This window comes from Ranitomeya variabilis, chromosome 3, assembly GCF_051348905.1.
Source record: "Ranitomeya variabilis isolate aRanVar5 chromosome 3, aRanVar5.hap1, whole genome shotgun sequence".
Lineage (NCBI taxonomy): Eukaryota > Metazoa > Chordata > Amphibia > Anura > Dendrobatidae > Ranitomeya > Ranitomeya variabilis.
The window spans coordinates 341,151,695-341,440,052 of NC_135234.1; the positions used below are offsets into that span (position 1 = coordinate 341,151,695).

The following is a 288,358-nucleotide window of genomic DNA, read 5'->3' on the forward strand; positions in this document are numbered from 1 at the left end:
AGGATGAAATAATAAATGCAGATCTAACTGTGGTACAGTTCTGCACACAATGACTTATTTGTGGTTATTGTACAGTTTTTCCCATTGACTTCAAAGGGAGTAACCATAGCATTAAAAACTGCATTTAAAACAATGTTTTCCGTTTTTTTAACCCGGTATATGAATTCTACAAAACTTTTTTTTAGAACTCTTTAGTCTTACCATTATGGCAAAATTTCAGCAATAACAGTAAGTAAATACTAATGTTGTAAACACATCACAGAAACTCATGTGGGAAACATATATATGGTTACGTATACACTGTTCAAATTAATAAAGGGAACACTAAAATCACACATCCTAGATATCACTGAATGTAATATTCCTGTTGTAAATATTTATTCATTACTAGTGATGAGCGAATATACTCGTTACTCGAGATTTCCCCGAGCACGCTCAGGTGTCCGTCCTCCGAGTATTTGTAAGTGCTCGGAGATCTGGTTTTCCTTGCAGCAGCTGAATGATTTACATATGTTAGCCAGCTTGATTACAGGTGGGGATTCCCTAGCAACCAGACAACCCCCACATGTACTTGTGCTGGCTAGTAGCTGTAAATCATTCAGCTGCGGCGATGAAAACTAAATCTCCGAGCACTTGCAAATACTCGGAGGACACCCGAGCATTCTCGGGAAATCTCGATTAACGAGTATATTCGCTCACTTATCACTATTCATTGCATAGTGGAATGTGTTGAGAACAATAAAAACCTAAAAATGATCAACGTAAATCACAACTAATATCCCACGGAGGTCTGGAGTTAGAATGATGCTCAAAAGTGGAAAATGAAGTTACATGCTGATTCAACTTCAGTGGAAATGCCTCAAGACAAGGAAATGATGCTCCGTAGTGTGTGTGTGGCCTCCACATGCCTGTATGATCTCCCTACAATGCCTGGGCATGCTCCTGATGAGGCGGCGGATGGTCTCCTGCGGGATCTCATCCCAGACCTGAACAAAAGCATCCGCCAACTCCTGGACAGTCTGTGGTGCAACGTGAGGGTGGATGGTGCGAGACATGATGTCCCAGATGTGTTCAGTAGGATTCAGGTCTGGGGAACGGGCGGGCCAATCCATAGCTTCAATGCCTTCATCTTGCAGAAACTGCTGACACACTTCAGCCACATGAGGTCTGGCATTGTCATGCATTAGGAGGAAGCCAGAGCCAACCGCACCAGCATATGGTCTCACAAGGGGTCTGAAGTTCTCATCTCAATACCTAATGGCAGTCAGCCTACCTCTGGCGAGCACGTGGAGGGCTGTGCGGCCCTCCAAAGAAATTCCACGCCACACCATTACTGACCCACTGCCAAATCGGTCATGCTGAAGGATGTTGCAGGCAGCAGATTGCTCTCCACGGCATCTCCAGACTCTGTCACGTCTGTCACATGTGCTCAATGTGAACCTGCTTTCATCTGTGAAGAGCTCGGCACCAGTGGCGAATTAGCCAATCTTGGTGTTCTGTGGCAAATGCCAAGCGTCCTGCACGGTGTTTGGCTGTGAGCACAACCCTCATCTGTGGACGTTTGGCACTCAGACCATCCTCATGGAGTCAGTTTCTAACCATTTGTGCAGACACATGCACATTTGTGGCCTGCTGGAGGTCATTTTGCAGGGTGCTGGCAGTGCTCCTTTTCCTCCTTGCACAAAGGCTGAGGTAGCGGTCCTGCTGGATTGTTGCCCTCCTACGGCCCCCTCCACGTCTCCTGGTGTACTGGCCTGTCTCCTGGTGTACTGGCCTGTCTCCTGGTAGTGCCTTTAGCCTGTGGACACTATGCTGACAGACACAGCAGACCTTCTTGCCACAGCTCGCATTGATGTGCCATCCTGGATGAGCTGCACTACCTGAGCCACTTGTGTGGGTTGTAGAGTCCGTCTCATTCTACCACGAGTGTGAAAGCACAACCAACATTCAAAAGAGACCAAAACATCAGCCAGAAAGCATTGGTACTGAGATGTGGTCTGTGGTCCCCACGTGCAGAACCACTCCTTTATTGAGTGTATCTTGATAATTGCCAATAATTTCCATCTGTTGTCTGTTCCATTTGCACAACAGCATGTCAAATTGATTGATAAACAGTGTTGCTTCCTAAGTGGACAGTTTGATTTCACAGAAGTTTGATTTACTTGGAGTTATATTCTGTTGTTTAAGTGTTCCCTTTATTTTTTTGAGCAGTGTAGTTGCATCCAGATCTTCTGATTACACATGGTGTTACAGGGGTTGTTCAGGCTTTGGATAAAATTTGCAGACCGTCGAATCGTGAGAATGTGAGGTTCGCATGCTGTCACAATTCCTTGCTATTCCCAGTGAAAGAGTGGTCAAGTAAATCCAGCTCTGGCTTTATAGGAGAAGGGTGTTAATAGAAGGATAAAAAGTAGGTAGGGAGCTGCACTTAAAGGGAATCTGTCACGTCATTTTTCGCATATTAGCTAAGACAACCGCGATTAGGGGCTTATCTACAGCATTCTTTAATGCTGTAGATAAGCCCCCAATGTAACCTGAAAGATAAGAAAAACAAATTAGGTTATATTATACTCACCCAGGGGCGATCCGGTGCTGTTTGGGGCCGATGGGCGTCGCAGGTCCGGGTGCGGCGCCTCCCATCTTCATATGATAACATCCGCTTCCTTGCTTCTGTCGCGGCTCCTGCACAGGCATAATTCTCTGTCCTGTTGGCCATTCTATGAGCTAAGTACCTTCTTTTTTTACTGTGTTTTTCATAGCAATTTTGCAGATGAAAATTTCATGTATACAATATATAGCACTTTTATTTTCCCTTTTTTCCCATTTTCTATGACAGCAATACAGTTTCAATGTTCTCGAGTAATCATTCTTGGTAAATCATGGTGCAACCTTTATTGTTTTTTTAATTCAGACTCCCCTTAAGCACATGGCGTAGGGTCTCCTGATCTGAACTGGACAGCCATATATGCCTAGGAGGTTGTCACGTTGAGGTGAAGAGACCTGTGGCCATTTCGTACATCAAAGTTCATACTCAGACCGCGATATATGGAGGTTTTGTGTAATCTTTGTCTCTGTTCTCCAAAAACTGGAGTTTAATCAAATATGCTAGGTAGGGAGCACGATGCACCCTTGATGTGGATAAAATCCTCAGGACTCCATTCCTCCCACGGAGCTTGCATCTTCTCGCCTCCCTCACTGGTGATTGACAGGTAATGAGATGCAAACGCAGTGGGAGGAATGGTGTACTGATGATTTTGGCCACATGAAAGGTGCACAAAGCACCTTTGCCCCCAAAGGTGGTTTCACGTTAATGACCAGGCCAATTGTTTACAATTCTGACCACTCACTTTGAGGTAATAACTCTGGAACGCTTGAACGGATCCCGGTGATTCTGAGATTTTGTTTGTGACATATTGTACTTCATCATAGTGGTAACATTTCTTCGATATGACTTACGTTTATTTGTGGAAAAAAAAATGGAAGCTTAGTGAAAATTTTGCAATTTTCGAAATTTGAATTTTCATGCCCTTGAATCATAGTTATGTCACACAAAAGTAAATAAGTAACATTTCCCACATGTCTACTTTACATCAGCACAATTTTGGAACCAACTTGTTTTGTTAGTAAGTTATAAGGGTTAAAAGTTGACCAGCGATTTTTCATTTTTCCAACAAAATTTACAAAACTGTTTTTTTTTAGGGACCACGTCACATTTGAGGTCACTTTGAGGGGTCTATGTGATAGAAAATACCCAAAAGTGACACCATTCTAAAAACTGCACCCGTCAAGGTGCCCAAAACACATTCAAGTTTATTAACAGTTCAAGTGTTTCACAGGAAGTTTTGGAATGTGGGACAAAAAATGAACATTTAACATTTTTTCACAAAAAATTTAGATTCATATTTTTTTAATTTAATAAGGGTAACAGGAAAAAATGGACCCGAAAATTTGTTGTATAATTTCTCCTGAGCATACCGATACCCCTTATGAGGGACAAAACCAGTGTGTGGGCGCACGGCAGGGCTCGGAAGGGTAGGAGTGCCATTTGACCTTTTTAAATACAAAATTTGCTGGAACAATTGGTGGACGCCATGTCTCGTTTGCACAGCCTCTGATGTGCCTAAACAGTGAAAATCCTCCACATGTGACACCATTTTGGAAACTGGACCCATCAGAGAACTGATCTAGATGTGTGGTGAGCACATTGAACCCTCAGGTGCCTCATGGAAGTATATAACATTGAGCCGTTAAAATCAAATTTTCCCCACAAAAATGTTTTGTTAGTCCCAAATTTAGCATTTTCATAAGCGCAACAAGAGAAATTGCACTATACAATTTGTAGTGCAATTTCTCATGAGTATGCCGATACCCCATATGTGGGGGAATACTACTTTTGAGGCACAGTTATAATAACAAAACCCCACAAATGAAGTAAATATGGGAGAGCAAGAAGAGATCCAAAGATTATAATAAAATTATTATTTTCATTCAATTATATTATTTAAAACACAATATAAAAAAGCAGAAAAAGAACTGCCGTTTGGGGACGCTGAGCAAAAGGTGAGGGAAATGCTGGTTGACAGCATTGCATTATTCTGGCTATTGTAAGCATTTACCTTTTGATTCATCCGTTTCTTGTCTATAATATTAGGAGGGATATAGCAGATCCTGTTATGCTCCTGTCTCACTGCTAGTAATTTTGCCTGTATGACTGCCACTACAGTGAGGGTCTTTTGGGTGGATTCATATCTATACACTGTGGTTTGTTATGTGCTTAGGGGGAGTCATTGTACTATTATTTACCCCCTTCTGTTATCCATTGCACCCCTTTTTCCCTCACCTTTTGCTCAGCATCTCCAAACGGCATTTCTGCTTCTGCTTTTTATTTTGTGTTTTTAATAATATAATCGAATAAAAAACAATTATTTTGTTATAATCTTTGGATCTCTTCTTGCTCTCCCATATTTACTTCATATGTGGAGCTTTGTTATATCTTGAACAAAGTTTCTTGCATACAACATTTTTTTTTATTCAATTTTGAGGCACGGAGCAAAGCTCAGAAAGGAAGAGGCGTAATATTGGAGTTCAGTTTTTGCTGGAATGGTTTGAGGCAGAGCCCCTGAGTAGAACTGAGCGAATATGTTCGGGTTCCCTCTTATTGGGCAAGCTATAGCACTTGCCGAATTAGCTGCAGAGGGAACCTGGCTTCCTGGATCGCGCCGGCTGATCTGCAGATCGGCTCTGCAGCTGCTGCTTGTGTCGCGGCTGTGTCATAGTCACAAAAGAGGCCAGACTGAGTCCAAACTAACTCTGCTGCCTCGTTATAGTGAATGGGTCCCTCAGAGATTTAGAGGGAAATCCTAAAGTAAGTGCTCAGCGTAGAGTGCCGAATAAATGTGCTCTCAAAGGTTATGTAAAATGTTCCCAATAAAAGCTTCAACTTAATCCACAAAAAAAGCAAGTCCCCACTCATGTCAGTCATCTATTAATGAAAATATAAGGGGCTTCCACGTTACTGATATACAAAGGCTCTGGAAAAGCAAAATGGCTCCTCACCTTCCAAAAGAAAGTCAGGAAATGCTCCCTCCCTTCTGAGCCCCACAGTATTCCTAAATCACATATAGCGCCCACATGTTTGGCATTTCTGAAGCGATGAGAGCCCGCCTAACTTACTGGTGACTGCAACGTACTAGTCACTACAGCGTATTGGTCACTAAAACGGCAGTTTGCAATTTTTGACTTGTCGACATTCATTGCTGCTACACCTGTAGATAAATTCCCAAATGGGTATAACTTCCAAAATGGGGTCACTTGAGGGGGGATTCTGCTCTTCTACCAATTAGGGGCTCTGTATATGGAGTCTGCAAACTGTTATATAAATAGCGCTCCGTTCCGCCCGTCTCTCCGTATGGCTAAGTAGTACTGTGCAGCCACGTATGGAGTACTGCCACGTTCAGTAGAAATTGTGGGACAAATTTTGGTGCCATTTTTACCCACTTCTTGTGTGAAAATTTAAAATCTGGGGCTAGAACAAAATTTTGGTGGTAAAAATGTAGTTATTTTTTCTTCTCTGCCCAATGGTATAATATTCTGTGACACACCCGTGGTGTCAATATGATCACTGCACCCCTAGATGAATTCATTGAGAGGTGTAGTTTGTAAAATGTTGTCACTAATGGGGGTTCTGCTGTTCTGGCACCTCATGGGCTCTCCCAGTGGGTCATGGTATCTGCAAACCATAACAGTAAAATCTTGCCTTCTGAGTTTCTGTGCCTGAAAAAAATATTTTCCGATTATATGTAGGGTATTGGCGCACTCAAGAAAAAATGGACCTCAATTTGTTGTAAAAAAAATTCCTATTAGCCCTTAGAAAAATTAAAAACTTGGGTCTAAAACAACATTTTAGTGGTAAAAATGTAATTTATTCTTTCTTCACCGCTCAATGGTATAAAATTCTGGGAGGCACATGTGGTGTCAATATGATCACTGCACCCCTAGATGAATTCATTGGGGAATGTAGTTTGTAAAATGAATTTACATATCGGAGTTTCTGTTGTCCTGGAACCTCAGAGGCTCTGCCTCAAACCATTCCAGCAAAATCTGCACTCCAACATGGCACCTCTTCCCTTCTGAGCTTTGCATTGTGTCTCAAATCCCACATATGGGGTATTGGCGTACTCAGGAGAAATTGCAATACAAATGGTATGGTGCAATTTATCCTCTTACCTTTATGAAAATGCAAAATTTGGGGCTAACATAACATTTTTGTGAAGAAAATGTGATTTTATTATTTTAACGGCTCAACATTATAAACTTCTGTGAAGAATCTGGGGGTTCAAGGTGCTCACCACACATATAAATACATTCCTTGAAGGGTCTAGTTTCCAAAATGGTGTCACTTGTGGGGGGTTTCCACTGTTTAGGCACATCAGAGGTACTTTAAACCCGACATGGCATCCGCTAATCGTTCCAGCAACTTTTCTATTCAAAAAGTTGAAGGGCTCCTTCCCTTCCGAGCCTTGCCGTGCGCCCAAACAGTGGTTTCTCCTTCATATGGGGTATCAGCATGCTCAGGAGAAATTACACGACAAATTTTGTGGTCCATTTTTTTCTGTTACTCTTGTCAAAATAGAAAAGTTTGAATATGAAGTTAATTTTTTTGAAAAAAGTTCGTTTATTTTTTCAAAATTCCTGTGAAGCACCTGAAGGGTTTTTTAGTGTTTCCTAAAAAAAATGGCTTTGTAAATTTTGTTGGACAAATGAAAAATCATTGTTGAACTTTTAACTCTTATAACTTCCTAACAAAAACAAGTTGGCTCCAAAATTGTGCTGATGTAAAATAGACATGTGGGAAATGTTATTTACTAACTATTTTGTGTGACATGTCTCCATGATTTAAGGGCATGAAAATTAAAAATTTTGAAAATTGCAAAATTAAAACTTTTTTTTGCCAAATTTCCATTTTGTTCACAATTAAACGCATGTCATTTTGAAGAAATTTTACCACTATCATGAAGTACAATATGTCTCGAAAAAACATTCTCAGAATCAGACTATTCTCATACCTAGGGACCACAAACACGTCTACTTTTCACATTAATTCAGCAATAGCAGGCGACCTCAACCCATTAAGAAAATGACCATTTGAAGCTTGGTAATGAGACACCTTTTTATATGACATCAGTTGTACTAGCTGGTATTATTTTTCACTAAGTGGCAGGATTGCTTTCTAATCACTGATAGATTTCAGCTGGTGTCATGACTTTCCATTACTTTTTCTATCTCTCTTCATTTGTTCAATACTTTTGTTCCTGTGTCACTTCTGATTGTTATTTGTTACACATAACTGAATTTATGGACATCTATGGTTTAATGTCTGTCTGTGGATTGGATGGGTTGTTACCCATATATGGTGAGAATTTCATGTCAATAGCACCTTTAGAAATTTATTTATCGTATATACTTGTGTATAGGCTGAGATTTTCTGCACATTATTTTTGTGCTGAAAACGCCCCCTCCATGACTTATACATGAGTCATGGTCCAAAAATCTGGTGGGAGAGGGGGAGCGGGGAGCCAGCGGCTGTAGCACAGTGACAGCTGCCAGCTTCCAGAAGACATCAATACTCACCCTCTGTTGCTGCATCTTCGTCCCTGCACCTCTGACCTGGCAGCTCTTTCCTGTTCCTGTGCTCAGCGGTCAGGTGGTACCGCTCAATAAGGTCATGAATATGGACAAGACTCCACTCCCATAGGCGTGGAGCGCATATTCATGACTTTAATTAGCGGTACCACGTGACCGCTCAGCACAGGAAGAACTGCCGCGCCAGGACAATGGAGATGCATGGACATTCAGCAATGGAGCAAGGAGGGTGTGTATGACGGGGGAGCCATGCATACAAGGATGGGACCGGGGGAGCCGAGCCATGCATTTCAAGGATGGGATTGGGGGAGCCGAGCATACAAGGATGCGACTGGGGGAGCTGAGCGTACAAGGATTGGACCGGGGGAGCCGAGCATACAACAGGGAGCCACACAGAGCAGGACAGGACGGGGGGAACCACGCATACTGGGATAGGGATGAGGGGACAATACATACCAGGTTATACTCTAGTCAATAAACTTACCCAGTTTGCCATGGCAAAATTAGCTGCCTCGGCTTATACTCGGGTCGGCTTATACTTGAGTATATACGGTACTTAGAAAATTGGTGATGTGTTCAATACTTATTTCACCTGCTGTAAATGACGCTGCAGCGATATAGACAACGATGCCGATCGCTGCAGCGTCGCTGTTTCGTCGTTGTGTGGTCGCTGGAGAGCTGTCACACAGACAGCTCTCCAGTGACCAACGATGCCGAAGTCCCCGGGTAACCAGGGTAAACATCGGGTTACTAAGCACAGGGCCGCACTTAGTAACCCGATGTTTACCCTGGCTACCAGTGAAGACATCGCTGAGTCCGCGTCACACACCGATTCAGCGACGAAATAAGGTGCTGGCCTTCTAGCTCCGACCAACGATATCACAGCGGGATCCAGATCGCTGCTGCGTGTCAAACACAACGATATCGCTATCCAGGACGCTGCAACGTCACGGATCGTTATCGTTGTTAAGTTGTTCAGTGTGAAGGTACCTTAAGTCACAGAAAGACATACTGTATATCCCAACTTTTTAAGATATGGAGAAACATGTATTGCAGCACTTACACAGTTATTTTGTTCATACTGAAGCCTCTGAGTGTTCTCAACTCCTTACAAAACCTCCATAGAGTATGGTACACCTAATATGCCCCCACATAGTGTGATGGCCCCTTCCTACTGTCACAGGGTCCTTCTCTGATACCACACAATCAACAGAGCAAGAGAATAGTGAACAATTCCAGAACCTTTATTTAGGCAAAAACACGAAAGGTCCATATAATCCACCACACAAAGGATAAAATAGTCCAGAACACGAATGCAGTTCAGTAACAGGATTAAAGTTCAACAATCCAGCAGACAGAGGATAAAAAATGGTCCATATGCTTCCCCTTCTCTCTGATGTGCTGAGTTCACATCATTCCACACCAGACTGACTGTGTCTCACCTCCCTGATATTTACAAGCCCCTCTTGTTGTGAACTCTGTTTTCGGGCTCCCTCTTGTGGTCACAGGTGGTATTGTGTGAGTTTTGTTTTTGGGCTCCCCCTGGTGGCTTTGTTTGTTATCCTGCGGATCTGTGGCTGGATCAGCTGCCTCGTTATGCACTAGGGAGTTTCCTATTTAGCTCTGCTTCACCTCCACTTGTTGCCGGCTGTCGATGTATTCAGTGCTATTCTGATCTCCCCTGATTATCTTCGTTTTCAGTCTCTTCTGGAGAAGCTAAGTTTCTGTTTGATTATTTTTTGCTCATCAGTCTGCAATATGATTTCAGTATATGATGAGTTTAGTCCAGCTTGCTAATATGTGAGTTCTTCTGCTGGTAAGCTCTGGGGTACGGAGTTGCTTCCCCCGCACCGTTAGTTGGTGCGGGGGCTCGAGCAATCTCTGCGTGGATATTTTGCTTAGGGTTTTCTATTGACCGCACAGCTCCCTTCCTATTTTCTGCTATCTAGTGTTAGCGGGCCTCATTTGCTAAATCTATTTCATCTCTGCGTTTGTGCTTTCCCCTTAGCTCACCGTTAATATTTGTGGGGGGCTTTTCTATATCTTTGGGGTCATTTCTCTGAGGCAAGTAAGGACTTTACTTTCCCTCTAGGAATAGGTAGTTTCTCAGGCCGTGAAGAGACGTCTAGGATTTTCAGGTAACGTTCCACGGCTGCCTATAGTTGTTTGCGGATAGGATCAGGTTGCGGTCAATCCAGATACCACTTCCCCAGAGCTGGTCGTCGGTTTAGTTACTTAGCTAGTCAAACTTGCGATCCTTGCCACTAGGATCATAACACCCTCTCCTCATTCACGGGTCAGGAGGGGGAAGGTCTCAGGGGCTCATAGTTTCAACAAGCTAGGTCAACATGTCATTAGCATATTAGCAAACAACATTATGCACTGACCCTGCAGAGAGATAACAATACAGAACTGTGGGGAAAATATCAGATGGCAAATAACATCCTACAGGAGAACACAATGAAAATAAGTAAAATATAAATATACACAAAAATGATACCCATATAGCATATCACAACCTCTCCCCCTCATAATAAGTGAGCACGCCATTAGGTCTACACAGACCTCTGGCCTGCTCACTTTAGTCCACTTTGCTCCACTGTTTATAGTTCCTTGTACAGTGGCAGGGGTTGCAATAATCATGAGCACTTGTCCATAAATTCCCGGGTCCTGGCTTTATGGTCATACCAGGCTTTTTGACTGGACTGAGCAGTTCGCTGATGTTCATTAGCCAAGGTAGCTAGCTGGGCGAGACAGCCTCTGACCTCTAGAACGTAGGGAATGATGGGCGTTACGGTATCTGCGATATCTCCCTCCAGTTGTTCTTTCAGAAGAAGGAGAGGCCTGTTGTGAACTCTGTTTTCGGGCTCCCTCTTGTGGTCACTGGTGGTATGGTGTGACTTTTGCTTTGGGCTCCCCCTGGTGGCTTTGTTTGTTATCCTGCTGGTCTCTGGCTATCAGCTGGTTCGTTAACCTCTGGGAGGTTCCTATATAGCTCTGTTTTACTTCCTCTTGTTGTCGGCTGTCGATGTAATCAGTGCTACTCAGATTCCTTCTGACTACCTTGCTCCCAGTCCATCCAGGACAAAGCTAAGTTTTGTTTTCTCATTTTTTGATCAGCAGTGTTTATCATGTTTTCTTTTCCAGCTTGCTAAAATGTGATTTCCTCGCTTGCTGGATGCTCTAGTGGACTGAGTTTCTCCCCACACACCATTAGTTGGTGCGTGGGTTCTTGTAATCTCAGGATGGATATTTTGTAAGGGTTTTTTATTGATCGCATAGACCCCTGCTCTATTTTCTGCTTTCTAGTAGTAGTGGGCCTCTTTTGCTGAATCTGATTTCATCCCTACGTATGTGCCTTCTTCTTACTTCACCGTTAATATTTGTTGGGGGCTTCTATATCTTTGGGGATTATTTCTCTGGAGGCAAGCGAGGTCTTTCTTTCTCTTTAGGGGTAGCTAGTTCCTCAGGCTGGCTTGAGACGTCTAGGAATTTTTTAGGCACGTTCACCGGCTACCTCTAGTTGTTTTTGATAGGTTCAGATTTGCGATCAGTCCAGTTACCATCTCCCTAGAGCTTGTCCTTAGTTTATTCACTTGCTGGTCTATTTGTGATCCTCAGCCACTAAGGATCATAACAGAGGCCCACGGACCTTCTGCTCCCACAAAATGACTTTGCAACTCCCCAATGTCATTTCCAAGGAGAATATCTGCAGGAAGTTCTCCCATAACTCCAATCCAACACAATTTTTCTCCAAAACCAAAATCCAAATGTACCAAAGCTCTGTATATATTTGTGGACACCCCCTGCCAGGACAATGGGAATTCCCGGGCCCTGGTGAATTGCCTCAGGTCGAACCACACGGGGGTCAGCGATAGTCAAGAATGCCCCCATGTCTCTAAATCCTGACACTTTGTATCATCAATTAAGACATCCTGCAGGTGGCAATGCCATTGCTGTGTATTTCTGATGGACAAAGGCCAGAGTCCGTACACTCCAGGAGGGGTATCTATGGTGACGTGGTCAGTGGTCCACTCTGGTGGGGGTGGTGGTAGCTCTTCCTCAGGCGGGATGGAGTGCACAAGATGCACTGGATGAGGTGGGACTCCCTCCCAATACTTGAGGGACAGCGAGACTGCAAATGTCCAGGTTGCCCACACCCGTAACATCTCTCTGTGATACCCCCAGGTCGTGGTCGGAATTGTTGGGGCCCAGGAATGTGAGCTGTGATTGTCATCGGCCTGCGGCTGGGTGGAGGGGCAGATATAATCGGAGGGGGACGGGGCGCGGGAGAAGGCCGTGGTTCATTGTCCAGGAGCCTCCTCCATTGCGGTTGGATAGTAAGGGCTTCATCGGCAAGGGCTGCAGCTCTGTGCACGGTGTGCGCTCCCGGACCCATTCCCGTACCTCTGCGGGGCACTTGGCAAGAAATTGTTCAATAAGGAACGCCTGTATAACATCTTCCACAGTAAAGGCATTGTCTGCTTCCAGCCATCTCTGACATGCCTGGGACATCTTATGTGCATACATCCTAAACGATCCCCCCGTAGTGCATGGGAGGTCTCGGAACTTGGCCCTATATGAGTCTGGGGTGATAGCATGGTAATCCAGGATAGTCCGCTTTACAATGTTATAATCCCGGTTCCGCTGGGAGTCAATGGTTCGGTAAGCCTCTGCCATGCTACCGTTCAGGAGTCCCACTAACAAACGCATCCAGCCAGAGTGGGGCACCTCCTTCACAGCACACTGCTGCTCAAAGTCCTTGAAGAACCCCTCCACATCTCCGTAAGCCTCATCAAATGGCTTAAACTCTGCGGGTGATCCATACAGGTTCCCGGATCATTGGGTTTACATTCCACATTGCGTTACTCCCTCTTTCAAGCTCCATTGCTTCTTGTCTCCGCTGTGCCCAGCGGGCAGCCTCCTCCTTGTACTCCTGAGAGACGCCTGGGCCCAGAACCGCCATCTCTTCGTACCACACAACCCACTGGCTTTTTGGGGTGGGGGTCCTCGTCTCCAGTGCTCATCCTTCAGACATATGGGGGGAGGTGGCCGGGCTTCTTTAGTCAGTCCCTGGTAGTTCAGGCCCAGGTCTCTGGCTCTCTCCTGTAAACTGGATACAGTCCAATTTCTGTACTCACTCTGTGTGTGGTTCTCCATTAGGTTACACTCTGTTGATCCCGCCGCTTGCCACCAGTTGTCACAGAGTCCTTCTCCGATACCACACAATCAACAGCGCAAGAGAATAGTGAACAATTCCAGAACCATTATTTAGGCAAAAACACGAAAGGTCCATATAATCCACCACCCAAAGGATAAAATAGTCTAGAACACGAATGCAGTTCAGTAACAGGATAAAAGTCCAACAATCCAGCAGACATAGCATAAAAAATGGTCCATATGCTTCCTCTTCTCTCTGACGTGCTGTGTTCACATCATTCCACACCAGACTGACTGTGTCTCACCTCCCTGATATTTACAAGTCCCTCTCATACACAGGTCAGGAGGGTGAAGGTCTCAGGGGCTCATAGTTTCAACAAGCTAGGTCAACATGGCATTAGCATATTAGCAAACAACATTATTCACTGACCCTGTGGAGAGATAGCAATACAGAACTGTGGGGAGAATATCAGATGGCAAATAACTCATCCTACAAGAGAACACAATGAAAATAAGTAAAATATAAATATACACAAAAATGATACCCATATAGCATTTCACACCTACACCTTATTATTGAAACACAAACTCCAATGCCCGACATCCCACACAGTAAGATGGTCACCACAGCTCCAAATATAGTATGAAGCCCCTCACAGAACCCAATATGCTTATTCCCACAAAGCACCTCATATGGTATGCTGGTGTCAACACAGTCCCCCATAACAAATGATGGTCCCCCACACAGACTGCCATACAGTATGATTGTCCCCATACAGTATGATGGTCCCCACACAACCCCCTAAAAAATATTACTTTGTACTCACCTAGTAGTCCAATAAAGAATCTTTATTCAGCCATATAAAAACAGCTGTTGTTATATGGCTGAATAAAGATTCTTTATTGGACTACTACACCCGGTTGGTGCGCTGTTCATCTGTGTTGAAGTTTATGTATTACCCAGGAGGGTTCCCTGGATATGGAACGTGCGCCCTGATAAGTGAGTGCTGTCAGCCACTTGTACACTTTATATGCTGGATTGGACCCAGACTGACGTGCACCTGAACCACAAGGATGGAAGGTACTATGAATACAGAGATGGGTGACGGGTGACTCTGATATGGCCATGACTTTTTCTTATACTGATGACGATGCAACACGAATATTGTCTGGCTCTAGTGTTGATACTACGTTTTTGAGTAAACCAACGACTGACATGTTGAGGAGGAAGTGGGAGAATGAAAAAAGGAGGCTGATTTCGTTTGAACTTCATGCCATAACCTTGACAGAATACTATAAAGTAAAAAGGATCCCACGTGGGTTGCGGCCGCATCTTAGGCCAACCCTTTTTCCTGAGAATACACAATTCTGTACAAAATTTGAGGCTATCTCCAACAAATTTGCATTTGACATTATGCTGCTTAATATTGAGTTTTTGAACAAAGAAATGGACACTATTAGAAAGAATATTACTGAATGGGAAGAACAGTTGAAAACACAGCTGACAGCACAGGACTGGAGTCCTCTTAAAACCAAAACAGATGAGAACCTGGTTAAATTCAGGACTGATATAGAGACTACAAAAAGGACAAAATGGTTTAGAGACATAGAGGATTATAAAAGTGGCCGAGTATTTTCCTGGCACATGAGATCCAATCAATTCTCTAATAAAAAGGGAATCAATATGACATCAAAAAAATGGAGGAAACCACAGGTACGAAAACCCTCTAATTTTGGTTTTACTACAGCCGAATCTGACTCCACAGATGACTCTATTGCGGGAGGAAGCAGAGGAGCACATTTTTTAGAACCAGCAAGGATGCACAAGACTACCCCAGGAAACACAGGCGGACAGGTGGTCGGAAACATAGAAAACAAAGGGCATCCCAGAGAACAGAAACAAGGGAGGACAACGACAATGAGAACGAGGAACACGAAGAACCACTAATAGGTAATCAGGAACTGGTGGTAAATATTTCCTCTACTACTTTATCTGAGATTGAACTTAAGATAATATCGAAGGGATTGTCTTTTTGTCCATCTAGTAATCCAGACTGGTTTGGAATAGAAATCGATTTACAGGCTTTCTTTAGAAGATTGAGATTGTCATCTTATTTTTCAGATAAAATCAATAATGTAAATACAGATAATTCTACACAAGGTTTTTCTTTAAAAGAACTAGGTCTGTATAATAGAAGTACGTTTCAGCCAACCGTTAAAAATCATTTTATAGAGTCGTATATTGAACTGATACAGAAGGATATTGAAAAATACATATAAACCTGCTATGCATCAAAATATGACTGTAGCTGAAAGGAGAGTTGTCAGTGATTTGGCTAATAACACTGCAATAACTATCAAAAGAGCCGATAAAGGCGGAGCAGTAGTTATCATGGATAGCCATAAGTACAAAGCAGAGATATATAGACAGTTGAGTGATTACCTTGTTTATGAGAAATTATCTTGTAATCCTACTTCACGGTTCCAGAAGGAGCTACAGCTTGTGATCAGTGACTCCCTAGCTATGGGACTCATTGATCACAAGCTGTCTGAATTTTTGAATGTGGAAGCACCAGTTACACCAGTACTGTATGTGTTACCTAAGATCCATAAGGATTTGTTTAACCCTCCCGGTAGACCGATAGTCTCGGGGAGGGGTTCATTGTTTAGTAAGACCGCTATTTTTCTAGATAGAGTGTTACGTCCTTTTGCTGTGGCAGCACGGTCTTTTATTAAAGATACAAGTGATTTTCTTGATAAGATTGAAGATATGACTGTTTCTGATGCTTCCATTTTGGTATCGTTCGATGTGACATCATTGTATACATCAATCGAACATGATAAAGGTCTTGAAGCCGTCGGTTGTGTGCTATCTGGCTCTGACGCGGCCCCAGAGTGTGCACAGCTTGTCCTCACACTGTTGGAGCTCATCCTCAGGAGGAATTACTTCCTCTTTGGCAATGAGTATTTCCTTCAGTTGAGAGGTACCGCCATGGGGTCCAATGTGGCCCCCACTTATGCGAACATCTATATGGCGGTATTTGAGGACAGGTTTGTGTACCAATCCAACCTTTGGCGCCACGTCAGAGCCTGGTGGCGTTACATTGACGATATTTTTGTAATATGGGAGGGTAGCCTTTTGGAGCTGGAGAACTTCCATAATAGCCTTAATGAAGTATATTTGGAATTACAGTTTACGTTAGTATACTCAGCTGTTCAGATCCAATTTTTAGATACTTTAGTTTACAAAGATGGAGGCAGACTGAAAACGGACTTTTTCATTAAATAGACGGACAGAAATAGCTTGCTGTCTTTTGACAGTAATCATCCGAGGAGGATGGTTGATTCCCTCCCTTGGAGTCAACTATTAAGGGTACGCAGGATAGTGTCCGATGAGAATTTAGTGGACCAACGGCTAGATAATATGTGCTCTAGATTTGTGGCAAGAGGGTACCCTAAAAAAGGAGTGGAGGTCTTTAAAACTAAAGCCCGAAACTCTTCAAGGGAAAGTGTCCGTAAAAAAACCTCAAAACGTGTATGTGATCGTATTCCTTTCGTGCTGTTGTTATATGGCTGAATAAAGATTCTTTATTGGACTACTACACCCGGTTGGTGCGCTGTTCATCTGTGTTGAAGTTTACGTATTACCCAGGAGGGTTCCCTGGATATGGAACGTGTGCCCTGATAAGTAAGTGCTGTCAGCCATTTGTACACTTTATATGGCTGGAGAAACTGACGGTACATGGAGTACTTGATAGCAGTGTCACAGTCGGTACGGACCATGGCCGGATCAGCCCACCTTGCATTTTCCAGATTTGCCCGATGGCCAGTCCTGCCCTGACTGCATATACAATATTTCCGTAATATTGGAAGTACTCCAATTACTCTGTGCTCAAAAAGTAAAGTTCATGGCGGTAGGGAATTCAGCTTACTCACCATAGTCTGTAAATCCAGAAAAATGTGAGCTGTGCTTTACGCCATCGAATTCCCCGCAGCTCCCGTGGCCTATTATCTGTTGTCTCGTGAGTCTGGTGTAAAGGTATGGGAAGTACTACCTTATGACTGTTAATTGTGGACCTTGCTCACGTTCACCTTCAATACATTCCTAACTTGTTACAAACACATACCTCTGCCCTATGTCGCCGTCTGAAGTCAACTCTTGTAAAACCTGTTCACTCCCCTTCTGCTGTACTAAACGTGTATCAAAATAAGTATCTGTCTGTCCTCGCATTCATTCCTTTAACTCGCCTTTCCTGTTTTCTACCAACCAATCCTTGTGCTCAAGTTATGGCAAGCTTTTTTTTTTTTTCGTGAGCTTCAGGATTAAGGAACTGTTTCTTTAGAAAGTTGTGCTTGATTGTGAAAAGCAGGAAGCTGGGGCCAACACAAGGCCTTATCGCATATATCTGGATGTGATTCTCTACACTGCCCATTCTTGAGACAGATACACACCATGAGCACACTGGGTAAGTGTTACCGAGGTTGTTTATTACACGTCAAGCATGGCTATGGCTTGTGGAGGACTTGTATGGAATCATCATAACGTATAGGGGACGGGTAAATGGAAATTCAGCTTAGAAAACAGTCCAGAGCCACAAAAAGGCATGATAATGCTGTCTTGCATTCTGCGACCACTGATAAATTAGATTTATCATTCAAAGTCCACATGGAAAGCTACCAAACTGAATGAATGAAGGTATTACATTCTGAATCCATACAACTTCATTCTCACTTTACCCACATTTTAAGGTATTTCTTCTAAAGTGTCTCACTTAGCATTTTTTTTTCTTAAAAAGAACAAAAAACACATATATTTACTGAACATATATTCTTTTTTGCTGCCTTTTTAGTGCTTAAAATTGCTGTCAGCAGATATTTGGTGGGGATCGATAAAGAAATATTAAGCGGAATACACACATTTTCTTTTAATTTGGGGAGTTTCTCGTTTTTTATTTTCAAAACTACGGCATGCTTTCTGCCAATGTGTTTTTGAGGCAGTTTTTTGCATTTTCTCTCATAGACCTGCACCATTGTTCTTTTTCCTTTGTTAAAACACAAATTTGTCTTTATGTTTTTGATATTACAACTCGTGACTCTGAGGAATATTAGAATCACATGAGTTGTAATGGTAAAAATGCAGCTAAAAAAAAACAACCAAACAAAAAAGGTAATATGTTTTAAAAAGCCCACAAAAAAAATCATGTAATAATGACATTTTATATGCATTTTTTGGACCAATACACTGCTAAGGAAGTGTGTATTAAGGTAGCCTTCCTTTGTTAGCTCTGGAAATAGCAACATTTGTATTATTTTATTATGTATATTCTGTGGGCTGAAGTACACAACACGTTCACTGCTTGTTTGATGAGGAATTGCTTAGGGCAGGGTCCTATTTGTTCCTTTCATATCACTGTGTCAACACTTGATAACTTTTTTCCCCTGTTTTAGCAGAGGCAATAATGCTTATTGCTACCAGTCACCTGTAATACAAGCAGGATTTTTTGGTAATTTTCTGGCGTTTTTGTTCTGTGTCCTTTGTGTAATAGCGGGCTAAAGGACAACGATTAGGACTTAGGGTACTGTCACACAGTGCCATTTTGATCGCTACGACGGCACGATCCGTGACGTTGCAGCGATCGTATGATTATCGCTCCAGCGTCGTAGACTGCGGTCACACGTTGCAATCACGGCGCTGGAGCGATGCCGAAGTCCCCGGGTAACCAGGGTAAACATCGGGTTACTAAGCACAGGGCCGCGCTTAGTAACCCGATGTTTACCCTGGTTACCAGCGTAAACGTAAAAAAAACAAACAGTACATACTCACATTCCGGTGTCTGTCCCCGGCGTCTCAGCTTCTCTGCACTGTGTAAGCACAGCGGCCGGAAAGCACAGCGGTGACGTCAGACGTCACCGCTGTGCTCGCTTTCTGGCTGGCCGGCGCTCACAGTGCAGAGAAGCTGAGACGCCGGAGGACAGACACCGGAATGTAAGTATGTACTGTTTGTTTTTTTTACGTTTACGCTGGTAACCAGGGTAAACATCGGGTTACTAAGCGCGGCCCTGCGCTTAGTTACCCGATGTTTACCCTGGTTACAAGCGAACACATCGCTGGATCGCTGTCACACACAACGATCCAGCGATGTCAGCGGGTGATCAAGCGACGAAAGAAAGTTCCATACGATCTGCTACGACGTACGATTCTCAGCAGGATCCCTGATCGCTGCTGCGTGTCAGACACTGCGATATCGTATGGATATTGCTGGAACGTCACGAATCGTACCGTCGTAGCGATCAAAGTGTGACTGTGTGACAGTACCCTTACTGATGGTGCCTATATATAGGTTCAGTTAATTACTACAATTCAGCCAAGGGCCGATTCCTGACAGATGCCTGCGATATATTGCCTCTGTGTAGCTGTACAGTTACAGTGCCATACATTGCCTATAGGCATCAATTAGAAGAAAATAATAAACATCATGGTATATATTATTGTGCATGATAGCTTGGTAGATTGTGCTATTCCACAGTCTCAGAAGGTTAAACTGACACTGAAATATTTGAAATAATTGAGAAGATAAGAGATACCTAAAATCAACTATAAACAACATTAATAATCAACACTCAGTAATACTAGACATGTGATTGCCTATGTTTAAGTACAGCCATAAACATACATTATTTCAGGGGTGTACAATATTTTTTGAATCGGGCTATGTTGCTATACTGAACCAGTCCCAAGGGCAGCAAAAAATGTAAAGGGGTAATTACATTAATACATCACCATAACCAAAACAAAAAAATCAGTGTGAACAAATTCTATCTTAAACTGGGGAGCAGAATCTCGCCAACTTCTCATAATCTCAAATCTCTAAGTTTTGAGGATTTTTAACATAGCCATGAAGTATGTTATGGATTACTACATGTGTACAAGATCAGAACCACCGTCATCACATGAATGTAGCACCAGAACAATCATTAGTACATGAATGAAGTGCCAGGACCACCATCAGTACATGAATGCCACTCCAGAACCACCATCAGCACATGAAGGCAGAGCCAGAACCACCATCAGTTCATGAAGGCAATGCTAGAGCCACTGTCAGTACATGAAGGTAGAAACAGAACTACTGTCAGTATATGAATGCAGCACCAGAGCCACAGTCAGTACATCTATACAGGACCAAGCTTAGTGCAGCGATCAATTGCAATGTCAGGTCAGCCCCATATGCAGTTGTACTGCATGAATCTACAACTCAAAGAGATGCTGGGAGCTGTTGTTACCAGTCATTATCAGCCTGCGAGCCATGCAGGAACCATAGTACTGATGAGATGTAGTCATATCACAAATATTTACATCCAAATACCTTATAGGTGACATCTATTCTGATTTGAAGTAATTCTCCATTTTTTTTTTGTCCAGACTCCATGATGAGATTTCATGCCCAAAGCTAGTCTTTGGAGACTTCCCTCTTCTTTCTCTTCAACAGCACATCCCAACATGGTGCCCTTAAAAATAAAAAGATCATTATACTGCCCCATACATATAAATAAGTTTTATGCTGCACCCCAGTAAAAGTAATTGCCCCTCATTGTACCCTTTTCTGTAATATCCACCAAACTGCCCCTCTCTAAATATACCCCTAGTGCCCCTCTCCATAATGTACCTCCACACTGCCCCTCACCATAATATACCTCCTCATAGCCCCTGTTCATAATATACCCCCTCACAGCCACTCTCCATAAAATCATCTAAACTGCCCCTTTGCATATCTCCCCCAAAATTCCTTTCACCATATTGTTTCCACTGCCCCCACTATTCTTTGCCACCTTTCACAATCTGCTAATTGCCCAATAATGCCACCTCATCTAAAATGAAAGCTCTTTTCATCTTCAGCTCCTCTGTTGAGCACTTACCAGTATCCACCATATACTCTGCTCGTGCTTTCCCAACAGCAGGGTGATAATGTCAGCAGTGTGCTGATCTCATCATGCTGCTGAACATAGGGGCCAGGGCTGACTCGCGCTGCTCTGCGTCAGTCCTGGTGCCACTGTGTTCAAATATATTCGCATCTGAAAGATGCAAATACATTTGAATATAGGAAGGGAGCAGCGTCTGGTGGACCGCATGTGGCCCCTGGGGCATTTTGTTGAGTAGACCTACATTATTTGATAGGCTGTTCTTTAAGTGTGAAATAATTAGTGTTTAAATTGAGGGCACGAAAAGCAGTATTACCATGATGTGATTTTCAGCATAATTGTATAAAATGTAAAGAAAATTAAAAATGTGCTGATTTGGAAATCTATATCAATATTTTCTTTACAACAAAACATGGAACACAGATCAGAAGATGAAAGTTATACATTTTCCAATTTCATGTGAAAAAAATTAACTCGTAGAAATTTTTGGTAGCAACACATGTCAAAAAAGTTGGGACAGTTCCATGTCTACCAATATATAGAATCCAAGCTTCATTTTACATCAGTCTGTACACATCTGGGGAGTAAGAAGACCAATTCCTGGAGTTTTGAGAGAGAAATATTGTCACATTCTTGTCTGACGTCGATTTCTTTGCTGTCGAACAGTACTGGGGTCTCTTTGTGGATTTTTCATTGCATAATTATTATTATAATTTATTATTATAGCGCCATTTATTCCATGGCGCTTTACATGTGAAAAGGGGCGTACATAATAAAAAACAAGTCACCGACTGGTACAAGAGGAGAGAGGACCCTGCCTGCGAGGGCGAGGTGGGAGATGATGAAGGCATGCACTAGTGTTTTTGAAGATTCTTGGTTAAGGAATATGCAGAGCCGAGAAATATGTTTGAGTTGGCAGAAAGTAGAAAGGGCTTGGATATGTGGTTTGAAGGAGAGACCAAAGTCAAGGGTTTCCCCAAGGCAGCAAGCTTGGGAAACTGGGGATAGTGAGCAGCCATTGACTTTAATGGATAGGTCTGTTAGGGAAGTTGAGTGACATGGGGAAAGATGATGAATTCTGTTTTATCCATGTTAAGCTTTAGAAATCAAGCAGAGAAGAAAGATGAAATAGTGGACAGACATTGTTCTGGTTAGTAAGGAGGTGATATATTCAGAGAGGTATATCTGTGTGTCATCAGCATAGAGGTGATACTGAAAGCTGTGGGACTCTGAGTTGTCCCAACTGAAGGTGTAGATGGAAAAGAGCAGGGGTCTCAGAATTGAACCATGGGAAACCCCAACCGATAGGAGGTGAAATGAGCAGAGGGTGTGTGAATGGGAGACGCTGAATGTACGGTCTGTGCGTTTGAAGAGATCCAGGATAGGGTCAGGTCTGTGATGCCAAGAGATGAGAGAATCTGTAGTAAGAAGAAATTTCCACTGTGTTGAAGGCAGTAGACAGGTCCAGGAGGAGGAGGACAGAGTAGTGTCACTTGGATTTGGCAGTTGGTAGATCATTGGTGACTTTATTCATGTCAGTTTCAGTGGAATGATGTGATCGGAAGCCAAATTGTAAGTGATTGAAGAGAGAGAGGGAGGAGAGATGGGACGACTGCTCAAGATGGATGTGTTCCAGTAGTTTTGAGGCATGGGGGAGAAGTGATATGGGGCAATTACTAGACAAGGAGGATAGGTGTGATCGAAGCATGTTTGAAACATGAGGCAAAGACACCAGCAGTGACAAGTTGAAGAGATTAGTTAGGGTTGGGATGAGGTGGGACTAGTGCACAGGTGTTGAGATGTGATCTGGAGAGTAGAGAGGAAAGTTGATCTTCCTTAATGGCGGAGAAGCTGGTTTTGGAGGAGGAGAGCTGTGTAATTATGGGGAGGGGCTATTGGGGCTTTAGACCAAAGCTTTGTCTGAAGTTATTAATCTTCTGCTACAATATTGAGGCAAAGTCTTCAGCTGAGATGAGAGGAGAGGGAGGAGTCACAGGGGGACGGGGGAGTGATTTGAAAGTGTTGAATAGCTGTTTAGGGTTGTGAGACAGTGAGGATATGAGATGAAAAGTAGGTTTGTTTTGCTGCAATGAGTGTGGACTTGAAAGTAGTGCGGGACTCTTTGATTGTGATGAAGTGCTCTTTGGAATATGATCTTTTCCATCTCCGCTCAGCAATCCTGGAAGCCCACCCCAGTTCTTTAGTCAGGCTGGTGTGCAAGGGTTGCCGATTGATTGTGAGAGCTTTGGTATGTGTGAGGGACGATTTTAGAGCTGCAACCGCTGTGGTGTTATAGAAAACAGTGGCAGCATCTGCATTGTATAAGGAACTTATATCTGCAAAAGGGAGAAGGGATTCAGAGAGTGAGTGTAGATCAAGGTGTTTGAGATTTCTGTGAGGGTTTGCAAGTTTGTGGAGTGGGGACTGTGCACCTAGAAAGAAGAGGGAAGAGAATGTAATTAAGTTCTGGTCAAAGAGAGGGAGAGGTGAGTTATGTTAGGGAACAGAGGCGGGTGAACATGAGGTCCAGTATGAGGCCCTCTTTGTGAGTAGCTGCGGAATATCATTGACCGAGGCTGAAGGAGGAAATGAGAGATAGAAGCTTAGAGACAGCTGAGTGTGAATTGTCAATGGGGATGTTGAAGTCACACATGATGATAGTGGGGATGTCACTGGAAGAAATGAAGTAGCCAGGTGGTGAAGTGGTCGAATAAGATGGTTGCTGGCCCTACGGGGGGCGGTAAATGACAGCCAGTTGGAGGGGGAGTTGTTTGCTCTGGCCAGATATGTTCATGGACTAGGGGCTAAGTGGAAGGTACCGAACACCGACCACTGCCGCCAGAAGACGGGGCATTGTTGCCCGCAGGACCCCATTGGAAAAGAAACCACACCAGCCATTGTCGGCGCTATTCACTTCATGGACATAGGAACCACTGACTTTCATCAGAACTGCCGTTATCTGAACCATCGTTCTTCAACTCACAATATCCTTTGCCATTCTAACTGTTTAATCACCTGTTTAACCCTTTACCTCCCTGTGTGGAGTATTCCCCTGTTATTAAACTTGTTAACCCTTGCTCTGCCTCCTGTTCGTCACTGCATCCGGCAACCTGCTTACACTATCTTAAATATCGGTACCACGTGAGCCATCCTCCAATCCTGTGGCACCACTCCTGTTACAAGAAAGTCTAAGAATGAGATACACCGGGCTGTCAATTACTGAGCTGAATTCCCTCAATATCTGTAGATGATTGCCATTTGGGCCAGGGGATTTGTCAATATTTAATTAGCTAAGACAAAGGCGTACTTCTTTTTGTGTTAAACATGTTATATCAGGTGGTAAACTTTGATTTTTGTCTTGCTGAATGATCCCTGGAACAGACAGTTCTTTGGTGAAAACAAATGAAAAGTACATGTTTAATATCTTAGCCTTTTCTTTGTTCCCCATAATTATCTTATCAGTTTTTAAGGTGCCGATACCATCTGTTGTGAACAAAATATAGCTGTAATTGATTTCCAAATCATTGCATTGTTATTTTCTTTACTTTTTATGACGTTTCCAAAAGTTTTGCAATTGGGATTGTATTCAGTTGCTCTTTATATCCTGTTCTGGTCAAATAGACGTGACCACTGCAGCCAATTTTTTGCCTTAAAGGTGATCACTGTGTGGCCATTGATTGCCTGCAGAGAAAAACAGCATGTTCATCTAGACCACTGATTCTTAAACTCCAGTCATCACGCCCCCCAACATATCTTGTTTTCAGTATTTTCTTGGTATTGCACAGATGATGGAATTATCAGCAAAAATTGCCCCAGGTTTCTCTCACTTGTGCAACACTAAGAAAATATATACCTGCATTGGTAATACATTAGTCAAAACTACTACCCACCAGTTATAGACTACAGGGGTCATATGCCCATCCAGACTAAACAGAAAGCACAGAGATCAGCTGGAGATCTGGGTAGATTTAAAAGAACGGCCAGGGAATTGCTAAGAAGAGTAGATCTTTTTCTTTTTGGGCATGGACCATAAATCTATACTCTATACCACAATCATCTCTTCCACTTGGATGTAGATAAGAGTGTTCTTTGTTATGTTCATCAATATCAATTTGTTAGGGCATGTTAGGTTAGGCTATGGGTTGAACTAGATGGACTTAAAGTCTTCCTTCAACCTTAATAACTATGTTGATGTTGTATGTTGTATATACACCATCAGCCCCAACCAAGTGTTGCTGTTGGTCTCACAGAAGCTTGTGGCCCAGGCAGTGTCATTTGCTTACTGTGTTGGTAAGCAGACCAGTAAACTATGCAATGACGTATGCACGGGAGAGAATCCATGTGGATTTTGAATTTCAGCCAACATTAATAGAAAATTGCTTTCATGGCTAGCGTGAATGTAGCCTATGTGCAAAGTATAATATATAGAATAGTAAAGTCTCAACTAGTCTACTATTAGAGGGATTTTTCACATTAAGTGGTTAAAATAGATAGCGACAGAGAGATGATTCGTAAAAATGCTAAGTCAGAATACTTCCTTATACCAGGCTAAATGACCCCACTTTCTATCAAAATTCTGCTCCAAAGTTCCAAGATGTAGGCACACATAGTGGGATCCTAGAACCCCCTATGGCTCTACTGACAGAGTGTGAAATCTCGTATGTTATCATGAGATCTTGTGCACTGAGCTTAATCAGCACTGCCACGTCATATACTAAGGGTACCGTCACACAGTGGCATTTTCATCGCTACGACGGCACGATTCGTGATTTTCTAGCGATATAGTTACGATCTCGCAGTGTCTGACACGCAGCAGCGATCAGGGACCCTGCTGAGAATCGTACGTCGTAGCAGATCGTTTAAAACTTTCTTTCGTCGCTGGATCTCCCGCTGTCATCGCTGGATCGTTGTGTGTGACAGCGATCCAGCGATGCGTTCGCTTGTAACCAGGGTAAACATCGGGTTACTAAGCGCAGGGCCGTGCTTAGTAACCCGATGTTTACCGTGGTTACCAGCGTAAAAGTAAAAAAAAAAAAAACGTACATACTCACCATCTGATGTCCGTCAGGTCCCTCGCCGTCTGCTTCCCGCTCTGACTGTCTGCCGGCCGGAAAGTGAGAGCAGATCACAGCGGTGACGTCACCGCTGTGCTGTGCTCTCACTGTACGGCCGGATCTCAGTCAGAGCAGGAAGCAGATGGCAAGGGACCTGACGGACATCAGATGGTGAGTATGTACGGTTTTTTTTTTTTTACTTTTACGCTGGTAACCACGGTAAACATCGGGTTACTAAGCGCGGCCCTACGCTTAGTAACCCGATGTTTACCCTGGTTACCAGCGAACCTCGGCATCGTTGGTCGCTGGAGAGCGGTCTGTGTGACAGCTCCCCAGCGACCACACAACCACTTACCAATGATCACGGCCAGGTCGTATCGCTGGTCGTGATCGTTGGTAAATCGTTATGTGAGACGGTACCCTAAGTGTTTTCTGATCGGCAGCCGCTCTACTGATACTACTGAGTGATAGCAGTGGCAGCGCTGGTTCAGTTCAAATCTTGAGATCTCACAATAACAGTCAAGCCTTCTCAGGCTTACTCTGCATACTGGGATCCCACAACCTGGATGTTCCACCTAAAGTTTTGCTTTAAAGTTGGGTTCTTTAACGTTTCGCTAGGAAGTGTTATGAGTGTTTTTGTTTAATAATGTTTTATTAACAAAATCAGCAGTCAGATCCTTCCCACAGTTTTCTTTAAAAAAGGACAGCCACAGACTGGTGATGGGTACTCTTTAAATAAGGGTTGTCTCATATGTCGTAATGAGGATACATTGATTGTGTCTTATGTGGTTAAACCTATTACATATGCTCAATAGCTTAATTACCTTATGAAATGAATTAAATGGGTTATTTACAAAATCACAAGTTAATCCTTATCCAAGGATAAGGGATAACTTGCTGATTGCTGGACGATAGACCTCAGGGAGCCCTAGCACACTCTCATGCTCAGCAGCCCCATCTTGTTTGGAGCAAAGGTGTGCAAGCTCAATCTTCTCTATAGGACTTTTGGAGAAAGCAAAGAGCTGATCTCAACTATATCCAACAGTCCTATTAATGATGAATAAAGCAGAGGCCAAGCATGCACAGCTCGGTTCTATTGAAGACGTCTTGCAGAGCCTAGTTCTTATTTATTATTATGCTTTGCTTATGTAGCGCCCCCACCGCCGCAGGGCCGAGGGGTACCCGGTACCGGGCCTCTGAGTCTCTGTTCTGGGGTTGTCACGGTGGCTAGACCTGGTCTGTGACCCTGCTGAGGGGCGTACAATGAAGGTGGAGGTATGGTGACGATGTTATGGTACGGTGCAGTGCCGGTCGCAGTAAATAACGAGGACACCAGGTTGCAGTCTCTTTACCTCTTTACTGAAGGCTTCAGGGTCCTCAGTCCGGAATACGGTTAACCGGGCTGCGCAAGTCCGGCCGGTCCGATGGCACCTCCAGAGTTCCCTTAGAAGGTGGAAATCTGTGCCTACCGTCTAGCGCTTGTGTGTTGTGGTCCTCCCCTGCTGTGCTCTCGGGATAGTCCCCACAACTGTTGTGTCTGTTTCTCGTGTTCCCTCACAACTCGATTCTGATGTTCTTCCACGTCCCCCAGATCTTATGGTTAGGACGCACCCGTATGACGGGGAGGCTCGGAGCTCTTCCGGGACTCTAGCGTCGCCCCACCCCTGTGTCTTCCTGGGTCAATTGGATGAGACAGCCCGCCTATAACTGACTGTCCTGCCGTAGGTTTGAAGTTTGGCCTGGAGCTCTATACTTCCTCGGCGTTCCGGCCACCGGTTATGCGCCTCAATAGGATGTTGCCTCGTCTTACAGCACGACTCCTACTGGTATTCTCCTTGTTGCGTTGATCTCGTTTCTCACTCAGCACAATAAACCTCGCTTCTTGTCCTTTCTTGGGGTACCGCCGCTATATCGTGCAGGCGTGTTCCCGTAACGTTCTCTCTGTGTGCTAGGCCTCTGTCAGGATCCCACCCCTGACAGGGACCCCTCTGAATCTTCCCCCTACAACACCCTCTGCCACAAGGTGTTGCCTGGTTCCAACCCAGCCAGCTTTCTCCACTAACTTCCTGCCTAACCCCCAGTTTTACCACATTGTGAGGAGTGGCCTAATACATAGAACCCTTAGCTCCCCCTGGAGGCCAGACTGTGAAGTGTATTGGTGTCTGTGATACCTGGTCAGTTGAACTCCTTCAGTGCCATCAGACGTACCATAGCCCCCCTTAGCGGCGGAGCCACAGTACTGCAACGACCAGGACTCTGGGGCGCTGCACTTACATAGCACTATCATATTCCGCAGCGATTTACATACATTATTATTGCTGTCCCCAATGGGGCTCAGCCCCATTCAGGAACCTAACAACCGATAACTTGTGATTTTGTGAATAACCCTGAATGTCGTCAGAATGTTTAGAACTTTGTTAAAATTGTTTGCCCTCATCTGTAAATATATCAAATAAACTCCTAATTCTAATAGATGAAAAACACCTTTTTTACATTTATTCTGGTGGGTGCTTTAGGCTTGTAAAAATAAACATGTATAAAGCAACCTTGTAAAGCAATGAGACTTCATAGTTTTTTATGAATATGCCTAATAAATGTATAAGCATCCATTTTATAATTTTGTTATATGTTTGAGTTTACATTCCTCACCACGTTTTGCATAATTATGTGCTGTCAGTGGATGAGAACATTGTTATTAATATTTAGATGCCTCATACCCAGATATAAAAGGTTCTGCTCTTGTTGAAAAGAAAAGAGGATACATTGTTCAGGCAATTCTCTGCTGGAAAGTAAAACACTGTAGCAAACTACTAGAGATTTCTATTAGGCTACATTCCCATCATGAGCTTTTGGTGAGTTTTTGATGTTGCAGATTTTGTGAACCATTTCTGAACCCCTGAAATAAAATAGGTTACTTACATTTTTTTTTTTAAATATGTGGTGTAAAAAAACTCACCAAAAACTCGCTGTGGGAACGTAGCCTAATACACTGAATGGTCAGTATTGATGTGGCATTGATTTCCCTAGATTTGAAAAACATTTTTCAGAAATATTGGCCCATGAGGACAGCATAGTTTCTCCCAGATTGATTGACATGCTCTGAATAGTTAATTCTTCCTTGTTCTGAGAAGATCCATAGAATTAAGATCTGTGACTGTAAGCCGGGGAAGCAAGGAAAACTCATTGTCATGATTTTGTAACTCATCCATGACCATGCTGCATTGCCCCGCTTAAAGAGTCTTTCTGCCATTAGCTGCCATAAAGAGAAGAATATGCTTGGCCACAATGCTTATCAAACCCCTACTATCCAAGCATCCATCCACAGGTATCAGGAGCCAAAGAATGTAACAAAAAAAACAAAGAGTCCAGACACCCTTACACCATGTCTGCCAGCCTGACCTGTTGACACCTGAGAGGAAGGGTCCATGGAATTACGTTGCTCAGTCAAAATTCTGATCCTTTATCAACATGGTGCACCAAAAATCTGGATTCATCCGATCAGGCAATGTTTTCCACTACTTAGGAATCCATTTTTTTAGCTGTTTGCCCCCCACCCTAGAGTATTACCTTTCTGTTTCCCTTAGACAGCAATGGCACTCAAACTTGCCATTTGCTGTTATAGCATATCCTTGCTAAAGAACAACTAAGTTGGACACAAGCGTTGCTTAACCCCTTAACGTCCAATGATGGATCTATCCATCATTGGACGCCTCCCCCTGTTTGGCGCAGGCTCCCGCAATGAGCTCGCACCTTTTCCGACACATGACAGCTGATCTGATTAGCTGTCATGTGCCCCTAACAGCCGCTGGTGAAATCGTGAACCACCCCGTGGCTGTTAGGCCGGGATCACACATACGCGAGATACAGCCGAGTCTCGCAGGTGAAAACCCAGCTCTGGCGCCGGCACTCCAGAGAGGAGCGTGCGGCTCCATGTATTGCTGTGCGGCTGCACGCTCCACTCTGGAGTGTTGGCGCCAGAGCTGGGTTTTCACCTGCGAAACTCGGCCGTATCTCGCTTTTGTGTGATCCCGGCCTTAGCGTGTTAAATGCCACTGTCAAACTCTGACAGCGGCATTTAACATTCGCTTCTGGCAATCGCACCGGAAATCGTCCCATCAGTGACTCACATGATCGCGGGTCACCGATGGGTTGGCATGACAATCAGAACTCTACTGCAGACCTCTATGGCTGTCACTGTCGGATTGCTATGAGCGCCGCCCGGTGGTCGGCGCTCATAGCAAGTGAGTAATTCTGCTACATACAGGCGATCTGATCATCGCTAGTATGTAGCAGAGCCGATTGGGTTATGGCAGCTTCTAGTCTCCCATGGTGACTATTGAAGCATGCCAAAAGTAAAAAAAAAGTTTTAAAAAATATTAAAAAATATTTAAAAAAATAAAAAAGTTCAAATCACCATCATTCGCCCCATTAAAAATAAAACAATAAAAAAAAATCAAATTTACACATATTTTGTATTGTCGCGTTTAGATTTGCCTGATCTATCAATATATAAAAACAATTAATCCAATCAGTAAATGTCTTAGCTAGAAAACAAAATCAAAACGCCAGAATTATGTCAATATTGCAATAAAATGCAATAACGGCAAACAAAATCGTATACACACCAAAATGGTATCAATAAAAACATCACATCGGTGAGCAAAAATTAAGCCCTCACCTAGCCCCAGATCCTGAAAAAATGGAGACGCTACGGGTCTTGGAAAATGGCAACTTTTTTTTTTTACAAATTTTGGAATTTTTTTTCACCACTTAAATAAAAAAGAACCTTGACATGTTTGGTGTCTGTGAACTCGTAATGACCTGGAGAATCATATTGGCAGGTCAGTTTCAGCATTTTTTAGGTAAAAAAATCCAAAAAAACAATTGGGGAATTGCACTTTTTTTTGCAATTTCACCGCATTTGGAATTTATTTCCCGTTTTTGAGTACATGATATGGTTAAAACCAATGATGTTGTTCAAAAGTACAACTCGTCCCGCAAAAAAACAAGCCCTCACATGACCATATTGATGGAAAAATAAAAAAGTTTTGGCCATGGGAAGAAGGAGAGCAAAAAATGGAAATGCAAAAACGGAAATACCCCTGATCCTTAAGGGGTTAAGCTGCAAATTTCTTGACTGTGCATTAGAAATGGTAAAGAGAGGGGCACATTTAGCAAAATAACAATTCGTTCACTGTAAGGTAAAATTCTCACCTTTACACGTTGTGAGTATGATAAGAGGGCTGCAGATGCCAGCGGACCCGCAAAGGATCTTCAAGAAATTCTGGATAGGATATTCAAGATGCCGACAACTGTTGACTGTGCATTGACTTTTTACCAGAATGATTCTTGATTTCTGCCCCTGACATCCTCCATCAACAAGTTGTTTACGTCAACAGGATCCACTTCAATAGATGTCTTTCCTTGACTATTCAGTCAAATGGTGTTATTATATTTGTATTATATAAATTATTGTGTACTATACAGCGGGTACGGAAAGTATTCAGACCCCTTTAAATATTTTACTCTTTGTTTCATTGCAGCCAATTGGTAAATTAAAAAAAGTAATTTTTTTCTCATTAATAGTGATGAGCGAGTGTACTCGTTGCTCGGGTTTTCCCGAGCACGCTCGGGTGATTTCCAAGTATTTGTTTTAAGTTTGATTAAGTTTTCATCGCCGCAGCTGAATGATTTACAGCTAATAGACAGCTTGATTACATGTGAGGATTCCCTAGCAACCAGGCAACCCCCACATGTACTCAGGCGACTAAAACTTAATCTCCGAACACTAACAAATAATCAGAGATCACATTTGCTCATAACTACTCATTAATGTACACTCTGCACCCCATCTTGACTCAAAAAAACCCAGAAATGTAGTAATTTTTGCAAATTTAATAAAAAAGAAAAACCGAAGTATACACATGGTCATAAGTATTCAGATCCTTTGCTCAGTATTGAGGAGAACCTTTTGAGCCAGTACAGCCATGAGTCTTCTTGGGAGTGATGCAAAAAGTTTTTCACGCCTGGATTTGGGGATCCTCTGCCATTCTTCCTTGCAGATCCTCTCCAGTTCCATTAGGTTGGATGGTGAAAGTTGATGGACAGCCATTTTCAGGTCTCTCCAGAGATGCTCAATTGGGTTTAGGTCAGGACTCTGGCTGGGCCAGTCAAGAACGGTCACAGAGTTGTTCTGAAGCCACTCCTTTGTTATTTTAGCTGTGTACTTAGGGTCATTGTCTTGTTGGAAGATGAGCCTTCTGCCAAGTCTAAGGTCCAGAGCACACTGGAAGAGGTTTTCATCCAGGATATCTCTGTACTTGGCCGCCTTCATGTTTACTTCAATGATAACCAGTCATCCTGTTACTGCAGCTGAAAAACACCTCCATAGAATGATGCTGCCACCACCATGTTTCACTGTTGGGATTGTATTTGGGCAGGTGATGAGCAGTGCCTGGTTTTCTCCACATATACCGCTTAGAATTATCACCAAAAAGGTAAATCTTTGTCTCATCAGACCAGAGAATCTTATTTCTCATAGTCAGGGAGTCCATGTGTTTTTTAGCAAACTCTATGCGGGCTTTCATATGTCTTGCACTGAGGAGAGGCTTCCATCGGGCCACTCTGCCATAAAGGCCTGACTGGTGGAGGGCTGCAGTGATAGTTGACTTTGTGGAACTTTCTCCTATCTCCCTACTGCATCTCTGGAGCTCAGCCACAGTGACCTTGGGGTTCTTCTTTACCTCTCTCACCAAGGCTCTTCTGCCAGCATTGCTTAGTTTGGCTAGACAGCCAGGTCTAGGAAGTCTTCTGGTGGTCCCAAACTTCTTCCATTTAAGGATAATGGAGGCCACTGTGCTCTTAGGAACCTTGAGTACTGCAGAAATTCTGTTGTAACTTTGGCCAGATCTGTGCCTTGCCACAATTCTGTGTCTCTGAGCTCCTTGGCCAGTTCCTTTAACCTCATGATTCTCATTTGGTCTGACAGCACTGTGAGCTGTGAGGTCTTATATAGACAGGTGTGTGCCTTTCCAAATCAAGTCCTATTAGTTTAAACACAGCTGGCCTCCAATGAAGGAGCAGAACCATCTAAAGAAGGATCACAAGGAAATGGACAGCACATGACTTAAATATAAGTGTCTGAGCAAAGGGTCTGAAGACTTATGACCATGTGATATTTAAGTTTTTCTTTTTTATTAAATTTTCAAAAATTTCTACATTTCTGTTTTTTTCAGTCAAGATGGGGTGCAGAGTGCACATTAATGTGAAAAAAATGAACTTTTTTAAATTTACCAAATGGCTGCTGTCACGGGGTCCTTCTCCGGTATCTCACAATCAACAGAGCAAGAGAAGAGTGAACAATCCCAAGACCTTTGTTTAGGCAAAAGTACGAAAGGTCCATATACAATCCACCACACAAAGGATAAAATAGTCCAGAACCTGAATGCAGTTCAGTAACAGGATAAAAGCCCTGGAAGATGAGAGTCCAATAATCCAGCAGACAGAGGATAACAGTCTGTATACGCTTCTTTCTCTCTGAGGTGCTGTGTTCACATCATAATTCACACACTATCTGACTTCCCAGCTTCTGTCCTCCCCAGCCCCCTCCTTATGTCCAGGGGTAGTCAGACAGGTTGGGGTCAGACCTGACAAAGGTGCCTCGGGTATTAAGGCACTACAGGGGGTCATTGTTTCAACAAGCTAGTTCAGTTTGTCATTAGCATATTAGCAAACAGGTTTATTCACTGACCCTGTGAGAAGACAACAATACAGTACTGTGGGGGCTGATATCAGATGGCAACCACAGCCATTCATCAATTAGCAAATAACTCATCCTACAAGAGAACACCATGATAATCAGTAAAATATGAATACAAATAAAATGATATCCATATACCATATCCCACCATCACAACTTCTCCCCCCTCATAATAAGTGAGCACGCCATGAGGTCTACACATATGTGAAAACACCGTGTGCACAGTCACTCTGTGGTGCATAGACTAGGTTCCTAAACCGTTTATATAGTCAAAAGAAAGTCTAGCACTCAACTTCAGTGAACGTTAAATGACGTTTTATTTTGTAGCACTCGAAACGTTTCAGTCCTATCATGGACTTTCATCAGTCACTACAATATTATAAAGAAAAAAATAAGATAGTACAAACAGTACAAAAATACAAATAAAGTATGTACAATAAAACAAATACCAAAAACATAACATATACACATACAAGGTTCACTTGGAGCGAAGGTCAAAAAATACACAGCAATACAGGGAGCAATGAGCATGCAGTGGAAGATAACAAATAGCCAGGCTCAGTGCTAATTTAGAGATGGTGCTGAGGAATGTTGAACTATGATAGGTAGGAGCAATATAGACATACCGTGCCAGTGTAGGCCTGTGGGGCCAGGCAACAACAAGGTGATGGAAGCAATCCGCCAAGATCTACGGTGGGACGCAAAATCAGAGGGAGACGAGGATGATGCTAGGTAAGAAATGGTAGTGGTGGGTGAGTAGAGGTCTATGTATATTACTTACGTGGAGGATGAACCCTATGTAGCACTAGTAGAGAACGTGATATACGCTGTAGGATAAACCAATAGGAGGGGTTTTTTTATGTACACTGTGCCCACACAGCAAATCCAGTGGTATATAAATGTCTGTTGGTAATAGTACCTTAGTAATGGTGTCAAAAAGCCAAAGATGATAGTATCTCAGGTGGGCTGTAGTACCTAATAAGCTAGGAGGGCAAATGAGAATAAAGGTGAGTACCAGTGCAATGGGTGGCGGTGTAGCGGTGATTCCGCCCTACATCAGAGTGAGCACCTTACCAGAAGTAATGCCGATGGAAGGGAGAAGAGTGCTTCCTTCAGACGCGGTATCCGCCGCTTGTCTGAGGAGGGAGAGGTCCCTGCAGCGATTTATAGCAGGCGGAATTGGAGCCGGGAGTGAGAAGGGCGGGACCGCTGTAACCGGAAGTGACATAGCGGCTTGGAGCGCAAACCGGAAGAAGATGGCGGTTAGCATGGTAAAGCGGTGTGCGTTCCACCGTATGTTAATAGCAACTAGAGGGGTGGAGGGGGAGGAGTGTATGACTAAGCTGCACAGTGCAGGCCGGGCTATAGTGCCATAAGAGGACAACTTGTAAATGAATAGGGTCCAGTGGGAGGGACCGCACTGGAAAATGTGGCATTTGTATGGAAGAGTTACCGGCGTAACATATCAAGTATTCCTATTGATAAAAAGAAGAAAAGAAGAAAGCACCTGTTAGGGAACTGTCTGTGGATATATAGAGAACAGCGGGATGGGCCACATTACGAAGTGTGACATCAGTGTGAAAAGTCACAATAAGGGTGTCTTACTCGTAGGGAGAGAGCCCCTGTAAAGGAATGCATGGTGCAACAGTGATAATAGGCATATACACAATACAGATGCTGGTGCCCTAAAGAGAATAGTGGCAGGGTATCAATAAATTGTGACAGATCCGTAGTGGAGTGGCAGGATAGCAGGTGGTGGTAATAGCATGCTCCTTCATACAGTCTAGTAGAGGCGATTCTAAAAAAACAAGAACATCAGTTAGAGTACAGCACGACAACCGGTGTAATAAAGGTTCAACCAGTATAGACAGTTATGTACATTCATGTAAAAGCAGATAATTCATAATCTCTGTTTAGACCCTTTGGGGACAGGGTGTCCAGGGTGTGAATCCAAAAGGCTTCACGTCTTTTAAGGGTGAGGATCCTATTGCCCCCACGGCGTAAGGGTGGTACTTGTTCCAGGACCCTGAACTTGAGTTGAGATATATTATGACCCTTAGTGATGAAATGGTGGGGTATTGGCAGTAAGAGGTTTTGGCAGCGTATCGTGGACTTGTGTTTGGACACCCTGTCACGAATTGGTTGGGATGTCTCACCCACGTACAGGAGACCACAGGGGCACTTGATGACATATATGACGAATGTTGAATCACATGTGAAATACCCGTGAATATGAAAGTCCTTACCAGAGTGGGGGTGCGTGATTTTGTCACCTTTCAGGACATTATTACATTGCGCGCAATGTAAACACGGGAAGGTCCCTTCCCTCGGATTGTTAAGAAAACGTTGTCGTATTGTAGTTGTGGGACCTATGTCTGCTTTGACAAAAGTGTCTCTCAGACTTGGGGCGCGTTTGAAACAGGGCATGAATGGTTCTTTAAATTCAGGGACCTCGGGATATGCAGTAGAGAGAAGTGGCCAATGCTTACGTATCGCCTTGTGAATTATATATACGGAGGGGTGGAAAGTATGGATAAATGGGATCCGTTTACTGGTGTTTTTAGTGGACCTATTTGACATTGTCCTGGAATTCTCCAAAAGAGAATGAGGGTAGCCCCTAGCCTCGAATTTATCCGTCATGTCTTGAATACGAGATTCTTTAACACTATTGTCCGACACTATGCGATTAACTCTCTGAAATTGTGCCCTCGGTATGGATTTCTTTGTGGCCGGGGGATGAAAGCTCGTAAAGTGCAGTAGGCTGTTTCGGTCCGTGTCTTTGGTGTATAGGTCTGTACTTAAATGTCCGTTTAGATCTTTAATGACCAAAGTGTCAAGAAAATTCATTTTGTCTGGGCTGTAGCTTATTGTGAAGCTAATACCGGGCCAGGAGGTGTTCAAGGTGTTGAAAAAAACCTGTAGAGAGTCTGTGGGACCCCGCCATATGCAAAATACGTCATCTATATAACGCTTCCACACTAAGACATGTTCCTGAAACAGCGGATTCTTGTAAATAACACTCTCCTCAAAGTCCATCATATAGGCATTAGCGTAAGGAGGTGCTGCGTGTGAGCCCATTGCGGTCCCCCTTATCTGCATATAAAATGTCTCTTGAAAGAGAAAAAAGTTACATGTTAGGATGATTCTCAGGAGATCAATACACAATGATACCTGGTCTGTGTGGAAGTCAGTGTCCTCTAAAAGGCGGCGTATCGAGAGGAGACCCTCCGTGTGGGGAATGGAGGTATAGAGATCTCTGACATCCATAGTGACCAGAAGGGCATCCATGGGTATGGTCTGGGTGTCCCGGATGAGATTGAGGAAGGATCCTGTGTCTAAAAGGAAGGACTTAGACTTTTGTATCAGTGGAGTGAGAATTTTCTCCAGGAATCTAGCAATAGGGGATAGAAGAGAGTCGGTGGAAGCTACAATCGGCCTACCTGGTGGATTTTCCAGATTTTTGTGGACTTTAGGTAATGTGTAGAATACGGGGGTGATGGGGTCTGGATTAGTAAGAAAGTTGCATGTTTTTTGATCCAAAACACCGAGATGTAAGTACTGGTGAAGAACAGTTTCAATCTCACGGCGAATGGTGGAAGAGGGGTCTCTGTCCAACTTCTGGTAAATGGAAGTATCACTAAGTTGTCTAAAGACCTCTGTCAGGTACATGGTCTTGTCCATAATGACAAGGGCACCACCCTTGTCTGCCGGTTTGATTATAATGGACTTATCATTCTGTAGGTTGGAGAGAGAGTGTCTCTCCTCAATTGAAAGGTTGGGTGGGTAGAATAAAATACCTCTCTCCACATTGTTTTTAAAGGACGCAAATGAGTCCTGTACAAAGTTGATGAAAGTCTCGACGGCATGATAGGAATGTGGGGGTCTGAAATGACTCTTTTGACGTAGGCCTAAGTTGGTGGAAGAAAGTAATTTTGGGTTACATACTGTGACAACATTATCCCCTACAAAGGGAGTAACAGCAAAATGTGCTTTAAGTCTAATCTGGCGAAAGAAACGCTATAAGTCCATGTCGAGGTCGAAAGTTCGGCAACGGTATGAGGGACAAAAAGAGAGTCCCTTTTGTAACAAGGAATGCTCGGCGATGCTCAAAGTTCTAGACGAGATATTAATTACCAGGTTCTCCATACCTTCGACCTGGTGGACCGTCCTGGGTCCTGGTTCCTTCTTTGATTTCTGTCCACGTCTCGTCTTCTTCTTGGATAGCGATGGCCTAAAAAAGAAGAGGAAGAGGAGGGAAGAGATAACGTGGAGGGTCCCTGTTCGTGCTCCGAGCCCGAAGTGGACACATCCGATGCCGTCGGAGGATTCCCTCGTGGATTCGTACGCCAGGAATTCTCTTGCCATTGGTAGACTTTGTTATTCCTGTAGTCCTCTGCGTCTCTCGCGAATTTATTTCGTTTTCTTGTTTCAATGTCTCTTTTGTGACGGTTGATGCGTTCTTGTATTTCGGTTTTGAGAGTACTCAATTCCTCTGTTGTTCCCGTTGTAGAAAGTTGTGCTTCAATACTCTTAATTCTTTCTGAACTGTCAGAGATCGCCCGCTGTAAATGCTCAACAGTAAGAGTGATTAAATCCAATGAACATTTATTAAGGATATGTTCGAATCTAGAACAAAATTCAGGTGATTCCTTGAATAGTGTGGGGCGCAGAGGAACCCGTAAACCTCTGGGTATACGTTGTACCCTCAGATATTCTGTAAGGGTAGCACAGTGGAGTTCTAGATTAACAGAAGACCTGAGTTCACGTTCTAGGTCCCTCCCACGGATTTCACGTGGCGGGATGGAAAGGAACTCGCTGGATAATTTAGACTGGGCAAGGATATTTGCAGTTTCCTCTGCGTTGTATGAGAAAGTCGGAAGGGTGGACATGACCTTGTGACGTGCCACACGTATAGGGAAGTTAACGTATGTGAAAACACCGTGTGCACAGTCACTCTGTGGTGCATAGACTAGGTTCCTAAACCGTTTATATAGTCAAAAGAAAGTCTAGCACTCAACTTCAGTGAACGTTAAATGACGTTTTATTTTGTAGCACTCGAAACGTTTCAGTCCTATCATGGACTTTCATCAGTCACTACAATATTATAAAGAAAAAAATAAGATAGTACAACCAGTACAAAAATACAAATAAAGTATGTACAATAAAACAAATACCAAAAACATAACATATACACATACAAGGTTCACTTGGAGCGAAGGTCAAAAAATACACAGCAATACAGGGAGCAATGAGCATGCAGTGGAAGATAACAAATAGCCAGGCTCAGTGCTAATTTAGAGATGGTGCTGAGGAATGTTGAACTATGATAGGTAGGAGCAATATAGACATACCGTGCCAGTGTAGGCCTGTGGGGCCAGGCAACAACAAGGTGATGGAAGCAATCCGCCAAGATCTACGGTGGGACGCAAAATCAGAGGGAGACGAGGATGATGCTAGGTAAGAAATGGTAGTGGTGGGTGAGTAGAGGTCTATGTATGATGTAGGGCGGAATCACCGCTACACCGCCACCCATTGCACTGGTACTCACCTTTATTCTCATTTGCCCTCCTAGCTTATTAGGTACTACAGCCCACCTGAGATACTATCATCTTTGGCTTTTTGACACCATTACTAAGGTACTATTACCAACAGACATTTATATACCACTGGATTTGCTGTGTGGGCACAGTGTACATAAAAAAACCCCTCCTATTGGTTTATCCTACAGCGTATATCACGTTCTCTACTAGTGCTACATAGGGTTCATCCTCCACGTAAGTAATATACATAGACCTCTACTCACCCACCACTACCATTTCTTACCTAGCATCATCCTCGTCTCCCTCTGATTTTGCGTCCCACCGTAGATCTTGGCGGATTGCTTCCATCACCTTGTTGTTGCCTGGCCCCACAGGCCTACACTGGCACGGTATGTCTATATTGCTCCTACCTATCATAGTTCAACATTCCTCAGCACCATCTCTAAATTAGCACTGAGCCTGGCTATTTGTTATCTTCCACTGCATGCTCATTGCTCCCTGTATTGCTGTGTATTTTTTGACCTTCGCTCCAAGTGAACCTTGTATGTGTATATGTTATGTTTTTGGTATTTGTTTTATTGTACATACTTTATTTGTATTTTTGTACTGGTTGTACTATCTTATTTTTTTCTTTATAATATTGTAGTGACTGATGAAAGTCCATGATAGGACTGAAACGTTTCGAGTGCTACAAAATAAAACGTAATTTAACGTTCACTGAAGTTGAGTGCTAGACTTTCTTTTGACTATGAGGTCTACACAGACCTCTGGCCTGCTCACTTTAGCCCATATTGCTCCACTGTTTATAGTTCCTTGTACAGTGGCAGGGGTTGCAATAATCATAAGCACTTGTCCATAAATTCCCGGGTCCTGGCTTTATGGTCATACCAGGATTTTTGACTGGACTGGGCCGTTCGCTGATGTTCATTAGCAAAGGTAGCTAGCTGGGCGAGACAGTCTCTGAACTCTAGAACGTAGGGAATGATGGGCGTTCCGGTATCTGCGATATCTCCCTCCAATTGTTCTTTCAGAAGAGTGAGAGGCCCCGGACCTTCTGGACAAAAAAACTGCTCCCTGGTGAGGTCTGGATGTCGTGGTGCTTGAAGGGCCTGTAGTCGGCTGACTGCTCCCACAAAATGACACTGTAACTCCCCAATGTCATTTCCAAGGAGGATATCTGCAGGAAGTCCTCCCATAACTCCAATCCAACACAGTTTTTCTCCACAACCATAATCCAAACGTACCAAAGAGCTCCATAAGGATATCAGGGACAAGATCATAGACCTGCACAAAGCTGGAATGGGGTACAAAACCATAAGTAAGATGCTGGGTGAGAACCAGACAACTGTTGGTGCAATATTAAGAAGATGGAAGAAATTTAAAATGACTGTCAATCGACATCGATCTGGGGCACTATGCAAAATCTCACCGTGTGGGGTATCCTTCATCCTGAGGAAGGTGCGAGATCAGCCTAAAACTACACAGGGGGGAATTGATTATGATCTCAAGCCAACTGGGACCACAGTCACCCCAAAAAAATTGGTAACACATTACGCCGTAAAGGTTTAAAATCCTGCAGTGCCCGCATTGTCCCCCTGCTCAAGAAGGCACATGTGCAGGCCCATCTGAAGCTTGCCAATGAACACCTGGATGATTCTGATGAAACAAACATTGAGGCCTTTGGTATTAACTCGCCATGTTTGGAGGAAGAGAAATGCTGCCTATGATAAAAAGAACACTCCCCACTGTCAAGCATGGAGGTGGAAACATTATGTTATGGGGTGTTTCTCTGCTAAGGGCACAGGACTACTTCACCACATCAATGGGAGAATGGATAGAGCCGTGTACCGTAAAATCCTGAGTGACAACCTCCTTCCCTCCGCCAGGACATTAAAAATGGGTCATGGCTGGGTCTTTCAGCAAGACAATGACCCAAAACATACAGCCAAGTCAACAAAGGAGTGGCTCGAAAAGAATAATTTTAAGGTCATGGAGTGGCCTAGCCAGTCTCTAGACCTTAATTCCATAGAAAACTTATGGACGGAGTTGAAGCTCCGAGTTGCCAAGGGACAGCCTAAAAACCTTCATGATTTAGAGATGATCTGCAAAGAGGACCAAAATTCCTCCTGACATGTGCACAAACCTCATCATCAACTACAAAAAACATTTGACTGCTGTGCTTGCCAACAATGGTCTTGCCACCAAGTATTAAGACTTGTTTGCCAGAGGAATCAAATACTTATTTCTCACTGCACAATTTAAATAAATGTATATAATTTATACAATGTGATCTTCTGGATTTTATTTTTGATATTCTAAATCTCTATGTTAAAATTAACCTACCCTTAAAATTATAGACTGTTCATGTCTTTGTCAGTGGGCAAACTTACAAAATTAGCAAGGGATCAAATGCTAATTTCCCCCACTGTATATATATATATATATATAATATATTTGCATTATATATTATGTGTATGTGATTTTGGTACTTTTCCATTGTCTGTATACGAACAGTAGTGCAACCGTAGAGGTTAGATCTCCTTGGCCAACACCTCCGCCCCAGCCTTCTACCACCAGCATAAATAGTAATCATTTGGGAAGGATAGATTAACAATCTTTGTCAATATTTATTACTTCGGAAGGGTTTGTTTTACAAAGGAAGACCTTCCAAGGTTGGGGTCAGGGGACAGACGCTCCAATTGGGTGAAAAGCCAACCTTTTATAAGCCTATATTTGGTAATTGAAGTGTCATACAGTTTACCACCCTACCTGTGCCCTCCGTTCTGCTAATGACCTGAGGTTAACATCCTCAATAATCAGGACCTCCCACTCCCGTCTCCAAGACTTTTCACATACAGCGCCAATTTTTTGGAATGCACTACCCAGGTTAATTCAATTAATCCCCAATACCCACAGTTTTAAGCGTGCCTACCACCTCAACACATTAATCTAACTATCCCTGTGTTGCCCATTCAAAATTTTTACCATAACCCAGTTCCTCGTGTCTGTACTGCTACATACTTCGGCTGATAACCGGTTCATGCAGCTTTACATGAACACCCGATTTCTTACACTGTGGCTCGTCCGAACAATGAAAGCAATTGTTACCATCCACCTTTAGTGTCTCCCCTCTTTCCTCATAGATTGTAAGCTTGCGAGCAGGGCCCTCATTCCTCTTGGTATCTGTTTTTATTACTTAACCCCTTAATCCCATTGGACGTACTATCCCATCGAGGTGACCTGGGACTTAATTCCCATGGACGGGATAGTACGTCATAGGTGATCGGCCAAGCTCACAGGGGGGAGCGCTGCCGATCACCGCCGGGAATCAGCTGATCACGGACCACTCCCGACACATTAACACCCGGAACACTGCGATCAAACATGATCGCAGCGTTCTGGCAGCATAGAGAAGCATTGCGCAGGGAGGGGGCTCCCTGCGTGCTTCCCTGAGAACCTCAGTACAACGCGAAGTGACCGCGTTGTACTGAGCGTCTCCTCCCTGCAGGCCCCGGATCCAAAATGGCCGTGGGGCTCCTTCTGGGTCATGCAGGGAGGTGGCTTGCAAGCGCCTGCTCAGAGCAGGCGCCAGCAAGCCTCCCTGCAGTGCCTGTCAGATCGCTGATCTGACGCAGTGCATTGCAAAGTGTCAGATCAGCGATCTGACACTATACTGTGATGTCCACCCCGGGGCAATGTTATAAAGTAAAAAAATATATATATATTTACATGTGTAAAGAAAAAAAAATCCTAAATAAAGAAAAATAAATATTGTTCCAATAAATACATTTCTTCATCTAAATAAAAAAAACAATAAAAGTACACATATTTAGTATCACCACGTCTGTAACGACCCGACCTATAAAACTGTCCCACTAGTTAACACTTCAGTGAACACCGTAAAAAAAAGAAAAAAAACGAGGCAAAAAACGCTTTATTATCATACCACCAAACAAAAAGTGGAATATCACGCAATCAAAAAGACAGATATAAATACGAGCTGCCATACAGCATCATCAGCGATAAAATAAAACAGATAGGGTATGTGTCCACGTTCAGGATTGCATCAGGATTTGGTCAGGATTTTTCATCAGTATTTGTAAGCCAAAACCAGGAGTGGGTGATAAATGCAGAAGTGGTGCATATGTTTCTGTTATACTTTTCCTCTAATTGTTCCACTCCTGGTTTTGGCTTACAACAAATACTGATGAAAAATCCTGACCAAATCCTGATGCAATCCTGAACGTGGACACATACCCTTATAGTCCTCAGAATAAAGCGATGCAAAAATAATTATTTTTTATATAAAATAATTTTTATCGTATAAAAGCGCTAAAACATAAAAAAATATAAATGAGGTATCGCTGTAATCGTAGTGACCCGAAGAATAAAACTGCTTGATCAATTTTTCCAAATGTGGAATGGTATAAACGCCCCCCAAAAGAAATTCATGAATAGCTGGTTTTTGGTCATTCTGCCTCATAAAAATCAGAATAAAAAGCGATAAAAAAATGTCACGTGCCCGAAAATGGCACCAATAAAAACGTCAACTCGTCCCGCAAAAAACAAGACCTCATATGACTATGTGGACCAAAATATGGAAAAATTATAGCTCTCAAAATGTGGAGACACAAAAACTATTTTTTGCAATAAAAAGCGTTTTTAAAAGTGTGTGACAGCTGCCAATCACAAAAATCCGCTAAAATAATGGCTATAAAAGTAAATGAAATCCCCCTTCACCACCCCCTTAGTTAGGGAAAAATAATAAAATTAAAAAAATGTATTGATTTCCATTTTCCCATTAGGGTTAGGGCTGGGGCTAAAGTTATGGTTAGGGCTACAGTTAGGGTTGGGGCTAAAGTTAGGGTTAGGGTTGGGGCTAAAGTTAGGGTTTGGGCTACAGTTAGGGTTGGGGCTAAAGTTAGGGTTGGGGCTAAAGTTAGGGTTAGGGCTACAGTTAGGGTTGGGGCTACAGTTAGGGTTGGGGCTAAAGTTAGGGTTGGGGCTAGGGTTAGGGTTGGGGCTAGGGTTAGGGTTGGGGCTAAAGTTAGGGTTAGGCTAAAGTTAGGGTTTGGGCTACAGTTAGGGTTGGGGCTAAAGTTACGGTTGGGGCTAAAGTTAGGGTTAGGGCTACAGTTAGGGTTGGGGCTACAGTTAGGGTTGGGGCTAAAGTTAGGGTTGGGGCTAGGGTTAGGGTTGGGGCTAAAGTTAGGGTTAGGGTTGGGGCTAAAGTTAGGGTTTGGATTAAATTTAGGGTTGGGATTAGGGTTAGGGGTGTGGTTAGGGTTATAGTTGGGATTAAGGTTAGGGGTGTGTTGGAGTTAGGGGTGTGGTTAGGGTTGGGCTTAGGGTTAGGGGTGTTTTGGGGTTAGGGGTGTGTTGGGGTTAGGGGCATTGTTGGGATTAGGGTTAGGGGCATGTTCGGGTTAGGGGTGTGGTTAGGGTTCGGATTAGGGTTAGGGATGTGTTTTGGTTAGGGTTTCAGTTAGAATTGGGGGTTTTCCACTGTTTAGGCACATCAGGGGCTCTCCAAAGTGACAGGGCATCCAATCTCAATTCCAGCCAATTCTGCATTGAAAAAGTAAAACAGTGCTCCTTCCCTTCCGAGCTCTCCCGTGTGCCCAAACGGTGGTGTCCCCGCACATATGGTGTATCAGCGTACTCAGGACAATTTGGAAAACAACTTTTGGGGTCCAATTTCTCCTGTTACCCTTGAGAAAATACAAAAATGGGGGCTAAAAAAGAATTTTTGTGGAAAAAAAAGAATTTTTATTTTCACGGCTCTGCGTTATAAACTGTAGTGAAACACTTGGGGGTTCAAAGTTCTCACAACACATCTAGATAAGTTCCTTAAGGGGTCTTCTTTCCAAAATGGTGTCACTTGTGGGGGGTTTCAATGTTTAGGCACATCAGGGGCTCTCCAAATGCGACATGGTGTCCTATCTCAATTCCAGTCAATTTTGCATTGAAAAGTCAAACGGTGCTCTTTCCGAGCTCTGCCATGCGCCCAAACAGTGGTTTACCCCCACATATGGCATATCAGCATACTCAGTAACAATTGGTATAACAACTTTCGGGGTCCAATTTCTTCTGTTGCCCTTAGGAAAATAAGAAATTGGGGGCAAAAAGATCATTTTTGTGAAAAAATATGATTTTTATTTTTACGGCTCTACATTATAAACTTCTGTGAAGCACTTTGGTGGGTCAAAGTGCTCACCACACATCTAGGTAAGTTCCTTAGGGGGTCTACTTTCCAAAATGGTGTCACTTATGGGGGATTTCAATGTTTAGGCACATTCGGTGGTCTCCAAACGCCACATGGCGTCCTATCTCAATTGCAGTCAATTTTGCATTGAAAAGTCAAACGGCGCTCCTTCCTTTCCGAGCTCTGCCATGCGCCCAAACAGTGGTTTACCCCCATATATGGGGTATCAGCGTACTCAGGACAAATTGTACAACAACTTTGGGGGTTCAATTTCTCCTGTTACCCTTGGTAAAATAAAACAAATTGGTGCAGAAGTAAATTTTTTGTGAAAAAAAAGTTAAATGTTCATTTTTTTTTAAACATTCCAAAAATTCCTGTGAAACACCTGAAGGGTTAATAAGCTCCTTGAATGTGGTTTTGAGCACCTTGAGGGGTGCAGTTTTTAGAATGATGTCACACTTGGGTATTTTCTATCACATAGACCCCTCAAAGTGACTTCAAATGTGATGTGGTCCCTAAAAAAAATGGTTTTGTAAAAATGAGAAATTGCTGATCAACTTTTAACCCTTATAACTCCCTAACCAAAAAAATGTTGGTTCCAAAATTGTGCTGATGTAAAGTAGACATGTGGGAAATGTTACTTATTAAGTATTTTGTGTGACATATCTCTATGATTTAAATGCATAAAAATTCAAAGTTGGAAAATTGCAACATTTTTGCCAAATTTCAGTTTTTTTCACAAATAAACGCAGGTAATATCAAAGAAATTTTACCACTGTCATGAAGTACAATATGTCACGAGAAAACAATGTCAGAATCATCAGGATCCGTTGAAGCGTTCCAGAGTTATAACCTCATAAAGGGACAGTGGTCAGAATTGTAAAAATTGGCCCGATCATTAACGTACAAACCACTCTTGTGCGTTAAAGGGTTAAAGACAATTTGGGCAGTGGGGTGGTCTATGGGGTTTGATATCATGTGACTGGCGTTTGCTTTTTGATTAATTTTATGTCTCCCCTTTTATTTACATTTACGCATATCCCATTTTTTAATTTGTTTGCCCTCTCATGTGCCCAGTGTTCCCTACGGTACTTTTTTACTTTCTATATCAAGTGCTTTTTTACTTTTTGTCTTTTAGAATTAATTGCGATAAAAATTATATTTTAACTTTATCGGTGGATCTCTTTCTTCTTTTCCCATTTCTACATCTTAATGGGTCTGATGTTTTTACATATCTTCATCTACCTACATGTACTTTGTCATATAGTGTCCCCCCCATTATTTGGCACTCTGCTCTATTATGTTTATTGATATCTCATGTATATATGTATTTTAATATTTTCAATAAACTTTGTAGTTTATGAGACCTAGTTAGCAGTGAATTATATGTTGGTATTCGTGCACCCAAACAGTAGTTTTCCACCACATATGGGGTATTGCTGCACTCAGGAGAAATTGCACAACACATTTTGGGGTCCATTTTCTCCTGCTATCATTGTGACAATGAAAAAAAATTGTGGCTAATGTAACATTTTTCCGGGAAAAATCTAATTTTTAAATTTTCACAGATCAACATTGTAAAATTCTGTGATGCGCACGACACATCTAGATATAATCCTTGAGGGGTCTCGTTTCCAAAATAAGGTCATTTGTGGGGGATTTCCACTGTCTAGACAAATCAGGGTCTCTCCAAACTTGACATGGCCGCTCTCAATTCCTGCCAATATTGCATTAAAAAAGTCAAATGGTGCTCCTTCCCTTCCAAGCCCTGCCGTGCTCCCAAACAGTAGTCTTCCCCCACATATGGGGGTATTGACGTACTCAGGAGAAATTGCACAACAAATTTTGGAGTCCATTTTCTCCTGTTGTCCTTGTGACAAAAGAGGCTAAATAACATTTTTGTGAAAAAAGTAAAATATTCATTTTTTCCTTCCTCATTGCTTTAATTCCTGTGAAGCACCTGAAGGGTTGATATACTTATTGAATGTGGTTTTGAGCAGTATGATGGGTGCAGTTTTTTAGAATGGTGTCCCTTTTTGGTATTTTCTGTCACATAGACCCCTCAAAATCACTTCAAATATGGTCGCTAAAAAAATGGTTTTGTAAACTTTGTTGGAAAAATTAGAAATTGCTGATCAATTTTAACCCTTCTAACAAAAAATGACGTTTCTAAAATTCTACAGATGTAAAGTAGACATGTAATAAATGCTATTTATTAACTATTTGTGTGACATAACTGTGTTTTAACGGCACACAAATTAAAAGTTTGAAAATTTTCAAATTTTCGACAAATTTCCAATATTTTCACAAATAAACATATTGAACAAATTTTACCACTGTCATGAAATAAAATGATAATGGTCAGAATTGAAACAATTGGCCTGGTCAGGAAGGTGAAAAGGGGCTGGGGTGAATAGGTTTACACAAATTTGATCATTGACTTTGAATGAACTGGGACCCATAAAGGAGGTGCAATATCTGCATTACCAGTGTATTAACCCATAGCTTTCAAAAGGAAATCAATTTTTGGGGTATGGAAAGCTCCAAATTAAGCATAGTTGCCTCTTTGATCTTACATATGTATGCAAACTGGTCCCATTCCTACCAGTGATGCTACTTTTTGATGTCTCAGTAACCTGTTGGGCAGCACGGTGGCTCAGTGGATAGCACTGCAGCGCTGGAGTCCTGTGTTCGAATCCCACCAAGGACAACATCTGCAAAGAGTTTGTATGTTCTCCCCGTGTTTGCATGGGTTTCCTCTGGGCACTCCGGTTTCCTCCCACATTCCAAAGACATACTGATAGGGAATTTAGATTGTGAGCCCCATCGGGAACAGCGATGATAATGTGTGCAACCTGTAAAAGCTCAGAGGAAGATTATTATTTAGATTATTACCCGTTAGATGACAGTTGTGTCTCTTAAGGTGATTCCTAGGTTTCATGGTAAGTAATCCTTTTCTGGAAAACAATGATGTCTGGATTTATGAATATGCCTTCTTCTGAACAAAGCTAGGAAGTGGAATAATCTCTCCTTCGGAAACCTTTCATTTTTTTAATTCCCATAGTCATATACAAAAAATAAGCCACATTATCACTCACATGGCATGTGACAAGTGACACGTCTCAAAGCTATTAATGAACTATGAAGTGGTATTTTGACGAGACAAAGAGGCATTCATGACTCATTGCCATCCAAAACATATAACAAACTGTATATATTCCAAGACTCATAATTTTATGATTTACTCAAGAGGTAAATATAAAATCAGAACATTGATGTAACCATATTTATAATTGCAATGATGACAACATAATAGTGGCAGTAGCTTCTGTATAAGTGATAAATAGTCAGTACTATCAACAGATAAACAAATGTTAACATTTCTTTCTTGTGAAAACATTTGCATCCAATATGAATTCTGATAAATTCCATGAAATACATGTTATACTCCCAGTTAGGAAGAAGTATTGGTTGATGTCAGGGATTTTTTGAGCTAAAAATATTATGGATATTAACTTTATTTTGATTGACTTTTTGACTAAGATCAAGGCCCCAATTCATCAAAGCTTTAATACAAGGAAATTGGTCTAAATCACGTTGAAGAGTTGTAAAATATTTGTGCAACACGAGATTGCGAAAAAATATTGCAACTTTTGGTATTTTCACTCCAGTTTCAGCCAGATCCACGTCACTTTTAAGATACTCCTGATTCATTAAGGCTATGTGCACACGTTGCGGATTTTCTGCGGATCCGCAGCGTTTTTTGCATTGCAGAAACGCTGCAGATCCGCAATTGATTTACAGTACAATGTAAATCAATGAGGAAAAAAAAAAGCTGTGCACACGTTGCGGAAAATCCACTGCGGAAACGCTGCGGTTTAAAAGAAGTAGCATGTCACTTCTTTTTTGCGAATCTGCAGCGTTTTTGTACCCATTCCATTATAGAAATCCGCAGGGGTAAAAAACGCAGCAAATCCGCAAAAAAACCACAGCAAAAACGCACAAAAAAGGCGACAAATCCGCAGCTGTGTTTTCTGCCAGGAGAAGCAGAATTCACACCAGAAATTCCTAAGGCTAATCCGCAACGTGTGCACATAGCCTAAGAGGTGTAAGAGAGTCCAACATGCCCCCTCATGAAGACCAGTGTGTAGCAAGCTGATCTTGATGAATCGGGGGCCTAAGTTTTAGTACTGAATCTGAAATACGTATTGTCACGGATCCCTTCTCCGTGGTGTAACTAATTCGTCACGTGCTCGCTCGCAGCATGTGACTTGGGGTTGTGCCTGCAAGGGCTAATCTATCTCCCCTTTCTCAGTCCAGCATTCAACCTCTGTCCTATGCTGTAATGGGAGCATAAATCACACACCGACCCAGGCCACACACCCGCTCATACACGCTGCCACCACTCACAGAATACACGGGTGATGAGTCTCGGAAATATTAGTACTAATAATGTCTACCACTCATAAGGCTCACACACCTTAGGCTATGGATTCTTTTAGAACATTCAAGGTTCAACTTGTTAAAGTTTTATACTTTAATACAAAAATGTTCAGTGCTTAAAGTAAGAAAAGGTATAAAAATATGATAATAAAATGACTTACAACTATGCAAAACAGTATAAAATAACAGTAGAAAACTTACAGAAATCATCCAACTTGGTAGTCTGCTTTCTGCTCCCTGAGGGTAGGATGAATGTAGATTGGATCACACCAGCTCGGCCGCCCCCATTATGTGAACACGTTTCTCTGTATACAGGTCTAATTTATAGCTTTGGTCTAGAGGTCAGGTTTCTAGACCAGCCCCTTAGGTTAATATCATAATTGCTTTTTTTTTATTGGACCAGGGCCGCGCCCCCCAATGAATATATTATTTTCTCTTGAGATCCTTTGTTTAACAGCTCTCACAGAGATACTATCAGGCTGTAATTAACATCTCTCTTCCAAGAGCTAGGATGTCTCATATGTGACCTTCTTGGCTTCCAGCAGGACCCCGTGGTGAGATTGGAGACAGAATTCTACTTGTCCCAGGAACATACATATTAACACCTGGGTGCGAACCTGCAGCCTTCAGGACAGATGTTCCTAGTCACACAATACCTATACATAAGGTCACTGCACATATATTATATATATATACATACAGTATATATATATATATATATATATATACACATATTTCACCACAAGTATATAAATGTGTTTATTAGGCGTTTTCTAAATAATACAAAACTCATACATTATTCAACAACCACAAATGATAAAGTGTTACGACTTGTGACATAAGAATAGATAATGGTTAGTTGCCAGATGTGCAACCACAGTGGCCTAGCATATAATAGAGACAGATGAAATATGCCCTTTTAAGAAATAGAATGGTGTGACAGCAGGATTGTAGACCAAGACTAGAAAGTGGATTTAAAATAAGGTTTAAAATAACCTTGTTGGTGGAGAATTCACCCTAAGAAACATTTGTTAAAACTATGTAGAAAGATTAGGGAGGAAGGAGGAAATGGGGTTTATATAAGTCATTGCGTGTTCTTTTACACAGTGCCAAACTTCAAATAGGGAAGTTACCTAGTATTTTCTTCTGTTTGAGATAGCAACTTGTATATTGAAAATGTGCTTAGACTTTTTCCTGGGTATAGAGGACAAAACTGCTATAAAGCTTTCCTAAATTTTGAAAAACAACTCTAGAATTTGTGATCAATCAATGCCTCCATCAAATCCATGTGGAACAAATAAAAGTATGGAAATAAATTGTGTGTGTGTGGTGGTAGTTTTTGGTGTTTTTTTTTTTGGGGTGCACGAGGGGAAATCCAGGTCTGGAGTATGCCCTTTTCCACTGCTGCAGACATCTAGGATAAGTATTAATCCCTTACCGACATATGACGTACTGGCAGGGTCGGACTGGAGTGTCTGGGGCCCACCAGGGGAATAGACTCTAGGGGCCCACCCTACAGCTATATGCAAATATCTGTCAGTCATTATCCCCATTATAGTGGAGCTTTGGCTGTAAAACATAGGGGGCTCCTGCACATCTACTGTGCACCACTATAACTGGTATGTATAATTACGGTAGTTTACATTAATGGAGTTCTTTGGTTAAAACAAGTTATCACCGATCCACGGGCTCCACAGGATAAGTGATCACTTTGGTCCGACAATTAGAAACTGCACCAATCGGAAGAATGAGGAAGTTTTATCCCTGACAGGACACTTATCCTCATTTTAAAATGGAGCTACAGGTGAGATGTCTGACAGCAGCTCCATTCATTCTCTTTGAGGCTTCCAACAAAAAACAAGTGCAGCCACTAATGGGATGAATGGATCAGTGATTGAGTTGTATATGCCACTCCAGTCTAATGGGGATAAAAAGTTCCACATTCTGCCGATTGGGTCCAAGTAGTCAGACACCACCAATCAGTATGTTATCACTTATCCTGTGGAGAGGTGATTACTTTTTATAACAGGAAACCCACTGTAAGTGCATCTCCGCCGCTGTGTACAAACGACTTAATCTCTAATGCAAATAAAGAATCTTCTCCAAATTAATATCAGAGAGAACAAATGACCCCCTTACACAACACAATCCACTATACCAAGACCAATACTACTACATACAGGGAAGAAATACCACCACAACATGACTAGACCACATAGTGACCGAATAATACCACATACAAGGGACAACAAATGCTGCCAAACCATGACCGGACCACATAGTGACCAAATAGTATCACATACAAGGAACAAATACGCCACACCATGATCAGACCATATAGTGACCGAATAATATGACATATTAACAACATATAGGGACAAAATAATACCACATACAAGGAGAAATACTGCCACACCATGACCATACCACAAATTACCACCACATAGTGAATACTACAATACTGATCATGAATACAAACCACAATACTAACACTGTTATTACCACCAGTGACATTATACACAGCAGCTCTGTATATAGTGTCAGTGTACAGGTAATACAGTGATCACCAGTGATATTATACACAGGAGCTCTGTATATAGTGTACAGGTAATACAGTGATCACTGGTGACATTATACACAGGAGCTTTGTATATAGTGTATAGTGAACAGGTAATACAGTGATCAGCGGTGACATTATACACAGGAGCTCTGTACACAGTATATAGTGTGCGTGTACATGTAATACACTGACTCACCAGTGATAACTGTAGTTGAAGTCTTTCATCTTCGCTTTTCTTCTTCAACCAGCACAGACTGCCATCACTTCTTCCAGCCAGGACTTGTCTCTGCAAAAAATAACAGTCATCAATAGCTGATCGCTTCCAGAGCACATTCCCCACTTTTTTTCTGACTTCTACACTACGTCAGATGAAGAAAAAAAGCGACGTAGTGCTGCCCTGCACAGTAACAGGACACCCATTTTTCTCCCTCCCTGGAAAACGGTTTCCTAAAAAGTAAATTATATTACAGTTGTAATAATGTCCCTAATTGGACCCTAAAGAAATTATGTTCCCCACTTGTCACCATAAACTAATATAGCATGTTTCTCATTCTGGCCCTCGAACAGTAATTTAGTCCCCCCATCCTGGCCCCCTTTATTTAATAATCTCGCCCAGCCTGCCCCCTTTATTTTATAATATGCCCCAGCCTGGTCCCCTATGTCCCTTGTCCAGCCTGGCCCCCAGATATCCATTCTGACCTCCTACTATACATATTGGCCCTCATTTGTCCCTTTTGCTGCCCCCATATATCTTTCCTGGACCCCCATATATCCTTCCTAGTCCCTTGTACTGGCTCCCCCATATATGCAACCTGCCCCCCCCAATATATATCCATCCTAGCCCCTCCCCATATAAATCCTTCTTGCTCCCCCCTATATATCCATCCTGCCCCCCATATGCAGCGCCCCAGAGTCCTGGTCGTTGCAGTACTGTGGCTCCGCCACTATGGGGAGCTATGGTGAGTCTGATGGCACTGAAGGAGTTCATCTGATCAGGTATCACAGACACCAATACATTTCACAGTCGGGCCTCCGGGGGGAGCTAAGGGTTCTATTCACTAGGCCACTCCCCACCATAGTGGGTAAACTGGGGGTCAGGCAGGAAGTTAGATGAGAAAGCTGACTGGGTTGGAACCAGGCAACACCTTGTGGCAGAGGGTGTTGTGGGGGAAGATACAGTAGGGTCTCTGTCAGGGGTGGGATCCTGACAGAGGCTTGGCAACTGGAACGAACGTAACGGGACCGTGCCTGCTCAGGATAGCGGCGGTGCCCAAGGAAGGATTAGAAGCGAGATAGATTGTGCTGAGTGAGAAACGAGATCAAGCAAAAGGAGAAATACCAGTAGGAGTCGTGCCGTAAGACCGAGGCAACATCCTACTGAGGCGCACTACCGGTGGCCGGAACGCCGAGGGAGTATCATAACATTCAGCTTCAAGCAATACTCCAAACAGCGGCAGGACAGTCAGTCTAAGGCGGGCTGTCTAACTTAAATCACCTATGCAGTCTTGGGGGGCAACTTGTGGAGAGGGGTGACTCTAGGGTCCCGGAAGAGCTCCGAGCCTACCCGTCAAACGGGTGCCGTCCCAACCAGAACACCAGGGAGGGACGGAGGATTAGCAGAACATCATCTAATCGAGTTGTGAGGGAACTTAAGAAACAGACACAACAGTTGTGGGGACTTTCTGTAAGCACAGCAGGGAAGGACCGCAACACATAGCGCTAGAAGGAAGGCACAGATTTCCACCTGCTAAGAGAACTCTGGAGGTGCCATTGGGCCGGCCGGACTTGCGCAGCCTGGTTATCCGGATTCCGGACTGAGGACCCAGAGATCTTCAGTAAAGAGGTAAAGAGACTGCAACCTGGTGTCCTCGTTATTTATTGCACCGCACCACTACAGCTCCACCATCATCCGTCATACTTATCTATCCACTTCATTTACTGTGCGCCCCTCGGCAGGGTCACGGACCGGGGCCTAGCCACCGTGACAACCCCAGAGCAGAGACTCAGAGGCCCGGTACCGGGTACCCCTCGGCCCTGCGGCAGTGGGGGGCGCTGCACATATATCTATCCTGGTCCCTATATATATATATATATATATATATATATATATATATATATATATATATATATATATATATATACTAGCACAAGTGGACTTACGAAACCAGTAGTCCAAAGAAGCAAACCATAATATAAACAAAACAAGTTTTTATTAGAAATCATAAAATCTACACAACAAAAAATAAGAAACAGGAATGTCCAATAGGGGGGGCTCTAAAATGGCATCAATGGCTATACATATCCAAGATAGTACATATACAGCTCCAATGTATCAGATAAATAACTCCAAATTTCCAGTGGATGTTAATCCATTATAAAACAGGCAGTACACTGAAAAATACATACCAAATAACTTCTGCAAAATAACCTGGAACTGATAAAACACTAGTACCAACCGCTGCACACAAATGCAGCCCCAGTGATACATTGGAGCTGTATATTTACTATCTGCGATATGTATAACCATTGATGCCGTTTTAGAGCCCCCTCTATTGGACATTCCTGTTTCTTTATTTTTTGTTGTGTGAAATTCATGATTTCTAATAAAAACTTGTTTTTTTATATTATGGTTCGCTTCTTTGGACCACTGGTTTAGTAAGTCCACATGTGTTAGTGCATTGTGTAAAGTGCCCTATTTGTTGGTACATGTAGGGACTTTTGTTGGTATTACTATATATATATATATATATATATATATATATATATATATATATATATATATATATATATATCCATCCTGGCACCCCCATATATCCATCCTAGCACCCCAATTATATGCTCCCAGGTCCCTTGTCCTGCCCCACCAAACCATAAATCCATCCTGGTCCCCCATATATATATATGTATCCTGGTTCTACCATATGTATCCATCCTGGCCACATGTCCTGCCCCCCATATATCCATCCTGGCCCCCTATGTGTCTCCGTCCTGGTCCCACCTCCCCATGTGTTTCCATCCTAGTCCCCCTCTATGTGTCTCCATCCTGGTCCTCCCTCCCCAAGTGTCTGGATCCTGGTCCCCCCATGTGTCTCCATCCTGGTCCCCCATGTGTCTCCAACCTGGTCCCCCCTGCCCATGTGTCTCTATCCTAGTCCACCTCCCCATGTGTCTCCATCCTGGTCCCCCCTCTCCATGTGTCTCCATCCTGGTCCCCCCTATGTGTCTCCATCCTGGTGCCCCCTTATGTGTCTCCATCCTAGTCCCCCCATTATGTGTCTCCATCCTGGTCCCCCCTCCCCATGTGTCTCCATCCTGGTTTCCCCTTCATGTGTCTCCATCCTGGTCCCCCCTCATGTGTCTCCATCCTCCTCCCCCTCATGTGTCTCCATCCTGGTCCCCCCCTCATGTGTCTCCATCCTGGTCCCCCCATTTGTCTCCATCCTGGTCCCCCCTCCTTATGTGTCTCCATCCTGGCCCCCCTCCCATGTGTCTCCATCCTCGTCTACCCCCTCATGTGTCTCGATCCTGGTCCCCCCTCCCCATGTGCCTCTGTAGCGCCCCCACTGCCGCAGGGCCGAGGGGTACCCGGTACCGGGCCTCAGTCTCTGCTCTGGGGTTGTCACGGTGGCTAGGCCCGGTCCGTGACCCTGCTGAGGGGCGTACAATAATAGATGTGATGGATAGTGGTGGTGGTGCGGTGCAGTAAATAACGAGGACACCAGGTTGCAGTCTCTTTACCTCTTTACTGAAGATCTCTGGGTCCTCAATCCGGAATACGGTTAACCAGGCTGCGCAAGTCCAGCCGGTCCAATGGCACTTCCAGAGTTCTCTTTGCAGGGGAAATCTGTGCCTTCCTGCTAGCGCTATGTGTTGTGGTCCTTCCCTGCTGTGCTTACGGAGAGTCCCCACAACTGTTGTGTCTGTTTCTTAAGTTCCCTCACAACTCGATTAGATGATGTCCTGCTAATCTTCCGTCCCTCCCTGATGTTACGGTTAGGACGGCACCCGTATGACGGGTAGGCTCGGAGCTCTTCCGGGACCCTAGAGTCGCCCCTCTCCACAAGTTGCCCCCTATGTCTTCGTAGGTGATTTAGGTGAGACAGCCCGCCTGTGACTGACTGTCCTGCCGTTGGTTTGAAGTATTGCTTGAAGCTAGATGTATGAATACTTCCTCGGCGTTCCGGCCGCCGGTTGTGCGCCACAGTAGGATGTTGCCTCGGTCTCACAGCACGACTCCTACTGGTATTATCCTTGTTGCTTTGATCTCGTTTCTCACTCAGCACAATCTATCTCGCTTCTAATCCTTCCTTGGGCACCGCCGCTATGCTGAGCAGGCACGGTCCCGTGACGTTCTCTCAAGTTGCCAGACCTCTGTCAGGATCCCATCCCCGACAGGGGCCCTACCGAATCTTCCCCCACAACACCCTCTGCCACAAGGTGTTGCCTGGTTCCAACCCAGTCAGCTTTTTCTGTCCTAACTTCCTGCCTGACCCCCAGTTTTACCAGTATGTGAGGAGTGGCCTAATGAATAGAACCCTTAGCTCCCCCTGGAGGCCCGGCTGTGAAATGTATTGGTGTCTGTGATACCTGGTCAGGTGAACTCCTTCAGTGCCATCAGACGTACCATAGCTCCCCTTAGTGGCGGAGCCACAGTACTGCAACGACCAGGACTCTAGGGCACTGCACCTCCATCCTGGTCCCTTGGAGATAGAGAGAAATAGAGAGAGAACAAGAAAAAAAAAAAGATTCCTCTTACCTTCGTGCACTCCCAGCACCGAGCGGCGTCCTCATCCTCCTGCTCCTTTGCAGGTCCGGCGTGCACATAGAAAAATGGCCGCTGACATAGCAGAGGCCGGTGGTGAATGTGTGCGCACATCCCATGTGGCGCATGACACTGACATCATACACCGGTGACGATGGGCGCACACTCTGCTATATTGATCGGGACGCACGCCACAGTGGTTCAGGTAATGAACACTGCGTGCGCACGTCCCTGCACACACTCTACATGCGCTTTTAAAGGGCCAGCACCCCTAAAAACCGCAGACACTTTTTTTTCTTTCCTTCTTCTCTTCCTTTCCTGCCCCCAGAGACAAGGGCCCACCTGGGATTTCCCCGATACTCCACCAGGCCAGTCCGACCCTGCGTACTGGTACGTCATTTGCCGGCTCCCTGACTTTGATGCAGGTTCTTAAAAAGGAATAAGAGACGATCAAAAATTGTTTCTACCCCAAAATGGTATTAGTAAAAACATATAACCACAATTACTTGGATGAAGGCTATAACATGCTTATGGTTATGCCTTATCGATTTATGGATTTATGCAAATTATCCCAAAACCAATATTAGGCATTGCCAGGATCAAGCTAGAAAATTGTTTATGATTGGTAAAATAAAATGTGCTTTGAGCTGTATGCAGAACTTAACCTAATAACTAATTGCATTCTTTATTAATGTCATTTTCCTTGTAGGAGACATGTTGGCCCTTGTGGACTTCCAGGGGCAGCTTGAAGACGAGTTAACCATTAGAGTTGGTGAAGTAGTAAGAAATGTTAAAAAAACAGGAGAAGAAGGATGGCTAGAAGGAGAAATCAATGGAAAGAGAGGGTTCTTTCCACAGAGTTTTGTCAAGGTATAGAAATCAATTTATCACTGGCTCTATGTCTCTGTCATCTGGGCAATAGCACAAGGAATGTCCATGAAATACATTGATTTAGAGCAGTGTTCCCCAACTCCAGTCCTCCAGAGCCACCAACAGGTCATGTTTTCAGGATTTCCTTAGTATTGCACAGGTGATAATTGCATCACCTTCACAGGCAATAATTCCATCACCTGTGCAATACTAAGGAAATCCTGAAAACATGACCTGTTGGTGGCTCTGGAGGACCGGAGTTGGGGAACACTGATTTAGAGGGAACCTTTCATATCACCTATCACTAATCGCTATTATAGTGGTTTGTATGCTGATTCCTTTATTCTGCTATTGTAATTTATGTGCCTTACTAATGTAGCTGTCTTTCTATAATGTAGCTTATTCTGCAACTCTTCATATGCTAATGAGGAAAAAGTAGCTTGAGGGGCAACTCTTTTCCTGGACTAGTCCTGTCTCAGATTATCTATTCCTGTCTTGTTAAGCATGATTGACAGCCTTCATGTACTCTCTGTTATGGTAGGACCACTGTCGTGTCTCACGCTTGTGCGAGAATTCCAGATGTCCTATCATGACAGGGATTGTATGGATGCTGTCAGTCATGGCCAAGGAGGTGGGATTAGAGAATCTGAGACAGGACTAATCAGGGAAAAGAGTAATCGAACAAGTACGTGGCACACCCAGCGAATTAGAGATAGCCTGAAATGGGTGCTAGTTCTTCTGGAGTCAACCACTGAGCTCCTGTAGACTAATAATAGACAAAGAGAAAGAACTGCACACCTAAAGGCCTATTCGTCTGATGAAGGGTCTTCATCTTAAACGTTACGCAATACTCTACTTACCATGGTGTAACCAATGGATATGAAATACTGCCAATAAATCCTAATTGAAGCATCTCCAAGTACCTTTAGGTGTGCAGTTCCTTCACTCTGTCTACTATTTGTCTGGGAAAAGCGCCGTAATACTTTATGAATAGAATAATTTAAGGACGTGGTCACATACATTAGAATGTAGTATAAGTAACTTTCCATTCCATGAGATAAGCCTTACTACACAATATCATAATGCATACGTGAAACTTTATTTTCTTCAGGTTTAAAAAAATAATCAAAATTTATATAGAGATTTTTTAATCATATTTTATTTTTTTTAATACATACTTTAAATCAGGGTTTCGTAAATGTCTGTACCAAATATCTGTTGAAAAGATAGCTCTTTGAAAACAGGAAGAACATATTGTTTCAATACTTATTGTGTCTGCATGAGTCCTAGTGGAATACCGCTAAAACAACTTAAGACTTATTGTTATACTGCTTTCACATAATACATGAAATGCTTGCAAACATTCCAATATTTCTTGTATTTCTGCCACAGGAAATTCCTTCACTTTTTCTTAATGATAGCGGTCAGAGGTTTCCAAGATCCATCAGGAAAGCTAATGGTAATAAGTTGTTATATGTTACTATTTATCAACTATGATATAATCTCTTGAAATCTCTTAAAGGGAACCTGCCATATTAAAAACACTATTAACCTGCAGATGTGGGGTTAATCTGCATGTTAATAGCTTTCTGAAGCTTCCCGACACCCACAATGAGAGACCTGCTTCTTGGAGGAAATGAACATTGTCCCTCCCGGTAGCCTCAGGCTTTCAGTCATAAGGGTGGGCCAGTGCAGCTTCAGTCACCGCTCAGTGCATAGTGAATGGTGGTTGTAACCATGTCCCGGCACTGACTGACAGCCGGCTCTGTATGAGAGGCTCTACATTAGAGACAGCTGTTAGTCAGTGCTAGGGCATGGTTACATATGACACTCACTGTGCAGTGAATGGTGACTGTTCCTCCATGACTGAAAACCTGAGGCTGCCAGAAAGAATAAAGTAAAATTCCTCCAGGCAGTGGGGCTCTCAGTGCCGAAGCTGAGAAGCTTCAGAAAATTTCTGCAAGTTAATAGTATTTTCTTTACATGACATGTTCTCTTTAAAGTCTAATGTTTGAAGTCAATACTTATCTACCCTCTATTTCCCTGCAGCACTTTATGTTGTTGGGGTAGATAGGCAGTCATTTGCGAATTTTTAAAGCTGCTAGTGGGATCATATGGAAGAAAGGATGTCACAATGCTATTCAACCCTGGCAAGAAGTCTAAATTGATTGTCCAAACAGACAATTGCTTTAATTATGCTCTTTCTAATCCATAAATTGGTCAGCCTCCTTATGACACTATGGTCAAATTACTGGTTTTCCAACACAATTCAGAAACAAGGTTACTAACTATATAATTGTTTTGATCTGTCAGAATGATTATGATCTAATGTATATTGCTAGCTTCACTAATCATAACTGTGTGGAAAAGAACATTCTAGAACAGATTAATTTGCTGTCTATGGAAGAAGACATTTTTTATAATGTAGATGAAAACCGCCAGATGTCTTCTTACAGGTTTTGTTAATTCTTATTAAATAGAGGAATGAGCATCTGGCCATTCATTTAAGCTCCATGAGCTATAGGTGACTGGTATTATTACATAAGCCAAGGTTACCAGTAAGGTAGGCATCCTAAGAGAGGTACCTAACAGAGCTTATGGGGATGGGTTGACTTCATGCAACAGCGGTGGTGAAAATGAAAATATCTCAACAGTTTGCACCAAAAATATATCACATGTAATTTCTATCTATAAAAGTGGCTAGCCTTAAAAATATATCAAGATAAAATAAAAAACTAATTTGTAGTGAAATTACTGTTGTGGTCTAATTTGAAAATGGTACACACAGCCTTTGTCTTATATTCATGTGTACACTATTAGGCCACATGCACATGTTCAGTATTTGGTGAGATTTTTACCTTAGTATTTGTTGGCTAAAACCAGGAGTGGGTGATAAATACAGAGGTGGTGATGAGTTTCTATTATACTTTTTCTCTGATTGTTCCTTTCCTGGTTTTGGCCTACAAATACTGAGGTAAAATACTGACCAAATACTTAACATGTGAACATGGCCTTATTACAAACCTATTTTTGCCATATTTTTAACACATATGCAAACTAGGCGATTTCCTTTTTCATAAGAACTGGAAAATAAGGGTATTCTCATCAGGAAAGTGGCTGCAATGCATGCATACTCAGTGTTTAAAGAGGCTAACTGGGAGACTTTAGAAAAAAAGGCCTGTCTGTTGTACCCGGAACCTGTCATTGACTGCTCCTGTCAGAGATTCAGCTACTTCCCGTCAACAGAGCAGCACTTTATCTTCCTGTTGACAGGGCAGGATTACTGGTGTCATGCTGATTGACAGCCAGCTTCCGCTGCCTAATTGGGGAAATCCGCTGTCAATCAGCATGATGTCAGTAGTCCCGCCCTGTCAACAGGAAGAGAAACTGCTGCTCTGTTGACAGGGTGCAGAGGAATTCCTGGCAGGAGCAGTCAATTACTGGCACTGGGTACAACAAACAGGTAGTTTTCTCGACTACATACCTTGCTTTTTAAAGTCCTGAATATCTCCTTTAAATAAGTCCACGGGGCAAATTCTTTAGGTGAGCAGCCTTTGATGTTTCTGTATATCCTATCGACTTTACAATTATAAATAAATCTACATGGTAAGTCATTGTAAGTAACATTTAACCACCCTCATATTTTTTATCTAGTTTGTCCTCAGAAAAAGAAACAACGCTGGTGTCGGGCTGAGTACTCATACAGCCCCGGTAAACAAGATGAATTGGTCCTCGTCGCTGGAGAAGTTTTGGAGATTCTAGAGGAGGTGATATTAAGAAAATGTTATTTATGTAATTCTATGCTACTGAAAATACATTTTAGATATAAAGTACTCAGATTAAGATGCATGCACTAAATGCAGAGGAAATGTGTAAGAAATCACTAGAGCAATCTAAGAGTGTACTGTATGGAACATATGAAAGATTTCTATTGTCTGTAAGAAACTTCCTGACTATGCCACAAATGATGTATCAGTGGAATCCATGCCAATCACCGGCAGATCACAGAGATAATTATAGACACATAATTAAATAAAAACAACATCCAAATCGTACTGTACAAAACACAGGAAATTATAGACTTAGACATAGTTGAAATGTCAAAAACAAACTCTTATTTTCCGTTGAACATCTGACAAATGTCCACCTGAAGGCATAAGAGGTAACCTTTGCTATTTCCCACCAATTTCCATGTAAGTGGCTACCGTCCCTTTTATCATCTCTCAGGAGAAGTGGTAACATTAGATTTATTTCTAACATATTAATATTAGCCTAATTTGCACCTGTATGGACATTACCTCTTTAGTTGATGGTCAAATTGTAATAGGCTGGCACAAGTACATTATGGAGCCATCATCTAACATCAGCTGTACTAATGGCAAACTGTTTCATATAGGTGTTTAACATTGTATAAAATGAGTATATCTTTTGGATATATGGCCAGCTTAATTCCAGCTACTTTGCTGCATTTTTACTTGAACTGTAAATCATCTTTGGTATAAACATTATGCTGAACTTCTTCAGATTGAAGATGGTTGGTGGCTGGGCAAGAAGGGAGATTTGGTCGGAGCCTTCCCGTCCAACTTTGTGCAAGAAATTTCTGAGCCTCCTCCAGGTATGACTGGCATTGGAAACAAAAATCGGGTATAATCTGTGCAAAATGTTTTGCTGTCTTGCAGAACCCCCACAATGCAAATGAAGCGTTGCACATGTAATGTACCAACACAGCAGCATAACTCCGATAGGCTCCGATGCAAGATTTACCCCCCACCCCATCCTGGTATATATATCTCCCATCCTGGTAAATACAGCTCTGGCAAAAATTAAGAGACCACTGCAAAATGTTCAGTTTGTCTGATTTTGCTCTTTATAGGTATGTTTTTCAGTAAAATGTAAATTGTTTCTTTTATTCTATAAACTTCTGACAACATGTCTTCAAATTTCCAAGCAATAACTTTTGTATTTTTTTTCTGACAAAGAAAAACAGTCAAAATAAAAAAAACCCAGTGCTTTCATACCTCAAATAATGCAAAGAAAACAAGTTCATAATCATTTAAAAACAACAATAGTGATGAGCGAGTGTACTCGTTGCTTGGGTTTTCCCAAGCACGCTCAGGTGACCTCCGAGCATTTATGACTGCTCGGAGATTTAGTTTTCATCGCGGCAGCTGAATGATTTACAGCTACTAGCCTGCTTGATTACATGTGGGGATTCCCTAGCAACCAGGCAACCCCCACATGTACTCAGCCTGGATAATAGCTGTAAATCATTCAGCTACCGGATGAAAACTAAATCTCCGAGCAGTCATAAATACTTGGATGTCACCCGAGCGTGCTCGGGCAAACCTGAGCAACGAGTACACTCGCTCATCACTAAACAACAATACTAATGTTTTAACTCAGGAAGAGTTTGGAAATCAATATTTTGTGGAATAACCATGATTGTTAATCACAACTTTCATGCGTCTTGGAATGCTTTCCACCAGTCTTTCACACTGCTTTTGGCTAAAATGTAAGCAGTTCTTCTTTGTTGGATGGCTTGTGACTATCCATCATCCTCTTGATTACATTCCAGAGGCTTTCAATGGGGTTCAGGTCTGGAGATTGGGCTGCCCATGACAGGGTTTTGATGTGATGGTCTCTTAATTTTTGCCAGAGCTGTATATCCCCCCATCCTGGTATATATATCCCCCATCCTGGTATATATATCCCCCATCTTGGTATATGTCTCTTATCCTCTGTCCCATCCTGATATATATATATATATATATATATATATATATATATATATATATATATATATATATATATATATACTCCATCCTGATAATATGTCCCTAATGCTGGTAAGTGTCCCTTTTCTTAGGCCCCATCCAGGTAGTGTGTTTCTTATCCTGGTATATGTCCCTTATCCTGGGCCCCATGCTGGTATATGTCCTTTATCCTGGGCCACATGCTGGTATACGTCCCTGTTCTACCGCTGCTCTTTAATGCATAGAAAAAAACAAACAATTATACTCACCTTCCCTCCAGTCCCCTACTGTGTGGTTTCCTTTTCTGAAGCCAGCAGCTTATTTCAGAGTGCAAGTGACGTGAGCTGCTGGTCTGTTATTGGCCAGCAGCGTGTATTGCCTCGCATGGACACGCTGTTAGGGATGGTGGAACGCACTAAATATGAAAATAAAGTGCGTTTGCCACTCGAGGTCCACCGTGCAGATATGGCAAACTGCAGCTAGGAGACAGTGGCGAATACAAGCAGAGAGGGAAAGTGACTCGCACTGAGTTAACGTCACTCAGTGGAGATGCACCTGGCTGTGCCAATTGCATACAGCGACGGAAAAGCAACTCTGCTTTAGCACTGTGTTTATCGGCACACAGCCGCAGAGAAATATGGTGCTAAACGCGCACCCTGTTAACTCCACTGGAGTACGCAAGCCCCACTGGTGCAATGGAACCGGTAGTGAACTCCAATCACTTACAGAACTCCTCTCCAGAGGGGCTGGAATTCTAAAGGCACTAGCACCTGCCCTGAATTCAACCATACAATCTCCTCTCTGGAGAAGCCGGAATTCTAAAGGTACTGAGCCTGCCCTGAGCACATACAGCAGAGTCCGCACTACTGCCAGGTTCCTCACACACACCAAATATAAATGACCTTAGTGCACCAACGGGTGCGCCATAAATCCTTTTATAGTTTCTGTCAATCTGACAGGACCTTACTCACTGGCTACTCTGAAACCGGACCAGGACCTGAGCATGTGACGGGCGAGCACCAACAAGAAGTCATCCCACGAGCATGCTAAGTAGAGCAAAACCAGGACTTAGACTCAGGCAGGGGCTGGCTGGCAATTTTTAGCCTGGGGGGCAATCACAAGACAGTGGCCCTCAAGTTGCGGTGGCCCTCCTTTTCCCTGCTTATATCTGGCCATTGCATTAAAGTAGCAGAGATAACAGGCTTTAAAAACAGGCTGGTACACAGATATGGGAACTGAACGGAGCTTGCTGCATAGATATGGGAGCAGAATCGAGCTTAGGCTACTTTTACACTTGCGTTTGGAGTCGCTGCGGAGGGCTGTGGACTTCCTCTGTGAAGCCCCGCCCCCCGCCGCCAGCTCCGCCTATTTCTGCATGCGGCTGGCATGCGGCCTGTGTACTTATATTTAACATTAGGTACGCAGGTCGTGCGGCTGTATGCAGATGCTGCCGCATGCGTCATTTTGACGATGCGGAGACCAGCGTAGGACGCAGCTCGTAGCAATTTTTTTTTTTCCGCATCGTCAAAACGACGCATGCGGCAGCATCTGCATACAGCCGCACGACCTGCGTACCTAATGTTAAATATAGGTACACAGGCCGCATGCCGGCCGCATGCAGAAATAGGCGGAGCTAGCGGCGGGGGGCGGGGCTTCATGGAGGAAGTCCACAGCCCTCCGCAGCGGCTCCAAACGCAAGTGTGAAAGTAGCCTTACTCCAGAGATATGGGAACAGAACGGAGCTTACTACAGAGATATGTGAGCAGAACAGAGCTTACTACAGAGATAAGGGAGCAGAACCAAGCATACTACAGAGATAGGGGAACAGAACCGAGCTTACTACAGAGATATGGGAGCAGAAACGAGCTTACTACAGAGATAAGGAAGCAGAAACGAGCTTACTACAGAGATATGGGAACAGAACCGAGCTTACTACAGAGATATGGGAGCAGAACCAAGCTTAGTGCTGAGAAATGGGAGCAGAACCGAGCTTACTGCAGAGATGTGGGAACAGAATCGACCTTACTACAGAGATATGGGAGCAGAACCAAACTTACTACAGAGATATGGGAGCAGAACTGAGCTTACTAGAGAGATAAGGGAGCAGAACCGAGCTTACTACAGAGATATGGGAGCAGAACCGAGCTTACTGCAGAGATATGGGAGCAGAACCGAGCTTACTACAGAGATAAGGGAGCAGAACCGAGCTTACTACAGAGATAAGGGAGCAGAACCGAGCTTAATAAGTCTACTACATGGAACCAAGTCTGCTACATAGAAACTGGAGCAGAACTGAGATTACGACATACATACAGGGCCATAATCTAGATTACTACATTGATAGAGTGCCAGAACCAAGCTTACTGCTTAGATATGGTGCCATAACGGAGCTTACTTAAAAACATACACACAACAATACAGCTATACAGTGCCTAGTACTATCTCCACTACACAGAGAATACATAATATTATAATATCACCATTACCTCTACATGAAACTACATTCTATACAAAGACCAATGATGCCACCATACACTCCCTGACAGAAGTTATGTCGCTTATCCATGTTATGTAAATAAAAGCTTATAACCTGATGTTAAATTCATCCATTGGTTGTATAAGTTATTCTTTTGAAAGCTGGAACCCTCCAAAATGTGATTTAGGTTAAGAAAATAAATGATCAAAGCAGAAATATTGATCAGTTAAGGGACACAGAATGGTCAGATTTTGGCAAGACAAAATTTTTGTTGCCCACAGACAAATAATTAACTTAAAATACAAATATATGTTGCATAACATTGGTGAATGAAGTTGTGGTGCTCATCTAGATTCTCTGGTTTTGACTTCCAAGCTTCCTCTTTCATCCTTCCCCAAACATGCTCAATGATGTTCATGTCTGGTGACTGATATAAGAAAAGAAACACTGGCACACTACTAATAGTATACTGTCGGTTGGAGGGGTGCAACAAGAGTGGTAGCGTAGATAGCACAAAAATGGATAGAGAGGACCACTCCAAAAGAGAGCACACCGCTATATAATTATATATAAAGAGGCAAAACTTTTATTGATACAAAAATATAAAAACACTTAAAAAATACATGTATACAACAACATCCTCAGTGCTGCTGCCAAAATACAAAAGGTCATGATATATATAGTAAAGATACAAAGATAATATGCATAGTCATAATGAAAAAACGACCTAGAATATAGAAAATACCATAAACACACACCCCGGGAAGGTATAGAACTGATGGGCAATAACCACCGATAAGACCAACCATGAAGCAACACTCCCTAAGGCAAATATACCAGAAATACCTGTATGCAGACGCAAGATTACACTGTCAGTGGTCACAAGACAGCAGCATAGAGGACCACAAAGAGAGGTAAGTATTGCAACAGAGGCTACAAGGCACATGAAACAGGCAGTTCTGGATGAAAATTTGTGCCAAAATCCACTACCGCATCCTCGAGAAGGTAAGAGTCAGCGGAATAAACATATAACACAGCTGAAATAGAGGTGCTGCAGCCGGGGGAAGGTAAGGTCAGGCAGAGAGCAGTCTGTCTGGTGACTGGGCTGGCCAGTCCTTGAGCACCTTGATCTTTTTTGCCTGGAGTAACTTTGTTGTAGAGATGGATGTATGAGATGGAGCACCATCCTGCTGCAGAATTTGACCTCTTTTATGATTTGGAATATAAGCGGTAGCTAATACTTCTTGATATTTTAGGCTATTGATATTGCCTTCCACCTTGCAAATGTTTCGCACACCCCCATACTGAATGTAACCCCAGACCATGATCTTTCAACCACCAAATTTAACTGTCTTCTGGGTGTATTTTGGATCCATACGGGCTCCAGTAGGTCTCCTGCAGTGTTTGTGGCAGCTGTGGTGTAATTCTACTGAAGAAAAATCCATCTTCTGCTACTTTTCCAGTGTCCATCTATTTAGCAGGCTGTGGGAGTTTGCAAATGCCACACGGTTTTTTATTTGCCTTTTGTTTAGTGCTGGCTTCTGGGCACTGATTCGACCATGGAGGCCATTTTGAGACAGAATCCTAAAAACTGTTCTAGTTGACACAGGTAAAGGTTTAGGTGTGCACTCAGCCTTAATATGGCGAGGTGCTGGTGTAACGGACCAAAGGCCCAGAATAACAGTAAAAGTTAAATTCACTGCACTCTCTCTAGGTTTCTTATGCAAAGTCTGGTATAAATTTATTATACATTAACTTGGAGCGTAACAGAATATTACAGCATCTGTGATTTTTTATATACAACGTTTCGGCTCAACCAGAGCCTTTGTCACGTAATCGCTTGTTCCAGCTAAGATAGTGATATACAGAGAAGGTGGAAAGTCCCAGCGGTGCAATGTAAGCTCTATTGTAATCTAAATGTCCGCCTATGGAAGATCCTGTCCAGTAGTGTGGACCTGCAGTGTCTGTTATGACAAGCGGCGCTCCCGCGCCTTGCTAACGATCGGCGTGTCACGTGCGGTGAATTTAACTTTTACTAGTTGACACAGGGACTTGAGGTGACCAGACCTGTTGGAGCTCTGCTGCTGTGGAAGAGGGGCTTGCTTTGGATTTTCTAACCAACAAACATTCCTCCTGAGCAGTTGTGTTGCGGGGTCTGCCGGACCTGGGCTTGTCAAACACATCTCCAGTCTCTTAAAATCTTTTTTTTAATTCTTTGTACTTGACGCTGAGACACATTAAAGGTGCCCGCCACCTCTGCAGTGGATCTGGTCTTCAGCCTCTTGACAATCCAGGCTATGGTCGCAGGGTGGATTTTTGGCATGTTGTCAAGAGCTCAAGTTGCAGTTCAAGTGAAGGTCTGGGGTGCTAGGTTTCTTTTTATACACACACACTAAATAACCGATCATTTACTGAGCACAGGTAAGGATGTAAACTAGGATTGGGTGCATTATATGACCAGGCGACAAAACTTTTGTCTTGCTAAAATCTGACCATTCTGTGTCCATTAACTGATCAATATTTCTGCATTGATGTCAATTTATTTTCTTAACCTAAACCACATTTTGGAAGGTTTCAGCTTTCAAAATAATAATTTATACAACCAATGGATGAATTTAACATCAGGTTATAAGCTTTTATTTACATAACATGGATAAGCGACATTACTTCTGTCAGGGAGTGTACAACTTTTACTACTAGTATACTACAATACTGATCATTAATTTTAAAAAAAGCACAACACTAAGTGCCATTGTATACAGGAACTCTGTATTTACGGTCAGTGTAAAGATACTACAGTGATCACTGGCGACATTATACACAGGAGATCTGTATAAGGTGTCAGTGTACAGGTAATACAGTGATCACCACTCCCAGTGACATTATACACTGGAGCTTTGTATATAGTATACAGTGTATAGTGTCAGTGTACAGGTAATACACTGACTCACTAGTGATGTCTCTAGCTTAAGTCCTTCATATTTGCTTTTCATTTTCATCCAGCACAGACTGCCATCACTTCTTCCAGTTAGCACTCGTCTCTGCATAAAATAACACAGTTGCCTAGAGCACGGCTTTCAGACCACATTCCCCACTTTTTCCCTTTCTTCTACACCATGTTCCAAATTATTATGCAAATTATATTTTTCTCGGATTTTCCTAAATGGTCGGTGCAAATGACAGTCAGTCTAATAAAAGTCATCACCCGTTATACATCAACGGGTATAACGGGTACAACAGAGTATACATCAAATTTTATTGGAGAAACCTCCCAATGATAACAGTATAATCTACAAAATGAATAAAAACTCAAAATGCACTGTTCCAAATTATTAGGCACAGTAGAATTTCTAAACATTTGATCTGTTTTAAAGAACTGAAAATGCTCATTTGTGGAATTTGCAGCATTAGGAGGTCACATTCACTGAACAAAAAAGCTATTTAACTCCAAAACATCCTAACAGGCCAAGTCACATGTTACCATTTGAACCCTTCTTTGTTATCACCTTCACAATTCTCGCCTCCATTGAACTTGTGAGTTTTTGGAGAGTTTCTGCTTGTATTTCTTTGCATGAAGTCAGAATAGCCTCCCAGAGCTGCTGTTTTGATGTGAACTGCCTCCCACCCTCATAGATCTTTTGCTTGATGATACTCCAAAGGTTCTCTATAGGGTTGAGGTCAGGGGAAGATGGTGGCAATGCCATGAGTTTATCTCCTTTTATGCCCATAGCAGCCAATGACTCAGAGATATTCTTTGCAGCATGAGATGGTGCATTGACATGCATGAAGATGATTTTGCTCCTGAAGGTGCAATTCTAATTTTTATACCATGGAAGAAAGTTGTCAGTCAGAAACTCTATATACTTTGCCGAGGTCATTTTCACACCTTCAGGTACCTTAAAGGGCCCTTCCAGCTGTTTCCCCATGATTCCAGCCCAAAACATTACTTGTTGTGGATTCTGTTTGCGGGCTCCCTCTGGTGGTTACTGCTGGTACTGGGTGACTTTGGTGGGTTGCGGCCTTTGGTTTCTATCTGTCCATCAGAGGCTGGGTGTTTCCTATTTTACCTGGCCTCTCTGTCATTTCCCTTGCCGGCTATCAATGTGTTCAGATGTGCTCTGTTTGGTTCCTGCCTACCTGCTCCCAGATCTTTCAGGATAAGCTAAGTGCTGATTTTCAGTTGTTTGGTTTTTTGTCCAGCTTGCTTAGAATGTCTCTTTGTTAGCTGGTTGCTCTAGTGGACTGAGGTTCTCCCCATGTGCCATGAGTTGGCACATGGGTTCTTGTAATCTCAGGATGGTTTTTTTGATTAGGGTTTTTTGCTGACCGCTCAGTCCCCTTTTGTGTCATTCTGCTTTCTAGTTTTCAGCGGGCCTCTATTTGCTAAAGCTATATACATCATCTCTATGTATGTGCCTTCCTCTCATTTCACCGTCAATACATGTGGGGGGCAACTATATCTTTGGGGTTAATTCCTCTGGAGACAAGTGAGGTCTTTGTTTTCTCTGCAGTACTAGTTAGCTCTTAGGCTGGTGCGTGGCATCTAGAACCAACGTAGGCACGCTCCCTGGCTATCTCTAGTTGCGTTTGTCAGGCGTAGGGCAGCGGTCAGCCCAGGTTCCATCACCCTAGAGCTCGTCCGATATTTTACTTATCCTGTGCTATCCCTAGCCATTGGGGATTCATGACAGTATAGCCGGCCACAAAGGGTTAATTGTTTGGGCTGAAGCAGGAGGAAAAGAAGTGTTCAAGGAAATTTTTTTTTTTTTTTTTTCCTTCAGAGTTTTGCTGCCTAGCCCTTAATTGCTGTCTAGCTGCTTCTTACCTCCTCTTAACCCTTGAATGGCTCTGATCTTAGCTGTTTATCATGGATGTCCAGAGTTTGGCTTCCAGCCTGAGTAATCTCGCGGCAAAGGTTCAAAACATACAGGATTTAGTTGTTCACACTCCCATGTCTGAACCTAGAATTTCTATTCCAGAGTTTTTTTCTGGAGATAGATCTACCTTCCTGAATTTCAGGAACAATTGTAAATTGTTTCTCTCTTTGAAATCTTGCTCCTCTGGAGACCCTGCTCAACAGGTCAAGATTGTTATATCGTTCCTACGGGGCGACCCTCAGAATTGGGCATTTGCATTGGCACCAGGGGATCCTGCATTGCTCAGTGTGGATGCGTTTTTTCTGGCATTGGGATTGCTCTATGAGGAACCTAACCTAGAGATTCAGGCTGAAAAGGCTTTATTGGCCCTCTCTCAGGGGCATGATGAAGCGGAAATATATTGTCAGAAATTTCGGAAATGGTCGGTGCTTACTCAGTGGAATGAGTGCGCCCTGGCTGCAAACTTCAGAAATGGTCTTTCTGAGGCCATTAAGGATATTATGGTGGGGTTCCCTGCGCCTACAGGTCTGAATGAGTCTATGGCTATGGCCATTCAGATTGATCGGCGTTTATGGGAGCGCAAACCCGTGCACCAGTTGGCGGTGTCTTCTGAACAGGCACCTGAGACTATGCAATGTGATAGAATTCAGTCCAGAAGTGAACGGCAAAATTATAGGCGGAAAAATGGTTTGTGTTTTTATTGTGGTGATTCAGCTCATGTTATATCAGCATGCTCTAAACGCACAAAAAGGGTTGATAAATCCTTTGCCATTGATACTCTGCAGTCTAAGTTCATTTTGTCTGTGACTCTGATTTTTTCACTGTCTTCCATTTCCGTCGATGCCTATGTGGATTCAGGCGCTGCCCTGAGTCTTATAGATTGGTCATTTGCTAAACGCTGCGGTTTTAGTCTAGAGCCTCTGGAAGTTCCTATTCCTCTGAAAGGAATTGATTCTACACCATTGGCTATGAATAAACCGCAGTATTGGACACAAGTGACCATGCGCATGACTCCCGTTCATCAGGAGGTGATTCGCTTCCTTGTACTGTATAATTTACATGATGTACTAGTGCTTGGTCTGCCATGGTTACAAACTCATAATCCTGTCCTGGACTGGAAAACAATGTCTGTGCTAAGCTGGGGATGTCACGGGGTTCATGATGATGCACCTCCGATTTCTATAGCTTCATCTACTCCTTCGGAGATCCCTGCGTTTTTGTCGGATTATAGGGATGTTTTTGAGGAGCCTAAGCTCAATTCGCTCCCTCCCCATAGAGAGTGTGACTGTGCTATAGAATTGATTCCTGGCAGTAAGTTCCCTAAGGGTCGTTTATTTAATCTGTCACTGCCAGAGCATACTGCTATGCGGAATTATATTAAGGAGTCCTTGGAAAAGGGACATATTCGTCCATCTTCGTCCCCTCTGGGAGCAGGTTTTTTTTTCGTGGCAAAAAAAGATGGTTCCCTGAGGCCTTGTATAGATTATCGCCTTCTGAATAAGATTACAGTCAAATACCAGTATCCATTGCCATTATTTACTGATTTGTTTGCTCGCATTAAGGGGGCTAGGTGGTTCACTAAAATAGATCTTCGTGGTGCGTATAATCTGGTGCGGATAAAACAGGGTGATGAGTGGAAAACCGCATTTAATACGCCTGAGGGCCATTTTGAGTATTTGGTAATGCCTTTTGGACTCTCCAATGCTCCGTCAGTCTTTCAGTCCTTTATGCACAATATTTTCCGTGAATATCTGGATAAGTTTATGATTGTGTATTTGGATGATATTTTGGTGTTTTCTGATGACTGGGAGTCTCATGTTCTACAGGTCAGGAAGGTGTTTCAGGTTTTGGGGGCCAATTCTCTGTTTGTGAAGGGCTCAAAGTGTCTCTTCGGAGTCCAGAAGATTTCTTTTTTGGGGTACATTTTTTCTCCTTCTACTATTGAGATGGATCCCGTTAAGGTTCAGGCTATTTGTGACTGGACACAACCTACATCTGTTAAGAGCCTTCAGAAGTTCTTGGGATTTGCTAATTTTTATCGTCGGTTCATTGCTAATTTTTCCAGTATTGTTAAACCTTTGACTGATTTGACTAAAAAGGGTGCTGATGTTGCTGATTGGTCTCCTGCGGCCGTGGAGGCTTTTCGGGAACTTAAGCGCCGGTTTTCTTCTGCTCCTGTGTTGTGTCAACCAGATGTTTCACTTCCTTTCCAGGTGGAGGTTGATGCTTCCGAGATTGGAGCGGGGGTGGTTTTGTCACAGAGAAGTTCTAATGGCTCGGTGATGAAGCCATGTGCTTTCTTCTCTAGAAAATTCTCGCCCGCCGAGCGCAATTATGATGTGGGTAATCGGGAGCTTTTGGCCATGAAGTGGGCATTTGAGGAGTGGCGTCATTGGCTTGAGGGTGCTAAACATCGCGTGGTGGTCTTGACTGATCACAAGAATCTCATTTACCTTGAGTCTGCCAGGCGTTTGAATCCTAGACAGGCTCGTTGGTCGTTATTTTTTTCTCGTTTCAATTTCGTGGTTTCATACCTGCCAGGTTCAAAGAATGTGAAGGCAGATGCTCTTTCCAGGAGTTTTGTGCCTGACTCTCCTGGAGACACTGGGCCTGCTGGTATCCTTAGGGATGGGGTAATATTGTCCGCCGTATCCCCAGACTTGCGACGCGCATTGCAGGAGTTTCAGGTGGATAAACCGGATCGATGTCCACCAGAAAGACTGTTTGTTCCGGATGATTGGACCAGTAGAGTCATCTCCGAGGTCCATTCTTCTGTGTTGGCTGGTCATCCTGGAATATTTGGTACAAGAGACTTGGTGGCCAGGTCTTTTTGGTGGCCTTCCTTGTCTAGGGATGTGCGTACCTTTGTGCAGTCTTGTGAAGTGTGTGCTCGAGCTAAGCCTTGCTGTTCACGGGCTAGTGGGTTGTTGTTATCTTTGCCCATCCCGAAGAGGCCTTGGACGCACATTTCCATGGATTTTATTTCTGATCTCCCGGTTTCACAGAAAATGTCCGTTATCTGGGTTGTGTGTGACCGCTTTTCTAAGATGGTTCATTTGGTGCCCTTGCCTAAGTTGCCCTCCTCCTCTGAGTTGGTTCCTTTGTTTTTTCAGAACGTGGTTCGTTTGCATGGGATTCCGGAGAATATCGTTTCTGACAGGGGATCCCAGTTTGTGTCTAGATTTTGGCGGACGTTTTGTGCCAAGATGGGCATTGATTTGTCTTTCTCGTCTGCATTCCATCCTCAGACGAATGGCCAGACGGAGCGAACTAATCAGACCTTGGAAACTTATTTGAGGTGTTTTGTTTCTGCTGATCAGGATGACTGGGTTGCTTTTTTGCCACTGGCCGAATTTGCTCTTAATAATCGGGCTAGTTCGGCCACGTTGGTCTCTCCTTTTTTTTGTAATTCGGGGTTTCATCCTCGTTTTTCCTCTGGTCAGGTGGAGTCTTCGGATTGTCCGGGTGTGGACGTGGTGGTGGACAGGCTACATCGCATTTGGAATCAGGTGGTGGACAATTTGAAGTTATCTCAGGAGAAGACTCAGCAGTTTGCTAATCGCCGTCGCCGCGTGGGTCCCCGACTTCTTGTTGGGGACTTGGTGTGGTTGTCTTCTCGTTTTGTCCCTATGAAGGTCTCTTCTCCTAAGTTCAAGCCTCGGTTCATCGGTCCTTATAGGATCTCGGAGATTCTTAACCCAGTATCTTTCCGTTTGGATCTCCCAGCATCGTTCGCTATTCATAATGTGTTCCATCGGTCGTTGTTGCGGAGGTATGAGGTGCCTGTTGTTCCTTCGGTCGAGCCTCCTGCTCCGGTGCTGGTGGAGGGAGAATTGGAGTATGTTGTTGAAAAGATCTTGGATTCTCGTGTTTCCAGACGCAAACTCCAGTATTTGGTTAAGTGGAAGGGTTATGGTCAGGAGGACAATTCCTGGGTGGTCGCCTCCGATGTTCATGCGACTGATTTGGTCCGCGCCTTCCATAGAGCTCACCCTGATCGCCCTGGGGGTTCTCGTGAGGGTTCGGTGACCCCTCCTCAAGGGGGGGGTACTGTTGTGGATTCTGTTTGCGGGCTCCCTCTGGTGGTTACTGCTGGTACTGGGTGACTTTGGTGGGTTGCGGCCTTTGGTTTCTATCTGTCCATCAGAGGCTGGGTGTTTCCTATTTTACCTGGCCTCTCTGTCATTTCCCTTGCCGGCTATCAATGTGTTCAGATGTGCTCTGTTTGGTTCCTGCCTACCTGCTCCCAGATCTTTCAGGATAAGCTAAGTGCTGATTTTCAGTTGTTTGGTTTTTTGTCCAGCTTGCTTAGAATGTCTCTTTGTTAGCTGGTTGCTCTAGTGGACTGAGGTTCTCCCCATGTGCCATGAGTTGGCACATGGGTTCTTGTAATCTCAGGATGGTTTTTTTGATTAGGGTTTTTTGCTGACCGCTCAGTCCCCTTTTGTGTCATTCTGCTTTCTAGTTTTCAGCGGGCCTCTATTTGCTAAAGCTATATACATCATCTCTATGTATGTGCCTTCCTCTCATTTCACCGTCAATACATGTGGGGGGCAACTATATCTTTGGGGTTAATTCCTCTGGAGGCAAGTGAGGTCTTTGTTTTCTCTGCAGTACTAGTTAGCTCTTAGGCTGGTGCGTGGCGTCTAGAACCAACGTAGGCACGCTCCCTGGCTATCTCTAGTTGCGTTTGTCAGGCGTAGGGCAGCGGTCAGCCCAGGTTCCATCACCCTAGAGCTCGTCCGATATTTTACTTATCCTGTGCTATCCCTAGCCATTGGGGATTCATGACAATTACTCCTCCATCTCCTTGCTGACGTTGCAGCCTTGTTGGGACATGGTGGCCATGCACCAACCATCCACTACTCCATCCATCTGGACCACCCAGGGTTGCTCGACACTCATCAGTAAACAAGACTGTTTGGAAATCAGTCTTCATGCATGTCTGGGCCCACTGCAACCGTTTCTGCTTGTGAACACTCTTTAGGGGTGGCCGAATAGTAGGTTTATGCACCACAGCAAGCCTTTGAAGGATCCTACACCTTGAGGTTCGAGGGACTCCAGAGGCACCAGCAGCTTCAAATAACTGTTTGCTGCTTTGTAATGGTATTTTGGCAGCTGCTCTCTTTATCCAATGAATTTGTCTGGCAGAAATCTTCCTCATTATGCCTTTATCTGCATGAACTCTGTCTGTGCTCTGTTTCAGTCGCAAATCTCTTCACAGTATGATGATCACTCTTAAGTTTTCGTGAAATATCTAATGTTTTCATGCTTTTGACCAAAGCATTGCACTATTTAATGCTTTTCAGCAGCAGAGAGATCCTTTTTATTTCCCATATTGCTTGAAACCTGTGGTCTGCTTTATAATGTGGAACATCATTTTTAAGTAGTTTTTCTTTAATTAGAATCACCTGGAAAACTAACGATCACATGTGTTTAAGATTGATTTCAGTGATCCATTGAGCCCTGAGACACAATACCATCCACGAGTTTATTTGAAAAACAAAACAATTAAATCTTTATGACACTTAAATCCAATTTGCATAATAATTTGGAACATGGTGTACACTAGACATCTGAATACAGAGGTGCACCCACAAACAATATATAATTGGTTATTATGCAACCTCATAGATTGTAAGCTTGCGAGCAGGGCCCTCATTCCTTTTGGTATCTGTTGATCTATGTGTTTATTGTTATGCTTAATGTCCATTGTCTGTACAAGTCCCCTCTAAAATGTACAGTGTTGGCACTATAGAAATAAAATTATCATAATTATTATTATTATTATTAACCGACCATTCCAAATATAAATTATAATCCACCACTGTGCACCCACTAACTATAAATAGCCACTTTCCCCATTTAATATATAAATTAATTAGCACCTGTACTCTTTCCCCCAATTCATTACCAGTCACTTCATCCTCAATGCCCCCCACTATGTACCTACCACTAGGGTTGAGCGACTTTCATTTTTTTAAGATCGAGTAGGGTTTTGGGAAACCCGATTTTGTCCAGAGTCGAGTCGAGTGCAGTCGGCCGATTATCGCTAAAAGTCGGGGATCGACCGAAACACGAAACCCAATGCAAGTCAATGGGGAAGCATAGTCGGCAGTGAGTGGAGGCCAGGAAAACACCTACAGTGCCCATTTTAATGCCAAAAACATCCATTCTTGTTTCTGAAGCTTGTCAATCTTAATTAACTTTATAATAATAGTTGGGCATAGGGAATTGGGGGTCATTTGGCAAAAGTTGTGGGGGGAGTAGGGCCGGCTCAAGTTTTTCGTGGGCCCAGGAAATGCGGACTACGTCACGGCGGTGTTGCAGGGAAAGGTAAGTATTTAAAAGTTGCAAGTGCTGTGATCCTGAGCAAGCAGGGGGGGGGCCCACTCGTTCGCATTGCCACTGGCACAGGGCCCCTCAAAGTACGGCGGTGTGTTTGCATGGCGGGGGCGCCTCCCACCAGCAGCGACACTTTTGCGTACTCTGAGGGGCCCTGTGCCAGTGACGTCGCCAACGAGTATGCCCCCCCACCTGATGAAGGAACCTGCACTTTCATCTGCACCTTCCTCTTTGTCCCTGTGTAAGGTGGTATAACATGCGGGAAGGGGAACCTTACTTTCAGCAGGGACAGATTCTGGCTGTGTAGAGTACAAGGGGAATGTAGTGGTCTAGGTCAATGTACCAGCAGACTCATTTAGCAGTGGCTGGGCAATGGGCAGGATGAGGAGGAAACAGATATAGGGCCAAAGAATAAAGTAGGCTACATGCAGTTCAAAATTGGTAACAGGACTAAACAGGCGGCATTGCTTTGTTCAGTGGAGTAGCAAACCCAAGAGCAGCAGACACTGTTTCAAGGGCCTAACCACACTAGTAGGCCAAATGCAGTTTAATATCTGATAGTATAGGGCGAAAGCCAGAATGTGGAAGCTCAGCTTTGTTCAGTTGAGGACAACACCAGGGAGTGGCAGACACCTTTAGTAGGCCGGAAAAGCCTATTGCATTTTTTAAAATGGTAATTTGGAGCAGAAGGTTGAAGCTCAGCTTTATTTAGTTGAGGGCAACACCAGGGAGGGGCAGAAGCCGTTAGTAGGCCCTAACCACCATTTTTGTTTTAAAACCACTTAATGAGAGCCGGAAGGTTGAAGCTCAGCTTTATTTAGTTGAGGACAACACCAGGGAGGGGCAGAAGCCGTTAGTAGGCCCTAACCACCATTTTTGTTTTAAAACCACTTAATGAGAGCCGGAAGGTTGAAGCTCAGCTTTATTTAGTTGAGGACAACACCAGGGAGGGGCAGAAGCCGTTAGTAGGCCCTAACCACCATTTTTTTTTTTAAAACCACATAATGAGAGCCGGAAGGTTGAAGCTCAGCTTTATTTAGTTGAGGACAACACCAGGGAGGGGCAGAAGCCGTTAGTAGGCCCTAACCACCATTTTTGTTTTAAAACCACTTAATGAGAGCCGGAAGGTTGAAGCTCAGCTTTATTTAGTTGAGGACAACACCAGGGAGGGGCAGAAGCCGTTAGTAGGCCCTAACCACCATTTTTTTTTTTAAAACCACATAATGAGAGCCGGAAGGTTGAAGCTCAGCTTTATTTAGTTGAGGACAACACCAGGGAGGGGCAGAAGCCGTTAGTAGGCCCTAACCACCATTTTTGTTTTAAAACCACTTAATGAGAGCCGGAAGGTTGAAGCTCAGCTTTATTTAGTTGAGGACAACACCAGGGAGGGGCAGAAGCCGTTAGTAGGCCCTAACCACCATTTTTTTTTTTAAAACCACATAATGAGAGCTGGAAGGTTGAAGCTCAGCTTTATTTAGTTGAGGACAACACCAGGGAGGGGCAGAAGCCGTTAGTAGGCCCTAACCACCATTTTTTTTTTAAAACCACTTAATGAGAGCCGGAAGGTTGAAGCTCAGCTTTATTTAGTTGAGGACAACACCAGGGAGGGGCAGAAGCCGTTAGTAGGCCCTAACCACCATTTTTTTTTTTAAAACCACATAATGAGAGCCGGAAGGTTGAAGCTCAGCTTTATTTAGTTGAGGACAACACCAGGGAGGGGCAGAAGCCGTTAGTAGGCCCTAACCACCATTTTTGTTTTAAAACCACTTAATGAGAGCCGGAAGGTTGAAGCTCAGCTTTATTTAGTTGAGGACAACACCAGGGAGGGGCAGAAGCCGTTAGTAGGCCCTAACCACCATTTTTGTTTTAAAACCACATAATGAGAGCCGGAAGGTTGAAGCTCAGCTTTATTTAGTTGAGGACAACACCAGGGAGGGGCAGAAGCCGTTAGTAGGCCCTAACCACCATTTTTGTTTTAAAACCACTTAATGAGAGCCGGAAGGTTGAAGCTCAGCTTTATTTAGTTGAGGACAACACCAGGGAGGGGCAGAAGCCGTTAGTAGGCCCTAACCACCATTTTTTTTTTTAAAACCACATAATGAGAGCCGGAAGGTTGAAGCTCAGCTTTATTTAGTTGAGGACAACACCAGGGAGGGGCAGAAGCCGTTAGTAGGCCCTAACCACCATTTTTGTTTTAAAACCACTTAATGAGAGCCGGAAGGTTGAAGCTCAGCTTTATTTAGTTGAGGACAACACCAGGGAGGGGCAGAAGCCGTTAGTAGGCCCTAACCACCATTTTTGTTTTAAAACCACATAATGAGAGCCGGAAGGTTGAAGCTCAGCTTTATTTAGTTGAGGACAACACCAGGGAGGGGCAGAAGCCGTTAGTAGGCCCTAACCACCATTTTTGTTTTAAAACCACTTAATGAGAGCCGGAAGGTTGAAGCTCAGCTTTATTTAGTTGAGGACAACACCAGGGAGGGGCAGAAGCCGTTAGTAGGCCCTAACCACCATTTTTTTTTTTAAAACCACATAATGAGAGCCGGAAGGTTGAAGCTCAGCTTTATTTAGTTGAGGACAACACCAGGGAGGGGCAGAAGCCGTTAGTAGGCCCTAACCACCATTTTTGTTTTAAAACCACTTAATGAGAGCCGGAAGGTTGAAGCTCAGCTTTATTTAGTTGAGGACAACACCAGGGAGGGGCAGAAGCCGTTAGTAGGCCCTAACCACCATTTTTGTTTTAAAACCACATAATGAGAGCCGGAAGGTTGAAGCTCAGCTTTATTTAGTTGAGGACAACACCAGGGAGGGGCAGAAGCCGTTAGTAGGCCCTAACCACCATTTTTGTTTTAAAACCACTTAATGAGAGCCGGAAGGTTGAAGCTCAGCTTTATTTAGTTGAGGACAACACCAGGGAGGGGCAGAAGCCGTTAGTAGGCCCTAACCACCATTTTTTTTTTTAAAACCACATAATGAGAGCCGGAAGGTTGAAGCTCAGCTTTATTTAGTTGAGGACAACACCAGGGAGGGGCAGAAGCCGTTAGTAGGCCCTAACCACCATTTTTGTTTTAAAACCACTTAATGAGAGCCGGAAGGTTGAAGCTCAGCTTTATTTAGTTGAGGACAACACCAGGGAGGGGCAGAAGCCGTTAGTAGGCCCTAACCACCATTTTTGTTTTAAAACCACATAATGAGAGCCGGAAGGTTGAAGCTCAGCTTTATTTAGTTGAGGACAACACCAGGGAGGGGCAGAAGCCGTTAGTAGGCCCTAACCACCATTTTTGTTTTAAAACCACTTAATGAGAGCCGGAAGGTTGAAGCTCAGCTTTATTTAGTTGAGGACAACACCAGGGAGGGGCAGAAGCCGTTAGTAGGCCCTAACCACCATTTTTTTTTTTAAAACCACATAATGAGAGCCGGAAGGTTGAAGCTCAGCTTTATTTAGTTGAGGACAACACCAGGGAGGGGCAGAAGCCGTTAGTAGGCCCTAACCACCATTTTTGTTTTAAAACCACTTAATGAGAGCCGGAAGGTTGAAGCTCAGCTTTATTTAGTTGAGGACAACACCAGGGAGGGGCAGAAGCCGTTAGTAGGCCCTAACCACCATTTTTTTTTTTAAAACCACATAATGAGAGCCGGAAGGTTGAAGCTCAGCTTTATTTAGTTGAGGACAACACCAGGGAGGGGCAGAAGCCGTTAGTAGGCCCTAACCACCATTTTTGTTTTAAAACCACTTAATGAGAGCCGGAAGGTTGAAGCTCAGCTTTATTTAGTTGAGGACAACACCAGGGAGGGGCAGAAGCCGTTAGTAGGCCCTAACCACCATTTTTGTTTTAAAACCACTTAATGAGAGCCGGAAGGTTGAAGCTCAGCTTTATTTAGTTGAGGACAACACCAGGGAGGGGCAGAAGCCGTTAGTAGGCCCTAACCACCATTTTTTTTTTAAAACCACTTAATGAGAGCCGGAAGGTTGAAGCTCAGCTTTATTTAGTTGAGGACAACACCAGGGAGGGGCAGAAGCCGTTAGTAGGCCCTAACCACCATTTTTTTTTTTAAAACCACATAATGAGAGCCGGAAGGTTGAAGCTCAGCTTTATTTAGTTGAGGACAACACCAGGGAGGGGCAGAAGCCGTTAGTAGGCCCTAACCAACGTTGAAGGCCAAATGCAGTTTAATTTCTGATACTATAGGCCGAAAGCCAGAAGGTGGAAGTTCCGATTTAGACAGTGGAGGACAATTTGAATTAGGGACTGCAGACAGACTTAGTAGGCTGTCCCCTGTGGACCATGCATCCACCACATTAACCCATTGCGCCGTAATGGACACGTAATCTTCCGTGGCCATGCCTACAGGTCCATGCGTCTGTTGTCAGGTGCACCTTTGTACTCACAGATTGCCAGAGTGCATGGACAATGCGGTCTTCTACATGCTGGTGGAGGGTTGGGATGGCTTTTCTCGCAAAAGAAGTGTCGACTGGTTAGCTTGTAGCGTGGTACAGCGTAGTCCATCATGGCCTTATTAATAGTAAATAAAATATATAACTAGGCTCTATGAACTTTTAAATAGGTTCCAGGGGTACACGGGCAGCATTGGTGTGGTCAGTGGAGGAGTATTGCAAGTAGGGGCTGCAGACAGGCTATCAAAGGCCTAAAATAACAAACAGTAGGCAGTCATGGCAGTTTTACATCGGTTACATGGATACACAGGCAGGCACTCCAGGCAGCATTGTGGTCAGTGGAGGAGTATTGCAAGTAGGGGCCGCAGACAGGCTATCAAAGGCCTAAAATAACAAACAATAGGCTCATGGCAGTTTCACAGCGGTTACATGGATACACGGGCAGGCAGCTTGGTGGTGGTGAGTGGAGGAGTATTTAAAGTAGGGACCGCAGACAGGCTTCAAAGGCCTAACATAAGAAAATGGGCTGGCTGTAGGCACTTTATAATTGGTTCCAGGGGTACACGGGCAGCAGTGGTCTGGTCAGTGGAGGAGTATTTAAAGTAGGGACCGCAGACAGGCTTCAAAGGCCTAACATAAGAAAATGGGCTGGCTGTAGGCACTTTATAATTGGTTCCAGGGGTACACGGGCAGCAGTGGTCTGGTCAGTGGAGGAGTATTTAAAGTAGGGACCGCAGACAGGCTTCAAAGGCCTAACATAAGAAAATGGGCTGGCTGTAGGCACTTTATAATTGGTTCCAGGGGTACACGGGCAGCAGTGGTCTGGTCAGTGGAGGAGTATTTAAAGTAGGGACCGCAGACAGGCTATCAAAGGCCTAACATAACAAACAATAGGCTCATGGCAGTTTCACAGCGGTTACATGGATACACGGGCAGGCAGCTTGGTGGTCAGTGGAGGAGTATTTAAAGTAGGGACCGCAGACAGGCTATCAAAGGCCTAAAATAACAAACAATAGGCTCATGGCAGTTTTACAGCGGTTACATGGATACACAGGCAGCTTGGTGGTGAGTGGAGGAGTATTTAAAGTAGGGACCGCAGACAGGCTATCAAAGGCCTAAAATAACAAACAATAGGCTCATGGCAGTTTCACAGCGGTTACATGGATACACGGGCAGGCAGCTTGGTGGTGGTGAGTGGAGGAGTATTTAAAGTAGGGACCGCAGACAGGCTTCAAAGGCCTAACATAAGAAAATGGGCTGGCTGTAGGCACTTTATAATTGGTTCCAGGGGTACACGGGCAGCAGTGGTCTGGTCAGTGGAGGAGTATTTAAAGTAGGGACCGCAGACAGGCTTCAAAGGCCTAACATAAGAAAATGGGCTGGCTGTAGGCACTTTATAATTGGTTCCAGGGGTACACGGGCAGCAGTGGTCTGGTCAGTGGAGGAGTATTTAAAGTAGGGACCGCAGACAGGCTATCAAAGGCCTAAAATAACAAACAATAGGCTCATGGCAGTTTTACAGCGGTTACATGGATACACAGGCAGCTTGGTGGTGAGTGGAGGAGTATTTAAAGTAGGGACCGCAGACAGGCTATCAAAGGCCTAAAATAACAAACAATAGGCTCATGGCAGTTTTACAGCGGTTACATGGATACACAGGCAGCTTGGTGGTGAGTGGAGGAGTATTTAAAGTAGGGACCGCAGACAGGCTATCAAAGGCCTAAAATAACAAACAATAGGCTCATGGCAGTTTCACAGCGGTTACATGGATACACGGGCAGGCAGCTTGGTGGTGGTGAGTGGAGGAGTATTTAAAGTAGGGACCGCAGACAGGCTTCAAAGGCCTAACATAAGAAAATGGGCTGGCTGTAGGCACTTTATAATTGGTTCCAGGGGTACACGGGCAGCAGTGGTCTGGTCAGTGGAGGAGTATTTAAAGTAGGGACCGCAGACAGGCTTCAAAGGCCTAACATAAGAAAATGGGCTGGCTGTAGGCACTTTATAATTGGTTCCAGGGGTACACGGGCAGCAGTGGTCTGGTCAGTGGAGGAGTATTTAAAGTAGGGACCGCAGACAGGCTATCAAAGGCCTAACATAACAAACAATAGGCTCATGGCAGTTTCACAGCGGTTACATGGATACACGGGCAGGCAGCTTGGTGGTCAGTGGAGGAGTATTTAAAGTAGGGACCGCAGACAGGCTATCAAAGGCCTAAAATAACAAACAATAGGCTCATGGCAGTTTTACAGCGGTTACATGGATACACAGGCAGCTTGGTGGTGAGTGGAGGAGTAGTGCCAGGAGTGTCTGTCCCAGTACTCCCAAAATATAAATAGATGTTAATGTCTCGCAAAACAACCAAAACAAAAAAAAAAGGTGGCATACTTAGGTACAGGGGTGGGCTCATCTACTGAGTTTCTGACATAGTAATTTGGCAGTAACTATTTAATGGTGCCAATATAGGACACAGACACAGACTACTTTAAGTTGCATCATAGATGTCTACAAATTTGTATTGTCAGTGCCAGACATTGAATGATGTCAGCGAATAGACTAAAGATTGGTGGAGCTGTGCGACATAATTTTGCACGTGGTAGAGCACATTTTGAGCTGGGGTAGGGGGGAACTCTCTTGAGGCCGGCGGGACCGCCCCAGGGCCCCTCATGTTACAACGGTGTGTCTGACGTTGGGTGCGCACCACCACCGCCAGAGACACTACATTGTACTATGAGGGACCCAGTAGCAATGCCGTCAACCAAAAGCGAGCACACCCACCTCTTCAGACAAACAGCAGTCTCACGGGTGCTTGCGCCAAGTCGCGATACCACGGCCCCGTGTGGGGAGTTTTGCCATTTAGGGAGGTGTAAACATGTCGTATGCTGTACAATCAGCTGCAGCAAATTAGACATTAGAAAAGTAATTCACAGGCAAGAGCTTTTCATAGGAAAGCTAGGTGTCGGCCGGGCAAGGTGGGGCAAAAGATTTCGAAATCCAGTTGTGGTTCATTTTAATGAATGTTAGATCGTCAACATTTTGGGTAGCCAGACGAGTCCTTTTTTCGGTTAATATTGAACCTGCAGCACTGAATACTCTTTCTGATAGGACACTTGCTGCCGGGCAAGCAAGCTCCTGCAATGCATATTCTGCCAATTCTGGCCAGGTGTCTAATTTGGAGGCCCAGTAATCAAATGGGAATGACGGTTGAGGGAGAACATCGATAAGGGATGAAAAATAGTTAGTAACCATACTGGACAAATGTTGTCTCCTGTCACTTTCAATTGATGCAGCAGTACCTGTCCTGTCTGCGGTCATAGCAAAATCACTCCACAACCTGGTCAGAAAACCCCTCTGTCCAACGCCACTTCTGATGTGTGCACCCCTAACACTCCTAGTCTGCTGCCCCCTGGAGCTTGTGTGAGAACGATCACGTGCGCTGTGTGCTGGGAATGCCTGAAGCAAACGGTCAACAAGAGTTGATTGTTTGGTTGCTAATATTAGTTCCAAGTTCTCATGTGGCATAATATTTTGCAATTTGCCTTTATAGCGTGGATCAAGGAGGCAGGCCAACCAGTAATCGTCATCGTTCATCATTTTCGTAATGCGTGTGTCCCTTTTTAGGATACGTAAGGCATAATCCGCCATGTGGGCCAAAGTTCCAGTTGTCAAATCTCCGGTTGTGATTGGTTGAGGGGCAGTTGCAGGCAAATCTACGTCACTTGTGTCCCTCAAAAAACCAGAACCCGGCCGTGACACGCAACCAATTTCCTGTGCCCCCGTGAAAGTTTCCGCATTAAAAATATACTCATCCCCATCATCCTCCTCGTCCTCCACCTCCTCTTCGCCCGCTACCTCGTCCTGTACACTGCCCTGACCAGACAATGGCTGACTGTCATCAAGGCTTCCCTCTTCCTCTGGTGCAGACGCCTGCTCCTTTATGTGCGTCAAACTTTGCATCAGCAGACGCATTAGGGGGATGCTCATGCTTATTACGGCGTTGTCTGCACTAACCAGCCGTGTGCATTCCTCAAAACACTGAAGGACTTGACACATGTCTTGTATCTTCGACCACTGCACACCTGACAACTCCATGTCTGCCATCCTACTGCCTGCCCGTGTATCCTCCCACAAATAAATAACAGCACGCCTCTGTTCGCACAGTCTCTGAAGCATGTGCAGTGTTGAGTTCCACCTTGTTGCAACGTCTATGATTAGGCGATGCTGGGGAAGGTTCAAAGACCGCTGATAGGTCTGCATACGGCTGGCGTGTACAGGCGAACGTCGGATATGTGAGCAAAGTGCACGCACTTTGAGGAGCAGGTCGGAGAACCCAGGATAAGTTTTCAATAAGCACTGCACCACCAGGTTTAAGGTGTGAGCCAGGCAAGGAATGTGTTTCAGTTGGGAAAGGGAGATGGCAGCCATGAAATTCCTTCCGTTATCACTCACTACCTTGCCTGCCTCAAGATCTACTGTGCCCAGCCACGACTGCGTTTCTTGTTGCAAGAACTCGGACAGAACTTCCGCGGTGTGTCTGTTGTCGCCCAAACACTTCATAGCCAATACAGCCTGCTGACGCTTGGCAGTAGCTGGCCCATAATGGGACAACTGGTGTGCAACAGTGTCATCTGCCGATGGAGTGGTTGGCCGACTGCGTTCTGTGGAAGAGCTGTAGCTTCTGCAGGAGGACGAGGAGGAGGAGGAGGGGGTGCGAACGCCTACAGCCAACTGTTTCCTAGACCGTGGGCTAGGCACAACTGTCCCTAAATTGATGTCGCCTGTGGACCCTGCATCCACCACATTCACCCAGTGTGCCGTGATGGACACATAACGTCCCTGGCCATGCCTACTGGTCCATGCATCTGTAGTCAGGTGCACCTTTGTACTCACAGATTGCCTAAGTGCATGGACGATGCGCTGTTTAACATGCTGGTGCAGGGCTGGGATGGCTTTTCTGGAAAAAAAGTGTCGACTAGGTAGCTCGTATCGTGGTTCAGCGTACTCCATCAGGGCTTTAAAAGCTTCGCTTTCAACTAAACGGTAGGGCATCATCTCTAACGAGATTAGTCTAGCTATGTGGGCGTTAAAACCCTGTGTACGCGGATGCGAGGATAAGTACTTCCTTTTTCTAACCAGAGTCTCATGTAGGGTGAGCTGGACTGGAGAGCAGGAGATCGTGGAACTTTCGGGTGTGCCGGTGTACATGGCAGACTGAGAGACGGTTGGAGACGGTATTGTTTCCGCCGGTGCCCTAGATGCAATATTTCCTCCTACTAAACTGGTGATTCCCTGACCCTGACTGCTTTTGGCTGGCAAAGAAACCTGCACAGATACTGCCGGTGGTGCGGAAAATGGTGGCCTTACAGTGACGGAAGGGATGTTGCGTTGCTGACTAGCTTCATTGGCCGAGGGTGCTACAACCTTAAGGGACGTTTGGTAGTTAGTCCAGGCTTGAAAATGCATGGTGGTTAAGTGTCTATGCATGCAACTAGTATTTAGACTTTTCAGATTCTGACCTCTGCTTAAGCTAGTTGAACATTTTTGACAGATGACTTTGCGCTGATCAGTTGGATGTTGTTTAAAAAAATGCCAGACTGCACTCTTCCTAGACTCGGATCCCTTTTCAGGGATTGCAGACTGAGCTTTAACCGGATGGCCACGCTGTCCTCCAACAGGTTTTGGCTTTGACACGCGTTTTGGGCCAGATACGGGCCCGGCAGATGGAACCTGTTGCGATGTTGATGCCTGCTGCGGCCCCTCCTCCACCTCCGCTTCTGAACTACTGCCGCCTGCACCCTGTTCCCCCAATGGCTGCCAATCGGGGTCAATAACTGGGTCATCTATTACCTCCTCTTCGAGCTCGTGTGCAACTTCGTCTGTGTCACTGTGTCGGTCGGTGGTATAGCGTTCGTGGCGGGGCAACATAGTCTCATCAGGGTCTGATTGTGGATCTGTACCCTGAGAGGGCAATGTGGTGGTCTGAGTCAAAGGAGCAGCATAGTACTCTGGCTGTGGCTGTGCATCAGTGCACTCCATGTCAGAATCTACTTGTAATGGGCATGGCCTGTTAAATGTTTCACTTTCTAAGCCAGGGACGGTATGTGTAAAGAGCTCCATGGAGTGACCCGTTGTGTCGCCTGCTGCATCCTTCTCTCTTGTTGTAGTTTTTGCTGAGGAGGACAAGGAAGCGACTTGTCCCTGACCGTGAACATCCACAAGCGACGCGCTGCTTTTACATTTACCAGTTTCGGAAGAGGAGGCAAAAGAGCTAGAGGCTGAGTCTGCAATGTAAGCCAAAACTTGCTGTTGCTGCTCAGCCTTTAAAAGCGGTTTTCCTACTCCCAGAAAAGAGAGCGTTCGAGGCCTTGTGTAGCCTGACGACGAAACTGGCTCCACAGCTCCAGACTTAGGTGGAATATTTTTATCCCCACGACCACCTGATGCTCCACTACCACTACCATCATTACCAGCTGACAATGAACGCCCACGACGACCTCTTGCACCAGACTTCCTCATTGTTTAAAAATCGTAACCAAACTAACTTTATTTGTTGCTGTCAAACAACTTACACGGTGAGCTATAACTTCAGTATGATTTCAATATCCCTTAACAGGTTGGTGAGACCACAAGGAAAATCAGGCACAATGTTACACACTCTGTTTTCTGTGACACCAAATCACAGAGATGACACACACGCAGGACTGTCACTCAAGCACTAATGTCAATATTAATCTCCCACCTAATTTTTTTTTTTTTTTTTCTCTGTGAGACTTTAGAAACCAAATAATATTTTAAAAAAAACAAAAAAACAAGGCTTTCTATGGCCCACTGAATGAGAGATGGCACGCACAGGAGTGGCACACAAGCCCTGACTGAGGCCAATATTTTTCTCCCACTGATTGATGTAGTGTTTTTGTGTTGAGGTTGATTTTAAAACACAAATGAAGGAAAAAAATAAAAAGGCTTTCTATGGCCCACAATTAGAGAGAGAGGTGGCACACCCAGGAGTCAAGACTGGCACACAAGCTGAAATGGCAATATTACTCTCCCACTGTTTTTTTATGTATTTTTTTTTTATTTTCAGGGAGACTTTAGAAACCAAATAATATTAAAAAAAAAACAAAAAAACAAGGCTTTCTATGGCCCACTGAATGAGAGGGACAGAGGTGGCACACCCAGGAGTCAAGACTGGCACACAAGCTGAAATGGCAATATTACTCTCCCACTGTTTTTTTATGTATTTTTTTTTTATTTTCAGGGAGACTTTAGAAACCAAATAATATTAAAAAAAAAAAAAAAAACAAGGCTTTCTATGGCCCACTGAATGAGAGGGACAGAGGTGGCACACCCAGGAGTCAAGACTGGCACACAAGCTGAAAGGGCAATATTACTCTCCCACTGTTTTTTTATGTTTTTTTTTTTTTTATTTTCAGGGAGACTTTAGAAACCAAATAATATTAAAAAAAAAACAAAAAAACAAGGCTTTCTATGGCCCACTGAATGAGAGGGACAGAGGTGGCACACCCAGGAGTCAAGACTGGCACACAAGCTGAAATGGCAATATTACTCTCCCACTGTTTTTTTATGTATTTTTTTTTTATTTTCAGGGAGACTTTAGAAACCAAATAATATTAAAAAAAAAAAAAAAAACAAGGCTTTCTATGGCCCACTGAATGAGAGGGACAGAGGTGGCACACCCAGGAGTCAAGACTGGCACACAAGCTGAAAGGGCAATATTACTCTCCCACTGTTTTTTTAGGTTTTTTTTTTTTTTTTCAGGGAGAATTAGAAACCCAATAATATTAAAAAAAAAAAATAAATAGGCTTTCTATGGCCCACTGAATGAAAGGGAGAGAGGTGGCACACCCAGGAGTCAAGACTGGCACACAAGCTGAAAGGGCAATATTACTCTCCCACTGTTTTTTTATGTATTTTTTGTTTTTTCAGGGAGACTTTAGAAACCCAATAATATTTAAAAAAAAAAATAAATAGGCTTTCTATGGCCCACTGAATGAGAGGGAGAGAGGTGGCACACCCAGGAGTCAAGACTGGCACACAAGCTGAAAGGGCAATATTACTCTCCCACTGTTTTTTTAGGTTTTTTTTTTTTTTTCAGGGAGACTTTAGAAACCAAATAATATTAAAAAAAAAAAAAAAAAAAAAAATAGGCTTGCTATAGCCCACTGAATGAGAGATAGCACACACAGCAGTGGCACACAAGCCCTGACTGAGGCCAATATTTTTCTCCCACTGATTGATGTAGTGTTTTTGTGTTGAGGTAGATTTTAGAACACAAATCACGGAAAAAATAAATAGGCTTTCTATGGCCCACTGAATGAAAGGGAGAGAGGTGGCACACCCAGGAGTCAAGACTGGCACACAAGCTGAAAGGGCAATATTACTCTCCCACTGTTTTTTTATGTATTTTTTGTTTTTTCAGGGAGACTTTAGAAACCCAATAATATTTAAAAAAAAAAATAAATAGGCTTTCTATGGCCCACTGAATGAGAGGGAGAGAGGTGGCACACCCAGGAGTCAAGACTGGCACACAAGCTGAAAGGGCAATATTACTCTCCCACTGTTTTTTTAGGTTTTTTTTTTTTTTCAGGGAGACTTTAGAAACCAAATAATATTAAAAAAAAAAAAAATAGGCTTGCTATAGCCCACTGAATGAGAGATAGCACACACAGCAGTGGCACACAAGCCCTGACTGAGGCCAATATTTTTCTCCCACTGATTGATGTAGTGTTTTTGTGTTGAGGTAGATTTTAGAACACAAATCACGGAAAAAATAAATAGGCTTTCTATGGCCCACTGAATGAAAGGGAGAGAGGTGGCACACCCAGGAGTCAAGACTGGCACACAAGCTGAAAGGGCAATATTACTCTCCCACTGTTTTTTTATGTATTTTTTGTTTTTTCAGGGAGACTTTAGAAACCCAATAATATTTAAAAAAAAAAATAAATAGGCTTTCTATGGCCCACTGAATGAGAGGGAGAGAGGTGGCACACCCAGGAGTCAAGACTGGCACACAAGCTGAAAGGGCAATATTACTCTCCCACTGTTTTTTTAGGTTTTTTTTTTTTTTCAGGGAGACTTTAGAAACCAAATAATATTAAAAAAAAAAAAAAAAAAAAAAAAAAATAGGCTTGCTATAGCCCACTGAATGAGAGATAGCACACACAGCAGTGGCACACAAGCCCTGACTGAGGCCAATATTTTTCTCCCACTGATTGATGTAGTGTTTTTGTGTTGAGGTAGATTTTAGAACACAAATCACGGAAAAAATAAATAGGCTTTCTATGGCCCACTGAATGAAAGGGAGAGAGGTGGCACACCCAGGAGTCAAGACTGGCACACAAGCTGAAAGGGCAATATTACTCTCCCACTGTTTTTTTATGTATTTTTTGTTTTTTCAGGGAGACTTTAGAAACCCAATAATATTTAAAAAAAAAAATAAATAGGCTTTCTATGGCCCACTGAATGAGAGGGAGAGAGGTGGCACACCCAGGAGTCAAGACTGGCACACAAGCTGAAAGGGCAATATTATTCTCCCACTGTTTTTTTAGGTTTTTTTTTTTTTTTTCAGGGAGAATTAGAAACCAAATAATATTAAAAAAAAAAAATAAATAGGCTTTCTATGGCCCACTGAATGAAAGGGAGAGAGGTGGCACACCCAGGAGTCAAGACTGGCACACAAGCTGAAAGGGCAATATTACTCTCCCACTGTTTTTTTATGTATTTTTTGTTTTTTCAGGGAGACTTTAGAAACCCAATAATATTTAAAAAAAAAAATAAATAGGCTTTCTATGGCCCACTGAATGAGAGGGAGAGAGGTGGCACACCCAGGAGTCAAGACTGGCACACAAGCTGAAAGGGCAATATTACTCTCCCACTGTTTTTTTATGTATTTTTTGTTTTTTCAGGGAGACTTTAGAAACCCAATAATATTAAAAAAAAAAAATAAATAGGCTTTCTATGGCCCACTGAATGAGAGGGAGAGAGGTGGCACACCCAGGAGTCAAGACTGGCACACAAGCTGAAAGGGCAATATTATTCTCCCACTGTTTTTTTAGGTTTTTTTTTTTTTTTTCAGGGAGAATTAGAAACCAAATAATATTAAAAAAAAAATAAATAAAAAAAATAGGCTTGCTATAGCCCACTGAATGAGAGATAGCACACACAGCAGTGGCACACAAGCCCTGACTGAGGCCAATATTTTTCTCCCACTGATTGATGTAGTGTTTTTGTGTTGAGGTAGATTTTAGAACACAAATCACGGAAAAAATAAATAGGCTTTCTATGGCCCACTCAGTGAGAGATGGCACACACAGGGATGGCACTGTAGCAGAAATGCCAATCTTAATCTCCCACAAAAAAAAAACAAAAAAAAAAAAAAAACTGTCCTACAATTACTATCTCCCTGCAGTAATGTAAGCCAGGTATGGCAGGCAGCAATAGGAGTGGACTGATGCACAAATTAAATAAAAAGTGTGGACAAACAGAAAAGATAGCTGTGCAGAAAGGAAGGAACAAGAGGATATGTGCTTTGAAAAAAGCAGTTGGTTTCCACAGTGGCGTACACACAGCAATACAGCTATCACGGAGCCTTCTAGGGCAGCCCAATGAGCTACAGCGCTGAGGGGAAAAAAAAAAAAAAATAGCTTCCACAGTCCCTGCACACCGAAGGTGGTGTTGGACAGTGGAAATCGCTGCAGCACAAGCGGTTTGGTGGTTAGTGGACCCTGCCTAACGCTCTCCCTGCTTCTGATGAAGCGGCAGCAACCTGTCCCTAAGCTCAGATCAGCAGCAGTAAGATGGCGGTCGGCGGGAACGCCCCTTTATAGCCCCTGTGACGCCGCAGACAGCAAGCCAATCACTGCAATGCCCTTCTCTAAGATGGTGGGGACCAGGATCTATGTCATCACGCTGCCCACACTCTGCGTTCACCTTCATTGGCTGAGAAATGGCGCTTTTCGCGTCATTGAAACGCGACTTTGGCGCGAAAGTCGCGTACCGCATGGCCGACAAGCACAGGGGTCGGATCGGGTTTCATGAGACGCCGACTTAGCCAAAAGTCGGCGACTTTTGAAAATGATCGACCCGTTTCGCTCAACCCTACCTACCACTTTAACCCTAACCCCGATTCATTATAGTTACATGCCCCTCCCGCCCCAATTCATTGTCATGTCTTTCTCTCTCACCCTCTATTCATTATCAACTGCTCTACCCCACATTCAATACATCATTTACTCCCCCACCCTTAAAATTCATTATTTGTTCTTCCCCTAGATCATCATTTGCTCTCCCCACCCCCTCTTCAATTGATCATTTGCTCTCCCCACCCCCACCTTCAATTAAATTGCTGTCCCCTGTCCCTCACACTGAATTTATCATTTTGCAGTTCCCCCACTTTAATTTGAAGTCCCCTTACTTCATTCATTGCAGTCCCCTATCACCCCCTCACTTCATCTGCAGTGCCCCTTCATCATTTGCAGCCCCCTATCCCCCTTCCATTTCATCATGAGCAGTCCCCCATCAGACACATTTCATCATGTGCAGTCCCGCAGTCCCCTTCTCCCACTTCATCATGTGCAGTCCCCTTACCCCCCACTTCATCATATTCAGTCACCCTTACCCCCCACTTCATGTGCAGTCCATCTTACACTCCACTTTATCATGTGCAGTCCCCATTACTCCCCACTTCATGTGCAGATCACCTTACCCCCCCACTTCATCATGTGCAGTCCCCTTTAACCCCCAATTCATCATGTGCAGTCCCCCTTACCCCCACTTCATCATGTGCAGTCCCCCTTACCCCCACTTCATGTGCAGCCCCACTCCCCCTTCATCATGCGCAATCCCCCTTACCCCCACATCATCATGTGCTGCCCCATTCCATCATGTACAGCCCCACTCTCCCCACTTCATCATGTGCAGTCTCCTATATCCACTAAACTATCATGTGCAGCCCCACTCCCCCTTCATCATGTGCAGTCCCACTCCATCATGTACAGCCCCACTGAACCTTCATCATGTGCAGCCCCACTTACCTCCTCACTCCATCATGTGCAGTCTCCTTTAACCCCCAAATTCCATCATGTGCAGCCTCCTTACACCCCCCACTTCATAACTTGCAGTTACACACCATTAAATTTATTTTATAAAGAAAACAAAAAAGTTCTTCATACTTACCTCACCAGTCGCTCCCCTGCAGTGCCTCTCTGCTTCTAGCATCCGGGTCATGTCGGCGTGTGCGTGAGGACGCCATCGCGCATGCCCAACACCTAACCTGGAAGTATAGAGAACATGAAGGGAGCAGTAGCTGCGCAGCCATCAAGGTGACAGCCAAGCAAAGCTCCTGGCCCCAGCGCAGACGTGTGTGCTAACTGTGATGCGGCTGTGTCTGCTGCCAGCCGCGTCACAGTACAGCAGACATGGCTGCGCACAATTTGCTGTGTGGCTGTAGCCACCACCAGGCAGCTGGCCCTGAACAACTGCTGGGGGAGCGGCCCGGGGGGCATTTGCCTCTTTGCCACCTGGGCCAGTCAGCCCCTGGACTCAGGAGTGATCGCTCACTGCAGTCTATTGTTGGTTACTAAAGCAGAACCTGGGACGGCAGCAATAACCATGCTCACAGACTGAGTCTGAGCAAGATGCCGAGACCAACGTCTTTGCTGAGCAGCTTCCACTGCAGTCGGAACTGAATTGGAGACTGCAGAGGAAGATAAGGCTTTGGATCCATCCTGTGCAGAGGGAGAAACCCGTGGCCTAACACACACATCCAGTTGAAGTTTCTGCTGGAGTCAGCAGGCCCCTCACTAGCACGGGCCCGGTCGCGATCTCAGCAACCGCAATCAACACACCTCTCTACCAACATGATTGTTCCTTTTCCTTTTCTTTTTCCTTTTGATGGGGGTATAAGAAACCCCCCTCCATTTACTATAGGGTATTTGACAACATGTATCCGAAAGCCAAAAAAAAACAGATTTTCAGTATGGATTTCGCTTTCACAGCAAATTCACAACAAATTCCACAAGTGACAATGGGGATAAATAGAAAAATGTAAAAGATGCCTCTTCCAAAAAAAAATTAAAAAGACAAATTTGGTCTCTCCATGTCCATAACAACCCGCACTATAAAACGATTATGGGAGAAAAAACAATACCCGAAAAGGAATACATAAACTTACTTACAAAATTTAAAGCAAAAGTGATTAATAAGTCAAATATATCTCAAAATGGTACTAATAAAGACTATAGGTTATTACAAAAAAAACAAACCCTCATACAGTTCTTTAAACACAAAAAAATTGAAACCGATATGGCTACGAATAAGACAGATACAAATTTTATTTTCTTTAACAAGTAATTTTCTTGTGCAAAAGTAGTAAAATGTAGCTAAAACTGTATCAATTGTGTTTCACAGTAATTTTACCAATCCATATTATAAAACTATATCATTATTAATCTTACGTGGTAAGCAAAAAAGAAAAGCCAGCATTCATGGGCTTTTTTGTTCATCCCACATCTCAAAAAATAAAAAGGTTCAAAAAGTCTGTACCCAAAAATAGCACAAATGAAAATTACAGCTTGTCCAACCAAAAATGTGGGAACGACTCTGTTTACAGAAAAATAAAAAAAGTCAAAAGCTCTCAAAATATAGTGACCCTTCAAAACAATTAAGTGAATTTTTTGTGCAAAAGTACTGTAGATAAAAAAAAATAAATTGTATTTGTCTAAAATATTGTAATTGTCATTTTATATTGTAATCATCATATCAACCTACAGAATAGAATGTAATAATTATGAGTTAGAATTTTTTTTCTAGTATTACTATTTTTTTCTGCTCATTTGACCCCCCAAAATGGTACTACTGCAAACAGGAGACAATATTTTTTTCATCAGTGTATTTATTATCTAATGGTAATAAAACATTACTGAAATCATAAATATATTTAGTATTTCCTAAGCCTTGGGCTACACGGTGACTTTACCTGCGACACGTCAGGTGACCACAGATTGCTAGGTGTCACTGCTCATCACCATACCAGCTGGGTATGATTTTTGGGACTTGCTTCTCGCAGTCACAGTACCCTCAGGGTTACAATGCGACCCCATTCTGGTGTATTACTCTGTGATGTAGCAGCGACACCAAGTAATCTTCAGCTGCATGACTTGCTGCTTTTTCTCTATTTCTTCCCTTAATGAGTTAATAAAATTTAGATATATAGATATTAAGTTGCATATACCCCCAAACGGTGCCCCTAACAAATACAACTCATCCCACCAAAGGACAAGCTTGATGATGAAAAAAATGTAAAAAGAGGTTTGTTCAATTAGGCCAAATTAGACCATGGCCCTTGAAGGTGTTAACGTTTGCAAACATTTAGTTTGAAACTGCATGGTTTATTGTGTTTTATTCATTTGTTCTGCAGATAAGGCCGTCAATCTAAAGAAAAACAATAAGCAAAGACCTAAAATGATGGAAATAAACTTTACTCCTACTGGAGACAAAACGGTAAGATAGTGAAGCTTGTGATTGTAATGTGCACACTGCGTATTAGACAGATTACAAAATAAGAGTACCGTAATCTTTTACATGTCAGTGTGCCTGTATTATTTTTTAAGCAAGGGGTAGCACGGTGGCTCAGTGGTTAGCACTGCAGCCTTGCAGCGCTGGAGTCCTGGGTTGTATGTATGTTCTCCCCGTGTTTGTGTGGGTTTCCTCCAGGTTCTCCGGTTTCCTCCCACATTCCAAAGACATACTGATAGGGAATTTAGATTGTGAGCCCCATCAGGGACAGCGATGATAATGTGTGCAAACTGTAAAGCGCTGCGGAATATGTTAGCGCTATATAAAAATAAAGATTATTATTATTAAGCAGAATACACTTCAAGAAAATGCCGGCAATGTTCTTCCTAAAGTGTCTTTTGGACATCTTTTGCAGTGGCATTTTTTTTTACATTCTACACATTAAACAGTGGCAGCTTTCAAGCAGAAGCTACTAGAAGAATGGTCAGGCCTACTGATGAGCGAATGTGCTCTGATAAGGTGTTATCCCAGCATGCTCGTGTGCTAACCATGTGAAATCGGAGCACTCGAAAAATAAGTTTGAGTTCCCGTGGCTGCATGTCTCTCTGCTGTTCAACAGCTGCAACACATGCATGGATTACCTGTGTAGTAGATCGGCTCACTCAACTGTACATGGAGGTAGACACTGGAACACTGTCTCTTCAAATCGATTACTGGTTTATTATGTACATGCGGCATAAACCATGGTGAAGTAAAAATAAACAAGGCCCTTTGGGCAAAGCAGGAAAACAAAACAAACTGATATATCACTGTCTATATGTCTGCGAGGATCCTCCCACTCAACGTGAGCAAAAACACATGGTTCAGTTTAGCACCAACACACCTCCCTGGAGTAAGCCTCTGCAGGCCCACTGAACACTGAATGCCTCAGAAGGCTCACGATTTGCATCCCAAACCACACCCTGGGGTGGAAATATGGAGAACAACCTCCCACCTGCTCTATGGTTGTTCTCAAAAACCTAGCCCTGTTAAAATGGCTGCTAAACCCCTCTCAACAATTAGTGTACTGGAGCAAAACATTTCTGGGTTTCACATCACTGAAGCTAATAGCCTCAGGGAAACGTATCTCATCTCCAATACCTTGCTAGTGACTTTGTCACACTTGTTTATTAGGCAATCCATGCATGTGTTGCGGCTGTTGAACATATTTTTGAGCTCACCGAAGACATTCCATTAGCACACGAGCATGCTTCACTAAGGGTACTGTCACACAGTACCATTTTGATCGCTACGACGGTACGATTCGTGACGTTCTAGCGATATCGTTACGATATCGCAGTGTCTGACACGCAGCAGCGATCAGGGATCCTGCTGAGAATCGTACGTCGTAGCAGATCGTGTGGAACTTTCTTTCGTCGCTTGATCACCCGCTGACATCGCTGGATCGTTGTGTGTGACAGCGATCCAGCGATGTGTTCGCGCTTGTAACCAGGGTAAACATCGGGTAACTAAGCGCAGGGCCGCGCTTAGTAACCCGATGTTTACCGTGGTTACCAGCGTAAACGTAAAAAAACAAACAGTACATACTTACATTCCGGTGTCTGTCCTCCAGCGTCTCAGCTTCTCTCCACTGTGTGAGCGTCTGCCGGCCGGAAAGCGAGCACAGCGGTGACGTCTGACGTCACCGCTGTGCTTTCCGGCTATGGCGCTTACACAGTGGAGAGAAGCAGAACGCCGGGGACAGACACCGGAATGTAAGTATGTACTGTTTGTTTTTTTTACGTTTACGCTGGTAACCACGGTAAACATCGGATTACTAAGCGCGGCCCTGCGCTTAGTTACCCGATGTTTACCCTGGTTACCGGGGACTTCGGCATCGCTCCAGCGCCGTGATTGCAACGTGTGACCGCAGTCTACGACGCTGGAGCGATAATCATACGATCGCTGCGACGTCACGGATCGTGCCGTCGTAGCGATCAAAATGGTACTGTGTGACAGTACCCTAACACCTTATCTGATCACGTTCACTCTTCACTATTCCGTTCACTTTTTTTAACCACTTCATGGCTTTAGAAGCCTGAACCAATTAAGAGAAGTGACAAAAGACAGAACATGTGCACAGCAATTACATTTGGACATTGCTGTGCATATGCTCATTATTTTAAAATTTTTTAGAGCTTTTTTCTGTCAGGTTCCTGGCAGAATTCACCTGACAAAGACATCGTTGTTAGACAAGATTGTGTTCCTGAATTACTGCTGTGTCTCATCTTTCATTTATGGTAGACTTTTTTATAATAAATATCTTACTAACTGTGAAAGACTCCGAAGTATTAGCTAAATTCTAGTCTATAACATATATCATACCAGTGAAATATAGGTTGTATTTAGCTTCTATTTCTAATTTCCACCAATTTATCTCTCCCTATGTTTCTCTTTTTAGGTGAAACAGAATGAAAAGGCTGCAGTGAACAATACTAAAGGTAAAACATTTTATTAAACAGTTTTTAACGGCAAATGCAATGAATACATGGGAATTAATGAAAACATTTGATGAACATTGCCTCTTATGCCCAGAAAAACGTCCTTTTCTACATATTTTTTTAACCCCTGGAGGTATTTTTGTTTTTACGTTTTCATTTTTTGCTCCCCTTCTTCCCAGAGCCATAACTTTTTTATTTTTTGGTCAATATGGCCATGTGAGGGCTTGTTTTTTGTGGGACTTTTGAACAACACCATTGGTTTTAACATATCGTGTACTGGAAAATGGGAAAAAAATTCCAAGTGTGATGAAATTGCAAAAAAAGTGCAAGTCCACAATTGTTTTTTGCTTGGCTTTTTTGCTAGGTTCACTAAATGCTAAAACTGACCTGCCATTATGATTCTCCAGGTCATTACCAGTTCATAGGCACCAAACCAAACATGTCTAAGTTCTTTTTTTTTTATCTAAGTGGGCAGCACGGTGGCTCAGTGGTTAGCACTGCAGCGCTGGAGTCCTGGGTTCAAGTCCCACCGAGGACAACATCTGTAAGGAGTTTGTATGTTCTCCCTGTGTTTGTGTGGGATTCCTCCCACATTCCAAAGACATACCGATAAGAAATTTAGATTTTGAGCTCCATCGGGGACAGTGATGAAAAAAATCCAAAGTTTGTTAAAAAAGAAAAGAAAATTACACCATCTTCCGATACCCATAGCGTCTCCATTTTTCGTGATCTGTGGCCAGGTGAGGGCTTATTTTTTGCATGCTGAGCTGACGTTTTTATTAATGATGCCATTTTGGTGCAGATACGATCTTTTGATTGCCCATTATTGCATTTTAATGCAATGTTACGGCAACCAAAAAACGTAATTCTGGCTTTTTGACTTTTTTCTCATTACTTCGTTTAGCGATCGGGTTAATTTTTTTTAATATTGACAGATCGGGTGATTCTGAATGCATCGATACCAACTATGTGTATGTTTGATTTTTTTTTTCCTTTTAGTTTGAATAGGGTGAAAGGGGGATGATTTGAACGTTTATATATTTTTATTTTTTAAATATTTTTAAAAACATTTTTTTAACTTTTGGCATGCTTCAATGGTCTCCATGGGAGACTAGAAGCTGCCATAATCCGATCGGCTCTGCTACATACAGGCGATGATCAGATTGCCTGTATGTAGCAGAATTTCTCACTTGCTATGAGCGCCGACCATGCTCTGATAACGTATTATCCGAGCACATTTGATCATCACACGTGATGGGCAAACAGTATTTAAGACTTAAAGAGTAACCAATGTTTTAAATGTTATTCCATAAATCAATATTACACACACAATTCTCTGTAGGCGGGATGAGCTAGATGCCTTCTCTCCTTTCTATCTAGATAGTATCTTATCAGTAGCAGCTGCCATTTCCCATCTCACTAATGGGAAAATCTATCTTCCCTGAACACAGATTTTTCCTCAGAATTGAGAGTTTTGATATCGGCTGATCAGTTCTGGCAGAGAAAGAAGATTTCTCTGATAACATATATTGCAAAGTTGCTTTTTTTCATGTGTCCTACTGATTTATGGAATACAAATTGAAACAACTGTTATACTTTAAAGCAGAAACAAAGCTTCATCATGACTGCATAGAGAAACACAGACAGCCCAAAGAGGGGGATTGGTGGGCTTTTGGTTCAGGACTGGCACACAGTATGAAATGCACGGAATTGAAAAATTCCTTGCTTTTATAACATTTTGACTAAGGGTGAGTGTCCACTGTCAGGAAACGCTGCTTGTTTGACGCTGCAGCGTCAAACACGCAGCGTCCAGATGTTCCAGCATAGTGGAGAGGATTTGTTGAAATCCCGTGTCCACTATGCGTGGAAACCCGCACGCGGCGGCCCTGCGACTCCGGACATGCTGCGCGTCTTTTCAGATCGCAGCATGTCCGTACACCTTGCGGGGACGCAGCGTCCCCGCAAGGCATATCACAGGGCCCTATGGCGAGGGGTGCGATGATCCCGGATGTGTACTGTACACATCCGGCACCATCGCGTCCCATTAAGGGGGCGGGGCTTAGCGCCGAGCGGCGATACCGCCGGCCATCCTGAGCGTGGACACATACCCTAAGGGTATGTGTCCACGTTCAGGATTGCATCAGGATTTGGTCAGGATTTTACATCAGTATTTGTAAGCCAAAACCAGGAGTGGGTGATAAATGCAGAAGTGGTGCATATGTTTCTATTATACTTTTCCTCTAATTGTTCCACTCCTGGTTTTGGCTTACAAAAACTGATGTAAAATCCTGACCAAATCCTGATGCAATCCTGAACGTGGACACATACCCTTAGGCTGCTTTCACACTAGCGTCGGCCCAACGTACCGACGCATACTATACAAAAAATGCCCGACATGGGCAGCGGAAGTAGTCTGAGGGTATGTGTCCATGTTTAGGCTTGCTTCAGGCTTTGGTCAGGATTTTATGCAAGTAAAATCCTGACCAAAACTGCACCTGAGGTCACTGGCAGGTCACCTGCGGTGTGCCTGCGTGTTTTGCTCATTGTAGCAACATGCTGCGTTTTGAAAAAACGCACCGCATGTGCGTTTTTGCGGCAAAAACGCATGCGTTTTTTAACGCATAGTGGAGTCGGGATTTCATGAAATCCCCTCCACTATGCTGTAACATCTGGACGCTGCGTTTTTGACGCTGCGGAAAAACGCAGCGTCAAAAACGCAGCGTTTCCTGAACGTGGACACATACCCTTAGGGTATGTTTCCACTGTCAGGATGGCCGGCGGTATCGCCGCAGCGACGAAGCCGCTCGGCGCTAAGCCCCGCCCCCTTTCTGGGACACGATCATGCCAGATGTGTTAACTCTTCACATCCGGGATGATCGCTCTCTCCCATAGCGCCCTGTGATATGCCTTGCGGGGACGATGCCTCCCCGCAAGGTGTACGGACATGCTGCGATCTGAAAAGACGTGCAGCATGTCCGTAGTCGCAGGGCCGCCGCGTGCGTGTTTCCACGCATAGTGGAGATGGGATTTCATAAAATCCCCTCCACTATGCTGGAACATCTGGACGCTGCTTGTTTGACGCTGCAGCTCTGCGCAGCGTCAAACAAGCAGCGTTTCCTGACCGTGGAAACATACCCTTAGGGTATGTGTCCACGTTCAGGTTTGCTTCAGGCTTTGGTCAGGATTTTATGCAGGTAAAATCCTGACCAAAAATGCACCTGAGGTCACTGGCAGGTCACCTGCGGTGTTCCTGCGTGTTTTGCTCAATGTAGCAACATGCTGCGTTCTGAAAAAACGCACCGCATGTGCGTTTTTGCGGGAAAAACGCATGCGTTTTTTAATGCACAGTGGAGACGGGATTTCATTAAATCCCCTCCACTATGCTGTAACATCTGGACGCTGCGTTTTTGATGCTGCGGCTCAGCGCTGCGTCAAAAACGCAGCGTTTCCTGAACGTGGACACATACCCTTACGATGCTTCTGCTGCTCCATTGCAAGGTCCGGGGAGGAGGGGGCGGAGTTTTGGCCGCGCATGCGTGGTCGAAAATGGCGGTCTCGATGCACAAAAAAGTTACATGTAACTTTTTTTGTGGCGGCGGTGCGCCAAAACACGACACAACCGTCGCACGATGGTTGCAATGTGTGGCACTGCGTCGCAATGCGTCGCTAATAAAAGTCTATGGAGAAGAAACGCATCCTGCGGGCAACTTTGCAGGATGCGTTTTTTATCCACAACAACGCATTGCGACGTGCAGTGCACGACGCTAGTGTGAAAGTAGTTACTACCATTCTTCAGGGATCCGTTTGCTAGTAATTTTCTGCTATACAATTTTTAACATTGAAGTTTTCGTTTGTACCTTATGTACCTCTAAGGGGATGTAAAAACAAGACTACTCCTTCGAAATTACCTTGATAGCTTAGTGTGGATACTTAGGGTATGTGCCCACTTTACGGATTCCATTGCGGCTTTTTCCGTGCTGATTCTGCAGAATCCGCAGGTAAAATTACCTGCATTTTCCCTGAGGATTTACTGCGGATTTTGCCTGCGTTTTTACACCTGCGGATTCCTATAAAGGAACAGGTGAAAAACACTGTGGAATCCGCACAAAGAATTGACATGCTGCGGAAAATAAACCGCTGCATTTCTGCGCAGAATTTTCTGCAGCATGTGCACTGCGGATTTTGTTTTCCATAGGTTTACATGGTACTGTACACCGCATGGAAAACTGCTGTGGATCCGCATTGCAAAATCTGCCGCAGATCCACAGGCAAATCCGCAATGTGCGCACATACCCTTATCCTCTGCATAGATTGTTAAATGCAGTAATAGGGTATGTGCACACGCTGCAGATTTTGCTGCAGATCCGCAGCGGATTGGCCGCTGCAGATTCGCAGCAGTTTTCCATGCATTTACAGTACCATGTAAACCTATGGAAAACAAAATCCGCAGTGCACATGCTGCGGAAAAAAACGTGCGGAAAAGTAGCGTTATTTATTCCGCAGAATGTCAATTCTTTGTGCAGATTTATCCCTGTTTCATAATAGGAATCCGCAGGTGTAAAACTGCAGATGAAATCCGTACAAAAAACGCAAAAAAAGTGGTAAATCCGCTGTAATTCCGCAGCGCAGATTTCCTGTGGATTTACCAAAATCAGTCTGGAAAAATCTGCAAGACTTTCCGCAATGTGTGCACGTAGCCATATACAGCACGCAGATTACGAGCAGGAGATGCTTTTTCTAGCAGCTCTCCATTCTGGCTCAGACGTAGGTTCTACAAATGTAGACACAGTTGCGGAAAGTGGTTTTCAGGGCACCAGGTAGGAAATCCCCCTCCTCAGTTGTTGTGGTCACTACAGCTGCTATTGTGAAACTTGTGCCAGTGTTCCCTGCACTGCTGTCTTAATTGAGAACCAGGCCAAACCAGCCAAACCTCACATCTGGGGTCTCACAGAAATATTAAATCAATATATTGCACACAACGCTTGTAAAGTTGTTTTCCACTGCACAGTGTTTGTGTGTTTTACTCAACGTCAAAAGGAACTTGAGAAATTTCAGAAGGTATTTGCTCAACTTACAGTGATAACTACATTGACCAATATGTGGACTTTTATGCTACATTTTTTGCTCACCATACCATATGTGTGCCTGTTACCAAGCACAAACTTGTATTTGTTTTACTATTTGCTGTATACTAACTATAACTTTGTTTTTTTTTAACTGAACATTTGAAGGATCTGTTAAAAATGAATAGAGCTGCTTGCACTTTACAAGCAGACCTTTATTTTGTAAAGGCCAAATTAGTTATTCCTTTTATCTTCAGTCATGAAATGTAGAAACATGTATCAATATGCTACTAAATTCTGTTTACCAAAAAAATGTAAATTATACCTGTCGTAGCTTGCATTTTTTAGTACTGTAAAAATGGGGAATGGTAACGGGGCATAATCTGTTAGCATAGCTCGTAAAAGTTGCCCGCCCTAAAATTGCAGCAGTCACCAATATGTTCCAACTTGCCTATTCAAGAGTGATGAACCCTGCTTCACCTTTAGGAGACCTTATAGAGAAATCTTGGCATGATGGATGTCTGCTTGATTGATACTAGATCATGAAATTGGTTTGGGTATCAATGTAAAAAGAGATGTTTGCTTTCTAGCAGTAGTTTGTGGTTATTTCATGTATAGGAGACATCTCACAAGATCATGGTATCTTATCACTGCACTGTATTCACAGGGCACTGTCTTTTCAACAAACATCAATAATCGTACAAGTGAATAAAAGAAGCTTTGAAATATATCTTATTAAAGAAAATGGCTCTCTTTTTCCAAATTTGATCCCCTTCCCTCTCTTGAGCCTGCTACATTGATCGCTCATTCTAAAATACTGCTAAAATTCAGCTCACTGAGGGATCAGGTTACAAGGTGCGAGTGGCCCATAGAAGTCTCTATAGATATAGGAAAACAGAGATGGAGTGAGAGATAGAAAAATACAGCTACTACTAAAGGCTGTGCCAGGCCTTTTTCTCACCACAGCACTGAATTCACAGTTACACTGCTTATTACTCTTATATAATGTCTTCCATATGACTATGAATCACAGGAAAGAGGAGAGCAGAATTTCCTCTTCTCTGTGTATGTTGTATATAGGATATATTCTAGCAGCTAGTCTCTGCCCCTGCATTCTGCCCCTATCTTCTTTAAATGGGTTTCTTAAATCTAAAATTCTGGGTGACTAAGACAATATGGCCACCTTCAGGTTCCCGTCGGAATAGTCCACTATCTTTTCTAGAATTGTGAGTTGCAAATTTCCCTAAATGCACTTCAGTTCCAACATTATTATGGCCTCACACAATGTAAGTTCTTTATCTTTTGTGTCATGTCTCAAACTTTAAAAATAGCAACACAAACAAAAATAATATACCTGGTCAAGATAGCAGCATTAAACACTATATACTTTATCACCTGCTGGAGACTGTGATAATCTATTAAATTTCTCTGTCAATTGATTCTCATTCACTGCAGCTGCCATACACAGTGTTCTACCCATTATGGTAAAAGACAAGGTTAGAATTACTCTTGTCACTTTAATAAGCTGTAATACTCTGTTAGTGACGTCTAATGTAGTAATAACACCATCTGGTGACAGTTAATTCTATTACAAGTTGTTTTTCTTTAAAGCTGTCAAATGCATTGTGGGAAAAACCAATGCATTTTGGGTAAGAAGGTCCTGGTGAAGCAAGCATTTTGTAAGAAGCAGTCTAGGAGAACAGTTGTGTAAAACTTTATCCTGCATTTTGTTACTAAAACTCCATTATCCTGGATTAAAGTATATCTGGTAATGGAACTCTCTCTGTGTATTGTGTATTTAGAACTGTTGTTAAATCAGTCAGTGATTGTTACTAGGTAATGTGTTCACATGTACAAGCTCTATCTTGCTGTATATTTTCACTGTTAATTGTAAATGTCATAGTTATGTTATATTCTAAGCTCAATACTTATACCTGTTATTTGTATTCTTGTAGTTTTACCACTTTTATATATTTTGGTTCGATACAACCATCTGTTGACAAATAAACTAGTTAGACTACAGAGAACAGTCTGCTTATTTTGGAAGACAGAAACACAAAACATGTTGTAGTACCTATGTAGATAATACTGGAAAGCAGTGCTTGTATTGTAAGTGGCAGCATACAGGAAAGTTTGCAAAAATCAAATATAAATAGATATAATATTAAAAAATAATGACAAGAATTATTAATATATTTCAGTATAAATATTTAAAAATAACTTCTCTTTTCTGCATGCATACATCTAAGTAATATCAATCCTTTTAAATTGCAATATAACTTTTCTGTAATTGATAGAATCATGCTTGTAATTTGCTCTTTCAGATTCATCTCCTGGACCAGTTCCTACCAGTGAATTTGCCAGGGTTATGTTTGATTATGTTCCTGCACTGCCTGATGAGCTAGCCCTGAAGAAGGGAGATGTGGTGGCAATTGTCAGTAAGGTACGCTGAGCTTCATATGATCTTTAAATTAGGATTATTCAAGGGCTTAACAACTGTGATTTGCTGTGAACTTAAAGAGGTTGTCCACTACTTCATCATTGATGATCGATCCCTAGGATAGGTCATCAATGTCTGATAAGTCGGGTCCAACACCTGCCACCCAGAAAAGCTGCTATCGGCGCCAGTGGCACCAGGCACCAGCCAAAATTGCTCAATTGAAGTGCTGCTCTGTCTTCTGATTGCTGCGGGGTAATGCAAATCCGCCTCCTTTTGATTAGAATAGTAGGCGGATGTGCAGTTTGGACTGCGGCCTCTATCAGAAGATGGAGCAGCTCCGCAATTAAGCATTTCTGGCCAGCGACCGCTGCTGCCTAAACCAACAACAACTGATCAGCATCAGTGCCTGGTGTCGGAACCCAGTCAGACAGACATTGATGACCTATCCTAAGGATAGGTTATCAAATGATAAAGTAGTGGACAAGTGTAAGGAGGAGAGACAGCCTCAGTATGCCTTGTCCTGAACCACCGGTGCTGTCATCCGAGTTGCAGGGGGAAGAGGTTAGTTCTCCGGACAGACGTTTGACCTTGAGACCAGGGGGTGCGGAGGACATAAAAGGGCGACAGTGCAGTGTTGCAGGGAAGCTGTAGTGTGCAGGGGCTGAGTGTGAGCCCTCCTGTTCTGCATGGTCAGGACAAAGTAGGCCCAAGCTAGAGTGGCCTACGGAAGCTTACCAGAGACTGCAGGCGGAGACACTTCCAGAGATTGCTGACAATGCTGACTCCCATAGTACCACTGAGTGTGACTGATCCCATCTTGCGAACAGACCATAGAGGGCACACTCCCAGATGGGACGACTAGGCTGCAGACAGAGTGTGGCTGCCTGACATATACGCTCCCGCATACTCCCGTGCTGTGTCGGCACTTAAAGGAAAGGACTGTTTTTCCTCCAATGGATCTCCCCTTGGAACCAGGACCTGCGACCGGACATCCCAGTACCACCGACGACACCGGAATCCAAGACCCTTTCCATATCATCTCAGAGACTGCTCCTCATACACGCCGGATCGATAAGTTTGATATCTTTGAACTCTCCCCTACCTTATTATACACCTGTTGCCCCTAAGTTTATCATACACAGTTTTATTATCCTATCTTCCATTTACCCTCTCCCTGTGTGGGAGAGGGTAAATTCCTCCACAACTATATCAGGAGGTGAAAGGGATGCTCTCCCAGATGTTGCAGAATGGCGTGATCAGGGAAAGCCAGAGCCCGTGTGCCGCTCCGATTGCCTTGTCTGAAAAAAAGATGGAACCCTCTGATTCTGCATAGACTACTGCAAGTTAAATGCCTGTACCATTCGAGACTCATATCTGCTACCCCATGTAGAAGAGTCTCCCTCTGCCCTAGGACAAGCAAAGTATTTCTCCACACTGGATTTGGCAAGTGGCTACTGGCAGGTGCCAATGTCAGAGCACGACCAAGGGAAGATGGCCTTTATATTACCAATGGGGCTCTTTGAATTTAACCGAATGCCGTTCGGGCTGGCGAATGCTCTGGGAACTTTTCAATGGCTTATGGAGAAGTGTCTTGGGGTCCTGAATTTTGAAGCCACGCTGATCTACAGTATCTGGATGACATAATCGTCTATGCTGGCACATTTGATGATCATCTGCAACGATTACAGCAAGTATTGAGCGGCTCCAAGGACACGACCTAAAGTTGAAACCTTCCAAATGCCATCTGTTTCGTAGCCAGATTGAATACCTTGGGCATCTGGTTTCGGCTGAAGGGGTGAGACTGTCTCCAGAGAAGATCGCAGCAGTAGGAGACTGGCCCACCCTGTAGAAAGTGAAGGACGAAAGGACCTTCTTGGGACTAACTGGCTACTACCGACGGTTCGTGAAGACTTTCACACACATGGTGAATCCACTGCAGGAACTGTTGAGAGGTGTCCCGTCCGGGACAAGGAATTGGTAGACACAGTGGGGAGAACAGCAGGAACAGGCATTCCAAACTCTAAACACTGCCGTGACGGAAGCACCAGTGTTGGCCTCTGCTGACTTCTCACATCCCTTCATTCTGCATACAGATGGCAGCCTTCAAGGACTAGGAGCGGTGTTGTCACAAATCCAAGATGGAAAAGAATGGGTGATTACATATGTGAGTCACTCCCTCCATGGCCCCAAAATCCCGACAATTACAGCTCATTCAATTTGGAGCTACTGGCACTGGTGTGGGCTATGACAAAGAAATTTGCAGAATACTTGGCAGGGTCCGAAGTGCTGGTACGTACTTACAATAACCCATTGGCTCATCTTCAGAATGCAAAATTAGGGGCCCTAGAGCAACGCTGGGTAGCAAGGATGGCAAAATATCGATATAAAATCGCTTACCGTCAGGGAGCCGAAAACACCCATGCAGACGCATTGTCCAGAGTCACACATGAAAAGCCTGGTCCCAATCGGGAGGAAGAATATGAGGATGAGGAAATTCCTGTCTTCCGGGGTACTGTCAGGATGTTGGCAGCAACGCAGGACCAAGTGCAGGCGGATGTTTCAAAAAGTATACTGAGACAGCCTTGTGATGAATGGGTAAGGATCCAACAAGAACATGGAGAACTCGCGCAGATCCGGCTTTGGGTGGCCCAACAACAACTGCCCAGCAAGAACGAGAGAGAAGCCCTGACCACCGGGGCCCTGCAAATACTTCGGCAGTGGGAAAGGTTATATCTGAAAGACTGACTCCTGTACTGGAAAATCCAGCCACAGAAAGCTTTGTCCATTGTCTGGCAGGTGGTGATCCTGGAAACACTGGTACACAAAGTAGCAAGGGAGGCCCATGAAAAAGGAGCACATTTTGGTCCCGAGAAAACCCTGCACTGGCTGCAAAAAACAGTTTATCATCCCCTGCTGAAAACGGCGGTTGAAGAGGTATGCCGGCAGTGTAGAAGCTGTGAGCTCTGCAAGCCCCCAGAACAGAAAGCCCCTATCCAGATGGTAGTGACCTCAGCCCCGATGGATGTACTGATGATCGACTATGTAACGATTGGACCAGCCTGCCAAGGATACGAACATTGTCTGGTGATGGTTGATCATTTTACTAAATTTGCGGTAGTGACCCCAACTCAAGACCAAACTGAAGTCCGCAGCCCATGCCATCTGTAAAAATTTAATCCAAGTATACATTTGTCCGAAGAGGATACATTCAGATCAGGGAGCCTGCTTTCTGGGAAAAGTGATGGAAGAGCTGCATCGCTTATACCAGATTGAAATGTCACGGACAACTCCTTACCACCCTCAGGGCAGCAGGGCCTGTGAACATTTCAACCGCACCCTCATTCAAATGTTGAGGACCCTGGAGGAGGATCGCAAGTGAAATTTGTGCCAGAGCTGGTGTGGGTATATAACAACAGAGTCCATAACACTTCGGGACACACGCCTTACTCCCTACTTTTCAGCAGGTGCGGCAAGGAGATTACTGAGCTGGAACTGGACCCAGAGGAGGACTACCCACATACGGGGGTGTCTGTTATGACCCCAATGGCAGAGGGTCTCTGCAATAAATACCAAGTCTGCAAACACAAAAAACCAGCTCATAGGGCAGTGGTAACTGGGCTGACCGTATATCTAATCCTAGCACCACAAATAGCAGCAGCCGGGGAACGTGCCTACGTTGGTTCTAGACGTCTCGCGCCAGCCGGAGAACTAACTAACCCTAGAAGGGAAAAGATAGACCTTTCTTGCCTCCAGAGAAAAGACCCCAAAAGTTGGATACAAGCCCCCAACAAATAATAACGGTGAGGTAAGAAGAAAATACAAACGTAAGAATGAACTAGGTATTTAGCAAAGAGAGGCCCACTGACTAATAGCAGAATATAGTAAGATGACTTATACGGTCAGCAAAAACCCTATCAAAAATATCCACGCTGGATATTCAAGAACCCCCAAACCGTCTAACGGCCCGGGGGGAGAATACCAGCCCCCTAGAGCTTCCAGCAAAATCAGGAATCACATTTAGTACAAGCTGGACAAAAAATAAGAGCAATACAAATAACCAAAAAACAAGGAAGCAGGACTTAGCTTAATTTTGCATGAACCAGGACCAGCAGACAGGAGCAAACAGAAAGGACTGATTACAACGATGCCAGGCACCAGACTAAGAATTCAGGAAGTTCATATAGCAACACCCCTGGACTAATGACCCAGGTGGGTGCCAAACTAGGGAAAGACAATCTCAGAGTCATACCACTAGTGACCACAAGAGGGAGCCAAAAAAGTCTAATTCACAACAGTACCCCCCCTTTAAGGAGGGGTCACCGAACCCTCACCAAGACCACCAGGACGATCAGGATGGGCAGCGTGAAAGGCACGAACTAAATCGGCCGCATGCACATCAGAGGCAACCACCCAGGAATTATCCTCCTGACCATAGCCCTTCCACTTGACCAGATACTGAAGCCTCCGTCTGGAGAGACGAGAATCCAAGATTTTCTCCACCACGTACTCCAACTCGCCCTCAACCAACACCGGAGCAGGAGGCTCAACAGAGGGAACCACAGGTACAACGTACCGCCGCAACAAAGACCTATGGAACACGTTGTGAATGGCAAACGACACCGGAAGATCCAAGCGAAAGGACACAGGATTAAGGATTTCCAATATCTTGTAAGGACCGATGAAGCGAGGCTTGAATTTAGGAGAGGAGACCTTCATAGGAACAAATCGAGAAGACAGCCATACCAAATCCCCAACACGAAGTCGGGGACCCACACCGCGGCGGCGGTTGGCAAAACGCTGAGCCTTCTCCTGTGACAACTTCAAGTTGTCCACCACATGATTCCAAATCTGCTGCAACCTATCCACCACAGAATCTACCCCAGGACAGTCAGAAGGCTCCACATGTCCCGAGGAAAAACGAGGATGGAAACCAGAGTTGCAGAAAAATGGCGAGACCAAAGTAGCGGAACTAGCCCGATTATTAAGGGCAAACTCAGCCAACGGCAAGAAGGTCACCCAATCATCCTGATCCGCAGAAACAAAACACCTCAAATAAGCCTCCAAAGTTTGATTAGTTCGCTCCGTTTGTCCATTAGTCTGAGGATGAAAGGCAGACGAAAACGACAAATTAATGCCCATCTTAGCACAAAAAGGATCGCCAGAACCTGGAAACAAACTGGGATCCTCTGTCAGACACGATATTCTCAGGAATGCCGTGTAAACGAACCACATTCTGAAAGAACAAAGGAACCAGATCGGAAGAGGAAGGCAGCTTAGGCAAAGATACCAAATGGACCATCTTGGAAAAGCGATCACATACCACCCAGATGACAGACATGCCCTGAGACACCGGAAGATCTGAAATGAAATCCATGGAAATGTGTGTCCAAGGCCTCTTCGGGACAGGCAAGGGCAAGAGCAACCCGCTGGCACGAGAACAGCAAGGCTTAGCTCGAGCACAAGTCCCACAAAACTGCACAAATGACCGCACATCCCGCGACAAGGAAGGCCACCAAAAGGACCTAGCCACCAAATCTCTGGTGCCAAAAATTCCCGGATGCCCTGCCAACACCGAGGAATGAACCTCGGAAATGACTCTGCTGGTCCATTTAACAGGAACAAACAGTCTGTCAGGTGGACAAGAGTCAGGTCTACCAGCCTGAAATCTCTGCAACACACGTCGCAAATCCGGAGAAATGGCTGACAAGATTACTCCCTCTTTAAGAATACCAACTGGTTCTGCGACTCCAGGAGAGTCAGGCACAAAGCTCCTTGAAAGAGCATCAGCCTTCACATTCTTTGAACCTGGTAAATACGAAACCACAAAGTCAAAACGGGAGAAAAACAATGACCAACGGGCCTGTCTAGGATTCAGGCGTTTAGCAGACTCGAGATACATCAGATTTTTGTGATCAGTCAAGACCACTACACGATGCTTAGCACCCTCGAGCCAATGACGCCACTCCTCAAATGCCCACTTCATGGCCAGCAACTCCCGATTGCCAACATCATAATTCCGCTCAGCAGGCGAAAACTTCCTAGAGAAAAAAGCACATGGTCTCATTACAGAGCAACCAGGGCCTCTCTGCGACAAAACGGCCCCTGCCCCAATCTCAGAAGCATCCACTTCAACCTGAAAGGGAAGTGAGACATCAGGCTGGCACAAAACAGGCGCTGAAGTAAACCGGCGCTTCAACTCTTGGAAAGCCTCCACGGCTGCAGGAGCCCAGTTAGCAACATCAGAACCTTTCTTGGTCATATCCGTCAAAGGTTTAACAACGCTAGAAAAATTAGCAATAAAACGACGGTAGAAGTTAGCAAAGCCCAAGAACTTCTGAAGACTCTTAACTGACGTGGGTTGAGTCCAATCATGAATAGCTCGGACCTTGACTGGGTCCATCTCCACCGCAGAAGGGGAGAAAATAAAACCCAAAAAGGGAACCTTCTGTACTCCAAAGAGACACTTTGAGCCTTTAACAAACAAAGCATTCTCACGCAAAACCTGAAACACCATCCTGACCTGCTCTACATGCGAGTCCCAATCATCAGAAAAAAACAGAATATCATCCAGATAAACAATCATAAATTTATCCAGATACTTCCGGAAAATATCATGCATAAAGGACTGAAACACTGAAGGAGCATTAGAGAGCCCAAAAGGCATCACCAAGTACTCAAAATGACCTTCGGGTGTATTAAATGCAGTTTTCCATTCATCTCCTTGCTTAATGCGCACAAGGTTGTACGCACCACGAAGATCTATCTTGGTGAACCACTTGGCACCTTTAATCCGGGCAAACAAGTCCGACAACAGAGGCAAAGGATACTGAAATTTAACAGTGATTTTATTCAGAAGCCGATAGTCAATACAAGGTCTCAAAGATCCGTCCTTCTTGGCCACAAAAAAGAATCCCGCACCAAGAGGGGAAGAGGATGGACGGATATGCCCCTTCTCCAGAGATTCCTTGATATACGAACGCATTGCGGTATGCTCAGGTACAGACAGATTAAATAATCTTCCCTTAGGAAATTTACTACCCGGAATCAAATCTATAGCGCAGTCACAGTCCCTATGAGGAGGAAGAGCACTGGACCTGGACTCGCTGAATACATCCCGATAATCAGACAAATACTCAGGAACTTCCGAAGGAGTAGAGGAAGCAATAGACACCGGTGGGGAATCACCATGAATTCCCTGACAGCTCCAACTTGACACAGACATTGCCTTCCAATCCAAGACTGGATTATGGATCTGTAACCATGGCAGACCCAATACGACCAAATCATGCATTTTATGCAGAACAAGAAAACGAATCACCTCCCGATGTTCAGGAGTCATGCACATGGTTACCTGTGTCCAAAACTGCGGTTTATTTTCCGCCAATGGCGTAGCATCAATACCTCTAAGAGGGATAGGATTTACCAATGGCTCAAGAACAAAACCACAGCGCTTGGCAAACGACAGATCCATAAGACTCAGGGCAGCACCTGAATCCACAAACGCCATAACAGGGTAGGAAGACAATGAGCAAATTAAAGTCACAGACAAAATAAATTTAGGTTGCAAATTACCAATGGCGACAGAGCTAACAACCCTTGTAAGGCGTTTAGAGCATGCTGATATAACATGTGTAGAATCACCACAGTAAAAACACAACCCATTCTGCCGTCTATGATTTTTCCGTTCATTTCTAGTCTGAATTCTATCACATTGCATTAAATCAGGTGTTTGTTCAGACAACACCACCAGAGGATTAGCAGTTTTGCGCTCCCGCAAACGCCGGTCAATTTGAATAGCCAGCGCCATGGAATCATTCAGACTTGTAGGAATGGAGAAACCCACCATCACATTCTTAATGGCTTCAGAAAGGCCATTTCTGAAATTTGCGGCCAGAGCACACTCATTCCACTGAGTAAGCACGGACCATTTCCGAAATTTTTGGCAATACACTTCAGCTTCATCCTGGCCCTGAGAAATAGCCAGCAGGGCTTTTTCTGCCTGAATTTCAAGATTGGGTTCCTCGTAAAGCAATCCGAGCGCCAGAAAAAACGCATCAATATTCGCCAATGCCGGATCTCCTGGCGCTAGCGTGAAAGCCCAATCCTGAGGGTCGCCCCGCAAGAAAGAGATAACAATTTTAACTTGCTGAGCTGAGTCTCTAGACGAACGGGGTCTCAGAGAAAGAAACAATTTACAATTATTCCTGAAATTCCTAAACTTAAATCGATCTCCAGAGAACAGTTCAGGAATAGGTATTTTAGGTTCAGACATAGGACTACTGGTAACAAAATCTTGTATGCCCTGCACACGAGCAGCAAGCTGATCCACACTTGTAATCAGAGTCTGGACATTCATGTCTGCAGCAAGCTTAAGCCACTCAGAGGTAAAGGGGAGGAAGAAAGAGAGGAAAAAAAACCCCTCAGAATTTCCTTTCTTATTATCCCACTTCTGCAATGCATTAAACATTCAACTTTGGCCTGGCATACTGTTATGACCCCAATGGCAGAGGGTCTCTGCAATAAATACCAAGTCTGCAAACACAAAAAACCAGCTCATAGGGCAGTGGTAACTGGGCTGACCGTATATCTAATCCTAGCACCACAAATAGCAGCAGCCGGGGAACGTGCCTACGTTGGTTCTAGACGTCTCGCGCCAGCCGGAGAACTAACTAACCCTAGAAGGGAAAAGATAGACCTTTCTTGCCTCCAGAGAAAAGACCCCAAAAGTTGGATACAAGCCCCCAACAAATAATAACGGTGAGGTAAGAAGAAAATACAAACGTAGGAATGAACTAGGTATTTAGCAAAGAGAGGCCCACTGACTAATAGCAGAATATAGTAAGATGACTTATACGGTCAGCAAAAACCCTATCAAAAATATCCACGCTGGATATTCAAGAACCCCCGAACCGTCTAACGGCCCGGGGGGGAGAATACCACCCCCTAGAGCTTCCAGCAAAATCAGGAATCACATTTAGTACAAGCTGGACAAAAAATAAGAGCAATACAAATAACCAAAAAACAAGGAAGCAGGACTTAGCTTAATTTTGCATGAACCAGGACCAGCAGACAGGAGCAAACAGAAAGGACTGATTACAACGATGCCAGGCACCAGACTAAGAATTCAGGAAGTTCATATAGCAACACCCCTGGACTAATGACCCAGGTGGGTGCCAAACTAGGGAAAGACAATCTCAGAGTCATACCACTAGTGACCACAAGAGGGAGCCAAAAAAGTCTAATTCACAACAGGTGTCTAACTGGGTGCACGAACATCGACATCGATTGCAGACTATGCATCGCCTGGTACGGACTAGGCTTCAAGAGTTGGAACATATTGCAATGGCCCCCCCGCAAGGGACAGCTCTACAGGCTGGAGATCGGGTGCTGGTGAGAGACAAGTGTCCGTGAAACAAGCTCAGCTATCGGTGGGAAGAAACACCACACCGGGTTGTACATAGGGTCCACCCTGGAGGGCCAGTCTATGAAATTCGACCCAAAGAAGAAGAAGGTGCCCATTCCCATGTAGTGCATTGAAACATGCTCCGGCCATGTGTATCCCACAATCCAATTGTAAAAGAAGAAGAAGAGGTTCCACCTGCCAGAAGCCATCCATTAATTCAGGTCGAGGAAGCGGAATATGCTGAACAACTGCTAGTGGGAGAAAAAAAAGAACGGCACCTGAAACACGTGAGACTCCTGTAGTTCCAGAAATGAGTGTTCTACCTGAATCGGGCATGTCCCCGGCTGTCATGATTCTCAATGGCGAGAGAACATAGCCTAGCTCTTGGAAGATGGAAACTATACTGACCATGAACTAAACCTGCCGCACAACTAGAAGTGGCCGGGTAGCATGCCTACGTTTTTTTATCCCTAGATGCCCAGCGCCAGCCGGAGAACTACCTAATCCTAGCAGAGGAAAAGACAGTCCTGGCTCACCTCTAGAGAAATTTTCCCAAAAGGCAGACAGAGGCCCCCACATATATTGGCGGTGATTTTAGATGAAATGACAAACGTAGTAGGAAAATAGGTTTAGCAAAAATCGAGGTCCGCTTACTAGATAGCAAGAAGACAGAAAGGGCACTTTCATGGTCAGCAGAAAACCCTATCAAAACACATCCAGAAATTACTTTAAGACTCTAGCATTAACTCATAACACCAGAGTGGCAATTTCCGCTCACAAGAGCTTTCCAGACACAGTAACGAAACAGCAGCTGTGAACAGGAACAAAATGCAAAAACACACAAGGACAAAAGTCCAACTTAGCTGGGAGTTGTCTAGTAGCAGGAACATGCACAGAAAGGCTTCTGATTACATTGTTGACCGGCATGAAACTGACAGAGGAGCAAGGTTATATAGCGACTCCCACATCCTGATAGGAGCAGGTGAACAGAGGGGATGATGCACACAAGTACAATTCCACAAGTGGCCACCGGGGGAGCCCAGAATCCAATTTCACAACAGTACCCCCCCCTCAAGGAGGGGGCACCGAACCCTCACCAGAACCACCAGGGCGATCAGGATGAGCCCTATGAAAGGCACGGACAAGATCGGAGGCATGAACATCAGAGGCAGTGACCCAAGAATTATCCTCCTGACCGTATCCCTTCCATTTGACCAGATACTGGAGTTTCCGTCTGGAAACACGAGAGTCCAAGATCTTTTCCACAACGTACTCCAACTCACCCTCAACCAACACCGGAGCAGGAGGCTCAACGGAAGGCACAGCCGGTACCTCATACCTGCGCAACAATGACCGATGAAAAACATTATGAATCGAAAAGGATGCAGGGAGGTCCAAACGGAAGGACACAGGGTTAAGAATCTCCAATATCTTGTACGGGCCGATGAACCGAGGCTTAAACTTAGGAGAAGAAACCCTCATAGGGACAAAACGAGAAGACAACCACACCAAGTCCCCAACACAAAGCCGAGGACCAACACGACGACGGCGGTTGGCAAAAAGCTGAGTCTTCTCCTGGGACAACTTCAAATTGTCCACCACCTGCCCCCAAATCTGATGCAACCTCTCCACCACAGCATCCACTCCAGGACAATCCGAAGATTCCACTTGACCGGAGGAAAATCGAGGATGAAACCCCGAATTACAGAAAAACGGGGACACCAAGGTGGCAGAGCTGGCCCGATTATTGAGGGCGAACTCCGCCAAAGGCAAAAAAGCAACCCAATCATCCTGATCCGCAGACACAAAACACCTCAAATATGTCTCCAAGGTCTGATTAGTCCGCTCGGTCTGGCCATTAGTCTGAGGATGGAAAGCAGACGAAAAAGACAAATCTATGCCCATCCTAGCACAGAATGCCCGCCAAAATCTAGACACGAATTGGGTCCCTCTGTCAGAAACGATATTCTCCGGAATACCATGCAAACGAACAACATTTTGAAAAAACAGAGGAACCAACTCGGAAGAAGAAGGCAACTTAGGCAAGGGAACCAGATGGACCATCTTAGAGAAACGGTCACACACCACCCAGATGACAGACATCTTATGAGAAACAGGCAGATCCGAAATAAAATCCATCGAGATGTGCGTCCAAGGCCTCTTCGGGATAGGCAAGGGTAACAACAATCCACTAGCCCGAGAACAACAAGGCTTGGCCCGAGCACAAACGTCACAAGACTGCACAAAGCCTCGCACATCTCGTGACAGGGAAGGCCACCAGAAGGACCTTGCCACCAAATCCCTGGTACCAAAGATTCCAGGATGACCTGCCAACGCAGAAGAATGAACCTCAGAGATGACTCTACTGGTCCAATCATCAGGAACAAACAGTCTACCAGGTGGGCAACGATCAGGTCTATCCGCCTGAAACTCCTGCAAGGCCCGCCGCAGGTCTGGAGAAACGGCAGACAATATCACTCCATCTTTAAGGATACCTGTGGGCTCAGAATTACCAGGGGAGTCAGGCTCAAAACTCCTAGAAAGGGCATCCGCCTTAACATTCTTAGAACCCGGTAGGTAAGACACCACAAAATTAAACCGGGAGAAAAACAACGACCAGCGCGCTTGTCTAGGATTCAGGCGCCTGGCAGACTCAAGGTAAATTAAATTTTTGTGGTCAGTCAATACCACCACCTGATGTCTGGCCCCCTCAAGCCAGTGACGCCACTCCTCAAAAGCCCACTTCATGGCCAAAAGCTCCCGATTCCCAATATCATAATTCCGCTCGGCGGGCGAAAATTTACGGGAAAAAAAAGCACAAGGTCTCATCACGGAGCAGTCGGAACTTCTCTGCGACAACACCGCCCCAGCTCCGATTTCAGAAGCGTCGACCTCAACCTGAAAAGGAAGAGCAACATCAGGCTGACGCAACACTGGGGCGGAAGAAAAGCGGCGCTTGAGCTCCCGAAAGGCCTCCACAGCATCAGGGGACCAATCAGCAACATCAGCACCCTTCTTAGTCAAATCAGTCAATGGTTTTACAACATCAGAAAAACCAGCAATAAATCGACGATAAAAGTTAGCAAAGCCCAAAAATTTCTGAAGACTCTTAAGAGAAGAGGGTTGCGTCCAATCACCAATAGCCTGAACCTTGACAGGATCCATCTCGATGGAAGAGGGGGAAAAAATGTATCCCAAGAAGGAAATCTTTTGAACCCCAAAAACACACTTAGAACCCTTCACACACAAGGAATTAGACCGCAAAACCTGAAAAACCCTCCTGACCTGCTGGACATGAGAGTCCCAGTCATCCGAAAAAATCAGAATATCATCCAGATACACAATCATAAATTTGTCCAAATAATCGCGGAAAATGTCATGCATAAAGGACTGGAAGACTGAAGGGGCATTTGAAAGACCAAAAGGCATCACCAAATACTCAAAATGGCCCTCGGGTGTATTAAATGCGGTTTTCCACTCATCCCCCTGCTTGATTCGCACCAAATTATACGCCCCACGGAGATCAATCTTAGAGAACCACTTGGCCCCCTTTATACGAGCAAACAAATCAGTAAGCAGTGGTAACGGATATTGATATTTAACCGTGATTTTATTCAAAAGTCGATAATCAATACACGGCCTCAAAGAGCCGTCTTTCTTAGACACAAAGAAAAAACCGGCTCCTAAGGGAGATGACGAAGGACGAATATGTCCCTTTTCCAAGGACTCCTTTATATATTCTCGCATAGCCGCGTGTTCAGGCACAGACAGATTAAATAAACGACCCTTAGGGTATTTACTACCCGGGATCAAGTCTATGGCACAATCGCACTCCCAGTGCGGAGGTAGTGAACCAACCTTGGGTTCTTCAAAAACGTCACGAAAGTCAGACAAGAATTCAGGAATCTCAGAGGGAATAGATGATGAAATGGAAACCAAAGGTACGTCCCCATGAGTTCCTTTACATCCCCAGCTTAACACAGACATAGCTCTCCAGTCGAGGACTGGGTTATGAGATTGCAGCCATGGCAATCCCAGCACCAAAACATCATGTAGATTATACAGCACCAGAAAGCGAATAACCTCCTGGTGATCCGGATTAACACGCATAGTCACTTGTGTCCAGTATTGTGGTTTATTACTAGCCAATGGGGTGGAGTCAATCCCTTTCAGAGGTATCGGAGCCTCCAATGGCTCCAAATCATACCCACAGCGTTTGGCAAAGGACCAATCCATAAGACTCAAAGCAGCGCCAGAGTCGACATAGGCGTCCGCGGTAATAGATGACAAAGAACAAATCAGGGTCACAGATAGAATAAACTTAGACTGTAAAGTGCTAATTGAAACAGACTTGTCAAGCTTCTTAGTACGCTTAAAGCATGCTGATATAACATGAGTTGAATCACCACAATAGAAGCACAACCCATTTTTTCGTCTAAAATTCTGCCGCTCGCTTCTGGACAGAATTCTATCACATTGCATATTTTCTGGCGTTTTCTCAGTAGACACCGCCAAATGGTGCACAGGTTTGCGCTCCCGCAGACGCCTATCGATCTGAATAGCCATCGTCATGGACTCATTCAGACTCGCAGGCACAGGGAACCCCACCATAACATCCTTAATGGCATCAGAGAGACCTTCTCTGAAAATCGCCGCCAGGGCGCACTCATTCCACTGAGTAAGCACAGACCATTTGCGGAATTTTTGGCAGTATATTTCAGCTTCATCTTGCCCCTGAGACAAGGACATCAAGGCCTTTTCCGCCTGAAGCTCTAAATGAGGTTCCTCATAAAGCAACCCCAAGGCCAGAAAAAACGCATCCACATTGAGCAACGCAGGATCCCCTGGTGCCAATGCAAAAGCCCAGTCTTGAGGGTCGCCCCGGAGCAAGGAAATTACAATCCTGACCTGCTGTGCAGGGTCTCCGGCAGAGCGAGACTTCAGGGACAAAAACAATTTGCAATTATTTTTAAAATTTTGAAAGTGAGATCTATTCCCCGAGAAGAATTCAGGCAAAGGAATTCTAGGCTCAGACATAGGTGCATGAACAACAAAATCTTGCAAATTTTGTACCTTTGTGGCGAGATTATTCAAACCTGTAGCTACACTCTGAAGATCCATTTGAAACAGGTGAACACGAACACAGAGCCATTCAAGGACAAGAAGGAGAGAAAGAGAGGAAGGCCGCAGCACAGGCAGACCAGCAAGTGATTCAATCAAGAGCACACTCAGAACTAGAGGAAAAAAAAAAAAAAAAAAATTGTAGCAGACTTCTTTTTTCTCTCCTTTCTCAGCCAGTAATTTAACCCTTTTTTTTGGGCCGGTCAAACTGTCATGATTCTCAATGGCGAGAGAACATAGCCCAGCATATATGAGAACTAGCTCTTGGAAGATGGAAACTATACTGACCATGAACTAAACCTGCCGCACAACTAGAAGTGGCCGGGTAGCATGCCTACGTTTTTTTATCCCTAGATGCCCAGCGCCAGCCGGAGAACTACCTAATCCTAGCAGAGGAAAAGACAGTCCTGGCTCACCTCTAGAGAAATTTTCCCAAAAGGCAGACAGAGGCCCCCACATATATTGGCGGTGATTTTAGATGAAATGACAAACGTAGTAGGAAAATAGGTTTAGCAAAAATCGAGGTCCGCTTACTAGATAGCAAGAAGACAGAAAGGGCACTTTCATGGTCAGCAGAAAACCCTATCAAAACACATCCAGAAATTACTTTAAGACTCTAGCATTAACTCATAACACCAGAGTGGCAATTTCCGCTCACAAGAGCTTTCCAGACACAGTAACGAAACAGCAGCTGTGAACAGGAACAAAATGCAAAAACACACAAGGACAAAAGTCCAACTTAGCTGGGAGTTGTCTAGTAGCAGGAACATGCACAGAAAGGCTTCTGATTACATTGTTGACCGGCATGAAACTGACAGAGGAGCAAGGTTATATAGCGACTCCCACATCCTGATAGGAGCAGGTGAACAGAGGGGATGATGCACACAAGTACAATTCCACAAGTGGCCACCGGGGGAGCCCAGAATCCAATTTCACAACAGTACCCCCCCCTCAAGGAGGGGGCACCGAACCCTCACCAGAACCACCAGGGCGATCAGGATGAGCCCTATGAAAGGCACGGACAAGATCGGAGGCATGAACATCAGAGGCAGTGACCCAAGAATTATCCTCCTGACCGTATCCCTTCCATTTGACCAGATACTGGAGTTTCCGTCTGGAAACACGAGAGTCCAAGATCTTTTCCACAACGTACTCCAACTCACCCTCAACCAACACCGGAGCAGGAGGCTCAACGGAAGGCACAGCCGGTACCTCATACCTGCGCAACAATGACCGATGAAAAACATTATGAATCGAAAAGGATGCAGGGAGGTCCAAACGGAAGGACACAGGGTTAAGAATCTCCAATATCTTGTACGGGCCGATGAACCGAGGCTTAAACTTAGGAGAAGAAACCCTCATAGGGACAAAACGAGAAGACAACCACACCAAGTCCCCAACACAAAGCCGAGGACCAACACGACGACGGCGGTTGGCAAAAAGCTGAGTCTTCTCCTGGGACAACTTCAAATTGTCCACCACCTGCCCCCAAATCTGATGCAACCTCTCCACCACAGCATCCACTCCAGGACAATCCGAAGATTCCACTTGACCGGAGGAAAATCGAGGATGAAACCCCGAATTACAGAAAAACGGGGACACCAAGGTGGCAGAGCTGGCCCGATTATTGAGGGCGAACTCCGCCAAAGGCAAAAAAGCAACCCAATCATCCTGATCCGCAGACACAAAACACCTCAAATATGTCTCCAAGGTCTGATTAGTCCGCTCGGTCTGGCCATTAGTCTGAGGATGGAAAGCAGACGAAAAAGACAAATCTATGCCCATCCTAGCACAGAATGCCCGCCAAAATCTAGACACGAATTGGGTCCCTCTGTCAGAAACGATATTCTCCGGAATACCATGCAAACGAACAACATTTTGAAAAAACAGAGGAACCAACTCGGAAGAAGAAGGCAACTTAGGCAAGGGAACCAGATGGACCATCTTAGAGAAACGGTCACACACCACCCAGATGACAGACATCTTATGAGAAACAGGCAGATCCGAAATAAAATCCATCGAGATGTGCGTCCAAGGCCTCTTCGGGATAGGCAAGGGTAACAACAATCCACTAGCCCGAGAACAACAAGGCTTGGCCCGAGCACAAACGTCACAAGACTGCACAAAGCCTCGCACATCTCGTGACAGGGAAGGCCACCAGAAGGACCTTGCCACCAAATCCCTGGTACCAAAGATTCCAGGATGACCTGCCAACGCAGAAGAATGAACCTCAGAGATGACTCTACTGGTCCAATCATCAGGAACAAACAGTCTACCAGGTGGGCAACGATCAGGTCTATCCGCCTGAAACTCCTGCAAGGCCCGCCGCAGGTCTGGAGAAACGGCAGACAATATCACTCCATCTTTAAGGATACCTGTGGGCTCAGAATTACCAGGGGAGTCAGGCTCAAAACTCCTAGAAAGGGCATCCGCCTTAACATTCTTAGAACCCGGTAGGTAAGACACCACAAAATTAAACCGGGAGAAAAACAACGACCAGCGCGCTTGTCTAGGATTCAGGCGCCTGGCAGACTCAAGGTAAATTAAATTTTTGTGGTCAGTCAATACCACCACCTGATGTCTGGCCCCCTCAAGCCAGTGACGCCACTCCTCAAAAGCCCACTTCATGGCCAAAAGCTCCCGATTCCCAATATCATAATTCCGCTCGGCGGGCGAAAATTTACGGGAAAAAAAAGCACAAGGTCTCATCACGGAGCAGTCGGAACTTCTCTGCGACAACACCGCCCCAGCTCCGATTTCAGAAGCGTCGACCTCAACCTGAAAAGGAAGAGCAACATCAGGCTGACGCAACACTGGGGCGGAAGAAAAGCGGCGCTTGAGCTCCCGAAAGGCCTCCACAGCATCAGGGGACCAATCAGCAACATCAGCACCCTTCTTAGTCAAATCAGTCAATGGTTTTACAACATCAGAAAAACCAGCAATAAATCGACGATAAAAGTTAGCAAAGCCCAAAAATTTCTGAAGACTCTTAAGAGAAGAGGGTTGCGTCCAATCACCAATAGCCTGAACCTTGACAGGATCCATCTCGATGGAAGAGGGGGAAAAAATGTATCCCAAGAAGGAAATCTTTTGAACCCCAAAAACACACTTAGAACCCTTCACACACAAGGAATTAGACCGCAAAACCTGAAAAACCCTCCTGACCTGCTGGACATGAGAGTCCCAGTCATCCGAAAAAATCAGAATATCATCCAGATACACAATCATAAATTTGTCCAAATAATCGCGGAAAATGTCATGCATAAAGGACTGGAAGACTGAAGGGGCATTTGAAAGACCAAAAGGCATCACCAAATACTCAAAATGGCCCTCGGGTGTATTAAATGCGGTTTTCCACTCATCCCCCTGCTTGATTCGCACCAAATTATACGCCCCACGGAGATCAATCTTAGAGAACCACTTGGCCCCCTTTATACGAGCAAACAAATCAGTAAGCAGTGGTAACGGATATTGATATTTAACCGTGATTTTATTCAAAAGTCGATAATCAATACACGGCCTCAAAGAGCCGTCTTTCTTAGACACAAAGAAAAAACCGGCTCCTAAGGGAGATGACGAAGGACGAATATGTCCCTTTTCCAAGGACTCCTTTATATATTCTCGCATAGCCGCGTGTTCAGGCACAGACAGATTAAATAAACGACCCTTAGGGTATTTACTACCCGGGATCAAGTCTATGGCACAATCGCACTCCCAGTGCGGAGGTAGTGAACCAACCTTGGGTTCTTCAAAAACGTCACGAAAGTCAGACAAGAATTCAGGAATCTCAGAGGGAATAGATGATGAAATGGAAACCAAAGGTACGTCCCCATGAGTTCCTTTACATCCCCAGCTTAACACAGACATAGCTCTCCAGTCGAGGACTGGGTTATGAGATTGCAGCCATGGCAATCCCAGCACCAAAACATCATGTAGATTATACAGCACCAGAAAGCGAATAACCTCCTGGTGATCCGGATTAACACGCATAGTCACTTGTGTCCAGTATTGTGGTTTATTACTAGCCAATGGGGTGGAGTCAATCCCTTTCAGAGGTATCGGAGCCTCCAATGGCTCCAAATCATACCCACAGCGTTTGGCAAAGGACCAATCCATAAGACTCAAAGCAGCGCCAGAGTCGACATAGGCGTCCGCGGTAATAGATGACAAAGAACAAATCAGGGTCACAGATAGAATAAACTTAGACTGTAAAGTGCTAATTGAAACAGACTTGTCAAGCTTCTTAGTACGCTTAAAGCATGCTGATATAACATGAGTTGAATCACCACAATAGAAGCACAACCCATTTTTTCGTCTAAAATTCTGCCGCTCGCTTCTGGACAGAATTCTATCACATTGCATATTTTCTGGCGTTTTCTCAGTAGACACCGCCAAATGGTGCACAGGTTTGCGCTCCCGCAGACGCCTATCGATCTGAATAGCCATCGTCATGGACTCATTCAGACTCGCAGGCACAGGGAACCCCACCATAACATCCTTAATGGCATCAGAGAGACCTTCTCTGAAAATCGCCGCCAGGGCGCACTCATTCCACTGAGTAAGCACAGACCATTTGCGGAATTTTTGGCAGTATATTTCAGCTTCATCTTGCCCCTGAGACAAGGACATCAAGGCCTTTTCCGCCTGAAGCTCTAAATGAGGTTCCTCATAAAGCAACCCCAAGGCCAGAAAAAACGCATCCACATTGAGCAACGCAGGATCCCCTGGTGCCAATGCAAAAGCCCAGTCTTGAGGGTCGCCCCGGAGCAAGGAAATTACAATCCTGACCTGCTGTGCAGGGTCTCCGGCAGAGCGAGACTTCAGGGACAAAAACAATTTGCAATTATTTTTAAAATTTTGAAAGTGAGATCTATTCCCCGAGAAGAATTCAGGCAAAGGAATTCTAGGCTCAGACATAGGTGCATGAACAACAAAATCTTGCAAATTTTGTACCTTTGTGGCGAGATTATTCAAACCTGTAGCTACACTCTGAAGATCCATTTGAAACAGGTGAACACAGAGCCATTCAAGGACAAGAAGGAGAGAAAGAGAGGAAGGCCGCAGCACAGGCAGACCAGCAAGTGATTCAATCAAGAGCACACTCAGAACTAGAGGAAAAAAAAAAAAAAAAAAATTGTAGCAGACTTCTTTTTTCTCTCCTTTCTCAGCCAGTAATTTAACCCTTTTTTTTGGGCCGGTCAAACTGTCATGATTCTCAATGGCGAGAGAACATAGCCCAGCATATATGAGAACTAGCTCTTGGAAGATGGAAACTATACTGACCATGAACTAAACCTGCCGCACAACTAGAAGTGGCCGGGTAGCATGCCTACGTTTTTTTATCCCTAGATGCCCAGCGCCAGCCGGAGAACTACCTAATCCTAGCAGAGGAAAAGACAGTCCTGGCTCACCTCTAGAGAAATTTTCCCAAAAGGCAGACAGAGGCCCCCACATATATTGGCGGTGATTTTAGATGAAATGACAAACGTAGTAGGAAAATAGGTTTAGCAAAAATCGAGGTCCGCTTACTAGATAGCAAGAAGACAGAAAGGGCACTTTCATGGTCAGCAGAAAACCCTATCAAAACACATCCAGAAATTACTTTAAGACTCTAGCATTAACTCATAACACCAGAGTGGCAATTTCCGCTCACAAGAGCTTTCCAGACACAGTAACGAAACAGCAGCTGTGAACAGGAACAAAATGCAAAAACACACAAGGACAAAAGTCCAACTTAGCTGGGAGTTGTCTAGTAGCAGGAACATGCACAGAAAGGCTTCTGATTACATTGTTGACCGGCATGAAACTGACAGAGGAGCAAGGTTATATAGCGACTCCCACATCCTGATAGGAGCAGGTGAACAGAGGGGATGATGCACACAAGTACAATTCCACAAGTGGCCACCGGGGGAGCCCAGAATCCAATTTCACAACACCCGGCCCTGTCAGTCCAACCAAATACAACCACCTCCCAGGACTCGACAGAGACTCCCAGTTTATGTCGCCCTGAATACTCAACCGCAAGAAGACCCCCTAACCGTTTTGATTAGGAACATTTGTTTGGTGACAAATTGTGAAAGGAGTAGGAGAATGCAAATGTCTGCTGCAAGATATCTTGCCTGTGGAGTGGCGACCACAAAGAAAGGGGGAATGTATGGAGGAGAAACGGCCTTGGAGTGCCTTGTCCAGGACGAGTCCGGAACCACCGGTGCTGTCACCCGAGTTGCAGGGGGGAGAGGTTAGTTCTCTTGACAGACCTTTGACTTTGAGACCAGAGGGCGTGGAGGACATAAAAGGGCAACAGTGCAGTGTTGGCGGGAAGCTGTGGTGTGTAGGGGCTAAGTGTGAGCCCTCCTGCACTGCATGGTCAGGACAAAGTAGGCCCAAGCCAGAGTGGCCTATGGAAGCTTATCAGAGACTGCAGGTGGAGATGCTTTCAGAGATCACTGACAGTGCTGACTCCCGTAGTACAACTGAGTATGAGTGATCCCTCCTTGTGACAGAGTGAGGATGCCTGATATATCCGCTCCCGCATACTCCTGTGCTGTGTTGGCGCTTAAAAGAAAGGACTGTTTCTCCTCCAACTGATCTCCCCTTGGACCCAGGACCTGCGATCGGACATCCCAGGACCACTGACGACACTGGAATCTAAGACCCTTTCCGTATCAGGACGACCCCGGATTCTTCAAGCGTTCAGGCCAGGACGCCACCACTGCCATCTCAGAGACTGCTCCTCATCAACGCCGGATCGATAAGTTTGATACCTTTGAACTCTCCCCTACCTTATTATACACCTGTTGCCCTTAAGTTTATCATACACAGTTTTATTATCCTATCCTCCATTTACCCTCTCCCTGTGTGGAGTAACGCTGTTACTGTATATTAAATCCCTCTGTTAACCCCCTTGCTCTGCCTCCGACCATTACTGCATCCATTTACCTGCTTTCACAAGCTCTTTAACATTTTGACACTTCGCAACAAAAGTATTTATTAAATTAACCTTCTTGCATACTGACTACTTTTATTCTCAGCACGTTCCAGTACAGTCTAAGTATAATGCCAGAACTACACAGGATCGTGAATATACAAGAGTGACAAAGTCAGAATCTGACTATCCAAAATTTCAAAAGGACCAAATGTGCAGAGTTGTAAACTGTAATTGCCCCAAAAGGAGCGCTACTAAGCACTTTTTTGAAGGTGACAAATAGTCAATAGGGGGTAAGGGGTAAGCCATAAGGAGAAGACATCTCATTGGTTAGAGTACATAGCACATCTATAGACACATGGAAGAGCCCACTCATTAATCATAGTTAAAGATATAAAATATATATCTTTAGAAATGATGCAAAACAGAAGAAAATGTTTTAAATATTCTTGTTAGACATTTCTGTCTGCCCTGCATGCAATATACATATTTGTTGTGAGTACACTTAAAAAACATAGAAAACTGCATAAAATGATGTTTCCCACGTTGTCTCTTCAGGACTGCACTCCTCCCCAGCCAGCCATTTTCCTGATTGCTCTGGGGCAGGCATTCCCAATTGATTGTGCAATTCAGACCGGTAGCTTCGCCGCACTACTGGCCTAAAATGTATGTGCTCCAATATGAGGCAGATTTACCTCTACAGCATCAGAAACATTGTGAGACTGAGACTTGCAAGGATCAAGAGATAAGAGGGGTCCAGCAGTCCTGCCCAGCCTTAGTGCAGTGCTTCGAGGTTCAGCACCAAAACGCTTGAAAGAAACTGTACATGTCCGATCACCACCACTGCTACATGCCAGCTCTAATCAGTTCCCTTGATGACAATCAATAAATAATAGAAAAGGAACGGAACAGAGAGGATTTTTAATAACAATTACATTTCAAAGTTTCTTTACAAGTATTACAACACTATATGAATGGAACTTAGACTGCCTATTAGATAGCTGCCTAACAGCTACAGTATCTCTCCCAAGTACCTTTCATCCAAAATAAACGTGCATTTTGGGGGAGAGTTTAGAGGCCCCCATACACATTAGATGATTAGGCTGGTTCCTCCAAAATTTTGTATGGTCAGTTTTAGGCCTAGGGATGCCAACAGTTATGTAGGTTGCAGTAATTTAAAGGGTTTTTAACTAGTGTTTAAAGTTATCTATCGATAAGATAGGGGATAACTTACTGATTGTGGGAGCCCAACTATTGAGCTTCCAGTAATCTCTGCAGAGCTCTACTTGAATGGAGTTCTAGCATTTGTACCTCCACTTCATTCATTCTCTACGTGATTGCAAGCTTACAACTACTATGACCACAAGTGATGTGCACTCCTCCTGGAGACATACTGCTGCAACACTATGCAAGAATAGTAATATTTCCACAGCACTGGAAGCTAAGTTACAGGATAACGTTACAAATATGATCATGCAAACTGTCTCTTCAGAGAGAAAGAGGACTTGAACTCTAGTGAGACCTATTGTAAGTAGCAATCCTAAAAGTCAATATCGACCCTTTAACGAGCCTAGCCATATGACTTAGGATAAAAGCATAATCTCAATTTGCAGACATGGTGTTTCAGGGTGCTGCCCCAAAACGATATGTTCAGGCACAGATGTTACAATATTAACAAACCAGATTCAATTATAGGTTGCAAGTACAGACTTCACATGACTGCATCAATATTAGCTTAGATTCAGAGCTAATCTGCAGTGCCATTCTGGACAGTTGGGGGCTTCCGTCTAATAGCCCAAAAAATGGAATTCATACCTTCCCCAAAAAAGCTCTAGACCTCAGTTAGGTGAATGGAGTCCTCAACATGCAACTGTGTAGTCTGTTTGACCTTTTTCCATCGGTGTCCATCTTTTTAGCCAGATATAGTAGTGTTGTCTAGGGTTGAGCGACTTTAACTTTTTTAGGATCGAGTCGGGTTTTGCGAAACCCGACTTTGTCAAAAGTCGAGTCGAGTCAAATCGTCCGATTATCGTGCAAAGTCGGGATCGACCGAAACACGAAACCCAGTGTAATGTAAGTCAATGGGGGAGCAAAGTCTCTCTCATATGAAACGCGACTTTGGCGCGAAGATCGCCGACCGCATGGCCGATCCCACAGTGGGATCGGGTCGGGTTTCATGAAACCTGACTTTGCTGTGTCGGCGATTTTTGAAAATGTCCAATCCGTTTCGCTCAACCCTAGTGTTGTCTACTACCTTGTTATGTTCAAATTAAAAGATGGACACTGAAGGAAAAAATGATGTTGTTTTTTTTGCAACATGTTGATCATGATGTAGTGGTAAGTGAATTCTATTTAATTAATTTTCTATAGGGCTTATGCCAATGCCAAAGTGGATTTGTCTTTCTCAACTGAGTGTCTTCATCTTTTTACAGGATTTTTCATAAGCAGTTTTATTTTTTTTTGTATTGAATCATTGACATTTTGTAACAAATTAGAAAATGCAGAACTGAATTCCTAGAATACTTGTACTTCCCTACTATGTTTTAATGTATGTGATGATTTACTGAAAGCAGACTAAAATTAGCTTTTAAACTAAGGTCTGAACCACAGGCCAAAATTCACATGTCTGAATGTAGAAAGGAAAGAAAAATACAGTAGAATACATGCCAGGGCATTAGTACGATAAATACACATACAGCTAAACCTCATTTTAATTATCAATTTACTGGTGCTATTGTTCCAGCCACACACTATCTACTCATAGCAATTATTTTTTCAGCCTCGCTAAGCTATCAGTTATTGTGTGCTAAAGATACACAGACTCAAAATATCAGTAGTGCGATATAACCTGTTTCATTACCACTGCTAACTGCTACAAAAACTGCAGGCTATATACGCTTTTTGCATAAAAATAGCACTGAATTTGCAGAATGGGCAAAACAAAAACTGGAACAGGACCCTCAGTATACACAGAACATTATGTTCAGTGATGAGGCAAACTTTTTGGGGTATGCCATTTATATGGATACACCTAAATCAAATGGGAATGGTGAGAGTTTTCTTGCGTAGGGTGTCTTGCATTGAAATCTGCTGCAATGACCCGGGTACTGCGTTCACCAGACATCAACACAATTTCTATCTGCTCCTCACGTGTTAACCTCTGCGACATGTCAATGGCTGTAAACAAAGATAAACTTGTAAATAACTAATGAAAGAATAAAGTTACAATAAAACTGAGCACACCATTGTTTTTCTTGTGAAATTCTCAATAAGTTTGATGTGTCACATGACCCTCTTCCCATTGGAAAAAATAAAGTTGGATCCAAAATGGCAGACTTCAAAATGGCCGCCATGGTCACCACCCATCTTAAAAAGTTTTCCCCCACCCATACTAATGTGCCACAAACAGGAAGTTGATATCACCAACCATTCCTATTTTATTTAGGTGCATCCATATACATGGCCCACCCTGTATTCCACATGATGTACAGAACAGAGTCTCAGTGTATCCTGCATTATGTACTGTATTGAGCAGAGTCTCAGAGTATTCTTTGTGATGTATACAGCAGTCTCATTGTCTGGTGTCTCATATGTGATGTATTCAGCAGAATCTCAGTGTAAACTATATGTTGTACAGTACTGCTCTAGTGTTTGGTCACTTGTTCAGACAATTTCAGTGTAAACTATTTGTTGTATTGTACTGCTCAAAAGTTTTGACACCTGTTCATATAATGGTTTACCTTTTTCTTATTGGAGTGTGTGCACTGTAGATTTAAACTGAAAGCAGCAAAATCAAACATGGAAACCGTTTAATACATTCAAAAATTATATACCACACTGAAATAATAAAAGCTAAAATTCAAGTTTGTAAAATTATTTTCTCTGGTGAAGCCCCCTTCAGATTGTTATTGACATCTGAAATAATGATTGTCTGGAGAAGAAAAGGTGAGCGCTACCATGAGTCCTGTGTGATGCCAACAGTAATGCATAATGCATTGCTTTTTTCAGTATTCACACCAGATTTTAGGGATCTCCCCTTTTTCAAGCAAGATGTTTTTCTCAGAACAGTTGGTGAATTCAGGAGGCAGAAGAGAGTAACATTTGCCTGATATGTGGTGAAAGAAACAGATTTTTCTGATAATATACTGTACATTACAAAGTTTCTTATATTTGCCTGTACTATTGATTTATACAAACTTTTCTGAAAAGTACAGTTGACATACCTTTCATATTATGGCTTGCATCTTTCCACAGGAGACAGAAGATGAGGGCTGGTGGCGAGGAGAATTTAATGGAAAAACCGGTCTGTTCCCGGATAACTTTGTAATATTGATCCCTACAAACTCACAAATTGTAAGTGTGATCTATTGACAAATATTTCTTAAACATGCAGAGATATTTCACCATTTATAGTAACATAGTTATTAAGGTTGAAGGAAGACTTTAAGCCCATCTAGTTCAACCCATAGCCTAACCTAACATGCCCTAACATGTTGATCCAGAGGAAGGCAAAAAAACCCATGTGGCAAAGAGTAAGCTCCACATTGGGGAAAAAAATTCCTTCCCGACTCCACATACAGTAATCAGACTAGTTCCCTGGATCAACGTTCCATCAAGGAATCTAGTATATATACTCTGTAACATTATACTTTTCCAGAAAGGCATCCAGTCCCCTCTTAAATTTTAGTAGGGAATCACTCATTACAACATCATACGGCAGAGAGTTCCATAGTCTCACTGCTCTTACAGTAGAGAATCCGCGTCTGTTGTTATGCTTAAACCTTCTTTCCTCCAGACGTAGATGATGCCCCCTTGTCCCTTTCTCAGGTCTATGAGTAAAAAGAAAGGTCTTTGTACTGTCCCCTCATATATTTATACATTAAAATAAGATCACCCCTTAGCCTTCGTTTTTCCAAACTAAATAGCCCCAAGTGTAATAACTAGAGTTGAGCGACTTTTACTTTTTCAGGATCGAGTCGGGTTTCGCGAAACCCGACTTTGTCAAAAGTCGGGTCGGGTGAAATCGGCCGATTATTGCGAAAAGTTGGGGATCCAACGAAACCCAATGCAAGTCAATTGTGAAGCAAAGTCGGCAGTGAGTGGAGGACAGGAAAACACCTACAGTGCTTATTTTAATGCCCAAAACATCAATTCTTGTTTCTTAAGCTTGTCAATCTTAATTTACCTTATAATAATATTTAGGCATTGAAAATTGGGGGTCATTTGGCTAAAGTTGTGGGGGGGTAGGGCTGGCTCAAGTTTTTTGTGGGCCCAGGAAACGCGGACTACGTCATGGCGGTGGAGCAGGGAGAGGTAAGTATTTCAACTTTGCAAGTGCTGTGATCCTGAGCAAGCAGGGGGGCACACTCGTTCGCATTGGCACTGGCACTGGGCCCCTCAAAGTACGGCGGTGTGTTTGACGGCGGGGGCGCCTCCCACTGGCAGAGACACTTTTGCGTACTATGAGGGGCCCTGTGCCAGTGACATAGCCAATGAGTATGCCCCCCCCACCTGATGAAGGAACCTGCACTTTCATCTGCACCTTCCTCTTTGTCCCCGTGTAAGGTGGTATAGTATGCGGGAAGGGGAAACTGACTTTCAGCAAGATCAGATTCTGGCTGTGTAGAGTGCAAGGGGAATGTAGTGGTCTGGGTCAATGTACCAGCAGACTCATCTAGCACTGGCTGGGCAATGGGCAGGATGAGGAGGAAACACAGATATAGGCCCAAATAATAAAGTGGGCTAAATGCAGTTCAAAATTGGTAACAGGACTAACCAGGCGGCATTGCTTTGTTCAGTGGAGGACAACTGTAATGAGAGGCTGACACAGTGAGTAGGCCCAAATAAGTAACTAGGCTAAATGCAGTTCAAAATTGGTAACAGGACTAACCAGGCGGCATTGCTTTGATCAGTGGACAACTGTAATGAGTGGCAGACACAGTTAGTAGGGACAAATAATAAAGTGGGCCAAATGACGTTCAAAATTGTTAACAGGAGTAAACAGGCGGCACTGCTTTGTTCAGTGGAGGAGAAAAGCAAGGAGCGGCAGACACCATTAGTAGGGCCCAACCAAACTAGTAGGCCAAATGCAGTTTCATATTCAAAATATAGGCCGAAAGCCTGAAGATTGAAGCTCAGCTTTGTTCAGTGGAGGAGAAAAGCAAGGAGCGGCAGACACCGTTAGTAGGGCCCAACCAAACTAGTAGGCCAAATGCAGTTTCATATTGTAAACATAGGCCGAAAGCCTGAAGATTGAAGCTCAGCTTTGTTCAGTGGAGGAGAAAAGCAAGGAGCGGCAGACACCGTTAGTAGGGCCCAACCAAACTAGTAGGCCAAATGCAGTTTCATATTGTAAATATAGGCCGAAAGCCTGAAGATTGAAACTCAGCTTTGTTCAGTGGAGGAGAAAAGCAAGGAGCGGCAGACACCGTTAGTAGGGCCCAACCAAACTAGTAGGCCAAATGCAGTTTCATATTCAAAATATAGGCCGAAAGCCTGAAGATTGAAGCACAGGAGAAAAGCACTGGAGAACACGAAGGAGCGGCAGACATCGTTAGTAGGCCCAACCAAACTAGTAGGCCAAATGCAGTTTCATATTCAAAATATAGGCCGAAAGCCTGAAGATTGAAGCTCAGCTTTGTTCAGTGGAGGACAGCTGTATTGAGTGGCGCAGACAAACACAGGTAGTAGGCCTAAAATAAAAAAGTAGGCTCAATGCAGTTTAAAATAGGTTACAGGGGTCCACAGGCAGCATTGGTTTGGTCAGCGGAGGACGATTGCAAGGAGTGGCGCAGACTTACTAGGCCTAAAATAAAAAAGTAGGCTCTATGCAGTTTAAAATAGGTTACAGGGGTACCCAGGCAGCATTGGTTAGGTCAGCGGAGGACGATTGCAAGGAGTGGCGCAGACTTACTAGGCCTAAAATAAAAAAGTAGGCTCTATGCAGTTTAAAATAGGTTACAGGGGTACACAGGCAGCATTGGTTTGGACAGCGGAGGACGATTGCAAGGAGTGGCGCAGACAGACTTACTAGGCCTAAAATAAAAAAGTAGGCTCTATGCAGTTTAAAATAGGTTACAGGGGTACACAGGCAGCATTGGTTTGGTCAGCGGAGGACGATTGCAAGGAGTGGTGCAGACAGACTTACTAGGCCTAAAATAAAAAAGTAGGCTATATGCAGTTTAAAATAGGGTACAGGGGTACACAGGCAGCATTGGTTTGGTCAGCGGAGGACGATTGCAAGGAGTGGCGCAGACAGACTTAGTAGGCCTAAAATAAAAAAGTAGGCTCAATGCAGTTCTAAACTGGTAACAGGAGTAAACTGGCGGCACTGCTTTGGAGGACAACTGGAAGAAGTGGCTGACACAGTAAGTTGGCCAAAATAGTAAAGTGGGCTAAATGTCTGCAAAAAAAATGTTCCTAAATAAACAGGTGGCAAAGCTAGGTACAGGGGTGGGTTCCTCTGCTGAGTAGCAGACAGTGGTAGTTCGCGCACAGTATTCACAGGTCTAAATGGAGGGCAGGGCCCCTGTATATTTTTACTATCATCTATCATTTCAACAAATTTGTATTGGCAGTGCCATTGAAGGATTTAACAGCACAGACTAAACAGTGGTGGAGCAGTGAGAGGTAAGATTTGCAAGTGGTAGAGCACTGTTTGAGCTAGGGGGGAACACTCTCTCGTGGGCGGCGGTACTGGCCCAGGGCCCCTCATATTACGACGGTGTGTCTGACGTTGGGTGTGCACCACCACCACCAGAGACACTTCACTGTACTATGAGGGACCCTGTGCCGTCGGCCAAAAGTGGACACACCCACCTGTCCAGGCAAACGGCACTCACACGGGTGCTTGCGCCAAGTGGTAACCACGGCCCCGTGGGGGGAGTCAGCTCATTTAGGGAGGTGTAAAAATGGCCTATGGTGGACATTCAGCAGCTGCAAATGGAGGAATTGGAGCAGTCAGTAAGAGGAGGCCAAAAGCAAGACCTTTTTACAGGAAAGCTACATGTCAGCAGGGGAAGGTGGGGCAAAATAATTAGAAATCCATGATTGGTTCATTTTAATGAAGGTTAGATCATCAACATTTTGGGTAGCCAGACGTGTCCTTTTTTCGGTCAGTATTGAACCAGCAGCACTGAATACTCTTTCTGATAGCACACTAGCAGCTGGGCAAGCGAGCTCCTGTAATGCATATTCTGCCAATTCAGGCCAGGTGTCTATTTTAGATGCCCAGTAATCAAAGGGGAATAACGTGTGAGGGAGAACATCGATAAGGGAGGAAAAATTGTTTGTAACCATACTGGACAAATGTTGTCTCCTGTCACTTTGAATTGATGCAGCAGTACCTGTCGTGTCTGCGGTCATTGCGAAATCACTCCACAACCTGGTCATAAAACCCCTCTGTCCAGCGCCACTTCTGATTTGTGAAAAAAAAATCACAGAGAAAAAAGCAGAGATGGTTACCTGCTGAAGCCTCCAAACAAATGCACCAGCAGGGCGCATCGGACCCGATCAATGATGGCAGCAACACAGGTGCAAAAAATACCGATGAAACAACCACTTTCAATCCAGTGTTGGTTGTTTGGCATTAGTGCACAAAGAGATAAGCGATAATAGTCTGTATGTGGCATTGTTCACACAAGCAATGCACAGCATCTGGTCTACAGCCTATTACTAACGCACATACAGGCGGGCTGCCCAGTGCTACAAAATGCATGCTGTGTGAATAGAGGCCTACAGTTTACAGAGCCATCTTGATCCGACTGCGCCTTGCAAGATAAAGTGCAAAAAAAACCCACATATCAATGTATGTAAGGTATTAGTTTATATTGGGGCCTCAATACGTAAGCCGGCAACCCACGTCAAGGGTCCTTACATTTTTGCCAGTCCTAACGCTAAACTTCTGATTTGTGCACCTCTAACACCTCTGCCATGTTGCCCCCTGCAGCTCGTGTGAGAACCATCACCGCCGCTGTGTGCTGGGAATGCCTGAACCAAACGGTCTACAAGAGTTGCTTGTTTGGTAGCCAATATTTGCTCAAGGTTCTCATGTGGCATGATATTTTGCAATTTCCCTTTATAGTGTGGATCCAGGAGGCAGGCCAACCAGTAATCATCATCGGTCATCATTTTGATAATGCGGGGGTCCCTTTTTAGGATACGCAAGGCATAATCAGCCATGTGGGCCAATGTTCCAGGTGTCAAATCACTGCTTGTGCTGGGTTGAGGAGCACTTTCTGGCAAATCAACATCACTTGTCTCCCGCAAAAACCCTGTACCTGATCTTGCAACGCCACCAGTTTCTATTGCCCCCTGAGAAGCTTCCTCCTCCCATAAATATTCATCCCCATCCTCCTCCTCCTCCTCCTCCTCTTCATCCGCCACCTCATCCAGGAGAGTTCCCTGAGCAGACAATGGCTGACTGTCATGAAGGCTTCCCTCATCCTCGGCTGCAGACGCCTGCTCCTTAATGTGCGTCAAACTTTGCATTAGCAGATGCATTAGTGGGAGATATATCCAACAAGAAAAAGCAAAGCAGCACAGCCCACACAGGAGACGTAATGTGTAATAAATCCCGAAGGCAGTGGACCTGATAGTCTCGGGAGGTGCTCTCGTGTAAATCAGCAGATACTATATAACAGTCAAAGAACGAAGCGCGGCAGCACTCACCGATCCTGTAGCAAAAGCTTGTCTTTATTGAAGCATGATTATAACATCTTCACGGCATGGGGGAGTGGAGCGGAGAGAGGAGTGAGCAGAGAAGGACGACGGCCGTTTCACGCCAAAACAGCACTTCTACGTCGTTCTTCTCTGCTCACTCCTTTCTCCACTCCACTCCCCCGTGCCGTGAAGATGTTATAATTATGCTTCAATAAAGACAAGCTTTTGCTACAGGATCGGTGAGTGCTGCCGCGCTTTGTTCTTTGACTGTTATATAGACGCATTAGTGGGATGCTCATGCTTATGGTGGCGTGGTCTGCACTTACCAGCCGTGTGCATTCCTCAAAACACTGAAAGACTTGGCAGAGGTCTTGTAGCTTCGACCACTGCACACCTGACAACTCCATGTCTGCCATCCAACTGCCTGTGTATCCTCCCACAAATACATTACAGTACGCCTCTGTTCGCACAGCCTCTGAAGCATGTGCAGTGTGGAGTTCCACCTTGTGGCAACGTCGATTATTAGGCGGTGCTGGGGAAGCTTCAACAATCGCTGATGGTTCTGCATACGGCTGGAGTGTACGGGCGACCAGCGGATGTGCAAGCAAAGTCTTTGCACCTTCAGGAGCAGGGCTGGTAACCCCGGTTAACTTTTCAGGAAGCACTGCACCACCAGGTTCAAGGTGTGAGCCAGGCAAGGTATGTGTTTCAGTTCTGAAAGGGCTATGGCAGCCATAAAATTCCTTCCGTTATCACTGACTACCTTGCCTGCCTCAAGATGTACACTGCCCAGCCATGAATGAGTTTCTTGCTGCAAGAACTCGGCCAGAACTTCCGCGGTGTGTCTGTTGTCGCCCAAACACTTAATTTCCAACACAGCCTGCTGACGCTTACCACTAGCTGTTCCATAATGGGACACCTCGTGTGCAACACTGGCAGCTGCGGATGGAGTGGTCGTGCGACTGCGCTCTGTGGACGAGCTTTCACTTCTGCTGGAGGAGGAGGAGGAGGAGGAGGGGTGGCGAACGCCTACAGCCAACTGTTTCCTAGACCGTGGGCTAGGCAGAACTGTCCCACTATGGCTGTCCCGTGGACCCTGCATCCACCACATTAACCCAGTGTGCCGTGATGGACACGTAACGTCCCTGGCCATGCCTACTGGTCCATGCATCTGTTGTGAGGTGCACCTTTCTACTGACTGATTGCCTGAGTGCATGGATAATGCGGTCTTTAACATGCTGGTGGAGGGCTGGGATGGCTTTTCTTGCAAAGAAGTGTTGACTGGGTAGGTCATAGCGTGGTACTGCGTAGGCCATCAGGGCTTTGAAGCTTCGCTTTCAACCAACCGGTAGGGCATCATCTCTAACGAGATTAGTCTAGCAATGTGGGCGTTCAAACCCTGTGTACGCGGATGAGAGGATGAGTACTTCATTTTCCTAATGAGAGTCTCTTGTAGGGTGAGCTGGACTGGAGAGCTGCATATGGTGGAACTAGCTGGGGTGGTGGTGGACATGGCAGATTGAGAGAGGGTTGGTGAGAGTATTCTTGCTGTTGGCCTACATACAGTGTTTCCTACCAACAACCTGGTGATTCCCTGACTGCTTTGGCCTTGCGACGATACCTCCACATTTGCTGCAGATGGTGTCCTAAACGGTGGGCTTACAGTGAGGGAAGCAATGTAGCGTTGCTGACTAGCTTCATGCAGAGCAGGTGCACCTACAGTACGGGACGTTTGGTAGTTAGTCCACGCTTGCAAATGCATGCTGGTTAAATGTCTACGCATGCACGTTGTATTTACATTTTTGACATTCTGCCCTCTGCTAAAGGTCCTTGAGCATTTCTTACAGATAACTTTGCACTGATCATTCGGATCTTGGTTAAAAAATTGCCAGACTACACTCTTCCTACTATCGAATACCTTTTCAGGCATTGCACGCTGCGCTACTTTCACCGGATGGCCACGCTGTCCTAAAACTGTTTTTGGTTTTGACACACGGTTTTGGCCAGATACGGGCCTGCCAGACGAAAGCTGTTGCAATGTTGATGCCTGCTGCGGCTCATACTCCTCTGCTTCAGAGCTACTGCCAGCGGCACCCTGTTCCCCCAATGGCTGCCAATCGGGGTCAACAACTGGGTCATCTATCACCTCCTTTTCAATGTCCTGTGCACCTTCCTCTGTGTCACTGTGTAAGGTGCTATAGCATTCGGGACGGGGCACCATAGTCTCATCAGGGTCAGGTTCTGGCTCAGTACACTGCGAGGGCAATGTTGTGATCTGAGTCAATGGAACAGCATAATAATCTAGCTGTGGCTGTGCATCTGTGCACTCCATGTCTGATTCATCTTGTAATGGCTTGTTAACAATTTCCCTTTCTAACCCAGGCACAGTATGTGTAAAGAGCTCTATGGTGTAACCTGTGGTGTCGCCTGACGCATCCTTCACTGTTTTTCTGGGTGAAGGACACAAGGAAGCGACTTGTTCCTGACCGGGAGCATCCACTGATGACTTGCTGCTTTTAAATTTTGAACTTTCCGAAGAGGAGGCGAAAGAGCTAGAGGCTGAGTCAGCAAGGAAAGCCAAAACTTTTTCCTGCTACTCCGGCCTTAAAAGCAGTTTTCCTACTCCCAGAAAAGGGAGCGTTCGAGGCCTTCTGTAGCCAGACGATGACGCTGGCTCAACAACTCGAGCCTTAGTTGTTATTTTGCTTTTCCCACTACCACCAGATTCTCCACTACCACCACCACCATCATTACCAGCTGGCAATTGCCGCCCACGGCCACGACCTCTTCCACCAGACTTCCTCATTCTTGGGAAAATGTAACCAAACTAACAACCGTTATATGGTACTGTAAAACAAGGTAGAAGGTGTATGTAAACTTGTTGTGAATGTAAATCTCCCTTTCTATATGTGTGGGAGACTGCTGCAAAAATCAGGCCCACTGTATTACACTACACAGTGTACGTGGCAGAAAGTGGCTGGCAGCTATACGCCAAACAGAACTGACGCAGATGCACTTAGTGGCAATATAAATCTCCTTTTTTATGTGTGTGACACTGCTGCAAAATTCAGGCCCACTGTATTACACTACACAGTATAAGTGGCAGAAAGTGGCTGGCAGATGTACGCCAAACAGAACTGACGCAGATGCACTTAGTGGCAATATAAATCTCCCTTTTTATGTGTGGGACACTGCTGCAAAATTCAGGCCCACTGCATTACACTACACAGTATAAGTGGCAGAAAGTGGCTGGAAGATATATATATAAAAAAGGGACTGTACTACAATAACAATCTCCCTACAATGATCTCAGTACAAGTATGGCAGCCAGCAATAAAAAGGACTGCTACACACAAAAGTGTGGACAAATAAACAATAGAACTGTGCAGAAAGGAGCAACAGGACTTTTGCTTTTAAAAAAGCAGTTGGTTTGCACAGCGGCGTACAAACAGCAATGCAGCTTTCAGGGAGCCTTATAAGCTACAGAGCTGATGTACAGAAATCTTGGCTCCACTGTCCCTGCAAAGAAAAGGTGGTGTTGGACAGTGGAAATCGCTACAGCACAAGCGGTTTGGGGGTTAATGTTTCCTCCCTAACAATATCCCTGTTTCTGACAAAGCTGCAGCAACCTCTCCCTATGCTCAGATCGGCAGAAGTAAGATGGCGGTCGGCGTGCATGCCCCTTTATAGCCCCTGTGATGCCGCAGAAAGCAAGCCAATCACTGTCATGCCCTTCTCTAAGATGGTGGGGACCGAGACCTATGTCATCACGCTGCCCACACTCTGCGTCCACCTTTATTGGCTGAGAAATGGCGCTGAAAGCGTCATACGAAACACGACTTTGGCGCGAAGATCGCCGACAGCATGGCCGATCCCACACTGGGATCGGGTCGGGTTTCACGAAACCCGACTTTGCCGAAAGTCGGCGATTTTTTAAAATGTCCGATCCGTTTCTCTCAACCCTAGTAATAACCTGTCTTGGTATTGCAGACCCCACAGTCCTCTAATAACTTTGGTCGCTCTTCTCTGCACCCGCTCCAGTTCAGCTATGTCTTTCTTATACACCAGAGACCAGAACTGTACACAGTATTCTAAGTGTGGTCGCACTAGTGACTTGTATGGAGGTAAAATTATGTTCTCCTCATGAGCATCTATGCCTCTTTTAATGCATCCCATTATTTTATTATTAATTATTTTATTATTTAGCAGCTGCCTGACACTGGCCACTAAATGTGAGTTTGTCATCCACCCATACACCCAGGTCTTTTTCATTGACGGTTCTGACCAGTGTTTTGCAATTAAGCACATAATTATGCATCATATTTCTTCTGCCCAAGTGCATGACCTTACATTTATCCCCATTAAAGCTCATTTGCCATTGATCAGCCCAAGCTTCTAGTTTACATAAATCATCCTGTAATATAAAATTGTCCTCCCCTGTATTGATTACCCTGCAGAGTTTAGTGTCATCTGCAAATATTGAAATTCTACTCTGTATGCCCCCTACAAGGTCATTAATAAATATGTTAAAAAGAAGTGGGCCGAATACTGACCCCTATGGTACCCCACTGCTAACTGCGACCCAGTCTGAGTGTGCTCCATTAATAACCACCCTTTGTTTCCTATCCCTGAGCCAGTTCTTAACCCACTTACACATATTTTCCCCTATTCCGATTGTTCTCATTTTATGTAACAACCTTTTGTGTGGCACCGTATCAAAAGCTTTTGAAAAGTCCGTATACACTACGTCCACTGTGTTCCCTTGGTCCAGTCCGGAACTCACCTATTCATAGAAATTTATCAGATTTGTCGGGTATTGGGTCATGAGGTTATTCCTCTTCAGATACTCCAGTATAGCATCCCTTAGAATACCTTCCAGGATTTTATCCACAGTAGAGGTTAAGCTTACTGGCCTATAATTTCCGAGTTCAGTTTTTGTCCCCTTTTTGAATATTGGCACCACATTTGCTATATGCCAGTCCTGTGGTACAGACCCTGTTATTATGGAATCATTAAAAATTAAAAATAATGGTCTATAAATGACTGTACTTAATTCCTGTAGTACTCGGGGGCGTATCCCATCCAGGCCCAGGGATTTTTCAATTTTAGTGATTTTTAGACGCCGCCCTACTTTCTGCTGGGTTAAGCAGGTGACTTTTAATGGGGAATTTTTTTTTATCCCTGATCATATTGTCTGCCATGGGATTTTCTTGTGTAAATACTGTTGAAAAAAAGTCATTTAGCATATTGGCTTTTTCCTCATCCTCATCTACCATTTCACCCAGACTATTTTTAACCCCTTTCTGCCATATGACGTACTATCCCGTCGAGGTAACTTGGAACTTAATTCCCAGGGACGGGATATTACGTCATGGGCAATCAGCTGTGCTCAAGGGGGGAGCGCGGCCGATCGCCACCGGGTGTCAGCTGATTATTACAGCTGACATCCGGCACAGACCGCTCCCGGCACATTAACCCCCGAAACACTGCGATCAAATATGATCGCAGTGTTCCGGCGGCATAGGGAAGCATTGCACAGGGAGGGGGCTTCCTGCGTGCTTCTCTGAGACCCTCGGAACAACGCGATGTGATCTGGATCCAAAAGGCTGGCGGGGCTCTTTCTGGGTCCTGCAGGGAGGTGGTTTGCAAGTGCCTGCTAAGAGCAGGCGCCGGCAAACCTCCTGCACTGCCTGTCAGATCGCTGATCTGACACAGTGCTTTGTGACTATATAGTCATGCCCCCTGGGACAAAGTAAAAAAGGTAAAAAAAAAAAAGAAAAAGAAAGAAAAAATATATATATTTGTTCCAATAAATACATTTCTTTATCTAAGTAATAAAAAAAAAACAATTAAAGTACGCATATTTAGTATTGCCGCGTCCGTAACGACCCGACCTATAAAACTGTCCCACTAGTTAACCCCTTCAGTAAACACCGTAAAAAAAACCAACAAAAAACGAGGCAAATAACAACGCTTTATTATCATACCACCGAACAAAAAGTGGAATAACACGCGATCAAAAAGACGGATATAAATAACCATGGTACCGCTGAAAACATCATCTTGTCCAGCAAGAAACAATCCACCATACAGCATCATCAGCAAAAAAATTAAAAAGTTATAGTCCTCAGAATAAAGCGATGCAAAAATAATTATTTTTTTATCCAAAATAGGTTTTATCGTATAAAAGCGCCAAAACATAAAAAATTATAAATAAGGTATCGCTGTAATCGTACTGACCCGAAGAATAAAACTGCTTTATCAATTTTACCAAATGTGGAACGGTATAAACACTCCCTCCCCCCCAAAGAAATTCATGAATAGTTGGTTTTTGGTCATTCTGCCTCACAAAAATCGGAATAAAAAGCAATCAAAAAATGTCACGTGCCTGAAAATGGTACCAATAAAAATGTCAACTCGACCCGCAAAAAACAAGACCTCACATGACTCTGTGGACCAAAATATGGAAAAATTATAGCTCTCAAAATGTGCAGACGCAAAAACTATTTTTTTGCAATAAAAAGCGTCTTTTAGTGTGTGACAGCTGCCAATCATAAAAATCTGCTAAACAAAACGCGATCAATAGTAAATCAAACCCCCCTTCATCACCCCCTTAGTTAGGGAAAAAAAATAAAATAAAAAAAATGTATTTATTTCCATTTTCCCATTAGGGTTAGAGTTAGGGCTACAGTTAGGGTTGGGGCTAAAGTTAGGGTTAGGGTTTGGATTACATTTATGGTTGGGATTGGGTTGGGATTAGGGTTAGGGGTGTGTCAGGGTTAGGGGTGTGGTTAGGGTTATGGTTGGGATTAGGGTTAGGGGTGTGTTGGGGTTAGGGGTGTGGTTGGGACTAGGGTTAGGGGTGTGTTCAGGTTAGGGGTGTGGTTAAGGTTATGGTTGGGGTTGGGTTTAGGATTAGGTATGTCTTTGGGTTAGGGTTTCAGTTAGAATTGGGGGGTTTCCACTGTTTAGGCACATCAGGGGCTCTCCAAACGTGACATGGCGTCTGATCTCAATTTCAGCCAATTCTGCTTTGAAAAAGTAAAACAGTGCTCCTTTCCTTCCGAGCTCTCCCGTGCGCCCAAACAGGGGATTACCCCAACATATGGGGTATCAGTGTACTCAGGACAAATTGGACAACAACTTTTGGTGTCCAATTTCTCTTGTTACCCTTGGGAACATACAAATTTTGAGGCTAAAAAATCATTTTTGTGGGAAAAAATGATTTTTTATTTTCACGGCTCTGCGTTATAAACTGTAGTGAAACACTTGGGGATTCAAAGTTCTCACAACACAACTAGATAAGTTCCTTGGGGGGTCTAGTTTCCAATATGAGGTCACTTGTGGGGGGTTTCTACTGTTTAGGTACATCAGGGGCTCTGCAAATACAACGCGACGCCTGCAGACCAATCCATCTAAGTCTGCATTCCAAACGGCGCTCCTTCCTTTCCGAGCTCTGCCATGCGCCCAAACGGTGGTTCCCCCCACATACGGGGTATCAGCGTACTCAGGACAAATTGGAAAACAACTTTTGGGGTCCAATTTCTGCTGTTACCCTTGGGCAAATAAAAATTGGGGGCGAAAACATAATTTTTGTGAAAAAATATGATTTTTTATTTTTACGGCTCTACATTATAAACTTCTGTGAAGCACTTGGTGGGTAAAAGTGCTCACCACACATCTAGATAAGTTCCTTAGGGGGTCTACTTTCCAAAATGGTGTAACTTGTGGGGGGTTTCAATGTTTAGGCACATCAGGGGCTCTCCAAACGCGACATGACGTCCTATCTCAATTCCAGTCAATTTTGTATTGAAAAGTCAAACCGCTCTCCTTCCCTTCCGAGTTCTGCCATGCGCCCAAACAGTGGTTTACCCCCATATATGGGGTATCAGGGTGCTCAGAACAAATTGTACAACAACTTTTGGGGTCCAATTTCTCCTGTTACCTTTGGTAAAATAAAACAATTGGAGCTAAAGTAAATTTTTTGTGAAAAAGTTAAATGTTCATTTTTTGAATGTGGTTTTGAGCACCTTGAGGGGTGCAGTTTTTAGAATGGTGTCACACTTGGGTATTTTCTATCATGTAGACCCCTTAAAATGTGATGTGGTCCCTAAAAAAAATGGTGTTGTAAAAATGAGAAATTGCTGGTCAACTTTTAACCCTTATAACTCCCTAACAAAAAACATATTGGTTCCAAAATTGTGCTGATGTAAAGTAGACATGTGGGAAATGTTACTTATTAAGTATTTTGTGTGACATATCTCTGTGATTTAAAGGGCATAACAATTCAAAGTTGGAAAATTGCAAAATTTTCAAAATTTTCGCCAAATTTCCATTTTTTTCACAAATAAACACAGGTAATATCAAAGAAATGTACCACTATCATGAAGTACAATATGTCACAAGAAAACAGCGTCAGAATCAACAGGATCCGTTGAAGCATTCCAGAGTTATAACCTCATAAATAGACAGTGGTCAGAATTGTAAAAATTGGCCCGGTCATTAACGTGGAAACCACCCTTGGGGGTTAAGGGGGCCAACACTGTCATTTTTTAGTTTCTTACTATTAACGTAGTTAAAGAATATTTTGGGATTATTTTTACTCTCTGGCAATGAGTCTCTCTGTCTCAATTTTTGCTGCCTTGATTTGCTTTTTACAGAATTTATTTAATTTTCTGTATTTATTTAATGCCTCCTCACTACCTGCTTGCTTTAATTCTCTAAATGCTTTATTTTTGTCACTTATTGCACCCCTTACAGCTCTATTTAGCCATATTGGTTTCCTCCTATTTCTAGTATGTTTATTCCCATACGGTATATACTGTGCACAGGTCCTATCCAGGATGCTAATAAACGTCTCCCATTTTTTTTGTGTATTTTTATGTCTCAGGATATCATCCCAGTTAATTGCACCAAGATCATCTCTCATCCATTGGAAATTTGACCTCCTGAAGTTTAGTGTCCTTGTAACCCCTCTACTACACATCTTGTTAAAGGATACATGAAAACTTATTATGTTGTGATCACTATTACCCAAGTGACCCCCAACCCTTATATTTGCTATGCGGTCTGGCCTGTTGGTTAATATTAGCTCTAGCAGTGCCCCCCTTCTTGTTGGGTCCTGAACCAGTTGTGAGAGGTAATTGTCTCTCATAGTTGTCAAAAATCTATTACCTTTGCTGGAACTGCAGGTTTCTGTTCCCCAATGTATTTCAGGGTAGTTGAAGTCCCCCATAATAATGACTTCTCCATGAGTCGCAGCTTCATCTATTTGCTTTACGAGGATATTCTCCATTTCTTCCATTATTTTTGGGGACTTATAACAAACCCCTATCAGTAATTTATTATTTTTTCCCATTTATGACGAACTTCACTTATTTCAACTTACTCACCAGTTAGTCATCTATTTGTGGCAGAAGTGTTTACAGTAAAGATCTGGTATTTTTAGCATGTGGCCAAATCTGACTTGAGGTGCAGGTCCCAGAAGTCAATGTACCATAACTATTCATGTAGATCAATAACCTTAGATGATATTTTATCATGCACATTTACCATAGCAGAGATGTGAAACAAGTGAAGGCCACATTAACGCTCAACTGCACAGTGTAAACTACTTCCTGTTATATAATAGTGTAAAAACAATCTACTATTACACCACTAGGAAACTGTTACGCAGTTTACCTAGATGCCATATATTTCTTTTACACATCACAGTATCAATATATAGAAGCGCCTTCATATCACAAGTATCCTTACTGTGTAGTATCAAAGGGTTCACACAGCCCGATAGTGTTCAGATTGGGCACTGTTTCACTATCATACAAATATGAAGCAAAAACCAACCTTCACATGATTTTGGCTTCCATATTGTGTATGCTTAATATGGTGCAGGCGGTAGTCATCGGTGAGGGGAGCATCATCCACATCCCACCACGCTATAAGAAAATGGGGTACTGGCTAGGTATGTGTACTGCTGTTACCATGGCGATATGTCTATGCAGTATATCTTCATAGGATAACTCGTATTCCTATGAACTTAATTCTCTTTAGGTCTCCTTATCACTGATCTCCCTGAGCGATTACCATGCATTTACATATTCCTCCTGATCTACAATAAGGACCTCATCCTGCTGCTCTCTTGAGCAATTCTCCATTCCATTAATTAGGCTTCCTGGTTTGGGCTGCAGAATCTTGCCTCACTTAATTTTTTGCTTTCCTTCAAAAGATACTGTCTGATGCCTGGTGGCCTTCCCTCCTAACAACACCTTTCTCATGTAGGTCTGCACGTGGTTAAACCACAGGTCTTTCACGTTTCAACGCTGAACTCTTAACTCCTAACAAAGCAGGAAATTGCAAACCTGTGTGCCCATGTAACACTTCCCACCACTGTCTGCTGCTAACTCACTGTTGCTGGGCAGAAAATAGATAGACATTTATAAACATTTCAAAGCATTATATAACCATCAAATCTTCAATGGGAAGTGTGGGCAGCTTTTACACTTCTTTACATATGTGTAAAATGAAGATCCAGCTGGTGAGGAGTTTCTAGGTCAGTATTCCTTGTATGCAGTAAAATAGCTCTATGGGAGCAATTCATCATCTATCTTTTATGTTTTGTGATATTTTTTGTTCTATGTTCTTCAAAAGTGTGCATGTGATCATGAAGTTTGCGCAAAATAAAGAAATGCTTTTTTATTTTGGTCTTTGTCCCGTTTTACGACTTTGTAGTACAAAAAGTTGTACATTTAGTTTGTGTCAAAATAACTAGCGCACATAAAATGGCTCGAGAGGAGGACAGGAGTACATTTTAAATTTAGCGACATTCAAAAAGTTGAAATTGATGAATGAGTAGAAAACATCTGGAAAATGAAAACTACACCCACAATGGCAAACATGAAAAAGGCTAACATATGAAACAGGGTTTTAAAAAGGTGCAAATTGAAAGAAGATTAGCCACATATAAAAACAAGTGAAAAACACAAAAAACTAGACACAATAAGGCACAAATGCAATAATGAATTGGGTCCTATCTCTCACCTATAAATGGCTTCTCTGCAAATCTGTGTCAGACAACATTGGGACATATTTACTAATCCTGTCTAATATGTAGACAGTAATCTGTAATTAGGCAGTGTGAAAATGCACCAGGTCCATCCAAGAGGTTCATGCTGGATAATAAATTTAATGTATTGTTTATAAAGACTCTTTCGTCTAAAGGGGCATTTACACTGCAAGATAATCATGAACGAAGGTGATTAAAAACTCTTGATTCGTGATCATCTTACTGTATAAACTTGATGAATGCGCAGAACGTTAAAATCCTCTACATAGTTTCAGAGGTTTGCACCTCTTTATTGCAAATTTGTATGGTCTGTGCCAAAGGGGCATGGCTCTCACGATTCTCTGGGGTGGGTCCTTAGGCTATCTGCATTATTACAGTGTGTCCCACCCCCCAGATCTCTGGATCATTAGGACGGATTTAAACATAAGAAAAACTAGAATAATTAGGGAAGCAGGAGTAATAACTTGAGAGTGAAAACTGGACAATTTTGACCCGGTGATTGGTCCACTTTAACAATATTATTATTATTTATTCATGCCATTTTTCATTATTAACTTTGCAGAAAGCCAGCAAGCCTCCTACACGTACTGCCACACTGAAAGGACCAGGTGAGCTATGAACTTTAATAGAAATACTGTATTTTTAATATAACATGGTAATACTTGTCCGTGGCTGTACACAATGGATGATTTTCAGAAGACCTACTAATTTTGGGTGAATCAAACTGCACAGGAGAAGAGCCACTACTATTACTAATGGTATTTGGAAGTGGATTATACTCCCGTCCACAGTGAAAAATTAGCATGCTTGCCTGAGCTGTATCTTAAAGTATGGGCTCAAATATAAATTTGATTTTGGAATATACAGTATTAAGAACTTGCCTAAAAGGCATAAACTCAATCTTAGTACTCAAATTCCTGCCTTTAGCTACATGCCTATTGTCCCATCTGGACAACTCCTGTCCATATGTTAAAGGTCTCGTTCACACATCCATTTTTTACATACCATAGTTGTGGTTTCCATGGATAAAACATGTACCCATTATAGTATATATATGGAGCTATTCACATCTCTGTGTTTTGTGGACCGTGTGTCCAGGTAAAAAAATCACAGAGGCATGAGCGTGCAATGTGAGGATTCACAAGTCTGCAGTCACATTGAATGACTGTAGAGGAGATTTGGTGTGCACACAGCGCTCGAGGCAAAGTGCAAGTGGAAGAGAGTGGTGAACTCCTGGGACATCAAAATAGAGACATTAATCGCACACTCCAAAAATAGGTGCAAGTTCTTTTATTGTTTCTTAATTCAGGTGCAGGTAGATTACAAGTTCAAAATGAACATAAAGTGCAAGTTATAGAAGCGCACTTTATGTTCATTTTGAACTTGTCATCTACCTGCACCTGATTTAAGAAACATTGAATGACTGCACACTTTCGTGATAAACCTGGAGAACCCCTTTAATATACAGTGCAAGGCAAACTTTCTTTGTCGTACCTTTGTGTCTTTTTTCATATGCTTTTGCCTCTCTGTTCAACCTGGACGATCCCTTTAGTATACAGTGCAAGCCCAAATTTCTTTCTTGTACCTTTGTATCTTTTTTCCATCTCATTTTGACTCTCTGTTCATCCAGCTTCACAGAGCTGAATGGTCAATCCTATTCTTATATGTTAAAATTATATTTTCCGGCAGCACACTGCTCCTCCTCAGTGCTGCAAGACCCTCCCTGTGCTCTATTGTGTGCTTCCTAATAGAGATAAATCTCAACATGTGCAAGTGTTTGCTAGTTAATTTCAGAACAGCATTATATAGGGCAATAAAGCCCAATTACAGTGGGATATCATTTTCTAGGCTGTGCGCTATAGTTTCAATACAATCAGTGTATTATCAGCAGGAGATTATCACTACAAGAAAAGTCTCATGAGCAAGTCAGACCAGCTAATCTGTGTAACCCCGAACCCACCACTGATTGGCAGCTTATTCACAATATGCAGTCTACACAGAAAACTGCCAATCAGGGGTGTGGTTGGGGTTGTACACCATTTAGCAATCTGAGGAATACTACATCTACATCAGAGAAAACAAATATTGTAGCAAAACTGCATCAAGTAGTCCTTTAAATGATACTTTCCTGGAATCAGGCTCTCAGCACCTACATTTTGCTGCTCTCAGATAGCATAGCAATAACCTGCTGACAGATTCTCTTTAAGGATGATGTGGTCATTGATAGCTTTGAATGTAATTACTGTGACCCACTATGTGTTCAATATTTATTATTACTTAAAAAGCACAATCATGATCTCTTCTGCATGCAGAGTAGAACTTTGCACAGAATTGATGAGCGGTGATACAACATGGCTGTCACGGCTGTGAGGATGCTGTGAGAGGGTCTGGGGAATGGTAACATGCAAAACATCATACATACATCCTCAGTACATCTGTTTTTTATGAACAATAGGTGGGATCTTCGGCATAGCATAGCTAAGCTGTTAGATGTCTTATTAGACAGGATCATTAGGAGCATCTCAGAATGCTCTACCTGCAGCATTAGATCTACTGTACAATGGATTAAGTGCCAATCCAGGGTTAACAGATCCCTGGCGGGTCTTCATTAATGGGGTGATAGCAGGAAATCAAGAGAAGATTTAAAATAGGTTGTATTACTACAGATGATTAATGCTATATGTACAGAAAAGCAAGACCACTTTACGATTTTGGGAGTAACCCTTTAATGGAGTGATCAGCGTAGAGTAATGTGATTATAACTGTTCTGCACCAAGATTTATATCTAAATCTGGTGATGATCACCACAAACATATCATCTTTGTGTATGAAATATAAATTCCTTGTGAATCATTTGGGCTGCAATTAAATAAATCATAGCTAGCAGTATACACACTCCACTGAAATAGGAGTCAGTATCTGGATATTTGATTTCATTATCTTATTGTATTTTTACTACTCTGTACAGTATATATTAAAGAGATTTTCCAGGAGCATTTTAAAAATAATAAAATTTGCTTTACTCATCGATCGCTGCTCCAGCGCTACCTCCTTCCATTGCCCTTGGTCTTTGTTGACAGGCTAAAGTGTTGATGTAATGACTACAGTGTATGTGACCAATGCAACCTTGTCAATAAAGCTATGGCAGATGTTGCATGTGACCAGCACTAGAGCAGTGGTCAGTGTGTAAAGCTAAGTTTATTACATTTCAACTGGGAAACCCCTTAAAAGGCACATTATGCTTGTAAAGATTTTAGGATTGGTGTTTTTTGAGGAATATGCATGTGTGATATTTAAATCATTTGTATTTTTTACTCATTCTTTTAGTAACAAAAAAGGACACAACCGCCATTGACCTCAAACCACTAGTGAACAGACCACAATCACCCAATGCCAATTCCAATGCCAGTTCCACAGGACAGAAAGGTAGTTCAGCCAACTATGGATGTTCTTAAGAACAATTATTTTTGTTGTTTTCACAGTTTGCATATATTTACCAACTGTCCCTAACTGCCATATATACACATCTCAACACTGAAATTGCAACAAAAAGAAGGAAATCATGCTATAATTGAATGTACTTGGACACACAAATCATCAAGATCCACTGCTGGCAGCTACGTTTGGAATTAACAGCCAATGGTATCCCAGATGTGCTTGATGTCTTTCCAGAACATAGTAGCACATTTAGGCCATGCTCATAGTAGCACAAGCAACATGCGGCCTGATTTTGTCATGTTAAAACATGGCTCACGGAACACTTGGAGAAATGGTTGAGCTGTCAATGTACCCAGAATGAAGAATAAAGGGGTTTGACTACCATTCATTATGTCAACTTATGCTATAACCCTGTGAGAAGGATCTATGTGGCGTTCCTTCGTACAGGCCTAAAGGCGTTGCCCACATGGACTTCAGGCCAATCTTTGGCTATGATTAGCATCCAAGACAAAAGTGGGACTCGTCTCTTAAATGGTTAGTTCTACATTCCAGCATCCATTGCCATCTTGCTCTGCATCATTTGAGAGTGGAGACATTACAGCTCAAGTCTGTATCTTGCTTTTGCAACTGTGAGCAGCATGCATGGCCTAAATATAATATCACCACCTGCAGCATCTCCGTACTTGTCTTCCATCGAGCACGTTTGTGATGTCTTTGGTCAGCAATTGTAAAGAGAGCTGCCAGCAGCAGATCTTGGTGATTTAGGTGCTAAAATAAACTAATTGACATCATGCCAAGGCATGTTTAAGTCTGTCTATTTCTGCATGTGGTGGTCATACCTGATACTGAATAAATCAAAATGTTTGAAAATGTTGCTTCTATTTTTTCATCACTTGGATATCGTCCGCAGCTCTTCTTTCTTTGTGTTGCAATTTCAACATTGAGGACTGTATGTGGCCACTGTGCAAAGAATCCTCTGTATGTCTTGATGAAAAAGAATTAAAGCCTATAGTCGAAACAACCAGTTTGCTCAGCATGTAGCCCCAAACCTGGACCTAGGGACCACAAACACATCTACTTTTCTCATATTAATTCAGCAATAGATGGAAGCTTCAACCCAGACAGAAAATGACCATTTGAAGCTTGCATGTTAATATGAAAGTGTCATGAATCCCAATGGCTAGGGATAGCACAGGACAAGCAAAGTACAAATATATTACGGACGAGCTCTAGGGTGATGGAACCTGGGCTGACCGCTGCCCTACGCCTGACAAACGCAACTAGAGATAGCCAGGGAGCGTGCCTACGTTGGTTCTAGACGCCACGCACCAGCCTAAGAGCTAACTAGCACTGCAGAGAAAATAAAGACCTCACTTGCCTCCAGCGGAATGAACCCCAAAAGATATAGTTGCCCCCCACATGTATTGACGGTGAAATGAGAGGAAGGCACACACATAGAGATGATATATATAGTTTTAGCAAATTGAGGCCCGCTGTAAACTAGAAAGCAGAACGATACAAAAGGGGACTGAGCGGTCAGCAAAAAACCCTAATCAAAAAAACCATCCTGAGATTACAAGAACCCATGTGCCAACTCATGGCACATGGGGAGAACCTCAGTCCACTAGAGCTACCAGCTAGCATAGGGACATAATAAGCAAGCTGGACAAAAAACCAAACAACTGAAAATCAGCACTTAGCTTATCCTGAAAGATCTGGGAGCAGGTAGGCAGGAACCAAACAGAGCACATCTGAATACATTGATAGCCGGCAAGGGAAATGACAGAAAGGCCAGGTAAAATAGGAAACACCCAGCCACTGATGGACAGGTGGAAACCAAAGGCCGCAACCCACCAAAGTCACCCAGTACCAGCAGTAACCACCAGAGGGAGCCCACAAACAGAATCCACAACAGAAAGAGGTCATTCAATGTTATAATTATCAACCTAAATTATTGTATAATAAAAAGCAATGATTTAAATGTGTACTATATTTAGGATTAAACAGTTCCTCTCTATTTTCAAGATATTTGCTTGAAGTTAATGTAAAGAAAGCATTATTTCTTACTGTCAGAAGTTAAAAAGCTGTCCTGACCTTTCACATCTTGCACAGTTTACTACAATGTATCAGATTATGGACCTATTCACATAGTCATATGGATTTATGTATAGAGCTATAATACGGTACCTATAGAGGGTGCATAAGGCTTAACAAAGGCCTACAAACAAAGAACATTAATAGATCTTGGAATAAAAATAACTTCACAATTGGATGTGATAAAAAAAATGTTCCTGTGCTGAGATAATCTTATAAATGCAGGATAGAGGATGAAGAGTTGCACTCCATGGACACTGATCAGTGAATAAAAATTCTTTAATAGTTGCATAAAAAAACCAAGGAGGTGGGGGAGCATGGGTGACCGTGCGGATTATAGCGGTTTTGCGTACACAGCGTAGTGTGCAGAGCTCCATATACACCTGAATGAAATTCAGCATTCTACTCTGGCATGCATATAAGGCAAATGCATACCTTACTTTAAGGCTTCTTTCACACTAGCGTCGGGCTCGGCCTTTCGCAGTGCGTCGGGCCGAGGTTACCGACGCTAGCGTTGTATACGCTGCACAACGGGGGCAGCGGATGCATTTTTCCAGCGCATCCGCCGCCCCATTGTGAGGTGCGGGGAGGTGGGGGCGGAGTTCCGGCCGCGCATGCGCGGTCGGAAATGGCGGTCCGTCGGCAGCAAAAAACGTTACATGTTTTTTGCATCCGACGGTCCGCCACAACACAATGCGTCGCCAATGTTAGTCAATGGTGAAAAAACACATCCTGCAAGCACTTTTGCAGGATGCGTTTTTTCGCCAAAATGACGCATTGCGACGTATTGCAAAAAACGCTAGTGTGAAAGTAGCCTAAGCCATATTTTGAGAGAATTTTTCCTTGTGCTGTGCTCAGCTCAAGGAGGTGCGTTTACACCCAAACATTAAAACAAACTGTTATATGTGAGCAATGATAATTCAGGATGAGTTTTAAACATTGGCTTAATGTCAGTGGAAAAACATCTTACAACTAGAGATATTAACAATGGAGGGTGATGGAGACCAAGGCCTGATTCATCAAGATTGGCATGTTCACGTCAGTCTTAATGTGGGGCATGGTGGAGTCAGAAGCACCTGATTCAGCGTCTGGAGTAAGATTCGCGGTGCAAATAATTCCACAACTCCTCATTAAAGAAATGAGCAGGGGTTCCCATGCTCTATACTAACCTGTCCCTCTTCAGCTCTACCCATCATGCCAGAGCTAGTGGAAAAATACCAAAAAGTTACTACATTTTTGCTCAACTTTGAATTGGAGAAACATTTTGAGATGTCTCAAAATGTTTTATGACCACTTTGATAAATTGGGGTCATGAAGTACAACAGGAAGTTAGACAACATATTTATACAGTGATTAGTCAGTAGTATCTTACAAGTCAGCGACTCTGTTATAATAATCATGCCTTACATTACAGATCACCATAGGTTGTTACCAGAGGCGTAGCTAGTGTTTTGGTTCAGGGGGGGGCGAAGCTTCTGAGTGGGCCCCTAACCAGGTAACCTTGATTACAACTCGATGACGCGTCCTAATACTGGTGGAGAACCTCAGCAGATGGCAGTGATGTTACTGAAAATAATCTCTATATAAAGACCAATATTGATATTACTGCAATATGGTCAGTGGTAGATACCAGCCCTACAGAACATATAAGAGATCACAGCACAGCTACAGATGTCTTACCGCTGATGTTCTCTCTGATGGAATCGTTCACTTTCCCTGTCTTTTCCATCTGGCTCAGACCGACATGACAACTTCTTCCTGCCACGACTCGGTTGCAGAGAATACAACAAAGACACATTTGACTTCTCATATTCCAGCCCCATCACCATCTATTCCCAACCTGCACAATCTCCTTATCCTGCTGATATCCCAATACTGAGCCCTGTGTGCCCCTTTGATGATAGTCACAGTAACCTGAGTTCCCCTATAACAATAAGTGCCCACTTTACATTTAATAATGTCCCGAGTCTCCCCCTGTACAGCTCCCTCATACACAGCATGATGCTCTCTTATACATAGTTTACTGAGCCCTTAGTAGCCTCCAAACTGTTTGATGGCTCCAACACTGTATGATTGCCCCCTCACTGTAATCTCCACAATATATGATGCCCCTATAGATAGCCTCCATATAGTATAATGCACCAGATAGTCCTCAATATAGTATGATGCACCAGATAGTCCTCAATATAGTATAATGCACCAGATAGTCCTCAATATAGTATAATGCACCAGACAGTCCTCAATGTAGTATAATGCACCAGACAGTCCTCAATATAGTATAATTCACCAGATAGTCCTCAATATAGTATAATGCACCAGATAGTCCTCAATATAGTATAATGCACCAGATAGTCCTCAATATAGTATAATGCACCAGATAGTCCTCAATATAGTATAATGCACCAGATAGTCCTCAATATAGTATAATGCACCAGATAGTCCTCAATATAGTATAATTCACCAGATAGTCCTCAATATAGTATAATTCACCAGATAGTCCTCAATATAGTATAATTCACCAGATATTCCTCAATATAGTATAATGCACCAGATAGTCCTCAATATAGTATAATGCACCTGATAGTCCTCAATATAGTATAATGCACTCCCCATAGGCCTACTCTATATTGTATAATGCACCCCCATAGGCAGACTCTATAGCACAAGGCAGCACCCATAGGCAGACTCTGTAGTATAAAGCAGCACCCCATAGGCAGACCCTGTAGTATAAAGCAGCACCTCTATAGGTAGACACTGTAGTATAAGGCAGCATCCCTATAGGCAGACCCTGTAGCATAAGACAGCACCCCCATAGGTAGACCCTGTAGTATAAGGCAGCACCCCATAGGCAGACCCTGTACTTTAAGGCAGCACCCCCATGGACAGACCCTGGGGTATAAGGCAGCACCCCCATAGGCAGACCCTGTGGTATAAGGCAGCACCCCCATAGGCAGAACCTGTAGTATAAGGCAGCACCCCCATAGGCAGAACCCTGTACTATAAGGCACCACCCCTATAGGCAGATCCTGTAGTATAAGGCAGATGCCTCCATAGGCAGACCCTGTAGTATAAGGCAGACCCTGTAGTATTAGGCAGACCCCCATAGGCACACCCTGTAGTATAAGACAGACCCCCTATAGGCAGACCCTGTAGTATAAGGCAGACCCTCCATAGGCAGACCCTGTAGTATTAGGCAGACCCCCATATGCAGCCCCTGTAGTATAAGACAGACCCCCATAGGCAGACCCTGTAGTATTGGGCAGAACCCCATAGGCAGATCCTGTAGTATAAGGCAGACCCCCCATGGGCAGACCCTGTAATATAAGGCAGACCTCCCCATAGGCAGACCCTGTAGTATTAGGCAGCACCCCATAAAAAATAAATAAATACTCACCTCTCTTCTTCCTGGTTCCTGCACTGCTATGAGCTCCCGCTCATCTCCTGACAGTGGGGGCAGATTAGTGACGTCATCGCACCCGCTGTCAGCGTCGCCGACGTCAGACGCTGACAGGAAGATGATGGGGAAGGAGCTCTCCTTCCCTCATCATTGCGGTCATCTGTATCTGCTAAATGCCGGTACAGCTGACCTTGCGATGACAGGCGGGGAGCCCACTGCTGGCACCGGGGTCCCCCCGCCTGCTCAGGGGCCCTATAGCTGCTGGCGCAGAGCAGAGAGATCGATTCTCCCTGCTCAGCCGTAGAAGGTAACTGTATCAGCGTGCGCCGATACAGTTACAGTAGTGTAGCTCCGGGTGGGCCCCCTCTGAGCACCAGGCCCAGGGCGCCCTCACCCTCTGCCCCCCCCGGTAGCTATGCTACTGGTTGTTACTTCCAAATGTTCAAACAAGAAGCTGTAGTCTTTTACGAGGATGTTTGGCAATGGGAAAAAAATTCTAATTATAGTTTTCAGTCCAAAACAAGAAGCACATTAATGTACGGTATTTCTAACACTTTGTTAGCCACAGATTATGATGATGTTTGTCTTTCTCTTCATCAGTCCAGGCCAGTCTATACAACTCTACATTTCTAGCTTTATTTCAACAGCAAAAATTGACATTACTCCCATGGACATCAAGCCTCCAGTGGATAGATCACCGTCATCCAGTACCAATTCCAGTGCCAGTTCCACAGGACAAAAAGGTAGAAAATGTCATAAATAGCAAATTTTTGGTCATTTTCACAGTTGGTGCTAAATTTTCAGTGTTGCCTTTGTGACAGTTTATTATAATTATTTCCCATGGGGCTTCTGTAAGACAATGCAGTTAAAGAGATTGTGTTACTATAGATCCAAACGTTCAGATCTGAGGGACCATGACTGCAAAACGGATCACAGACTGCTTCCTAATACAGCTCTGGCAAAAATTAAGAGACCACTGCAAAATGTCCAGTTTGTCTGATTTTTCTCTTTATAGGTATATTTTTGAGTAAAATGTAAATTGTTCTTTTATTCTATAAACTTCTGACAACATGTCTCCGAATTTCCAAGCAATAAATTGTATTTGTTTTCTGTAAAAGAAAAATGGTCAAAATTAAAAAACAACCCAGTGCTTTAAGACCTCAAATAACGCAAAGAAAACAAGTTCATAATCATTTAGAAACAACAATACTAATTCAGGAAGAATTCGGAAGTCAATATTTTGTGTAATAACCATGATTTTTAATCACAGCTTTCACGTGTCTTGGCATGCTTTCCAACAACCTTTCACACTGCTTCTGAAGCAAAAATGTAAGCAGTTCTTCTTTGTTTGATGGCTTGTGATTATCCATCATCCACTTGATTACATTCCAGAGGTTCTCAATAGGGTTCAGGTCTGGAGATTGGGCTGTCCAGGACAGGGTTTTGATGTGGTGGTCTCTTAATTTTTGCCAGAGCTGTATATTTTTAGCTAAATAACCTGTTATTAGGGCTTTTTAATTCATTTGGCAAAACAACAATTTAATAAAACAACATCCTTTAAAGTAGAAATGCTGACTCTACTTTTCGGATTATGAATCCTTTATGGAACCATACATTTTCCAAATGATCACAATGCTTGCTTGTGACTTTATATAAACTCATGGATACCGAATGCTTAATAAATACATTACTTGAATTTATACTAAAAATTCCCAGTAAAATGTCATCTTTTTATTAGCGTGCAATTAAAATGTTTGATACATGTGCTCTGTGTTCTATGTAATACAAGAAGAATGAGTAATAGGGCACCACAGTTTTTTCGAGTGATGCATGATGTTGCAGTGATCATCACCGCAGACATACCTCTTCTCTCAGCCCACACAGGAAAAGACTTAGTAGTAGTTTATATGACAGGTTGAGACTCCTACAGGTAATGGCAAGAGACAGGGCTCTTTCTACCAACATTTCAATGTTCAGCGCCATCAGGTATTTATGAGAATTCAGTTATTATCTCACAGCAATTAAGAAAAAATGTGATTTTTTTTCATGTCAATTAAAAGAGGTTGTTTTCCATTTGTGATGGGCTCTTCAATGTACCCTTTCTCATTTTCTTCTTTTTGTTTTAGTTACTAAAATGGACACCCCAGTCACGGACCTTAAGTCACCAGCAAACAGGCCGCAGTCACCCGCTTCCAGTTCTACAGGTCAAAAAGGTAAATCAAGATGTGATATTCCTCAAGGATCTACTGTTTGTATCTCTGTTGGCCAGTGGAGATGGTTAAAAATATTATTTTAAATACTTCTAATTCAAACACATGAGTCCCATAAGGCCCATATCAAGATTTCCACTAGTTACTTACATTATGTATGCGGTATCACTAAACTCAACATTTTTCCAATTGTTATAAATGGAGAAACAAGGGCCTCCAAAGACATTGTTGTAAGATGTGCGATTGGATTAACCTGCTAAGCTGCCATTTGTGGCTCTTTGTGATCCTTCTGCTTCTTTTCCTTTCTTTTTCATCTATAGGAACTATTAAAATTACACTTATCAGACAAAAATCATAAGGAATATGAACACCTAAAAAAAGGATTCACATCGGACACATCAGATTTACTTGCATTTGTTAATGCATATCTATTTAAGCAGTTACTTTTTATATATGGCAATATTATTATGTTGACTGCATTACCCTATCATGGTGTAGATACATGATTTTATTGTAGTTTTGAGCATTTTTTCATTTTTCTACCTTTGAAATTATCGGTGAGAGTTGCAAGAAATATAGTTTATATTGACTATTCAACCCTGACTAGAAAGTATTTTTTAAAGAGTACATTGCTCCTAATCTTAATAATATGGTTTCAGTGCTAAGTGCTTACAGTCATGCCCGAAAGTGTTGACACCCTTGAAGTTGTTCCAGAAAATGAAGTATTTTTCCCAGAAAATTATTGCAATTACACATATTTTGTTATGCACATGTTTATTTCCTTTGTGTGTATTGGAACAACACGAAAAAAATGAGAAAAAAAGCAAATTGGACATAATTACACAAAACCCCAAAATGGGCCAGACAAAATATTTGTCATGTTATTATTATTATTATTATTATTATTATTATTATTATGTTCAACTTAATATTTGGTTTCACACCCTTTGGACAAAATAACTGCTATCAATCGCTTCCTATAAACATCAAAAAGCTTCTTGCATTTCTCAACTGGAATTTTGGACCACTCTTCTTTTGCAAATTGCTCCACGTCTCTCATATTTGATGGTTGCCTTCTCCAAACAGCAATTTTAAGATCTCTCTACATGTGTTCAATGAGATTTAGATCAGGACTCATTGCTGGTCACTTCAGAACTCTCCAGTGCTTTGTTTCCATACATTTCTGGGTGTTTCTTGAAGTATGGTTGGGGTCATTGTCCTGCTGGAAGACACATGACCTATGATGTAAACTCAGCTTTCTGAGGCTGAGCACTACATTGTAATCCCAAATCCTTTGGTAATCTTCAGATTTCATGATGCCTTGCACACAGTTAAGGCACCCAGTGCCAGAGGCAGAAAAACTATCTAAAAAAATCTTAGAACTTCTACCACATTTGATTGTAGATACTGTATTCTTTTCTTTTTAGACCTCATTCTATTTTCGATAAACAGTAGAATCATGTGCTTTACCAAAAAGCTGTATCTTGGTCTCATCTGTCCACAGGATGCTTTACCAGAAGGATTTGGGCTTTTTTATGTCTCTGTGTCAGCAGTGTGGTCCTACTGGGTCTCCTGCCATAGCATTTCATATCATTTAAATGTCAACGGATACTTCGCGCTGACAATGATGCACCCTTAGCCTGTAGGACAGCTTGAATTTCTTTGGAACTTGATTGCGGCTGCTTATCCACCATCCAGACTATCCGGCATTGAAAGCCTTCATTACTTTTTCTCTGCTGTCCATGTTGAGGGAGATTAGCTACATTGCCATGGGTTGTATACATCCTGACTATGTTACGCACCATGGACAAAGGAACATCAAGATCTCTGGAGATGGACTTGTTACATTGATATTGTTGATATTTTTTAACAATTTAGGTTCTCAAGTCTTCAGACAGTTCTCTTCTCCTCTTTCTGTTCTCCATGCTTAATGTGGCACACACAGACATATACCGTATTTTTCGGACTATAGGACGCATCCAGGTTTTAGAGGTGGAAAATAGGGAAACAAAATATTTGAAGCAAAAAAATGTGGTAAAATATTTAATAACATAAATAACATACTATTATATGTGGTGTTATTATATATAATAGTATGTTATTATGTTGGAAGCTGCGGGACCAGTGTGGTGGCTGTGAAGTACTATATGAAGATGCTGGAGAGTGAGTATAAGAATGGGGGCACAGGGCTTATATTGAAAGCACCACTCCAGCACTGCAAAATAACACTGGAGTGCTGCTTTAAGATCCCATGGAAGAACTATAACTCCCAGCATGTCCTGCAGATCCTATGACATGCTGGGAGTTATAGTTCACCACAGGAGTGGCAGAGTGCTTTATTGTGTATTGTAAAGACTAACCTCTTAATTGTGGCAGCCAGCCACTGTGGTGAGGTAAAAGCATCCCATGACTGCACACAGAGCCCTCCCTCTTGTTGCCTCTCCACAGCACAGGTTATGAGGAAGCTGCAGATTCTAGTGGGGAGCCTGAAGGACCTGTGATGATGTCAAGAAGAGGGAGGGCTCTGAGCTGCCATGTGATGCTCCAGCCCACCCACTTCTGACATCATCACAGGTCCTGTTTGTGCACAACACTCAGCGTCCAAGCATGGCAGGCAGGTACGCAGCGATCTCCTCTCTCCTCTGGCCCCTGCTGCTGCCTCCTCCCCAGGACACACAAATCTCCCTAGCTGCTGCAGGAGTCAGCAGCTGAGGGAGCCATGTGTGTCGCTGCTTAAGTGCAGCATTCATTTGCTGCTCCCGGCTCACCGCTCAGCTGATCGGTGGGCGGGGAGCAGCTAATAAATATTCACTGCACTTAATCAGCGGGACCATGTGCTTTCCCCAGCAGCTGATTCCGGGCAGCGGGGACATCCTGAAGTGGGATAACAGTGCGATCCCACTCACTGCTGCCCCCCTCCCCACATGCTATATCCGTACTATAAGACGCACCCACACTTTCCTCCCAAATTTGGAGGAAAAAAAGTGCGTCTTATAGTCCGAAAAATACGGTAATGCCAAAATTGAGTCAACTTTTCCCCATTTTATTTGGTTTCAGGTATGATTTTCATATTGTCCACACCTGTTACTTGAGACAAGTGAGGTTGAATGAGCATCACATGCTTGAAACAAAGTTGTTTACCCACATTTTTGTAAAGGTGCCAACAATTTTGACTGGGCCATTTTTGAGGTTTTGTGTGAAACTATGTCCAATTTGCCTTTTTTTCTCTGTGTTTTGTGTTGTTCCAATACACACAAAGAAAATAAACGTGTATAACAAAACATGTGTAATTGCAGTATTTTCTGGGAGAAATTTTTAGGAACAATTTCAAGGGTGCCATCTAGTGATGAGTGAGTGTGCTCGTTACTCGAGTTTTCCGAGCATGCTCTGGTGCTCTCCGAGTATTTTGGGCGTGCTCGTAGATTATGTTTGTGTCACTGCAGCTGCATGATTTGCGGCTGTTAGACAACCTGAACACGTGCAGGGATTTCCTGTTTGTTTGTAATGTAAATGTAGCAATATACTCACTGATCGCCATCTTCCATAAGTTCCAGTGCTGCTCCGGGCCTCTTCTAGGTCACATTACTTCTATTCTGACTAGCTATAGTTTATGTGTGAACTCGATGTGATTGCATAAATGTAAACCTTTGGAATCTTGTGCTGACACTCTATAGACTTACATTGTGAAAGAAACTTTCGGCACACACATAGACCCCAGTGTAAGCCCGCAAGTCGGAATAGAGATCATGTGAGCCAGACGGGGACCATAGCGGCGCTGTAAACTGGGAGAGATGGTAATCAGTGAGTATATTAACACAATTACAGTGGGGGGAAAAGTATTTAGTCAGCCACCAATTGTGCAAGTTCTCCCACTTAAAAACATGAGAGAGGCTTGTAATTGACATCATAGGTAGACCACAACTATGAGAGTTCAAATCCAGAAAATCACCTTGTCTGATTTGGCAAGATTTATTTTGCTAATTATGGTGGAAAATACGTATTTGGTCACCTAAAAACATGCAAGATTTCTGGCTCTCACAGATCTGTAACTTCTTCTTTAAGTGGCTCCTCTGTCCTCCACTCATTACCTGTAGTAATGGCAATGTTTGAACTTGTTATCAGTATAAAAGACAACTGTCCACAACATCAAACAGTCACACTCCAAACTCCACTATGGTGAAGACCAAAGAGCTGTCGAAGGACACAGAAACAAAATTGTAGCCCTGCACCAGGCTGGGAAGACTGAATCTGCAATAGGCAAGCAGCTTGGTGTGATTAAATCACCTGTGGGAGCAATAATAAGAAAATGGAAGACATACAAGACGATTAATAATCTCCCTCGATCTGGGGCTCCACGCAAGAGCTTACCCCGTGGGGTCAAAATGATCATAAGAATGGTAAGCAAAAATCCCAGAACCACATGGGGGGACCTAGTGAATGACCTGCATAGAGCTGGGACTACCGTAACCAAGGCTACCATCAGTAACACACTACGCCGCCAGGGACTCAGGTCCTGCAGTGCCAGACATGTCCCCCTGCTTAAGCCAGTACATGTCCGGGCCCATCTGAAGTTTGCTAGAGAGCATTTGGATTATCCAGAAGAGTATTGGGAGAATGTCATATGGTCTGATGAAACCAAAGTAGAATTGTTTGGTAGAAACAAAACTTGTTGTGTTTGGAGGAGACAGAATGCTGAGTTGCATCCAAAGAACACCATACCTACAGTGAAGTATGGGGGTGGCAACATCATGCCTTAGGGCTGTTTCTCTGCAAGGGGAACAGGACAACTGATCTGTGTCCATGAAAGAATGAATGGGGCCATGCATCTTGAGATTTTGAGTGCAAACCTCCTTCCATCAGCAAGGGCATTGAAGATGAAACGTGGATGGGTCTTTCAGCATGATAATGATCCCAAGCACACCAACAGGGCAACAATGGAGTGGCTTTGTAAGACGCATATGAAGGTCCTGGAGTGGCTTAGCCAGTCTCCAGATCTCAACCCCATAGATAACCTTTGGAGGGAGTTGAAAGTCCATGTTGCCCAGTGACAGCTCCAAAACACCACTGCTCTAGAGGAGATCTGCATGGAGGAATGGACCAACATACCACCAGCAGAGTATGCCAACCTTGTGAAGACTTACAGAAAACGTTTGACCTCTGTCATTGCCAACAAAGGATGTATAACAAAATATTGAGATGAACTTTTGTTAATGACCAAATACTTATTTGCCACCATAATTTGCAAAATAAATCTTGCCAAATCAGACAAGGTGATTTTCTGGATTTGTTTTCTCATTTTGACTCTCATAGTTGTAGTCTACCTATTATGTCAGTTAGAGGACTCTCTCATCTTTTTAAGTGGGAGATCTTGCACAATTGGTGGCTGACTAAATCCCTTTTTTCCCCACTGTACATTACTTACATATTTACAATTGCTTAGCTAATAAAAATATATTATAAATAAGTTTTTAATAAAACGTAAAAAGACTAGGCATCAATAGTTGGGCCTCCATCCTGCTCGGCCCTTATTCACATTGAGTTCATTTCTGACACATGGCGAGGTTTTAATACTAGAGATTAGGACCATCCTGGCTGGGTACAACTGGAGCCTGGTGGGATGGCTTTTATGCTTTTTTTAAATGAAAAACTGTGTTTACTAAGTACCCTATGTTATTTTTATGCCCTATTGCTTTTTTAATTACTTATAGCAAGGTATATGTTCATTTTGTTTCTATCTTAGGCTTTGTCTATTTAATGGCATGAACATGCTCCTACACATTGCATGTATACCAATTTATACTCAAGTTCATTTGTTTCGGTTTTGCTGTAGTATATGTGTAGTAATTAGAGATGATCAAATAGCTTCGGATAAGAGCTTATCTGAATAGCTAGAGCGCTTACTGAATAGATGCATTGGTAACCTGGATACCTGGAATGCTCCCAATAATCAGCTGTTCGGGGCGCAGCTGCATGTGTCGCGGCTGTGTGACAGTCACAACACGTGTATGGAGAGCCTGTTTGTTTGGAGCATTCCAAGAATTCAGGGCACCAATGCATCTATTCAGTAAGTACTATAGCTATTCAGATAAGCTCTTATCCGAAGCTATTCGATAAACCCTAGTAGTAACATAATCATTGAACCCCGTCTTCCCTGATTTTCAGCGCTGCTCCGGTCCTCTTTTACGTCACGTGACTTCTCTATTCCGACTTGCTGCAGTTTATGTGTGAACTAATGGATCTTGTGGTGACGCTCCATAGACTTACATTATGAAAGTGACTTCCCGCTCACTCATAGAATGCAGTGTTAGCCGGCAAGTTGGAGTAGAGAAGAAGACCATAGCTGAGCTGGAAACTGGGAAAGATGGCGATTAGTGAGACTATTAACACATTTACATTGCGAATACCTGGACACAAGTTTACCAAGTAAATATATATTTGTAGTGCTTCTTTCATAAGATTTTAAAAGCCTTTAAAATCAGCGTTGCTGAAGTGCAAAACCCCGTAGATCAAATTTATAGCAGGGGTTTTACCGTTTTATTTCAATAAAACATTATAAAAGGTTGCTAGCGGGGCCAGCGCCACCATCCGGCACATCTGGGCAAGTGTTGTGGCCCTGGACAAATGAGGGGGCCCACTACACTATGGGGCCCATGAGTCGGGGAAGTCCGGTGCTAGCTCTGGCTAAGGGCTCCCCCTTCAAATACTCACATCTCCCCATTCCACTCTGCTCCGGTCTCCTCAGCGTCTTCTGACTCTGATGACTCAGGGCAGAGGGTGCAATGATGTCACTACTGTGCTCCCTCTGCCGAGCAGTGCATAGAGTCAGAAGATGCTGAGTTAACCGCAATACTGTGTGGAGGACTATGTGGTGCCCACAATACTGTATGGAGGACTATGTGGTGCCCATAATACTTCATGGAGGACTATATGGTGCCTATTACTGTATGACGGACTATGTGGTACCCATAATACTGTATGGAGAACTATGTGATACTTATAATACTGTATGGAGGACTATACTGTCTGATCTAAAATGAAAAGTCTGTAGTCATTCTGTGTGACTGCAGACTCCTGAATTCCCCCAGAGTACATTTCTAAGCCATTGTAGAATTTACAATAGATATCACTCATGTAATGTAAGAAGTCAGTGAAATATTTGGCATTGTACTATACCTATATTTCTCTGCCATATCTGTGCATCATGAATTGTGCTATGTGTTATAGGGGCCCACTAAGACCCATTTTGAGGCCCACGGGCCTGCGGCCCATGAAAACCTGGAGCCTGGAGGGTCAACAAAAATTAGTCCACAGGGAATAAAAGCATAACATAACAAAAAAAACATTACTTACCTAATTTGTCTCCTGCCATTCCTTTTTAGTTAGTGTTTACTTCCCCATAGCTGTTATTTGTTCACATGATGGCTACAGCCAATGGCTGGCCTCAGTGATGAAGCTGGCATGGACCGAAAAGGTGTCAGGGATGCCAGCAAGTGGAAGGAGGTTTGCAAGTGCTCTGATCCTGCATCCATGGGCTACCGGGTGGATGTGAATCATTTCACAGGAAACAAACTTTTAGTTGAGCACAACTGCACAAACGAGGGCTCGCTGCTGTGCTGACAGAGGGTGGAGTAGGGTGAACACGACAAGCTGCTGGACTGTGAGAGAGGTGCAGATGGATGTTATGGTTGATTGAGAAAGGTGGGGTGTGCTTGGTATCTAAGATCAGTCAAAAACAGCAGGAATGTCCATTTCCGTATCAGCTGACAGGCTCTCTCTCACCCTGACTAACAGTCCCCTGCCCATGAAAACCGTCCTGTGTACCTAACAACTGTATGCCTCAGTCCTAACTAAATGTCAAAATCCACAATAGACCACCTCAAAAGGTGCAAGCTGAAGGTTTTACAATGATCCTCACAATTTCCTGTTCTGAACATAATTGAAAATCTGTGGCTGAACCTCAAAATAGCAGTGCATGAAAGACGACCCAGGAATTTCACAGAACTGGAACAATTTTCCAAGGAAGAATGGATGAAAATCTCTGAAATAAGAATTAAAAGACTCTTGACTGGCTATAAAAAGCATTTACAAGCTATAATACTAGGCACTAACCATGCAGGGTGCCCAAACTCTTCCACATTCCTTTTTGTAATTTTTGAAATGAAAATGATGAAATAAATAAATAAATGAAAAAGTATATATATATATATATTGCCTAAAATACAAAGGAAATGTGTCAGCTTTAACTTTAGCCCTTTTAGAGATCATTTAATCTTTAACATCCTTAACTGTTCATAGTAACAGTAATTTTGACCAGGGGTGCCCAAACTTTTACATGCCATTGTAAGCAATGGGGCAAGTGCCCACCAGGCAGTCTATTTTTCCAGGGGACAGCTTCCCCAATAAAGGTATATTTGGTATTACTGTGTAAACCACACTTAAGCCAAATATGAATGCAAAATTCATTGCTCTGTATAGCTTTTCTCAGAATTAGCAACAGGAAATAAACCTTTAGTGGGTGTATGTCGTGCACATGCAGAGCAGTCATGAAATTACTTATGAAGTCGGCAAATAGGGCAGGAAGCCATCTATACCATGAAGTCTAGATAAGCATTCTGTAAGGGCTGTCTCATAGATTATATGATACAAACATCAGAAAGATAAGTCTGATTAACATCCAGATGTACATGCAAATTATTTCTGTGAGGACAACAAAACTGAATCATTACAAGCTAAAAAACAAATGATTCAGAAAATAGCAATGCTATATAGATACTTGTGGTCATCTATATATATAATCGTCTAAGGTCCATTTCCGTCTGTTTGTTTGTAACGGAAATCCCGCGTCGCTGATTGGTCGCGCCCGGTCGCGACCAATCAGCGATATTGGGATGGGATTTAAACACCGCTTCACTTTTTACTATTGATGCTGATGCTGCCTATGCAGCATCAATAGTAAAAAAAATATAATGTTAAAAATAATAATAAAAAAAAATCGTGATATTCTCACCTTCCGGTGTCCCCGGCAGCTTTTCCCGCTCCTCGTGATGCTCCGGTCCCAGTAATTCTTTGCGGTAATGACCCCAGATGACGTAGCGGTCTCGCGAGACCGCTACATCATCACGGGTTATTGCCGCAAAGCATCACTGGGAACGGACCTGGCGGGAGCATCGCTAACTAGTATAGCTAGTATATAAGTATTTTTTATTTTAATTCTTTTTTTTAACAGGGATATGATGCCCACAGTGCTATATACTACGTGGCTGTGTTATATACTATGTGGGCTGTGTTATATACTACAGGGGCTGTGCTATATACTATGTGGGCTGTGTTATATACTGCGTGGGCTGTGCTATATACTACGTGGGCTGTGCTATATACTATGTGGGCTGTGCTATATACTACATGGGCTGTGCTATATACTACATGGGCTGTGTTGAATACTACGTGGGCTGTGCTATATACTACACGGCTGTGCTATATACTATGTGGGCTGTGTTATATGCTACGTGGGCTGTTATATACTACATGGCTGTGCTATATTCTATGTGGCTGTGCTATATACTACATGGATGTGCTATATACTATGTGGGCTGTGTTATATACTACATGGGTGTGTTAAATACTACGTGGGCTGTGCTGTATACTACGTGGCTGTGCAATATGCTATGTGGGCTGTGTTATATACTACGTGGGCTGTGTTATATGCTATGTGGGCTATGCTATATACTGCGTGGGCTGTGCTATATACTATGTGGGCTGTGCTATATACTATGTGGGCTGTGTTATATACTACATGGGCTGTGTTATATACTACATGGGCTGTTTTAAATACTTCATGGGCTGTGCTATATACTATGTGGCTGTGCAATATATTACATGGCTGTGCTATATACTACGTGGCTGTGCTATATACTACGTGGGCTGTGTTATATGCTACGTGGGCTGTTATATACTACGTGGCTGTGCTATATTCTACGTGGCTGTGCTATATACTACATGGCTGTGCTATATACTATGTGGGCTGTGTTATATGCTACGTGGGCTGTGCAATATGCTACGTGGGCTGTGTTATATACTACATGGGCTGTGTTTTATGCTACGTGGGCTGTGCAATATACTACGTGGCTGTGTTATATACTACGTGGCGGTGTTATATGCTACGTGGGCTGTGTTATATACTATGTGGGCTGTGTTATATGCTACGTGGCTGTGCTATATGCTACGTGGGCTGTGTTATACAGTGCCTACAAGTAGTATTCAACCCCCTGCAGATTTAGCAGGTTTACACATTTGGAATTAACTTGGCATTGTGACATTTGGACTGTAGATCAGCCTGGAAGTGTGAAATGCACTGCAGCAAAAAAGAATGTTATTTCTTTGTTTATTTTTTTTTTAAATTAGGAAAAGTTTTTTCAGAGGGTCATTTATTATTCAACCCCTCAACCCACCAGAATTCTGTTTGGTTCCCCTAAAGTATTAAGAAGTAGTTCAGGCACAAAGAACAATGAGATTCACATGTTTGGATTAATTATCTCTTTTTCCAGCCTTTTCTGACTATTTAAGACCCTCCCCAAACTTGTGAACAGCACTCAAACATGGTCAACATGGGAAAGACAAAGGAACATTCCAAGGCCATCAGAGACAAGATCGTGGAGGGTCACAAGGCTGGCAAGGGGTACAAAACCCTTTCCAAGGAGTTGGGCCTACCTGTCTCCACTGTTGGGAGCATCATCCGGAAGTGGAAGGCTTATGGAACTACTGTTAGCCTTCCACGGCCTGGACAGCCTTTGAAAGTTTCCTCCCGTGCCGAGGCCAGGCTTGTCCGAAGAGTCAAGGCTAACCCAAGGACAACAAGGAAGGAGCTCCGGGAATATCTCATGGCAGTGGGGACATTGGTTTCAGTCAATACCATAAGTAACGTACTCCACCGCAATGGTCTCCGTTCCAGACGAGCCCGTAAGGTACCTTTACTTTCAAAGCGTCATGTCAAGGCTCATCTACAGTTTGCTCATGATCACTTGGAGGACTCTGAGACTGACTGGTTCAAGGTTCTCTGGTCTGATGAGACCAAGATCGAGATCTTTGGTGCCAACCACACACGTGACGTTTGGAGACTGGATGGCACTGCATACGACCCCAAGAATACCATCCCTACAGTCAAGCATGGTGGTGGCAGCATCATGCTGTGGGGCTGTTTCTCAGCCAAGGGGCCTGGCCATCTGGTCCGCATCCATGGGAAGATGGATAGCACGGCCTACCTGGAGATTTTGGCCAAGAACCTCCGCTCCTCCATCAAGGATCTTAAGATGGGTCATCATTTCATCTTCCAACAAGACAACGACCCAAAGCACACAGCCAAGAAAACCAAGGCCTGGTTCAAGAGGCAAAAAATCAAGGTGTTGCAGTGGCCTAGTCAGTCTCCTGACCTTAACCCAATTGAAAACTTGTGGAAGGAGCTCAAGATTAAAGTCCACATGAGACACCCAAAGAACCTAGATAACTTGGAGAAGATCTGCATGAAGGAGTGGGCCAAGATAACTCCAGAGACCTGTGCCGGCCTGATCAGGTCTTATAAAAGACGATTATTAGCTGTAATTGCAAACAAAGGTTATTCCAGAAAATATTAAACCTAGGGGTTGAATAATAATTGACCCACACTTTTATGTTTAAAATTTATAAAAATTTAACTGAGCAACAAAACTTTTTGGTTTGTAAGATTTATGCATCTGTTAATAAATCCTGCTCTTGTTTGAAGTTTGAAGGCTCTAACTTATTTGCATCTTATTAAACCTGCTAAATCTGCAGGGGGTTGAATACTACTTGTAGGCACTGTATATACTACGTGGACTGTGTTATATGCTACGTGGCTTTGCTATATTCCTCTGCTGTATCTGTGCATCATGAATCGTGGTATGTGTTAAAGGGGGGCCCACTGAGACTCTTTCGCCCGGGGCCCTCAAAAACCTGGAGCCGGCCCTGGCTTCACTGATTGGCTTCACCAATCAGCGACGGCCACAACTTGGCACAGGATTTGAACCACGCTTCGCTGATTGGTTGCGCCCTGCTGGCCGGCCGAATCCTGTGTATTCATTGCATTATTCTTAAATCTTCATAAATAAACTACATACATATTCTAGAATACCTGATGCATTAGAATCGGGCCACCATCTAGTATAGCATAAATGACTCTTGGACAAATACTTGTTGGGGTTGTTGAGAACAGGTAAAAAAAAGGGGAAGATCCAGCAATGGGTGGAGGTGTCTAAAAAATAACTTTTATTGGAAAGTTATAAAAATAAATGACAGACACACATTGTCAGGCACTGGCACACAATTAGAAAAAGTCGATGCGATTCGACTTAAGTCTTAGTCGTGATCTGACCCAATTTAGAATTATACAATATACAATTATATAGTCTGTTCGGGAAAAATGATTGGTTAAACAATGAAAATAATTAGCATATGCTAATAACATACAACAACAATCGATATAAAAATAAATACAGAGTACAAAAAAAGGTTATGCAGAATAAAATTAACACATATACTGTATATAATGTAGTGTAATCCAGAAAATAGGCTAGGACAAAATAGAAAATATATTCTTCAATATTTTTTGATTAAGTCTTGTCTAAAATTGAGGAATACTGGTATCTAGCATAGAAATCCAATAGGACTCACGGTTTAATAATTTCCGTTGGTGTCCCCTCCTCTGTGTGGTTTATACAATTTCTCAATCCCACTAAATTTAAAATGGGTTAAATTGCCCTTATGTGTATTCGCAAAGTGTTTGGAAACTGCAGATGTTGATAAGGCTGTAGGATTGACCGCATCAGGTAAATGCCGTCTGATACGAGCTTTAAGTGGACAGGTTGTACACCCTACATACTGAACTTTACATTCCATATATTCCATCAAATACACTACAATTAATGTAGTCATGTATAGGGAATTCAGGGGAATTTTGTAAGAAATAAAATGTGTTTGTTTTTTGGCCAAAATCACATGCTTTGCAGCGTATCGCTCCACATTTATAAAAACCTGTGGCATTAAGCCATGTACCACGATTGCACAATTTTTGCGGATCAAACAAACTGGGAGATAGAATTGAACCAAGAGTGGGGGCTTTCTTTGCTGCAAATCTTATACTGTTTTTTGATAGTATCTCCTTTAATTTGGGTATATACGGTACTTTTTAACAATATTCAATATATGTTCAATATGTTATAATATTGTGGACTATAGTGTGTAGTGAATGTAACACCCAATTTGTTCTGGTTAGTCCTAGCATCTGATTTGGTTTTATTCGTCAAAAGTTTTTTACGGTCCATTCTGGACACCTTATCTTGTGCGGTTTTAAGATTCCATTTGGGATAACCCCTGTTGTAGTAGTCTCTCACAAACGTTATCAGATTCAATCAAAAAAGTGCTATTGTCCGTGCAATTCCGTTTAATTCTTATGAATTCCTCGTAAGGGAATATTTTTAATTATGGGGGATGGATGACATGATTTTTCTTTGTTTTGTTAAGAACAGATCCGATATGTAACACCACCGTATAAGACACTTATGTTATTGTGGATGGAAAAATGTCAACTGTATGTCAACTGATAATAAATTATTTTTTAACACATAAATATTATTACACTACTTGTTTCAGAGCCAAAAGAAAATAAAGCAGACATTTCTCCAAAGGCAGCACATCAGCCAGGGAAGAAAGCAGCCCCACCTCCTCCGATACCAGCCAAGACAAAGCCCAGCGCCAGCCAAGCCAACAAGTGAGATTTTAAATCATAAAACACTTTGGTAGCAAAAAAAAGAAAAGAAAAAAAACGAATAGATGGGCCCTATTTATTGACACATGTAAGGACTGTCAATCTAGTTTGATCACTATGGTAGAAAATAATTTGATCGTTTACCTCCTATGAGAAGGTTCATTACTAAGATATTCTACATTGCATGCAACATTCTTTAGATGCCAACACATAATTCTTAAAAGGTAATCCGTCACAAGGTTTTTGCTATGTCATATGAGAGCAGCATGATGTAGGGGCAGAGACTTTGACTTCTTCAATTTGTCACTTACTAGGCTATGTGGTTTTGCTTTAAGGAAATCAGTGTTTTATCAACAAAAAATTATCACTTGAGGTCTAGGTGTCTTGCACCTCCTAGTCCAACCCTCCCCCAGCACTGACTAGCAGCTTTCTGTTAACATAAAAATATACACAGGAAAGTACTAATCAGTGGTGTGGTCAGGGTTATATAGAGATCAACATTCTGAGCGCTGCTAGAACTGGAGTAGAGGAAACACTGATTAGATCACAACATTTGTAGCCAGTTAACTAAGTAACACGTCACTGGAATCAGGGTCTCTTCCCTACATCATACTTCTCTCAGATTGCATAGCAACAACCTGCTGATTGATTCCCTTTAAAGTCAGTAAAATCCTTCTTCAATGGGCTTCTCTTAATGGTAATTGCAGGAGGCACTGAACAAAAGTTTAAATGTATAGCTATAGGGCAAGGAAATTAGTTTTGACCATTAAACTGAAATTGAATTGAATTGGATATTGAAAAATTGATTGAAGGTGAATATTGACTTCAAAGTTTCAGACATTTAAAAAAGCCCACTTAACTCAGAGGTGAGGAGTAGAGATGGGCGAACTCGAACAGTAAAGTTCAGGGTTTGTATTGAACACCTAGTGTTCATGCATGGACCTCGACCATGAACTTCTGAAGGAAGTCCATGATACTGTTTAGGTATGGCACCCCGAACATTGGCTGTTTCCCACCCTGTCACCTGTGTGACAGCGCAAGAAACACCAGTAGTAAGATCATTACCGCTGATCAGAGAGCTGCAGGTCCCACACTGTCAGATGACAGCTTGAGCCAGGAGATGTGACCAGCAGTAAAAAGGTTACCGCTGGGAATAGGCATTGACTGATGAGAGAGTAGTACTCTCATCAGCCAATGCCTGCTGTCGCTGATAAAAGAGAGAGCAGGCACCGCTGTTGGGAGTATTCACCAGTCGATACCTGTGCAATAACTAAATAAATGATGTGGTGTCTTTTTTATAACCAGCGTGCTGCAACCCTCAGCTGTCAGCTTTATCACGGCTAATTGTCAAGAATGGAGGGATCCCATGCCGTTTATTTAAATTATTTAAACAAATTAATAAAAAAACAGTGTGGGGTGCCCCCATATTTGACAGCCAGCCAAACTAAAGCAAACAGTTGGGGGCTGGTATTCTCAGGCTACAATTAGCAAACCGCAGCCACCCCAGAAAAGGTGCATCTATTAGACGGGACAATTCTGGAGCTTTGCCTGGGTCTTCCCACTTGAGGTGGCAAGTGGGGTAATAGTTGTGAGGATGATGTCAGCTGTTTTGTGGTCGCTGACATGAAGCCCACAGATAGTAATGGAGAGCCATCTATAAGACACCTCCATTACTAACCCCATAGTTAGATTGTAAAAAAAAACACAGCCAGAATAAATAATATGCACGCAGCTGTCTTCATAGCCTTTGCTGGTTATTGAGCATAGGGGGACCCCACATCATTTTTTGGGGGTAGTCTCACCTATATGTACCAATTAAAGATAAGCAAACAGCTGTGAGACGATATTAATAGCCTGGGAATCTTTATGGCTATTGGCTCCTTCTCAGAATATTAACATCAGCCCTCAGCCTTCCCTCTGCTGCTTATGAAAATTACAAAGGAACCCCACTCTTTTTTTTATTATTTTTTTAACCCCTTACTGACATCGGACGGGATAGTACGTCCGATGTCAGCTCCCCTGCTTTGATGCAGGGCTCCGCGGTGAGCCCGCATCAAAGCCGGGACATGTCAGCTGTTTTGAACAGCTGACATGTGCCCGCAATAGAGGCGGGTGAAATCGCGATTCACCCACCGCTATTAACTAGTTAAATGCCGCTGTCAAACGCAGACAGCGGCATTTAACTACCGCATCCGGCCGGGCGGCCGGAAATGAGCGCATCGCCGACCCCCGTCACATGATCGGAGGTTGGCGATGCTTCAGAATAGTAACCATAGAGGTCCTTGAGTCCTCTATGGTTACTGATCGCCGGTAGCTGTGAGCACCACCCTGTGGTCGGCGCTCACAGCACACCTGCATTTCTGCTACATAGCAGCGAACAGCAGATCGCTACTATGTAGCAGAGGTGATCGTGCTGTGCCTGCTTCTAGCCTCCCATGGAGGCTATTGAAGCATGGCAAAAGTTTTAAAAAAAAGTTAAAAAAATGTGAAAAAAATAAAAAAATATAAAAGTTTAAATCACCCCCCTTTCGCCCCAATCAAAATAAATCAATAAAAAAAAATCAAATCTACACATATTTGGTATCGCCACGTTCAGAATCGCCCGATCTATCAATAAAAAAAAGCATTAACCTGATCGCTAAACGGCGTAACGAGAAAAAAAATCGAAACGGCAGAATTACGTTTTTTTTGGTCGCCGCGACATTGCATTAAAATGCAATAACGGGCGATCAAAAGAACGTATCTGCACCAAAATGCTATAATTAAAAACGCCAGCTCGGCACGCAAAAAGTAAGCCCTCAACCGTCCCCAGATCATGAAAAATGGAGACGCTACGAGTATCGGAAAATGGCGCAATTTTTTTTTTTTTTAGCAAAGTTTGGAATTTTTTTTCACCACTTAGGTAAAAAATAACCTAGTCATGTTAGGTGTCTATGAACTCGTAATGACCTGGAGAATCATAATGGCAGGTCAGTTTTAGCATTTAGTGAACCTAGCAAAAAAGCCAAGCAAAAAACAAGTGTGGGACTGCACTTTTTTTGCAATTTCACCGCACTTGGAATTTTTTTCCCATTTTCTAGTACACGACATGGTAAAACCAAAGATGTCGTTCAAAAGTACAACTCGTCCTGCAAAAAATAAGCCCTCCCATGGCCAAATTGACGGAAAAATAAAAAAGTTATGGCTCTGGGAAAGAGGAGAGAAAAACGAACACGGAAAAACGAAAAATCCCACGGTCATGAAGGGGTTAAAACACCAACCGGTATGTAAAACTAAATATAGGAAGAGCCAAGTAGTGGATAATAAGGTCAACTATGTCCTTCAAAACAAGAATTGTGGTACCAGATAAAGATGCAAAGAACTTAATGTTATTTTACAAGGAGTGAACAATTCACATCCTGTGTGAGATTTCAGTGTAGACCAGGAAGGAAAAATATTTAGAATTGAGAGTCCTCAGTGGTTGATACCTTTTAATGGCTAACTGAAAAGATGGTAACAAATTGCAAGTCTATGCCTGATGAAGAGACCGGAGTAGTCTCGAAAGCTTGCAATTAGTTACCATCTTTTCAGTTAGCCATTAAAAGGTGTCAACCACTGAGGACTCTCAGTTCTAAATATTTTTCTATCCACTGGCTAACACGATACCAAGATATATATCTTTCCTGGACCAGGAAGGAGTGAGTCATTCCACAAAAATAGCAGAAACAAGATGATAAAAAAATAACTAAACAGGTGTGATGTCAGCCTCAATGCATGATCAACAAGTTAACAGAGCATAAAGGAACCAACCATGTCCAGAAAAGAGAACATGGGAATGCAGTCCAATGTGTATCGCTGCTTACAGTGTCTTCATCAGGAGTACCTAGAGTTTTTACATAGACTGAATGGAGGGGAAGGACTTATTGGCCCCTGCCCCACCATTATATTCAGCAGCATCTGTGTTCTTAAAGCAAACATGCAGCTGAATTCAGGATAATACTCCAATATGGGACAGTGAGACAGGTCACCAAATTCAGGACAAGCCCACTTTATCTGAGACAGTTGGCAGATATGAATTACATCAGATATGTGTAACTTGTGTATTAGCCTACTGCCATAGACTGCACTAATGATTACACTGGCTTATGAGTACTGTTGGACTAGCACCCCAGTGTTTTAAGACAGCCATGAATAATGCGTGCTATTACAAGCATCTTAAGCACCTTAAGTAGTTGGAGAGTACATGGCCCTCATCTATGCCTCTCTGTTGGGACAAAGCATGATCAAGAGAAAATGCTCTGGCAAAGGTTTGCCTGCTTTGGGGTTGTGAATTACATCTGTCTGAATGTCTCTTAATTAGGATTTTTACAAAATATATAATGGACATACTCACAAATAGCATCATCTGTTAATAGAACCTTTATGTTTTCTTAGACCCACGCCTGAAACACAGACAAAACCAGGAGAAGAGAAGAGGGAGAGGCAAAAGGAAACAAGTAAGTTTGTCCCAGGGGATTTAGTTCAGGAGAAATATAAGATCTTAAAATTATACAAGTACAAGAGATGGGGAATGGTGGTAAAGCGGATATGTTAACAGTTTTGAAAACTCAAATTGCATACAATAGTAAGTAAATATCTTAGAGTGGATGAAACTGGTGTATTTACTGCACTTTGAAGATCCATGTTAGAATAGTTATATAATATTTTAGAAAATTGTAACTCAATCTCTGCCCATCTAATTTTATTGACAGCTCCTCAGTGTCCCCTCCTGCTGCTGAGATCTCACACTGATCACTACAAGCTGAGGCTGTAAGTTAGTCTGAATGGGTGGAGACTGAATACACTTATACTTATGAGCTCTTTTACATTGTAGTTGCACTAAAAAAGAGAGCTATTTAACATTGAATGCAGTTTGTATTGTGAAATCTGGTGACAGATTAGTTTTAAAGTCTACCACCACTGAATAGCTAAAAGTTAAAGAATGGATGCAGTTAACCATAATATCACTCTTTCCCTTTTACTATATGAGGAGTCTAAGAAGGTGGGTGATTATTTTAGTCCTCAATCTGTAAAGCATGCTTTAGGTTTTCCTGTACTTACCAGTAAAAAATAAGGAAATACTGCAGTCACCAATGGATTTCTTACCTCAACAGTGAAATTAGCGTTCCCCTCTAAGAGTACGAGTTACTATCACCTATCCACACGACAAGTAATGAATGTTAAATTGATGAAGTTCACTTGTGGGTAGGTGGGCTAGACTGGTTACAAATACCAGAAGATGACAGTTGTTTCTCTTCTGAAGATCAGTGAGATTTGCAGCAATCACACCCCCACCAATCAAAACTGTATCGCCTAACCGCTTAATTTTTTTAAATTATTTCTTTGAAAACACTTTTGTTCTAACAACCATTTTATCTACTGAAATTATGTGAAGGAACATTTATGAAATGGCAATACTCATTATTTCTCTTTTACAATCTCTTTAAAGATTTGTTTGAGATTATATTATTTTTTCTTATATGCTGCAGATAGTTCAACTCTGGATGGAATGAAAATTTCGTCAGTGAAGTTGGCACATCCCACAGCAGACAGGCCAAAGATGCAGGGAAAACGTCTACCAAAGAATAAGTTTGCCTCCTCAGGGGTAAGAATGTTTGCTTACTCTTCTACTTGCCTGTTATTATTTATTTTGTGATTCCTTGTGACAGCTTGCATTATATTCCAGTGCTGCATTCACAATTCTGACTTTTGCTTATAGAAAAGGTCAGTTAAATCATTAGATTGATTAGATCAGAGTACCAAGCAGTGCCTATTGTAAAGGCTACCCGCCAAAGGTTCCCAGTTCCAGGCTTACTGCAGACGTTAGACCAACATTAAATGTTTTTAGACAGAGGAGTAACTAGAATCTGATGGGCCCGATGCAAAATTTGGATCTGGGTGCCCCCTCATGTTGGTCAGATGTATGGGCCCTTGTAGCATTTTAAATTCTACAAGAATATCGGTGTTGCTACCCCCCACATTATGTAGCAATGTCCCCTTGTACTGTACTAATATTCCCCATCCTTGGCCCCTTCCTGGTATATATGTCCCTCATCCTTGGCCTATATGTCCCTCATTTTTGGCCCGTTCCTGGTATATACAGTATGTCCCCCATCCTATGCCCCTGCCTCCTATATACACTGATGAGAAAAAGGGTAACAATGTTATGAACCTTTGACTTTTAGGTTCCATATTTCACCATCCACTACTGCTTCAAACATGAGACTACCAGCATTTTATAGACAATCACCTTGGCTATATCATACATAAATTTGACTTGCAACTATTTAGTATATGATTAGGTATGCAGATTCTTGTCATGTCACTGCATTGTTACTGTTTTGCTCCTAAAAATCTAAATTTTAATTTTATTATTTTGCTAGTTTTTCGTAAATCCACCTTTGGCTTTCAACACTATCTGAATCCTTCTGGGCATGCTCTCGATCAGATTCAAGCATGTCTCAACCGAAATCTGATCCCAGGTCTCTTCTACACGTTCCAAAAGTTGGTGCACACTGGTCATCTCACTTGGTTATGTAGGAGCAAAACAGTAACAATGCAGTATAAAATGATGGTAATCTCACATTCAAAGGCTACTTTCACACTAGCGTCGTGCACTGCACGTCGCTATGCGCCGTTTTGTAGAAAAAACGCATCCTGCAAAAGTGCTTGCAGGATGCGTTTTTTCTCCATTGACTTGCATTAGCGACGCAGTGCGACGCATTGCCACAGGTCGCAACCGTCGTGCGACGGTTGCGTCGTGTTGAGTCGGACCATCGCCACCAAAAAACGTTGCATGTAAAGTTTTTTGGTGCGTCGTGTCCAGCATTTCCGACCGCGCATGCGTGGCCGGAACTCCGCCCCCTCCTCCCCGCACCTCACAATGGGGCAGCGGATGCGTTGAAAAACAGCATCCGCTGCCCCCGTTGTGCGGCGCTTCCACAGTACGCGTCGGTGCGCCGCAACGTCGCATTGCGACGTGCAGTGCACGATGCTAATGTGAAAGTAGCCAAAGCTGTAGTGGATGGTGAGATATGGAGCCTGAAAGTCAAATCTTCAAAACATTGTTAACCTTTTGCTCATCTTTTGCTCATCATGTCCCCTATCCTTGCCCCTTTCTGGTATCTATGACCCCCATCCTCGTTCATATACCCCCAATCCTGGGTTACTTCCTGGTATATATATGTCCCTTATCCTGGGCCCTTTACTAGTATATATATCCCCCATTCTGGGCTCCTTGCTGGTATATATGTCCTGGGTTCCTTCATGATATTATGTCCCCTTTTCTGCCTTTTTTCTTTTTTTCTCTAATGCATAGCTCCCCCATTGTGCGGCATCATCTTTTCATGTCGGCATAAGGCCGGCAGCTGACACTGGCATGCTGACGTTAACAGCCAGACTCTGATTGACTAGAAACGTACATTGCGGTGCATGGACTCGGCGGGTCTCTGTGGCGCAATACATTTCAGCTGAATCGGCATCCTCAAATGCACATGTAGCTGAAATAGTTCTGGTGCCAGTGGGCCCCCCTCCAGCACGGGCCTGGTCACGGTCACACCCTCTGTGACTGCTATCATTACGCCCTTGTTTTTTTATCTCAGCATTGGAGCTTGTAGAATTGCAAATGCAAATTTGCAAATTTTAAAAATTGTAAGTGAGGGCTTGTTCAGATGCGCGTATAATTGGTTCGTGTGCTGTCTGTATGTGCCACGGACCACACATGGGCCCATTTTTGCCAGTGTGCCAGTGCTCATGGCCGACTTATAATGCAGACTGAAGGTTTGCTTGAAAAAGAAAAAAAAACTCACAACATGCACAACTTGGATTCGTTTTATGGATTACAATAATGCATCCAATGTAAAGTGAGCTCCTGCACTTGTTTAAAAAGTGGATGAATGAGTACATGAAGGTGCACATAGAGCCAGTCATGTCCCAATTTGTGGTCATATTATGCCCATCTGAACTTGGCCTTCGAGTCAGTAAACATTTTCTAAATGACTAAATAATTATATTGATTGAAGGGAACCATTCATCAGCTTTGGATAGTGAGAAATCCACTTGCATGTGTGGAGAGAGGCAGAGGGGACCTGCCCACATACCGTAGTCTTCTCCCTGGGTTTGATTTTTTTTTTATTAGGCTATTTATTCTCGGAAAAAAAGACAGCATTTCAGAATGAAACATCGCTTTCTGTAATGAAGCCTAGCTTGATTTCATGCTGCACACATATGGGCAAGGATTGCTGATAATTTCCATTAAGTTATATACACTCACCGGCCACTTCATTAGGTACACCTGTCCAACTTCTTGTTAACACTTAATTTCTAAATCAGCCAATCACATGGCGGCAACTCATTGCATTTAGGCATGTAGACATGGTCAAGACAATCTCCTGCAGTTCAAACCGAGCATCAGTATGGGGAAGAAAGGTGATTTGAGTGCCTTTGAACGTGGCATGGTTGTTGGTGCCAGAAGGGCTGGTCTGAGTATTTCAGAAACTGCTGATCTACTGGGATTTTCACGCACAACCATCTCTAGGGTTTACAGAGAATGGTCCGAAAAAGAAAAAAAATCCAGTGAGCGGCAGTTCTGTGGGCGGAAATGCCTTGTTGATGCCAGAGGTCAGAGGAGAATGGGCAGACTGGTTCGAGCTGATAGAAAGGCAACAGTGACTCAAATCGCCACCCGTTACAACCAAGGTAGGCCTAAGAGCATCTCTGAACGCACAGTGCGTCGAACTTTGAGGCAGATGGGCTACAGCAGCAGAAGACCACACCGGGTACCACTCCTTTCAGCTAAGAACAGGAAACTGAGGCTACAATTTGTACAAGCTCATCGAAATTGGACAGTAGAAGATTGGAAAAACGTTGCTTGGTCTGATGAGTCTCGATTTCTGCTGCGACATTCGGATGGTAGGGTCAGAATTTGGCGTAAACAACATGAAAGCATGGATCCATCCTGCCTTGTATGGAGCATCTTTGGGATGTGCAGCCGACAAATCTGCGGCAACTGTGTGATGCCATCATGTCAATATGGACCAAAATCTCTGAGGAATGCTTCCAGCACCTTGTTGAATCTATGCCACGAAGAATTGAGGCAGTTCTGAAGGCAAAAGGGGGTCCAACCCGTTACTAGCATGGTGTACCTAATAAAGTGGCCGGTGAGTGTATGTAAACTCTAAAACAAAGTTAAAAGGTGCACATCTGCTTTGTGTTGGGTGTGTGTCTAAACAAGTTCATTTTGGGTTCACAATTTAATTACTATGCATCCGTCACCTGTCATTGCGTATGACTCAGCACACTTTACTTAGCTTGTTGCTCCTCTTATTCTAATCGTAGAACGAGTCTGTTAGCAATAAAGATGAAGATCAAGCGAATTCCCACGTAAGAAGTCCGACAACTAAGGTATGCATCCTTATCTTCTCCCTCCTGCATCTCATCTATATAAAGCACATACACATGTGATACAACCCTAAGGTGTGTAAGATTACACCTGTCCTGTTCACATGCTGCAGGGAGAGTTTCGTCTTTTTCCCACCATAATAGCAAACATGTTTCCTTCACCTTAGAGGGGTTTTCCAGGGCCGGACTGGCCATCGGGCAGTTCTGGCAAATGCCAGAAGGGCCGATGGCAGTAGTGGGCCGCTCGAGTGTGCCGCTGTCGGCACACTCCCCACGCTGTCGCGGCACACTCCCGGCCCCGCATTCAACTATACCGGCGTCATAGACACCGGTACAGTTGAATGCAATGATGGAGGAGAGAGCGTCCGCTGACGCCCCCTCTCCCATCATTCCCCGCTCTGCCTGCCGCTGACACTGCGGGTGCGCGATGACGTCATATCATCGCGCACCTGCTGTGTGACCGGGCGGGCAGACTGCATCTGCTGAGACCGGAGCAGCGCGGGGCACGAGGAGAGAGGTGAGTAGTGTGTTTGTTTTTGTTTTTTTATCAATGATTGATGACTGGATTGTGGAGCTGGGGGGGCTGCCTGCCTGCCTGCATGCATTACATTCTATGGGGCCTGCCTGCATGCATTACATTCTGTGGGGGCTGCCTGCCTGCATTACATTCTATGGGGGCTGCCTGCATGCATTATATCCTATGGGGGCTGCCTGCCTGCATTACATTCTATGGGGGCTGTGCTGCATTATATTGTATGGTGGCTGCCTGCATTACATTCTATGGGGGCTGGCTGCATTCCATTCCATGGGCCTGTGCTGCATTATATTCTATGGGGCTGGCTGCATTCCATTCCATGGGCCTGTGCTGCATTATATTCTATGGGGCTGGCTGCATTCCATTCTATGGGCCTGTGCTGCATTATATTCTATGGGGCTGTGCTGCATTACATTCTATGGGGCTGTGCTGCATTATATTCTATGGGGCAGTGCTGTATTACATTCTATGGGGCTGTGCTGCATTAAATTCTATGGGGCTGGCTGCATTACATTCTATGGGGGCTGTGCTGTATTACATTCTATGGGGACTGTGCTGCATTAAATTCTATGGGGCTGTTCTGTATTACATTCTATGGGGCTGTGCTGCATTACATTCTATGGGGGCTGTGCTGCATTACATTCTATGGGGGCTGTGCTGTATTACATTCTATGGGGGCTGTGCAGCATTACATTCTATGGGGCTGTGCTGTATTATAGTCTATGGGGGCTGGCTGTATTACATTCTATGGGGGCTGGCTGCATTACATTCTATGGGGACTGAGCTGTAATGCTGGATACAGCTGTAATTATATGTTATATAGTCGTGTTACACTCCCCTCACTTCTTGTAGCCTACAAGTGTACAAAGATATTATACAGTCACCATGTGACAAGTGGGCCTGTGTGACTTCAAATGCCAGGGCTGAATTTTAGTCCCAGTCCGGCCCTGGGGTTTTCCCACACTTTGTTTTATGACATGTCATCTAGAGTCAACTGCTGATTCAAAAAATGAGGTTGCCACCGGAAAAGTCAGCCCACATGCCTGCTTTGAAAATCAATGTAAGATACAGTAAAAACTGAATGCTCCCACATCCTCGACCACCTGAGAAAACACCTGGATTATAAATGACACATGTAAGACAGAGGGATATGTTAACGATTCTGCATTAGTGCCCATTAACCAAATATAGCAAGTTGCCCCTTGTATTCTGGTTACTACTTCTCCTGATCATGTGAGCATTTGATGATTTTTTTTACTTGTGTTTTTATCCCGTTATGTGTTTTTTGTCTCTTTTTGGTTTCTCATGTTTTAAATAGAGTTTTTTTATATATATATATATATATATATATATATATATATATATATATATATATATATATATATATATATATATATATATATCATGGTATTTTGCTTTGATAAAACTTTATTGATAAAGTTATGTGCAGATTACGTGTGTTTTTAGTGTATTTCCAAGAGGTAAATGGACTAATAACACATATATGTTTTTTGGCTGTGGATTTTCTTCATCTAATGGAAGTCTATGGTGAAAATACGCACATAAAACAGCATTCCTGCAAGAGAAATGGCGCCTGAGGTCAGATTGCGCTGAGTAAAAACTAAAGCACAATTGGAATGAAACTTTTATAAATCCCATCCATTTTGATGGAACTGTAAGATGCTACCATTTTTGCGCAGCGAAAATATGCAGCATCAAAAACTTACTATGGGAACTTCAAAGTATGTACACTAAGGAATCAGAACAGAAAAAGGTTTGCTAAGGGTGCAGTTCATATGATGGAAGCATCACTAATGATATCTCAATATCACATGACCCATTAGCACTCAAACAATTTATTAATGTATATTTTTCCATATCTATGCTTTGTCTGGCCCAATTTTTTGTTGTAGTATAATAGTTTTTTGGGGGATAGAAGTTTAAAATTACTGCCCCTATTGGACAAACAATCAGTAGATTTGGTTTCCAGTACCATCTGACGACACCCAATTATACACCTCTTCTCCTGTTATCATGCCGACCTTTTTAGAAAACACCAGTGATTGTCTTACCGCTGTCTCTAACATCATGTCCTCCCTCTATCTGAAACTGAACCTGTCAAAAACTGAACTCCTCGTGTTTTCTCCCTCTACTAACCTACCTTTGCCTGACATTGCCATCTCCGTGTGCGGTTCCACCATTACTCCAAAGCAACATGCCCGCTGCCTTGGGGTCATCCTTGATTCCGAGCTTTCATTCACCCCCCACATCCGATCACTGGCTCGCTCTTCTTATCTGCATCTCAAAAACATTTCTAGAAATCGCCCTTTTCTTACTTTCGACTCTGCAAAAACTCTTACTGTTTCACTTATTCATTCTCGTCTGGACTATTGTAACTCTCTACTAATCGGCCTCCCTCTTACCAAACTCTCCCCGCTCCAATCTGTCCTGAATGCTGCTGCCAGAATCATATTCCTCACCAACCGTTACACCGATGCCTCTACCTTGTGCCAGTCATTACACTGGCTACCCATCCACTCCAGAATCCAGTACAAAACTACTACCCTCATCCACAAAGAACTCCATGGCTCAGCACCACCCTACATCTCCTCTCTGATCTCAGTCTACCACCCTACCCGTGCCCTCCGCTCCGCTAATGACCTCAGGTTAGCATCCTCAATAATCAGAGCCTCCCACTCCCGTCTCCAAGACTTTACACATGCTGCGCCGATTCTTTGGAATGCACTACCTAGGTTAATACGATTAATCCCCAATCCCCACAGTTTTAAGCGTGCCCTAAAAACGCATTTGTTCAGACTGGCCTACCGCCTCAATGCATTAACCTAACTATCCCTGTGTGGCCCATTCAAAAAAAAAAAAAAAAAACATAATCAGGTTCCTCGCATCATGTTCTCATACACTTTATACAGTTAATAGCCTCTGTGTCTGTACTGCTACATACTTAGGCTGTTAACTGGTTCATGCAGCTTTACATGAACACCCGAGCCTTACACTATGGCTGGTCCAAATAACTAAAGCAATTGTTACCATCCACCTCTCGTGCCTCCCCTTTTCCTCATAGTTTGTAAGCTTGCGAGCAGGGCCCTCATTCCTACTGGTATCTATTTTGAACTGTGATTTCTGTTATGCTGTAATGTCTATTGTCTGTACAAGTCCCCTCTATAAGTTGTAAAGCGCTGCGGAATATGTTGGCGCTATATAAATAAAAATTATTATTATTATTATTTTAAAATTACAGTCCGTGAAAAATTCTCCCGCATCCTCTTTCCCTGCCATTAAACCGCAGTATGCTGTTGGCAGCTCTGTGGGTAAATCATTGGAATTATCCATGATAAATCTCATATGCCTGAAGGCTGTGCCTACCTCCCAAGCAGCAATGCAGGGTTTATCAGAGATTCAAGTGGAGCTATTTCAGCGCCAGTCCTTACTAATGATGAGATGAACTATTTTCACATGTGGAGCAGTTTGCTGTATACAAACACTATTGGTGGTGCTCACATTAGAAATAATTCATTGTCATCCAAAAAAAAGTGAAAAGCGGTGCTCCCCAAGTTCTGTAGTAAAATCCTTTACTCCATCAATGAAGCAAAGAACACGGTAGGCAGGGAGTGAGCGGGAGACTGTGAAGGCCGTTGGCTGTTTTGCAGCCATTAAATGTTTTTAATAAATGTTTGTATCGTCTGCACATATAAGATGTAGTGACAGATTTTACGTACCAACCTTTAAAAAGGAAGTGGTATCACATCAGACATGTGGAGATAATTTATGTCATCATTAGGGAGGACTGGTGCCGAATAGCTCCACTTGACTCTCTAGTAAATATACCCCCTTAGATATTGGTGTGGTGCGTCTGTTTCTTTTCTTCAGCAAACACTTTAAAGGGAAACTATAACAATTATTAATTACATACATTTCCGTTTTTCTATAAATATAGAAACAATTGTGTTTTGGTAGGGCTGTCTATGTAAAGGTTTAGGTGTCTCTCCTTTTAGGACTTGTCACAATAGTTACTCTATATTTATAGTAATACTGCTGTCAAAATTACATTTTTACCATAAGCCCTCATTCAGATATCTGTGGTTTTTCACATGCGCAAAAAAAATAGTGCGAATTTGATCAATTTTAATCACAGACAACACAATGATGGCATCTGTGTGCTGTCTGTGATTTTTGCCGATCTACACTTTTATTGGTAATTTTGATCCGTGACTTCGATCAAAAATGGACATTTCTCCATGATATTTTTGTGGACTCAAGGTTTTCAGAACAATACAGCCATGTGAAAACTACCATAGATTATAATGGGTACTTAATTGTTCTATCTGTGAAAAGAATAGAAAACATACATGATTCACAGATGTCTGGATGAGGTCTCAATGATCTGAAAAGAAAAAAATTGCACACTAGGATATTTAGAGGTAAATTTAAATCCTTAAACTGAAATGTAGAAGAATATGGTATATACCCTGAGCTTCACATTTAATGCCTGGGGAGATGGCGTATGCAATTATTAAAATTGGCATTTTCTGTTGCTTCCCTAGACTACTCCAAGGTTTTCTACCACACCTAGTCCAACTTCAAAGACCAACACAAATACTAATTCAGCTTCTGTTACTTCCAAGAAAAGTCCTGAGCCTGTACACAGTGTTCAAGTGGAGGAGCTTATGGAAGAAATCAGATCGCTTAAACTTATGATGGAGATACTTAAAAATAAGCACTTGTAAGTAACCACGCTGTATTTCTATCTTTCCTATATTGCTTGTATGTAACCACTGTTTTCATATTGGTTATTTTAAAAACAATTTTTTTTACATACAGTATATCAAAATTTTTCATGCACACATGTAATTATCGTAAGGGCTATTGTGAAATCTGGCAATTAGCAGCCCCTACAGAAGAACTACTAAGCCCAGGAGAAGAAACCCTGTGCCCCTGTGATCGAGTGGTGCTAGAGCTCAAGGTGGCCAGACTTTGCTGTGGTCGCTGTCAGATCTCCAGCGAAATCTGTGCAGTCGTGTGGAACATAGTGTCTTGCGCAGTTCAAGTGCCCAACTCCGAGACAACGTCAGTTAGGGATCAGAGGAGAGATCTTTCGACATGATCCTTAGTTGTCAGCGGTAGGAAGAGAGCTGAGGTACTTTCCTGTAAGCCTGAGGTGCTGTGGATGCCAAGGTCCAGGCTGAGAGAGGTTTTAGTGCATGTATAGTGCTATATGCAGCGGAGTGAGGGAGAGCTGCTACACATTACCAGAAAATAACTGGGTTCATCACACCATCAGGGGCCGTTGGATGAGTGTACTGAATAACTGTCGAGAGCTGTAATCATCATCAACTGCTCCAGTAAAAGCAGTTTTTCTTTCCTTTTGCGCCTGAGGTCTAGACATTGCTTATTGAGATGGGCTGATCCTACATCCCTTCAACAACTTCTCCTTTTTTATTCGGCTGAGGACAGCCCGCGAGACCACTGTGACAGTTGGCCGCCAGTACCCCCAGCTCGATAGAGGCCCGACCCAGACAATTATGTCTACATAGGCCTCCTCACACTCAAAACCACTGCAGGTGCCACTAGTTAAATTGGCTTAGGCATAGAATAAACTTTCCTGGTAGCTGATAGTACACAACACTCACCAGATGCCATGTCCACATGTTTAGCCCTATGGATGGCATATATAATTATAAGAGCTCCCTATGAATATGCCCAAAATATCAAAAGAACAGCATTCATCCAACTGAGGCCACAAGACATTTAGGTTAGCCTGTGCCAGGTAGGTACACATCCTTATTCTTTTTATTTTTGTAGAATATCAAATATACTACTATAATCCATATAAAAGATGTACACAGTAAGAAAAGCCACTCTTTACTTTCTGTGTATAATATGTACATTATACAAGTATAGCATGTCTTTGCAATCGAGACCGAGTGGCTGACTAAAATCTGAGAAAGGTTTGTGGGCTGAATCATCATTGTTTCATCTTTAACTGCTCCTTGATAAATCAGTAATAAATAATAATCAGCAGTATCTCAAACACTTAGTCTGTGTGAAAAAAACTCTCATCTAAACAGCCCTTTTGAATTACACTGGCCAGCATGCTTTCCAATTTTTACTCTGGAAATACATGTCTTTATAATATGCTCATCTGAAGGAGCCTTTTGGTGATGCTGACCCCAAAAATAACACGGCATCTTAGGTTCTGTTGCACATGACACCCACCTAGATATACTAAGAAATTTAATGGATCTACGTGCAGTAAATAGCTATTTTTTTGTATAGAATAGTTACAGCTTTGCAAATGCCAGTCATGCCACCCTAAATCTAGTAATAATTCTAAGTAAAATATAAATACACAGTAAGAATGATTTCTGTGAGTACCAAATGCTTGTAAACCTTTAGGTTTAGCAGATAAGAAGCTAAAATCTGGTGTTGTTAATCAGTAGAATGACAATCAGTTATGAGTGGGCAGAGTGCTGTTTTTTTTAACTAACAAGGATGTATCAAAGTCTTGTAAGAGGGTGGTGCTGTTATGGACAGTAAGGAACACGGTGTCACTTTAAGAGGCTGCACCCCCTTGTCTGGCGTGATGGAATGTTCTGCTTCTCCCCTGCAATAGTCAGTGTGATGAACTAGTCTGGCAGAGTGCAGGTGTGGAGCTGGAGCAGCGTGTGTGAGCTGAGGTTGCTGCAGAGAGGACTTTTTGTGCTGATAGCTGAAAAAGAGAAGAACTGTGTCCTGATATAGCTGCAAGAGAGCCACGAAGATACAGAGAAAGGGATTAACAGATTCCAGGAGCATCCCTAGGATCCAGAAGCAAGGAGAAGACCACGCTTCACAGAGCTGACAGAGAGCCATGCGCACCACCATATTAGACTGCTGGGGGCCCCCCTGGGACTGGATCTGATTCTCCAACATCACCGTGAGTTTGTTCCTGTTTGGTGCACCTGTTAGGGCCTAGTGTAGGCTTCAATAGTCAGTACACGGGAGCCATGTGGCCTGCCTAGTAAAGGCCAGGGAGGTTATACGTAGAGTAGCATCATCACCTGTTTATTGTTTACATTTGCGGGTTAAACATACTTTGAGTCTGTAATAGTTGGAGCACCGTGATATTTTAGGGGAAAGATAACGTTTATAACTCTTGTAAATTGTCTTTTGCCATTGTATACTCGTTTGCATCTTCCTCATTCACTTCATCCCTTGCCTTCCAATAAATCTACCCTTTGTTGTTTGCACCTCATCTTGTGTACAGTAGTCTTCCTGCACTGTGGTGGTCCCCCGGCCATCGCTTCAGTCTCATCTTCACAAGATATGTTTGTGGAAGTATACAAAGAAGATTTATAACGACCTCAAAAAAGAGTTGTTGATGCTCATCAGGCTGGAATGGGTTACAAAACCATCTCTAAGGAGTTTGGACTCCACCAATCTACAGATAGACAGATTGTGTAGCACTGGAGGAAATTCCAGAAGAAGAAGGGGTTAAATTGTCCATGAGGTTACAGAAGTTCCTAAGATAACCACAAAGCAATTAAAGGCCTCTCCTACATTAATATTTAATATTCATGAGTCCACCACCAGGAGGACACTGAACAATGGTGTGCATAGAAGGTTACTGCTATCCATAAAGAATATTGCTGCCTATATGCAGTTTGCTAAAGATCACCTGGACATGCCAAATGACTACTGGAACAATGTTTTGAGACAAACGAGACTAAAATAGAGCTTTTGGATTAAATGAGAAGCGTCATGTTTGGAGAAAGACAAACAATGCCTTACAGAATAAGAATCCCATACCATCTGTGAAACACGTTGACATAGGAAGCTTGCCATCACTGATCGACCAAGGAATTCCAAATTATTCCAGCGAATTCCAAAGGAAAATGTCAGGACATCTGTTCATGAACTGAATCACATGAGAACATGCATCATGCACATGTCACACAATTTGTTCTACAAAAGAATGGTTAAATAATAATAAAGTTAAAGTTTTGTAAAGGCCAAGTCAAAATCCTAACCTTAATCCTATAGAAATATTGTGGAAGGACCTGAAGCAAGAAGTTCATGGGAGAAATCCCACCAATATAATGTAAATGAAGCTGCTTTGAAGGAAGGAATTGGCAAGATGTCCATGTGCAACTCTAAATAACAATTGGCGGAAACATTTAGGTGCAGTTATTGCAACATAAGGAGGTCACACTAGGTACTGAATGTAAAGGTTCACATATTTTGGCCTCTCGCAGGCATATGATATTGGATAATTTTCCTAATTTAAAAAAATAACAAAGTGTAATATTTTTGAATTTTTTATCTTTTTTTATTTGATTCTCTGTCTTTAGGACTTGTGTGATAATCTGGTGCCGTTTGTGGTCAAATTTATGCAGAAATATAAAATTCTGAAAAGGTTCACAAATTTTTAAACAACACTGTACAGTGCTGGTTAAGAACTGTGTGACACTCAGTTTTACGAAGAATTGCTAAGGTTTTGCAATGTGGTTCTCAGCCATCCAACATTTACATGATATACACATGGAGAGTCAATGTGCTTCTTCAGTGAAAGCCGCATAGGTAAAAACTACAAAACAAGAAATTCTAAAATTATTAGATTTGCGCACAGGAAACCAGATGAAAACAATGTTGAATCCCTAAATAACGAAAAAACACACTAAATGAAATTTAAATAGAAGAAATATATGTTTACTCGGGATATATATTGAAGAGTTGTATAGTATACATAAGAGGAGGGTAGTAAAATATATAAAATATACACTATGGAGACAACAGTATCCTGTATGATTCGATTGCAATATGCCCAAAAAGCCAAGAAAATTTGATTGACGATGCTATGAGAATAGTAACATATAGCGCTAACCACCTGTGGAAAAATTGAGCAGTAAGGGTTAATGCACTGTGTGATCAAGTATCTGGTGGGTTATTGCAGCCACCTGAAATAGTAACATATAGTGCTAACCAAAAATGATCAGGAAGGGTTAACGCGCTGTGTGATCAAATGAGCATTAAGGGCAAAAATGAAAAAATGAGCAGTAAGGGTTAACGCGCTGTGTGATCAAATATCTGGTGGGTTATTGCAACCACCTGAAATGAAGCCTGCAAAGTTATTATACTGCGAGCCTGTAAGGTAAAAAATAGAACAATAAAGAAGTAACAAGCTGTACAGAGAAAAAAAAAAAATTAGGAGTCCGATTAGAGTCTATTAGAGAGGGTTTAACCTCTGATGTTAGGTGACTTTCCCGGTCCTTGATCCACAGTAGAAAGTCCTATGAAAGTCAAATCATGCATGCAATAATCGAATTTGGGTAGAAGATGCCCCGGTCGGTGGCAGAGCTTCTAGAGATTAAGGTGATGCGGCACGTGTTAGTACAGATTAACCGGGTTGGAAATCTGTAACACGCCGCTGTTACCTCTGTTGTTAGGCGACGCCGCTTCTTCTCTCCTAGGGGTGCGGATGGCAAAGAAATTCAGGCGGCTTATGAGAGCTCCGATCAGCCAGCTGCCGGTTACTGCCTCGCTGTGCTGCGTGCGATGGTCAGGGCAGGACCTGGCGTGACATCATCAACCACGTGGAGCCGCTGTGTGTTTGCCTGCTCGTCTGATACAGGTGCAACAGGGACCATTCAATTCCTACCCTAGGCTAGCTGCCTTCTATTATCTACCAAAGATTCACAAAAGCCTTATAAATCCACCAGGGCGACCCATTATATCTGGGATACAAAGTCTTACGTCCAATATGTCAAGGTTTGTGGATCTTCATTTACAGAAAGTGGTACCCTTGCTACCGGCAAATCTAAAAGATAACACTCACATACTAAATTTACTAGAAAAAATTGAATGGAAGGACCACTTTATAATGGGTACGCTCGACATCACTTCCCTATATACTGTAATTGAAAATGAAAAAGGCTGTAATTCGGCAGTATATTTTCTAGAGAAACTCACTCCTTTGCCCAGGGAACAAATAGAATTTTTGAAAGATTGCATGCAATTTATTTTAACTCATAACTTTTTTAGATTTGAGGAGCACTACTATGCCCAGCAGTGGGGTACAGCAATGGGGACCAGGTTCGCGCCCAGTTATGCAAACCTTTATGTGGGGTGATGGGAGGAAGGCTATATATACCCTGGGGGCACCCTACGCGCGAACCTGGTCCTCTGGCATCGATTTATAGACGATATCATTTTTATCTGGTCCGGGAGCCAGAAATCCTTAAGCCAATTTTTAACCGATATTAATAAAAATGAATTCTTTTGAAATTTTACTAGTAATGTCAGTAATAAAAAAAATTAATTTTTTAGATCTAAATATTTTTATTGAAAATAATCGTATACACACTTGTACCTATAACAAGACAACAGATGTCAACAGCTTCATCCAGATGGATAGCTGTCACTTACCAAATTGGCTAATACACATACCAAAAAGTCAATTTATGAGATTGCACTGGAATTGCTCAAATCCACAACAATTTGAAGCTGGAGCATTAACCTCAAAATTTTTACAAAAGGGCTATGATGTAAGTTCATTGAAGGCATCAAAAGACCATGCATGTTGCCAGTATACCACGCCAAGAGCTTCTGAAAGAAAAATCACTGGCAAAAAAACAGGAAACAACAGATTTTGTCCCAATTATAGTACAATACAATTCATACATAACATCTTCAGGAAATTAGTTAGTAAACATTGGGGGACCCTTAAGGATGATAAAATTTTGGGAGCCCTTATCCCTGAACACCCACGCTTTATTTTTAAAAAAGCACGTAATCTGGGTAATCTAATTGCACCTACGGTACAAAATCCTAAAGCCCATAAAACAGAAACATTTGTTTAAAGAACTTTAAAGGGCCACTGTCACCCCCTCCAGCCGTTATAAACTAAAAGAGCCACCTTGTGCAGCAGTAATGCTGCGGCCTAACAAGGTGGCTCTTTTAGTTTTTGCTTCTGTTATTCCCTCAATAAAGCGTTTTATAATTTTCCCTAAATACCTGTCTTTGTACCTGGAGGCAGGTCTGAAGCCTCCTCTGTGAAGCGCCCAACTGCCGTCACTCATCTCTTCTGGGGTGATGGTCGCCGCCCCCTGCGCGCTGTTCTTTTTAAATCCGGCGCCTGCGCTGTGCGTGCCTGCCTGGGGCAGGCGCAGTGATCATTGGCCGTCATAGCTCAGATGCAGGGTGCCTGACTGCACCTGTGCGGGCAGTGTGGCCACCCTGTTACTGAATCCCGCACTGTGTTATGCATTATGCACAGTGCGGGGCTGGGATTCCTGGGCATGCGCACTGCGCTTGTCAGACGCTCCCCCAGGTTCCCCGCCTTCCAGCGTCGGTCTGTGCAGGAATCTGCCCAGGTATCCCAGCCCGCACTGTACATAATGCATAACACAGTGCGGGGCGGGGATTCAGTAGCAGGGTGGCCGCACTGCCCGCACAGGCGCAGTCAGACATCCGGCATCTGACCTATGACAGCCAATGATCATTGCGCCTGCCCCAAGCAGGCACGCACAGCGCAGGCGCCGGATTTAAGAAGAACAGCATGCAGGGGGCGGCGACCATCGCCCCAGAAGAGATGAGTGACGGCAGTTGGGCGCTTCACAGAGGAGGCTTCAGACCTGTCTCCAGGTACAAAGACAGGTATTTAGGGAAAATTATGAAACGCTTTATTGAGGAAATAACAGAAGCAAAAACTAAAAGAGCCACCTTGTTAGGCTGCAGCATTACTGCTGCACATGGTGGCTCTTTTAGTTTATAACGGCTGGAGGGGGTGACAGTGGCCCTTTAAGAGGATTTTTTCCCTGTCGTAAGTGCACTATGTGTAAACAAACACATACCTGTAAAAAAGTGTAATAACAAAAGATGGAAAAAACTACACCATCAAGCACTTTATCACATGTACCACAGAGGGGGTCATTTACATTATACAATGTCCCTGTAATAAATTATATGTCGGCCGCACGAAACGCCCCCTGAAAGTGAGAACATTAAACAAAAATTCCTTGGTCATCCACTTTCTAAACACTTTGTGGAGCAACACAATAGTGATATACACTCCATGGCAATTACAGGTTTTGAAAAAGTGCCACCACCATGGAGAAATGGGAATTATATAGCAGCCATGTCCCGTGTGGAAACAAAGTGGATCTTTACTTTAGACATCATTATTCCTAAGGGACTAAATAGTGAAATTAAACTATTTGGTTTTTTGTAACAAAAAAAAAAGTGGAGGAGGGAGGAAGGAAGAGGGAAAGGAGAGGGGGAAAAAAAAAACGAAAAAAAACAAACTGATGATGACTTCCCCTTTAAAAGGACCATTAGTGCACACAGGACCATCCCTGATGAAAGAAAGCGTACTTTCCGAAACGCGTAAAAAATGGAATTGAATGGTCCCTGTTGCACCCTGTATCAGACGAGCAGGCAAACACACAGCGGCTCCACGTGGTTGATGACGTCACGCCAGGTCCTGCCCTGACCATCGCACGCAGCACAGCGAGGCAGTAACCGGCAGCTGGCTGATCGGAGCTCTCATAAGCCGCCTGAATTTCTTTGCCGCCCGCACCGCTAGGAGAGAAGAAGCGGCGTCGCCTAACAACAGAGGTAACAGCGGCGTGTTACAGATTTCCGACCCGGTTAATCTGTACTAACGCGCGCCGCATCACCTTAATCTCTAGACGCTCTGCCACCGGCCGGGGCATCTTCTACCCAAATTCGATTATTGCATGCATGATTTGACTTTCATAGGACTTTCTACTGTGGATCAAGGACCGGGAAAGTCACCTAACATCAGAGGTTAAACCCTCTCTAATAGACTCTAATCGGACTCCTATTATTTTTTTTTCTCTGTACCGCTTGTTATGGTACTTCTTTATCGTTCTATTTTTTACCTTACAGGCTCGCAGTAATAAAACTTTGCAGGCTTCATTTCAGGTGGTTGCAATAACCCACCAGATATTTGATCACACAGCGCGTTAACCCTTACTGCTCATTTTTTCCACAGGTGGTTAGCACTATATGTTACTATTTCAGGTGGCTGCAATAACCCACCAGATACTTGATCACACAGTGCATTAACCCTTACTGCTCAATTTTTCCACAGGTGGTTAGCGCTATATGTTACTATTCTTATAGCATCGTCAATCAAATTTTCTTGGCTTTTTGGGCATATTGCAATCGAATCATACAGGATACTGTTGTCTCAATAGTGTATATTTTATATATTTTACTACCCTCTTCTTATGTATACTATACAACTCTTCAATATATATCCTGAGTAAACATATATTTCTTCTATTTACATTTCATTTAGTGTGTTTTTTCGTTATTTAGGGATTCAACACTGTTTTCATCTGGTTTCCTGTGCACAAATCTAATAATTTTAGAATTTCTTATTTTTCTGACAACATGGTGGTTATTGTCTAGATTTGCAGCAATAGGACATCTTATTTATATACTAGCGCCGCTGAAAATATACATTTTAACTAAAAACTACAAAACAGCCTGAACATGCAAAAAAACCATGTGCGGTTTTGCACTTGATTATTTATTATGCATTGTTTATATAGCGCCATCATATTCCGCAGCTCTTTACAGACATTATCATCACTGTCCTCAATGGGGCTCACAATCTAGATTCCCTATCAGTATGTCTTTGGAATGTGGGAGGAAAATGGAGAACCCGGAGGAAACCCACGCAAACACTGGGAGAACATATAAACTCCTTGCAGATGTTGTCCTTTGTGTGATATGAACCCAGGACCTCAGCATGGCAAAGCTGCAGTGCCAACCACTGAGCCACCATGTTGCCCTATTTAGTTCTTGGTGCACTACCACATGTGCAGACACACTAATACACAAAAATATCAGCACTAAGGTTTGACGTGCACTTGTTATTCTTAGTATCCTCACATTCACAATTGTGCATTATGGTCTTTTTTATTATTACTGCAGGACGGATATACAAGAAATTAGATCAGAAATGAGTCAAGAGAGAGTGAAACGCTTAGCATTGCAGGTACGTGGTAAAACATAGATAAGATATAGTGATGGTTGATCTGTGTAATGCATTTATATAGACCCTGGACTGCAGCACATCAAGTTATTATGGATCCATATTCTGGATTCATAGGCACTGTATGTGCATGTTACTTCCAATATGGTACCACCAAGAAAACTCTTTTTCTACTTAAAAATGTTTCGTGGAGAGAATACATCTATAATGCTACATATACTGCCGCCATATGTAGGTAATAAGTGTGGATTACAAATCTGTTATTTAGTCATTCACGTGAGCTCTAAGGACCCTTTGGCCTTCATAAGTTGTAAGTGAGGTCTCTCTAGGTGCACTGTACTAGCCACTAATGATCAGATATCAATGTTGTTCCTCCTGTTTGACACCTATGAAACTCTGTATATGACTGAACCTGTGCACAGGCAATGTATCTCCCCATTGTGATCAAAGATCTCTGTCTCTGTAATTTGTTCCCCTCTCACCGAAAGGAAAATAAAAAATTATCAAATGGAGATGTGAGCATATAATGCCAGTGTGCATTGCGTATTTTTTCCCTTCATACTCAGTGACTCAAAGGGATTTAAGAGGTGAATACACTGTGGATCATGAGCATCATCTGCCAGTCTATTTCAAGAGAAGAACAGGTGTCGTTAATCTTTTGTGCTCTCGGTGTATCCCGCAGCACTGAAACCAAGACACCATCCAACCACCACATGCCATGACTCGTGGTGCTCAAATTATATTATTGTACTTTATTTACATTAGGCCTCATTCACACAAGATTACTTATAAGCTGCCTACTTCAACGATTCTAAATGTGGAGATAATTTTAGTTAATGGACCTATTATTCTACTATACTCTCCCCATAATAGTTTAGAAAGACTGAAAATCATCCAAAAAATCCCAGCTGCCATGCACGTGCCATAGGCAAGAACTGAGGTGCTTAGTCTATACTAGTAGGGTATATTCATATATGTTCTTGGTGCATATATAAAAGTCCTTATGAAAACTGCCTCACATCACTATCAATTGTACATCTGCACTGCTATTTATATGGCCATGGATTGCAGATATGAAAACCGCTTTAGTAAGTGAGAGACATGTCACTTATTGAAGATATTTTCACCTTAATAGACCATGATTTCACCCTAAATAGAGCTAATCCATGTGCAAACCTGTGGCAGTTCTTGTCTTTAAATTTATGCTCCATGCATCGGATTACCCAATCACATCATTGTTTACCTTTTACCGTGTTGAATTCCAAGTCCATTGCAGTTTGGAGGTCTAAATCTTCCGGATTGGATCTTTTAATTCTATGGCTTTGAAGGGAATGTGTAATGCTTTATCACAATATGGAGCTCCAAAACACCAAAGATATATGTTACGGCTAGCGGAACGCACCGAATAAATAGAGATGTTTTTATTGATATTGGTGCGTTCGCAGCCCGGAGTCCACCGTGCAGGAGTACCTGCTGCTAGCAACGGCGGCACCATATGGCGGTATGGACTAACTCAGTTACTTCACCGAGTAGTCGTGAAAGAAAAGCACTGTGCCCTCTTAGGCTTCACAGAGGCACAGGCTAACTACCCGCACAGAGAGCAGTCAGTGGTCATGCACGCACACAAAACTCCTCGCCGGAGGTGCCAGCATTCTAGGGGCTTATTTCAGCCGGGTCCCTGAACACATTCAAGCACAAACTCCTCGCCGGAGGTGCCAGCATTCTAGGGGCTTATTTCTGCCGGGTCCCTGAACACATACTCTCGTGACCACACTGGCGCAAAGCACTTAACAAAGAACAATACTTGCGCATGGCCGTGCGGTCATGCGAACCTTAAATAGCTGCAGCATGTACAAGACCTTCCTAGAAGGACCAATGAGAAGCTACACCAGAGCGTGAGCACCTACAGGACCTTATCAATGACCTTAGCTGCAGTATCGGATCATGTGACCCTCGATCTCCACTGAGAGATCTTACTCTGGGCAAACGAGCAAAGCAGGACTTAGACCCAGAAGCATCTGCTCGCCGCTGCCCAGCACCGACTTCAATGGCAGAAGCAGGAAAGGCAGCAGTAACTCTAACGTCTCCGCTGAGCAGGCTCCACTGTGGAAGGAGAAGAATGGGAGACCGCAGCGGAGATGGACCAAGATTCCCCCTTTGCAGAGGAAGGAACTCGACCCCTAACATGGCCCCCCCTCCTTGGGCCTCGCTACGTTCAAAGGCAGCAATGAGCTGCAGAGCCCGAATGCGCTCAGCAGGCTCCCAGGACCTATCCTCAGGACCGTAACCCTTCCAGTCCACCAAATAAAATTTTTGGCCACGAACCACCTTGTACCCCAAAATAGCGTTCACCTCGTAATCGTCCGTAGACGAACCCGATGTCCCGGCAGATGACTCAGAAAACCGGGACATGTATACGGGCTTAAGGAGGGACACATGAAAGGTGTTGGTGATACCTAGGCGTGGAGGAAGAGCTAGACGGTAGACCACAGGATTAACCTGTTCGAGGACCTTGAAGGGACCCAAGTAGCGAGGAGCAAACTTAGTGGACTCAACACGCAGCCTGATGTTACGGGCGGAGAGCCACACTAAATCGCTGGGTGCAAAGGTCAGAGCGGGGTGCCGATGTGCATCGGCGGAAGACCTCATTCTCTCCTTGGAGGTCTGAATGGCATCCTGAGTGCGGTCCCAAATGTCCCGTGCCTCCACAGCCCAGTCTGCCACCCTGGAGTCGGCGGAAGACACGGGCATGGGCACAGGTACCCGCGGATGCTGACCATAATTAAGGAGGAATGGCATCTGTCCAGTGGAGTCGGCTACAGCATTGTTCAGTGGAAACTCTGCCCACGATAGCAAGGATGCCCAGTCATCCTGCCTGGCTGAGACAAAATGTCACAGATATGTGACCAAGGTCTGGTTGGCCCTCTCTACCAACCCATTCGTCTCAGGTTGATAAGCAGAAGAGAGATTTAACTCAATACTGAGAAGATGACAAAGCTCTCTCCAGAACCGAGACGCAAACTGGGGACCCCGGTCACTGACAATTTTGTCTGGCATACCGTGTAGGCGGAAGATGTGTTTAATAAACAACGCTGCCAAGGCCCGTGCAGAAGGTAGCCGTGGACGCGGCACCAAGTGCACCATTTTAGAAAAATGATCGGTGATAACCCAAATGACGGTACAGCCACGAGACTTAGGCAAACCCACCACAAAGTCCATCCCGACCATCTCCCAGGGCCTATCTGCCACCGGCAGAGGATATAATAACCCAGCTGGCCGTTGTCGAGGAGACTTATTTTTGGCGCAGGAGACACACGCCTGAACATAGTATGTGACATCACGAGCCATATGCGGCCACCAGTATGTCCTCGCCAGTAACTCAGATGTCCTTTTGGAACCAAAATGTCCACCCACCCTGGACGAGTGTGCCCAAGAGAGAACCTCCGGTCGCAAACCGGATGGTACAAAAGTCTTGCCCAGAGGCACAGACTCTAGCAAAACTGGGGCCACAGTTCTCAGGCTCTCGGTGGGGACAATAAGCCGACGCTCCTCTTCCTCCTCCACAGATGACACAACGGAGCGAGAGAGAGCGTTGGCACGAATGTTCTTCTCCCCAGAAAGGAAATGGAGGGTGAAATGAAACCGGGAGAAGAACAAGGACCATCTGGCCTGGCGAGAATTTAACCGCTGGGCTGTCTGCAGGTACACCAAATTTTTGTGATCTGTGTAGACTTGGAAGGGAAAACGAGCTCCCTCCAAGAGATGTCTCCACTCCGAGAACGCCAACTTCATGGCTAGCAACTCCCTGTCCCTGATGGAATAATTCCTCTCTGCTGGTGAGAAGGTCTTAGAAAAGAAGAAGCAAGGATGCTTCCCACCTTGAGCATCCTTTTGGAAGAGGACTGCTCCAGCACCAACAGATGAGGCATCCACCTCCATGATAAATGGCCTATCTACATCGGGGCGATGTAGGATGGGAGCGCTAGTGAAGTGAGACTTTATGGAGTTAAAGGCCTTGGAGACCTCCACAGACCACAATTTGGGATTTGCTCCCTTCTTGGTGAGGGCAACCAAGGGAGCTATCAAAGTCAAGAAGTGTGGAATAAACTGACGATAATAATTTATGAACCCCATAAAGTGCTGCACCGCTTTAAGAGAATGGGGTTCCTGCCAGTCCAACACAGCCTGTAGTTCGGCAGGATCCATGGCCAATCCCTGGGTGGAGATGATATAGCCCAGGAAAGGTAAAGACTCCTGCTCAAACACACACTTCTCCAACTTGGCATAGAGGAAGTTTGCCCGTAGGAGGTCGAAGACTTTGCAAACATCTCTCCGGTGGGAGTCAATATCTGGAGAGTAGATGAGAATATCATCCAGATAGACTACGACCGAGGTGGTGAGCATATCCCGGAAGATGTCGTTCACAAAGTCTTGGAAAACGGCTGGGGCATTACAGAGCCCAAAGGGCATCACCAGATATTCATAGTGCCCATCCCTGGTGTTAAAAGCCTTCTTCCATTCGTCCCCCTCACGGATGCGAATCAGGTTGTAAGCACCCCGCAGATCTAGTTTAGCAAACACCCTTGCTCACCGAAGCCTATCGAAGAGCTCAGATATCAATGGCAAAGGGTACTTATTCTTAACAGTGATGGCGTTAAGACCCCTGTAGTCTATGCATGGACGCAGTTCCCCATTCTTCTTCTGCACGAAGAACCACCCAGCCCCAGCAGGTGACACTGACTTCTGATGAACCCTCTTGCCAGATTCTCTTGAATGTACTGAGACATTGCCTCCATCTCTGGGTGAGATAATGGATAAACTCGACCCCGAGGAGGCTCAGCACCAGGCAAGAGATCAATAGGACAGTCATAGGGGCGATGTGGCGGAAGGGTCTCCGCCGCCTTTTTGGAGAACACGTCCGCATAAGACCAATACTGCTTGGGGAGAGAGGATAAATCTGTGGGTACCTCTGTAGTAGCAACCTGAACGCACTCCCTCTGACACCTACCCCCACAAGATTCACCCCATCCCAAAATTCTGCCTGAGGACCACTCAATATGAGGAGAATGGTACCGTAACCAAGGTATCCCCAACAGGACCTCATCAATTCCCTCAGGAATGACGAGCAGAGATATAATCTCCTGATGGGATGGCGACATGGACAGAGTAAAAGGGATGGTCTGGTGTGTTATCTGTGAGGGCAGTGTCGACCCATTCACCACTCGTACCATCACTGGTTGAGCAAGCATAACCAGGGGTATTGCGTGACGTTGGGCAAAGGCAGAAGACATAAAATTGCCCTCCGCCCCAGAATCCACGTAGAGCTCTACCGAGTGGGAGGATGAGCCAATAATAATTGTCCCCTTAAAGGACAATTTGGAGGCAAACGTCGCCGTGTCTAGTGTACCTCCACCTACTACCACTAGACGCTGACATTTCCTCGACCGCTGAGAACATCTGGTGGCAAGATGTCCTGACTGCTGGCAAACATGACAAACCTGGAGTGCACGAGCAGTCCGAGACTTAGAACCCGCTCGTGACACTTCCATGGCCTCATGTGACTCAGGTACCATGACCGGAGATTCAAGAGGTTTGGCGAAGGTGGGAGCCAGCCGAAACCTCTGCCTACACTGGGCTCGCTCTAACCTCCGCTCGTTAAAATGGAGGTCAATTCGAGTAGAGACCAATATTAACTCCTCCAGTGTGGCAGGAATCTTCCTAGTGGCCAGAGCGTGCTTAACGTGATCAGCCAGGCCCCTCCAAAATATGGGGATAAGGGCTTTATCCGACCACTCCAGCTCAGAAGCCAGAGTCCGAAATCGGATGGCAAAATGGCTGACCATGGACTCACCCTAAGTTAATGCCAGCAGTTGGAGTGCCGTGTCATGGGTGACTTGAGGTCCTAAAAAGACCTGTTTCAGAGTGCTCAGGAACCGCGGAGCACTCTGCACCACATGATCGCCACGCTTCCACAGCGGCGTAGCCCACTCCAACGCCCTGTCCGACAAGAGAGACAGAATAAATCCCACCTTAGCCCGCTCAGTAGGGAAACGTGCAGCCAGGAGCTCGAGATGAATAGAGCACTGACTCACGAAACCCCTACAAGATTTGTTGTCTCCAGAAAATTTTTCTGGCAGTGGGAGGCGAGATAATGTCAGAACAGGGGTGGCAGTGGACAAGGTAGCTGCAGCCACGCTAGCAGCCTGTACAGCAACTGCGGTAACATCCACAGCTGGGGTTGAGCTCTCGAGAGCCGCCAACCTACCCTCCAGCTGCTGGATATACCGCAAAGTTTGCTGAATGTCCGCCATTTACTAGCCAGACCCTGGCGCTAGTATTATGTAACACCAAAGATATATGTTACGGCTAGCGGAACGCACCGAATAAATAGAGATGTTTTTATTGATATTGGTGCGTTCGCAGCCCGGAGTCCACCGTGCAGGAGCACCTGCTGCTAGCAACGGTGGCACGATATGGCGGTAAGGACTAACTCAGTTACTTCACCAAGTAGTCGTGAAAGAAAAGCACTGTGCTCTGTTAGGCTTCACAGAGGCACAGGCTAACTGCCCACACAGAGAGCAGTCTGTGGTCACGCATGCACACAAAACTCCTCGCCGGAGGTGCCAGCATTCTAGGGGCTTATTTCAGCTGGGTCCCTGAACACATTCAAACACACACTCCTCGCCGGAGGTGCCAGCTTTCTAGGGGCTTATTTCAGCCAGGTCCCTGAACACATACTCTTGTGACCACACTGGCGCAAAGCACTTAACAAAGAACAATACTAGCGCATGGCCGTGCGGTCATGGGAACCTTAAATATCTGCAGCATGTACAGGACCTTCCTAGAAGGACCAAAGAGAAGCTACACCAGAGCATGAGCACCTACAGGACCTTCCTGAAGGAGCCAATGACCTTAGCTGCAGTATCAGATCATGTGACCCTCGATCTCCACTGAGAGATCTTACTCTGGGCATGCTCAGAATGAGCAAAGCAGGACTTAGACCCAGAAGTGTCTGCTCGCCGCTGCCCAGCACCGACTTCAATGGCAGAAGCAGGAAAGGCAGCAGTAACTCTTAGCACAGAGTCAGACTGAGCGAGACGCTGGGACCGACGTCTCCGCTGAGCAGGCTCCACTGCAGCAGGAGAAGAATGGGAGACCACAGCGGAGATGTACCGAAATTCCCCCTGTGCAGAGGAGGGAACTCGACCCCTAACAGATATATTAATCAGAAAATCCTGGGTCCTGAGTGAAATTTGTTATAAAAAAAACAAATCACGCTTTACTTAGCCTTCTGCAGTCCATTGCTGAGTCTCTCCCTATACTCCCGGTGTCTGTTATTGGCTGTGACCCTGATGTCACATTGACAGGGTGGCAGCTAATCAGTGGCGCTCAGCGGTGCTTCACTTTTTTCAAATTATTGTCAGCCATTTCCCTGTTTTCATGAGAAGGTGCGCTGCCAACAAATAATGGTTTTTATGACATCAGAGAAGCAATCAATGACAGTGAACGATTAGTACAATAACAATAAATGGTTGTTTTATGAAACTTTTTTGAAAAAAATTGAATAGAAACTTCTGCCACTTCACGGGTTACCTCATTTGCTGTTTCTCACAGACGCTAACACATTTTAATATGCCACACTGACCCTCCTTAGTCAAGGGTCAAGGCTACCTCATGGTTTATGTAACCATAGCCTGTCTGACTGATGCAGCTTTCATAATACCCACTAGCAGATGGTAAATTTAACTTGATAACGTTAGATACCTGATCCCTGCATAGATTCAGAAGAGGGAGGTTATCTAAAGCCGGGAAAACCAAACTGGTGATTAAAGAAAATGTTACTGATGTCTAATAAGGCACAAAATTAGTGGCACATAAGATTGGGCAAATAAGTGACATATCATAAGTATACTTCTCAGAAGATAATTATAAACTGTATATGTATTTCATAGATGGAAATTGAGAACCTCAAGAAGCTATCATCCTCCTAAATACCATTGAAAACTTGGGCTGGTCCCATGAGCACAAAAAGAGCAGCAAACAGATGTAAAACTACATGAAGATGGCAGACCTAACAATGAGAAGACTACATTGGAAATGGACACTATTAGACATATTCTGAGAATAAATATCACTTTGCTTTTTGGACCAATATTTTTTTTGTATGTGTTATTATGTGATGTATAATTCTGTAGATCATAGATCTGGCATTTGTTGATAATGTTGGTACGTTGTTCAAACTATGAATGCCTATTCTACATTCAATGTTTTTTTCTCTCTTTTTTTTTGCTTTATCACTCTTACATATGATGTAATTGCAAGATACTGGTGCACAGTTCAGTATAAAGATGCTCATCACTGCGGATTACTTTATATATTAGCATTGTCTTGACCCAGCACTAATGGTTCAACATATATTGCCCCTGTCTTTTTCTAAAGATTTATTATTGAAAGATGTTTTTCTCATACCCTGAACTGAACTTTCTTATGATCCAGACACTTCAAGTCCTCATTGTTCTCTAAGTATCTGGCAATAACACAAAACTTTTTGGCCCATTTCTAGCTACAACTACCACCTACACCTTCAATGTTTGTGACTTATCTAACCCTGGCAATATGCATCTCAGGTCTAAAAACTTGTACAAACAAACAGCGGTGGAACTAATTTCCAGCTTTTATCCAAACCAGTTTAGGGTTTGTGAATATCACTTTAAAGCTTTATGTTTGACGTACGCACTGAGGAAATCTTGTAAAGGATGTGCTGAAGCTCAAAGGGATTGTCCGTTCTTGAGTGATAAGTCTACAGTCACTTTGTGATGGGGTCCAGCCTTGCTTAATACAAGGGTAATGAGCTGCACCCACTAGATGGATTAGGGCTGAGATTATGCATACCGCATATTTGATCGCCGTTCTCGGCGGAGATACTGGCGAACCCTTGAAGCACACAGTGTGTGCTGTGGGAGGATTTACGAGTCGGCAGTCACACAGAGTGACTGCAGACTTATCATTCGAGACCGGACAACCCTTTCTAAAGGGGTTATTCCCATCTTGTACATTATGGCATTCTCTGTTTGTCATCCCATAACCGAATAAAGCTACTGTTTTAGATATGCCATCGGTGAGTGGCGCTTTTTAACATTTTCATCTACATACGTATTATAAAATAAGCTATCCACAAGCTGAGCATCACAAGAGTTGGTGATTGGGTCTGAGTTAATTTTTTTTTTATCCTGTCTTCCTTGGAAATTGGGTGTAGCAGCAGTGCCAGGGTTCTTCTGTCTATGTTATGCCATAAAGGCATAGTAGATGCAAATCCTACCACTGAACATTGCGTATATCTTGATAATGGGGTCATGATGTTTTTCACCTATCAGTGAAGCTATGGGCAGAATTCCTTTTCTTTTGTATGAGAATTCTGACCTACCAGTCCACTAACTGTAGCGCACAACATATTCTAAGGATAGATGTGGGTATCATTTTTGGTAACAAACACATACAGCTACCAAATAGGTATGCAAACATTCTTTTTGGCATTGATTGGGTCTATTTGGTTTGTAGGAGTATGACCATAGATATAGTGTAATGTTCAGGTGCTATGGATAGCTGCTTCACATTTTTCTGACATTTCTAGTCCAGGGCTGTTCATAAGGACTTCTGTTGTATTTTCTGTACTGATTAGGACTTTTTCTTTTGTAATTGGAAACTGCTACTGCTAAGATTTAATTTGGCAGATGATGTATGACCTATTGTATGTTTTTAGGGCCTTATAAGTCTTGTATACAATAATGGCCTATTGTATGCTCAAATCTGTTAACGGAAAAGAGGATAGTCTTATTCGAGTGAAAATTGACTATCTTCCATCTTCTATCGTCCAAATGATTGTTCCACCTTTGCTAGTAGCATTAAGTTAGGTTTATGGTTACATCTGCCAACATTCAGCATAATATAGATATCCTTAAAAAAGAACCTGTCATCAAATAAAGATTGGCCAGCTTTTGCTCTTATTTTAATTCCATTGCTCCCATGAGTATTCTATTGAATTTTTTTAATTTGCCTTATGACTCCAGAGATCTGGACTTTTTAATTTTGAGCTACTTTCTATGGACCAAAAGGTCTTGCTCCCAGGAGTCTCTGGAAGCTTGTCGCCAGGCTGGTCTGCAACCCATACTTCCTTGGCAAACACCATAAAAATGACCACTAAATAAAAAGGCGCATCTCTCTAGAACCATGGTGCCAATTTAAATTTAAAAAAATCCTGAGCACTCAGAGGAACAGCAGGAATAAAATAATAGCAAAAATTGTTCACTTTTGATCTGGTCCTTTTTAAATTGTAAATACTATTGAAGTTAAATAAACCACTCCTTAGCATCAAAGGTGAATTCAAATCTCTTGGACAATAGTTATAACCTATACATGGTGACATAAGGGAACTACGGACTGGAGGTGATACATCAAATCTGTCCTGGAAAACGATTGCCTTGTAGCCCAATTCCAATTCAGTTTTCACTTAGTGGATGAGTTTGCGCAATTCAAAATCATAGGTGCATTTACATTCCATGTTTTGTCAATGTTGACCATAGAGTAATATTACTGCCCATACCATAAAATATTGATTTCTACTGCCATCATTCAGTATGATAATAAGAGCCATAGTTATCGCATGGGACCCCTGACCTTTGTAGATGCCCAGGGATTAAAATATCTGCACTATGACTACTCATATTTGGGATCTATAAGATCCCAGGTCATGAAATGGCCTCTTTCTTTTACATTGAAAAAGGATAAGAACATACAAACTACTTGCAGATGTTGTCTTTGGTGGAATTTGAACTCAGGACCCCAGAGCTGCAATGCTAACCACTGAGCCACCGTGTTGCTCACAGCCTTAAATAATTAAGGAGGGAGCCCTTTTCACTATTATTTTTTTAATCATAACCATTATTATTTCAACAATAAGTATTCTTAGCTATATATGTATATACAGGTATATGCAAACCAGGGTTGGATAAAGACAAACCGATTCTATAGCTGTCATAAAGAAATGTGTTTATATAAATGCATCTAATGAAATATCTTGGATACCTCAATCGCGCTTGCCAAAGAATAGTGGCCCAACATTTTAATAAAATATCTTGTATAGTATGAAAGTTTTTCTAAGAAAAAATGTAAAGTAAAAGATGAATCCTGATTGGATACTATGGGGAGTTATACAAAATCCTGTTTTTTGGGGAACTATTTCTTTTACTGATATGTAAAATGTGCAATATTGTCAATAAATATAGAGATATATTTGTTCAAATGTAGTTGATTAATTTGATTGCATCAGAGAATATATAATGTAAGTGGCCTTCGCTCCCACTTAGAAGTTTTTGGGATTCAATTACAGCCTTGGAGGCTAAGAAGCTGTACGATTTCTAATTATCTCTGGGGATTGGCCGGGGTGTTGTTTTATTTTGTAAGCTCCATAAATGTAGGCTTCCGTACATAAATATAGCTGTTTCATACATGATACCAAATAGAAGAATTCATAGCTTCATTAGAAGTGAAAGATATTGCTTGTGTCTACGAAGGACTTTTTTGAAGCGCAAATTGTACATATTTTAATACTTCTGATCAGACAAATGGTGGTAGTTGCCTTTTTTTTGCTACTAACTAGAACCCTTAGGGTACCGTCACACATTGAAATTTTCATCGCTGCGACGGCACGATTCGTGACGTCGCAGCGTCGTATAATCATCGCTCCAGCGTCGTAGACAATCACGGCGCTGGAGCGATGCCGAAGTCCCCGGGTAACCAGGGTAAACATCGGGTAACTAAGCGCAGGGCCGCGCTTAGTAACCCGATGTTTACCCTGGTTACCAGCGTAAACGTAAAATAACAAACAGTACATACTCACCCGTCGGTGTCCTTCAGGTCCCTTGCCGTCTGCTTCCTGCTCTGAGTGCAGCCGTACAGTGAGAGCAGATCGCAGCACCGCTGCGCTCTGCTCTCACTTTCCGGCCGGCACTCAGAGCAGGAAGCAGACGGCAAGGGACCTGAAGGACACCGACGGGTGAGTATGCACGGTTTGTTTTTTTACGTTTACGCTTGTAACCAGGGTAAACATCGGGTTACTAAGCGCGGCCCTGCGCTTAGTTACCCGATGTTTACCCTGGTTACAAGCGAAGACATCGCTGGATCGCTGTCACACACAACGATCCAGCGATGTCAGCGGGTGATCAAGCGACGAAAGAAAGTTCCAAACTATCTGCTACGACGTACGATTCTCAGCAGGGTGTCTGATCGCAGTAGCGTGTCAGACACAGCGATATCATAACGATATCGCTAGAACGTCACGAATCGTAACGTCGTAGCGATGGAAATTTCAATGTGTGACGGTACCCTTAGATACAAGCACTGTTGTGTCATTTATACTAAAAGTATGCAGTATGCAAATATGTCATTTTAGAGCCCAATACATAATGTTCAGCTTGTACTTCTGGTACATGCACCCCATAAATTGTTAAATGGCTTGTCCAGGAAAATGTTCATGTAGGAATGCTTGGACCTGACACCCATAATGTGGTGGTGCACCATCTTGCTGGTAAAACTCAGGGAACGTGCCATCTTCAGTGCATAACTGAACAGTTTCCTGGAAAGTGGATTGGTTGTCGTGGGCCAGTTGATTGGCCACCAAGGTCTCCCGATCTGACCCCTTAGACTTTTATTTTTCGGGTCATCTGAAGGCAATTGTCTGTGTTGTGAAGATATGAGATGTGCACAATCTGAAACAACGGATACTGGAAGCCTGTGCTAGCATTTCTTCTGCGGTGTTGCTATCAGTGTGTCAAGAGTGGGAGAAGAGGGTTGCATTGACAATCCAATACAATGGGCAGCACTTTGAACACATTTTATAAGTGGTCATAAACTTGTAAATAACTCATGAAAGTAGAAAAGTAAAACCAAGCATGTTGGTACCCCTCGTTTAATGACAGAAAAATCCACAATGGTCACAGAAATAACTGCCAATGGGTGGCACTAGAGTTATAGCCCTCTTCCTCTCTGGAGAGACAATTTGCAGATTTCTCAGAGGAGCATTGCGGCTTTAACCCCTTTATGACCTTGGGATTTTCCGTTTTTCCTTGTTCGTTTTTTGCTCCCCTTCTTCCCAGAGCCATAACTTTTTTATTTTTCTGTCAATATGGCCATGTGAGGGCTTTTTTTGTGTGAAACAAGTTGTACCTTTGAACGACATCATTGGTTTTAGCATGTCGTGTACTAGAAAACGGGAAAAAAATTCCAAGTGCGGTGAAATTGCAAAAAAGTGCAATCCCACACTTGTTTTTTGATTGGCTTTTTTACTAGGTTCACTAAATGCTAAAACTGACCTGCCATTATGATTCTCCAGGTCAGTACGAGTTCATAGATACCAAACATGTCTAGGTTCTCTTTTATCTAAGTGGTGAAAAAAAAATTCCAAACTTTGCTAAAAAAAAAAAAAATTGTGCCATTTTCCAATACCCGTACCATCTCCATTTTTTATGATCTGGGATCGGGTGAGGTCTTATTTTTTGCGTGCTGAGCTGGCGTTTTTAATGATAGCATTTTGGTGCAGATACATTCTTTTGATCGCCCGTTATTGCATTTTAATGCAATGTCGCGGCGACCAAAAAAACGTAATTCTGGCCTTTCAAATTTTTTTCTCGCTACGCCATTTAGCAATCAGGTTAATCCTTTTATTGATAGATTGGGCGATTCTGAATGTGGCGATACCAAATATGAGTAGGTTTGATTTTTTTTTATTGATTTATTTTGAATGGGGCGAAAGGGGGGTGATTTAATCTTTTCTTTTTTTTTCACATTTTTTTTTACTTTTTTTTTTTTACTTTTGCCATGCTTCAATAACCTCCATGGGAGGCTAGAAGCAGGCACAACTCGATCGCCTCTGCTACATAACAGCGATCATCAGGGGGCGCTCACAGCAGGCCGGCATCAGTAACCATAGAGGTCTCAAGGACCTCTATGGTTACAATGCAGAAGCATCGCTGACCTCCGATCATGTGACTGGGGTCGGCGATGCGCTCATTTCCGGCCGCCCGGCCGGAAGCGCCGGTTAAATGCCGCTGTCAGCGTTTGACAGCGGCATTTAACTAGTTAATAGCGGCGGGTGAATCGCGATTTCACCCACCGCTATTGCGGGCACATGTAGCTGTTCAAAACAGCTGACATGTCCCGGCTTTGATGCGGGCTCTCCGCCGGAGTCCTGCATCAAAGTGCGGTATCTGACCTTGGACGTACTATCCCGTCCGAGGTCAGAAAGAGGTTAAGTCTCCTCATCTCGACATGTTTAACATGTCACTCTCCGCAAGGAGAAACAATACTTCTTGGATCCCAGTCAGACGCCTCTCACTCAGCCAAACCAGATCTCCACTTTGCACTGATGAGGGGCAGTACCCCGAAACACAGTGTCTGCAAATTGAGATTCTGGTTTGGCTTTTATCCTAAGTCATGTGACAAGGCTTGTTAAAGGGTCGACATTGACTGTTAGGATTGCTACTTCCAATAGGTGGCACTAGAGTTCTAGTCCTCTTCCTCTCTGAAGAGACAATTTGCAACCAGAGTACACCTCATTCTACTTAATGTGCTTATTTAACGAAGGAAAGTATAAAAAAACACTGCTGTGGTGCTCACAATCCTCTTGCAATAGGACAAGCTGGATAACAAAACGGGGGCGTGGCCTGACTGCACTAGGTTGAAGACATGCCTGGTATGAGCTCCTTAAAGACCAGGCCAAGCTAAAGGAAAAACACAGATTTTGGCTTCTAATCTGACCCTTGGACCTGAGCTTTCTAGAGGAGGCTCTGGGTTAAAAAGTGACCCCTTTTTGACTGGACAGAAATGTGAGACTGACCGCGTGGACTCAGCGGGAAGAGGACAGGCGCCATCTTCCCAGCTCAAGATCTGGTACCACACAGCAGAGCGGAGGCAGCAGTGACTACCGCAGAGGTAGAGTCCCTTGGAGACCCCGGCTGCCACTGCCGGACTCACCGTCATCCCGGCCAGACTCCCCGTCATCCCTGCTGGGTTCATCACCTTCCATCGGCTCTCCCATGATCACCGTTGTTTAGGGGAATGGGAGAGAGTGCTGCACTGTGTGGTGCGCCAGCCCTGTCCGCTACTGAGAAGCACGGTGCTCCCTCTTGGCTCCACTCACAGCTCGCGCCACAGTACAGGGACCTGATATGCTGGGTTTGAAGCTGCAGCTGCGATGCCCGAGATCTCCCTCCCCGGGCTGGCACCATATTGATCCGCCCACTTGAACGCTGAAGGCAGAAGCGTTGAGACTGGCGGTCAGTCAGAGGTCAGTGGGATACATAGAAGCGCTGCGGAGGCATTGCTGATTGCCACAGAGATATTGGAGAGACAGAGAGGAGAGATAATGCTAGACTGGAGGAGTGGGGACTGCAAAAGAGGGAGAATAAGAAGAATAAAGCTAAAGTCACCACAAAAGTGAACATAACATAGAGGGAGGGTTTATCAACTCTTTGGAATACTTTATCTGTAAGCTCCTGTTCCACTGGCTACCACTATACTGTTTTGTATTACTGTGACTAGAGATTTTCAAGCAGAAATCAAAGACAGCAGTGAGGAGAGACAGTATATTCCATATAATCCTCTGAGCAGATTTATAATTGGGGCAAAGGCGACATCTAGTGGCTCTTGAAAAATCAGCTGCAAAAGTCCTTCATAAATGCAGTATATAAGGATCCTTCTATATTATTTCTAAACACTCTTTTTCGGTGATTACTTTGTATCTCCGTTCAAACTGCACCCACACACACAAATGATACACCATTTGAAAGGTAACCATGCCCCCTTCAGCAGGAAAATAGCCAAACAAACCACACATCCACGATGTGATCACAAAATACAGTTTAAACGTTAATTTTCTAAACCTGCAGTAAGGAAAAATGACCTGCAGGTGGCACCACACTACCCCAAAGCACACTACCACAAAGCTGCTTACAGACATCACAAACAAATCCTAACATTTGCCTTGGGGGCTTTCCAGCTTGCCAAACTTCTTGCCCAGCCGATTTCAGGCACATTGTAGGATTGCACACTTGCACTGCCTATTCAATTGCACACTTGCTCCATTTATACTCCACCGACACACACAAATGATACACCATTTCAATCAAATTACCTGCAGGTGGCATTTGCCGAAGCTTGCTGAAGTGCTTGCCCAGCCTATTTCAGGCAAATTCGAGGATTGCACACTTCACTGCAGGTGAGTCACATATGCAAACACATTTGTACACATGCATTGCTTTTTAAGTCACTACTTCGCCCCTCACACACAAATAATTCACCATTTGAAAGGTAAACTTGCCCCCTTCAGCAAGAAAAGACACAAACAAACCACACATTCACAATTTGATCAATAAATACAGTTTCGACATTAATTTTCAGAAACCTGCAGAGAACAACAATAGCATGCAGGTGGCACCACAATCTCAAGTTGCTCCATTTATACTCCACCGATACACAGAAATGATGCACCATTTCAAAGGTCAAATTAGAATTTTGAAAGGTCAAGCTAGAATTACAGCATAAGAATGTAATGTGCTGCTGCAGTGCAGTATAGTGCAACCTCCACCAGGGGGTGCTGGTGAGGGAAGAGATGTTGTACACACAGCGTAGCAACACTGAATAGCAGCACAGGTGCCACAGGTAACGAAAGAGTAGTTAGACAAGCCAAGGTCATACACAGAGAGGTCAGCAAAGTACACAGGGGCAGTCAGAAGAATAGTCAGGGACAAGCAGGAAGTCAGAACCTACTGGGAATGTGGTAACCAAAACATGAGACGTAAGACGAAGTTGGGGTACAAACCAGAGTCAAAGCCAGTCGGGGAGCGTGGTATCAGAAACGGAAAACCAGGGGCAAAGTCCAGAGATCAGATCGAGTCATACACGGGTACAGGCAGTCAGAGGCACAAGGATCACTAATACAGGTCAGGGGCTCAAGCCTGGAAGCAAGAACTATCACTAACACTGGTCAGCAGGCTGTGACAGACTGAAATAGCCCAGCTAGCTCCAGAAAGAGGCTGAGGAGATTAACCCCTGCATGACCAGTCTCGAGAGAGGAAAGAAGAAAGTAAACTCCGGACTGGACCATGACAAAGAGATCCTTGTTTAATCGCAACTTGGAGGCCTTGACAGCCAAACAATTACAATTACATGATCAGCTAAACAGTACCTTAATTGGAGAAATCACATATTTGTTCATGGTGATAAGGCCTCCAAGCTTATGATGTTACTGATTAAAAGATGACAAGCCAAAACTTACATCCACTCCTTAAAAACCACTAAGGGCCAAAGTACATCAGACACTAACCTGATCTTATCAGAATTCTTAAAGTACTACTTAAACCTTTATAACATACACCCAGATGAAACTGAACTAGACAAAGAAAGAAAACGCACAAAAATTCAGCTCTTTCTTTCCAGTCTTAAACTACCTAAACTATCACTAGAACAACAAATGACCCTTTCTAAACGCTTCACCCTAGGCGAGGCTTGATCCGCTCTGGCAAAAAGTCCCACGAGAAAGCTCCCAGCCCTGATGGTCTCCCCATTTTATATTATAAGAGCTTTTCTGAGATCCTTGAACCCCACTTTCTCAAGCTGTGCAATAAGATACTCCGGGGCAATTCTTTCCCTCCTCAAACTTTAGAGGCCCACATCTCACTTATACACAAGGAAGGCACAGACCCAGAACAATGTAGTAATTACAGACCGATCTCCCTTCCAAATGTAGACCTCAAAACTTATGCTAGCATGCTTGCAAACCACATAGTGGAATATTTGCCAAGCCTAATCTCACCGGATCAGACGGGATTCGTGAGGGGGAGAGAGAGTAAGGATAATGCCTGGCGAGTCCTTCACTTGTTGCAATTCTTTAGATTCCATAGACTCTCTTTGGTGCTCTTAGACACAGATGCGGAGAAAGCATTTGACAGAGTGGATTGGACTTTTTTTTTACAAGAAACCCTCAATTGCTTCAGTTTCCCCCCTCTAATGACAATGGCCATACTTCAAATGTACTCCCACCCTTCGGCAGGGCCGGTTTTAGGCAAAGTGGGGCCCTAGGCAAAAGTTTAAAATGGGGCCCCAAATGCTAACATATTGCACCAACAGAAACATTTTGGTTGTAGCTACATGCGCTGATTTCAGGCCACTAAACGAGCGTGATCAACAATATTGAAGTCATTCGCCACTTGTTTCCAGCCTCTTTACACTGGCTGGGGACAGAATGATCACTAGTAAATCAATCTGTCCCCATACAGTATCATCTTAGCAGAATATCTGCAGTTTTAACTGGGCGATGTGCTGATGAGAACAATGATTTTTGTTCCGGCATATACTGTACATACATACACCGTACATACACACAGATACACATACCGTACATACACAGACATACACCTTACATGCATACACACATACAGTTATATACACAGATAGTATACACATACCGTACATACATATACCATACATACACACAAATACACATACATACACCGTACATACACACACATACAAATACAGTATATGCAAACACATACATATACCATACATACACACAGATACACATACATATACCGTCATACATACACATACCGTACATACACACATGCATATACCGTACATTCACACAAATGCCGTACACACATATACCGAACATACACACAGATACACACACATATACCGTACATACACAGATACAGTTATATACATATAGTACACACATACCGTACATACATATAAAATACACCCAAATGCACATACCGTACATACATACATATACCCTACATGCATACACACACATATACCGAACATATACACATACACGTACTGTACATACACACATACAGTATATACACATACCGTACACACATATACATACACATATACTGTATGTACATGCACATAAACATACATATATACCATATATCCATACAAATTTATTGCACATACACAGATACACACATACTGTACATGCATACACACACAGCCATACAACTATACCATACATACACACATATACTGTACATACACAGATACACACACACACACACACACACACACACACACAGAAACTTACACATAGATACACACAGATGCACACATACATATACAAGCATATACATACATACATACTAATCTTGTATAGGTGATCAGATGAGCCCTGCAGGTCAGTTCAGCTGGAGAAGGCTGCAGACCCCACTGTGGGGGATGGGGCACAGAGCAGGCAGTACTGATATCGGCCCCCTGCTGCTGCCGTGCAGTGAGCTCCTCCCCCATCTTTTCTCTGTGAGGAGACGCTGCAGCCTGCTCTGAACAGAACAGTGGAGGGAGCAGAAGACCCCCTGTAAGTCCTGCTCTTCCTCCACTGCTGTCTCTATGTGCTGTGCAGCCGGGGCCCCTGACTGTAGGCGAGTACTCACCATTGGGACGCTCCATGCAGGGGGACAGACGGCAGCCAGTGAACGCTCTCCTCAGTCTGGTCACTGTGAGGTAAGGAAAGCGTTCATTGGCCAGCGTCTCTCCCTGCATGACACGCCCCCTTTTTGATCTCCTGCACTTCGCGCCCCGCTCTCTTCCCCGGCACCCGATGTAACAGGATTACAGGAGGGAGTGAGAGGGGCCCGATCCTGCATGATACCGGGCCTACCTGCAGGGGCCCCCTCCACCTCTGGGCCCTGGAGCAGTGCCATCAACAGTATGTCTGCCCCTGGCTGGGGGCCCCTAGGGCAGTGGGGGCCCCAGGCAGCTGCCTAGTCTGCCTGCCCCTAACGCCGGCCCTGCCCTTCGGACAAATTTAAAATTAACAATTCCCTTACTATGCCATTGACTATACACAAAGGAATGAGGCAAGGCTGCCCACTCTCGCCTCTGTTATCTTTAATGGTGATGGAGCCTTTGATTAAATCTATTAATGCATGCAAAGATATAATAGGTGTGACTATTCAAGAAAGATCCCATAAAACTATGGCCTTCGCCGACGATCTCCTTGTCACAATGACGCATCCACATAAAGGTATACCGGTTCTTATGCAAATCCTGGAGAGATATGGTTCTTTATCCAACTTCAAAATAAATTTGTCCAAATCTTAAGCCCTGGGAATAAACATACCTAATAGCACTTTGGAACGTTTCAAATCTCAATTTCCTTTTCTTTGACAAATTAAATTTATAACATATCTGGGTATTAAGATTAGTACATCTTATAAGGATCTATTCACGTTAAATTACAAACCGCTCCTGTCCTTACATTGGTGGCAGATCACACTAAAAAATTTAATTAAGAACATTCTTCTACCTAAATTTATCTACTTATTCCAAATGCTACCTATAGCATTACCAAAAGCATTCTTGTCCCAAATCAATTCTTTATTCTTTAACTACATTTGGAACAAGCATCGTCCAAGGCTTAATTCTCTCACACGCTCACTCCCTTAGATGTGTGGTGGTATGGGTGCTGCTAATATTTATAACTATTATTTAGCAGCTATGCTGTTAAGAACTATTGAATGGGTCAGGAAAACTAAGGGGAAAGCTTGGCTCTCAATAGAAGAGCATATGTCACCCATACAACTGCGTTCAATTTTATCTCCCGCTCCAGCACACAAAATTTTATTCTCTAATCTCCTTACTTGGGCAACGGTTAAATGTTGGAAATCTGTAGCTTCATCTCTCCCCATCCCCTTCTCCATTATCCAGGGTCTCGGATATAATAGATCATAACCTAGTGCAATCCATGCCCCTTGATACATCCCCCCTAATAGATCAGTTATACAAAGAGGGCACCTTTGTGTCCTTCCAGCAATTAAAGGCGCTCCCAACTATAGTTTCATCCATTATGAATCTCTTAGGAACACAATACACCAACTTACGTATGTCTACTGGGGATTTAACAAGATCACTCACCGCCTGAGACCTTATGCTCCCAGACAAAAGCTCCAAAAAAAGTGCTTTGCTCCCTTTCTAACACCCTACTTACAAGAGATTCCCCTTCAAAGAAGGCATTTTTGATGAAATGGGAAAAGGACTTAGGTTACTCCTTTACTACATCCCAAACCAAACTCATTTACAAATTATAATCGTATAGCCCCTCACATTGTGTCAGGGCACAACAAAAACAATTACAAAATAATCAATCGCTGGTACATATCACCTCTCCAAATGCGTAAATGGTTTCCCTTTACTCCAGATGTTTGCTGGAGGTGTGAAAAAGAAAGAGGTACATATCTCCAAGATTGACCAACTGTACTATATTGAGGTATTGGCAGCACTCTCCACACATGGCCTTCCCTCCGTTCTCCGTGTTTGGAAACCTTGTTCATCCTAAAGAAACACTGACAAATGTATTTCTTTGTGTGGCACCCAAGAGTCCGGTTGCCACAGTGGCATTGCCTCCCTCACAGGGGGTGATCTCATGCCTGGAAGCAAGGAGGGACTTTGGCACTTCCCCTGAAGAAGCCATACAAGTTACGGCGATTTGCGTGGGGCCACTTCTGGGCCATCTAGCCTAGTCCTGGTTAACTGGGATTTGCTCTCATATCAGATCGATCCACACCAGTGTGAGTTTCCCTCAGGTTATTGGGCTTTTTTGCTGATTTTTTATTATTATTATTATTGTTTATTTATATAGCACCATTAATTCCATGGTGCTGTACATGATGACTGGCATTATTGCACCAACAGTTGTGTTTTGAACTGTCTATCTTGAGTGATTCCCTTTCCTTTCCACCATGATTTGGGTTACATAGTTACATAGTTATTAAGGTTGAAGGAAGACTTTAAGTCCATCTAGTTCAACCCATAGCCTAACCTAACATGCCCTAACATGTTGATCCAGAGGAAGGCAAAAAAAAAACATGTGGCAAAGAGTAAGTTCCACATTGGGGAAAAAAATTCCTTCCCGACTCCACATACGGCAATCAGACTAGTTCCCTGGATCAACGCCCTATCAAGGAATCTAGTGTATATACCCTGTAACATTATACTTTTCAAGAAAGGCATCCAGTCCCCTCTTAAATTTAAGTAATGAATCACTCATTACAACATCATACGGCAGAGAGTTCCATAGTCTCACTGCTCTTACAGTAAAGAATCCGCGTCTGTTATTATGCTTAAACCTTCTTTCCTCCAGACGTAGAGGATGCCCCCTTGTCCCTGTCTCAGGTCTATGATTAAAAATATCATCAGAAAGGTCTTTGTACTGTCCCCTCATATATTTATACATTAAAATAAGATCACCCCTTAGTCTTCGTATTTCCAAACTAAACAGCCCCAAGTGTAATAACCTATCTTGGTATTGCAGACCCCCCAGTCCTCTAATAACCTTGGTCGCTCTTCTCTGCACCCGCTCTAGTTCAGCTATGTCTTTCTTATACACCGGAGACCAGAACTGTGCACAGTATTCTAAGTGTGGTCGAACTAGTGACTTGTATAGAGGTAAAATTATGTTCTCCTCATGATCATCTATGCCTCTTTTAATGCATCCCATTATTTTATTTGCCTTTGTAGCAGCTGCCTGACACTGGCCACTGAATATGAGTTTGTCATCCACCCATACACCCAGGTCTTTTTCATTGACGGTTTTACCCAGAGTTTTAGAATTAAGCACATAGTTATACATCTTATTACTTCTTCCCAAGTGCATGACCTTACATTTATCCCCATTAAAGCTCATTTGCCATTTATCAGCCCAACCTTCTAGTTTACATAAATCATCCTGTAATATAAAATTGTCCTCCCCTGTATTGATTACCCTGCAGAGTTTAGTGTCATCTGCAAATATTGAAATTCTACTCTGAATGCCCCCTACAAGGTCATTAATAAATATGTTAAAAAGAAGAGGGCCCAATACTGACCCCTGTGGTACCCCACTGCTAACCGCGACCCAGTCCGAGTGTGCTCCATTAATAACCACCCTTTGTTTCCTATCCCTAAGCCAGCTCTCAACCCACTTACACATATTTTCCCCTATCCCCATTATTCTCATTTTATGTATCAACCTTTTGTGTGGCACCATATCAAAAGCTTTTGAAAAGTCCATATACACTACATCTACTGGGTTCCCTTGGTCCAGTCCGGAACTTACCTCTTCATAGAAGCTGATCAAATTAGTCTGACATGAACGGTCCCTAGTAAACCCGTGCTGATACTGGGTCATGAGGTTATTCCTCTCCAGATACTCCAGTATAGCATCCCTTAGAATGCCCTCCAGGTTTTTACCCACAGTAGAGGTTAAGCTTACTGGCCTATAATTACCGAGTTCAGTTTTTGTCCCCTTTTTGAATATTGGCACCACATTTGCTATACGCCAGTCCTGTGGTACAGACCCTGTTATTATGGACTCTTTAAAGATTAAAAATAATGGTCTATCAATGACTGTACTTAATTCCTGCAGTACTCGGGGGTGTATCCCATCCGGGCCCGGAGATTTGTCAATTTTATTGATTTTTAGACGCCGCCGTACTTCCTGCTGGGTTAAGCAGGTGACACTTAATGGGGAATTTTTGTTATCACTGATCATATTGTCTGCCATGGGATTTTCTTGTGTAAATACTGATGAAAACAAGTCATTTAGCATATTGGCTTTTTCCTCATCCTCATCCACCATTTCCCCCAGACTATTTTTAAGGGGGCCAACACTTTCATTTTTTAGTTTCTTACTATTTATGTAGTTAAAGAATATTTTGGGATTATTTTTACTCTCTGGCAATGAGTCTCTCTGTCTCAATTTTTGCTGCCTTGATTTGCTTTTTACAGAATTTATTTAATTTTCTGTATTTATTTAATGCCTCATCACTACCTACTTCCTTTAATTCTCTAAATGCTTTCTTTTTGTCACTTATTGCACCCCTTACAGCTCTATTTAGCCATATTGGTTTCCTCCTATTTCTAGTATGTTTATTCCCATACGGTATATACTGTGCACAGGTCCTATCCAGGATGCTAATAAATGTCTCCCATTTTCTTTGTGTATTTTTGTGTCTCAGGATATCGTCCCAGTTAATTGCACCAAGATCATCTCTCATCCGTTGGAAATTTGCCCTCCTGAAGTTTAGTGTCCTTGTCACCCCTCTACTACACATCTTATTAAAGGATACACGAAAACTTATTATTTTGTGATCGCTATTCCGCAAGTGACCCCCAACCCTTATATTTGATATGCGGTCTGGCCTGTTGGTTAATATTAGGTCTAGCAGTGCCCCCCTTCTTGTTGGGTCCTGAACCAGTTGTGAAAGGTAATTGTCTCTCATAGTTGTCAAAAACCGATTACCTTTGTTGGAACTGCAGGGTTCTGTTCCCCAATCTATTTCAGAGTAGTTGAAGTCCCCCATAATAATGACTTCTCCTTGAGTCGCAGCTTCATCTATTTGCTTTACGAGGATATTCTCCATTGCTTCCATTATTTTTGGAGATTTATAACAAACCCCTAAGAGTAATTTATTATTTTTTCCCCCTCCCCTTACCTCCACCCACAGGGACTCTACATTTTCATTAAATTCACCTATATTATCATGCCAGATGGGTTTTAAGGACGATTTTACATACAGACACACCCCCCCCCTCGCTTATCTGTATGGTCATTTCTGAAAAGGCTATAGCCCTGCAAGTAAACAGCCCAGTCATGGCTCTCATCCAGCCATGTTTCAGATATCCCCACCATGTCATAATTATGCTCCAACAACATTAATTCTAATTCATCCATTTTGTTGGCGAGGCTTCTGGCATTAGTATACATGCACTTGATGTTCCTCTCTGTACCTCTATTCTTTCTTAAATTAGTAACTGTTCTAACCCCACCCCCCATGCCACCGCCACCCCCGACTTCCTTATTTGTGCCCAGGTCTCTATCTGCCCTATCTTCCCCTCCTATAAATTGAATACCCTCCCCCCCAATCCCTAGTTTAAACACTCCTCCAACCTTCTAGCCATTTTCTCCCCCAGCACAGCTGCACCTTCCTCATTGAGGTGCAGCCCGTCCCTAGCGTAGAGCCTGTAGCCCACTGAGAAGTCAGCCCAGTTCTGCAGGAACCCAAACCCCTCCTTCCTACACCAATTCTTAAGCCATTTATTAACCTCCCTAATCTCCCGTTGCCTGTCTGGCGTGGCACCTGGTACAGGCAGTATTTCGGAAAATACCACATTGGAGGTCCTTGCTTTCAGCTTGCAGCCTAATTCCCTGAAATCATCTTTAACCCCTTCATCCCCAAGGATGGTTTGCACGTTAATGACCAGGCCAATTTTTACAATTGTGACCACTGTCCCTTTATGAGGTTATAACTCTGGAACGCTTCAATGGATCCTGGTGATTCTGACATTGTTTTCTCGTGTCATATTGTACTTCTTGAAAGTTGTAAAATTTCTTTGATATTACCTGCATTTATTTGTGAAAAAAATGGAAATGTGGCGAAAATTTTGAAAATTTTGCAATTTTCCAACTTTGAATTTTTATGCAATTAAATCACAGTGATATGTCACACAAAATACTTAATAAGTAACATTTCCCACATGTCTAATTTACATCAGCACAATTTTGGAACCACATTTTTTTTTGTTAGGGAGTTATAAGGGTTAAAAGTTGACTAGCAATTTCTCATTTTTACAACACCATTTTTATTTAGGGACCACATCTCATTTGAAGTCATTTTGAGGGGTCTATATGATAGAAAATAACCAAGTGTGACACCATTCTGAAAACTGCACCCCTCAAGGTGCTCAAAACCACATTCAAGAAGTTTATTAAACCTTCAGGTGTTTCACAGGAATTTTTGGAATGTTTAAATAAAAATGAACATTTAACTTTTTTTCACACAAAATTTACTTCAGCTCCAATTTGTTTTATTTTACCAAGGGTAACAGGAGAAAATGGACCCCAAAAAATGTTGTACAATTTGTTCTGAGTATGCCGATATCCCATATGTGGGGGTAAACCTTGTTTGGGCACATGACAGAGCTCGGAAGTGAAGGAGCGCCATTTCACTTTTCAATGCAAAATTGACTGGAATTGAGATGGGACACCATGTTGCGTTTGGAGAGCCCCTGATGTGCCTAAACATTGAAACCCCCCACAAGTGACACCATTTTGGAAAGTAGACCCCCTAAGGAACTTATCTAGAGGTGTGGTGAGCACTTTGAACCACCAAGTGCTTCACAGAAGTTTATAATGCAGAGCCATAAAAATAAAACAAAAATTTTCTCCCGCAAAAATTGTTTTTTAGCCCCCAGTTTTGTATTTTCCCGAGGGTAACAGGAGAAATTGGACCCCAAAAGTTTGTGTCCAATTTGTCCTGAGTACGCTGATACCCCATATGTGGGGGGGAACCACTGTTTGGGCGCATGGGAGGGCTCGGAAGGGATGGAGCGCCATTTGGAATGCAGACTTAGATGGAATGGTCTGCAGGCGTCACATTGCGTTTGCAGAGCCCCTAATGTACCTAAACAGTAAAAAAAAACACAAGTGACACTATTTTGGAAAGTAGACCCCCTAAGGAACTCATCTAGATGTGTTGTGAGAGCTTTGAACCCCCAAGTGTTTCACTACAGTTTATAACGCAGAGCCGTGCAAATAAAAAATATTTTTTTTCCACAAAAATTATTTTTTAGCCCCCAGTTTTGTATTTTCCCAAGGGTAACAGGAGAAATTGGACCCCAAAAGTAGTTCTCCAATGTGTTCCGAGTATGCTGATACACCCTATGTTGGGGTAAACCCCTGTTTGGGCGCACGGGAGAGCTCGGAAGGGAAGGAGCACTGTTTTACTTTTTCAACGCAGAATTGGCTGAAATTGAGATCGGACACCATGTCGCGTTTGGAGAGCCCCTGATGTGCCTAAACAGTGGAAACCCCCCAATTATAACTGAAATTCTAATCCAAACACACCCCTAACCCTAATCCCAACGGTAACCCTAACCACATCTCTAACCCAGACACACCCCTAACCCTAATCCCAACCCTATTCCCAACTGTAAATGTAATCCAAACCCTAACCCTAACTTTAGCCCCAACCCTAACTGTAGCCTTAACCCTAGCCCCAACCCTAACCCTAGCCCTAACCCTAACCCTAGCCCTAACCCTAGCCCTAACCCTAGCCCTAGCCCTAGCCCTAGCCCTAATCCTAGCCCTAACCCTAGCCCTAACCATAGCCCTAACCCTAACCCTAGCCCTAACCCTAGCCCTAACCCTAGCCCTAACCCTAGCCCTAACCCTAACCCTAATGGGAAAATGGAAATAAATACATTTTTAAAATTTTTTAATTTTTCCCTAATTAAGCGGGTGATGAAGGGGGGTTTGATTTACTTTTATAGTGGGTTTTTTAGCGGATTTTTATGATTGGCAGCCGTCACACACTGAAAGATGCTTTTTATTGCAAAAAATATTTTTTGCGTTACCACATTTTGAGAGCTATAATTTTTCCACATTTGAGTCCACAGAGTCATGTGAGGTCTTGTTTTTTGCGGGACGAGTTGACGTTTATATTGGTAACATGTTCGGGCACGGGAGATTTTTTGATCGCTTTTTATTCCGATTTTTGTGAGGCAGAATGACCAAAAACCAGCTATTCATGAATTTCTTTTGGGGGAGGCGTTTATACCGTTCCGTGATTGGTAAAATTGATAAAGCAGTTTTATTCTTCGGGTCAGTACGATTACAGCGATTCCTCATTTATATCATTTTTTTAATGTTTTGGCGCTTTTATACAATTAAAACTATTTTATAGAAAAAATTATTATTTTGGCATCGCTTTATTCTGAGGACTATAACTTTTTTATTTTTTTGCTGATGATGCTGTATGGTGGCTCGTTTTTTGCGGGATAAGATGACGTTTTCAGCGTTGTTTTTTGCCTCGTTTTTTTTTTACGGTGTTCACTGAAGGGGTTAACTAGTGATATAGTTTTATAGGTGGGGTCGTTACGGACGCGGCGATACTAAATATGTGTACTTTTATTGTTTGATTTTTTTTTATTTAGATAAAGAAATGTATTTATGGGAATAATATATATATTTTTTTTCTTTATTTAGGAATTTTTTTTTTCATTTTTTTTTTTACACATGTGGAATTTTTTTTTTTAAATTTTTTACTTTGTCCCAGGGGGGGACATCACAGATTGGTGATCTGACAGTTTGCACAGCACTCTGTCAGATCACCGATCTGAGTTCCAGTGCTGCAGGCTTACCAGGTAATCCCTGCAGGACCCGGATGCAGCCCAGCGGCCATTTTGGATCCGGGGCCTGCAGGGATAGGAGGTAAGAGACCCTCGCAGCAACGTGATCACATCGCGTTGCTCCGGGAGTCTCAGGGAAGCCCGCAGGGAGCCCCCTCCCTGCGCAATGCTTCCTTGTACCGCCGGCACACCGCGATCATGTTTGATCGCGATGTGCCGGGGGTTAATGTGCCGGGGGCGGTCCGTGACCGCTCCTGGCACATAGTGCCGGATGTCAGCTGCGATAGGCAGCTGACACTCAGCCGCGATCGGCCGATCGTGCTGCACGTACTATTCCGTCCTTGGGAATTAGGGCCCACCCCACATGGACGGAATAGTACGTCCAATGGCAGAAAGGGGTTAAGGACCTTCCACCTACCTCTAACTTTGTCATTTGTGCCAATGTGCACTATGACCGCTGGGTCCTCACCAGCCCCTCCCAGTAATCTGTCCACCTGATCAGCGATGTGTCAGACTCGAGCGCCAGGTAGGCAGCACACCGTCCGACGGTCCCTGTCTTTGTGACAGATTGCCCTATCTGTTCCCCTAATAATTGAGTCCCCCACTACCAGCACCTGTCTGGCCTGTACTGCTCTCCTATTTCCCTCCTTACTGCAGCAGTCACTCCTCCGGCGTTCAGAGGACATGCCTGGCTGCAGCAGTGCTACTCCTGTACTGGCACCCCCTCATCTGCCAACTTAGTAAACTTATTGGGGTGTGCCAGATCAGGACTAGCCTACCTGGCACTCTTCCCTCTACCCCGCTTTCTGAATGTCACCCAGCTAGCTACTTCACTGTCCTGCAGCTCCATCCTACCATCCCCCCCCTCATCTATCCCATTGAGCGTCTGCTCAGTGAGCAGAAGACTCCTCTCCATATTGTCTATGGATCTCAGTGTTGCCAGCTGCACATTTAGATCCAGAATCTGGGCTTCCAAATGCTCAACGTGCTCACATCTCGCACAGCAGTATGCACCCTCGACCGGCTGATCAAGGACTGCATACATGTGGCAAGATGTGCACTGGATGGCATTAACAATAGTGGAGCACATTTCCTAATGGGGATTGCACCAGACAGAAATGTTAAATAAAAATAAATACAAAGTATTAATAAAATGCAGACAGCAATTCAGCAATTCCTCCCTTGGAAACTCCCTGAATCCAAAGTCACTGAATCACAAGTCACACACTTACCGCCGTTCACACTTACGCTCAGGTCACCCTCAGCTCGCTCACACTCGCTAAGCTGAAGATTTAAAGATTTTTTTTTCCCCTTAGCAACAATCCACCTTGCTGTTCAATGCTCTACCAAAAAGGGTAGGGTTGCTCACCATTACCTACATGCTGGACATCATGCTTATGAGGGTCCCTCAATATCCATTTTTTTCTCTGCAGCTTGGTTGCTGTTGATTTCATGACGCCTTTTTGGATTATGAGGGTTACATTGAGGAGCTGTTCATTTTTCATTTATTGTTTTCTCATTTAGTATATGTTATATGACATTGCTAACCCCTGAATGTACTAAATATATGATATAAGCATATGACACTTTACATATTGCGTTATATGGGGTCACATACCTTGCAATGGGCTGTTTTTCCTCTATCTATATTCTCAGGACTATGGAGTGTTTGTACCCACATCTGTTTTTAATTATGTTTTATTTCACTTGCCATTTTGTGTGCTAAATAAAGATTTTTCACTATTTTTTTTATGATTTTCAGGAGTAGTGTGCATTTTTTTACAGTAGTGCTTTCTTCCCATGTATTGATTATTTTTACTACTGGTTTTGCACCTCCCTGATTTATATTTATTATAGTAGTGCACCTGGGTCATAAAACTGATTGGAAGCAAGGAGGGGTCCCCTTACCAGGTAACATCAGCATCCAACACTTTTTCCTTTCTCCAGACCAGAAGGGGGAGCTCTAACATCTGGTTTCAGGGGAGCTTCCCTATAACTTCTGGCCTGGAGGCGGGGTTAGTCAGTCTGAGGAAGAGAGTGAGAGGAGAGGAGAGAAGTTGAGGAGAACCTTGGGAGTGGAGCTGTAACCAAGTTCACCCCAGAGCTGAGCGCTAGAAACCGGACACCGGAGTCTATGGATATGTGGGTACTGAAGTCCCTGCAGCTAAATCCAGAGGGCAGGAAACTGCAGGTCTCCTGGCCCCATCTAACACCCCGGGGCACAGCAGCATACCAGAGCCCGGAGCCACCACGAAGGAGCGACACCTGTAACAGGTTCAAGTGGCCTGCCATGCAGGTAATGTTTTATTCTAATTGTCAGACAGTGAGAGGAACTTGAGCAGAGCTTAAAGCAGCAAGGACCTAACTGGACAGCACAGTAGGAAGACCTCCGAACCCACATGGCTAGGTGGATCCTAAATTGCTTCCAGGCTGCCCAGATCTCCATTACTCTCTGTTACCCGTGACGTGGACTGCACCTTCAGCCATCGAGTAAAAGGTAAAGAAAACTACAGCCCTTGTGTCCTCTAGTCATTTCTCGCACCCTCAGTCCTGCACCCCAAAGTCAACGATCCCTTACAACAGTACTGGTTGCCCTGGGCCCCGTTCCACCTGTGGGGAGGAGAACCATCCCAGCTGTGTCACCATTAGCCCCAGTGGTCCCCTTAAGCAGCATCAGCCATCCATTGCCAAACACCACAGGTGGCGTCACTTTAAGTCCCCTATAAATTTTCCCTCATTTTATTGCGACTGGGTCACTGCTGATGTGACAACCCCCTGAAGAACTGCCTGACCCGGACCGAGTACCCCACAGCCATAACGGGCGTTGCATTTGTCTTTGTAAGACCTTACATATAAACATATGAAATAACCGAATTACCAATGGACCTATAGTCCCCAATTACCAATGGATCTATAGTCCCCTTTCCCCCTTCACCTCCCTTTTCTTTACTTCAGACCTTTATTTTCCCTTTTTTTTTTACCTTTTCTCCTAAATTCCTAGTTATATTGTTATTATCAAAAGTTGTGACATCTGTTGCAATGCTTTCATTTATATGAAGAATGAGACACTTTCCGACATTATGGTTGTATTAACCATCACTTTTTTAAACCATTGGTTATATGTTTGTACACCATTTTGTCATATAAATTGTTGTCACTTATTCTGAGTTACCTAATAAACAAAACATTGAAAACAAACATTGCTGGATGGCAAAACAAGTGCTAGTAATATCCCGAAAGTAATAGGAATGAAAAAAATAACTTTTAACCATGCCAAAGGAGTTGAAAAGAAACGTCTTGAGTGAGGAAAAGAAGGGCTCAATTCTGGCTTTACTAACAGAGGGACACAGTGAGCATCATGTTGCCTCCATCCTTAAAATTTCTAGGATGGCAGTCCATTACAACAAGGTCAAGCAGCAGACATTGGGGACAACAAATCTACAAACTGGCCGAGGGCAAAAACGACTCTCCACTGACCGGAATGACCGTCATCTTATTCAAATGTCACTCAGCAACAGCAGGATGACATCAAGTGACCTACAAAAGGAATAGCAAATGGCAGCTGGGGTGAAGTGCACAGCAAGAACAGTTCGTAACAGGCTCCTAGATGCAGGACTCAAGTCATGTTAAGCTAGAAAAAAGCCTTTCATCAATGAGAAGCAAAGGAGAGCCAGCCTGAAGTTTGCCAAAGACCATAAGGATTGGACCATAGAGGACTGAAGTAAGGTAATCTTCTCTGAGGAGTCTAATTTTCAGCTTTGCCCAACACCTGGTCATCTAATGGTTAGACTGACACCTAGAGAGGCGTACAAGCCACAGTGTCTTGCACCCACTGTGAAATTTGGTGGAGGATCGGTGATGATCTGGGGATGCTTCAGCAAGGCTGGCATTGGGCATGTTCATCTTTGCGTAGGACGTATGAATCAAGCCGCATACAAGGTTATCCTGGAAAAACAGTTGATTCCTTCTGCTCGGGCAATGCTCCTCAACTCTGAGGACTGTTTTTTCCAGCAGGTCAATGCGCCATGCCACACAGCTAGGTCAATCAAGGTGTGAATGAAGGACCACCACATCAAATTCCTGTCATGGCCAGCCCAATCTCCAGACCTGAACCCCATTAAAAACCTTTGAAATGTAATCAAGAGGAACATGGATAGTCACAAGCCATCCAACAAAGAAGAACTGCTTAAATTTTTTGTATCGTATCAGGAGTGGCATAAGGTCACCCAAAAGCAGTGTGATAGACTGGTGGAAAGCATGCCAAGACGCATGAAAGCTGTGGTTAAAAATCATGGTTATTCCACAAAATATTGATTTCTGAACTCTTCCTGAGTTAAAACGTTAGTATTGTTGTTTCTAAATGATTATGAACTTGATATGTTTGCATTATTTGAGGTCTGCAAGCAATGCATTTTTTGCTATTTTGACCACTTCTCATTTTATACAAGATAAATACAAAATGTATTGCTTGGAACTTTGCAGACATGTTGTCAGTAGTTTATATAATAAAAGAATAATTTACTTTTTACTCAAAAATATACAGCGTGTGTATATATATATATATATATATGTATATATATATATATATACAGTATATATATATATATATATATATATATATATATATATATATATATATATAATAATTTTTTCCATTTTAAAAATTACAAAAAGGAAAATGGGTCAATGCAAAAGTTTGGGCACCCAAGGGGATTTGTGTACTTAGATAACTTTGATCAAGGTTTCAGACCTTAATTTGCTTGTCACATGGTGACCAATAATACCAAATACAAGGAACAAATACCACCACACCATGACCGGACAACATATTACCACCACATAGTGACAAAATAACAGCACATACAAGGAACAAATACCGCCACACCATGACCAAACAACATATTACCACCACATAGTGACTGAATACTACGATACGGATCATTAATAAAAAAAACACAATACTAATATCACCATAAGTGCCATTATACACAGGAGATCTGTACTTAGTATGCAGTGTCCTGGTACAGTTAATACAGTGATTACCGGTGACATTATACACAGGAGCTCTGCATATAGTGTCAGTTTAAAGGTAATACAGTGATCACTGGTGCCATTGTACACAGGACCTCTGTATATAGTATACAGTGTACAGTGTCAGTGTACAGGTAACACACTGACTCATTAGTGACGTCTCTAGGTGAAGTCCTTCATCTTCACTTTTCATCTTCATCCAGCACAGACCGCCATCACTTCTTCCAGCCAGGGCTCGTCTCTGCAGGAAATAACACAGTTATCTAGAGCTCCACTTGCAGAACACATTACTTAATTTTTTCCCAACTTCTACACTACACCAGATGAAGAAAAAAAGGCGACATACTGTCGCTCTGCTCAGTAAGGCTTCTTTCACACTTGCGTCGTCTGCTGTACGTCATTGTGCAGTAAAATGACGTGTCGACGTACGTCACGAAAATAGTGAAAAACGTGTGTGACACATCCAGTGTAATGACGGATACGTCGTTTGTGATGTTGCCACAGCTTCAATGGGGAAATTGCCGGGAAACGTATATCCGGGACGAGAGAGAGAGAGAGAGATTTCCCGGATTTGAAAATCCTTCCGGGCATGCTCAGGGGGAAAAATGTGATACGTCGCTGGATTCTTGTGTGTGACGGTCAGCGACGGATATAGCAGATGATGGGCAATGCAGGATGCGTCGCTGACTGTTTTTCCGATGTTCAGAAAAAACGTTCCTCTGAACGTTTTCTCCGCACAACGGACCGCTATTTTCCAACGGATCCAGTGCACGACGGATGAAACGTATGGCCATTCGTCACAATCCGTCGCTAATACAAGTCTATGGGAAAATGCAGGATCCTGCAATTTTTTTTGCAGGATCCTGCATTCTCAAAAATTGGTGGATTGTGACAGAAGCTGAAAGACGCAAGTGTGAAAGTAGCCTAACAGGACTGCTCCCCCCATTTAAAACAGTATCCTCAAAAAATAAAATAAATACATCACTGCGGTAATAATATCCCTTAATTAGCCCCTATGATAATATCCCCCATCCTGGCCCCCATGTGTCTCATTCCTGGCTCCAGCCATATGTTCTCCCATCCTGCCCTCATGAGTATCCATCATGCCCCATCTTTCCCATGATCCTGCCCCATCTGTCCCATGATCCTGCCCCATCTGTCCCATGATACTGCCGCATCTGTCTCCATCGTATCCATCCTGCCCCATCATTCATCACCATGTCTCCATCCTTCTCCATGATCCTGCACCATGTATCTCCACCCTGCCCCATATTCCTACCCCGTGTCTCCATCCTGCCCAATATTCCTGCCCTGTGTCTCCATCCTGCCCCATATTCCTGCCCCCGTGTCTCTATCCTGCCCCATATTTCTTCCAGCGTGTCTCCATCCTGCCCCCTGTGTCTCCATCCTGCCCCCTGTGTCTCCATCCTGCCTCCTGTGTCTCCATCCTGCCCCGAGTGTCCATCCTGCCCCCTGTTGTCTCCATCCTGCCCCCTGTTGTCTCCATCCTGCCCCCTGTGTCTCCATTGAAGCGATGGCCGGGGGACCACCACGGTGCAGGAAGACTACTGTATACAAGATGAGGCGCAAACAACAAAGGGTAGATTTATTGGAAGGCAAGGAATGAAGGGAATGAGGGAGATGCAAATAGGGGTATATAATGGCAACAGACAATTTACAAGAGTTATGAACTTTAACTTTTCCATAAAACAGCACGGTGCTACAACTATTGCAGACTCAAAATATGTCTAACAAGCAAATGTAAACAATAACCAAGTGATGATGCTACTCTACGTATAACCTCCCTGGCCTTTACTAAGCAGGCCACACGGCTCCCGTGTACTGACTATTGAAGCCTACACTAGGCCCTGACAGGTGCACCAAACAGGAACAGACTCACGGTGATGTTGGAGAATCAGATCCAGTCCCAGGGGGCCCCCAGCAGTCTAATATGGTGGTGCGCACGGCTTTCTGTCAGCTCTGTGAAGCGTGGTCTTCTCCTTGCTTCTGGATCCTAGGGATGCTCCTGGAATCTTCGTGGCTCTCTTGCAGCTATATCAGGACACAGTTCTTCTCTCTTTCAGCTATCAGCACAAAAAGTCCTCTCTGCTGCAGCCTCAGCTCACAAACACTGCTCCAGCTCCACACCTGCACTCTGCCAGACTAGTTCATTACACCGACTCTTGCAGGGGAGAAGCAGAACATTCCATCATGCCAGACAAGGGGTGCAGCCTCTTAAAGTGACAACGTGTTCCTTACTGTCCATAACAGCACCACCCTCTTACATGCCTCCCTTCTTAATGATGGTCGTCCTCGGCCATCACAGCATCAGGGTCAAAGTGTAATGGAGGAACATGCAATGTGGAAACAGCACCTATAGAGGAGGCAACAAAGTTGTAAAAACAGACAGAGCACACTGTTGTACATATCGGACTGGTGGAACCCCTGCATTAGACTTCTGGGATCTCCGAAGCTCTTGGCTGTCAGGCAAGGCTTGACTATCTTCCAGAGGACCACTTGTTGCAGGAGACATTGCGAGCTCTTATCTGGTCTCATCCTCGCATGGCGGTACTGGTACATCCATCGGATTACCGTCTCTGTGTGGCTGAGGACCCCCTACTGTGTCAGGGACGGTCCACCACTCATTATTGATTTCACCATCAGGCATGACAGATTCAGGAAGTGGAGTAGCACCTTCAGGCGACAATGGTGTAGAACAGACCTCAGACCGGCAAGGCCGCAGCATATTTCTGTGAAGTACTCTAGGGGCGGATGCCCCAGTCTCAATCTGTACCTTGTAGACAGGGCCGTTAGCATATACTCGCTCGATAACTTTGTATGGCTGTACTTCCCATCTCTCACTTAGTTTTCCATTGGGGCATTTCTCTCTGACTAATATTCGGTCACCAGGTTGGAGCGGTAACTCTTGAGTTGGTTTGCGGCCCGTATGTTCTTTTTCTTGCAGCTACTGACCCGCCAACCGCCGTATCGTTTGCAATCATTGCCGATGCTCTTTCACCCATGAAGTTACAGTTCGCTCCATCAGCTCCTCTGGCTGTTCCAAATTCAGCTCAATGATCTCTCGTCCAGCTCTTCCAAACAACAGTAGATAGGGGGTATAATCCGTGGTGGAGTGGACCCGATTGTTGTAGGTCCAGACCAATTCTGGCAGATAGTCTGGTCAACATGCCTTCTTATCCTCCTCCAACATTCTCAGCATTTGAAGTAAGGTTTGGTTGAAGAGTTCACAAGCTCCGTTGCCTTGAGGGTGGTAAGGGGTGGTCCTGGACCGCTCGATGCCATACATACAATACAATTCTTCCATCACCTTGCCTTGGAAACATGCGCCTTGGTCAGAGTGTATATGCTTTGGGCACCCATACACCCGGATGAAGTCTTGACAAATGGCTCACGCCGCCGATTCAGCAGTCTTATCTCTAGTCGGAGTGACTACTGCAAACTTAGAGAAATGATCGGTCATCACCAAACAGTATTGCAGCCCCCGGGCCGAGTGTCCCACAAGGAGATAGTCAATCATCAAGAGATTCTAGCGGTTCCTTAGTTTGTATGGTTTGGATGGGTTCCCTCTGTTCGATACTCTTAATGAGGTCACATACTCGACATTGCCGGCAAACCTCTTCCACCACAAACTCCAACCGGGGGCAATACACATACCGCTGTAACCATTGGTAGGTCTTTGTGGGGACGAAGTGCACTCCAAATTCGTGGGCTTCTTTAGCTACTTCTTTAGACATTTTTCCTGGGATGACCACTTGCCACCTTACTTCCATATCTTTTGGCTGATGCCTCTTTCGATATAGCACTGACTCTTGCACTTCCAGTCTATCCCACTGGTGTAACACACTCCTCATTTCAGAGTTCAGATCATCTCTCTCTTGTTTGCCAGGCTTCCGCTTTTGAATTACCCACCATTTCATCTGTCTCAGCCCTTCGTCTTCATCCTGAACGTGTCCCCATTCCTCATTGGTTCTCCCCAGGGACCGGGGTAATGCGCAGGCCTCCCTTCTTGACTGGGCTGCAACCATTGGGGGCTTAAACTTACTAAAGTCTGGGGTTTCCTCCTCTTCGAGTTGCTCATCAAGATCCCCACTGGAGTCTCCACAGTCACTCTTGACAGCCCATCAGCATTTGCGTTTTCGATAGCAGAGCGATAACGAATGGTAAAGTCGAACTTGGCAAGGCGAGCCACCCACTGTTGTTCCAAGGCCCCCAGTTTAGCACTCTCAAGGTGGGCCAGGGGATTATTGTCTGTTCGAACTTGAATCTTGGTACCTGTTAGGAAGCCTGCAAACTTTTCTGTCATGGCCCACACCAGGGCCAGGAGCTCTAACCGGAAGGAGCTGTAATTGTGAGGGTTTCTTTCGCTGTCTCGCAGGGACCTGCTGGCATACCCGATGACTCTCTCATGTCCATCCTGTATCTGAGAAAGTACTGCACCGAGTCCATGAAGGCTACCATCTGTGTACAACAGGAACGGTTGATCGAAGTCTGCGAAGGCCAAAATTGGGGCTGAGGTAAGGGAATTCTTTATAGCCTGGAAGTCCTCGTCTTGTCCCTGTGCCCAGGGGATGCGCTGGGACTTTGGCACTCCAGCGGTCCCCCTCAGCAACTCATTAAGAGGATCCGCTACCTTTGCGAAGTCATTAACAAACCGGCGGTAGTACCCAGCGAGTCCCAGGAAGGCTTGGAGTTCTCTCACGGTTCGAGGGACTGGCCACTTCTGGATAGCAGCCACTTTTCCTGGTGAGGGTAGAACTCCATCTTGTCACAATATGTGACAATATGTGGCCCAGGTACTCGATCTCTCTCTTGAAGAGGTGGCACTTCTTTGGCTTCACCTTCAGGTTATGAGCCCGCAGTCTTCCGAGTACCTGTCCAAGCCGGGCAAGGTGTTCTTCGAATGAGGCCAAAAACACCATGATGTCATCCAGATAGATCAGGGTAGCCTCAAAATTTAAGTCTCCCAAACACTTTTCCATCAGCCGTTGAAATGTGCCTGGAGCATTGGAGAGCCCGAAGGGCATCCGGTTAAACTCGAACAGCCCCATAGGGAGGATGAAGGCAGTTTTCTCTTTGTCTTTCTCTGCCACGGCTACCTGCCAGTACCCGCTTGCTAGGTGCAGGGTGGAGAAGTACTTGGCTTTCCCCAACGCTGTCAAGGATTCCTCAATGCGGAGCAACGGGTATGAGTCTCGAACAGTGCAGGCATTGAGTTTCCTGTAATCTACACAGAACCGGATGGTCCCATCCTTTTTCTTGACGAGCACCACCGGGGCTGCCCAAGGGCTCTGACTACTCTGCACCACTCCTGAATCCAGCATCTGCCTCAGTAATGTTTTCACCTCTTGATACACCTTGGGCGGGATCGGCTGGTATCGTTCTCGAATTGGATGAGCTTCCCCAGTCGGTATCTCATGCATGATGGCTTCAGTACAGCCGAAATCTTCAGCGTGACGGGCGAATGTGGCCTGATTTTCCCACAGCATAGTTTCTATTGCTTGCACACGCTCAGGGCCCAGAGCCTTCACATCCACTTCCATTTGAACAAGGATGACCCGTCCACTCCACTCCGGGGATGGCATCTCTTCGTCCCCCGCAGTAACTGCTAGGGTCCACCCCGCACCTTCTTTCGGTGATAAAGACATCTCCTTCTGACTCACCACTTCACCCTTATGTAGGTACACCAGGGCCAGATCTGTCCCTCATGGCAAGGTGACCTCCCTGGGGCCCACATTCAAAGCTCTTACGGGGACATGTCCTCGCTGGACCACAGCTATCGTACGAGCTATCATGACTTCTTGGTCCACTCCTCCGCCTACCACAGGCTGAACAACTACTTCCAACCCGTCAAGGTTGCGGGGAGTCCCCACTGGAAGGTATACTATAGTTTCTCGCTCGGGAGGTAGGATTACAGGTTCTTTACCAGGAGCCCTGATGACTCCTATCGTCTGATAAGATGGCACACTCTTCTGCGTCCCACAGACGCGGATCAGTTGTTGAAGGGCTTCTTGAGTAGGCTTATGTGTAGTAGCCTTCTTCCAATATCCAGGTCCCCGTTTGGTAAACATAATCTCATCGAGTTCACGTAGGATATTCATTCCCAGTACTACAAGCACATCCTCCTTGATAGGCTCAGGGACTAGCAGGATCCCTTTTCTCCCAACTTCTTGCCCACAGATTCGAATATTCACCCACACGACCCCTGTGACCGGGATCGGTTGTTGGTTGGCAGCAAACAACCGGATCAATGTCTCTTTTTCTGGCTTGGCCAGGTCCTGGAAATGCTGCTTGAAATACGCTTCTGGCATCGTTGTCACTTGTGACCCGGTATCTATCAGGCAATCCACTAGAACTCCTTCGAATTCAGCACGTAGTATGGGGCTCCCAGCAATCAAGTGTTCGTTATGATATGGAGCGGCCTCTCTTCTCGCCTCCTCCGCAGAGTGCTGTACTACTGCGGGGGTTGGTAGTTTAACGGCGGCTTCCGCTGGCCTTGAGTATAGTTCTGACAATCTCTGGCAAGGTGCCCCCGTCCTCCACATTCCCAGCATTGGATGCCTCCTCCTCGCCGAGGGGTACCTCGAGCCTGTCCTCGTGCCTCCGATGCCTGACGGGAGTGGGCTTCCTCCCACTGATCCCTTATCGGTCGGGCTAAAGAATGGTTGCATGAGTACGGTGGGTCAGACTGTTGTAGTTCCCCCACTCTTCGCTCCATCTGGGTCAGTTTCTCTTGCACGTTGACAAGGGACCGCTGCAAGTCTTGCACCACCTGGACCAGCATCTCCTGATGGTTTGGGTCCCCTCTGGTGTTGGCGCCCTGGACACGCATCACCCCAGACGCATAGCTCTCTTCTTTACTTCGGGCAACTGTTTCCGCCAGGATTTGACGAAACGTAAGAGCCCGGTCTGCCCGGACCCGTTCTGACAGTGCTCGCCTCAAGAATGTGCTGTGCAGTCCCAGAATGAATTGCTCCTGGAATATCCGGTCTTTAGAGCCCATGCCGCCAAATCCATCCGCCTCCTTACTCTGCACCTCTGCTAACAATTCTTGCAGTGCTGTTGCATACTGAGAAATTCCTTCTTCCCGCTGCAGCCTAGAGAAAAATTTGGCGCGAAGGTGTCCGGCGCTAGCAGTCTCGCCGTAGATCTCTTCCAGGAACTTCACTAGCCCCTTCAGGGTACTGTGGGTGAGTTCTGGTTGTAGGCAGACATTTCTACGGGCTTCTCCCTCTAGGGCAGTTAACGCAATGTCCACTTCAAGGTCTGGGCTGATGTTATAAATCTTCAGGGTGCTTTGCAGCCGGGACACCCAGTTGGACAGTGGCATATTCTTGCCGTCAAACTTTGGTAGCACACTAAATATGGTGCCCATAGGGAGTGTCCTTGCAGCGGTTCCACCAATGCCCACAGCATCTCCATTAACATTAGCATTCCCGCCATTGCTGTCTGCTGCCTCCATCTTGGTGACAGTACCCTGCTCACAGCGCCACTTGAAGCGATGGCCGGGAAACCACCACGGTGGAGGAAGACTACTGTGCACAAGATGAGGTGCAAACAACAAAGGGTAGATTTATTGGAAGGCAAGGAATGAAGGGAATGAGGAAGATGCAAATAGGGGTATACAATGGCAACAGACAATTTACAAGAGTTATGAACTTTAACTTTTCCGTAAAACAGCACGGTGCTACAACTACTGCAGACTCAAAATATGTCTAACAAGCAAATGTAAACAATAACCAAGTGATGATGCTACTCTACGTATAACTTCCCTGGCCTTTACTAAGCAGGCCACACGGCTCCCGTGTACTGACTATTGAAGCCTACACTAGGCCCTGACAGGTGCACCAAACAGGAACAGACTCACGGTGATGTTGGAGAATCAGATCCAGTCCCAGGGGGCCCCCAGCAGTCTAATATGGTGGTGTGCATGGCTTTCTGTCAGCTCTGTGAAGCGTGGTCTTCTCCTTGCTTCTGGATCCTAGGGATGCTCCTGGAAACTGTAAATCCCTTTCTCTGTATCTTCGTGGCTCTCTTGCAGCTATATCAGGACACAGTTCTTCTCGCTTTCAGCTATCAGCACAAAAAGTCCTCTCTGTTGCAGCCTCAGCTCACACACACTGCTCCAGCTCCACACCTGCACTCTGCCAGACTAGTTCATTACACTGACTCTTGCAGGGGAGAAGCAGAACATTCCATCACACCAGACAAGGGGGTGCAGCCTCTTAAAGTGACAATGTGTTCCTTACTGTCCATAAAAGCACCACCCTCTTACACCATCCTGCCCCCTGTGTCTCCATCCAGCACCCTGTGTCTCGCTTCCTGCCCAACGTGTTTCCATTCCTGCCCAATGTGTTTCCATACCTGTCCCGTGTCTCCATCTTGCCCCCTGTGTCCCCATCCAACCCCCTGTGTCTCCATCCAGCCCCCCGTGTCTCCATTCTGCCCCGTGTTTCCATTCCTGCCCCCTGTGTTTCCCTTCCTGCCCCCTGTGTTTCGATTCCTGCCCCCTGTGCTTCCGCTTTCAATAAAAAAAAAAAAAACCCTTTCTCCTTACCTGGCCGTGCTCCAGCGCCGACGTCCACCCCAGGCATTTCAAGCGCGTACTCGCCGGCGAATGACAATGATATCATACGCCGGCGACGTGTGCGCTGACATCAGCTGCTAGCCTCCGATTGGCTGTCAGCTTTTAACTATTGCCGCGCAGGCTCGCACAGCAGCAGAGTTTAACTGAACCTGCATCTCGGACGCAGGTTCAGTTACTGCACCGGCAGAAGCCTGCCGCTGGGGCCCGATGAGTGGAAGAGAGGGGACCCAATGCGGGCCCCCTCTGTTCATCAGGCTCCATACTCCAGTCAGGGCAGTAATGCCCTGATGGCGGCCCTGTTCACTATCATCGTTAAGACAGGCCTGGTGATGCAAAATTGCCAGCTTTATAAAAACCTAGCCTCCTCTAACCTTGTGCCAAAAAACTGCAGGCATGGGTTATTCTAAGTAGCTGCCTAGAACTCTGAAAATTAAAATGGTGGAGGCCCACAAAGCAGGGGAAGGCTATAAAAAAAAAATCACAAAGCATTTTCAAGTTGCCCTTTCTTCAGTTTGAAATGTAATTAAGAAATGGCAGTTAACAGGAACAGTTGAGGTCAAAATAAGGTTTTGGAGACAAAGCAAAATTTCAGGGAGAGCTGCTCGTAGTATTGCTAGAGAAGCAAATCAGAACCCCGATTTACAAGACGCTCAGAAAGATTTAACAGACTCTAGAGTTGTGGTGCATTCTTCTACTGTTCAGAGACACTTGCACAAATATGGCCTTCATGCAAGTGTAGCGCCCCCACTGCCGCAGGGCCGAGGGGTACCCGGTACTGGGCCTCCGAGTCTCTGCTCTGGGGTTGTCACGGTGGCTAGGCCCCGGTCCGTGACCCTGCCGAGGGGCGCACAGTGAATGATGTGACAGGTGGAGGTAGTGGTGAGGCTGTAGTGGTGCGGTGCAGTAAACAACGAGGACACCAGGTTGCAGTCTCTTTACCTCTTTACTGAAGATCTCTGGGTCCTCAGTCCGGAATCCGGATAACCAGGCTGCGCAAGTCCGGCCAGTCCAATGGCACCTCCAGAGTTCTCTTAGCAGGTGGAAATCTGTGCCTTCCTTCTAGCGCTAAGTGTTGCGGTCCTTCCCTGCTGTGCTTACAGAAAGTCCCCACAACTGTTGTGTCTGTTTCTTAAGTTCCCTCACAACTCGATTAGATGATGTTCTGCTAATCCTCCGTCCCTCCCTGGTGTTCTGGTTGGGACGGCACCCGTTTGACGGGTAGGCTCGGAGCTCTTCCGGGACCCTAGAGTCGCCCCTCTCCACAAGTTGCCCCCCAAGACTGCATAGGTGATTTAAGTTAGACAGCCCGCCTTAGACTGACTGTCCTGCCGCTGTTTGGAGTATTGCTTGAAGCTGAATGTTATGATACTCCCTCGGCGTTCCAGCCACCGGTAGTGCGCCTCAGTAGGATGTTGCTTCGGTCTTACAGCACGACTCCTACTGGTATTTCTCCTTTTGCGTGATCTCGTTTCTCACTCAGCACAATCTATCTCGCTTCTAATCCTTCCTTGGGCACCGCCGCTATCCTGAGCAGGCACGGTCCCGTTACGTTCTCTCAAGTTGCCAAGCCCCTGTCAGGATCCCACACCTGACAGAGACCCTACTGTATCTTCCCCCACAACACCCTCTGCCACAAGGTGTTGCCTGGTTCCAACCCAGTCAGCTTTCTAATCTAACTTCCTGCCTGACCCCCAGTTTACCCACTATGGTGGGGAGTGGCCTAGTGAATAGAACCCTTAGCTCCCCCCGGAGGCCCGACTGTGAAATGTATTGGTGTCTGTGATACCTGATCAGATGAACTCCTTCAGTGCCATCAAACGTACCATAGCTCCCCTTAGTGGCGGAGCCACAGTACTGCAACGACCAGGACTCTGGGGCGCTGCACTTCCCCCTGGTTAAACACAGTACTTCGGGACTGAGAAGAAAGCAACAATACAGGTTAGCAAAAAGACATACAGTTTTGTTGAGTGCAATAACAATAAGCATATTTAAACAGAACTTCCCTTTATGGGAGGTGAGGACACTTGAACGTTACAAACATGGTTAAACGTCATAGCAACATGCTATAAATAACTTGCTTCTACCCAACCGGGTATTCTACTAAGTGCAAAATTGTTGAACAATAATTTAACATTGCCTTTAAGGACATACACTCTGAATCCACTAAAGACCTTCTTATAATCACATTATAAGGCAGTTTAACTTTTTCATTCTCCTACTTTAAATCTGCAGGACCGCCTGTCCTAACGGCACCAGACCTACTGCCTCTCCTTTCTGTTACAGGACCGCCCCGTTCAGCCCGGGCCTACTGCCTTTTCAACTACTATACACGGTATAGAGCATAACATTACTTTCAGTTTAAGAGCACCGAGCCATTTCTATATGGCTCCTAGGAGGACTCAGGGTTCACCTTCTATCCCCATTGTCTATCAACATTATCAATCATTTCCTATAGAACATTAAACTTTCTTCCATCTTTCACTTTCTTTCAGGGAACATCATCAGCATTTCTTCACAATTAACTAGTTGGATACATCTAACTTTCTCATGTAAACATTATCATCACTTTCTTTCGTCAAAACATTATTGCTACCCGTCTTAAAGCAATATCACCGTTTAAGTGCGACAAATGAACATCCCCTTTAAGAGGGGACCAAGTCTCTATGAGGTAGCACGTCTTCTCAAGCTACCAGTCCATACTCAGCAAAGGTTCCAGTGTGGTATCTTCACAAAGAGTCCTTCTTTAAGTAAAACCAGTAGGGAGCACCTTTAATAAGGTGCAAACTATGTACAAAAAGTTTGTGTCATGCACTGTTCATGATTGCGGCAGTTCTGGAAACTTTGTGCAAAACTTTAGAAAAACAAACAAAACAATAGGGATCCCGGGTCAACAAAAGGATCCCCTTAAGAGTTAACCCTGGACGGGTTTTAGCATCAACATAAGAGAACAGTAACTATTTACATATACAAAGCATTCATGCTTACTCATTTTTCGGTAGAGAAGGTGGTTTCCTTCCGGGCCTCACCAGACCAACGGGTCGTGCTGCCGATCCAGGAAGTGGTTCTGGTCCCAGCAACTACAGGATCCCTCGCCGCGATGCTCTTTTCACCGAGGATCCGGCACGCCCCCAAGGTACATGGTGGGTCCGGGTTCCCCGCTTCTCCACAGGGTCAGGTTCTATTGCCTTTTCGGCGGGAGGTTCATCTTCGGATGTTGCAGCGGCGGCCTGGAGCGCGACGCACCGCTGGACGCCCCGCGCCATCCAGCCAGCTTCGCCTGTTGCCCTCCTCCACTTGGTGTAGGTTACAGCATCACCTGGCTCCAGGTCGCGAGCGAACCTTCCTCCGCAGGGCTCTACCTCCTCCCGGTCCACGTGGACTTGTAGCGGCTCCCCGATCTCCTGTATAACCCCTCTTCCATGTCGGGGGTTGAAGGAGACCACTACACCCCAGCGTGACGGCGGGGTTTCTCCCACACTGGTCAAATCAATCTGAGCTGCAGGCTGCGGCCGGCTTCGCCACGCCGTCATCAGGTGCCGCAGGTGTTCGGCCTCCGGCAAGATCCTCATGCCCTGTGTTTGCAGCGTACCTTCAGCCGCGGCCGGGTTGGGAGGAGTCGGGGACACCGGAGATAGACGGATCTCCGTGGGCTGGCCCAGCCGAGCGAGCACGCGGGCAGCAGCCTTCAAGCGGCGTGCTATTTGTCGGGCCTCGGCTGCGGCCACACACTCCTCGGACATCTGCCAGTTGGGTCGACCCATCGGTGGTTCCGTAAGGACCAGTCCCCGCAACGATGGCGTCTCCGAGGCTGTGTCTGGTGATGCGGCTCCATGCCGAGTCAGGTTATCCCCACGCGGTGCTCCCAGCGTCGCCATCTTTATCTCCTCTCCAGTGTCTTCTTCCCGCGGTCTCTTTCGTGGGCGGCCCCGTCTCCATGGTCTCCACCCTCCAAACAGGATCAGGAGGCGGACCTCGGCTGTTGACGGACACGTCCTCAGGACACAGAAATATTTAGACTGGGCGTCCATTGTCCTTCGCGCTCTTCAGCTTGTCTACACCTACTCCACGCCCCTCTTCTCTTCCTGCGCTCTCCTCAGCGCTGTAATGGCGACGGATTTTGGCGGTAAATGGCGCAGCACAGTCCTTGCAATAAAGTACAGTCCAAGCACAATAAATCACAGTTCCAAGGCACACATGACCTGATTCTTCAGGCTTAAGTAGATCCTGTTCGTGACGCCAAGTTTGTAGCGCCCCCACTGCCGCAGGGCCGAGGGGTACCCGTTACCAGGCCTCCGAGTCTCTGCTCTGGGGTTGTCACGGTGGCTAGGCCCCGGTCCGTGACCCTGCTGAGGGGCGCACAGTGAATGATGTGACAGGTGGAGGTAGTGGTGAGGCTGTAGTGGTGCGGTGCAGTAAATAACGAGGACACCAGGTTGCAGTCTCTTTACCTCTTTACTGAAGATCTCTGGGTCCTCAGTCCGGAATCTGGATAACCAGGCTGCGCAAGTCCGGCCGGTCCAATGGCACCTCCAGAGTTCTCTTAGCAGGTGGAAATCTGTGCCTTCCTTCTAGCGCTAAGTGTTGCGGTCCTTCCCTGCTGTCCTTACAGAAAGTCCCCACAACTGTTGTGTCTGTTTCTTAAGTTCCCTCACAACTCGATTAGATGATGTTCTGCTAATCCTCCGTCCCTCCCTGGTGTTCTGGTTGGGACGGCACCCGTTTGACGGGTAGGCTCGGAGCTCTTCCGGGACCCTAGAGTCGCCCCTCTCCACAAGTTGCCCCCCAAGTCTGCATAGGTGATTTAAGTTAGACAGCCTGCCTTAGACTGACTGTCCTGCCGCTGTTTGGAGTATTGCTTGAAGCTGAATGTTATGATACTCCCTCGGCGTTCCGGCCACCGGTAGTGCGCCTCAGTAGGATGTTGCTTCGGTCTTACAGCACGACTCCTACTGGTATTTCTCCTTTTGCGTGATCTCGTTTCTCACTCAGCACAATCTATCTCGCTTCTAATCCTTCCTTGGGCACCGCCGCTATCCTGAGCAGGCACGGTCCCGTTACGTTCTCTCAAGTTGCCAAGCCCCTGTCAGGATCCCACCCCTGACAGAGACCCTACTGTATCTTCCCCCACAACACCCTCTGCCACAAGGTGTTGCCTGGTTCCAACCCAGTCAGCTTTCTCATCTAACTTCCTGCCTGACCCCCAGTTTACCCACTATGGTGGGGAGTGGCCTAGTGAATAGAACCCTTAGCTCCCCCCGGAGGCCCGACTGTGAAATGTATTGGTGTCTGTGATACCTGATCAGATGAACTCCTTCAGTGCCATCAAACGTACCATAGCTCCCCTTAGTGGCGGAGCCACAGTACTGCAACGACCAGGACTCTGGGGCGCTGCACTAGAGTCCTCAGAAAATAACTTCTCCTGCGTAGTCACCATAAAATCCAGCATCAGAAGTATGCAAAAGAACATCTAAACAACCCTGATTCATTTTGGAACAAGTCCTGTGGACTAATGAGGTTAAAATAGAACTCATTGGCTACAATGATCGAAGGTATGTGTGGTGAAAAAGGGGCACAGAATTTCAGGAAAAGAACATCTTGACAACCATTAAGCATGAGGGTGGATCAATCATGCTTTTGGGTTGTGTGGCAGCCAGTGGCACGGGGAACATTTCACGAGTAGAGGGAAAAATGGATTCAATGAAATCTCAACTAATTTTTGATGCACACATTACGTGATCTGTAAAAGAGCTAAGTTGAAAAAAGGATGGCTACTTCAAATAGACAATGATCCTAGACACACGCCAAAATCCACAATAAACTACCTCAAAAGGCGGAAGCTGAAGGTTTTACAATGGCCCTCACAGTCCCCTGATCTGATCATTATTTAAAATCTGTGGCTAGACCTCAATATAGTAGTGCATGCAAGGCGACCAAAGAATCTCACAGAATTGAAATAATTTTCCAAGGGAGAATAGAGGAAAATCCCTTAAACAAGAATTGAAAGGATCTTGGCTGGCTACAAAAAGCGTTCACAAGCTATGATACTTTCAAAGGGGGTGCTACTAGGGACTAACCATGCAGGGTGAACAAACTTTTGCATTGGCCCATTGTCCTTTTTGTCATTTTTTAATGTAAAAGATGAAAATGTAGAGTATTTTTTTTTTCCAGAAATACAAAGAATATGAGTCATCTCTACCTTTTGTGTTGAGATCATTTCATCTTCAACTTGCCTAACTGTTCACAATAACAGTAATTTTCAGCAGGGATGTCAAGACTTTTACATGCTACAGTATATAGGTATCAGGGCCGGCCTTTGCCCTGTGCGACCTGTGCGGCCGCACAGGGCGCCAAGCAGTGGCGTAGGAAGGGGGGCGCAATGCGGGGGGCGGCACAATGCGGGGGGCGGGTCGCCGGCGGCGCAGAATTTACCTGTTCGCATGTCGGCTTCAGAAAAATGGCCGCCGCGATCTCCATCTGCGCATGCGCGGCATCCCGCGGCCATTTTCCTGAAGCCCCAGGCAGCAGAGCACTCCACCTGCGCACGCGCGGCCTCAGGAAGATGGCCGCCCCCACCGATAACCAGACAGAGCAGGATCGCGGTCAGGTAAGCAGAACTTGTTTTTTTTTTTTTTTTATTGAGAGCGGCGATCGGGGGGGGGCCCAGGGCAGAAAGCTGGACACAGGGGGGCAGAAAGCTGGACACTGGGGGGCAGAAAGCTGGACACAGGGGGGCAGAAAGCTGGACACAGGGGGGCAGAAAGCTGGACACAGGGGGGCAGAAAGCTGGACACAGGGGGGCAGAACGCTGGACACAGGGGGGGGCAGAAAGCTGGACACTGGGGGGCAGAAAGCTGGACACAGGGGGGCAGAAAGGACATTGGGGCAGAACGCTGCACACGAGGGCAGAACGCTGGACACGGGGGCAGAACGCTGGACACTGGGGCAGAACGCTGGACACGGGGGCAGAACGCTGGACACTGGGGCAGAACGCTGGACACTGGGGCAGAACGCTGGACACTGGGGCAGAAAGCTGGACACTGGGGCAGAAAGCTGGACACTGGGGGGCAGAAAGCTGGACACTGGGGGGCAGAAAGCTGGACACTGGGGGGCAGAAAGCTGGACACTGGGGGGCAGAAAGCTGGACACTGGGGGGCAGAAAGCTGGACACAGGGGGGCAGAAAGCTGGACACGGGGGCAGAACGCTGGACACTGGGGCAGAACGCTGGACACTGGGGGCAGAACGCTGGACACTGGGGCAGAACGCTGGACACTGATGCAGAACGCTGGACACTGGGGCAGAACGCTGGACACGGGGGCAGAACGCTGGACACGGGGGCAGAACGCTGGACACTGGGGCAGAACGCTGGACACTGGGGCAGAACGCTGGACACTGGGGCAGAACGCTGGACACGGGGGCAGAAAGCTGGACACTGGGGCAGAAAGCTGGACACTGGGGCAGAAAGCTGGACACTGGGGCAGAAAGCTGGACACTGGGGCAGAAAGCTGGACACTGGGGCAGAAAGCTGGACACTGGGGCAGAAAGCTGGACACTGGGGCAGAAAGCTGGACACTGGGGCAGAAAGCTGGACACTGGGGCAGAAAGCTGGACACAGGGGGCAGAAAGCTGGACACAGGGGGCAGAAAGCTGGACACAGGGGCAGAATGCTGGACACTGGTGCAGAATGCTGGACACTGGTGCAGAATGCTGGACACTGGTGCAGAATGCTGGACACGGGCAGAATGCTTGACACAGGGGCAGAATGGAGACACGGGGCAGGATGACAGACATGGCGTCATGACTGGAGACACTGGAGGCAGGATTGGAGACAGATGGGGCAGGATGGATACGATGGAGACAGATGGGGCAGGATGGGAAGATCATATGGGGCAGGATGGATACTCATGAGGGCAGGATGGGAGAACATATGGCTGGAGCCAGGAATGAGACACACGGGGGCCAGGATGGCGAATATTATTACCACAGGGGCTAATTAAGGGATATTATTACTGCAGTGATGTATTTATTTTATTTTTTGAGTATACTGTTTTAAATGGAGGGGCGGTCCTATTACTGTGTAGAGTGACACTATGTCGCCTTCTTCATGTGGTGTAATGTAGAAGTTGGGAAAATTAAGTAATGTGTTCTGCAAGTGGAACTTGAGATAACTGTGTTATTTCCTGCAGAGACGAGTCCTGGCTGGATGAAGTGATGGCGGTCTGTGCGGGATGAAAGATGAAGGACTTCACCTAGAGATGTCACTGGTGAGTCAGTGTGTTACCTATACACTGACACTATACACTGTATACTATATACTGAGGTCCTGTGTATGTCACCGGTGATCACTGTATTACCTATACACAGACGCTGCATACTAAGTACAGATCTCCTGTGTATAATGGCACTTATGGTGATAGTATTGTGGTTTTTTTTATTATTGATCAGTATTGTAGTATTCAGTCACTATGTGGTGGTAATATGTGGTCTGGTCATGATGTTGTGGTATTCGTTCCTTGTATTTGATATTATTCGATCACTGTGGTGGTAATATGTCATCTGGTCATGGTGTGGCGGTGTTTGGCCTTGCAGGCCGCCGCTCTGCACTCTGATTGGCTGTCAGCCCATATGGCTTTGGACCAAGCGTCATTTTTTCCTTTTGGTCCGCTTTAAAGCACTTTATAATTCCCGTTATTGCAATATTAGTGTTTCTTCAAGTGTTTTGCAGGGAAACACAAGTTTTCTAAGTAAACGTGTTGTTGTGAATATTAAAGAGTTATTGTTTTCTTTCAAAGTTTGGAGGGGGGGGGGCGCCGTCCTGCAGTCTCGCACAGGGCGCCTTTTGGGCTAAGTCCGGCCCTGATAGGTATACATACAATTTTTTCACTGCTGGCATATATTTATGCAAGTTTAATTTACCTATATGTAGACCATTAACATTTTCGCCTAAGGAAGAATATAAGTAAGAATCGGCCCTGACGTCATGATTGCAAAGTCACTATTCATGAATGTGTTTACACCTTTTCAGGCTTAAAACTAGTGATAAGTGAATTTGTATGGAAAACAATCGCCAAACATAAATTCGGCACGAATATGGCACATTCTGATTCGTGATAGGAAACCCAAGCAAAATTTTATAAAATCTGTAAAATCGGTAACATTCGATAAGTGCGGGGAAAATATTTGCGTTGCCGCTAAAGTATTTTCATCATTTTAGCAACGATAATGGTTTGATGAGAGGAAGGGGTTTACAGAGCTCCAAGACACGGCGTTCTTGTAAACAGTATTTTTTTTTAATTTTTTTCCTAACTTTATGTGTGCACATTGCGGCTAGCCAATCAGGGCGCAGGAAACACCCACAATGTCCTGACACAACGGCTTGTGTCATTGGCTGCTGAAATCACACGTCCCTCTGCATATAAATAGCATACATCTTGTTTTAGTGCCGTTTTGACACTGTAACAGAGCAGAGAGGCTGCTCTTGATGCTGGCACTGATAGCAGCAAGATTTTATCTAGTTAGCTAGGCGGTTGTACATCAGTGAGATAGTATAGCTACCTAGTGTCCAGTGTGGCTGTTAAATTTACCTTCCAGCACCTTTTTTTTTTATGTTGGGCCATTACTGAGGACCACAGACAAAGCCAGCAGGGCACATGTCCTACAAGTATGTGGTGCACTGCTTCCATTGTGCTCCATGCACAAGTATAGCATTCTAAATAATATTTTTTTCAGAAGCTACACTACTGTTCAAAAGTTTAGGGTCCCCCAGACAATTTTGTGTTTTCCATGAAAACTCATACTTTTATTAATCAAATGAGTTGCCAAATACATTTAAAATCTAGTCCAGACATTGGCAAGGTTTGAAAAAAAGATTTTTATTTGAAATAATAATTTTCTCCTTCAAACTTTGCTTTCGTCAAAGAATGCTCCCTTTGCAGCAATTACAGCATTGCAGACCTTTGGCACTCAAGCAGTTAATTTGCTGAGGTAATCTGGAGAAATTTCACCCCATGCTTCCAGAATCCCCTCCCACAAGTTGGTTTGGCTTGATGGGCACTTTTTGCGTACCATACGGTCAAGCTGCTCCAACAACAGCTCAATGGGGTTGAGATCTGGTGACTGCCCTGGCCACTCCATTACAGATAGAATACCAGCTGCCTGCTTCTTCCCTAAATAGTTCTTGCATAATTTGGAGGTGTGCTTTGGGTCATTGTCCTGTTGTAGGATGAAATTGGCTCCAATCAAGCGCTGTCCACAGGGTATGGCATGGCGTTGCAAAATGGAGTGATAACCTTCCTTATTCAAAATCCCTTTTACCTTGTACGAATCTCTTATTTTTCCAGCATCAAAGCAACCCCAGACCATCACATTACCTCCACCATGCTTGACAGATGGCATCTCACAAATGTTCTTCTGTGTGATCCAAACACCTCAAACTTGGATTCGTCTGTCCATAACACTTTTTCCAATCTTCCTCTGTCCAATGTCTGCGTTCTTTTGCCCATATTAATCTTTTCCTTTTATTAGCCAGTCTCAGATATGGCTTTTTCTTTGCCACTCTGCTCTGAAAGACAGCATCCCGGAGTTGCCTCTTCACTGTAGAGGTTGACACTGGCATTTTGCGTGTACTATTTAATGAAGCTGCCAGTTGAGGACCTGTGATGCATCGATTTCTCAAACTACAGACTCTAATGTACTTGTCTTGTTGCTCAGTTGTGCAGCAGAGCCTCCCAATTTTCTTTCTACTCTGGTTAGAGCCTGTTTGTGCTCTCCTCTGAAGGGAGTAGTGCACACCGTCGTAGGAAACCTTCCGTTTCTTGGCAATTTCTCGCATGGAATAGCCTTCATTTCTAAGAACAAGAATAGACTGTCGAGTTTCACATGAAAGTTCTTATTTTTCTGGCCATTTTGAGAGTTTAATGGAACCAACAAATGTAAGGCTCCAGATTCTCAACTAGCTGAAAGGAAGCTCAGATTTATAGGTTCTCTAATCAGCCAAACTGTTTTCAGCTGTGCTAACATACTTGCACAAGTGTGTTCAGGGTATTCTAACCATTAGCCTTCTTACACAGTTAGCAAACACAAAGTACCATAAGAACACTGGAGTGATGGTTGCTGGAAATGGGCCTCTATACACCTGTGAAGATATTGCCTTACAGATGAGACATTTGCAGCTAGAATAGTCATTTACCACATTAACAATGTATAGAGTGTATTTCTGAATCATTTAATGTTAGCTTCATTGGAATAAACTGTGCTTTTCTTTCAAAAATAAGGAAATTTCTAAGTAACCCTAAACTTTTGAACGGTAGTGTAAATGTGAAACAGCTTGCTGTATCCCACCTTGTCATTTTGTGTTGTGGTGATATGAAACTGTCTGCAGACCTAAGGCACATTAGAAAAAATTATAATTTTTCAGTTGCAAAAAGTTAGACAACCCACCGTATCACACTTTGTCATTTGTTGGGTTGAAATTAAGCTGTAGAGGCCTGATCCAAAGGCCACCAAAAATCCTCCTGTTCCTAGTGCCATACAGTAGGGGACCTGACTTTCAAATTGTTTGTAGCATACTTTCTTTGTCATAAAGGCCTCATCCACACTCAAACAATTCTTTTTTCTGTGACTAACACGATACAGCACGCCATATTTCAACTTGGAATTTACTGTCGCTGAAATTCAGATGTTTGCAGAGGTGGCGCAGAGTTTAAAATCTAGGTTTTTGTTGCCAATATTGTGGTCCTACTACATTATCTGAGCAACATGACTGGCTAAAAGTGAGGCCATAATGGAAGGCGAATTAGGCTTGGTGTTCAAGGTAACATAGGCTAAAGTATAATTAAAAATAATTTTTATTACAACATATAAAATAAAAACATGCTATGTGCAAAAAGAGAAAAAAAAAAAAAAAGAGCATGAACCGCACATCCCAAAATCATACGTTGATCTAAAGCCGCTAGGCAAAAATTTAAATACTGAACATGAGGTTTTCAGTTTAACATTCTGATCAGACTGTATGAAGCCCACTGCCCCTTCACGGCAAACCTCGTAGTGGGTCCTAACGCCCTAACGGAGCGGAGCCGTGCGGCGACCACCGCCGCAGCGGCCATGCACCAGCAGGGCGGACGGCCTGTTGCCCCACAGCACCCATGCTGCGAGACTGAGTCCCCAAGACTCCAGACCGCGCCGCCCCACCAGCACAAAGCCACAGCAACAATGGCCGCCACACAGCACCAGCACCAAAATGAAGGGAGCATTTCAACTCACCTTCCTCCAGCTCTTCAGTGAGAGCCAAAATGGGCTAGACCCCTTACTTTGCAGTCTCCTGCTAATTAAAATCACCTGAGCCAAATGGGAGGAGTGCTGGTCCAAAAAAAGAGACAAGTACATGCTATGTGCAAAAAGAGAAAAAAAAAAAAAAGAGCATGAACCGCACATCCCAAAATCATACGTTGATCTAAAGCCGCTAGGCAAAAATTTAAATACTGAACATGAGGTTTTCAGTTTAACATTCTGATCAGACTGTATGAAGCCCACTGCCCCTTCACGGCAAACCTCGTAGTGGGTCCTAACGCCCTAACGGAGCGGAGCCGTGCGGCGACCACCGCCGCAGCGGCCATGCACCAGCAGGGCGGACGGCCTGTTGCCCCACAGCACCCATGCTGCGAGACTGAGTCCCCAAGACTCCAGACCGCGCCGCCCCACCAGCACAAAGCCACAGCAACAATGGCCGCCACACAGCACCAGCACCAAAATGAAGGGAGCATTTCAACTCACCTTCCTCCAGCTCTTCAGTGAGAGCCAAAATGGGCTAGACCCCTTACTTTGCAGTCTCCTGCTAATTAAAATCACCTGAGCCAAATGGGAGGAGTGCTGGTCCAAAAAAAGAGACAAGTACATGCTATGTGCAAAAAGAGAAAAAAAAAAAAGAGCATGAACCGCACATCCCAAAATCATACGTTGATCTAAAGCCGCTAGGCAAAAATTTAAATACTGAACATGAGGTTTTCAGTTTAACATTCTGATCAGACTGTATGAAGCCCACTGCCCCTTCACGGCAAACCTAACGTAGTGGGCCCCCGGAAGAAGCGATCAGCGAAACGGTGCCCGTCGGGCGGGAGGGAGGACTTCAGACACAGTATACCTTGTGGTAAGCATGTTTATTGTACACGGTTAGCCTGTCCTGCAATATTGGCATTACTGGGACTACCATCGTCACTACGTAGTGTATATTATCATTCACATGGTATAGGTGTGCCTAGTATTTTGCACTTATTAGCCCACTGCTGTTTTCCCATACTATATGTACAGATAGAATTTCTTTGTCTGTTTCAGTGGTTCACTTACGCAGCAGTGTTCCTGTGTGCATTATTGTTTTATATTGCAGTCCGTGCTTTTGTCATTGGTATACATCTTCCATTGCATTGCTATTTGCACCACCTGTGTCTGTATTTACTTCCCTCCCTTTGGAGGTTTTTTCAGCCCTGTTTTATAATTAGGTTTTTATTTTATATGTTGTAATAAAAATTATTTTTAATTATACTTTAGCCTATGTCACTCTTTATCCATGGCAATTGCATCTCATGGATATAATTGATTTATTATAGTTGAGTGTCCTTATGGGCAACTTATTCTATTGATGGACGGATAGTATTAATTTGGTGTTCAAGGTGTACATGGGGTAGGTGGTAATGTTTGTGAAAGTACTAGTGAACCAACATCACATCCTATGCAAAGACAACTGACAACTTCTGTTACTGGATGGGCTACTCCACTACCTTTCTTTGGCAGACGCACAGCAGTATGCCTTGTCGATGAGGCCCAGAAAGAGCATGTGCTCGACTGAATGGCAAGCGCAGCTTCAAGTGGCCTCCTCCTCTTCCTCCACATGAACATCACACCCAGTATAGTCCACAGAGGTGGCACCCAAATTTCCTTTGCTTCCCCCCTCGTCCCATCTTTCCAACCATGCAACTGGCTGTATGGAGCCACAGATGGAAGAGTATGAAGAGCTGTTCACATATACTATGCCATGGTCATCAGAAGTGCAGTCAAAAGCTTCACAGAGTCAAGAGGAGGAAATCTGCATCGATGCCCAAAATTTTTTAGCTTGGATCCGGAGCAGGATGAAGTAGGGTGCAAACAGCATCCTGACCCTGATCATCAAATGTTAACCCCTAAGGGGGAGGCAATTCTGATGAGACTCAGATATCTGAGGCTCACATGGACTCTACTGTGCCTTCAGGGCAGGAAGAGGAGGAGGGTGATTACAAGGGCAAGGAATGTGATAATACAGAGGCTCACACAGACTGTACTGTGCTGTTAGAGCAAGAAGAGTAGGAGGGTGATTCCAAGGGGGAGGAATGTTATAACACAGAGGGTGAGGATGATGAAGTGTTAGAACCCAGTTGGCGTGAACATAGAGGCACAGCTGAGTAGGTCATCTGAGGAGGAAGACAAGGAGGTTACGTTGCACCGTACGTAGCAGACACGTAGTGATGCAGCCACGACGAGCAATGGATCCTCAGCCACAACTGTGCCTGTTACCAGCAGCGTCCGCGGGTCTGCAGCTCGCAGGAATGGCAAGAGTTGCCTAGCCTGGGCCTTTTTTGACACTGCAAAGGATGAGCCAACTCACGTAATCTGCCAGCTTTGCAAAAAAAACTGAGTTGAGGTAAAAAGTGCAATAATTTGATTACTACATGTATGAACCTTCACAAGCGCAATCAACATGCTTTAGTGTGGGAATCCGACTATGCAAAAATGCAGACCAGTGGACCTCAACAACCATCAGCCGCCCCACCAATCATATCTGCTGCTTTTTCCTCCTCCTCTGTTACTGTGCAAACTATTGAGATGCAGGTCTTTGACCGCAGAACCTGAGGTTCCTTACCCGCTCCAGTTATGCTGACTGAGAGCCCGCCGTCAGCTGTAACAGAAGCGGACATGCCTGCTGCTTCTGACTGATTTCAGAGAACGAGCACAGCATAAGTTTCTCAATCCCCCGTAATATCTCCGCCTGCACATCTCACAGTCCAGCAGTTTGCCCGGTTCACCATACAACACCCTCTCTCATCATTGCAGCCAGCCCATGGTTCTGCAGTTGTGGTCACATAAAAGATTGGCTATGGAAATGCTGCCCTTCCGCCTGGTAGATACAGACAGTTTCCGAAAGCTGATGGCCATAGCAGTCTCCCAGTACCAATTACTCAGTCGCCATTACTTTTCTAAGAAGGCTATGCCTGTGCTACACCAACATGTTGCAGACAACATCACCTGTTCATTGACTAAATCTATGTCTGCCAGGGTGCATTTCACCACAGACACTTGGACGAGTAAGCATGGGCATTACATCTTGCTGACTGAGCACCGTGTGACTCTGGTAGCTGTGGGGACAGGCGCTGCTCCACAAGCCTTGGAATCCCCAAGGTTTGCAGGACAAACCTCTACATTTAATACTTCCTCCACTGCTTCTGCCTCCTCTATTTCCTCTAGGTCCTCCACCTGCTCTCTCAACCTCTGCCTTATCAAGACATGCGTTCCAACAGTGCAGAGTGATTCCCCACCACCGCCGTACTGCACAGCCAGGGCTCATCGCAATCAGGCAGTATTAAAATTGATATGCCTTGGAGATCGCAGTCATACAGCTGAGGAGTTGTGGACAGCTCTCCAGGCTGAGTTTGAACAGTGACTGTCTCCACTGAACCTGCATCCAGGGAAGAACATGTCCAATAATGGTGCAAACCTGGTGGCGACCCTATGGCGAGGCTAGTTCACACACGTGCCTTGCATGGCTCACGTCCTCAAAATGGTGGTACAGCATTTTTTCCGCAACTATCCTGGCTTGGGTGAGTTGCTCGAGAAAGTACATAAGCTGTGTGCTCATTTCTGCCATTCGCACCCCTCTGGTCATCGACTTGCATCGATACAGAAGTCTTTGTCCATGCCATTTAACTGTTTGATATGCGATGTGCCTACACGGTGGAATTCCACTCTGCACATGTGACGGTGACAGCAGCAACAAGCCCTGACGCAGTATGTCATGTCATATAGCTTGGGCAAACACAGTACAGATGTGGCACCTATCACTTTTACAGAGTGAGCACAGATTAAGGACCTCTGCACCCTTCTGCACAGTTTCAAAAGGGCTACTAAGATGGTTAGTGCTGACGACACCATCATCAGCATCAATATTCCGGTCATCTATATGCTGGAGTGGATTTTGAATAGCCTGTGGGAGGAGATGTTGGTTCCAGAAGAAGAGGAGGAGGCTGAGGAAGTGATAACATTGTCTCTAAGTTCAAACTGTCATCACACAGGTGGGTGCCAAGGTAGGGTGGATTACTGCGATCGATGAAGGCTGCTAATAACAGACAAAATCTTGGTCCTTCCTTTGGGCCCATATGGTTCTGTGATATTGGTGGGGTTATGTAGGTACATTGTAGTTTTGGCTTTGGTTTACATACTGTTTATGCCATTACATTGATTACAGAAAATATATATGGATATATCCTATTACATTGTACCTAATGATCTTTTCTTTTGGGGACATGGATGTGGGGTGTTATTTTCCTTATATCAGGGTATGACTTTTGTATTAGGCTTGTGTTGTTTGTTGCACTTTTAGATGTTTTTAATCTGTTTTGTGTGAAATGTCCTGACACATGTATGTTGTACTTTTTTGCTCATCAATAAAAATATATGCTTTTGATAAGTTGAGGTGCTCCCATATTTTATGGGCATGATCTTTTTCTTCTTTTTGGTTAATAACAGACAAAATGTTATCGAAGGTGCAAGATCCGAGGAACAAATGGAGGAGGAAGAGGTAATGGGCGAGCAACTGTGAGATGACGAGGATAATCCTCCCCTCTCTGTTGTTTGTGGTTGGTGGGATGGGATGGAGGAAACAAGCCTCATTGTTACCCAGCCACCAACACTGCATGGGCTTGGACCTCATGGTAGAGCCCGACATATGAGTGCCTTCTTGCTGCACTATCTGCAACATGATCCCCATATAGCTATGATTAGGAACACTGCTGACTACTGGGTTGCCACTCTGTTAGATTCATGTTATAAAACCAAATTTTACCAGATGCTTCCCTCCCTAGAAAGGGACCCACGAATGCTGGAATATCGAAACACGCTTTTACACAACCTCAAGAGAGCTTTTCCCCAAGACAGCAGTGAAGCACACAGTACGCATCGCAGCTTTAGACTTACAAACTGCAGCACGTCAATTCGTCAACACCAAAACATTAGCAGCAGCAGTGGTAGAAGTAGAAGAAGCAATTTCTGTGAGTCCTTTGACACATTTTTAGACCAACTCATGCAACAGGACAACAGAGTCCAAGTCTTACACCTGGTGAAGGAATGGAGAGGATGGTGCAAGAGTATCTAGAACTAAATATCAATATCATCAAGAAGGGTTTGGACCCTTTCACATTATGGCCTTCCAAAATGGATAAGTGGCCTGAGCTCGCCTCACACGCCTTGAAGGTTTTATCATGCCCGGCAGCCAGCGTTCTCTCAGAACGTGTCTTCAGCGCTGCTGGTGGTGTCCTGATGGATAAGCGCAGCCGGCTGTCCCCTGAAAGTGTAGACCACATAACTTTCATCAAGATGAACAAGTCATGGATCTCCAAGGACTTTTTCACCCCAATCGTAGACTGTACATTTTTTAGTGTGATGCATTAATGTCACGTAACTGCACTTTGTGATATCTATAGTGTGGCATCTGTGCCTACTGTGGCTGCTGATGATGTTAACACAAATTTGTGTAAATGTGAACAGTCATGGCTGGTCTACATCTTCTGGGTTAGCAGTAGAGGAAGACATGTCGGTCCTAATTATACTATTTCCGTTCTCGTGACAGTTATTCCACTTCTGTGGTGTCAGGTCCTCATTTTTTAAAATGTGAAAACTACCGATTGGGTGTCCATTTGCTGTATTGGGTCTAGTGGAAGACCTTTTGGTCTCTATTATACTATTTCTACTCTCGTGAAATTGAAGCCATTTCTTGGTGTAAGTCCCTCATTTTTTTTAATGTGAACACTCCTGGTTGGGCGTCCATCTGCTGGATTGGGTGTAGTGGAAGACCTGTTGGTCCCTATTATACTATTTCAACTCTCGTGAAATTGATGCTACTTTTGTGGTGTCTGCCAGTAATTTTTGGAAATATGAACACTCCTGGTTGTGTGTCCATCTGTTGTATTAGGTGTAGTGGAAGACCTATCGTTCCCTATTATACTGTTTCCACTCTCATGAAATTGATTACACTTCTGTGGTGTAAGGCTCTCATTTGTTTAAATGTGAACACTCCTGGTTGGGTGTCCATCTGCTGTATTGGGTGCAGTGGAAGACCTATCGGTCCCTATTATACTATTTTTACTGTGGTGAAATTGATGCCACTTCTGTGGTGTAAAGGTACCTTCACACTAAACGACGCTGCAGCGATATCGACAACGATGCCGATCGCTGCAGCGTCGCTGTTTGGTCGCTGGAGAGCTGTCACACAGACAGCTCTCCAGCGACCAACTATGCCGAAGTCACCGGGTAACCAGGGTGAACATCGGGTTACTAAGCGCAGGGCCGCGCTTAGTAACCCGATGTTTACCCTGGTTACCATTGTAAATGTAAAAAAAACAAACAGTACATACTCACCTTCTGCTGTCTGTCACACGTCCCTCTCCGTCTCCTTCCCGCACTGACTGTGAGTGCCGGCCGTATAAGGCACAGCACAGCGATGACATCACCGCTGTGCTCTGCTTTTACTTTCCGGACGGCGCTCACAGTCAGTGCGGGAAGGAGACGGCGAGGGACGTGTGACAGACAGCAGAAGGTGAGTATGTACTGTTTGTTTTTTTTACATTTACAATGGTAACCAGGGTAAACATCGGGTTACTAAGCGCGGCCTTGGCTGTCAAACACGACGATACAGCCGATCTGACAACCAAATAAAGTTCTGAACTTTCAGCAACGACCAGCGATATTGTGTCAAACACAACGATATCGCTATCCAGGACGCTGCAACGTCACGGATCGCTAGCGATATCGCTGCAAAGTCGTTTAGTGTGAAGGTACCTTAAGGCTCTTATTTGTTTAAATGTGAACACTCCTGATTGGGTGTCCATCTGCTGGATTGGGTATAGTGGAATACCTGTCGGTCCCTATTGTACAATTTCTACTCTCGTGAAATTGATGCCACTTTTGTGATGTATGCCAGTAATTTTTGAAAGTGTGAACACTCCTGGTTAGGTGTCCATCTGCTCTATTGGGTGTAGTGGAAGACCTGTTGGTCCCTATTATCCTATTTCTACTCTCATGAAATTGATGCCACTTCTGTAATGTAAGGTCCTCATTTTTTAAAATGTGAAAACAACAGGTTGGGTGTGCATCTTCTGGATTGGGTGTAGTGGAAGACCTGTCGGTCTCTATTATACTATTTCTACTGTGGTGAAATTGATGCCACTTCTGTGGTGTAAGGCCTTCATTTGTTTAAATGTGAACACTCCTGGTTGGTTGTTCATCAGCTATATTGGGTGTAGTAGAAGACCTATCGGTCCCTATTATACTATTTCTACTCTCGTGAAAATTATGCCACTTTTGTGGTGTCTGCCAATAATTTTTGGAAATTTGAACACTCTTGATTGGGTCTCTTCAGGGCCGGACTGGCCATCGGGCACTTTTGGCAAATGCCAGAAGGGCCGGTGCCAGTAGTGGGCCGCTCGATCCGACTCCCTCCCCCGCTCGCCGTCGCATTCAACTATACCGGCGTATAGACGCCGGTACAGTTGAATGCAATGATGGAGGAGAGAGCGTCTACAGACGCTCCCTCTCCCATCATTCCCCGCTCTGCCTCTGACACTGCGGGTGCGCGATGACGTCATATCATCGCGCACCTGCTGTGTCCCGGGCAGACTGCAGCTGCTGAGACAGGAGCAGGAACCAGGAAGCAACGCTGGCAAGAGGAGAGGCGAGGAGAGTGGTTTTTTTTTTTACTGGACTGTTGGCCATTCTCGGGGGGGAGGGTGGAGGAAGAGAAGAGATGCGGGCTGTGCTCTGTGCTGTATACTACTGTGTGGGCTGTGCTATATATAGTGCTCTGTGGGCTGTGCTATATATAGTACTCTGCGGGCTGTGCTATATATATTGCTCTGTGGGCTGTGCTGTATATAGTACTCTGTGGGCTGTGCTGTATATATTGCTCTGTGGGCTGTGCTGTATATATTGCTCTGTGAGCTGTGCTATATATAGTACTCTGTGGGCTCTGCTGTATATATTGCTCTGTGGGCTGTGCTGTATATATTGCTCTGTGGGCTGTGCTATATATAGTACTCTGTGGGCTTTGTCTGTATATATTGCTCTGTGGGCTGTGCTGCATATAGTACTCTGTGGGCTGTGCTGTATATATTGCTCTGTGGGCTGTGCTGTATATATTGCTCTGTGGGCTGTGCTGTATATATTGCTCTGTGGGCTGTGCTGTATATAGTACTCTGTGGGCTGTGCTGTATATACTGCTCTGTGGGCTGTGCTATATATAGTACTCTGTGGGCTGTGCTGTATATATTGCTCTGCGGGCTGTACTGTATATATTGCTCTGTGGGCTGTGCTGTATATATTACTCTGTGGGCTGTGCTGTATATATTGCTCTGTGGGCTGTGCTGTATATATTGCTCTGTGGGCTGTGCTGTATATATTGCTCTGTGGGCTGTGCTGTATATATTGCTCTGTGGGCTGTGCTGTATATATTGCTCTGTGGGCTGTGCTATATATAGTACTCTGTGGGCTGTGCTGTATATAGTGCTCTGTGGGCTGTGCTGTATATAGTGCTCTGTGGGCTGTGCTGTATATAGTGCTCTGTGGGCTGTGCTGTATATAGTGTTCTGTGGGCTGTGCTGTATATAGTGCTCTCTGGGCTGTGCTGTATATAGTGCTCTGTGGGCTGTGCTGTATATAGTGCTCTGTGGGCTGTGCTGTATATAGTGCTCTGTGGGCTGTGCTGTATATAGTGCTCTGTGGGCTGTGCTGTATATAGTGCTCTGTGGGCTGTGCTGTATATAGTGCTCTGTGGGCTGTGCTGTATATAGTGCTCTGTGGGCTGTGCTGTATATAGTGCTCTGTGGGCTGTGCTGTATACTACTGTTTGGTCTGTGCTGTATACTTCTATGTGGGCTGTGCTGTATACTACTGCGTGGTCTGTGCTGTATACTACTGCGTGGTCTGTGCTGTATACTACTGCGTGGGCTGTGCTGTATACTGCTGTGTGGGCTGTGTTATCTACTACACGCGCTGTGCTATATTATGCAGGCTGTGCTATATACTATACGGTTTGTGCTATATACTATGCGGGCTTTGCTATATACTATGGGGAGTATATTATATTCTATGGGGGAGGCCATGTTATGTACTATGTGGCTGTGTTATATACTATTGTGGGGGTATATTATATTCTATGGGGGAGGCTGTGTTATATACTATGGGGGGCTGCATTATATTCTATGGGGGGCTACATTATATATTATGGGGATGTGGGCTGTATTATATTCTATGGGGGGTTGCATTATACTCTGTGGGGTGGCTGCATTATACTCTGGGGTGGCTGCATTATACTATATGTGGGCTGCATTATACTGTATCGAGGACTATGGGGAATACGTTGTGGAGATCAGACTGAAAGAATCCATTGTGTCTTTCTCCTGAGACATCTGGCTTATTTCAAGAAACTTAAGCAAAGTTGACATTTCCTTTTATGGACGCATTCCTTCTGTGTTGTAACCTTTTACCTACATACCAAGCTGAACCTTATCTCTAGTATAGGCTGTTATTGTATAAGGATGTGAAATATGAGCGCTTGTACGCATGTCTGTAAAATGTTTAACTTTTTTCTATATAAAAGGAGGGGGTAGAGCCCAGTGAGTCAGACGTGCTCCTGGGCTTCCCCTGTATATGATCACACAACCTTTTGTGCTGCGTGTCATTTCTATGGGATCCCTACCTCTAGTAAGCCAGGGACTGAGAAGGACTTAACATTACTTTGGCGCACCGAACAGGGACCTGAGGTGAGAGTATTTGCTCGAGATTTACCTGCGGATACGGACAACGGAGATCTGGGATAATGGACGGCAAATGAACTGAAAAACCTGGCCAGGTAAGAGACATTATTAGTTCTCTTTTATCTGCCCTGTATTATCCGAAAGATCTCTATGAGCCGTGTCACGCTGGGTTAGTCTAGTAGTGAGTAGATACCTATAAAACTCGGGTTACCATATTGTATAGATTTATGAGTCCTGTCCCTGGCAGTGTGTGAACAGTGTGAAGGTTGTGGTATGTTGTGAAAGAAGAGCAAAAGTGCGTAGAAAAATAAGCCGAAATAGTTGGGGTATAAGCCTTATACACGGAAGTCAGCCTAACTGGGTCATGTTGTTGCGTCCTTCTGGGAGACCTCCGCCCATGCTTGACTCTCAATTAAGTGCTTAACCTCCTTCATTTCTGGATAAGGTTTGATAGAATGAGCCCAGGACGCGGTTTCATGAGCCTGGGACAAGTATGCTAACTGACACAGAAAGTTTTGTGATCTGTATGGTGTTGCTGGGTCTGTTTGCGTGCATAATAGCACTTAAGTACGTCCTGCATATTAGAAGAAATGGAGCAGACAAGCCTTTCAATATTTTAGCTCCCTAGGAGAGAAGGCAACGAGACGCCACCAACAGAGGAAGTGGTTGTCCAAACGTCACCTGGGGTAGTCATAGCTAATATTGAAAAAGAAAAATGGGAAATAAACAGACAAAAACCGTCTTAGGACAAGTGGAAGCAGCAGATATCATACAGGAAAGATGTGGAAAGATAGTCAGAAGGCAGATTAGGAGGGTAAGAGAAAAATTGGGAATTTCAGAAGCACTTATGTTCAGTACAGAATGGGAAAAACTGAGTAAAGAACGAGGTGGAATTATCAAAGACAATGGGTGGGAAGAAATCATACATTGTATGATAGAGGTCTCAAAAACAGCTAAAGAGGAGAATTGGAAGTACGATCCAGACACTTCCAAATGGATCATGGGGAAGGGAAAAAGTTGTGACATAATCCCGCCACCTTACCTAGATCCAAAAGCCCAATCATTTGTACCATCTGGAAGAGCAGAAGGAGGAAAACAATTTCCAGCCTTGTATCCCAATCTTGGTGGGGTAGGAGGATGGGAATGTTCACACTGTGGACAACAAAATCCAGATTGGAGAAATGATTGCCTAGCCTGTGGTACACCTAGATATGGCGCTGTACTTGCCCCTGTTAGGGTAGTACCAAGACCCTTTAGGGAACCTGGTGCTGACGGGGTAATGAACACCAGATATCATCAGACCAGACAATACTTTCCTTGGTCCCCTGCTGAGGGTATGTCCCTCCTGCATAATGCGCCTGATCCCACTCAATATCCTATCCGATTTGCGCAGTATATACAACAAATCATGCAGACTCATGCTGGGGTCTGGGCGGACGGGGAAGAATTATGTAGAATGAAAATGTCCCCGGACTTTTTTCAGGAATTATTGACACACCTACAGCCCAATAGACCAGTGGCAGAAGGGGGTGCCTTACAGACAGAAGCATCAGGTGCCCAGTTCATAGAGGCATTAATAATTTTCATGAGAGGAAAACAGAGGGAAAGGGGATCTACGGGTGTGATTATGCAGAAATTTGGGCAAAGTATTGAAGAATATAGTCAAGAACTAGAAAATAGCTTTAGGGATGAAGGATTGGATTTGACTGATGCTTCAGTAAGGAGACTTTTTACAAAACAATTAATAGAGGGGCTAGATCCGAAAATCAGAGAAAAATTTAAATCCTCTACTCCAGATTGGAGAACAATTGAACAACCAAATATTGTGAAACAACGATGTTTAGGAATAGCCATGGATATGAGAGAGAATCGTAAGCCTGTTAGAATAGCACAAGCTAATACAGGAGGAAGAGTGAGACACAATTTTCCTTGCCACTACTGTAAAAAGCCAGGTCATTTCCAAAGAGAGTGCAGGAAGAAGTTGGCAGATATAAAGTCAGGCAAATTTGTTCCCAGAAATAACCCTCCCCAAATGGACAACCAGCAGAAATCTACCATCATAGATGGTCCCATACCAGATTCAGATTGACTCGATGTGTTACAAACTTCCCTACCAGCTAGAAGACCTATGATACAGGTGAATGTGGGGGGGAGAGAGATTCCATTTTTGATAGATACAGGTGCAACTTCCTCAATTTTGAATCAAGATTTTCTTCCGAATCCGGAAGATATTTCAGAACAAACAACTTTTGCTGAGGGTTATGATGGGGTAATTCGAACACTGCCATATACTGTGCCCCTAGAGGTCTCATTAGGACCTAAATGTTTTGCATCCAGATTTTTGTATGCCAGAGGTGCCCCAACATGTCTGTTAGGAACTGATGTACTAAAGAAATTAGAAGCTAACATCAATTTTAGGGAAGATGGCACAGTTATGCTGACTATCCCTGATGATGCAGAAACATTAGAACAATATGTTAGAATTCAGGCTTTTGAGGATTATACTGAAGAAAAAGAGTACACCACAGATCTAGACCTCTCAATGATCCCAGAAACACTGTGGGCACAGGATGACACTGATGTGGGATTATTGCATATTTCTCCTGTAAAATTATCTGTGCAACCAGGAACTGTTCTCCCACAGCTCAGACAATACCCTGTGAGTGCCCAGCAGGAATTAGCAATTACAAAACAGATAGAGGGATATAGAGAGAAAGGAGTTTTGGTAGAGATACAATCACCTGCTAACACTCCTCTGTATCCAGTCAAGAAGAGAACTCTTGATAAGGGTTCTATGCCCAAATATCGTATGGTACATGATCTAAGAGAAATAAACAAAGTTCTAGATCCAATCACCCCAGTTGTACCCAATCCTCATACGTTACTATCACAGATACCAGCCAGTTCTCAAGTGTTTACTGTAATAGATCTTTCAAATGCATTTTTCTCGGTTCCTTTACACCAAGATAGTTGGCATTTGTTTGCATTTACATTTAAGGGCAAACAGTTGGCGTGGACACGCCTTCCACAGGGAATGATACACTCCCCTACTCTTTATTCAAATGCCCTACAAACAGTCCTTCAGAGGTTTGAACCTGAACCACAGGTAGTAATTTTACAGTATGTGGATGACATACTACTTTGCTGCCCAGATCTAGAAACTGCAGAAAGGTCCACTGTAAGTTTACTATGTTTTCTAGAAAAAGAAGGGTGTAAAGTGAATAGACAAAAGCTACAAGTTTGTCAGACCAAAGTGGTCTTTCTAGGTCATTGCATTTCTCAAGGTAAAAAGCATCTTACACCTCAAAGAACTGAAGCAATAAGACAGATGAATGAGCCTAGAAATCATAAACAGCTACGAGCATTTTTAGGAATAGTGTCTCATTGTAGACAATGGATTATACATGCCAGTCAACTAATGCAACCACTGTATGACTGTGTAAAAAGTGAACCTTATTTGTTGACAAAAGAAGGTCAGATTTCGTTCCAACAATTAAAAGATGCCCTTGTTTCAGCTCCAGCGTTAGGGCTACCAGACTACACCAAACCATTTCAGCTTATGGCTGCAGAAGTTGATTCTCATGCTACAGGAGTTCTTACCCAGAAGCATGCAGGGAAACAAAGACCAATTGCATATCTTTCAGCAAGGTTAGATCCCGTAGCTAGAGCAGCGCCAACCTGTGTACGTGTAGTTGTTGCTGTCTCACTATTGTTGGACAAAGCATCAGAAATTGTCCTAGAGTATCCACTCACAGTTCAAACTACACATGATGTTTATGGGATATTAAACCAGGTCCAACCAAAACACATTTCCATGGCCAGACATTTGCGGCTACAGTGTTCTTTGCTGCTCCCCTCTACTATCACATTTGCAAGGCTTCAGACTCTTAATTTAGCAACACTGCTACCTCTCGAGTCTGAAGGGGGGAATAAGGACACTGATCCACACGCAAATTTTTTCCCTACAGACACACATGACTGTACAGAGCTCATTTTACAAGAAACAGCAGGCTTACCCAATGTATCCGAAACACCACTTCAAAATCCAGATTTAGAGCTGTTTATAGACGGTAGTAGGTTTGCAGATGACACAGGTAACTTTCATACAGGGTATGCAGTTGTGTCAGAATCTGAAACTCTCAAAGCAGAACCACTTCCACCAAAACAGTCTGCACAAGAAGCAGAATTAACAGCATTGATTGAAGCGCTAAAAATAGCTGAGAATCAGACAGCTAATATATACACTGATTCTAGGTATGCACATGGTATTGTGTTTGACTTTGGAGTAATCTGGAGAGCTAGAGGTTACATGACAGCATCAGGACAACCTGTAAAACATGCTTCTTTGATCAAACAGATCTTAGAGGCTGCACAAGAAACAAAAGAAGTAGCAGTAATTAAGGTAGCTGCACATGTGAGACTCGACACTAGGGAATCTAGGGGAAATGATAGGGCTGATAAAGCAGCCAAAGCAGCGGCAGTCAAACCCTTACGACAGGTTCATACTGTAAACCTCACAGAAAATACTGAAGATAGACTGAGACAAGCACAGGAAGATGCAGGAGAAGAGGAGAGGGATAGATGGAAAAAGGAAGGGGCAGAAGAACAAGCAGGAATTTGGAAGAAAGATGGACTAATATGTCTACCTAGAGCCTGGTACCCGATTGTAGTTGGTGGACTACACCACCCTACTCATGTGTCTGCAAATGCAATGACACTACTGGCAAAGCAAGTCTGGTTGGCTCCAGGTTTTGGCAACTATGCAAGAGACTATTGTGCTGCATGCGCTATATGCCTGGCACATAATCCCGGACAGACAACAAAGACCCCTATGAAGCACCACGTCCGACCTCTCTATCCGTTTCAGCGATTACAAATAGACTTTATCCAGCTGCCAAAAAGTAATGGGTATGAGTATGTGTTGGTGTGTGTGGACATGTTCTCGGGGTGGCCAGAGGCCTATCCAGTTCGGAAGGCTTCAGCTAAAAACACTGCTGTAAAGCTAGTTGCCGAACTGATACCCCGTTACGGTCTCCCTGAAGTGATCGAGTCAGATAGGGGTACTCATTTCACTGGAGAAATATTTCAAAATGTACTGAAAATGTTGGGTGTTGAAAGTCAGTTACACACTCCGTACCATCCTCAAAGTTCTGGTAAGGTGGAACGCATGAATGGAACTTTAAAATTAAAAATACAGAAAGCCATGGCTGAAACAGGAAAGCCTTGGACAGAATGCCTTCCACTGGCCCTTTACTCAATACGCAATACCCCAAGGGGTAAGACTAAACTGTCTCCATATGAAATTTTGTTTGGTAGGACTGCCAATTTAGGATGTTATTTTCCACAGCAACTTGTGTTAAATATTGAGTCATTGACTTCTTATGTGCAAAATCTTCAGAAACAATTAACTAAGGTGCATGCACAAGTTTTTGCTTCCCTTCCAGATCCTGACAACATTGAAGGAAGTCACAAGTTGGAACCAGGTGATCAAGTCTATGTAAAAAGACACACCAGAAAGGCTCTAGAACCAAGGTTTGACGGACCCTTCCAAGTCCTGTTGACAACACCTACATCAGTCAAGCTTGAAGGAAAGGCATCATGGATACATGCAAGCCATTGCAAAAAAAGCAGTATAAACTCATGATATTGATGTTAATAGTATTAACCACGACAAAGGCATGGGAAAGACTAAATTCTCTAACCCCTTTGAACAATAGACTCGTACAACATCATAGAAAATTAGTGCATGACTTGTTAAACAATACACAAACCCTGACAGATTGTTGGATCTGTACCCATTCACCGGTATCAGCCACAAGTATACCTTTTCTAGCAGTTCCCGTGTCAGCAGAAGAAATATTCGCTTGGCCTAATTGTTCAGACAAACTGGCCAACAACCAAATTGGTAATGCTAGGCTGTGGAATACTACAATCGCCATACCAATTGTGGGATGGGTAGAATTTCTTTGGTGGCAGGGTAATCTCTCAGGGAGTAATACACATCTACAATATTTAGCATTCAAGGGAGGAAAATGGGTACCTAGGAATAAGACTGGATTAACTGATCTAGGACAGGTCCCCACTGAAAATCTACAGCTCAGTTTCAGTACAACCGTCCCTTCCTCTGATGCCTTCAAACCTGTAGTATTGGAAAGATACATACATAATAGAAAATGGGAACATTCTGAGTTGTTCCCCCAAGGTGATGTAAACAGTTGTACAAGCAAACCGGGGAACCTGGTTTGTAATGAATCTGATGAGTATGACATTTAAATTAAAGGACGTACAACGACTCAGAGATCAGTATGACAAAGATAATGACCAGAATAAGGATAGCTGGTGGTCAGATACCTTTTCTTTTCTTAACCCAGCCAACTGGTTCAGAGGAATCGGTGGGTGGGTTGCTGGGATCATGCAGAGCATAATACATATAGTTATGATTATTGTAGTCATATACGTACTATTCCAGATTGTGCTCAAGGGTATCTCAGTATGCACAGATAAACTTTGTGTAATAGATGCAAGAGTATAAATTAATATTACCGTACTAATTTTTGTTTTTATATTTTAGTATACTGCTAAAGAAGAAAATAATTTGCGATAGAAGAATTAATACTAGATTTGATTCTCTTATTGAATACAAGCATGTACATGTGTAATACCAAAAATAAAGGCTTTGTCTTTAGCCCTGTGGTAATAAAAATAAAAGAATATGTCAAAGGGGGGAATTGTGGAGATCAGACTGAAAGAATCCATTGTGTCTTTCTCCTGAGACATCTGGCTTATTTCAAGAAACTTAAGCAAAGTTGACATTTCCTTTTATGGACGCATTCCTTCTGTGTTGTAACCTTTTACCTACATACCAAGCTGAACCTTATCTCTAGTATAGGCTGTTATTGTATAAGGATGTGAAATATGAGCGCTTGTGCGCATGTCTGTAAAATGTTTAACTTTTTTCTATATAAAAGGAGGGGGTAGAGCCCAGTGAGTCAGACGTGCTCCTGGGCTTCCCCTGTATATGATCACACAACCTTTTGTGCTGCGTGTCATTTCTATGGGATCCCTACCTCTAGTAAGCCAGGGACTGAGAAGGACTTAACAACGTTATACTATATGAAGAACTATGTGGTGCATTATACTATGGGAAGTGAATTGTAGTACATGGATGACTATGGCGGTGCATTATACTATATGGAGCACTATGAGGAGTGTATTATACTATGTGGAGGACTGAGCAGTGTATTTTAATATGGAGGACTATAGGAAGTGTATTATACTATATGGAGGACTGTGGAGCACATTATAATATATGGAGGACTATGGGGTGTATTTTACTAAACAAGTAAATTGCTGCATATTCAGATTGTTTTTGCTGGAACAAAAATCATTGTTCTCAGCAGCACATCGCCGGTGTAAACTGTAGATGTGCTGCTTATAACATGATACTGTATGGTGATCTGTTAGTGATCTATTAGTGATCTTTCTGTCCCATCATTATTCCTCAGTTGGTGGAAAGAGGCCGGGAAACAAGCGTTGAACAACTTCCATATTGTCGATCAAACTCATTTAGCGGCCTGAACTTAGCGCACGTAAATACAACAGAAATGCTTTTGTGTGATGTGCAATATGTTAGCATTTGGGGCCCCATTTTAAACTTTACCTAGGGCCCCACTTTGCCTAAAACCGGCCCTGCCTACAAGTGTACAAAGATATTATACAGTCACCATGTGACAAGTGGGCCTGTGTAACTTCAAATGCCAGGGCTGAATTTTAGTCCCAGTCCGGCCCTGGTCTCCTTCATGTGCATTGCCTGTAGCAGTTGGACTCCAATACCATCAGGCCTCCACTTCCTTGAACTCAACTACCCGTGTTACTATCCTTATATTTTTCTGACAATGGTAGTCTACAAAACTAATATTTGTGCCACCTGAGTGTGGCCCAGCATGAAAGCAGGTAGAGGTGTTGCATGTGTTATCAGGGCTCCCAGCAAAGGGGTCCTACACCAATCCCTCACCCACCTCGTCTTACTGTGATGTTCAATTGAAAGCTGTAAATGCTGTCCCAGACCCTGATACCTCATGTCTGGCTGATTGCTGCAATCCCATGCTAAAATTTGAACTGTGGGTTAATTGAGGCCACTTTCCTGGTGTCTGTCCGTCATTTCATGTGTTTTTGGGGGCGTTAAAAGGTGTTGTGCATGCGTTTGTTTTTGCCTCCCATTGACATGAATGGCGTTCAGTTAGGTTCGGTCAATATTCGATGAATTAATCGGCAAATATTGCAAATTCGGCGATCGTAATCCGAACAAAACATTGAAATATTTGCTTATCTCTACATAAAACCCCTTCATTTTTTGCAAAATGATTGCGCATCTCAGATGTTGGGCAAAAATTTTGCAACATTTGGCGTTCTCATACCAGTCCCAGCCAGTTTCACTAAAATGGACAGAGCATGGTCAGGGTCGGACTGGCTCACCGGAGAACCGGAGGATTCTCCTTTGGATCCAGGCACTGACACCTGCTGGCATACTGGCCAGCAGCTGCCTAGGACCCCCACTGCTCCAGGGGCCCCCAGCCAGTGGCGTGTTGCTAATAGTGGCACACCTAGCTGCTATGGTGCCCCTGAGTCAGGGGGGCCCTCCCGCTGTCAGCTTCTTCTGGAAGAAGTGGGATGTGAAACGCGTGTCGGAGTGAGGAGGGACACTGTAATCCTCATGTGGCTGCAATCTTCACTGCTGTCTATTCCTTTTGGTAATGTTTCATTTACATTTTCTATGATTGGATGCCATAATAGCCTTTACTTAGCATGGCTGGGGATGTAGGGCAAATGCCTATTATACTATACTGCTCTTTTACTGGTGGGCAAATGTTATGATTTTGTATACATCCGCATAGCTTTGTGGTTTGGGCTTGTAATGTGTTAGAACTTTAATATTTAACTTTAACAGTTTCTCCCCTAGTTAGGGCGCTCTATTTATTGTTCTGTTTTTATATGTGTGTTCTTGATTTTTTAACATTATTATTAATAAAGTAATGTATTTTAATGTTCCTACTATCTTCTGGATCTCTTCATACAGCAACATTATGTGTTAGTCCGAACATTGTGATTATATAAGGGGGCTGCATTATACCCTATGAGGGGGCTGCTTTATACTTTATGAGGGGGCTACATCATATTCTGTGAGAGTCTGCATTATATTCTGTGTGTGGGGTGCATTGTTCTCTCAGGGGGCTACATCATATTATATGAGGGGGGCTGCATTATGCCCTATGAGGGGGCTACAGTATATTCTATGGGAGGCTGCCATATGAGAGGGTTGCATTATACTCTGAGGGAGCTACATTATATTCTGTGGAGGGGTTGCATTATACTATGAGGGTGCTATATTATATTCTATGGGGGGCTGCATTATACCTTATGAGGGGGTTGCATTATATTTTGTGGGGTGCTGTATTATACCCTATGAGGGGGGCTGCATTATATTCTATGAGGGGGATGCATTTTATTCCATGAGGGGGGCTACATTATATTCTATGAGGGGGGCTAGTTTATATTCTAAGAGAGGGCTATTCAACCCCTGCTACATAATTAAGGCATGTACTACTTTATATTATACCCAGGTATTAGTGAGTTTTACCACACAATTGGTGGTCTTGTATTTATTTCTATGTAGCTACATAGTGGGTGTAGGGGGCTGGTGATGTTATGGACAGTAAGGAACAAACTGCCACTTTAAGAGACAGCACCCCTTTTGTCTGGTGTGATGGAATGTTCTGCTCCCCCCTGCAATAGACTGTTTGAATGAACTGCCCTGTGCTGTGCTGAGGGGAGGGGTTGAGCCTTCAGAGCATGTGAGCAAAAAGCTGCTGCGAACAACGTCTGTGCTCGTAGCTGTGAAAGAGGGCCCACAGCCTGGGACGTAGTGGACTTGTGAAATTGGACAGACTCTTCGGGTGCAGCAAGGGTGGCTGTCCTGTGCTAATTTGAGAAGCCACAAAGATACCGAGAAAAGGATTTAATTTCCAGGAGCACCTCCTGAACCCAGAAGCAAGCAGGACCCAGAAGCAAGGAGAAGACCACGTTTCACGGAGCTAGCAGAGAGCCATGCGCACCACCGTACTAGACTGTTGGGGGCCCCCGGGACTGGATCTGAGTCCCCAACATCACCGTGAGTTTGTTCCTGTTTTGTACACATGTCAGGGCCTAGTGTAGGCTTCAACAGACAGAACACTGCAGCTGTGTGGCCTGCTTAGAGAGGCCAGGGAGGCTATATGTAGAGTAGCATCATTTTTGTTTATTGTTTTCATTTCCTTGTATACGTATATTGATTCTGTAATAGTTGGAGCACCGTGCTATTTGACGGCCCAGCTAAAGAATAAAACTCTTGTAAAATATCTTTTGCCATTGCATACCCCTGTTTGCACCTTCCTCTTCCATTTCGTTCCTTGCCTTCCAATAAATTTACCCTTTGCTGTTGGCACCTCATCTTGTGTACGGTAGTCTCCCTGCACTGTGGTGGTTCCCCGGCCATCGCTTCATGGGCCCCAAGAATGATTTTCTCTGGTGGGCCTAAGGTGCTCCAGTCCGACGCTGAGCATGGGCAAGACAGAGAGTGGCTAAGCCTGCCCTAATTATTCATTAAAATTTGCACCACTTGATAGGATGCACCTAAGTCATTAAGTGACATGTTCTTTACAATGAATTGGGTGCATCATACTCCAGCAAGCCCGTTCAATAAGGCTGACATGTGCAATACTGTCTCAATGGTTTAGGCCCATAGATTTCCCCAGAGCATTAGTTGAGTACACTGTTCTGCATTACTCTATGACAAAAGATTCCACTCATGATCCAGATGGTGAAAGCTTCCAACCCCCAATTATCATCTAGAATGCTGTGTTCCAGTAAACAAATGTATGTCTTTTATATTATATTATCACAGTACAATAAAGTACTCTTTTCTCTCCTCATTTCTGTGAACACTGTAGTATTCCACTTAGTTATAAAAAGCAAAAAATAACTGTGATAATTCATCAACATCATCTCTAGTTACAATTGACCAAGGCTGAAAATTACAGAGCTATGTGCGGGAACTTTAGTCAGATCTTCACAAAGAGCTAAGAACATTTACAAGCTATCTTTAATAGGTAACGAGTGCATTATTGTTGGGACTTCTACCGATCACTAGAACAAGGGTTCAGAGTCCCCAATTTCTCCTCACCTCTTAACTGAATTAAATGGAGCCACGTTTGATCATAATCAATGCAGCAGCATTGAAAATCTATGAGGCTGAACACATCTTCATGCCAACACTGCCTCATTGTATAACCGCCACAACAGTAGGCCCTTACATTAACCACCTATATCGTGAGGAGGTTATAAATGTTCTTATTGGTAATACTAGTGAAACACATTCTCCATGTAATAAACTATCCTTTTCCTATTCAACTTATTAGTAGTGTTCAGCATTCCGATACTGCAAGTATCGGGTATCAGCCGATATTCGCTGTATCGGAATTCCGATACCGAGTTCCGATATTTTTGTGATATCGGAAATCGGAATCGGAAGTTCCTATAAGTTCCCAGGCGTGTGCGGTGCGTATGGTTTCCAGGGTCTGGAGGAGAGAAGACTCTCCTTCAGGCCCTGGGATCCATATTCATGTAAAAAATAAAGAATAAAAATAAAAAATATGGATATACTCACCCCTCCGACGGCAGCCTCCATTCCTAAGAATGCAGTGAGTGTAGGACCTGCGATGACGTCGCGGTCTTGTGATTGGTCGCGCGACCGCTCATGTGACTGCAACGTCATCAAAGGTCCTTCACTCACTGCATTCTTAGGAATGGAGGCAGACGCTTGCACCGGTGAGAGCCAGGGTCCGTCGGATGGGTGAGTTTTATTCTTTATTTTTTACATGAATATGGATCCCAGGGCCTGAAGGAGAGTTTCCTCTCCTTCAGACCCTGGGAACCATCCAGGATAGCTTCCGATATTTGTGTCCCATTGACTTGTATTGGTATCGGGTATCGGTATCGGCGATATCCGATATTTTTTGGATATCGGCCGATCCAATCCAATACCGATACTTTTGAATATCGGAAGGTATCGCTCAACACTACTTATTAGGTCTTTTTGCTTTAACTCAATGGTTAATGCTCATAAAATGGCATTTACTGTATGGGACTTAATGACTATTTAGGGTAAATATATAAATGTTGCTCACATAAAATCATGAGATAAAAATATATATGTATATGCCACTTTGCTGCCATTAAACATTGTACACCATAGTTTGCTGCTCTTTCATATATTAAAAAGGGTATATTAATGTATACTGGCTCATGAGAGGCCAAATGGGACACTCTTGTGAACCTTATGCTGTGCAGCACCCCAGAGTCCTGGTCGTTGCAGTACTGATGCTCCGCCGCTAAGGGGAGTGATGGTACGTCTGATGGCACTGAAGGAGTTCACCTGACCAGGTATCACAGACACCAATACACTTCATAGTCTGGCCTCCAGGGAGAGCTAAGGGTGCTATGTATTAGGCCACTCCTCACAATCTGGTAAAACTGGGGGTTGGATAGAAAGTTAGGGAGAAGCTGACTGGGTTGGAACCAGGCAACATCCTGTGGCAGAGGGTGTTGCAGGGGAAGATTCAGGGGGGTCCCTGTCAGGGGTGGGATCCTGACAGAGGCCTAGTGAAAAGGACAGAACGTTAAGGAACCGCACCTGCACTACATCGTGGCGGTATCTCAAGAAAGGACAAGAAGCGAGGTTTATTGTGGAGAGTGAGAAACGAGATCAAAGCAAAAAGGAGATAACACCAGTAGGAGTTGTGCTGTAAGACCGAGGCAACATCCTACTGAGGCGCGTAGCCGGTGGCCGGAACGCCGAGGAAGTATTGGGCTCCAAGCATTACTTCAAACCAACGGCAGGACAGTTAATTATAGGTTGGCTGTCTCACCTAAATCACCTAAGCAGACATAGGGGGCAACTGTGGAAGAGGGGCGTCACTAGGGTCCCGGAAGAACTCCAGGCCTACCCATCATACGGGTGCGTCCTAGCCATATCATCTGGGGGACGGAGAAGAACATCAAAACAGACATAAGTTGTGGGAAAGAACATCAGAAACAGACACAGCAGTTGTGAGGACTATCCCGTGGTGCTCAGCAGAGAAGTACTACAACACACAGGCGCTAGAAGGTAGGCACAGATTTCCACCTGCAAAGGGAACTCTGGAGGTGCCATCAGACCGGCCGGTCTTAGCCAGCCCTGTTAACCGTACTCTGGATTGAGGATCTTCAAGCCTTCAGTAAAGAGGTAAAGAGACTGCAACCCTGTGTCATCGTTATTCATTGCGACCTGCACCACGCACCACCACTTACAAACTTTCATTGGACGCCCCTTAGCAGGGTCACGGACCGGGTCTAGCCAACGTGACAACCCCAGAACTGAGACAGAGAGGCCCAGTACCGAGTACCCCGCGGCCCTGTGTCTGGGGGCGCTCCACTGGTGTTCACACAAATAGTAGCGGTGGAAAGCAGTGTGCACAGAGACTACTTTAGTCTTCTCCTATTCCTCATTTCTTAATGGAGTTGTCTGGTGAAGATAAATTATCATTATCACTTACAGTGCCTTCGAAAGTATTTGGACCCCTGGAACTTTTCAACCTTTTCCCACATATCATGCTTCAAACATAAAGATATCAAATGTAAATTTTTGGTGAAGAATCAACAACACAATTGACAAGTTGAACGAAATGTATTGGTTATTTTAAATTTTTGTGGAAATTCAAAAACTGAAAAGTGGGGCGTGCAATATTATTCGTCCCCTTTACTTTCAGTGCAGCAAACTCACTCCAGAAGTTCATTGTGAATCTCTGAATGATCCAATGTTGTCCTAAATGCCTAATGATGATAAATATAATCCAACTGTGTGTAATTAAATCTCCGTATAAATGTACCTGCTCTGTGATAGTCTCAGGGTTCTGTTTGAAGCACAGAGAGCATCATGAAGACCAAGGAACACAACAGGCAGGTCGATGATACTGTTGCGGAGAAGTTTAAAGCCAGATTTGGATACAAAATGATTTCCAAAACTTTAAACATCCCAAGGAGCATTGTGCAAACGATCATATTGAAATGGAAGGAGTATCATACCACTGCAAATCTACCAAGACCCAGACGTCCCTCTAAACTTTCATCTCAAACAAGGAGAATACTGATCAGAGATGCAGCCAAGAGGCCCATGATCACTCTGGATGAACTACAGAGATCTACAGTTGAGGTGGGACAGTCTGTCCATAGGACAACAATCAGTCGTACACTGCACAAATCTGGCCTTTATAGATGAGTGGCAAGAAGAAAGCCATTTCTCAAAGATATCCATAAAAAGTGTTGTTTAAAGTTTGCAACAAGCCACCTGGGAGAGACACTAAACATGTGGAAGAAGGTGCTCTGGCCAGATGAAACCAAAATCAAACTTTTTGGCAACAATGCCAAGCGATATGTTTGGTGTAAAGGCAACACAGCTCATCACCCTGAACACACCATCCCCACTGTCAAACATGGTGGTGGCAGCATCATGGTTTGGGCCTGCTTTTCTTCAGCAGGGACAGGGAAGATGGTTAAAATTTAAGGGAAGATGGATGGAGCCAAATACAGGACCATTCTTGAAGAAAACCTGTTGGAGTCTGCAAAAGACCTGAGACTGGGACAGAGATTTGTCTTCCAACAAGACAATGATCCCAAACATAAAGCAAAATCTACAATGGAATGGTTCACAAATGTACGTATCCTGGTGGTAGAATGGCCAAGTCAAAGTCCACACCTCAATCCAATCAAGAATCTGTGGAAAGAGCTGAAAACTGCTGTTCACAAACGATCTCCATCAAACCTCACTGAGCTCGAGCTGTTTGCCAAGGAAGAATGGGCAAGAATTTCAGTCTCTCAATGTACAAAACTGATAGAGACATACCCCAAACGACCTGCAGCTGTAATCGCAACAAAAGGTGGTGCAACAAAGTATTAAGTTAAATGGGCCGAATAATATTGCATGCCCCACTTTTCAGTTTTTGAATTTCCACAAAAATGTCAAATAACCAATACATTTCATTCAACTTCACAATTGTGTTCCACTTGTTGTTGATTTTTCACCAAAAAATTACATTTGGTATCTTTATGTTTGAAGCATGATGTGTGGGAAAAGATTGAAAAGTTCCAGTGGGCCGAATACTTTCGCAAGGCACTTTATCTGTAGGATAGTTGATAACTTATAGATCAGTGGGGATCTGACTGTTGGAATCGGCACTATTTCGCAGAATGGGAAACTTTTATCCCCATTAGAATGGAGCGGCAGTGAGCATGCTCAAACACTTCTCCATTCATTCTCTATGGGGCTGCCCGAAAAAGCCAAATGCAGTACATGGTACCCACATAGCAAAAGAATGGTGCAGCGGTCGGCCATGTGCACTTTCAATGGACAGAAGTTCCCCATTCTGCCAATTGTCCCAGCATCATTTGGGTAGGTGGTAACTTATCTTTACTGGAGAACCCCATTGATTCTCTTTTGTTTATTTTGACAAGCCTGTGTAAAAGGAGTAATGTCCTAAAACTCCCAAGTCAGTTGATGTAACTTTCTAGACAGCTTGCATGAAACATATTCATTATTCATAAGGTTGGTTTCAAGGATCCAACCTTATAAGAAACAAAGGCTACAGTTTTGCAACTTGTTTGGGGTAAGGGGAACACACTAATTTCTTCACACCACTTCCTTTTCTCAATTTGGAAAAAAGCAGAACCATCTTAAAGCATCACCTCTGTCCAATGCTGGAGTTGTTAAGAAACATTACCTTCAAAAAGCAGAGAATGGTATTACTAGTGCACAGTGGTGCATCATGTTCCTGGGGACTATTGTCTATTGATGATTGTGCAGCTATTATACTGCTGGTATACCTTTTACTTTTTTTTAGTTTATTACTAGTGATGAGTGAGCTTGCTCGCCGTTACTCGGTGCTCGCCAGAGCATCGCAGTGCTTGCGATGCTCGAGGCTCGCCGAGTATTTCCGGCTTTCCTTGGCGGGAGTTTGGGTCACCTCCCCGCATGTTTGGCGCTCCTTAGAGCGCCAGTTAACATGCAGGGATTGTTTGCCACACACTGTAATACCCCAGCCATGTTGGTTGCGGCATTACAGTGATTGGCTGGCCGCAGAGTGTCATCAGGTCTATATCAGACCTGGCTCCACCTTGATCGTCACAGTCAGCTCCGGAATCACATAGTGTAGGGAGAGTTGATGCTGAGTAGGGACAGATTTTCAATGTGATTAGTTAGTGTGAGTATACCATCTTTAATACACAAATCCATCTCAACCAAGAGTCCTTCTAAGGACTAATCAAGGTTTATATAGATATCAGTGCTAGGCAGGCAGGCACTGTATGTGGGTATACAGATATTAGTGCTAGGCAGACAGGCAGTGTATGTGGGTATATACTGTAGCTATCAGTGCTAGGCAGGCAGGCAGTGTATGTGGCAGACTTCATTGCATATAGCAAGAGGGTCCATTCCAGTTCTGTCTGCTGCTGCCTATTGCAGATAAAGTGCCTTGCGAAAGTATTCGGCCTCCTGGAACTTTTCAACCTTTTCCCACATATCATACTTCAAACATAAAGATACCAAATGTAAATTTTTGGTGAAGAATCAACAACAAGTGGAACAGAATTGTGAAGTTGAATGAAATTTATTGGTTATTTTAAATTTTTGTGGAAATTCCAAAACTGAAAAGTGGGGCATGCAATATTAATCGGCCCCTTTAACTTAAAGGGAACCTGTCACCCCCAAAATGGAAGGTGAGCTAAGCCCACCGGCATCAGGGGCTTATCTACAGCATTCTGTAATTGTACAGGCGACCGGCGGATGTGCGAGCACCTTCAGGAGCAGGGCTGGTAACCCCGGATAATTTTTCAGGAAGCACTGCACCACCAGGTTCAAGGTGTGAGCCAGGCAAGGTATGTGTTTCAGTTCTGAAAGGGCTATGGCAGCCATAAAATTCCTTCCGTTATCACTGACTACCTTGCCTGCCTCAAGATGTACACTGCCCAGCCATGACTGAGTTTCTTGCTGCAAGTACTTGGCCAGTACTTCCGCGGTGTGTCTGTTGTCGCCCAAACACTTCATTTCCAACACAGCCTGCTGACGCTTACCACTAGCTGTTCCATAATGGGACACCTCGTGTGCAACACTGGCAGCTGCGGATGGAGTGGTCGTGCGACTGCGCTCTGTGCATGAGCTTTCGCTTCTGGAGGAGGAGGAGGAGGAGGGGTGGCGAACGCCTACAGCCAACTGTTTCCTAGACCGTGGGCTAGGCAGAACTGTCCCACTATGGCTGTCCCCTGTGGACCCTGCATTCACCACATTAACCCAGTGTGCCGTGATGGACACTGTCAGGACTCTGAACATTTTTTACCTTTTGTGCATTACTGCCCTTTTCCAAGATGGCGTCTTTGGTCTCATGGGCACTGTGTCTTCCTGCTATAAAACTCCACCCCAGCCTTCAGTCTGTGCTAGAGTATTCTGCCTTGCATCCAGCTCCTGACCTGTGATTACTCCCTGGCTATACACCTGCTCCTGTGAACCTGTGTGGTGATCCTGCTACTCAGCTCTGAGTTCCTGCTGCATACACAAGTTTCCAGTAATCCTCCTTCATCTGCTGTTCGTGTTTACTTCCATCTGCATTTGCTGGACATGTAAGCTGTTTCTGCTTTGCAATAACCTGAGGCTATTAACCAGGCCTCCCTGGTTGAGCTAAGATATGATTTGAACTGCCTAATAAGCATATCTATCTGTGCCTGGACTAAAACAAGGATTTATTCATGTCAAGTATCGTCAAGAATAACTGTGCTTCATAGACTTTCTGCTTGATTGCATTTTCCTCTGAAGTTTCCAACAGACTGCTAAGCTGCGTTTATTATTTGCACCAAGTGTTGTGGACTTGAGTTTCTCTCTGCACCTGTTTGAATCACCGTGTGATAATATAGACTTTACCACTTATAAAACTGTGTCCTGTAGTTGTCTTGTTCCACGCAAAGAGTCTCCTGAGTTATCCCCTATAATTATTACAGGATACTGCCGGAACAATGACTGCAGAAAGCAAATTAGAGCAGGTGTTTTCCATAATTAGATCACTGCAGAAAGATGTGGAAGGTCTGCAAAAGAAGTTTGGAAGCTTTGAACACAATCAACAAGTGTTTGGACAAACTTTGCAGGACTTGAGCCACCGCATGGCAGCCCAGGAAAACAAACTTGCTGGCATAGAGTCCAAGTATGGATAGGCTTTTCAGGACATAAGCACGCAAATAGCTGCACAGGTGACTTTTCCCTCTGGGCAACTGCCACCAGCTGGCCCACCTAAGTTGCCCCCATTCAGATTTAATGGTGATCGCGACAAATTTCGTGGCTTTGTGAATCAATGTATGCTATATTTTGATGTGCATGCTGACTGTTTTCCTACTGATAGATCCAAAGTATTGTGTGTAATAATGCTACTCACCTCACGAGCGCTCGCCTAGGCGAGTCTCGTGACCCACGGTTAAATGACTTGGATGATTTCTTGGCCGCTATGGTATTAATGTTTGATGACCCTAATCGCCATGCAACCGCTGAATCTGCTTTGTTGTCTTTACGCCAGGCTAAACGTTCTGTTATTGAGTATGCCACTGAATTCAGGAGAGTGGCGGTAGATACCAATTGGGACAGTTATGCACAATTGCCTATTTTTAAAAGGGGTCTGTCTAGTATTGTAAAAGATGCACTAGCCCGCTCTGAGTCACCACAAGAGCTAGAGACATTTATACAGTATTGTGTGCGCATAGACATTCGCCTTACTGAGCGTAGGCAGGTGAAATTTGCTGCATATAACCATGTTTCTAACTTTTCCCTTCCTTCCAAAGAGCCTGCAGTTAAAACCCCTCGAGAGGTGGAGGAGGTGCCCATGCAAATTGATTCCGTTCAGAGGCGCGATATCAATGAGCGCCGGGAGCATCGCCTTCATGAAAGTCTATGTTTCTACTGTGGCCAGTCTGACCACTTCTTGATCAATTGTCCTAAGTGTCCTAGATGGCCTAATAAGGTGCTAGCAGCAATAAGGGAGTATGATAACTGTGATGATGAATCTGACATCTCTGAATGTAGCCTGCCTTTAAACGCTGTATTCCATTCACTTTCTATGACTTCACCCCCCAAGGAGCTGAAGGAAAAGAACTCTCACTGATCTCTCCCTATTAAGATCCTGTGTTCAGGACAGTGGATTTCCAGTTCAGCTATGATTGACTCTGGTGCAGGTGGCAATTTCATGGATATCGCGTTTGCCAAGGAACATGGTTTTAAAATTCAGCAAAGAGCCTCTCCAATTACCATGGAAACAGTGGATGGGTCACCTTTAATCTCTGGGCCTGTGGATCAGGAGACCGTACCCCTTGAAATTTTGTTGGAGCCTAATCATCAGGAGCAACTTTCTTTCTTGCTAATTTCTTCTCCTCATTTTTCTGTGATTTTAGGCATTCATTGGTTGCGTTCTCAGAACCCAATTATCAACTGGGAGACCAAGGAGATTATCTTCCCAACAAGGAGCAACTCAGCATTAACAGAAGCTGTCCCTGAGTCCACGGCTACGGAACCACATGTACAGGTATTTTCTTTACCTCCAGCTTATAAAGAGTTCTCTGACATCTGTGACAAGAAAAATGCTGATCAGCTTCCTCCACACAGGCATTATGACTGTCCCATTGAGCAGCTTCCCGAGGCAGCCATTCCTTTTGGTAACGTATACCCTTTGTCGGCACCTGAGCTTCAAGCCTTAAAAGAGTATATTGATGAAAATCTGGCCAAAGGCTTCATAAGTCCTTCTTCCTCACCAGCAGGGGCACCTATCTTTTTTGTAAAGAAGAAGGATGGGACCCTGAGACCCTGTGTTGACTATCGAGAACTCAATAAGGTAACCGTACGAAACTGTTACCCTTTGCCTCTGATTCCCGAATTACTGGAAAGAGTCTGCCATGCTAAGGTGTTCTCTTATCTGGATCTTCGTGGGGCTTATAATTTGGTGCGTATTCGTCCAGGGGATGAGTGGAAGACAGCATTCAGATGCTGGTATGGACACTTTGAATCTCTTGTGATGCCCTTCGGGCTTTGTAACGCCCCTGCAACATTTCAACACCTTGCTAATGACATTTTCAGAGATTTGTTGGACCAGTTTGTAGTGATCTATTTGGACGATATACTAATCTTTTCTGACTCTCTACAGGAACATGAAGAACATGTCAAAACTGTTTTAAGACGTCTGAAAGAGAACCATCTGTATATTAAGCCAGAGAAATGCGAGTTCCATCATTCTGAGATACAGTTCTTAGGTTATATCATCTCTCCCCAGGGGCTGAACATGGAATCTGGTAAGATTCAGGCTATCCTTGACTGGCTGGTACCCAAGAACGTTAAGGAGGTTCAACGTTTTATTGGTTTTGCAAATTTCTACAGACGCTTCATTCGAAATTTTTCTGATATTGTCCGTCCTATTACTTCCTTGACAAAAGGAAAAGCCCTTTAAGTGGTCATCACAGGCTCAAGAAGCTTTTGATCGGCTTAAGATCTGTTTCACATCAGCACCGCGTTGATACACCCAGATCCAACACTTCCTTTCATTGTGGAGGTGGACGCTTCTGATAATGCTTTGGGGGCTATTCTCTCCCAAAGAACTGGAGAGAAGGGTCAGCTACATCCTTGTGCTTTCTTTTACCATAGACTAACCTCAGCAGAGAAGAATTACGACGTGGGAGACAAGGAATTGCTGGCTATTATTGCGGCTTTCAAAGAATGGAGGCATCATCTGCAAGGAGCTGCACAACAGATCATAGTGCTAACTGACCATCGCAATCTAGAGTTCCTTAGATCCGTTAGATGTCTTTCTCCTAGTCAGGCTCGTTGGAACTTATTTTTAAATCAATTTAACTTTGTTATCTCGTACCGTCCAGGTTCTCGTAATGGCAAGGCTGATTCTTTATCCCGAATCCATGCTGCGGATTCCGTACCTAGAGTCCCATCCAAGACCATTCTATCTGATGCCAATTTCATCGGAGTTATCCACGATCAGGACTTGTGGAAGGAGTGCAGGGAGGCCTATGAATGTGATGTATTTCTGGCCAACCCACCTGTGGATATTAATCTTGTCTTTAAGGGTGGCATGTGGTTCAGAGATCGACGTATCTACGTCCCGGAGGTCGTCCGTCTGCAGATCCTCAAGTTGGTACATGACTCCAAGTTGGCTGGTCACAGGGGGTTACAGAAGACACAAGAGTTCCTGAGCCGATTCTTCTGGTGGCCAACTTGCCTGAAGGCTACCAAGGACTATGTTCTCTCTTGCGAGGTATGTGCCCATTACAAGACTCCTCATGTGGCACCTACGGGCCTTCTACAACCATAACCTGTTCTGTCCCACCCTTGGGGGTCTATATCAATGGACTTTATTGTGGAGCTGCCTACATCGGGGGGCATGAATACAATCATGGTGGTAGTTGATCGCCTGACTAAAGCTGCTCATTTTGTTCCGTGCACCGGCCTCCCCTCAGCTAAAGATACAGTGAACTTGGTTATACAAAATGTCTTTCGGTTGCATGGGGTTCCGGATGAGATCATCTCTGACCGTGGAGTACAGTTCATTTCAAGATTCTGGAAGGGGTTTTGCTCTGCACTCAATATTAATGTCTGTCTCTCTTCTGCTTACCATCCCCAGACAAATGGTCAGACTGAGCGTACCAACCAGACATTGGAACAATATCTAAGATGTTATGTCAGCCATCTCCAGGATGATTGGTTGGAGTTGTTGCCGTTAGCCGAATTTTCATATAATAATTCTCAGAGCGCCTCCACTAAATTTACAGCTTTCTTTGCCAATCTGGGTTATCATCTGTGTATTTTACCTAGGTCTCCAATTAATTCTCCGGTTCCGGCAGTGGAGGAAAGGCTGACTGCGATGAAACAGAGTCTGGAGGTTCTGAAGGAATCCCTGACCACAGCTCAAGAACGTTATAAGAGATAGATTCCGTAAACCTGCACCCATGCTCAAGGTAGGAGATTCCGTGTGGTTAGCAACTAAGAATCTGAAGTTAAACATTCCTTCACAAAAAGTTGGACAGAAATTCATTGGCCCTTTCAAGATCAACGGTATTGTGAGCTCTGTGGCCTGCCGACTGCAGCTGCCTAGGACAATGAAGATACACCCAGTTTTTCATGTATCTTTACTAAAGCCTGTATCTCCTAATACCTTCCAGGGACGTGTTGTGCCACCTCCGCAGCCTGTGGTGATTGATGGGAAGAACAATTCGTGGTGGAGGAAATTATTGATTCCAGGATTCGAAGGAATCGGCTTCAATATCTGATAAGATGGCAGGGATATCCCCTATAATAATTACATCTGCCTAGTGTGAACACTTACCTCTGACTAATATCATGGTAAAGCCTGTATTTATAGCAAGGTCGGAAACAACTGTGTTCGGACGTAATTAAAATCACAGCACGGTGAAGGGCGGGGTGTTCAAGTCAGAAAAAATAGAACATAGCAAGTAATGGTAAACTGACTGAATAGAGAACTAGTCTGAACTGGTGCATAACCAAAAACAACTTACATAGCAAATAGATAAATGGCTGCACTCAATTGTACTAAAGCAAGGGAATGTGTAATACATGAAATGTGAATAGTATAATGGCTTGTGAAATCTATGAAAAAACACATGAGATGCTTAGCACAAAATTTGGTCAAAAAATTTGAGCTCATCCACCAACGTCAAGGTAATCTCATGGATCGGATGGGTCCCTGGCCTAACTGCCTAAGGTGAACACTTACCTCTGAAAAATATCATGGTAAAGCCTGTATTTATAGGAAGGTCGGAAACAACTGTGTTTGGATGTAATTAAAATCACAGCATGGTTAAGGGCGGGGTGTTCATGTCAGAAAAAATAAACTGACTGAACAGAGAACTAGTCTGAACTGGTGCACAACCAAAAACAACATACAGAGCAAATAGATAAATGGCTGCACTCAATTGTATTAATACAAGGGAATGTGTAATACATGAAATGTGAATAGCATAATGGCTTGTGAAATCTATCTGTAGTATAAGGCAGCACCCCATAGGGAGACCCTGCAGTATAAGGCAGCACCCCATAGGCAGACCCTGTAGTATAAGGCAGCACCCCCATAGGCAGACTCTGTAGTATAAGACAGCACCCCATAGGCAGACCCTGTAGTATAAGGCAGCACCCCATAGGCAGACCCTGTAGTATAAGGCAGCACCCCCCACAGGCAGACTCTGTAGTATAAGGCACCACCACCCCTTCCACAGGCAGAGTCTGTAGTATAAGGCAGCACCACTCCCACAGGCAGACTCTGTAGTATAAGGCAGCACCCTCCCACAGGCAGACTCTGTAGTATAAGGAAGCACCCCCTCTCAGGCAGACTCTGTAGTATAAGATAGCACACACCCCCACAGGCAGACTCTGTAGTATAAGGCAGCAACCCCCCATAGGCAGACTCTGTAGTTTAAGGCAGCACCCCCCCACATGCAGACTCTGTAGTATAAGGCAGCACCCCCCACAGGCAGACTCTGTAGTGTAAGGCAGCACACCCCGCAGAGTCAGACTCTGTAGTATAAGGCAGCACACCTCCCCCACAGGCAGACTATTTATTATAAAGCAGCACACCCCCCCACAGGCAGACTCTGTAGTATAAGGCAGCCCCATAAAGAAAAACAATAAATAAATACTTACCTTTCTTCTTCCTGGTTCCTGCGCTGCTCCCGCTTACCTCCGGACCTTGGGCGCTGGGCAGTGATATCATCGCGCCCCCTGTCAGTGTCGGCGTCGGTGACTTCAGACGCTGATAGGGGGATGATGGGAGAACGAGCGTAACTTTCTTTCCCTCATCAATGCGGTCAGCTGCATCGGCTAGATGCCGATACAGCTGAACCTGCGATGACAGGTGGGGGCCCACTGCTGGCACTGACGCCCCCCTGCCTGCTCAGGGGCCCCATAGCGGCCGGCGGCAGAGCAGGGAGATCGATTCTCCCTGCTCTGCCGCAGAATGTAACTGTATCGACGCACTGTGCACCCCAATACAGTTACAGTAGCGTAGCTCCGGGTGGGCACCATCTGAGCACCGGGCCCGGGGCGATGGCCCCCTCTGCCCCCCTGGTATCTATGCTACTGGTCTGAGTACTTATGACTATGTGATATTTCAGGTTTTTTTTAAATTACATTTGCAAAAATTTCTACATCTGTTTTTTCAGTCAAGATGTGGTGCAAAGTGTACATTAATGTGAAAAAATGTGAGGGATCTGAATACTTTACGTACCCACTGTATGTTAGTATAAGTGCAGTGTGTAGGTGAACATGCATGTACACAGTGCAGATTATCGTCCAGTTTAATGGACCTTACATCCAATGACAGAAAACAGACAGAACAAGAGTTCAGAATTATAACAAAAATCTTTTAATCAGAATTTATGATATTAATGATTTTTATGTCCACATTGCTTGACATATAAATATGCTTCATTTTCTGTAAAAATAAAAATAAACAAAGAATAAAAACAGATGGCGGTGTAAGGAAAATAAATAACCTTGAGTCTTCTCTTAGTCTTTCATGTGATTGTTGAGTACTGTGTTAATTAAATGTTTTAGTTTGGCATTTAAGTCTTCCAAAAATTTTACCACTCAGCATTTACAATATAATAACATCATTTATATACTTTGTTTTATTCTATGTTCAAGAGCTCTTCATGATTTTCATTCAGAAAGATCTTCTTGAATGATGTAATCTGGCCATCTCAATTTTCTATTTCCAAAATACGCAACTGCTTTGTATATACCGTATATACTCGAGTATAAGCCAACCCGAGTATAAGCTGAGACCCCTAATTTTGCCATGAAAAACTGTGAAAACTTATTGACTCGAGTATAAGCCTAAGGTGGGAAATGCAGCAGCTACTGGTAAATTTCAAAAATAAAAATAGATACCAATAAAAGTAAAATTAATTGAGACATCAGTAGGTTAAGTGATTTTGAATATCCACATTGAATCAGGAGCCCCATATAATGCTCCATAAAGTTCGTGATGAGCCCCATAAGATGCTCCACACAAAATGCGCACCATATAATGCTCCATAAAGTTCATGATGGGCCCCATAAGATGCGCCATATTAAAATATGCCCCATATAATCAGGGCCGGCGTCAGCACCTGGCGTACCTGGGCAAGTGCCAGGGCCCTGGCAAGACAAGGGGGCCCATTTAGGGCCGGCGTTAAGGGCAGGTTGCCCGCATGCGGCCCCTGAGGCAGGCATCTGCGGTCCGAGGTGCACACTAGAAGAGAGGAGGCAGAGGCAGCACAGAGCTCTGGGACTTTTGCAGCTGCTGGAGAGCCACCCACAATCCGTCGCCATGGATACGCAGAGCAGAGTGACTTCCGACTGTCCAGTGCCTGGAGAATGAGCCGAGCGTCGCCAAACAGGAAGTGTGCAGCACCTGCCACCTGGAACAAAGGATTGCGGGGCCGGGGGGATGCAGAGCCTGGCTGGGAGGACAAGGTATGGGCTCTTATATACTGATTGAGTTGTGTTATATACTACGTGGGCTGGGCTGCTATATACTACGTGGGCTGCTATATACTTCTACGTGGGCTGTGCTATATACTACGTTGGCTGCTATATACTACATGGGCTGCACTGCTATATATTACGTGGGCTGCTTGAACCACTGGATGCACTTGGTCGCCCAAAATGCCTAAATAATCTCGGCTGTTAATTCTTCCATGAAGGGATATCATTGGCCTGACGGATCTCCACCAAATAGCACCCCAGATCATCACAGAACCTCCGCCATGTTTTACGGTTGGGAGAAGGCAGTCTGGATGGAATGCTTCTTTCGGCTGTCTCCAAATGTACACTCGGCCAGAGGTCAGAAATAGGGTAAACGATGATTCGTCTGAGAATATCACATGTTTCCACTGCTCGAGGGACCAATTCTGGAGGTTTCTACACCAATCTAAACATTTGGAAACATTTGTCATTGAGAGCAGCGGCTTTCTAATTGCAGCTCTTCTGTGGAATCCAGACTTGTGCAGCTCCCGACGAACAGTTTTCGTGGAAACTGGGTTCTGCAGGTGTTCATTGAGCTTAGCAGTGATTTTTGGAGCCGTGGTCTTGCGATCCTCTCTCACAATTCGCTTTAGAGTCCGACGGTCTCTCTTAGTCAACTTTGACTTTCGGCCGGACCTGTGCTTTGCTGCGGACGTTTTTCCTTCTCTTTCAAACTCAGTCATTACTTTGGAGACAGTACCTCTTGACACACCAAGCATTCGGGCACTTTCTGTTACAATAGCGCTTGCCATACGAGTACCAACAATTTGGCCTCTTTGAAAATCCGAGAGGTCTGCCATTGGTATCAGGTTCTCATCAATGTTTTTACAATTATGCAAAACAAACAGTTAATTTACATACACATATCACATAACACAAATAATTAACTACAAAACATTACCACATGTCATAGTTTGCCTGTTTATAACATGTTCGAAGATTATGA

At 44.0% G+C, this 288,358-nt stretch overlaps 1 protein-coding gene across 2 annotated transcripts; it reads left to right on the plus strand.

Moving 5' to 3' along the window:
* Positions 1-17,520: 17,520 nt before the first annotated feature.
* SH3D21 (SH3 domain containing 21) lies at positions 17,521-205,987 on the plus strand. 2 transcript variants are annotated; one of them, XM_077295856.1, is made up of 20 exons: positions 17,521-17,768; positions 58,252-58,412; positions 59,805-59,871; positions 62,067-62,179; positions 62,937-63,027; positions 96,694-96,776; positions 99,232-99,271; positions 106,659-106,777; positions 132,478-132,576; positions 149,508-149,553; positions 152,273-152,371; positions 158,522-158,617; positions 160,001-160,087; positions 173,744-173,861; positions 178,272-178,333; positions 179,366-179,464; positions 183,211-183,278; positions 188,373-188,551; positions 197,773-197,836; positions 205,786-205,987. In XM_077295856.1, exons 1-20 carry the CDS (start codon positions 17,756-17,758, stop codon positions 205,822-205,824), a joined length of 1,743 nt encoding a protein of 580 aa, XP_077151971.1. In that variant the 5' UTR covers positions 17,521-17,755; the 3' UTR covers positions 205,825-205,987. The 2 variants fall into 2 exon arrangements, with proteins under 2 accessions (XP_077151971.1, XP_077151970.1); XM_077295855.1 differs by having other exon boundaries at positions 17,528-17,768; positions 179,366-179,481; positions 183,213-183,278.
* Positions 205,988-288,358: the final 82,371 nt, after the last annotated feature.

What these genes read in the sequence shown, in the direction of transcription:
- SH3D21 (XM_077295855.1), top strand. An exon ending in ATCCATCAGGAAAGCTAATG is followed by an intron (nt 59,872 to 62,066) that starts GTAATAAGTTGT and finishes TTTTTTATCTAG; the next exon opens with TTTGTCCTCAGAAAAAGAAA. An exon ending in TTTTGGAGATTCTAGAGGAG is followed by an intron (nt 62,180 to 62,936) that starts GTGATATTAAGA and finishes GAACTTCTTCAG; the next exon opens with ATTGAAGATGGTTGGTGGCT.